The sequence below is a fragment of the Telopea speciosissima genome, chromosome 8 (assembly GCF_018873765.1).
Source record: "Telopea speciosissima isolate NSW1024214 ecotype Mountain lineage chromosome 8, Tspe_v1, whole genome shotgun sequence".
Classification (NCBI taxonomy): domain Eukaryota; kingdom Viridiplantae; phylum Streptophyta; class Magnoliopsida; order Proteales; family Proteaceae; genus Telopea; species Telopea speciosissima.
In genome coordinates, this window is record NC_057923.1 from 798,600 (window position 1) to 1,020,556 (window position 221,957).

At 41.1% G+C, this 221,957-nt stretch overlaps 3 protein-coding genes, 1 long non-coding RNA gene, 1 other non-coding gene and 1 pseudogene across 13 annotated transcripts; 2 read left to right on the top strand and 4 right to left on the bottom strand.

Moving 5' to 3' along the window:
- Positions 1-206: 206 nt before the first annotated feature.
- On the bottom strand, positions 207-144,714 carry LOC122671474 (importin-13). 7 transcript variants are annotated; one of them, XM_043868706.1, is made up of 24 exons: positions 144,297-144,712; positions 142,547-142,645; positions 142,143-142,367; positions 141,848-141,970; positions 141,455-141,538; positions 141,312-141,371; positions 131,680-131,808; positions 131,399-131,460; positions 95,903-95,959; positions 87,597-87,720; positions 82,554-82,688; positions 80,949-81,029; positions 75,857-75,970; positions 75,610-75,689; positions 75,319-75,454; positions 56,981-57,130; positions 56,333-56,418; positions 55,599-55,786; positions 55,434-55,526; positions 50,406-50,593; positions 50,134-50,245; positions 36,330-36,487; positions 35,034-35,150; positions 207-801 (listed from the first exon to the last, which is right to left on the bottom strand). In XM_043868706.1, the coding sequence occupies exons 1-24, from the start codon at positions 144,576-144,578 to the stop codon at positions 586-588; spliced, it is 3,099 nt and encodes a 1,032-aa protein (XP_043724641.1). In that variant the 5' UTR covers positions 144,579-144,712; the 3' UTR covers positions 207-585. The 7 variants fall into 7 exon arrangements, 4 of the variants coding, with proteins under 4 accessions (XP_043724641.1, XP_043724640.1, XP_043724639.1 ...); XM_043868705.1 differs by having other exon boundaries at positions 207-807; positions 141,848-141,967; positions 144,297-144,711; XM_043868704.1 differs by having other exon boundaries at positions 207-807; positions 144,297-144,711.
- On the bottom strand, positions 102,615-129,422 carry LOC122671475. Its single transcript, XR_006334353.1, has 5 exons — positions 129,309-129,422; positions 121,714-121,722; positions 109,276-109,281; positions 106,264-106,268; positions 102,615-102,628 (listed from the first exon to the last, which is right to left on the bottom strand). It is a non-coding gene; the product is annotated as an uncharacterized LOC122671475 (long non-coding RNA).
- Positions 144,715-158,531: 13,817 nt separating the features above from the next.
- Positions 158,532-187,216, top strand: LOC122638254 (casein kinase II subunit beta-3-like). 3 transcript variants are annotated; one of them, XM_043831123.1, is made up of 5 exons: positions 158,532-158,878; positions 178,013-178,231; positions 178,653-178,759; positions 178,846-179,039; positions 186,815-187,216. In XM_043831123.1, the coding sequence occupies exons 1-5, from the start codon at positions 158,653-158,655 to the stop codon at positions 186,912-186,914; spliced, it is 846 nt and encodes a 281-aa protein (XP_043687058.1). In that variant the 5' UTR covers positions 158,532-158,652; the 3' UTR covers positions 186,915-187,216. The 3 variants fall into 3 exon arrangements, with proteins under 3 accessions (XP_043687058.1, XP_043687059.1, XP_043687057.1); XM_043831124.1 differs by having other exon boundaries at positions 178,022-178,231; positions 178,846-179,011; XM_043831122.1 differs by having other exon boundaries at positions 158,533-158,878; positions 178,846-179,011.
- A 4,082-nt stretch (positions 187,217-191,298) lies between these two features.
- Positions 191,299-191,387, bottom strand: LOC122638420. The gene has a single exon (XR_006329423.1). It is a non-coding gene; the product is annotated as a small nucleolar RNA snR60/Z15/Z230/Z193/J17 (small nucleolar RNA).
- A 6,903-nt stretch (positions 191,388-198,290) lies between these two features.
- LOC122671085 lies at positions 198,291-201,204 on the bottom strand (annotated as a pseudogene).
- A 15,047-nt stretch (positions 201,205-216,251) lies between these two features.
- On the top strand, positions 216,252-217,451 carry LOC122672867 (WD repeat-containing protein LWD1). The gene is made up of 2 exons (XM_043870367.1): positions 216,252-217,363; positions 217,401-217,451. The coding sequence occupies exon 1, from the start codon at positions 216,286-216,288 to the stop codon at positions 217,324-217,326; it is 1,041 nt and encodes a 346-aa protein (XP_043726302.1). The 5' UTR covers positions 216,252-216,285; the 3' UTR covers positions 217,327-217,363; positions 217,401-217,451.
- Positions 217,452-221,957: the final 4,506 nt, after the last annotated feature.

The following is a 221,957-nucleotide window of genomic DNA, read 5'->3' on the forward strand; positions in this document are numbered from 1 at the left end:
CCCTTGGATGCCCCTTGGGCACTCCCTGGATGCTGAGCTCCCTGGAGAGGAGCCAGATCCGAACTAAAAACTGTTTCAAGTTTACATTCTCTTGAAAAATCTATATGCCCAAAGATAATGCAACACATCCACACCCAAATTTCAGAGACAGCAGTCGACAGAAGATCAGTGAAGAGAATAAATTGATTATAAAAAAAAAGATAAAAAAAAAAAAGCAACATCCCACAGTTTTTCATTTATTGCAAGTGAACAGACAAACTTTTCCATTGAATTTTCCTTTCGATACAAGTGAGGTGGTTTCTGTGTGTAATGTTTTGACATAAAAAATTTTCCTCAAATGTTGAGGTATAAAAAAAATCTGGAAAAAAACCCAATACTGTACAGGATTGAATTATCGGAAGAGTTATTTCATATTTGGTGGAGAAATAACTTTGTTGGTTGGTTGGACACCTAATTTGAACCAAGCTGCCATCAATTTACAGTTCAACGTTACTGGTGCGGCTGCCAACAGGATTGAGAGCCTTGAGATGAAATATATGGTGTAGACAATAATAGAAGCTGCCAAATGCTATGTGATAACCAAAATCACGTCAAATTTGGAACATTGCGGTGGGTGTCAGCAAATTCTCGAATTATACGCTTGAGTACTCTTCCACCTTTCCCTTGCATATAACCATGGTTACTTCCAACATCACATGTCTTGCTCTCAAGATAGTCGGAGGCTGCACTGTCCAGGGCCTTAAGCCACATTGGTACTATGGTTTCTGCTTCACCCTGCTTTAGGTACTCAGCTGGTAGAGCCTGTACCTGATAACATCTCAAGGGTCCAGTCAAAACACATAGAATAAGAGAAAACATGTAAGCAGAAATTCTCTTGTTCCTTCATCAATCCCATTTGGGGGGAAAAAGGGGCAAGAGAGAGAGAGAGAGAGAGACAGAGAAAAGCAAGCCAACAAAGTGCACACAACAGACTTGAAAGTCATAAGTACACCAAACAAGGGGAAAAAAGAACAGCAATAATGACAAGCGATCTAAGTTTCGACATAGAAAGCCACACTTCAAATGTTTTCTTTTAACCAAACCCAAATAATGACGATCCCAATAGCCTCCAAGTCATGAAAGTTCAATCTAATTCCTTCATATTCATCCAACCAAACTTTTCAAAGATCCCCTACCATGTTGCTCCAGCATCCATGAACTCAAAATTCTGGCTATGAAAGGTTAAACCTAAATGCTACAAGCACCTACCAAAATATGACCAAACAGAATCTCTTTATATCTACCCTGCTATGTGCACTATTAACTTTGTAAATGGGGATAAATGTTGGGCGAAGAATAACACTATGACAAGGGTACTTCAGGACGCTGTTGAGACCCTAGTTATTTAATTCGCCGAATTATTCGGCCGAACCGAACTATTCCAAATAATACGATTAATTCTTGCCGGATACGATTTAAAAATACAAATTGGAAAAAGTCGCGACTTATTAGAACTATTTAAAAAAACGTGATATATTTGGCCGAACCGAATTATATACGAATAATTCGGTTAATTAAAAAAACTCAAAAAAAATCCATGAATCCTATAATTCCCATTCCCGTAATTCCGTAATACGTATTCCATTAGGTTTCACTTTCACACGGTCACACCCCTTTAACCTTTTTACGGTTTTACCATGAGTCCATGAGACTGTGAGAGAGACAGAGTCAAAGACGGCTGCGCTCTTCTTCTTCTCCGATTCAGGCCACTGTTGCAAGCAGCAAGCTTGTTCCTTGCAAGGCTGCAACTGCTATCTTTTACTCTCGTCTCTCGTGACTCTCGTCCCACATGCCACATCCTATCTATAGATCTACCCGGTTCAGAGATTTCAGTGTCGGGAACACTCCATGTGAACTTCTGAAGCTATTGATCCTCTGCCCCCTTCTTCTTTTCCGTCTATATTCAGATTTCAGCCAGCGAGACTCTCTTCTCCGTCTGCCTCTGTAAGTATTTTCTCAGCCTTAGTCAGTGACTCAATGTTATTGATGGGTTTTAATTTTACTTGAAAAATATCTTCTTCCACAATCGAGATCGAGATCCATCGAAGAACTGGAAAAGAAATAAAGATAAACGAAAATACAAAATCTTTCTCAAATCCAGACGTGTTTGGAACTTTGGAGTATAGCTGTATGCCTGTATGGGAGCCGTGGGGATAGTAAGATTCGCAATAGAGAATTAGAGATAAAAATAGTTACTAAGAAAGAGACTTCTTTTGACAAAAAAAATAAAAATAAAATAACTACTACAATACTTTCTACTCTCTAATCTCTGTAGGAGAAATTTTAGAATGACAGAATGACATTCTCTTTTTCTAATTTGTGTGTGTGTGAACAAAATATCTTCTTCAATTTTAGAATGACAGAATTATGATTATTCTTTTTTTTTTTTTAATTTGTGTGTGTGTCATGTGAAGCCGTGAAGGTAACTTAGAGCCTTAGAGGTAGTTATTGTATTGAGAGAGTTCCACCTGTGAATTCTCCTATGAGACCATGAATCATGGAAAATAGAGGAGCTCCCTTTGAGTTAATAATTGTTTTATAAATGGATGAATGGTACCCCATCCCTAGTTAGCAAATTCGGATTCGGGAATTATTCGAATAAACAATTATTCGGAATGATTCGTTTTGTTAATTTAAGTTTTCGGTCAAAAAAGAGAATTCATTCTGTCATTCTAAAATTTCTCCTACAGAGATTAGAGACTAGAGAGTATTGTAATAGTTATTTTATTTTATTTTTTTTTGTCAAAAGAAGTCTCTTTCTTAGTAACTATTTTTATCTTTAATTCTCTATTGCGAATCTTACATGGCTCCCATACAGGCATACAGCTATACTCCAAAGTTCCAAACACGTTGGATTTGAGAAAGATTTCGTATTTTCGTTTATCTTTATTTCTTTTCCAGTTCTTCGATGGATCTCGATCTCGATCTCGATTGTGGAAGAAGATATTTTTCAAGTAAAATTAAAACCCATCAATAACATTGAGTCACTGACTAAGGCTGAGAAAATACTTACAGAGGCAGACGGAGAAGAGAGTCTCGCTGGCTGAAATCTGAATATAGACGGAAAAGAAGAAGGGGGCAGAGGATCAATAGCTTCAGAAGTTCACATGGAGTGTTCCCGATGCTGAAATCTCTGAACCGGGTAGATCTATAGATAGGATGTGGCATGTGGGACGAGAGTCACGAGAGACGAGAGTACAAGATAGCAGTTGCAGCCTTGCAAGTAACAAGCTTGCGGCTTGCAGCGGTGGCCTGAATTGGAGAAGAAGAAGAGCACAGCCGTCTTTGAGTCTTTGACTCTGTCTCTCTCACAGTCTCATGGAGTCATGGACTCATGGTAAAACCGTAAAAAGGTTAAAGGGGTGTGACTGTGTGAAAGTGAAACCTAACAGAATACGTATAACGGAATTACGGGAATGGGAATTATGGGATTCATGGATTTTTTTTGAGTTTTTTTAATTAACCGAATTATTCGTATATAATTTGGTTTGGCCGAATATATCGTGTTTTTTTAAATAGTTCTAATAAGTCGCGACTTTTTTCGATTTGTATTTTTAAATCGTATCCGGCAAGAATTAATCGTATTATTCGGAATAGTTCGGTTCGGCCGAATTATTCGCGAATAATTCGGCGAATTAAATAACTAGGACCCCATTTGGTGCCATGCAGGAATATTACACTTGCATGGATGATGGAATTAGGTAGATGAAATGTTATGATTTTGATTTTTGTTATGCTTTAGACCATTGTAATTCTTGTTATGCTTTTATGGATGATGGAATTAGTTGAGTATAAATGCTTGTATTCCCAATTTTATGTTACTTGTATTTAATGTAGGTATGTTAATTGATTGATAATGTTAAACAGATACTATAAATATTTAAAATAACGTCCGAATTTTTTGCCCGACTTTTATTTTGGTAAACGAATAATTCCCGAATCCGAATCCGAATCCGAATCCGAATCAGAATTTTATTATGTCCGCTTTTTTGACCGAAATCTTAAATTAACAAAACGAATCATTCCGAATAATTCTTTATTCGAATAATTTTCGAATCCGAATTTGCTAACTAGGGTTGAGACAGCTAAAAATAAATAGGTTATCCAGGAATCTTCCAGATAGCAGCTTTGTCAGCATATCAGAAGGGCTCAACATGTTGGCTCGCAAAAGAAGTCCTCCCTTCTGGGATTTTAGTGACAGGAAAGCTTGGAAGCTTCAATGGCTGCAGTAACAAAATTCTAATACATTGGGGCATGCAGCTGACTCAGTAAAAATGTTGCAGTGGACAGAAAAATGAACATGTAGCAGACGTGCAAAACTGAAGGTCCTCTATCTGATGGATGGACCATCTTGGCCATATCATCCTCAATGTGGCTGGAATAGGAACGTTCCTAGTAAAGAAATCAAAGTGGACCACCTTTGGGAGAATGTTGGGTAGTTCCCTGAGTTACTTTAAAGTTAGCTAGCCTATAAAAAAGGCCGTACCCAGTGCACAAGGCTCCCGCGTTTAGCAGGGTCTGGGGAGGGTCAAATGTTCGCAGCCTTACCCCTGTTTCCAGGACTTCAATCTGTGACCAAGTGTTCAGCAAGTGAGCACTTGACCAACACAGCATGACATCCATGAAACATGAAGCATGTATTCTTCAATCTGAAAACTGCAAATATTTGACACCCTTGTAACAATTCTCTTGGACAAATAGATAGTCAACCTAGATGATTCTGACCATTTGATAATAATATTTCATTTTCATAAAGATAAAAATGAACTCTTCTAAGATTCAACCCGAGTGCCGCCACCTTCCCTGTATGAGATGCCCCCCTTCCCTGAGTGCTGCCGCCATGGCTGGCCTCCCTGGTATGGTGCCTCCCTCCACCCAATCCCATTGCTACCTCTGGTCCCTTTGGTCCTACTGCCTCTTCTCCCCTACCTGGTCCTTCCGCCTTCCTCTCCCCTCCTCTGAGAGTGATGACTTGGGAGTTCTCTCTTTTCTCAAGCTCCCTCAAATACTAGCGAAGGTCTGCCCCTTCACTTCGTCTCGCCAACTTTGGTCGGATCCTCCAAGGTTGCTAGTGCCCAACTGGGTTATTGGACAAGGAAGCTTCAAAATAGTAGAACTCTCTGGTTGGGCACTTCATTGGCAACCATCCTCCATTCAACATTGTTAAGATCTCTTTGACTAAACAATGGAAGATTCATGGAACCATTGATACTTGATGGATACTGGTTTCTTCATCATCAAATTCACCAACAAGGAAGACAAAATTCGTGCATTGGAAGGTGGCCCTTGGCAAGTTGGTAGAAAACCGATCATCTTCCGGTAATGGGATTGGTACCTGCAAATTGCATTGGGTAGATCTCAGTACCATTCCCTTCTAGATCACCTTACCAGGGCTCTCGTTTCATTTTTGGTGTGAAGCTGGGCTCAATATTGTTGGGTTGGTCATTGGGAAACCCTTGTACTCTGTTGGCCGAACCAAGATCATGGACAGGCTAGCTTTCGCCAGGATTTGCGTCGAAGTTCCTGCTGAAGAATCCCCATCGAGCTCCATTACTATTGCAGATGATGAGGGTTACTCCTACGTTCAGTCTTGTAGGATTAAGCGCTTGCCAATCCCCCAAAAGACGCCTTGTGAGGGAAGGTGCAACTTTAATTCCTTATTGCACACTAGCCAGCGTGCATCGCTCCCTCGCCCGAGCTGGGATCTGGGCAGGGCATTTTGGGTCACTCCCAACAATCCCCCCCCAAATGCCGCCCAATAACAGAGCACCCATGGCACCGGGGAGACTCGAACTCGCGACCACCTGCTCTGATACGAATTGTAGGATTAAGCGCTTGCCAATCCCCCAAAAGACGCATTGCGAGGGAAGGTGCAACTTTAATTCCTTATTGCACACTAGCCAGCGCGCATCGCTCCCTCGCCCGAGCCGGGATCTGGGCAGGGCATTTTGGGTCACCCCCAACAAGTCTGTCCAATATGAATGGCTTCCTCCTCATTGCTAGGTATTCAAGGTATTCGGCCAGGATACCAAATCCTGCTCCCCTAAGCCCTGCCCCCCCCTCTTCTTCACCACAACACTCTCTACCCCCTCCCCCTTCTTCTATAACCCTCCCTGACCCTTCCGCCTCTTTTCCACTTCATTCCCTTATGTTGGAATATGTAATCCAGAATACCGTGGGGGTATGCTGGTCCTTTTGGGGTTAGTTTATTTATTATGTTATTAGTTTATGACGGCTATGTGGGTTTTAGTCCCACATCGCCTTGTTTAGTCTATTTGTAATTTCCCCTCTATTATAAATAGAGGGGCTTAGCTATCAATTAGTTCATTCAAGTATTTTACAACTTTCATCTTCTCTTCTCTTTTCTTCTCTCTAGAGTTACTGGTTACAGATCCTAGGTTTTCTACACCTTAGTTGCAGCTGGTGTAGAAGTCACCGTCGTAGGGTTAACCGCCAACACGAAATGTAGACATCTGGGTCTCCTCGCGGTCATGCAGCTGTCCTCCCTTCCCTACCGCCGGTCCATTGCCCTAGGACTGATGGCAGCAACAAGTTCTCTCCCTACAATCCCTTAACGTCAGTCTCCCTGTCGTTACCAGGGTTTCCCTTCTCCCGAGGTGCTGGCAGTCCCTGTAGCTGGCATCCCCTACCCAGGTTGTCCCTCAAATGGTCGCCATCTTCTACTAGGCGGCTAGGCCCCTCTCTTAGCTCGTCACCTCCTCCAACAGATCGCTTAAGAAGATCATTGCCCACTCCCCAGTAGCCCATATGAATTTGGTGACTATTGGTATGTCTAGTCAGGCAGCGGCCGTTAGGTCACCTATTTTGAGTTATGGACACACAAGGCCAAAACATGTGTGCCAGGCATGAAACCCGATCTCTCCACCCACCGTCCTTGCACAAGCTTTTAGCTTACTTATAAGTAGTTGAATTCAATCAAATGCAATTTATTGATGTATATATCTATGAAATTTCATCTTTTAAGAATGAGGCAGGCAGCCCTACCTAGTTCCCTCCCTTCTTCTGCGTCTTTGACACCCTCCTTCATTGCCTCACCCTTCGCGTACTTTGAAATACTCCATATCTCGCTCTGTTGTTCCCTCCTCCCCTCTACCTATCCCAAATATCGAGGTAGGGCTCCTCACGGTCTTGTCTAGTACACTTTACCGCCCTTTACTCTCTGTTTGGCCTACTTCTCTTTTTAGGCCTACAACCCTTCAAAGCCCTCCAGCTACTCAAGGTTGTGTCCCTAGCCCATCTCTATCGGGCCACCTTATCAACGTGGCCCATCTGGCCGTGCCCCATTTAGTGCCTCTGGTGTGGCCCAGTCCCGCCCCTTTGGCCCTACCACCAACCTTTTTTTTTTGGGTGAATAAGAAATTCAATACCAAGGAGGAAAAAAAGAATTATAGGGGCCTTGAAGGTGAGCAACAAAACAAAAAATAAGAAACCCAAGCCTCAGCTTTGAGGGCTAGAGGAAACAAGGGAGACAGAAGAGAGACCCCAGGAGCCTGTTCCTTGGGGTATCACTGCAAGAAGAGGGACGGGCTGATGATAACTTCACCTTAATATCAAAGGAAATGGAATCCCAAATTTGCTGGTAAGATCTAGAATTGGAGGTCCATTTCCTGATATTGCGCTCCATCCAAATATGGTTCAAAGTTGCACAAAAAGCTAGCTTTCCAATAGTATCACATAATGAGCGGCCAGCAAAAGTCATGTCGATCCAAATCCATTCACAGGAGAAAGGAAGAATTCTTCTAGAGGCTGGCCAACACTTTAGTAAGATGCCTTTCCAGATCACTGCCGTTGTAGGACACTCAAAGAATAGGTGATCAGTGTCTTCCACATTGTTCCAAAAGAGGCAGCAATAGGGGGAGACAGGGATGTGGCGATGCAGAAGGAAGTTAGATGTGTATAGAGTTGTAATAAGGGTAGTTCTGGTACTAGTCTTGTTACTAGTTACCTTATTATGTAATTCTGTATTTTCTTCTTTTTTACCTTTTACCTCCCTAGGGAGTGAGTTGTAATACTTTAATTTATGACTTTGAAGTAATATAGATGTGTGGAGATCTCACTCACACACACAACCATTACAACCGAAATATTACTCTTCCATTCTCTTGCTCTCTTCTTCTTCTCTTCCTCTCCACCATCTTCCTCCTCTTCTCTTACCTACATCCTTAAACTAAAATCCAACTTGGTATCAGAGCCAAAGGTTTGAGAGTCGTATCATCTCTATTTTCCTCATCTTTTTCCCTCTCTTTGAGATCCTAGAACTCAAGGGATTTCAAAGAAGAGGTTCCTATGTAAATCCTTTGCAAAAGAGGTATGAAGTAGGTTCTCTATAACCTATTTAGGTGATTGAGGATGATTCTTGAGCTACTTTGGAGCTCCATTGAAGCTGTTTTGAAGTGAACCAAACAGCAGTTAGGGTTTCCGCCAGCTCAAGAGTAAAGGCCATGTTTCTCTCATTCTCGGCATGTTTTTGGAGCTTGGAATAGCTCAACAGAATCGTATAAGGGTCCTCTATATGCTCCAAGTGTGCCTCCTTGATGAATGAAGGTACTGTCCAAGCATAGCTCAGTTTTGTGGATCTGCTCTTCTGCCCAGATTTCCGCCAGTTGCAGGTTGAATCCATGGATCAGGTCCATTTCAGCATGGGTTTGGCTGTTGGACCAGCCCACTAGGATCGTATAAGGACCCTAGTTATAGTCTTCGTGTTCTCCTTTGATGGATGAGACTCCTCTTTGAGTTCTACTCAGTTTCGTGGTGTTGTTCTCTGCCCAGGTAAACCCGATAATGCTGCATTTTCCTTGTTCTTGCATTTAGGGTATATTGGACCTCTTGTTTGATTGAAAAGTGATGATGAATATCTGCATTTGAAATATTGGGGCTTGTTTAAGCTGTTTTATCTCTTGAAGAGTGTGGGAGTGAAGCTTTGTTGTGCTGGAATCTTTGTCTTTAAGCTGGCAGCTCTGTTTTTGTGTGTTGGGATAATTTCCTTGGGTTGAGTGTGCACTCCCCTTGCTGGTTGTTACCTGTTTATGGTCAAGTACTCTTTCCCATACACTATGGGTGATACATCTGCATCTGAACTTGGTTCGGCTACCTCACAGCCTCTTCCCACTGCACCTCAAGTTGTTTATGAGAGTGTGCCTACACAGATCTCCTTTGTAAAACTTGATGGCACCAATTATTTGGATTGGTCACACTCCGTGAGGCTGTCACTAAGAAGCAAACGGAAACTTGGGTACATTATAGGTACCATTAAGGCTCCAGAGCCTAGCTCACCTGGCTTTGACCAATGGGAGGCCGACAATTCTACAGTCATGACATGGCTGATCTTCTTTATGACACCTGAGATTGGGCGAAGGTTTATAAGAAAGGAGACTGCCAAGGCCATCTGGGACAGTGTTGCACAAACTTTTGATCGAGTGGGTGACTCTGCCAAGGTCTACCAGCTTTACCAAAAGATTAACTCCATGAGGCAGGGTGATAGGACCATTTCTGAGTACTACAATGCCTTCCTTAGCCTTTTGGAAGAATATGACCACTACAGGGATCTCCACTTGAAGGACCCAGAGGATGAGCCCAAGGTATATCAGACTCTTGAAAAAGAGCGTGTCTTTACCTTACTTGGTGGTCTGAACCTTGACTATGAGCCCATCAGGCTTCTGATCTTAGGCCAGTCTCCCTTTCCATCTCTTAGTGAGGTCTGTAGTTACTTACAGAGTGAGGAGACTCGGCGTGTTGCTATGGAGCCCGCTTCTGTATCTTCTATTGAGAGGTCAGCCCTCAACTCCAGTTCTTCCCGAGACACCCGTAGAGGTGGTAGAGGCCAAGGGCCTAACCGAGAGGTAGCCAATACAGTGGAGACAGTAGGTGCTAGTGGAGTTGGTCGTGACCGGTTTAAATGTGATCATTGTGGGAGAACTGGCCACACCAAGGATAGGTGTTGGTCTCTTCATGGCCGTCCTCCTGGCACACGTGGTCGTGGTGGCTGTAGAGGGGGAGCTCGAGCTCACTCTGTGATGACTGAGGCAGATACTACACAGGATGACTCTGCCTTTATGGATACAGTGGTTCGCCGGGTCATATCATAGCTTAGCACATCTTCTACACCTTCTGTAGCCAGTTCCTCATCATTCTCCGCTTTACAGGTCTCTACTTCAGCCTCTACTACAGCCTAGTCTTGGGTCATTGATTCTGGTGCCACTGACCATATGACTGGTACGTCCCATAATTATGATTCCTATACCATTTTCTCTAGTAAGGATAAGGTTAGAATAGCTGATGGCTCCCTATCCTCCATATCTGGTAAGGGTAGTATTCCTGTCACTTCATCTATTTCTCTTACTTCAGTTCTTCATGTTCCTAACCTTACAGTTAATCTTTTATCTGTGAGTCACTTGACAAAATCTTTGAATTGCTGCATCACCTTTTTCCCTTCTTACTGTCTTTTTCAGGATTTGGTGACGAAGAGGATTATTGGTAGTGGACATGAAGAGCAAGGCCTTTATCTTTTTGATCCTTTTGTGTCTACAGCTCAGTCTTATGTGTGTGGCCGTAATGATAGTAGTTCTGTGGCGGTTGTTTTGTTATGGCATTGTCGTCTTGGCCACCCTTCTTTTGTTGTAATGAGGAAACAGTTGCCTCACTTATTTTCTTTTGTTGCTTCTTCTCATGTTTTTCAATGTGAATCATGTATGTTAGCCAAACATTGTCGTTCCTCTTATCCATATCATGGTAATAGAACTGCAACCCCTTTTCACATTGTGCATACTGATGTTTGGGGACCTTCCCCTACTAATTCTTTATTTGGCTTTCGTTATTTTGTGTCATTTGTTGATGATTTTTCTCGTGCTACATGGACTGTTCTTCTGAAACATAAAAGTGATGTTTGTGATGCATTTCAACATTTTTATCAGATGATCCTTACCCAGTTTGAAACTCGGATCAAAATTGTTCGGTCTGATAAAGGGGGGGAATACATGTTTGGTGGCCTTCAAACCTTCGTTACTGATCATGGCATTATCCATCAGCTTGCGTGTGTTGACACCCCCCAACAAAATGGGGTTGCTGAAAGGAAAAATCGCCATCTATTGGAGGTCACCCGTAGTCTCTTGTTTGGCATGCATGTCCCTAAGACCTTTTGGTCTGCGGCTCTTCTTACGGCCTCCTTCCTCATCAATCGCATGCCTACAAATCTTCTTGACTACAAATCTCCCTTGGACATTCTATCTCCTACAGTCTCTGCTTTCTCTCTTCCTCCTAAAGTCTTTGGATGTGTTTGTTATGTGCATGTTAATAAATCACATCGCACTAAACTTGATCCCAAAGCTCTCAAGTGTCTCTTTCTTGGGTACTCCTCTACTACCAAAGGTTACAAGTGCTATCATCCCTCTTCTCGCAAGTGTTTCATCTCCAAAGATGTGACCTTCCTTGAGTCTGTCCCTTTCTTTGCACCCTCTCAGCATCCTCTTCAGGGGGAGAATTGTGGTAGTGAACAGGCTACTGATCTCCTTCATTCCTCCCTACCTATCTCTCCCTTTATACTTGACATTGGTAAGCACAGGGCTGTGGGTGTAGATGTGAATACAGATCCGAATGTTGACAATGATACTGGTAAGGATAAGGATTACCATATTACCTACAAGAGAGGTGAAGGCTTGCATAATGAAAGAAAGAAGACCTACCAAGAGTCCTCTTTGGATCCAGATCCACATCCTGAGCCTCCTCAATCAGGTGATATTCCTTCCCTTCCGTCTGACTTAGACCTTGGTGAAGGCTTGCATAATGAAAGAAAGAAGACCTACCAAGAGTCCTCTTTGGATCCAGATCCACATCCTGAGCCTCCTCAATCAAGTGATATTCCTTCCCTTCCATCTGACTTAGACCTTCCCATTGCTGATAGAAAAGGGAAAAGAGCCTGTACTAATCCTATAGCCCAGTTTGCTTCCGATGATGCTCTTTCTCCTACAGGTCTTGCCTTTGTTACTGCTCTCTCTACTGCTTCTATTCCCAGGAATGTTGTTGATGCTATGTCTGACCAAAAGTGGAGACAAGCCATGTCCGAGGAGATGATGGCCCTTGAAAAGAATGGTACTTGGCAATTGGTGGACCTTCCAAGGGGACGTGTCCCAGTTAGATGCAGATGGGTCTATACAATCAAGTATAAGTCAGATGGGATAGTTGAGAGATACAAAGCAAGGTTAGTAGCCAAGGGGTACAGTCAAGTTTACGGGATTGACTATCAGGAGACATTTGCTCTTGTGGCTAAGCACAACTCTATAAGAGTCCTATTATCCTTGGCTGCCAATAAAGATTGGCCACTTTATCGGTTAGATGTGAAGAATGCCTTCCTTCATGGGGACTTGGAAGAGGAAGTGTACATGCAAACTCCACCAGGCTTCAAAATGCCTTCAACTGAAGGGAAAATGTGTCTCTTAAAAAAGGCTCTATATGGTCTCAAACAGTCACCAAAGGCATGGTTTGAGCGCTTCCGACTGGCTATTCTAAAGGATGGGTATTCCCAGAGTCAAGCTGATCACACTCTCTTTACCAAGCGAGGAGATGGTACCATTACAACCCTCATAGTGTATGTTGATGATATTGTAGTCATTGGAGATGATCTGGTTGAGATTAAAAGACTGAAAATCTACTTGGCTCAACAGTTTGAAATCAAAGATCTAGGTCCCTTGAAGTACTTCTTAGGCATTGAGGTATCAAGGACCAAGAGAGGAATCAACATATGTCAGCGGAAATTTGTTCTTGATTTGTTGACAAAGACAGGGATGTTAGGATGCAAACCGACAAATTCTCCTATTGAATAGAATCACAAACTAGGTGAAGATTGTGGTCCTTCCCTTGTTGATGCGGGAAAATACCAAAGGCTTGTGGGGAAACTTATCTATCTTTCTATGACACGCCCAAATATCTCTTACGCAGTGGGAGTTGTGAGCCAATTCATGCATGCCCCCAAGAGTGGCCACTTGGATGCAGTGTATCGCATTCTCAAATATTTGAAGTCTTCTCCAGGGAAAGGACTGTTGTATGTAAAACACAGTCACTTAAGAATGGAAGGTTTTACTGATGCCGATTGGGCTGGATCCATTACAGACAGGAGATCTACCTCGGGTTATTGTACCTTTGTAGGAGGTAACTTAGTTACATGGAGAAGCAAAAAGCAACATGTTGTGGCCAGATCTAGTGCAGAGGCAGAATTTAGAGCTATGGCTCATGGAGTGTGTGAGCTCATTTGGTTGAAGAGACTAGTTCAAGAATTGGGATTTGGCACTGAAGGGCCTATGAGGCTATACTGTGACAACAAGGCTGCCATCAGTATTGCTCACAATCCTGTCCAACATGACCGAACTAAGCACATTGAGGTTGATAGACACTTCATTAAGGAGAAGATAGACTCTGGCTGTATTTGTACTCCTTTTGTGAAGACTAGTGATCATGTTGCAGACATCTTCACCAAGGCTCTTGCCTCTCCTCAGTTTAGTACTCTCCTAAGCAAGCTGGGAATGCATGATATATATTCTCCAGCTTGAGGGGGAGTGTTAGATGTGTATAGAGTTGTAGTAAGGGTAGTTCTGGTACTAGTCTTGTTACTAGTTACCTTATTATGTAATTCTGTATTTTCTTCTTTTTTACCTTTTACCTCCCTAGGGAGTGAGTTGTAATACTTTAATTTATGACTTTGAAGTAATATAGATGTGTGGAGATCTCTCTCACACACACAACCATTACAACTGAAATATTACTCTTCCATTCTCTTGCTCTCTTCTTCTTCTCTTCCTCTCCACCATCTTCCTCCTCTTCTCTTACCTACATCCTTAAACTAAAATCCAACTGGCTTGAGTTGGAAGACAGTTGTTGAAGATCCTCCAAACTGTGAAACAGTGCCTAGGGATGTGATGCTTGAACCAAAGAAGCTTTCTCCAAGGGGCTAGAGGACCCTTAAGCCGAATGAGGTCTCAGGCAGATTTTGAGGAGAAGTGAGATGGATTGTTGACCAACCAGTTTACACAGTTCTGGCTGCCCAAAGGCCTTCTGAGGATGGAGGAGAGGTCATTCCAGATGAGGGCAAGGTCCGGAGAGGAAGTAGGAAGGGGAGCCCAGCTGGACTGATCTAGAATATCAGCCACCAAAGAGAGCCTGTGGAGACCCGAAGCATAAATGATCCGAGGGGTAATCAGGGGGAGGAGGATCCCCTTTGGGTGCCAATGATCCAGCCAAAGATAGGAAGAGAGCCCACCCCCAATCTGAGATTTGATGACATGGATGACCAAGTGATGGAAGCCTAAGATTTTACGCCAAACCCAAGAAGAATCAGCCGGCGGGGAAGCCGTCCAAATGGAATCATGCCGAAGGGGCTCCGAGTAGATCCAGTCTACCCAAATGCTCTTGCGCTTTGAAGCAATCTTCCAGATTAGCTTGAAGATACCAACCGAGTTCACATCTTTGATTCTTCTAATGCCTAAGCCACCTTCTTTCTTCGGCAGACACACAACAGCCCAGGGAAGAGGATGAAGGAATCTGGAAGTATCATTACCCTTCCAAAGAAAAGAAGCCAATAGAGATTCCAAGGACTTTATAATAGCTTGAGGCAGCCCATAGATGCCAAACCAGTAGATATAAGAAGATTCCAAGACTGATCTGATAAGAACCAACCTGCCAGCATAAGAGAGAAGCTTGCCTTTCCATAACTGAAGCCTTTTCCGAATGAGATCAAGCCTTAGGATGCAGTGGTGGGCTGAAAGCCTGGCAGGGATCAAAGGGAGACCCAAATACTTAAACAGGCAGATGACCTTCTTGGAATCCAGATTTCTCTAGAAAAGGAGCCTTGTCCAGCTCAAAAACCCCCGCAAAGAACAAGAGAGACTTTAAAGGGTTGATGCGAAGGCCCGATAGCTCGTGAAAGTGCTGCAAGCAAAGCATAATAGAATCCAGAGAGGCAATGGAAGCCTTTGAGAAGATCATCAGGTCATCCGCAAAGGCCAAGTGAGATAAGTTGAGAGCTTTACACTTAGGCATAGGCGCAATAAGCTGTTGGTCTATGCAAATTTGGATTTCCTTGGAGAGAGCTTCCAAAGCCAAAGTGAATAAGTAAGGGGAGAAAGGGCAGCCTTGCCTAATTCCCACAGAGGCTTCAAAGTAACCTGTTGGGCTGCCATTAACTAGCACAGAAAACTTTGGGGAAGAGATGCAAGCCTAAACCCAGTTGACAAAGATAAAGGGGAATCCCATCTTGATCATCACCTGACTAATGAAGTCCCACCTTAAAGAATCAAAGGCCTTGTGGATGTCAATCTTCAGGAGGACAGCAGGGGAATGATTTTTCCTCTCAAACCCTCTGACATGTCATGACAAAAAAGAATGTTGTCCGAGATGTGTCTTCCAGGGATGAAAGCCAATTGGTTGTCGTTGACAAGAAGATCCACAACACTTTTGAGCCGCCTAGTAAGGATCTTGGCAATGAATTTGTACAGGAGATTGCAGAGAGCAACGGACCTGAAATCATTCATTGCAGACGCGCCATCCTTTTTGGGGATGAGGCAAAGAAAAGTGTGATTGATACCTTTGACCTAATAAGGGTTGTAGAAGAAGCTGACAATGGCAGCAATAAGGTCCAGTTTGATGATGTCCGAGGCAGCTAAAAAGAAACCCATACTGAATCCATCCGGGCTAGGAGCTCCCGACACCTTTAGAGAGTGGATTGCAGCCACAATCTCATCTTCATTTGGAATGGAGCTCAAAGAGTCAAGGAGAGCCGAGGGAATAAATTTGTTGAGCAGGCCATTCGGGATGGAAGGAGAGATCAACTGAGAGCTGCTGAAGATTCCCTTGAAATGCTGAACAGCCCAGTCTTTGATATCTTTAACTGTGGAGACAATAGAGCCATCCTGGGTTGTAAGCTGAACAATGGAGTTTGCATTGACTTTGGCCTTCAGAGATCTGTGAAAATAGGCAGAATTTGAATCACCCAGCTCTAACCACTTGATTCTAGATTTCTGGTTCAGAAAGCTCTCTTCTTGAGCTAGTAAGGAAGAGAGCCCAAGAGAAGTAGCTTTTTCTTCATTTGCTAAAGCACTATTGCAATGATAGGATTGCAACCGAAGCTGAATAGAGCCAAGTCTGTCCTTGCAGTCCAAAACCTGCTGAGATATGTTGCCAAAAGTAGTGGAATTCCAATCCTTGAGGGCAGCCTTGACATTTTTGAGCTTTCTGGAGAAAGCAATGAGGGGGGAAGAGAAAGCAGTGACAGGTTTTTCCCAAGCTTAAAGAACTGTGGGTAAAAAAGAGGAATGAGAGGACCACATGTCGAAGTATTTGAAGGGTTTGGGGCCAAAGGAAGGGAAGGGCTGTATAGCTAGAGAGATGGGGGGAGTGGTCTGAAATGTCCGGGTTGTCAAAAGTAGCATGAGAAGAAGGGAAGGCTGAAAGCCATTCCTCATTAACCATAACCCTGTCAAGTTTACAAGAGATCCGATTTGAACCAGCTCTTTTGTTGCACCAAGTTAGAGGGAACCCAGTCCATCTAAGGTCATTCACACCTATATCCTCAATACACTCATTAAAAGAGCTAATTGCTTCCAAATCCAAATGGTCACCTACCAGCTTTTCATGACTGAATCTTATCACATTGAAATCTCCACCCAAGCCCCAAGGGTGAGACCCAAGCTGTCTAGTAATGGAAAGAAGATCAGTCCACAGGGGGATTCTCAAAGAATGACTATTGTGGGCATAGACCACAGTGAAGAAGAAAGAGAAGTGGCCCAGGCAGTCAGAGAAGGAAAGGTGGACAAATTGGGAGGAAGAAGACAGGAGAGATAAATAAAATTTTGAAGGGTCCCAAAGAATCCAGATTCTGCCATTTGGATGATGGGTGTAATTAGAGAGGAAATACCATCCAGGAGCAAGAGAAAGCAAAATTTTGGCAAGGTTGGGCTCTTTGATATGAGTTTCTAAGAGACAACAGAAGTTGGCCCGAGATTGGCGCAGCTTGGAGCGAACAGCAGCTTCTTGGAAGGGGAATTCAAGCCCCTGGTGTTCCAAATGAATCCTTGGATCATTTGGAAAGGGAGGGAAGGGGCAGCAATGGCTCACAGAGCCTGGACAACACAGACCTTGATCGGGTTTCACTGCGGTGACGCCTGCGATAGGAGTAGTTGAGGGGCGAGGCATGATTGTTTAAAGGCAAAAGAGAGTTTCGGGGAAGAGGAGAGAGGAGATTGGAGTTGTCGGGTGGAGAAGACGAAGGTCAAGTGGGTTGGGAGGTGTGGGTTGGTTTGAGACTCACGAACCTGAGAGAGCAATAGATGGGTCAATTAAAGAAAAATGGCTTAGCCTAAGAGCAGAAGGGTTCAAGCCCGAAGAGAGAAGTTGACCAGGGGGGACCACGTGGGGGTCACAAGAACCAAAAGAGGAGGGACCCATAGAGGGAAGGCATAAAGCAAACTTCATAAAGCATAAATCTAAAGGCAGAGCTGCCTCAGGGGTACCTTGAGAACAAAGCGAAGCCATGGGGCCAGTCACGGTAGCAGAGCTAAACGGCAAGGTTGACGACATCAGAGCAGCTGCAGAGGCAGATGCGCCAGGAGAGCCAGGAAAGGAAGGTTCCTGAGGAGGATCTTGCGACATCCTCGATCTGCTTCTGGAGATAATATCAAAGGAGAGCTTTTCGGGGCACGAGTCAGGGACAGAATCCTCTGCGTCATTGTCAGCGATAAGCACACTGAATCTGTTCAAGTCAGTGGAGAAAGCCTGCTGGCTTGATTGAAGCAACGGGACGTCTTCTTTTCGGCGACAAAGATTCCGATGATGGATCCTGTTTCTAGTTCTTCCCCAGAAAGACAAGTGAAAAGTCCTTGCACCCGATTGAGTTCTTGGCACCGCATTGACGACGGTAGGGAGAGTCTGGTTCAAAGGCCCTCCAACTACAGCAGAGGGAGGAGGGCCAGACGGCTCGCCTTCAACATCAGCAAGAGCTGAAACAGAGGTCTGGGCCAAGGGGGTGCAGAGATGAGAGCCATGGCCAAAAGTCTTGTAGACCTCGCAATGCGGAGGCTTCCATTCGTAATGTAGCTCTTGTTCAAAGGAGAAACCCTCACCCTCCTTAACCGTGATAAAAGAAGGAAGGGAGTCAGTAGCCGAAACCTCTACACAAATCCGTGCATAGGCTAGTCTGTCTTTGCGCTGAGTTCTCACATCGGAGAAGAGAGGAGTGCCTAAGATAGAGCCAACCAAACTAAGGCCATCATTGCACCAGTAACACAGGGGAAGTCCCGGCAGAGTAACCCAGAGGGGGATAATGGTAGGATCTACTTGACGGAGTTGGAGGTGACGATGCCACTGGCATAAGAAGATAGGTTTCTTGCCAACAAACCAAGGCCTACCCTCAAGGGCACGAGTCTTATCAGAGTCAGTAGAAAATTTGAAGATGAAGAAGCCGTTATCCAAGAAGGAGTCCAGGGAACCCTGCGGCCTCCATTGCTTGGAAAGGGACAACTTAATAGTGTGAAACGGAGGTCTGGAACCAAGGAAGTGACCAACTAGACAGTTCTCCCAGAGCTTTGCTTCGGAGGCGAGAAGTTTAAGAGAGCAGAGAGCAACCTTGGAAGAGCCAACAGAGGCAGGAGCGACGAAATGGAGAGGGAGACCATCAGGAGGAGAACCAACCACAGGAGCAACAAGAGAACTCCATGAAGCAGGCTGCGGAGGTGGGGGAATAGCAGGTGGAGGGGGGATGGCAAGGAAGAAGAAGACGACATGACAGAGGAAGGAAAGGGGATCAAAACAGCAGGTTTGGCCGGAGCCGGAGGAGAGAACTCATCAGTGCCGGAGGTTGAGAGTTTTCCTTCAACTGTAATTATTCTTATGCACTACTCAAAGATGCTTTTACCCTTGGTTCCTTACCACCAACCTTATTGCGCCTGTGGGTCTAGATCTAACTTCGCCTAAGCCTCTTAACCACCTCTCTAACTCTCTCCCTCACTCGACCGTGGTGCTTCTTTCCCCCTATCTGTGCCTGTGCAGGGGCCCTCTACCTCTTTTGTACCTGCGTAATGGGCCCCGTCCTTCCTCCATTCAAACCCCTTCACATATGATTGCTCTTCATCCTCAACCTCTCCCCCTATTTCCGACCACTTCCTACCTCTCCTCGAATACTGCCAGCTTCAAAAAGCAATCCAGCCTTGTTCTGTCAAGCCCCTCGTGACCCAACCCAATGAGGCTCTTGCAACACCCTCCCCCTGTTTGATGAACAAGGGGATCTTCTAGAATACCTGAGGTCTTAATACCTCGTCCAAGCATGCTGAAGTGCGTTCTTGTATCAAAGCTTAGCATGCAGTCTTTTGTTGCCTTATTGAAACCAAAATCAAAGAGGTTAATGCTTCCCACATTGCCTCTCTTTTAGCCCCCGCTGGGTGCCTTTGTTCCAATTATTCTCACTCCCGAATGCCAATGGTTGTCTTTGGTTTCTCTGGGACCCCTCTAAAATTTTGATGTCAGTGTTGTTCTCTTCTTCCCAACTCCATCTTAAAGTTGCCGATCTCCTTGGCAATAGAAGTTTTCTTTTCATCGCTATATATCCCTCTAATAGTTCCTTTGAGAGAGTAACTCTTTGGGGAAATCTCCGCCAAATTGCTCTGTAGGTTGGCCTCCTTCCTTAGCGGCAAGTTGGTGGCTTTAATGTCGTTTGGTACTAAATCTTGCTTTTGAGGCTGATTTCAACCTTTGAACCGAGATTTCACAAGTTTTGACCGAAATTAGGTGAAAACCTTGTATTTTTTTTTGCCATCTCGAAACCTAGGTTTCGAGACCCAAAAAATGTTTTTTTACCAGGTTTTGTTTTGTGTGGCCTATTTTTAACCTTTTACACCTATTCCATGAATTAGTTTCACAAAAAAGCCACCCAAAATGATACTTATGGTTTTGACCCAAGTTTGCCAGGTCACACTGAATGCTGTTGTACTAATCCCCTAATTTAAGCATCAAGTCTACATATACTTTAGCTACTGGAAATATAAATAAGCTATTAAAACAAGCAAAACATACATTAGAATGGAAAAACAAGCACACAACACTTAGCACTCAATTCCACGTGAGTTTCTTGGTGAGTCCATTCCATGAGCTGTATATGGCTGAATAAATCAGTGCCGTTCCTCGGAATGAAACACAAATGTATCCCATGACATGCTTTGGGCCCTATTGTTCTGAAAGTCCATTAGTACCCACCTATAAGCCCCATCATCAATAAATCGAAGGTATCCCAACCTACAGCATGGCTCACTGAGACTAAAACTGGGTGGAGCTGAAACAAATAGTTGGGCAAAAAATTATTGTTCTTGGCGAAATCCCCACTCTAGGAGTCGAAACTTGCGAAACCAGGTACTCTTAGTTGAAATAAGACATGTTTCGATGGGGATGGGGGATTTTCAGTGTCTGGTTCAACTAGTTTTGGTCGAAACTAGTCGAAACCACCGACATATACGAAATGTGGTCGAAACCTGGTACGATCCAGTATTGATCTTAGGTTTCATCTCGGAAAATATCGAAACTGCAAGTTTCAACCGAGATTTAGTTCTATGGTTTGGGCATGACAAGCAGGGGGTGACAGTTTTGATGCTTCCTCAATCCTCAATTGATGCATTCAATAACTGTCTTGATGATATTGGTATGGATGATTTGAAATGGTCTGGCCATAAATTCACTTGCATAATAGAAGTTGTGGCGACTCCAGGATTGCTTGCAAGCATGACAAAGGTCCCAGTAAATGAAGCTTGAGTATCATTCTTCTCCTCATCTCATGCTACCTTTGACTCTCCTGGCATCTTCGACAATAATCCCATCACCATTCTTATCCAGCCCTATATATCCTTCGGTCCTAAACCCTTCACATATTTCGACATGTGGTCTGCTCACCCAGATTTCCTCTCCATTGTTAAAGCTGCCTGAAATAAGCCAAATTTTTTCCATTTAACCCCCCTTATAGCCTTTGCTAGAAAGTTTCAAAATTTTAAAAGTGCCCTTAAAAGTTGGAACTCCTCTTTAGGGAACATCTCTTCCTTGGTTTCTGATTGCAGAATCAAGCTCTTAGACATTCAGATGAGGTTCCAATCTGACATCCACAATACCCCCATAACAGAGGAAGAGAGCATAGTCTCTTTGGATCTTCACTCCTCTTGAGCTTCCTAAGGCAAATTTCAAGAATCAAATGTGTTAGAAGGGTAGATAGGGTATTCTCCCTTCTCAGGATTAGCGTCAGATTCCCTGGCGCTAATACTGAGAAGGGATCCCCCTCTTCCCTCTTTTTATTTTCTGGTTTCCTTTTATGCCCTTGTATAGAATCCCTATATATGAGATATTTTCTGGACTCTCTAATTAACGAGAGTTCAGCCATTCTCTTGCTCTCTTCTTTCTCTTCTTCTTCTTCTGTTTCTCTGTTACTAACATGGTATCAGAGTAAATCTGATCAAGAAGGACACGCTTCCATTCCTTTCTCTCGGTTGCTTTATTGTTTCTACAATCGACAGAAGAAGGTGGGATAGATTCAATCAAGTTTTGAAGATTCTAGGATTCTTCTCTGCCGCAGGGAGTATCTTACCCCAGTTTTGAAGGGTTTTTGTGAAACCCGCTATAAATTTGAACTTTTGGAACCTGTGTGATTTCAGGTTCTGGTTCAATATTGCCCATGCTAGCCTCTAAGTTGTGGGCTGTCTCGATTAAGAAATTCAGACCAATCTCATGACTCGTCTATAAAGGCATTTCGAATAGCCAACTACCTTGGCCTTAAATGAGTCTGAGGTATCTAGCGGAAGACAACACATAAGCTTGGCATGCTGGATTGATGGCCTGCGGAGCCTCTCTCTGTCTTGGGCCGAATGCTAAGTAAGGATCCCATCTTGTTAGTATATATACTGTATATTTACTTAAAATGAATTATAGGGGCAGAATGGTCATTCCACTAGAGGGACCCATATCCCCAGTGTGGAGTTCAATTCCCCATGACCTACCCTAATTGGCCCTCCTTAATTATGTCATATGACATCTAGTAGATGACTTAGAGATATGTAATAATACATTTAGTTCTATAAAATCAGGTTAGAGAATTAATTTAAAAAAAAAAAAACTATTTTTACTTAACTAAGCAAACAAGCCTTAGTTAAGGCTTAGTATATAAACAAAACTTATCTCTAATTTTATTATCCTACCATCTAAAGAGACCAAAACCGTTTCAGTCTAGAGAAAAGAAAGAAAGAAGAAGAAAAAGAGGAAGAGAAGAAGGGAGAAGAAGACCTAAAGCTAGGGTTTTGGTGTCCAATTGATGGGAAGTACTATAAATACATCCACAAGCTTATAAGATTGAGAACTGCCAACATCTCTACACAATCATCAGGTTGGTACCTACTTTCAAATCTGAATTGTTCCAATCCCCCTTCCCTCTTCTCAATTCTTAATGGATATCAACCCTAATCAGCCCCAAGCTTAGGAATTTAATCAATTCTTGATTAATCCCCAAATTAATGTGTGTTTTTGAGTTTGATATACACAAAACCACTTACCCATATTGGAATTACCCAAAAACCTGAAATTGGGTCCTTGCATGTGAGAATCCATGCATTTAGAACAAAAGCCCCAATTCTGACTTGGCAGCCGGATGGAGTTGCAGGCCTAGGGGCGATCATCCGGCCCTCTGGCAGTCTGCATCCAGCTGCTCATTTTGATGTGTTGATTGGACTAACTCTGTAGGGTTTGACCTAGATCACTACCCTAACTGATATGTGATGTTTTAACGTCTAATTAAGGCTATTTTACTCCATTTTTTGTGAGGACTACTTGTACTTTGGGGTTTCTAATTGGCTAGTGATCTAGTCTACGTGGAACAAGTCTCACTTAGGACCAGGTTGTGTAACAGGGTTGGCCGAATGGGGCAGATTAGGGTGATTAGGGCAAAATTAGGGTTAGGAATTGGAGATTGAGTTAGGGTTTTATTAGGTATTGGTATGCAGGTTTTCAGGAGTCTATTAGGATAGGTGTTAATTAGGTTTGAATAGGAAATAAGGTTTCAGAATTATTAGGGTTAGGGTTTTGGGTTTTAAGGATGAAGGGAATGAAGGGATCTAGGGTTTCTAGGGGGAGACAGGTCAAGGGCTTCAGGCCGAGTGTCACAGAGGTAGGGAAAAGGGTTCGGTTGAAGTTTGTGATAATATGGTTGGCTGGTTAGGGCTGGGCAGAGTTTAGGAGTTTTAGGGTTTAAGGGAGAACTAGGGTTTTGCAGGAAAATAGTAAATCAGATGTCACTTACTGGTTGCAGGCCTGAGATTGCAGAAACAGCAGCAGCTTAATGATTCGAAGAGACGACCTTCACAGTACAAGGAGTCGCAGGTTTCCCCACCCTTCACCACCTTGAGTCCACAAGGATGTAAGTTCGCAGAAGGAGCAGAGGCAGCAGCTCGAAGCAGCAATTCCAGATCTGAAAATAGAGAATTTTTTTATGTTGAAAGTTGTCGGGGAGCCTTCCACGAAATATCTCTTTATAATAAAAGGAGGGGGCCAAAGGGCCTTACAAATAATCAATCTAAAAGCAAATCCTAGTCAGATTAGGAGTGGGAATTCCTAATCTGAATCCTAATCACAAGACATAAAACATAATAGGCTTATACTCTAAATAGGAGTATAAGCTTAACAAATAAAATAAATAACACCTATCCCTCTAAAATCGTGGAGGGAGAACTTAAGAAAATAAATATAAAAAGACTGTTTTAACCCTAATAAGAAGAACTAAAAAGTAAAAGGGCTCCAAGGCAAATCAGAGGCTGCTCTTCTTCTTCCTGCGTGAACTTGGATCTGCATCAGCTCTCCCCAGCTTAGAAACATTCATCTCCGATGAATGGGTGAATGCCATGTAGCGATCATATAACTCTGGATCGAGCCTCTTGAAATCATCAGCATGTATCCAAGTGCTGTCCTGGCGTGGGCGACCTTTCCACTTGACAAGGAAGGAGCGGTAACCGGCGCCTTGACGAGTCGTCTTGTGCATATTATCCAGAACTTCTTCAATCACATCTTCCGGAGGTGGCTTCAGTTGGGGTAGCCGCAACATGTGCTCTGAATCGCCATCATCTGAATGATGCCCCGTGTACAAGTATAGGTCAGCCACGTTGAAAACATTGCTTATGCCCATATCATCAGGCAACTCTAGAACATAAGTATTAGGTCCAATACATTTCAGCACCTTGTATGGACCCATCTTCTTGGGATGGAGCTTACTGTTGACACCTGGTTGGTGTCTCGCTGGATTTACCCGTACCATGACCATGTCTCCGGGCTTGAACTCAACGAACCAGCGATGCTTGTCGACAGTTGACTTGTAGTGATCATAACTGAGTGCAATTTTGCGGCGAACATCTGCATGTACTTCGGTGATATGGCGGATGAATTCATCGGCTTCAACCCTTACCCGAGCTTGAGGGGGTAAGGGAATGAGATCAATCGGCCGGCGGGGTTGTATCCCAAGGAGAATCTCGAAAGGGGTACGATCGGTGGTCCTGTTCAGGGAGCTATCAGATGCAAACTCAGAATGTCAAGGATCGAGGGCCACGTCTTCTCATAATCTAGGACCAAACACCGCAAAGCAAATTACCAAGGCTCCTGTTGACTACCTCTCGTCGTCCGTCATCTGGGGATGGAATGCGATGAGAACAAAAGCTTGGTGTTTGTCTTCAGCCATAGAGTCTTCCAGAAATAACTCATAAACTTCACATCACGATTGGATACGATGGTACTGGGTAACCCATGAATGCGAACAATCTCCTTGAAGAATAGTTTGGCAATGTGGGAAGCATCAAGTGTTCTTCGACAAGGAATGAAGTGAGCCATCTTGGTGAATCTGTCAACCACCACCATGATGGAGTCAAATCTTTCTTTAGTAGGGGGACGACCAAGTACGAAATCCATACTGAGATCAACCTATGGCTGGTGAGGGATCGACAATGGCGAATAGAGGCCCGTGTTTTTCTTGGTACCTTTAGCTAGCTGGCAGACTCGGCACTGCTTGATTACATGCTCTACATCCTTGGCTAAGTGAGGCCAATAGTACCGATCAGTCACCTGTAAGATGGTTTTATCTTTCCCAAAGTATCATCCTAAACCTCCTCCATGTAACTCCCGGATAATGTGGTGCCGTAAGGGTTAATCGGGAATGCACAGCCGGGTTCCTAAGAACAAGTAACCATCATGTAATGAGTACTTAGGGTACTGTCCACCCTGCTTCAAATAAGCATATAGGACTTGAAAGTCCTTGTCACTAGCATACTCGTCTCTGATCTGCTCGATGCTAATTGCATAGGCTGAGAAAGTTTTCAAGGTCAGGACTTTTCTACTCAGTGCATCAGCCACTGTATTTTCCTTTCCTGACTTGTATTTGAGGGCAAAGTTGAAATCCTGTAAATATGCAACCCATTTAGCATGCTTGGTGCTAATGGACTTCTGTGAGCGGAGGTGCTTGAGTGCCTCATGATCAGTGTACAGGACGAACTCTTTGCCAATAAGGTAGTGTCTCCAATTCCGCAAGACCTGAACAACAGCATAAAGCTCTATATCATAAGTAGAGTACCGAGTCTTGGCATCATTGAGTTTCTCACTGTAGAATGCAATAGGGTGCCCATTCTGTATAAGAACTCGGCCTAGACCAACATGGGAAGCATCAGTAGCAACTTCGAAAATATGGTTAAAGTTGGGCAGGCGTAGCACCGGAGCTTCAGTCATCTTCTTCTTAATCACTTGGAAGGCCTTTTGAGCGGCTGCTGTCTATGCGAACGGACCCTTGTTCTGTTTGGTGCATTCGGTTATGGGTGCCATGATGGCACTGAAATTGCGAATGAATCGCCTGTAAAAAGAAGCCAAACCGTGGAAGCTTCGCACTTCAGTAAATGACTTCGAAGTAGGCCATTCAACAATGCTTCGGACCTTTTCCGGATCAGCTTCAACACCCTTTGAAGAAATTATAAAACCAAGGAAAACAACCTTGGGCAGCATGAAGGAACATTTCTTTAAATTGATAAACAACTTTTCTTGCCGGAGTACCCTGAGAACTTGTTTCAGGTGGTCTATGTGCTCATCTGGGTCTTTACTGTACACCAAAATATCATCAAAATAAACAACAAGAAATTTACTGATGAAGGGACGAAGTACCTGGGTCATGACTCTCATGAAGGTGCTATGTGCATTCGTCAGGCCAAAGGGCATGACCTTCCACTCGAATAATCCATCTTTGGTCTTGAAGGTTGTCTTCCATTCATCTCCAGGCCATATGCAAATCTGATGGTATCCACTGCGGAGGTCAATCTTGGAGAAGATCTTAGAACCGGACAGCATGTCTAGCATGTCATCAAGCCTAGGAATTGGGAACCTATACTTGATGGTGATCTGGTTGATAGCTCGGCTGTCCACACACATGCGCCACGAACCATCCTTCTTTGGTGTCAACAAGGCTGGAACAGCACAAGGGCTTATGCTTTCTTCAATAAACCCCTTCTTGAGAAGCTCTCCAACTTGTTTATTAAGCTCTTCATGCTCAAAGGGACTCATCTTGTAGGCGGGCAGGTTTGGTAACATAGCACCAGGTACCAAATCGATGGCATGTTGAATGTCTCTGAGTGGTGGCAACTCGTTGGGCAGTTCTTCTGGTACTACATCTGAAAAATCCTGCAATAATTCCTTGATGGGTGTGTAAACTTCTGTTCGGATGGGGTAGCAACCTCTTGGGTCACCAAGGCAAGAACCAGACCTGTATCATGGCTGGTTTGTTCAAATTCCCTTTGCGGGACAGCTAGCACCTTGTTTCCAGATTCTGTCCCCTTTTGATTTGTGCGCATGACACGGCGTTTTCGCACTTCTGCAAGCAAATTAAGTGGGTACCACTTGATCTCTTCTCCTTTATGTTGAAACACACAGAGGTTTTTTTTTCCGAGGAGAGCAACATCATTGTCGTACAGCCATGGTCTTCCTAGTAGAACATCAGTCATTCTCCTCGGAATGATATCACACCAAATTTCCTCTGAATATTTTTGGGCTTGTAAGGGAATATAGCATCGCTTGTTCACATCAAGCTTATTCCCATTCAATAAGGAGACTCTGTAGGGCATCGGGTGTTTCTCAAATTTCAGTTTCGCCTTTTTCACAAGATCTTCAGACACAACATTAACGTAGCTACCACTATCAACAATTATCTGGGCAGTGCGCTCACCTGCTCGCAAGCGGGTATAGAAGATGCAACTACGTCGCCAATCTTCACCTTTAGATTCAGCACTCAATATATGTGCTACTACGTGTACACCTCGGGTATCGTCAAGTTCATCACCCAAGTCGTCAAAATAGGCAGCCCCATCATCATCATCTTCAGGGAGTAATGCATAAATACCCTGTTCATCGAATTCGTCAGGGCTGTCTTCTTCCTTGTCAGCTACATTGATTTGTCTCTGTCTTTGTGGGCAGTCCTTAGCATAATGTCCCTTTTCATTGCAGCGATAACAAGTATTTGACTCACTAGTGGTCATTGGGGCTTTGCCCTTGTCCACACGTGAAGAGCTGCTAGTGTAGGGGGCTGTTCGTGTAGAACCAGCAGTGGTGTTATTACCTCTATTGTAACCATTAGTTGGTTTGGATGTTGGAAAAGATTTTCTGGTGTCGACAGCAGTGGAGCCAAATCTTCTAGTGGTGCTCAATAGGTCTTCAACCTTCAATGCCTTCTCAAAGCAGTCCTTGATGTCCAGAACATCCACAACGCCAATAGCTCTAATGATATCAGATCTCAATCCCAACCGAAATCGAGATAACATCTGAGTAGCACTTTCTATGGTGTCAGTACGAGATGAGAGAGAATCGAACTTTTGCATGTACTCGGATACAGTCATGTTCCCTTGACGAAGGGAGTTGAATTGATCTTGCATCTGAGCTGTATAATGTCTTGGTAAGTACTTCTCTTTCAGATCATACTTCATATCCTCCGAGTTGGTAGGTGCTTTGCCTTCACGTTCCATGTCCCTCTCTATCTTATGCCACCATTCTCGAGCAGAGCCAATTAATTTAGTACATGCCAATCTCTTCATTCGGTCTTCAGGCAAGTCATACCAATCAAAATAGTCATCTAGGGCTGCAAGCCAGTCATAGAATTTCTATGGATCACCATGCCCATCATACTCTTTCAGTTCGAGTTTTAGTTCGAGCTTGACCTTCTGTGTATCAAATCTCCTGTTATGGCCTTCATCTCCAGTGAAGTAGGATCTCAAGTATTCCTCAAAGTTGGGTCTTCGAGGTGCTTCAGTAGTTCTGTCCCTGTCTTCTCTGTAGTCATCTCTGTTATACCTACGTCGATCCTTGTAACCTCGTTCATGTCTAGACTGATCTCTGTGGTCCCTGTGACGTCTAGGATGATCTCTGTGATGTTCATCCCTTCCCAGAGTTCCATGAACTTCAGAATGTACTTGTAATCGATCCTCCTCTACATATAGAGGGTTGTTTACAATAGGCACAGCTGGCCTTTGCTCAACAGTCTGTAACCGATCACTGATCTTATGGAGCATGTCGAGAATTGCAGCCATTGGATCAGGTGGGGGTGGCCGTGGTGGATCAACAACAGGGTTGCCTTGTCCTTCCATAGCCCTGATACCAATTTGATGTAGCCTAGGTGGAACAAGTCTCACTAAGGACCAGGTTGTGTAACAGGGTTGGCCGAATGGGGCAGATTAGGGTGATTAGGGCAAAATTAGGGTTAGGAATTGGAGATTGAGTTAGGCTTTTATTAGGTATTGGTATGCAGGTTTTCAGGAGTCTATTAGGATAGGTGTTAATTAGGTTTGAATAGGAAATAAGGTTTCAGAATTATTAGGGTTAGGGTTTTGGGTTTTAGGGATGAAGGGAATGAAGGGATCTAGGGTTTCTAGGGGGAGACAGGTCAAGGGCTTCTGGCCGAGTGTCACAGAGGTAGGGAAAAGGGTTCGGTTGAAGTTTGTGATGATATGGTTGGCTGGTTAGGGCTGGGCAGAGTTTAGGAGTTTTAGGGTTTAAGGGAGAACTAGGGTTTTGCAGGAAAATAGTTGTAGGTTAGGGTTCAGCAAAGGAAAATAGTAAATCAGATGTCACTTACTGGTTGCAGGCCTGAGATTGCAGAAACAGCAGCAGCTTGATGATTCGAAGAGACCTCCTGACCTTCACAGTGCAAGGAGTCGCAGGTTTCCCCACCCTTCACCACCTTGAGTCCACAAGGATGTAAGCTCGCAGAAGGAGCAGAGGCAGCAGCTCGAAGCAGCAATTCCAGATCTGAAAATAGAGAATTTTTTGATGTTGAAAGTTGTCGAGGAGCCTCCCACGAAATATCTATTTATAATAAAAGGGGGGGCCAAAAGGCCTTACAAATAATCAATCTAAAAGCAAATCCTAGTCAGATTAGGAGTGGGAATTCCTAATCTGAATCCTAATCACAAGACACAAAACATAATAGATTTATACTCTAAATAGGAGAATAAGCTTAACAAATAAAATAAATAACACCTATCCCTCTAAAATCGTGGAGGGAGAACTTAAGAAAATAAATATAAAACGACTGTTTTAACCCTAATAAGAAGAACTAAAAAGTAAAAGGGCTCCAACGCAAATCAAAGGCTGCTCAAAGGCTGCTCTTCTTCTTCCTGCGTGAACTTGGATCTGCATCAGCTAGATTACCAACTATCTCAGGTAAGGGAAATTTGAACTTAATTTGGAGTGTTTGTGGACTTAATTGTAATTTTATTAAGTATGCCATGCCATGCATCATCAATACAACTCAGATCATATAGTTTATTAGCTTTTACTTCTTTGCATTAGATGCATGTGAATTAGGATGCATTTGCATACTGCATTGCACTTGATACTATACTTGGAACTGTATGATTTATGATGATGTTAATGGTCAGCTTATTACTACTCTTACTGATACATATGCCATCATGTTAGACTGCATATAGGTAGGGTTGACATAGCCCAGTACTACGTCCGTTACCAACAGGGGAGAGGTGTTAGATAACCCGTAGTAGGTCTGAAGGGATAATTCCAGAATGCCATTCACTATCCCATTACCGAAGAACATTACAAGTGTGCGAACAAACAGTAGGGTTAGTCATTGGGGGTCTGCTGGGGTCCGATGTGTTCATTCTGGAACTGGCGGGTTTCCACCATAGTAGAATGGTTTCGCTCGGGTGACCGACGTTTGGTTATGTGTTTCCGGGACCGAGGCTAGCATTCTATTACAGTAGTACTTATACCTCATGAGACCTAGTATCTATGTTAGGAGCATGTTTATTTTAGGTCATTCATCATGGACTATCTGTATGTGTTTGCATGTTTTTCCTTACTGGGCTCAGTGAAGCTCACCCCTGTGGATATCCTTATTTTTCAGATGACTTGGTTACTTCTGGTGGTGGATTTGCGGCGCTGGTGTATGAAGTGTACGATGCTTCATGCACATGTGATGATTGCGCATTCTCTTAATCTTGGTCTGACAGTCCAGGCTATCGCCCCACTCTTTTGTGTTTATAACACTTTTGTATAGTTATAATATAGTTCTTGTTCAGTTATACCTTGTGATACTTTTGAAAACTATATAGCTGTAACACAAGTTAAATCCTTTATATAAATGAAATATCACTTAGACTTCTCTTATTACTGATGTTACCTCTATTATTTAAATTGTTTCCGCTGAGTCTGATTACTGCATTTGTGAGTTATGTTTGTAAATGGAGTACTGCACTTGCGATCTTTGGGATTGGTTGGATGTCAGAGACATCTAGTCACACTTGGCCCTTATTAATTGGGCCGGGGTGTGACAGTTTTGAAGGCTGCCATGATGATTTGAAGACATCGATCAATACTCAATCTCAAGTTCGATGTCTTTTGCATTGGTTTATGGTTTGATTGGATCGATTTTTGGACTGTTTTGGAGTCTTTACCTTGATATCGATTTTGTGAATCGATTTTTTTTTTGGATTGATATGCTGCTGGATTGATCTCGGCATTGATATCGATTCTTTAGATCAATTTTGATGGGACTGTTATGCTGCTGGTTTACTCATATATGTTTGAGTCAATGTCATTGATTTTTCTGGGCTGTGTAATGTTCGGTTGATCTGCTATACATTTTCTAGTGGTTCTTTTGTGAATTTATGTATGATCTGCTATACATTGCCTACTAGCTAAAAGAGCTAGGGGCAAACCTAAAATGACCATAGGAGAAGTGGTGTAGAAGGACATGTATAGGGTAGGGCTTGTTACAAGTATGACCTCGGACAGAGCCTACTGGAGGTCAAGGACCCATGTCGCAGACCCCATTTAGCTGAGATTTTCCTGACGGGTAGACTATGCCTCTTTCCTCCTCTTACTATCCTTTTCCTTTTTCATTTCTCTTTTCCCATCTTTTTTTTTTTTTTGGGTTAAATCTATGTTTTCCATATTTTTTTATTTTTTTTTAGTTTTGTTTGGATCCATGTAGCCGACCCCATTAAGTTGGGATAAGGCTGAGTTTGTTGTTGTTTTGTTTGTTGTTTATGCTTTGGTTGACTTGCTGCATATATTTCTGGTGATTGTTTGAGGGCTGTTGCTGTTTATTTGGTATTTTCTTGGTGTTCCTCTTTGATGGCATTCATGGGTGACACATCGAAGGATACAAAGATAGTGACTGAGATGGTATCCTCGTCACCAAATTTTCTGACTTCCTCTTTGATGGCATTCCTCTTTGTTGTTTATTTGGAAGGCAGTCAGAATTTTCAGCAATGGCACAAGATTGTGTCCCTGGTTCTCACAAGTAGGGGTGAGAAACTTCACTTGACTGGGTAGAAACCTGATAGCATGGATGCTACTACTTGGGAAGTTACTGATGCCCGTATCTTGGGACAGATGTTGAACTCTATGGATACTAATATTGTAGATCTTGTGACTCACATTGATACTGTTAAACAACTATCAGATCTATCACTACATTTCTTCTCCGTACTTCTCGGTTTTTGTCAATGGTTGCCCCACCGGATACTTCGCCTTTATAATGGGTATTTGCCAGGGCTATCCCCTCTCCCCATTCATCTTCTGCTTAGCCCTTGAAATCCAATCCAGAAGTATCCAATCTAGTACGGATCAACATCTTATTACCCATCCCTAAGTGCAAGGCCCTTAAGCTATCCGTCTAGCTTTCGTTGATGACCTTATGATCTTCGCTAAGGCAAATATTGTTTCGATTGAGGCCATTATGCCCTGTTTGCACCTATTTGAGGGGTTATCTGGGCTTCGGATCAATCACTTGAAATCTCACTTGTTCGTGGCAAAGGCCTTTGAGGTAGACTGTAGATAAGGCTTGTTTCATCGCAGCGACAGGGTTCTCAATTAGGCCAATTACAGGTCAAGTACCTGGGTTTGCCTTTAATTCCAGCAAGATTAAAAGATCATCATTGCACTCCTATTTTAGATTTGATGCATAAGAGACTTCAGCTTTGGAAGGGTAAGCTTATTTCTCATGCGGGTCGTTTGGAATTGATCCGATCAGTCCTTCAGTCCTATATTTACTGGTCTGGTATTTATGGATTACCTTAGTCAACCATCAAGGCGTCAGAGACCCTTATGTGTGCCTTCCTTTGGAAAGGAGCTGAATCCTCCATTTTCTCTACCCAATCAGTTGAGCTACAGTCTGCCTTCCCAAGGATGAGGAGGGGGGGGGTCTAGGCTTGAGAAGGATCAAAGAGGTTAATTCTGTTGGTATTCTCAAGCTAATTTGGAAGCTTGCAGTTAAGAAGAAAAGTATTTGGGTCAACTGGGTCTGCTTGAGTTCAATTTTCCTTGGGGCCCACCTATCCAAAAAAAAAACTGGGTCTGCTTGGGTCTGATTCGTAATGATTCTATTTGGACTGCTCCTTTTATTTCTGATGCTTCCTGGGTCTGGCGATTGCACTTGGGGCCACGTCCTACAAAATTGATGATGGTTCCTCCACCTCCCTATGGCTTGACAACTGGCACCCCATGGGTGTCCTCCTTCACTTACTTGGTGTAAGAGCCATCTACAATTCGGGCATTAGTAAGCAGTCATTAGTGGCAGATATCATTTGGCATGATGATTGGGGTCTTCCCACTTCTTCCTCTCCTCTTGTTATTCGCCGTCTGGAATGCCTTGCCTTCCATTCCCAAAAGGCCTCATGGTAGGGGTGATATTATTGTTTGGTTAGCCTCTTCTTTGGGCCTTTTCTGTTCCAAATCAGCTTAGGATCTCATAATGCTTGTGACCCTCTGTCACAAGTTAGTTTGGTTCAAGAGCCACATCTCCTGCCATAGCTTCACTGTTTGGCGGGCCCTCTCCTACTGCATTCCAATGCAGTCCTTTCACATTCATCGTCAGATTCCTGTCTCCCCTTCTTGTTGTCTCTGTTGGAACGCTGTGGAAGGTGTGGACCACTTGTTTTTTGCTTGTTCCTTCTCCTCTTCAGTTTGGGAAGGGATCTTAGGCAAATGCTGGCCAAAGAGAAGAAGGATTCTCCCTTTAGCTTGAGAATGGATATGGGTGGATATGACTTTGCAGGTAAGTTGATATGTGACACTGTCGGTAAGCTTGCCTACAGAGCCGCCATCAACCATAGTGGGATGGAACAGAATCTCAGAAGATAGTCCCCTTACTATAGATCTTTCATGCTAATTTGGAAGTCCATAGCTTTCGAGGTCAAACGCAAGGTTTCATTGGTCTCCTCTCATTGTGTTGACTCCCCAAGGAATAGGCATATTGTTGTGTGACTTGTGTCCTGGGATTTGCCCATTTCCTTATGCAGCCCTGTCTCCTCTCCTTGACGGTTGGGTCCTACTTTGGTTTGTATTGTACTCCTGTAATGTTTTTCCTTTTCCCCTATTTAAGGGCCACTTGTATCTCTTTCTCCTTTTGGTAATGGATTCTTTATTCACCCCCCCCCCCACAAGAAAGAAAAAGAACTCTTTCCCCTCCCATTTTTGATTATCCAAATATGAAGCTACCAATAAAGTGGTTAACATCATCTCATTGTGCTAACATTTGGCCTAGATCTTTAGAAGGCAAGACAATGAATGGGTTTTGTTGGCAACAAGTACAAAGGCAGGCTTTAGAGTTTAAAGGCTTTAGATAAGTTGAGTAACACAATATACACAATGAAATTCTAGTTAGACTGGTAACCAAGAGATGCTCTAAAGTGAAAATTTTGTTATTATAATTCATGAGGAACGAGAAATTGGAAAGGATGTTGCACAGACTTACGGCCGGTTGGATAAAGTTCAATGACTTTCTAGGTGAGTGACACACCCATAAAAGCAAAGGACAAAAATTTATAAGATGGTTCTAAGACACTGCAAAATTTTAGAGCAGCAGATCGGCAAATAGGTAAACAAAAAATATACATAGTGCAGCTGGGATGATGATGTTGAGATCGTAAGTAGTAAGACTATAATGGACAAAATTAGCTGAGATGATATGATCATGGGAAGTTACAAGTATGAACAACAGGTGACAATAATATAAAAAGTAAACTGAGATGGTTTGTTCATCAGTTCATGTTCACAAATACCAATAACCGCCGGTGAGAAGTGATATACTGATGTGACGCAAATTGGCATCAACACTAAGGGCAACGGATTGGTAAAAGAGAGTGTGGGTTGAGGCTGTGTAAAAATACATGAAGACCAACAGCTTAACATAAGATATGGCCTTAGATGGTGGAATGACACAACAGTATTTATTTAGTGATCTAAGAAGTTTTGATACTGATTTGTTGAGTCCTGTTCTATATTTTGATGAGGCCTCGAAAGGGAACACCTTAACTTGATAAGAATATTGAAACATTGAATTTTAAAGCCAGAACAACCATAAATACAGGGGCACATGGGCTACCACAAACACATCCACATCCATACACACACCCAGGGGGAGGGGAGGGGGAGAGAGGGAGAGTTACCGTTGAATGTAGCCATCCATGTAAGGACTCCCAACAAAGGACTGCCTTCCAGGCTGTTCTCTCACTAAAATTGCATAATGCTGCTAGTTGTTGTAAGATTGTAGCAGACTTGTGAACCTGTTAAGCAGCAGGGAGCAAGAATGGTTTCTTAGACATAAATTATAACCTATTTAGAATGAGCACATAGTCTTTCCTTTATAGTGGGTATGCAAGCAAATCTGTGATCTTGCTGTTAAACTTAGGGGGGGGGGGGGGGTACCTCCCAATCTATTTGGCACTCTAGATGTCTTCTCCCCCACCCCTCCCCACCCTCTTTCTATCCCACTTTGGTGCACCAGAGGGAAGACAACTTATGCCAGGGTTCTCAGAAGCTTTGACCATCAAGATAGAAGCAGAGAATGACAGTGACTCTGAATTGTGGGCATTGGCAGGCCAAATTTAGGATGTGGATAGGCAGAAAGAAGAGCAGGCTGATGAGGGGGAAGACTTGGATGCCATTAGGGAGGTGGAAGATAAGGAAAAAAAGAACATCACTGAATGTAATCAAACAATTGGCATAATTTTCTCCAGGGTGGAAGAATATGCATTCAAAATTTTCAGAAAATCTGAAAGAAAAATCACAAAAGTAGGGATGTTGTTTTTTCTCAAAAGCATTCCAAGCAGAGCTGAATCAAATTATTTCTCAGATTATGAAGAAAACAATTTTGAAACTTTGGTCCCATCACATGAAAAGGTCAGGTCCCTAGGTTTATGGCTCTTCCTGTTGCTCCTAATTGTCAACTTATCTTAATTTTCTTTCAGTTCTTGCCAAAAGGAAAGAGATCTCAGACAGTAGGACATGTGAAGAAAAAACCTAAACCAAATATTCATAATATAAAAAATGCAGCAGAAGGTGCACATGATCTTAACAACATCTTGTGGTTATGTTGAATAGCTCAGTGAAAACTTCAGCCTTTAAAGGAACAGTTTGAAAAGCACGAATTGTCCGAGTACAATTCAGATGCATGAATACTTCATTTTTTCTTGAGAGAGACAGACCTAATTATATGTGAAGACATTACGAGAAACCCTACTAATTGCTGCAACAAGGGTGATTGTAAACCTAATTATAGGTGAAGACATTAAGAGGACCATACATATTGCTGCAACAAGGGTGATTGCATAAAAAAAAGAAAGGGGGAGGGGGAAGGGAGACATGTCTGGATATTAAGGTTGCCATGTCAAACACCTCGTACCTGTGTCAGACCTGTATATGTACCCGAATGTATATAACTGATTTAAGGACAATATATTTACCCTTGACATTGCTGATACACCAAGTAAAGCGTACACCACGTTAGATACAAGTCCCTCACCACTATGAGATACAACCTGAACAACCACTGCACCGAATGACCCTTCAGCAATGCAAGACATGGATTCAAACATTGCGTTCAGGCTAACCTCCAAAAAACCTGAAAGCCTCAAGAACAACTAAGAAGGATCAATCCATTACAGTTTTGTGTGGTTGTTCCATATAACTATATAAGTGCTACAATGCGAAGCAAAAGTTTCAGATTATGATGCACATGGAGAAAGAAGCTGCACCCCTGGTTGTTCAATGTAAGTATTACAATGTGAAACAAAAATTTAAGATTATGATGCACATGGAGAAAGCGAGCAAGAAGCTGCACCCATGGTCAATATAAGAGGGAGGTGGGCACCAAAGTCGTATTTAGAACTTGTAACTTTCTTTTGATTGCTCCTTCTTTTATTCCCAAAAGTTCTTTAAGTCGGGTAAAAGAATGGTTTCAAAATAATTTGGAAGTGACTCATCATTATGTCATTATCTTGCACATTTTCCAATACATGATAAGCTACGAGAAACTTGTTTAAGGTGGCATGGCCATATGCAACGGAGGCCTTGGGATGCTCCAGTACAAGGGAGTAATTTGATTCAGATTGAAGGAACTAAAAGAGCTAGGGGGCAGGTCTAAATTAACCATAGGAGAAGTGGTGAGGAAAGACATGCAGAGCTTAGGATTTGTGTTATATATGACTTTGAATAGAGCTGATTGGAGAACAAGTATCCATGTAGCCGACCCCATTTAGTTGGGATAAGGCTATGTTGTTGTTGTTCTCTTTTACCCCCTGACTTAAAAGAATTATTGGGAATAAGACAAGAGCCAATCAAAAGGTGTCAAGTTCTAAATACACCTATAGAGGTGTCATTTAGACAGTCCATATATATTGGCAACCCAATGGTAAGCTTCTTACGCTGTATGGGAGGGTGGAAGGTTATTTGATTGATGTGCAGGCTGTCTAGATAGTGAGTTTCTCTCTCTCTCTCTCTCTCTCTCTCTCTTAATATGTTTTATTTGCTTGTCACCAATATAAAAAAGGTTTAGTCAGTAAAAAGCTGTCTTTGCGGCATAGTTGAAAAACCAGGTTTTTTGACTTGACTCGGATTCTCTAAACGCGGTGATTCAGACAAATCAGACCTAGTCAAGCCGACTCACGTACTTTACTAATACATTGGATAAACTTGTGAAAAAGAGAGTCCAAGGTTCCAAGCCTTGGTTGAAGCCCTACAAACCATATTTCCCTTCTCTTGCTCCGTCTCCTTGGTTGAATTGCCAAGAAAGAAGTCTGGACAAGCTCCACGGCTGAGTTTGGTGGTCTTCAGGTGTACGTTATTTGTTCCTCTGTCAATTAGGCGATCGTTGATTCGCGATCATTGATTCTCTCTCTCTCTCTCTTAATTCTTCTTCTCCTTTTTTGTTTGCAGTTTTGTGTTTTTGGTACTGAAAATATTAGTGGATTAGGGATTTATTGTGATCCGATATTGATGATTGTGGGAAGAAGAGATTTAGGGGCTTGTTTTGGAGGATTCAAGCAGAAATTCGAAGGCAAGTGAACGGGAGATCGAACCAGAAATTTATCTTCCACTATGACCCTTTCCAGCTATGCCCTAATTTTCAATCATGATGATTTCAGGTTTTTTCTGCTAAATCTGAAGCAATAACAACATGCACAAAGGTCCTCAGTCCTTCAGTTTTTTTGTTTCTTCTTCTTCTTCTCTCTCATATGCCTTTCTACTAAAAGTAGTTAAAAACATTTTAAAACCCACTTCGGTAACGGAGAACTGGAGTTGGGTTCAAGCTTGTCTCATCTTTTTCTCTATTTTCAAGTTGAGAGATGGTATTCTAAGGTTAGAAGTCATCGGACCCAACAGAGAAACCCACTTCAGTAATGGAGAACCAGACATAGATAGTATTTGACCGGCCAGCAGAGCACCCGTTTGAATACTTCATATTTGTTTGCCCTTGAAATTACATATGTAAGGCCTCGACGATTCATCTTTTGCTCTGTTTTCGGGTTAAGGAATAGTGTTCTGAGCTTAAAAGCCATTAGACCCAGCAGAGCTTCAACAATGGTGACTCTGGTCTCCCAGAGTATATGGGTTTTCATCTAATTGTTCTAAATTTCTACATTATGTGTTGTCTATGTAACAATGCTAACTCAGTGACTCATATCAATTGAATTAGGGCTTCAGAGGTAGGGTCTTGAACAGGACAGGGGTAGAGGAGAAGTGACCTGACTCGCTAAGTTTCAAGTGACTCGGATAAAATTTGACCCAGTCAGGCCATTTTTTATACCTGGCGCGTCTATATGACTCTTGACCAGGTTTTGCAATTTTTCAACCAGACTCAGGTGACTCCCTTGGGTCAAAACCTGGTTTTCCAACTGACAAAATAGAGAGAAGAATTAAAGAATAATGGCTTGTGACACTATGTCCACAGCCCACTTTATTTATAATAGACTATGGAACTTTCTAGAATAGGTACAAATACAAGAATACCCTTAAGGGAAAAAATAAGACAAAAATACCCTTGTACTCCAAATTATAACACTCCCCCTCAAGTTGGTGCATAGATGTCAATCATGCCCAACTTGGAAATAATCGGATGAAAAACTTTACTACACAACCCCTTAGTAAACACATCTGCCAGTTGCTCCGATGAAGTAACAAAAGGAACAGAAATGACCCCTTGTTCAAGCTTCTCCTTGATAAAATGACTATCAATATCAATATGGTTCATCCTATCATGCAGAACCGGGTTGTGTGCAATGTTGATGGCTAATTTGCTGTCACGAAAAAATTGCATGGGGAGCTAAGCAGGAACACAGAGATCCTGTAGAAGGCCTTGAAGCCAGAGAAGTTCACAAATACCATGGGCCATAGCCCTGAACTCAGCTTCTGCACTTGAACGGGCGACCACTGGCTGCTTCTTATTGTGCCAAGTGACGAGGTTTCCACCAACCAAAGTACAGTATCCAGTGGCGGAACATCTATTGTCGAGAGAGCCAACCCAATCAGCATCAGTATAAGCTTCAATGCGGAGACGATCATGAGCAGAAAAAAGAACCCTCAACCAGGGGCAGACTTTAGGTACCTCAAGATCCTATAAAAAACTTCCAAATGACCAGAGTAGGGATCATGCATGTACTGGTTGACCATACTAACAACAAATGCAATATCCGGCCTAGTGTGAGACAAGTAAATCAACCTCCCAACCAATCTCTGATATCCTCCTTCATCTACGGGTTCACCATCCTTTTATTTGAGATGAAAATTTGCCTCTACAGGGGTATCTGCCGGTATGCACCCCAAAATCCCAGTGTTAGTCAAAAGATCAAGTGCATACTTCTGTTGAGAGAGGAAGATACCCTGATCTGATCTAGCAATCTCAATTCCAAGGAAATATCGAAGCTTACCTAGATCTTTAATCTCAAACCCGATACCCAGAAAGGTTTTTAACTTGGCTATCTCACTACTATCGCTTCCTGTAACCAGGATGTCATTGACACACACAATAAGAACAGTTATCAACTCACCATTCTTCTTCTGGATGAACAAAGTATGATCAGCATAACATTGTTTGTAACCCACAGACATCATAGCTTTATGAAAGAGTCGAAACCACGCTTGTGGTAACTGCTTGGGTATCCGGACCTGAAAAACCAGGAGGAACAATTATGTAAACCTCCTCTTCTAGTTCCCCATGAAGGAACACATTCTTCACATCTAGTTGTTGCAGCCCCCATCCCACGTTCACAGCACATGAGAGAATTACCCGAATAGTGTTTAACTTGGCCACAGGAGCAAAAATCTCCTGACAGTCTATGCCGAATGTGTGGGTAAAGCCCTTGGCAACAAATCAAGCCTTGTATCTATCAATAGTGTCATCCATCTTCTGCTTCACAGTGAACACCCATTTGCACCCCATTGATTTTCTTTCCCGGAGATAAAGTGACTAAGTCCCAAGTCTCATTTTTAACAAGTGCTCTCATCTCTTCTACCATAGTAGCCTTCCAATTTGAATCTGCCAATGTTTCCTACTAGTGCTTAGGAATAGAAATGGATGACAGAGACGAAATGAAGGCATGAAAAGAGGTTGAAAGAGATTCATAGGAGACAACATTGGAAATAGGATGAAGAGCACAAGTCCTAACCAATTTACAAACATCAATAGGTAAGTCAAGTGTGTGATCATAAGAAGGAGAAGACTTACCAGATGGAGACTGTGCAGGAGAACTAGGGTATGGAGGAGACGATTGAAGTGGTACAGTGGTAGTGGTGTCGGCTTTGTCTTGTTGTCTTCTATTTTTGTTGCGAACAAAGACCTTCGAAGGAATTATGTGCTTTTCTTGGGTAGTCGTGGGCTCCCCCTGGACCAAAGTCATGTCTTCCTCCTCTAGAGATAAAAGTGTTTCTTCTGGAGCTAAAATTGGAGGCGTTACAATACGCACATCTTCCTATGACAAGGACTCCCCTTGAAGTGGTACGGCACTTGGAAAATATACATTTGCTTCATGAAAGACCACGACTATAGAGACTAACGCCCGGCAAAAGGGAGGATGATAGCATTTGTACCGTTTTTGAGTTGCTAAGTAGCCAAGGAAAATGCAGTAGCTGCCCCTAGGATCACGTTTACCATGTTGATAATGGTTCCGGGCAAAGCACATGCAACCGAATACTTTTGGGGGGACAACAAAATTAAAGGAACCCATAAGCAGCTCCAAGGGGTAGTGAGAGTTCAAGATGTGGGAGGGCATCCAATTAATTAGGTATGCAGCCATGAGGACAGGTTCGCTCCAATAAGGGGCAGGGACGTTCATTTGAAACATCAAGGAACGTGCAACCTCCAACAAATTCCGATTATTGCGTTCAGCAATGCCATTTTGAGCAGGGGTGTCCACACAACTGGTCTGATGAATTATGCCATGCTCACCCAAATAATTCTCAAAAGATCTATCCACATATTTTTGCCCATTATCTGAATGAAGAATTTTAATCTTGGCGTCAAACTGAGTTTGAACCATATAGTGAAAGAGTTGGAAACAGCGGAAGACCTCATTCTTCTGGCGCAACACGAAGATCCAAGTAACCCGAGTGTGGCAATCAATAAACATAACAAACCATCGGTATCCAGTAATAGAAACACGAGAAGCAGAGCCCCACACATGAGAATGGATTAAATGAAAAGGTTCCAAATTAATATTATCAAGAGGATAAGCCAAACGGGTTTGCTTTGCAAAAATGCAAGTATTACAAAAAAAAAAAAAAGGTTTGGGTAGTATTGTCCTCGTACCTATTCTAGATTGTTCTATTTCATATTGTAAATAAAGAATGACCGTAGTCACTCTGACTAAGCCAGTATTCCCGGAATTCAACATGCCATCAAAGCCAAAATCAATCCGAGATTCTGGGAAGTAATTTTTTCTTCTCCCTCTCTCTCTCTCTCTCTCTCGTGATTCCGTCCTAGAACCACCACCGCCTTCCACCCCCAACCACCACCTTCTGCCCACCTTCTCTCTCTCTCTCTCGTGATTCCGTCCTAGCACCACCACCGCCTTCCACCCCCGACCACCACCTTCCTCCAACCTCTCTCTCTCTCTCTCTCTCTCTCTCTCTCTCTCTCTCTCTCTCTCTCTCTCTCGTGATTCCGCCCTAGCACCACCACCGCCTTCCGCCCCCAACCATCACCTTCTGCCAACCTTCCGCTCATGGGGAGTCTCGATTCTGGCTTTTGTCGGTTTTTCTTTCAACCCCTTGGTAGCGAGTTGTCTCCCACCAAGGGCCTTTTTTTTTGCCCAAATATGCATTGAAGACTGTTGCAGTTTTTTTCTCCTTTGTGATTGAAGTTTTTTGAACCAACAATCATGCCTGACAATTCCGAGGTTACGTCTACTTCCTTTGGACCAAAGGGCACATCACAACTTGATTTTCTTCCGTTTCCAGCCAGCTCCATTAAATTGAATGGCAGCAATTATCTGTTGAGGTCCCATTCCTATTTGTTTGCTATTGGTTCCCGTGGTCTCTCGGGCTACATTACTGGAACAACTGTCAGCCCTTTCAATGCTAGTCCTACATAAGATAAGTGGATGAATTTTATTTTTTTGGTCATGTCTTATCTAGTTAATTCCATGGATCAAGAAATTGCCGGCCGCTACCTTCTTCTTGATACGGCAGCCAAGATCTGGAAGACAGCCCAGGACACCTACTCTCAGGTAGGAATTGCCGCCCAATGTTATGAACTCCATCAGAAACTTCACTCAACGAAGCAGTTGGAGTTGTCCCTCTCCCAATACTATAATAAGATGTGCACTCTATTGCCGTAGTTGGATTTATTGGGCACCTTCACTGCAACCTGTGATGTTGACACTATGGCTTTCTGGAAGTGGGAAGATGGTTTACGGGTCTTTGATTTTTTGGCTGGCCTAAATAATGAGTTTGATCCGATCTAGGAAAATATACTGAATTGCGATCCTCTACCCACTCTTGAGCAAGCCTATGCAATTCTTGCGGCTGAGGACAGTAGACGTACAGCTATGGTTCATCCCATTACTCAGAAGAGATCAGCTCTCCTCTCTGGCTCTCAACCTAATTCTCGTGGGACCTCTTCCCACGGTACTAGTGGTGATCGTGTGTCTGGTGATCTCCCTCCTATTAAGTGTGACCATTGTGGGAAGGACTGGCATACCAAGGACCGCTGTTGGAAGCTTCATGGTCACCCTGCAGATACCAGTGGGCGTGGGAAGGGTGGATCAAATTGTTCCAACAATGCCCGTGCAAATCAGTTGTCTACTAAAGAATAGTCATTCTCTTTCCCAAGTCGTGGCTGAACTCCAAAATCTCCGGGACATGGTGACTCGTTTGGATACATCTTCTTCAGCATCTGCGTCTTCTTCATTGGCTGCTTCAGCTATTTCCCTGCCTTCTGATTCTTCAGTGCACTTCTTCTCTTTGTCTTTCCTCTGTGTTACATGTACCTAAGTTTTCTACTAATTTATTATCCATTAGTAGTTTAACTAGGGACTTAAACTGCAAAGTAACATTTTTTCCAAACCATTGTGTGTTCTCCTGCAGCGTTGACATCTCAATGTCAAGTGGTTGGTGGTCTGTACATGCTTGATAATTCTTTGGCAGCATTGACATCTCAAGCCTTGACTTTTGATTCTACCTCTGCTCTACTGGAATTAAATAAATGGCATCGCCATTTGGGACATCCCCCTTTTGAGTGTTTTGTCAGTTCTATTTCCTAATTTATTTAAAAAATGTAATCCCAATATTTTTTCTTCTGATGCTTGCACTTTGGCAAAGCAAACTCATAATGTTTATCCTGTTTCAGATAGTGAAAGTGTGACTCCTTTTAGTTTAATACATTCTGATGTATGGGCCCCTCCCTGGTGTGTTTCGACTTCTGGATTCCGATGGTTTGTCACTTTTACTGACTGTTACAAACTCACTACTTGGGTTTATTTGATGCACAATAACAGTGATGTTTTTCATTGTTTCACCTTATTTCATCAGATGGTTCAAACCCAACTTGATACCAAGGTGAAGATTTTACGGTCTGACAACGACAAGGAATACATGGACGGTGCTTTTCGCTCCTATTTGGATTCTCATGGCATTATTCACCAGACCTCTTGTGTGGACACTCCTGCTCATAATGGGGTTGCTGAACGAAAGATCCAACATTTGTGGGAGGTGGCTCGCTCCCTGATGTTTACTATGGCCGTTCCTCCTCGTTTCTGGAGGGATGCAGTGCTTGCAGCCACCTATCTTATTAATCGGCTCCCTTCCAAAGTTTTGACCGGTCGCTGCCCTTTGGATGTTCTCCCCAGCTCCTCTACGTTTGTTGTCCCTCCGAAGGCTTTTGGTTGTGTGGTATTTGCCTGGAATCACCATGCCCATGGCAAGTTTGACCCCAAGGGTCTCGGTGTGTTTCTTTGGGATATTCTGCCACCTAGAAGGGGTATAAGTGCTACCATTCTCCTACAAAAAGAGACTCGTAAGTGATGATGTGGCACCTTTCATTGCACCTTTGTATGTACATGTCCCTACCATAGAAGATGTATCTGTTGAATTGGAGGATGGAATTACAAGCATAGTTGTCACGGCGTCACGGCGATCCAAGTCGGTGGAAGCGTGTCACGTCGATATATCGACATGTCGCCCGCCATGGCGTTGCCATGGCGAGCATGTCGACCATGTTTAATTTTTTATTTTCTGTATTTTTAATGTCATTTAGTATGCTATAATATATGTCCTATAACATCAAAAATCAACATGAAAGTGTACTACACTACTACTAATATACTATGCCACTATGGTTTAATTCATGAAAGTGTAACTAATATCCATTAGTGTATATGAAAGTATGAAAAATTGAAAATATAGATTAACCTATCAAATAATTGAAAGCAATAGTAAAAATCAAATGATAGGCTAACCTGTTTACTGAAGCTTGATAGCAATAGTCTTTCTTTAGTGTATGTGATTTGGAGCAAAGCATCTAAGCTATTAAATGGTTTAAAAAAAAAAAATTTTAATCTAACTTTTATATGTACAAATATCGACCGATATGCCAACATATCGTGGTATGGCGTCCATGGCGACGCCATGGCGTCGCCATGGAAGCCATATCGAACGATATATTGACATCCACCATGGCGTAGCTCGATATGCCCCCTCTCCCAACGCCAGGACGCCATGGCGACGCCATGACAACTATGATTACAAGTCAGGAACAAGAGCAAGGACAAAGTAGCAGGCTATAATCCAGGAGTCTGGAACATTGAAAGAGTTGAAGACTTTCTCCCGTGGAACAAATTTTCCTCTGTGTAGAACTTAGCACAAAGAGACTACCATCACTACTCCCACACAATCAGTACTTGTTACAAGTCCTACTCCTAGTCATCTATCTGGTAAGCTTACTCCTGGTGCTAGTCTTGATTTACCCATTGCTATTTGAAAATCTAAGCGGAGTTGTACACACCATCCAATTTCCAACTTTGTGTCATATAATTCTTTAACTCCTTCATTCCATGCCTTTGTTTCTTCTTTGTCCTTTGTTACTATCCCTAACAATTGGCAGGAAGCAATAGCCGAACAAAAGTGGAAAGAAGCGACGAAAGAAGAAATGAATGCCCTGGGGAAAAATAAAACCTCGGATTTGGTGGTTCCTCCACCAGGAAAAAAACCCGTAGGCTGCAAACGGATCTTTGTTGTGAAACACAAATCAGAAGGATCAGTAGAGAGATACAAGGCAAGATTGGTTCCAAAAGGGTTCACCCAAACTCATAGAATCAACTATCAAGAGACATTTGCTCCTGTGGCAAAGATGAATACCGTGAGAGTCATTATTTCTTGTGTTGTAAATCAAGGTTGGGATCTCCAACGGCTTGATGTCAAGAATGCCTTCTTGCACGGAGAATTGGAAGAAGATGTTTATATGGAGATACCTCCAGGCATTGCTACGCCAGAGACATAGGAAAAGGTATGCAACTTGAAGAAGGCCTTATACGGTATAAAACAATCACTAAGGGCCTGGTTTGGTCGCTTCCATAAAGCTATGAGTGCTAATGGCTATAAGTGAAGCAATGCTGATCACACATTGTTTATCAAAAGGGTAGGGCAACATATCACAATTTTGATCGTCTATGTGGATGACATAGTGATCACTGGTAGTGATGCACAAGAAATTTAGAAGTTGAATACTTATTTGGGTATTGAGTTTGAAGTCAAAGATTTAGGAAGATTACGGTATTTCTTGGGAATCGAGGTTGCCTATTCAGCCAAAGATATATCTCTTTCTCAAAGAAAATATATTATTGACTTATTGAGTGATACAGGGATGCTTGGCTGTAAACCAGTCGATACCCCTCTAGAGCCCAACACACACTTGAAGAGTAAGGAAGGTGACCATGTGGATAAGGGTAGTTATCAGATACTAGTTGGTCGATTGATATATCTCTCCCATACCCGACAAGATATAGCAATTGCAGTGAGCGTCGTGAGTCAGTTCATACACGACCCTCACTCCTCTCACTTGGAGGCAGCATACAGAATACTGAGGTACCTGAAGTCATCTTCTGGAAAAGGAATCTTGTACTCTCCACCTGGTCATCTTCAGATAGAGGCCTATACTGATGCTGATTGGGCAGGCACCCCTAATGATAGAAGGTCAACATCTGGATATTGTACCTTTATTGGAGGTTATTTGGAATGAGCTACCCTCTATTCCTAGAAGGCTTGCTTCCAGAGGTGATTGCGTTCTTTGGTTAACAAACAGCTCCGGCCTCTTCTCCTCCAAAGCAGCTTGGAAATTTGTTCGTATGAAAGGCCAGTTAGCTCCTTGGTGCAAGCTTCTTTGGTTCAAGCATCAAATCCCGCACCACTGCTTTACAGCCTGAAGAGTCTTCAACAACTGCCTCCCAACCCAGGCCTTTCTCCGTAGCCTGCAAATCCAAGTCTCCTCTACTTGCTGCCTCTGTTGGAACAATAATGAAGACCTGTGCCATCTCTTCTTTGAATGCCCTACTGCTACTGCTATCTGGAAAGGCATCCTCCTCAAGTGCTAGCCGGATCGTAGACATATTCTTCCCTTCTCTAGAGAGTGGATTTGGATTGATATGACCTACGCTGGCTCCTCTATTTGTGATGCGGTAGGGAAGTTGGCCTTTTGTGCCACTCTCAACCATATTTGGATGGAGCGAAATATCAGGAAATGGACCTCCAATTCTCGTTCCTATCAAAAGATTTGGGATTCCATTTCCTTCGAGATAAAAGCAAAGTTATCTCTTGTCCCCCCCCTCTAGCTGTTTGGACTCCCCTAGGAACAGGCTTATTGTTAGCTCCTGGGGCCTCTCTAATGTTTCTCTTGTTGCTTCGGCCTCCCCTACCTAATGCTAGGGGTGGTCGTTTTTTCCTTTTTCCCCTCGGGGCCCTTTGTATTTCTTCTTTCTTCTCTTGGTAATGAATTCTTTTATTCACCCAAAAAAAAAAAGAAACAAGTAGTGGTTGTCGATCTAGTGCGGAAGCAGAATTTAAAGCTATGGCTCAAGGTATTTGTGAACTTCTCTGGCTCAAGGGGCTCCTTAAAGATTTGAGAATAGGTGTTGATCTCCCTATGCGACTCTACTGTGACAGCAGGTCAGCAATCAGCATTTACTCATGTCATAACCCAATCCAACATGATCATACCAAATCTGTTGAGATTGACCGGCATTTTACCAAGGAAAAGTTGGAGCAAGCAGTAATTTGAATTTCATTTGTTCAGTCTAGTGAACAGCTGGCTGATGTTCTTACTAAAGGAATTAGTAGTAAGTTATTTTGTTCTATAATTAACAAGTTGGGCATGTTTGACATGTATGCACCAACTTGAGGGGGAGTGTAGTAATATGGGTTCAAGGGTAAAATTGTGATAGGGGTAGTATTGTCCTTGTACTTATTCTAGATTTTTCTATTTCATATTATAAATAAAGAATGGTTGTAGTCATTCTGACTAAGCCAGTATTCACGGAATTCAACAATCGGCTAGAGCAACTTCAGAAGAGTCAGGAGGAGCTTGTGTCAGCAAGGCTGAGGAGTCTCCAAAATCCAGCAAGTATAAGCCGTTGACCACTTTGTAGCTTTCCAACAAATACAAGATTGCTTAAATCTGATTTATATTGAAGGAGTTATGTACCGGTCAAACTTAATTTGGTGTGCGCGAATGCTGTCAAAACGCTCTAAATGAAAATTTTTTTTTTTGGGCATCAAAACAAATGAATATTTTACCTCACTTTTAAGATTTAGCAATGTTTTACCATATTAAGATTTATGGAATTTTTAGATTTGAGAAAAACCCCAGCATTAGAAAGTTGAAAACTGCACCTACCGCCGAAAATCTAGTTTTTGTTCTTCAATTGGGCGGTTGACGTTTTATTCCTTTTGGAATTTGATTTGTTTAACTATTTTTATTGGATTCAAATAGGGGGGTATTTGCTTATTTATGAATAATATCTTAAGTAATGAAATACAAATTGATTTACTTAAATGATATTAGGCATAAATAAGTGTCTGTCCCGGTTTCCCACTAAGTCAAACTCCTATTTGGACTTTGATTTTTCAAAATCCGATAGTGTCATTGTGTTTAAATGGCCCAAAATACGCTGTATACCAACTTTCATGACCAAACTAGGTCTAAAAACCACCGAAACCAGCCATCAAGTTCAAAAATAAAAAATTACCCCAACTCGCTTTTTGGCCAGGTCGAAACCTGTACTCGAGACGAGGTCTTGAACCTTGTTTATATCTTAATGGACTTATCTGTCAATAATGAATTGAAGTAGACTGTTTTATACTTAATTGGACAGTTTAATCTCCAATCGACTGAAATGGACTTCAATGGACCTAAATGGACTTCAATAGACCTAAATGGATTGAAATGGACTGTCTTATCTTAAAATGGACAAAAATGAAAGGAAATGTACTGGAAATGAAATGTAAGGTTTAATTGATGGTTAACCCGACCAAATGGCAACCCTAACCAATAAGGAGTTAGGTGTTGGAAGAGGCACGAGTGTTTTATGACTGCTCCTTCCCAAAGGTTGGAAGATGCCCCACTCGACCGGTGGGAAGACCCCATCCCAAAGATGGACGACGTAGATTGCCCCATGGAGCCAGCATGAGGGCTCATTTGATGACGAGACATGACTGCTCGCATTCACCAGAGGAGGGCTCGTTTGATGACAGGACACAACTGTTCCTTCCCAAAGGTTGGAAGATGCCTTGTGTCACCAGGATGGCTCGTTTGATGACGAATTGACGAGTAGCACCGCGAGCAAGAGCTAAGATTGGGCAGCTGGCTGGCGACAGACACTGATGCCTCACACTTTTTGTGCGCATGTTAACAGTTTAATTCTAAAGACAAAAATTGAAGGTCGATTAAAGAAATACTTTCAAATGTCTCTTCAATTTGTTTATGAATTCCGAATATCATACTTTATGACATGAAATGTTTATGCTTGAATTTAAAAGCTTGACTGTATTTTCCTACTTATTTCTGATTATGTCGTGTCCTACTTGCTGGGCTTTTAACTCACCCCTATGTTGATTTCCCCCCCCCCCTCCCCCACAGATGTTCAGTGAGACGTGTTTGGATTTGAAGGAGAGTCGGTTTTTGATGGCTATGTAGCCTTTCTTTTGACATCTATCTTTCGGAGATTTTTGTACATGAACTAAATGGATAATGAATATTTGTATCAGAATTTTTGGGATGACTATCTTTTTGTATGTATGTCAGTGTATATTTTGGGAATCTGATGTAAGAATCTTGATCATCAGATCTAATTAACTTTTGGGATTTTAGAGTAGTAATGGATATCAAGACCATGATATGTAGTTTTACCAAATGATGTTTTAAGTTAGTTTAGTGTTGAGATTCTAATCTCAAGAAGGTTTGTGTAAGTTGCCACCGGCCCTCATTTGAGGTTGATAGATATTTTTTTCTTTCTTTCGAATCCTAAAGTGTTATTTCAAGTCTTCCACTGTGAGATCAATGAGTTAGGTTTTGGATTAAGGTTAAGGGTGTTGGGAGCGTGCGTGCTGCCACAAAGTCTACCAGAGAGGCACTCTTCCCATATAGGATAGTTCACTGATTGTGATGTGGATGTGTATCCAACAAGGATCTGTCAGAACAGTATCTCCAAATTTCTGTGGCATCAGCAAACCCCCCACCCCCCAAAAAAAAAAAGAACAATAAGAGGAATCTGGTTAAGTGCTTACATGACATGTAGGACATAGCCGCTAGTGCTGCTCCCCGATGCATAGCTGTGCAGCATATAGCTGCCTTTTGGAATGAGATTTCAAGAAGAGAGCCAGAAATAGCCAACACTTCCTACAAAGACAGATCAAGCCATGTGACAATGATTTGCTTCTCCCACACAGTCAAATCAAATTAGATGATTCAAAACAAACAAGAACAATGTTTCTTTTGGTACAGTCTTGCTGATTATGAAAGAAAAACACACACAATTCACATGATAGAAGAATTAAACCTTTGGACAGCCACGAACAAATGCAGATGCAAAGTTAGTGTAGGTCTCCACTAAGTCGGGCTCCTGGTCACATATATATGAAGAACTAAGAGCCAGTATCGAAGTTGCAGAGGTGAACTTCTCAAAGACGTTGATGAACAGAGGTCCATATTCTTCGGTATGACCAAATTCTTCAATCACAACAGCAGCTGATAAAGAATGGAATTGCCCAAAAGAGAAGACCATGAATAAGTTAAGTGAAACATACTAGATCACTTCCATCAATTATAAAAGAAACCCATATTCTATCTCATATCACATGTTAAAAAACTGAACAAAGTCAAAGATGAAGTAGAAATAGGCTTATACAAAAGCAGGACAGCAGTCAGTTGTAATTCACAAAAAGTTTTGAATTGTAACAATCAGGACTCCAATGTCGTAAGGTGTATTTAGGAATGTAGAAACCTTGGATAGTCGTCATACTATCAGGGGTGGAGCCAGGGGGTACCTGGACTTAAGATTTTGAAAAAGCCCTTAATGAGGAAAGGGGTTACAGCACTTTGGGGCACCTTAAGTTTCCTGTTTCAGGTGTCCCATGTATATGCACAGTCCCCATACCACCTTTTCTACATATTACATGCTATTTTTACATACATAAATTTTATTTTAGGAAAAAAAATGAAAAGTAATATAGCTGTAATCTAATAAATTCTGAAAATATGATATAAAAAATAAAATTTGACATATAGAATACAATTACTACAGGAGAAAACAAATTAAGGTACGTCATTATGTTAATTGGATATCTGCTTTATTTGAGCCTTGTAAAGGATTTATATGGCCAATTCAAATTGTTGTGTAGATATGGAATCTTTGGGAGCGGAAACAAGTAAACTTTCATGGGTTGTCTCATCATATAACCAAAATGAAAAAGTCATTTGCTTGTAGAATTTTCACCCACTCAATTATTTGTGAAACATTAACTCTTTAAACCCATATGATCCATTGGACACTCAAAAATAAGCCTACTGGTCCATCCCTGGTCCAGTCTGACCTAACTAATCACCATGGTTTGCTGCTGCATCAGTTCTGCCCGGTTTAAACTCGTCCACAAGTTTTGTAGTGACGACAAATCAGATCCGCACGATCATCCTTCAATCTGAAGTAGAATTCAACAACTCTTAATTTTATCTCGTCAACATAGTAGCTCTGCTGTCCCTCCATAGCTTTGATACCAATAAATGCAGTGCTAATCTCAGACCAGCAAAGTCCAGTGGGAGATCAGCTTGCTACAGAAACGTAGGTAAAGGGACAGAACCCGAATTGAGAGAAAACCAGATAACTCTGTATAAACAACTCAAAATGCATAAAATTCTGACCTAATGGCCAGATTTGAAGATATGAGTAGTTTCAAACATAACAAGTTACCAAAAGAGAGACTAGATTTAGTAACTAACAGAAAATAGCAAGTAGGAACCAAGGAATAGCAAGTCAAAATCAAAATAGAAACAAGGTTCGGATTTGGAAACTAAAAAAAGGCACACCCATTGCATGGGGCTCCCACAAATGTGGGGTCTGGAGAGGGTCATAATCTACGCAGCCTTACCCCCGCTTCATGGAGAGGCTGTTTCTCGACTCGAACCCGCAACCACTAGGTCGCAATGGAGCAACCTTAATTTCAGATTTAGAAAATAAGGTGGAAAGAAATAGTAAGTGATTTCAGAAATTAGAAACTTGCAGAAATAGCAATAGAATGCAAATTGTAGTGCTGAAAAAGACTCAAGGATTGATGGACAGAATCCACTATTGTGAAACCCGCTATAAATTTGAACTTCGGAACCTGTGTGATTTCAGGTTCTGGTTCAATGCCCATGCTAGCCTCTATGTTGTGGACTGTCTCGGTTGAAAATTCAGATCAATCTCGTGACTCGCCTATAAAGGCATTCCGAACAGCCAACTAACTTAGTCTCTAATGAGTCTAAGGTGTCTAGCGGAAGACAACACATAAGCTTGGCATGCTGGATTGATAGCCTGCGAAACCTTACTCTATTCTAGGCTGAATTATAGGTGAGAATCTCTTCTTGTATGTATATTTATGGTATTTTTATTTAAATAGTATATAGGGGCAGAATAGTACTTTCCTCTTGTGGGACCCACATTCCCAGTGCGGAATCCAACTACCCATAGTCTACCCCAGCCGGGTTTCCCACTTATGTCATTCGACATCACCTATATGACTTAGTTATAACTAATTAGCTAAAATATTTCTATTTAAAATCAGATTTAGAAACACACTCCCAAAACTGATTTTTACCCAACTAAACCAAACATTCTCATCCTTACTTTTCATTTCTTACCAAACTAAGACACCAAAACCGATTTCAGCAAAGGAGCAGAGGAGAGAAAGAAGAAGGAAGAAGAGAGAAGGGGACCTAGGGCAATTGGGAGCTTGGAACTTGAAGATCACACTTAAAGCTTGGAATTGGGGCTGCCATTAGCTTCTCTATACTAATTCCTGGTAGGTTACTTAATTTCAGTTTTGTCTTAGGTGGAATTCTTTTCCTTCTTCTCCATTTCATTGAGTTTACAACTCAATTCAGCCCAACTTGGGTAACGTAGAATGAATTTGGACAAATCCCCAAATTGGTGGGTGATTTTGGACTTAATTAACCCAACCTTACTAAACTACCTTAATTGGACCCTAAATTATGTAATTGGATCCATGCATGTAAGGATCCAGGCCATTAGAGCAAAAGCCCCAATTCTGTTTTGGCAGCCGGATGGAGTTGCAGGCTCCATGGCGGACGTCCGGTCCCTCTGGCAGTCTACATCCGGCTGCCCCTTTTGCTGTGTTTGTTGGACTGGTTCCATAGGGTGACCTAGACTTCTACCTTAACTAATCTATGATGTTTTGATGTCTATCTAGGACTGTTAGACTCTATTTTGGTGTGGATTACTTGGGTGTTTGGGATTCTATCTGGCTAGGCTTGTCTACTATTTCAGGTAAGGGAATTTGACCTTAATTTGGTGTGTTTATGAAATTAATTTCTGTTTTGTTAAGTATGTCATACCATGCACCATTCTTACAACTCTAATCATATAGTTTATTAGCTTTTATTTCTTTGCATTAGATGTGCATGATTTAGGATGCATCTTCATATTGCATTGCATATATTATTGTTCTTGGAATTACATGGTTTATGATGATGTTACTGGACAGCTTACTGTATTACTCTTATTGAAACATATGTCATCATATTAGACTGCATATGGTTAGGACCGACATAAACCCAGTGCTACGACCCTTACCAACAGGGGTTGAGGTGTTGGATAACCTGTGGTAGGTCCGATGTGTTCATACCGGAATGGGAATAAACAGTAGGGTTATCATTGGGGGTTCGCTGGTGTCCGATGTGTTCATTCCTGAACTGGCGGGTCCCCACCGTGGTAAAGTGGTATCGCTCGGGTGACCGACGTCTGGTTATGTGTTTCCGAGACCGAGGATATCATACCTACCATAGTAGCACTTATACCACATGTGACTTAGTACTGTTGTTAGAAGCATACGTAGTTTAGATCATTCATCATGGACTATACGCATATGTTTGTGTGTTTCCCCTATTGGGCTCAGTGGAGCTTACCCCTGTGGTTAACCTTATTTTTTCAGATGATACTACTTTTGTTAATACTGGTGTTTCTTTGGGAGCTACTTCCGCCCTGGATCTTCCTATTGGTGCTGGAGTTGAGGCTCCGCTATTTGTGGTGCACGATGCCTCGTGCACATGTGATGATTGTGCCTTTTCCTGATCCCTGACCTGACAGGCTAGGCTATCTCTCCTTCTCTTTTTGTGTTTATAACACTTTTGTATAGTTATAGTATAGTTTTTGTTCAGTTATACCTTGTTATACTTTTGAGAACTGTAAAGCTGTAACACAAGTTTATCATTAATGCAAATGCTTTATCATCTAGACTTCTCTTATTATCGATGTTCTCTATTACTTAATTGTTTCCGCTGCTTTTGCTTACTGTATTTGTGGCATATGTTTGTAAATAGGGTACTGCACTTGCGATCCTGGGGGATTGGTTGGATATCAGAGACATCCAGTCACACTTGGCCCTTATGAACCGGGCCGAGGTGTGACAACTACTATACCAGCACAAGGAATCAGACGTGAAAACTTGATTGATTGGAGAAGAAGATAAAAAAAAATAAAAAATAAAAAGGAATGATATAAACTAGGCTCCCCACCTAGAACTGGACTAGCATTTTACCAGTCCAACTTGGCATCCCACCAAGGCTTCACTGCATCTCACAGAACTAACAAGCAAAAGCAATGCTTGAATCACAAAATCATGGGGAGTTGTGTAGCCACCTCTCTTTATCTATAGAACTAAGAAATAACAGAATTAGGAAACTCTCCATGCATATGCTAAGTAAAGTCCCTTTACAACTTAACTCTTGAAATTCTAAGAACACAGAAACAAACACTTAATTTCGTATAGGCTTCAAATGCCTCATACTTGGGCTTATAGAATTGGCTCATTACAATAAAAACCCAAAATACTAAACCTACGACCCATATAACCCTTTGGACACTCAAAAATAAGCCTATTGGTCCATTCTTGGTCAAGTCCGACCCAAGCGATGGCCATGGTTTGCTGGTGGTTTCTTGCTCCATCATGGTTTCTTGCTCCATCAGGATGTCAACCAAAACCCCCATCTGATCAGCTCATATTGTGGACACTAAAGGACACTGCTTATCTAGAGGATGAAGTTGATATGCAGCATCCCAAAAAGCAATGAACCACTAGAGTGATTTTTCACAGGAAACCTGTCCTCCCAGAAATCTCAAAGAATTTATTACCTATATGGGTAGAAACAGATTAACAACTATGGCTAAGTGCTCTTACAAACAGACAAACACTCAGCAGAAGTAAGCCCATAAATTTGCTCGCAAATGCTCACTGTTTGAAAATCTAATTGTCTATCTGATTCCATAATCGAACAAAATGTTGACATATCCTCAAAATTATAAAAACTATCTTACCTGCTCTGACAAAGCATTCTTGGTTTTGGAATGTCACAAAGTTTGAAGATAGGCAATCTAGTACTTTCGGCAAAAGCATTAGGAAGTGCTGGCCTGAAACAAACAGGTTTCACAATTATATGGACAGTCAAGTATATTAAGCAAAACCTGAAAGAGCACCAATACCTGAAGACTGAACTGCTTGTGAAAGGGCCCTGCAAGCTGCTGTTGACAGACTAGAACTCTCCATATGTACAGACCTCAATATTTTCTCCAAAATTGGCCAAAATACCGCCAGCAGAGCACAAACAGTATCATCTTCAACAGGACCAGATGAGGGAGACACTGCAATATTACTTAATGCAGTTCCCATTCTGAAACCATGACAGAATGGGAGCCAGACTAGAATTAGATGTATAACAATTAGTTTATCAACCAGTAACACAGCCATTAAGAAAGACGACAGAACAACATTCTGACTATAGAACAAGGAAAACAGAATATCAAAAACAAAAGGGCACTTCTAAAGCACACGTAAAATTTTCAATGCAGATGTTTCGCAAGAGGCAGACCTAGAAGTTCAAGCATGGAATTTATTACCGTACCTAGGGAAAAAGCAGGGTTCAGACAATGTAACACAGCTGCATTACATGCTACAACTATAATATAGCTCAATTAGAATTTATTACTAGTTCAAAGACACCAAAGTAGTATGTTCGAAAAGAAGATTCCACAGTTTCCTTTTTTGGGTAGATCAGCTGTATTCTGAGCACCTCCCACACATCAGAATTAAACATTTTTTATACTACTCCCTTGAAAATAATAGTAGAGCGCCGTTAAATCCTGATCTTCAAGATACAAAGCTGCTTGGACAGGTTTCAACATAGCCATAGAAGAGTTTAGCATACCAGGAAACAAACCTGTGAAGTCCTTTTGCAGCAGAGTTCAAAACTTGCGCATAAGTGGCAGGATTCTGCCTCAGAGAATGCTCCCGCTCTACATCGATCTGGATAAGAAATAGCATTCAAATATAAGCATGAGTTCACTATCACACATACAGTTAGTATAAATCACTCAATAACCGAATGTGCCCTTCCCCGAAAAAGTGTCAAATAACATTCTCATCCAAGGGTTTACAGCTTCAGAAAAAGCTTGTGCACCCTTCCACTCTACAATGGGAGCTCAAAGTTCTTTTAGCTCTGTATAGAACCTCCCCCCCGTTTTCAAGCACTAATTCATTTTGATAAATAAGTAAATTATATTTCTTATTTCAAGAAAAATGATTGACTAATGTCTATGCAGAGAGAGCAGAAAGTGGATGGACGATGCACACACATCGTATCAAAGAATATGATCGAGGTTATTAAGTAAAGAATATCCCAGAAACCTGTAATAATTCTGGTGCAGAAGATCAAGAATCTATACCATAATGTGTGGGTCCATACAAGCATGGTGCACAATATCTCATACACTGGTTATCTTCATTGTTAAAAACCAAGATTCATGGTTACCACACCATCATTATAAACAATAATATAAAGAAATCAGAGGAAGAACAGAATTCTTACTAGTTTTCCTATGGCTTCATAACTTGAAGAAAGCAGTCTAGCCAAAGAGTTGTTCCTTAACTCTTTGTTTGGAATAGATCCAAGAATCATAGTTATTGCACAGACAACTTCTTCGTCCTCTTCCAAAGGCAAGTGCCTCTTCTCCAAACCCTCAAGAACCACAGATTTGTCAGAATTATATGCTCATACAAGAAAAAACAGAGATTCCAAAGAAAACAAGAAGAGAATCATTATATCACAAAAGACTATAAAAGAATGACTCTAAATGCCCCAATAAGAACAATAAACTTTCACATTATAAAGAAAATAGTGATTTCCTCTCTATGGTATAGGTTAAATTCCTGTTTATCTGAAACAACATATATAAAGGGGTTTGGTTTGATTTATGACCCCTTTTTCTCATTAATATAAATCAATATACCAATAAATTCATATAGAGGTAAGGAGGTGTTTATGAATTATTGGCATAAAATGTTTACAGTTGTTTATGCTCTGGATGTTTAATGAACATGTGCTAATACATAATATATTATTCACTTAAGCATACCAAACCTATTTTTCATTATGGCACCAGAGGCGGCCATTTGGATGATGAGTGTAATTGGAAATGGACCAAGAAGGGGCAATAACAAAGGCTATGTGGTTGGCATTGTCTTCTTTAATAAGAGCCTCAATGAGGCAGCAAAAGGGGGCATGAAGGGATTTGAGAAGAGAGCGGACTTCCAATTGTTTAGAGGGAGCGGTTAGCCCTCTAGTGTTCCAAATAAGACCGCTATTCATTGAGGTAAAGTGGTGGAGGCTGCAACATTCACCTGGTTAGCCAGTGAAAGGGGGGGTTGTATTTTCCACGGAGATAGGTCCTAAGTAAGGGTTGGGGGGGAGGGAAGTTTGCGGGGCAAGGGTTTAGAGGGCGTCGTAGGAGGGTAGTGAGGGGAGAAAGCATGTCTAGATTCACGATCTCAGAAACTGGAGGAAGAAAGGATGCGGGCGGGGAAGAAGGGTTTGCCGGGTGAGGAGGATCGATCTAGGGTTAAGATAAATGGGTTCGGGTCGGATTAAGAAGGAAGGTTTGGTTTGGTTTGAAGAGGGAAGGACCAGGGGATCTGGAAACCAGACCAAAGCGGTTTAAAGGATTGCTGACCAGGGGGTGATCCTCTCGGGATATAGAAAAGGGGGTGGACCCTAGAGGGGGTGAATGGCAGGAAAGGAAGAATAGGGGGAAGATTCGAGACAGAAGGGGCAGAGCTTAATGGGGTAAAGTCAGATTGCCTATAGCAGAAAGTTGTGTCGACGAATTCAGTAACAGAGGGAGAGGAAGAGACTGGCAAACGGGGAGAATGGGGATCCTCTCCAGAAGGAAAAGCTGGTGCGACAGCAAATGCTCGAGCATGAGGGGGGAGCATCAGTATGGGTGTCAACCGGTATGGTTTCAGTAATACGGTATGGTTTCGGCACAGTATAGAAAATAGGTACCAAATACCGATACCGTACCGTACTGCTTCAGTACGGTATATAAAACGGTATGAATACGGTACAAAAACTGATACTGTACCGTTTCAGTCTCTTTTTGTTGTAATATAGGTACAAGGGTAGAACTGTCATAAGGGTATTTTGGTCTTGTACTCGATCCGGAATGTTCCTCTATTCTATTATAAATAAAGTTGACTTGTGTCACATTGACACAAGTCATTCTCCCATATTCTTTAGATTTCATCATGGTATCCAAAGATAGGGAATATCGACCTAAGTTTTTTGGTCATGCGAAAGACTAAGAAAACAGCAGCTTCTCACTCACCACCACTTCCGCCTCCCACCTACACCACTTCTTCCGCCTTCCCTTTCTCTTCCACTTTCTCTCTTCTCTTGAGACCACCACCACACCCCTCCCACTTTTTCCCTTCCGTTTTTTCCCCTCCAACTTTTTTTCCGCCTCTCCAGCCTAAGCTGCAGGGGTCCCCTTCCCTGCCTACCTCTTTCAGCTTCCCTTGGTGGTGAGTGTATCCCACCAAGGGCCATTTGCCTTCACCTATGCCTTAAATCTCCTTTTTATTTTGGAGATTTTTTATGTGCTGCTTTGTTAAGTGAAGATTTGTGATATTTTTTTCCCTTCTCTGCGGCCATGTCTGACGAAGATAATTCTGCCATCTCTTCTGGACAAGGGGGAACCTCCGTGCATCGTGAGAAGGATTTCCCTAGTTTCCAGACTAACTCTGTTAAATTAGATGGCAATAATTACCTCATGTGGTCGAGGTCTGTTTCGCTTGACGTTGGTTCCCGTGGTTTGAAAGGCTGATGGGTACTACTGTTCGACCCAGGATAAATGGGATCTTGATGAGTGCCTGGTGATGTCTTTTCTCCTTAATTCCATTGATCCTGCTATTTCTCAGAGTTATCTGTTGTTGGAGACTGCTGCCGATGTCTGGAGTGTTGCCAAAGAAACCTACTCTAAGGTTGATAATGATGCCCAGTGTTATGAACTCCGTCGGAAGATACATAAAATGGAACAAAAGGATCTTACTCTTAGGCTCTTAGCCAGTACTACAATGCCATGAGAGGTATCTGACAAACTTTGGATTTCTATGGGAAGTATACTGCTGCATGTCAGGCTGACACTATTGCATACTGCCAATGAGAAGAAAAGCTTCGAGTGTATGATTTTTTGGCCGGACTGAACATGGAGTCTGATCCCATTCATGCACATGTCCTGACTAAGGATCCCTTTCCAATCCTTGCCCAAGCGTATACTATTATTGCTTCTGAAGAAAGCCGTCATGAGGCTATAGTACACCCTCCTCCTGTGGAGTGTGCTGCCCATTATACGGCACCCTCTATAGGGGCTTTGACTTCCTCTACGACTCCTCCTTCTGTTCAAAATCATGGTTCTGCTGCCCCATCTGGGCGACCTCCTGTTAAGTGTGACTACTGTGGGAAAGAGCGTCACACCAAGGATCATTGTTGGAAACTCCATGGCCGTCCCCTTGATTCCCGTGGGCCTGGCCCACCTAAATCTGGAGGAAGTACTACTCATCAGTCCATCTCAGAGGATGATTCTTCCAATGCACCCAGTACACCTCTCTCTACCGATGAGATGACCCGCATGCGGAGTTTAATGTCACGGCTGGAATCTACTACTTCAGCACCTTCGGCCCATGCTAGTGTTGCCTCTGCCACTACTGCTCCTTCCTCTACCAGTTCTTCTACAGGTATTCTGTTTTGTGGTTAGAGATCCTCTGTCACATCCACTTCTTGGATTATTGACTCTGGTGCTACCAACCACATGACAAGTTCTCCCAAACACTTTTCCCAATATTATCCATTAGCTGGTAATAGTAAGATTCGAGTTGCTAATTGATCCTTTTCTCCTATATCTGGCAAGGGAATTATACATTGTTCACCTTCCCTTTCTTTATCTTCTATTCTTCATGTCCCACATTTTTCTACTAACTAGTTATCCATTAGTAGTATAACATGTGAGCTCAATTGTAAAGTGACTTTCTTTCCTTCTCACTGTGTATTTCAGGACTTGGAAACGGGCAGTATGATTACATGTGGTAAGATGGAAGGTGACATGTACCTGTTAGAGCAACCTCCTACTACATTATCTACCATGGCTTCTCTCCTAGGATCTGGATCTAAAGCACTGGCTGATTTACATACGTGGCATTGTCGATTAGGACAACCCCTGCTAAGAACTCTTACTAGCTTATTTCCTAGTCTTTCTAAAGATTGTAATTTGAACAACTTTCATTGTGATGCTTGCATTTTTGCAAAGTAAACCAGATCCACATACCCAATATCGGAAATCAAAGTCTAATTCCTTTTAGTTTAATTCATTCTGATGTGTGGGGTCCTGCCCGTGTGGTTTCTTCTTCTGGTTTTCGATGGTTTGTGACTTTTATTGATTGTTTTAGTAGAACAACTTGGGTTTATTTAATGCACCAGAAAAGTGATGTTTTTTCTATTTTTCAGCATTTTCATAACATGGTTTCAACACAGTTTGATGCTAAAATCAGAATTTTAAGGTCTGATAATGACATTGAATATTCGGTTAGGGCATTTCAGTCTTATTTTTCTGCCCACGGGATTGTTCACCAGACTTCCTGTGTTGATACTCCACCTCAAAATGGAGTGGTAGAGAGAAAGAACCGACATCTCCTTGAAGTTGCTCGGTCTTTAATGTTTGATATAAATGTCCCTGTTCGGTTTTGGGGAGATGCTGTCACCACGGCAGCCTTTCTTATTAACAGGATGCCATCTCGTGTCCTAAATAATAAGAGCCCCAATGAAACTCTTCTAGGTAGTGTCACTTTCCCTATTCCACCTAAGGTTTTTAGCTGTGTTGCTTTTGTTCGAAATCATCATGTCCATGGGAAATTAGACCGCAGGTCTTCGGTGTATTTTTTTGCGATACTCAACTACCCAAAAAGGCTATAAATGTTACCATCCTTTTTCTCAGAAAGTATGTGTTTCTATGGATGTTATTTTTCAGGAAAATATTCCCTTTTACCCTGTCCCTCTTCAGGGGGAGTCTGTTCACCAGGAAGAGGTCCTTCAAATTCCCATAGATCTGCCCTGGGAAGAAGAGGATGTTCTTGAGGATGGGGTAACTAGTCAGGAACAGCAAGGTGAGATTTCTGTTCAGGGGGAGACTCCTGTGTTCTTTACTGTGCCCACTAAACCCATTATTCAGCCAAGCAATGGAAAAAAGGTTCAGGGAGATAAGTCACTATTGACATATGGCAGGAAGGAAAATCTCTACCAGAACAGGCCTATTACCATCTTTCCTCTGAAATTGACTGTAGAGGTTCCAAGTTCTACCAACTCTGAACCCTCTGGTAAGCTTCCATCTGTTCCTCCTTCTGATTATGATCCTACTATTGACCTTTCTATTGCTACTAGGAAAGGTAAACGTAGTTGTACTCAGCACCCAATTTCAAATATTGTTTCTCATGACTCATTATCTCCTACATTTCAGACCTTTCTTGCTTCCCTGTCTTCTGTGTCTCTTCCTAACTCTTGGCAGGAGGCAGTGGCACACTCGGATTGGAAAGCAGCTATGAAGGAAGAGATGAGAGCCCTTGATAAAAATAACACGTAGGATTTGGTTCAACTTCCACCAGGAAAGAGAGCTATAGGGTGTAAAATGGGTGTTTGCAATTAAACACAAGGCTGATGGGAGCATTGAACGATACAAAGCCAGGCTGGTTGCTAGAGGCTTCACTCAGACGTATGGAATTGACTATCAGGAGACATTTGCTCCAGTGGCAAAGATGAACACTGTGAGAGTTCTCCTGTCTTATGCAGTAAATCAAGAATGGAACTTATTTCAACTTTATGTCAAAAATGCATTCTTCCATGGTGAGTTTACTGAGGAGCTCTACATGGATATTCCACCAAGATTTGATTCTCCAAAGACTAAGGGAAAGGTGTGTAAGCTCAATCGAGCTCTTTATGGGTTGAAGCAGTCTCCCCGGGCATGGTTTGGTAGGTTTCATAAAGTAATGGTCTCCATTGGATTCAAGCAGAGCAATGCAGATCACACACTATTTATTAGGAGGACTACCAAACATGTGACTATGTTGATTTTATATGTAGATGATATAGTCATCACCATGGAACCAAATCTCGCGATATATCGGCGAAATTTCGCCATATTTCGGAAATTTCGTGATGGCCGAGACGAGATGCACATACGAGATGAAAAAAGATAAAATTTCGGTCAAAATTTCAGAGTATTTCGCCATATTTCGTAATTTTTCAGTACACAGCCGATATATCGGCGAAATAAGGCACATGACCACTAAAAGTCACGTGACCTGGGCCAAATAAAACAATAATTAAGATCGACCAAGACCTCTACAGAAGAGATTTTCCTCCTCCTGTCCTCATTTCTTCTCTTCTCCTTGATTTTCTTCCACTCTCCAAGCATTGATCTTCATAGTTTTCAACGCATTATTGCCGGAAACACGTCGGAGGCTCATCTAAGCTCATCCTCCAAGCCTTTTTTCACTATTTAAGGGAAATCCTATTTCTCTAAAACTATATTTTTGAAAATACTATGTACAAATGTTTTTGGATGGTGATGATATTAATATATGTTAGACACCGGAGGCCGATCTATAGCCTCACGGTGTCGAAATTTTTTTCCATATGTATTTTTTTTTTTAATTTTCTGGTTTTAAAAATTGATTTTCCTACAACTAAAATAGGAAATAATTAGGGGTAATATGACTTAGATGGGAATGAATTAAATATATGTTAGACACCGATGGCCGATCTACGGCTTCACGGTGTCGAATTTATTTTTCTGCCCATAAATAATTATTTTAATTTTCGAAAATTAAGAAAAATATATAAAAAATTAATAAATAAATAAATAAATAAGGAAAAATATGAGTTTTAAGTTTGAAAAATAATGAAAAAATATGAAAGTAATTTCTACATGTTTTGAAATGCATTACATATATATTATGTTTACTAATTTTCAGTTTTGTTTTGTGAGGTCAATATTTATAATAACATTATATATAAAAAATTGTTTTTAATTATGTGAAAAATATAAGGGCTAGGGGAAAATATTAAATAGCTATACAAGTGTATTAGTAATCTAAAAGTGTCAATTGAAGTGCATCTGCATTAAGTTTTTAATTATTTGTTTTATTTACATTGCAGTAAACAAGTATTATTATGGCGGATCGTGATAGACAACGTGCGAAGGGCAAGCAAAAGGTGGGGAAAAGTAGTCAACAGAGAGGGCAGAGGGGGCAAAGAGAACAGAGGGAACAAGAGAGACCAGCCAGCCAGCATAGGGGTGACATTGCATGGTTACATGGCACTCCAATTGATGGGGATAAGAGAAAATCCCAATGTAACTATTGTCACATGCAGTTTTTGGGAGGTGGGTCCAGTAGACTTAAACAACATCTGACTGGAGGATCTAAAGATGTTGTAGGTTGTCATATGGTGCCTACTCAAGTAGCTAGAGAAATTGGTGACAGTTTGAGGGGAAAGAAGAAGAGGAAGGCTGACAAGCAGAGGATAAGAGAACAACTTGAGGATACAGTGAGGAGTTCAATGGGAGGAGGAAGACGATACCATGATGGTGATGATGATGATGACTCCTCTAATGATGATGATGATGAGAACATTGCAGTACCTGATGACATACAAACAGCAGAGGAGGCTAGGGATTTTAGACGGACTGTTTCAAGGAGTAGAGTTAGTTTTCAAGATGATCAGCAAAGACAGAGAGTAGGGGGTAGTGGAGGAGCTGGCACATCTGGTGGTTCAGGTTCTAGATCTTTCAATCCTTTTAGAAGATCACAAAGTGTGAGGGCAGCCTCAACACCTCTATCAGTACCAATACCACCATCAGCATCAGATCCTAAATTGCATAAGAAGAATGGAAGCAGTCAACCAAGAATCAAAGGAGCATGAAGGGGATGAAGGGATTGGTTAAAGAATCAATAGCTAAGTGGATGCTATACCATACATCCCAGCAAACACTGCACAAGGCCCCCATTATGATACCATGATAGATACCATTGCAGAGGCTGGCCCAGGATTCAAGGGCCCCACCCCATATGAGGTAATGAATGTTTATCTACCTCAACAAAAGTCTGAGATTGATGAGTACATTAGGGAGATGAGGAGTATGTGGGAGACATATGGGGTGACTATAATGGCAGATGGATGGACTGGGCCTACAAGAAAGTTCATCATCAATTTCATGGTTTGTATTGATGGGAGGACAGTTTTCCTCAAATCTGTTGATGCATCCAAAGAGATAAAGGATGCGAAATACATTTACAGATTGTTAAAGAAAGTAGTTGAAAAAGATGTGGGCATTGAGAATGTTGTCCAGATTGTAACGGACAATGGAAGCAACTTCAAGCTGGCCAGTGAGAAGATGATGAACAACAGTAAGTACCGGCTCTTCTGGACTCCTTATGCAACACATTGCATTGATTTAATGCTAAAGGCTATGGGAAAGTTAAAGTTGGTGAAGACTGTGGTTGAAAGTGCAAGACAAGTCACCAACTTTGTATACAACCACTCCTATGCACTTAATCTACTGATGGAAAAATGTAGGGGTGACTTGGTTAGGCCTGGCATCACAAGATTTGCCACCAACTACATTGCCCTAAAAAGCTTTGAGACAAAGAAGGTCGGGCTGAGAAGTATGTTTGCTTCTGAGGAGTGGTTTGGACGGAAGGGTTCCAAGACTGCAAGTGGGAGGGAAGCACAAGCAACCATGTCATCTGAGGACTTCTGGACAAAACTAAGCAAAGTGGTGAAAGTTTTGGAGCCAGTAGTTAAAGTTTTACATATTGCTGACTCCGCTCTCAAGGGCCCAACTATGCCAGTCCTATATGCTGCAATGGACTTGATGAAAGATAGTGTCTACAGTGTGGCTCCTCGCAGTAGCAAACACTTCTTGGATATCATCAATGCTCACTGGGAGAATCAACTTATGCATCCACTGCATAAGGCTGGTGAGTAAATTTGTTTTATGTAACTAATTCATAGTATTATTATTTACTAATTACCTATGCATTTGACAATATCTCTATTCTATATGTCAAATTTCAGCATACTACTTGAACCCTAAGTATCAATATAACAATAGGCTTGGGTTGGAAACTCAACTTATTGACGATGTGAAACAAGTAGTGATGAAGTTGGAGCCAGATGGTGTACTACAGGCAATTTGCAACAACGAGGTGAGTCTTACAATTCATTTGGAAACTCAACTTATTGATGCTTTCAAACAAGTAATGAAAAAGTACTTACTAATTTTCCACATGGGTGTAGATCAAGATATTTAGGGATGCATTGGGAAGTTTTGGAACTGATGCTACGATACAAGGCAGAGCACGCGGCGATGCTGGTAATTCTTTTAAATTTTAAATTACATATGTATTAAAATTTGAAAGTTGAAACAACATTTGACACATGTCTTTTTTTGTTGTAAACTTGTAATGCAGCTGAATGGTGGGTGTTGTATGGGGAATCGGCAGAGACCTTAAGAAGAATAGCAATCAAATTCCTTGTCCAAACATGTTCCGCATCTGGCTGTGAGAGGAACTGGAGTACCTTTGTACTCATCCACTCCAAGAGGCACAACAGATTGAGGTCTGAACGTCTATCTGACATGGTGTATGTGCACTACAACTTGAGGCTAAAACTGCAACACATACACATAGGACATGAGGGACAGAGGGGTACTATTGACCTCGCCGACATCTTTCAAGTTGACTCAGACGATGCAGACCCTATTGTGGATTGGGTGAGGGATAGAGGTGAGCCAGTGTTGGATCAGGAGGGAGGAAGGCCCGACCCCGTGATAGCTTTCGAGATTGGTGTTGATGTGGATGATTATATGGCTGATGAGGGTCAGATACATGCACGGGAAGCCTCACCCATACCATTCCAGCCCACTGGTGGCAATGTTGTTGATGATGAAGACTGGTCTAAGTCCTCAGATGATGATGATGGTGGTGATGGTGATGCTGGTGGTGGTGATGGTGATGGTAGTGGTGGTGGTGTTGGTGGTGGTGGCAGTGATGGTGGTGGTGGTGGTGAAGATTTTGACGGCATGCGAGAGCGTTATGTGGTAGGCGAGGATACGGCGCATGTAGAGCCAATCCGATTCACTGGAGAGACACAATTTGATCATGCCACACAAGATACGGACCACGGAGCACGTGCCCCCGCACCCCCACCCTGAGGACGCCCCCTACAACCATACAGCAGGAAGCGTAGGGGTCGACAAACACAGTTGCAATCTGATTACATGGAGATGATGACCTATCTAGCTTTGTTGGCAGTTTGAGTATGGGTGATAGGGAGGGAGGACCGACTGGGCATTGGCGTGCCCCATCTTTTGACGCACATACCACTCCATTGTCATCGGATTATAGTGCATCACAACCTTACGGTGGATATAGATATGGATCATATGGGCAGTTTAGTGGGGTAGGGGACTATGACTACCAGTCCCTGTCCTAGTCCCAGGGACATACTAGATCATCTTTTGTAGATGACATCTTTGCATACCCTAGCGGGCCTAGCTTCCAACCTCACCAGCCATACATGTAGCCAGTGCCAACGCCTCTTCCGTCGGCGCCGACATCATATCACACTGGATCATCTTCTTCACAAACTGGATCGATTGGTAACCCTAGCATATATCCTAGGATAGGTTACCTACAGTATGTTGATGACTCCATTTACATGACACTTGTGGATGACTACACTCGTTTCTTCTCCAATTCTATACCGTGGTCCACATATGTCCTTCAAACAGAGAACAATGGACATCGACTCCAGCGGGGCATGAGTGGGATTGATCCAAGGAGGCACAGCAACTATTATTAGCACTTGTAAGTTGTAAGTAGTAAGTTGTAAGTTGTGATTTCACTGAATTGTGAACTTGTGAGTTGTGAGTTTGAGACTTTGACACTTTATGTATTGCCTTTAAGGCTTTAAGCATTTGAGCTATTGAGTTTTGACTTTTGAGTTATTGACTATTATGGAGTTTATGAGAATATAACTTATGAATTATGTCTTATGAGTTTTAATTAGTATGTTTACATTTCTTTTATGTCTTTAACTGCCTAATCAATGTGTATTTAACTATTTATACATTAAGGTCAGCAACCGTATGTCAATCAAGGGTGCAAGCCCAAAACACCAATTTGAATTCATTTTTTTACAATTTTATGGTTTAAATGTGTTTATTTAGCTTAAATAAGGGTGTCCATGAAGTTTCAGGCCTAGATATGGCCAAATACCCCCCGAGATGGACCCCCGAAATATTATAGAAAAAATGCAATATTTCGCAAAATTTCGGATATTTCGGATATCTCGGTAGGCTCGAGATACTGATATATCACGAGATATTAAACCTTGGTCATCACTGGGAGCAGCCAGGAGGAGATTGATTCTTTGAAGAAAAAAAAATTGGGCACTGAGTTTGAGATCAAAGACCTGGGGATGCTTCTTGGGTATTGAGGTTGCCTACACTAACAAAGGAATCTCATTATCTGAAAGAAAGTACACATTGGATCTATTGTCTGAGACAAGTATGTTGGGATGCGAGCCAACAGACACCCCTGTTGAACCTAATTGTCATCTTCGGTTAAAGGAAGGAGAAACTGTGAATAAGGAGCAGTACCAGTGACTGGTAGGACGTTTGATTTACATGTCCCACACTCGTCCAGACATTGCCTTTGCAATAAGTTTGGTAAGCCAGTACATGCATGACCCCTATTCTACACACTTGGATGCTGTCTACAGAATTTTGAGGTATTTGAAAGCTGCTCCAATAAAAGGAATTTCTATTTCTCCCTGTGGTCGCATGAAAATTGAAACATATACAAATGCAGATTGGGCTGGATCACCTGATGACAGGCGTTCTACTTCTGGCTACTGCACTTATGTTGGGGGGAATCTTGTCACCTGGAGGAGCAAGAAGCAAACTGTTGTTGCTCGTTCTAGTGCAAAGCCCGAGTTTCGGGCTATGGCCCAAGGTATATGTGAGGCCCTTTGGCTCCAAGGTTTATTGCAAGATCTTGGAATTGAGGTTGAGATGCCTATTCGGTTAGACTCTGACAGCAAATCTGCAATCAACATCACTCATAATCATGTTCATCATGATCGAACAAAGCATGTGGAGATAGATCGTTACTTTGTCAAGGAGAAACTTGATAGTGGTCAGATGTACATTACTTTCGTTCCTTCACATGATCAGCTTGCTGATGTTCTTACCAAAGGAGTGAGTCCTAAGTTATTTGTTTCTATTGTTAGCAAGTTGGGCATGATAGATATATATGCACCAACTTGAGGGGGAGTGTTGTAATATGGGTACAAGGGTAGAACTGTCATAAGGGTATTTTGGTCTTGTACTCTATTCTGGAATGTTCCTCTATTCTATTATAAATAAAGCTGACTTGTGTCACATTGACACAAGTCATTCTCCCATATTCTTCAGATTTCATCACTTTCTCTCTCTCTCTCTCTCTCTCTCTCTCTCTCTCTGTGTGTACACCATTGAAGCATTGAAGTGTTTGGCTCTTTGTGCCTCTGTGGGGGTTTTCATAACAAAATACATAGATTAAAATGTGAGAACCGTGTAAGATCTGTATATTATAGTTGCTGATATGGAAGCTCTCGATGATCGTGATCCATGAGTTGGTGATATGGTCCATTTCTGCTTCCTTGTCTTCTATTCTATTTCTTTTCGTAATTTTTTACTCCATTTTAGTGATTTTTTATGACCTCTCTCCTGTCTCCTCTTCGTTTTCAAGTTCTCTCGCTCACTAGTCCTTATCAATGACAGCTAATGTTAAGTATAACTACTTGTTTATTTTTTTCTTGAGGAAAAAAGAGTAGAACAAAGAAACCAACAAAGATCCCTACTCGTAAATAGAAGATTTGAAACCCCTGGTGACGGACGGGAAAGTATATACTTAAACCTCAGCTGAGATTAGAATATGAAGAGTTCAATGCAATGCAAACATGATAGGTCATATTTTTTACCTAAAAACAGAGGTGAAGACTTGGTGAGGAGAAGCAGATTTGTACCCAACGGCCAGCGGCAGAGAGAGTCACAAGTTCACAACGAAGAAGAGAGTCACAAGTGCATCCTACCTAGCCATAGAGAGAGCACCAATATCGCACCAGTGCATTGTACCTAGCCGCGAGGAAGCCAGGAAGGGGAAAGGCCGAAAGGAAATAACGAATTGGGGTTTCTACTTTTCTGTTTTCTATTTTATAACCCTTTAGGCAGTTTATTCATTTTACAAGTTTACCCTCCAAAACGGTATGGTATTGGTACACTATGTCTAAAACGGTACGGTATCGGCACATACCGACGGTTTCAATGTAAAAACCGATACCATACCGTACGGAGATCAATACCATTTTCTCATACCGTACCGTCATGGTTTAAAGTATCGACCGATACAATACGATACGGTCAACGGTATGGTATTGGTACACTATGTCTAAAACAGTACGGTATCGGCACATACTGACGGTTTCAATGTAAAAACCGATACCATACCGTACCGAGATCAATACCATTTTCTCATACCGTACCGTCATGGTTTAAAGTATCAACTGATACGATACGGACCGATACGTATCGGTATCGGTCGATACCGATACGGACCGATACATCTCTTTTTTTTAATGAACTGTATCGAAATGTACCGACCGATACGGGCCGATACGATACGATACGACTGATACGTATCGATACCATTGAAACATCCAGTAAAGAGTTCAGTGGGTGGTTTAATACGTATCGACATGTATCGATACGGATACAAACCGATACACACCGATACATACCGATACGTACCGATACCATCGATACATTCTATAAAAAAGCTATTTTCACTCATAAACTCAATACAATTCCTAATCTAATGAAAAAATGAAAGAAAACTCTGAACCAAGAGTCTAAAATCTTGCATTTAATCTTGGTTTTTCACACTTTTAAACTAAAAACGAATCAAGGAGTGCTACAACATCATCCTTTGCATCATATAATACTCTTCATGGCTATAGACGATTACAACATGTGAGAAACTTCATCTTTTATAACAATTTCAATTTAATGCACTTGTGTAGTAATACATTATTCACCATTTTAGGTTTTATGCATGACACTTATTATATATTGCTTATTTATATATTTTTTTTGTTCCAAAAGTGTATTTCCATGTGTATCTTGACCATTTCTATGTGTATTTGTATTGTTCGATACGTATCTCCGAAACGATACGATACGATACGTCTCTTAAAATCACCCGACCGATACGATACCCGATACTGATACTTTAAACCTTGCGTACCGTACCGTTACAATAACGGTACGGTTTGGTACGGTTTTATGCGACCGGTTTCGGTTTCGGTATACGGTTTCGGTTCCAAATTGACACCCTTAAGCATCACCAGGAGGTAACGTTGGAGCACAGTTTGAGGTAGCAGAGAAGGTCAGGAGCTGGTCAGTCTCGGTTCCCAAGACAAGGAATCAATTGTGACCGTTGGTCCCAAAGTAGAGAACCAGAGGGTGGTCGGAGGTAGGGTTCTCGTGGCAGCATGGGGAGGTGGAAGCAAAGGCACGGCGGCGATGTTTTGGGTGGAGGCGACTCCGGCGACAACCACGAACAGGGGAAGAGAAACTAGAGACATGGGCAACAAATACAACAAATAGCTGGAGGGGGGTATAAAGATAGGATATGGTTTGAAGTGGTAGATTTGGTTTGCAAAGGGATACTGGAGGGTTCACTAACATGGGTGGTTACAGCGAGGGGGTTCTAGATGACAAGCATCGGGGGATGTTCTGATGATTTGGGTTTGAGATGGGAAGGACACTCAGCTGTCCGATGGCCAAAGACATTACAACCAAGACATTGAAGAGGGATCCAGTCGAATTGAATGGGTTGGTCGAAAGAGAAACCTTCATCATCAACCACCATTATAGAAGACGGTAAAGGAGTCTCCGCTGCTACTTTAACACAAATGTGAGCAAATGCAAGACGATCTTGCAGTTTGGTTCTTCCATCAGAGTAAAGAGGTTTTCGAAGCACTGATCCAACCATACTTAAGCCCGCTTCACACTAGAAATGTAAAGGGAGTCCAAGGAGTGAAACCCAGAGCAGAAAGGAGCTTAGGTCAAGACGGTTCAGCTGAAGATATATGCTCCATTGCCTGAGGAAGATAGGCTTTCTTCCAACGTTCCAAAGGCCTCCTTCGAGAATTTGGCTCTTGTCATCATCTTCGTAGAACTTGAAGTTAAAGAAGCCATCGTTGAGAAGGTAAGTATCGAACCTACCATTTGTTTTCCATTGTTTGGTAAGAGATGCTTTTACTAGTTGGAAAGGGGGGCGGAAGCCCATGAAATGGCCTACCAGGTAGTTTTCCCATTTCTTAGCTTCATGAACCAGAAGTTCGGCTTCATAGTGAGCAGCTTTGTAGCCTTCAGTGATAGTGGGGGGGACAAAGTGGAGCAGGAAGCCTTCACAAAGTGAAGGGAGTGGATGGGAGAAAAGGGAGGACCACAGTCGATTTTTCAATAAGGGGGACCCTCAAGGGGTGGCGGCACCACTCCAGGTTGGTCAAATACAGCAGGGAGGTCAAGAAAGGTCAGTAGGAAATCAAACACACTTTTATTCAAAGGGGGTGCAACACTAATTGCAATTTTGATTGTCTACATTGATGACATTGTTGTCACCAGTGATGATGTTGATGAGGTCTCTCACCTCAAGGGCTACTTGGGTATTGAATTTGAAATCAAAGACTTGGGGCAGCTTTATTATTTCCGTAGCATTGGGGTGGCTCTTAGAGGAAATATACTCTTGACCTTCTATCTGAGACAAAACTTTTGCGCTGCAAACCGGCGGACACTCATATTGATGCAAATGCTCATCTCTTGAGCAAAGAAGGTGAGCCTGTGGATAAGGGGCGATATCAGCACCTGGTTGGACAATTGATTTATCTTGCTCATGCCCGTCCTAACATTGCTTATGCCGTCAACTTAGTTAGTCAGTATATGCATGACCCATACTCCACACAAGGTACTAAAACTCGGAACTCGACCCCAACTCAACCCTAGGAAAAACCGAAATCTCGGTCGAGTTGGTGCATTTTTTTTCAAGTTGAAACCTCAAATCTGTGGGTTTTAGACCTAGTTTGGGTCTGAAACTTCGTATTCGGCCTATTTTAGGCCATTTAAACATAATGGCATTATCAGATTTTGCAAAAACAAAGTCCAAATAGGAGTTTCACATCGGACCTTAAGTTGGTAGGTGACGACGTACTAAAATACCCTACTCTACACATAATTTAGTAATAGAAAGCAAGCAAAACATTCAATTAATAGTTAAACAACTTAAATAAGCATTACAAATGTTAAAGTGATACATCAAACTGTTTAACTATGTTACAAGTTAACCCTATCATCCATAAACTGAGTTTGAATCAAGTATTCAGTCCCCAGTAGTGCCACATAGTCTTCCCATGACATAGTGTTGCTGCACTGTTGCATATACTCTCCCTCAGTCCCCAGTAGTGCCACATAGTCTTGAAGATGTATAGTTGAATCCTTCAAATGTGTAGTTGAATCTACTCTCCCGCAGGTTACAACTCCAAATCCAGAGCTAAAATGAGTCATAGCTTTCAAATGGGGAAGAAAACAGCTTTTGGACAAAACTCGATCGAGTTCTATCGAGTTCTGTCGAGTTAGGTGACGTTTAAAGAAGTAGATGGGTCGAGATCTGGGTCGACCCGAGATCTCAACCGAGAAAGTATAATTTTTTAACTCGTATACCAACTCGACTCGACTTCTCAAAAAAACGAGATCTCGACCGAGATCTCGCGAGTTCTCGAACTATGACTCCACACATATGGAAACAGTTCATTGTATTCTTTGATACTTTAAGTCCGCTCCAGGCTGTGGGATTCTTTTCTCTCTTCATCATCATCTTCAAATTGAGGCTTTTGCTGATGCTGATTGGGCTGGTTCACATGATGATCGTCGGTCTACCACAAGTTATGGCACCTTTGTGAGTGGTAACCAGGTTACTTGGAGAAGCAAGAAGCAGGCTGTTGTGGCTCGTTCTAGTCCTAATTCATAATTTCGTGCTATGGCACATGGCATTTGTGAGCTCTTACGGCTCAATGGTCTTCTTCTTGATCTGTGTGTTCCTGTTGCCCTTCCGATGATGCTCTACTGTCATAACAAATCCACCATCAACATTGCTCAAAATCTAGTTCAGCATGATACGGCAAAACATGTGCAGATTGATTGTCACTTCATCAAGGAGAAGCTGGAGTCTGGTCTCATGAGTGATATCCAAGTTGGGCATGAGTGATATCCAAGGTTCTAAAACTCAGGTTTCGACTAGGTTTCGACCAGCAAGAAACCGAGTTCGTCTCGGTTTCGACCATATCTCGATCGAAGCATGGGATTTTCTCCATGCTAACTCGAACTTGGTTTCGAGGCCCAGAAGTTGTTTTTTTGCCCTGATTCTTCTTGCACTGCCTATTTTTGACATTTTAAACCCAATCCATGCATTAGTTTCACATAGAGAACACTAACAATATTACTTGTGGTTTTGATCCAAGTTTGATACTGTATATTGTTCTTGGACATGGTATCAAATAAGGTAGACCGGAACATAACTCCTTCAATATAAATGAGATTTAAGCAATCTTGGATTTGTTAGAAAGCTTTGTTTTGATAGCTTTCCAACAAGCCCAAGATTTCTTAAATCTGATGCATATTGAAGGAGCTATGTACCAGTCAAACTTAATTTGGTGTGCGCGAATGCTGTCAAAATCGCTCTGAATGAAAATTATTTTTGGACATCAAAACAAATGAATATTTTATCGCACTTTTGGTTTTTAGCAATGTTTTACTATATTTAAGATTTATGGAATTTTTAAATTTGAGAAAAACCCCAACATTAGAAAGTTGAAAATTGCACCTACCGTCGAAAATCCAGTTTTTGTTCTTGAATTGGGGGGTTGACTTTTTTTCCTTTTGGAATTTTATTTTTTTTAACTATTTTTAGTGGATTCAAATAGGGGGTATTTGCTTATTTATAAATAATCTCTTAAGTAAATGAAATACAAATACAAAAACATTTACTTAACACAACTAAGTGTCTGTCCTGGTTTCTGGCAGTTTCTGGCATAAATACATGTCTGTCCTAGTTTCGAGTCAAGTTTCCCCTAGTTTCAATGGGCATTTGTTGAAAACACTGAAATATGGTCGAAACCAGTCGAAACCCAGTCGAATCCAGGGATTTTATAAAATCCCCCTTCAACTCATCTCAGAAACCTTCAACTCATCTCACAAACCTGCGAAACCAAGTTAACTCGGTGGTTTCGACAGGATTCGGTCGAGTTTTTCTTCCATGGTGATATCTATGCACTAACTTGAGGTGAGAATTGTAATGGGTACAAAGGTAGAATTGTCTATTAGCTAAAACTGTCCTGTACCTATTCTAGATTGGTTTCCTCCATATTATAAATAAAGAGCGCTTGTGTCTCATTAGACTCAAGTCATTACATACCAAACAACAGTTTGAGATTAGGGTTGGCAAATATTTTTATTTAATTCAAAGATCAGTAAGCTTGATTTTTTTTATTATTTCTCTTTTGTTGCTTCTCGACTGCACCATAATAACAATGCGTAGTATTATATAAATTCATAACTTAATGACGTAAATTCAACTGCTTTATGACATTCGGCTATTAGAAGCTCTGAAGAGATCATAAAAACGATCAAGTTAAATTACTACAGCAGTATAGAAAGTCACCTCTCCTATCCAAATTAAAATTTCTAAATTTGAAGGTTCATGAATAACTCCAGAAGCATCTTCACAGATTTTACGCAATGCTGTGGCACAAGCATTTGAGGCTGTAGGTTCTCTTATCCCTGCAGCCAAAAATAATCTGCAAGTAGCAAATCAGTACAGAAAGGAGGCAGGGAACACCAGTTACCATAAGAAACAACAATTCATAAAAGGAGCCTTTGAAAGTTATGAGCACCTAGGATGGGAAATGGATTGTAATATATCAGCTATGAAGAAGTATGATAAGATTCTTACAGTAAGGGTCTAATATTACTTTGAAAAGCAGATATCCACTTGGAATAGGAACCAACAACATCAGCAATTGATCTGTAAACCTAGACAAAATCATTGACATAAAATTAATTAAGAACACAAAGAATAAGCAGAGCCAGAACTGGTAGTTTTAGCCTTCAGAAGCTATCTCATTATTTGCAAAACCAAATGATATGGAAAATCCAGAACTGCTCTGGAAAAGTCGAACAATAAATGAATGTGTACATACAATGCATATGAACCCCTTAAGCTCATCTGATGCTCTACTTGACAGAATTGTCACCAACCGCATAACAACAGAGAAATCGAACAGCTGGCCATCCTTAAGAATTATTTCTGCAACCTGAAATATGTACAAAATTAAAGAATATGACTATTGATAAAAATATGATCATCAGTTAGGTGTACATAACATTTCAGTGATCACACAGCTTATATATTGCACCAAGGAACTTTAACAGCACTAGCTATGTTCTTTGACAGGATTTCAATAGGTTATGAAGGGGCGGAGAAGAAGAAAAAGACAAGAAAAGACTAAGCAAGAACTTCCAGGTTGACCACATTAGTAAGAAAAAATTCAGCAGTTTTTTTTTTTTTTTTTTTGGTGAATAAAAAATATATTACCAAAGCCCGACCGGGGCGAGAAGGAAAGAGGGGGGGAATATACAAAGGAGGGAGAAAGAGGACTAAGGGCCAAAGTAAGATATTTTGAGAATGGTCAAAGATCTGTAGGACACCCCCTAAAGAAAGAGCAAGGGGTCGAAAGGACACCAAGGACAAGGTCAAGCAAAAACTATAATACTAAACCTTCTATCATTGGCAAGTAAATTTTGCTGCCGCCTCTAGAAGAATCCTTCCTTTCTCAAAGAGTGGATTTGGATTGATATGACTTTTGCAGGCTCCTCTAATTGTGATACGGTCGGAGAGATGGCTTTTTGTGCAACTCTTAACCATATTTGGATGGAGCATAATATCAGGAAATGGACCTCCAACTCTCGGTCCTATCAGCAGATTTGGGATTCCATTTCCTTCGAAATTAAAGCGAAGTTGTCGTCTGCTCCTTCTTCTTGCCCTGACACCCCAGGAACAGGCTCATTGTTGTATCCTGGGGTCTCTCTTCTGTTTCTCTCGTAGCTCCTGCCCTTCTTCCCTGAGGATTTGGCTGGTTGTTTTCTTTTTTTTGTTGCTCCCCAAAGGGGATCCTTGTAATTTTTCTTCTTTTCTCTCTTTGGTAATGAATTTTTTTATTCACCCAAAAAAAAAATTTTAGCTGCCACAGACTGACATTAAGAATGGCCAGCAACAATGTACAACATACCACTGTACAAAATAATGTCCACACAGGTTGAGAGGATGAAGTGGTTGACGCAATTGGTGGCAGTGGTGCGACAGGAAATGGAGGCAGATGTTTACATAGTGGGAGGGCATTGGGGACGAATCAGACACTAGGAGGGTCTGAAAGCAAGTGGGGGCAATGACAATGAGGATTTTGGGATGGAAAGCACAGGAGGCAACGGCAATGAGGATACTGGGATGGAGAACACAGGAGAAGAAGCTAAGGATAGTGTGATGATGATTGATCTGTTGGAGGATGTGGGCATTTCAAATTCTAATGACCGAAGTGTACCTCATTTGAAGGTTGGTGACACCTGAACACAAGGTCCACTCATTGTTTACGGAAGCTGCATACTGGCGCAGTTGAATGCTGAGATGGTTGTGACAAAGCCAAAGGCTCTGGAGACCAGTGCAAGCATCAGTTTGTGTTCATTCTCACTCACAGCCAGAGGGTAAGAGGTTAGAGAACTGCCAGTCATATTCACTTGTGCGGAAGAAGAAGTAAAAGAATAGGAGGTCATCCATCTTGATTTTCTGTACCCTCTCAAATATCATTTTTACCCATCATCATTTAATTAGCTATAAATTCAACTAGGGCTCAAAAATAAAAAACTATAAAAGTTTCTGCTTCATTTTTTATTTTGACATGCAAAAGTGAGGGGACCCTAATTCACTTTAGCTGGAAGGATGAAACACAACCATATATCTTTTTACCTCCGACAAATAGTTAGAGGTAAATATTGCTAACATAAACTCCATGAGGCTTCAAAGTTGATAGGTTTTGGATAAGCTATCAGCTTCCTTGGGAAGAAGTCTGAAACTCCAAAAATACTGATAATTCAGACCATATCCACATTTGAGGATGAACAGCAGACAAGATCCATGTTTCCTTCTTAATCCCATAGCAAAAATATATGAGCTTCAGCACTTATATTGTTGGCTAGTCCCAGTCCCCTCCCTGCCGGAGTTTCCCCTTTCCCCTTCCTGCCCCCAAGGCAGAACCTCCTGGAGTGGTGCCGCCACCATCCAGGACCCCCTCTCCTCCTTCTCATTTCTCCTCCCGCCCCATCACCTATCCCCTCCCTTCAAGGTCGCCTCTGATCCCTAGCCAGCTTCATATGGCCTAGAGTTCCCTGCTTGACCATTCCAGGCCTCTCATGGAGGAGGGACACTCCCTTTACTTCATCCCACCCTCTCTTCAAGGTTCTTGCAAAGTGGCTCTCTGCTCAGTGGATATTGTATCCTCTGATGCTAGAAAATGACAAAACACTCTTATTGGTCACTTCCTTGGTAGTAGACCCCCCCCCCCCACTTCAACATTGTAAAACTCTCCCTATGCAAACAATGGAGGCTTACCGGAGTTATGGATATATACCTGATGGATAATGGGTTTTTTATTTTCAAATTCTCTAATGAAGTTGACAAAATGAGAGACCCGGAAGGAGGCCCCTTGGAATGTTGGCAAGAAAACTATCTTCCTCCACCAGTGGGACCAATACACGCAGCTAAACTGCATCACCTTGAGCTGCATCCCTATCTGGATCATCTTGCCTTGCGTGCCCCTACATTTCTGGAGTGCAAAAGGATTAAGGATCATTGGGTCCATTCTGGGAAGACCGTTATACTCTGATGGAAAAACTGAGAAAATGGACCAACTTGCATATGCCCGGATCTGTGTGGAGCTTTCCGCTGAAGAACCCCCTACCTCTATCACAGTAGTTGAGGGAGAAGACCATTCCTTCAGCCAAGAGGTTTCGTTTGAATGGCTCCCCCCCCCCTCCCCAACTGCCTTTGCAAATCCTTTGGTCACCCCTCTTCCAAATGCTCCCCCGGCCATCTATCTCAACAAAACCTCCGCCTGCTGGTCCTACTATCCGCCCTATTTTGAGTATTCAAATAAACCCCTCCCCCTACACTTACCCACCATGGCCTTCCCTCCTTAGCCTTCCACTCCCCCAGCCATGGCCGCTGCAGACTCCAACAACGTCGTTGTTGAAGAATCCATGAGAAGCCAGCCTCCGGCTCCATCCAAGGCCACATCGCAGCTCCTCCGCAATGACTGTTGGTCCATTCCTCTCTGAACTCTGCTTCTGATTACGACACATCTTCTGCGTCTATCCCCCTTACAGATGCTTCCTTGCCTGGTCGCCATCGGTCCCCAGTCCTTCCTGTGACATCACTGCAACACCCAATCCCGTTTGCTCCTACCTCTACATCACCTGTAGTAGCCTCGTCTCCGTCCCCTGCTCTCCTGATCCTCTCTAGGTTTGAGCACAGTCGATCCTTCCCTCCCCTTTCGCCCCTTCCTGCTCCTTCTCTTCACCTTGGCCCCACCTCCCCTTTCGTGAGTCTTCCAAACCCTTCCTTTTGGTGGGCCCTCCCATTTCCATCACTCGACCCTCTGGTCCCTCCACTGTTGAGCCTTCAACCTCCTTCGGCTCATGATCCTCTTCTTCTGTCAGGCTTACCCTCTTAACTCATCCCATCGATTCATCCGGGCCGCCTCATCAAGGTCCCTGGTTCTGACTCACGAACTTCGCATTCGGTATCTTCTCCTTCACCCGATGATACTCTACCAACTCCCTCCATCTGCTCTTGGAAATCTCCTTCTACCATCTCATAACCATGATGGACCCCCCTCTCCAATTCCCCCTCCTCCTTCTCTCAAACCCTTAAACCTCCCAACTCCCCTATTCCTCTCCATGCTTACTCCCATCACCATAAGAGTTACCCTTGCTCTTCCAGCCAACCCACTCCCATCTGAAGCCCTCTAAGGCCTTTGCTGCACCCTCCCCACCTTCACTAATGAATCACGGGCTCCTCTGGAATACTAAGGGTCTCAACTCCTTGTCCAAAAAATAGGCAGTGAAATCTTGTATCAAGCTTGGAAAATCTGTGTTTTGTTGCCTTATTGAAACTAGAGTCAAAGAGACAAATGGTTCTAGCATTATCTCTTCAGTTGGCTCCTGGTCCTTCTGCTCGAACTATACCCATCACCCAAATGGCCTTTGGCTCCTTTGGGACCCATCAAAACCCCAGGTTTCTTTGCTGTCTTCATCACCCCAATTCCTCCACCTCCGGATTTCTGATGGCATGGCAATAATAGTTTCTTTCTCATAGCTATCTATGCTTCCAATAGTCCCTCCAAGAGAGACTCTTTAAGGAGATCTCCATCTCATTGCTTTACTAGTTGGATCCCTCCCTTGCGGGCTTGCTGATGAGTATAATGTGATTTGGTTTGGGCATGAATAAAAGGATGGTGATCATCTAGATGCTTCTTCCATGGAGTCCTTTAATGATTGCCAAGATGATATCAGTATGAATTATAGTTATCAAAGGCTTCAAGGCGCCTTGTCGCCTTGTTGTTGACGCCTTGATTTCCGACCCTCTCTAACACCTTGGCCGCCTTGCCGCCTTGATAAATATGGTATGAATGCGTTAAGTTGGTCCGGTCCGACTTTTACTTGGCACAATAAAAGGAGTGGTGATTCTAGGATTGCCTGTAAACTGGATAGAGTTCTCATCAATGAAAAGCCTGGTTAGCATCCTTCTCATCTTCCCAAGCTACTTTTGATCCCCCTGGAATTTTAGACCATTGTCCCATCTCTCTTCTCATTCAACCTTATATCTCATTTGACCCCAAACCATTCAAATTCTTTGACATGTGGACTTACCACCAAGATTTCCCCTCCATTGTCCAATCGGTTTGGGCCATTCCGGTCCATGCTCCCTCATCCCCCTATGACTAAGCTTCTGCTCAGAAAATTCTTAAGATGAAAATACTACACTGATTCAACAGAGTGCTAGGAAAATTGTACAACTAATGTAATCATTTTGAAAGGTTAAAAAAAACATGGAAAAAGGAAAAGGTGCAGTGAACTAATCATTCCAATAAATCAACCTAAAAATTCAAAACTTACAAAAGCAAATTGATCGATCCGACTAGTATATGGTAACAAATAATTTCAGACAGTTAATGAGCTCACCAAATTAAGAACAAACATCTTGGTTTCCACCTCCTTCCAAGGAATAAGTACATCTGCAGATGCCCATGCACCACAGAAAAGCTAAAATGAAATCAGAAAGAAAGAAGATTGTTAGAGAATATAAATTAAATTCAGAACTGCAAGCACAAGAAATACCAGTAAATAGAAGACAATGATTTAAAGATGCAGAAACACTCAAAAATATGCTGTGGTTCTCCCCTCCAGATAGGTTTTGTTAATTCTTTTGATGTGGCTATAGACTAAGAAAAATCAGAAACACTCAAAAATGTCCTCTGCAGTTCAGACACATTTAAAGGGGGAGGTAACAGCCAGGAGGTCTCAAGTTAGGATTGAACTCGAGACCTCCGGGTGAGCATTGGCATGAAGCGCACTACAGCTCACCAACTGCGCTAGGCAGCTGTTGCTATGGAAGAAAACCCATACTTGTGCGGAAGTTTTGCAAAAAAAAATATACAACTCAACTCAGCCATATCCCAACTAAATGGGGGTGGCTACATGGATCATTTTTCTTCAATTAGCTCTATTCAAAGTCATACTTGTTACTAGTCCTAAGTTATGCATGTCATTCCCATAGTTCAAGAACTTGCCGAGATCTCGGTAATATCTCGGTTTTTTCAAAAACCGAGAAGAGATTGAAGGCGAAATGGAGAAATACAGTGTCTCGGCCGAGATGAGATCTCAGTCATCTCAGTGTGAAATCTTGGTATACAAACACTTATTTATGCAAACCTTGGTATAAAAAAACTTATTTATGCCAAAAAGCAAGACAGGCACTTACTTATGCCAGAAACCAGGACAGACACTTATTTATGCCTAACATCATTTAAGTAAATCATTTTATATTTGTTAAACCCCCTTATTTGAATCCAATACAAATAGTTAAAAAAGCAAATTCAAAAAGGATAAAAGTCAACCCCCTAGGTCAAGAACAAAAACTGGATTTTCCGCGGTAGGTGCAATTTTCAACTTTTAGATGCTGGGGTTTTTCTTAAATCTATAGATTTCATAAATCTTAATATGTAAAACATTATTAAAAACCAAAAGTGCAGTAAAATTTTCATTTGTTTTGATGTCTAAAAAAATCTTTTTATTCAGAATGTTTTTTAAAGCATTCACGCACACCAAATTAGGTTTGACCGAAACATAACTCCTTCAATATAAATCAGATTTAAGCAATCATGAATTTGTTTGAAAGCTTAGTTGTAAAGCTTTCCAATAAATCCAAGATTGCTTAAATCTAATTTAAATTCAAGGAATTATGTTTCAATCAAACCTTATTTGGTGTGTGCGAGTGCTGTCAAAATCGTTTTGAATGAAAATATTTTTTTAAACATCAAAACAAAAGAGTAGTGGCTTCAGCTTGAGGAATTAAATTAAGTTAATCTCAAATTTAATCTAATAATAAGGATCAATTTAAGAAGCAAATTGGTACCATTTGTTACAGATATAGTAGCAATAAAGAAATTTATCAAAATATTGTATACAAAAGAAGTCAACAAGATCAATTCTAATAAAGAAATTTATCAAAATATATTACACAAAAGAAGTCAACAAGATCGATTCTATTTTCGAAGTAACATGCACCTTTTGCACAAAAGCAGCAGAACCTAAAAGCTGACAAATATCGACAAAGACCTCAGCCAGATTCATTCTAAAATATGTAAGGCCATCTGGCAAGTCAGGAGTTTCATTCTCTTCACTGAACGTAGACTCATCCACCTGTCAAACATATGCCCTCGGTCATTTTTTATTTTTTCTTTGGGGGGGGGGGAGTATAGAGGTAAAAAAATCATTAGCAAAAACTATAGAATACGTCACAAAGATTGTGTAAAATATTTAAAGTGAGGTAGACATTTACTCTATCTTATGTTACATTTTCTCAGTATTGCACGTAATACAACCATAGTTGTCACGTCGTCACAACGATCCAAGTCGGTGGAGGGGCGACATGTCGCCCGCCATGGTGTTACCATGGCGATCATATCGACCATGTTTTATTTTTTATTTTCTCTATTTTTAATGTCATTTAGTATGCTATAATATATACCCTATAACATCAAACATTAACATGAAAGTGTACTACTAATCTACTATGGTTTAATTCATGAAAGTGAAATATCCATTAGTGTATATGAAATCATGGATTATCAAATAATTGATAGTAATAGTCTTGCTGATAATAAAGTTGAAAAATCATGAGAATTGAGATATGATTCATATGAAACTGACTACAAAAGTAACAAAACAAAAAAACAATTACAAGAACGTAATTTATATTGAGTGAATAAAGCTAATAAACAACCCATCTGGAAAAAAAAAAAAAAATTTGCTAATGTGAATATGTGATTGTGTATTAGTCAATAGTGTATTAGTGTTTTCTGTTTGAATTTTTTTTATTTTTTTTATGTTAAGGAAAAAAGCATTAAAATAAAAAATGATTAAAAAAAATTATTGTTAAAAAATTAAGTTTTATAATTTGAAACAACCATGTCGCCCGATATGGCCATATGCCGTGGTATGGCGTCCATGGCGGTGTCATGGCGACAACATGGAAGCCATATCGGTTGATATTCTTACATCATCCATATCGGTGGTAGATATGCCCACTTCTCCAGTGATATGTCGCCATGGTGATGCCATGACAACTATGAATACAACAGGTCTTCCATTACTCCCCCGCCCCTTCGGAAACAAAACTGATTCAGACTTCGAAGAAAAGAAGAGAAGGTGAGAATTAAGCTAATGGTTGTTGTGTCCTTACAAAAACTAAATGAAAATCTGTGAATTTGAGATGCTGAATCAGTCAAAATTGAAGAGAAATTGGGGCTGAAAGAAGGATTCAATTGGGTTCTAGAATTGGGGAGAAGAAGATAGGAAGCTGGAATTCAGAGTTAAACTAAGTTTCTAAGGTATGTGAAAATCAAAATCTGGGTTTCTGTGGTGTTCACATGTTTGGGGATTAGAGTTTGGGTTGAAGAAATCCTTAGACAACTAAGTTAGTTTGGTTGGGCTTCTGATGGAGTACTTGGAAACAAAGGAAAAGAAGAAGTAGATGCTGATGTGAGTGAGTGAATCAAATTTGACATTAATTTCTGGGCTGCTGAATCTCAAGATTTCAGAGGACCTATGTGATTAGAAGAAGGAACAGCTAGGTTCATTAAGAAATTAAGAAGGGAACTGAGCTGAGTTTGAAACCAATTATAAAGGTTAGTACAAATTAGATTACTCTTTGAAGTAGAAGTTAGATATTAAATGTTGAGAGATTGGCATGTAATTGAAATGGTATGGGTATTTGGTTGAAGGTTTTCTTTAATTAAAGCTGGGATTTTGGAATTGAGTTGCTGTGATTATGTGAAATTAAAGGAAAATCTGGGTTCTTGAGGTGCTGCACCACTGTCATCTGAAGAGAAAGTTGATTAAAAGAGGGTTGTATTTGTGTTTAAGAGATTAAAAAGAGGAAATAGGGAGCTGGAATCAAATCTGAGTTGAATTTTTAAAGTATAAAATCAGATTTTAATTGAGAATGCTTGGATTTTAGAGAGTTGGTCACTTAGTTGATTTGGTTTGTTATTACATTTGAAGGGATATGCTTTAAATTAAAAATGGGAATTGGGTATTAGAGCTGCTGAAACCATTGGAGAATACACATACTTCGGGTTTAAGTTGAGTCAAGCATAAGAGACATAAAGGTGAGGGAACATGTATATAGTGTGTGAGTTATGTTGTGCTATATTACATGATGCTTGAGTATATGGTCTACGAATTTAATGGTTAAAAACGAATGGTAGGAGACAATGTAAATGTTTATAATGTGTACTATACTAAGGTCGAAAGAAAAAATATGCATGCTAGAAATGAAATGATACTTTAACCAATGAAGGAATGTTCATGCATTTTATTGCGAGGGTTCACGGCTAAGTTATGTGATTGAATATATCTATAATATATGAAAGCAAATGTAGTTATGATATATAAGTAAAATGAATGTTCATGAATTTACTGTTTTGAATGATTATAAATATAGTACATGAATACTTGGTTATGTATGCTAAGTGATGTCATATGAAATGTTAAAATACCAAGTATATTGGAATGTGATATAATCTCTTAATGTATGATGTGGACTATGCTATGGAATGTCTTATGAGCTTTATGGGAATGTTATATGATGAATGAAAAAGGAAAGGGAAGATAGAATCATAGAATGGAAGAGAGAGAAAAAATGAAAAGAGATGCAAAAGAATGAATGAAAGAAAAGCAAATGTGATATGATTGATGGTGATGTGTAAATTGAACAACCTTGTGGCTACCAACCCTCTCCAGTAGGTAGATACGTACTGGATAAGGGCCTTAAAGAAAAAGGAAGTGGGTCTGTGTCCATCCCAGTGCTCATGGTGATTGGAATAAGGCAAAGACATGGCCTACATGACACTAGAGCTTGCCCTCCCCAGTGATCCTAATGACTAGATACATGGAGTAGGCAGGCCTAGTAAGATGTTTTTAATCTAAAGTTTTTCCTCCCCAGTGCTCCTGGTGACTAGATATACATGGAGTAGACAAATAATCTAGCGAGATGTTACGCCAGACGTTGATCCACCCCACTGATCCAACAAATCCTAGATTGCTTAAATCTAATTCTTGGAAAGCTTTCCAACAAATCCAAGATTGCTTAAATCTGATTTATATTGAGGGAGTTATGTTTCGGTCAAACTTAATTTGGTGTGCACGAATGCTGTCAAAATCACTCTAAATGAAAATATTTTTTTAGACATTAAAACAAATTAATATTTTCCCGCACTTTTGGTTTTTAGCAATGTTTTACAATATTAAGATTTATGGAATTTATAGATTTCAGAAAACCCCCAGCATTTAAAAGTTGAAAATTGCACCAACCAGCGAAAATCCAATTTTTGTTCTTAAACTGGGAGGTTGACTTTTTATCCTTTTGGAATTTGACTTTTTAACTATTTTTATTGGATTCAAATAGGGAGTATTTGCTAATTTATGAATAATATCTTAAGTAAATACTTAAATGATATTTTGCACAAATAAGTGCCTCCTTTGACAACAATGATTCTTAGTACACTGCGTATACTAGTAAACTTGGGTCAATAACCACAAGTACCATTTTGAGGTTTTTTTTTTTTTTTTTTGTGAAAATAGTTCATCCATTGTGTTTAGAATGTCAAAAATAGGTTGTATTGAAAAAAACCAGAGCAAAATAAAACATTTCTAAGCCTCGAAACCACCAACTCGAGTTGGCTGGGAAAAAATCCCTGGTTTCAACCAATCCCTGGTTTCAACCAAGTTCGACCATATCTCGGTTTCGGACAGGTCGAAACCAATGTCGAAACCGATTTCTTGAACCTTGTCTCTGCTTCTATTTCATTTACTGTGCTCATGAATTATTGCATGTATATGACTATGTACACCTCATTGGGCATTAGCTCAACCCCCTATATGTTGATGTTTTAAGATGAAGAGACACATGAGAAGGCTTACACAGCTCCGGAGATTTTGAACTGAGAGTGGTGTTAGGATTTCAGAGTCTGAGGGATATTTTAAGAACAATGTTATCCCAGAATGTGTAATGTTGTTGTTGAATGAATGAACAGTGTTTTGTGAGTTGTATGTAACTGCATGGATGACAAATACAGGATTTTTATTGTACACATTTGTAGATAGCTGCCACCAGTGTATATATTTGACTTGAACTGATACCTAATATCTAAGCTTCTGCTGTGTTGTATGCACGACTGGAATTTATTTATTGCTTTTACATATAAGATTGTGACCGACTACGTCGGCACTCGTGAGAGTGGTGCCTAAGACCCAATCTGGGTTTGGGACATTACAATTATGATAAATGCATGTCATTAAATTATGAGCAAAACCCCCATGTTTCTGCAAAAAGAAGGGAATGCCACAGGTAAATGGACATTCCACATGCATGTACTATGATACCCTTTTTTCAGTTACACTGCCAACTGACACAGGACTAATTGTCAGGCAGCCATGTCCAGCCAGTGCAGATTGGCCTGAATCCAAAGTCCAATACTAATGATTAATTGACTCTGAATCATGCTTGCACCTTGGGGCATCTTGTGAATGCTTTGCCAGAAGTGCACCACAAGACTCACACAGTTACACCTAGCATGCTTTTAAAAATGATGACAACAACAACCACATTAATTTCGTCCATTATTTTCCATATGCTTTTCATGCAAATACTAAATTATAGATTCCAAATCAACTGAACACATAACATCTATAAGCCCTAACATGTAAGGAGGTGATTTTCATTTTTTAAATACATAAATCACACTTAAAAAACTGAGTGGTGTGTGCCAGTCTTAGACACATACAGAACAGAAACATGAGTCAGTGAGCATCAATTCACTCAACTTCAGACATAATTGGCCCTTCAATATTACTAGTTATATACTGGCAGCATTTACAAGCGACAAACCAACAGAAAGCACTAAAGAATATTCAGACTAGGCACAACCAGTATTCGCACTCAGAGTGTTGCAAGAGACAAACCAACAGAAAGCACTAAATAATATTCAGGCTAGGCACAACCAGTATCCGCACGCGGAGAATATGGTGTAAAAGGCGGAGAAAAACCTGAGCACGCAACAAAAGTGCATCAAGTAGGGCTGAAAATACAGGGAAAAACACATCTTCCACAGTTTTTCTACTATTTCCCTTGTCTGTATCAAGGCCAAGAATATAGCTGGCTAGACTACACCTGTAAGATAAAAACAAAAAACAATCGCACAGTGATTATATTCTTATTTAGGATGTTAGTGAGACATATGAAGTCTCATGAAACTCATTTTTAGGTCTTATAAAACACCATGGATTAATCTTGCACATCACACAGAGAAAGTAAAAAAATACAAAAATGAAATTATGTCATAAGGTAATAACAGAACAGGACATAAATACCGCTACAAACAACTATGACACATATGTGATAACAGAAAGATACATGTTCGTCATTATATTATACAGAGCACTTCCCAAATTACCCTCTGTACCATTTCAAGCCACATCAATTTTGAGTTCACATTCCTCTTTTATATCAATTTTTTATAACAAAATTTCCATCTGGTTTCCCAAGATAATGTCACTCAATTTAAGTCAATATAAGCTTCTGATTTCCCTAGGATTTTTCCACACAAACCCTTCAACAATGTTTTACCCAAAGACCCTCAATCAAAATGGCTTGAGCTTGGTAACTCCAACTCGGCTTTCTTTCACCGCTCCCTCAAAGCCTGTTCCAATTCCAACTCAATCGCCATGCTCCTTGACCAAGATGGAGCCCGTCTCCTCTCGGTTGATGATATTAAATCTGAAACCGTCTCCTTCTTTTCCTCTCTTTTCCGCCCCCCCCCCCTCCCTCCAGATCTCCTTAATAAATTCTTTCCCCCTTCCCTTCTCACCCCTCTCCAATCCATCCCCTCTGATGAGGAAATTCTTAAAGCTGGACTCTCCCATAAATCCAACCATTCCCCCAGCCCCGATGGGTTCAGTATGGGATTCTTCTCAGCTTACTGTGATATCATTAAAGAGGACCTCATCAAAGCTATCCGCAGCTTCTTCTTCAATCCCAGCCAAATCATTACAGTCAGCCAGACTTTTCTTTGCCTCATCCCTAAAAAGGATGGTTCATCTTCTATGTCTGATTTTAGGCTCATATCTCTTTGCAATCTTCTCTATAAGTTCATTGCCAAAATTTTGGCCAACTGCCTTATATTGGTGGTCCCCTCCCTTTAGTCCCAACCAATCAGCCTTCATTTCTGGTAGAAGCATATCCGATAATATCCTCCTCTGCTCAGAAATTGTCGGTTGTTTCGACCATAAATCCCATTCCCCCACCGCCCTCATGAAGATTGACATTAATAAAGCCTTCGATTCCCCTTGTTGGGACTTCCTTCTTGAGGTTCTATCCCAAATGTCCTTCCCCCCTGTCTTCATCCGCTGGATCCACTCCTGCATCTCCACCACCTCCTTCTCAGTCCTAGTTAATGGATCCCCCACCGGTTTCTTCTCTTCTTTCAGGATGCCCTCTTCTCCCTTGCCCTCGAGGTTATCTCCTGGAGTATTCAGTCCAAAACTGACCAACTCCTAATTTCCCACATCCCCAAATGTAAAGCCCTCAATCTCACCCATCTGGCTTTTGTTAATGATCTCATGATCTTCTCTAAAGCCTCCCCGCTCCTCTATATCTTCCATTATGTCCTCTCTCCATCTCTTCAAGCCCTTATCGGGTCTCCACATCAACCTTCTAAAATCCCATATCTTCCTCTCGGGAGTCTCTGATGCGGAGAAGGATACTCTCCTCCAACCTACAAGTTTCTCCTCCCTTGGATCTCTCCATGTCAAGTACCTAAGCCTGCCATTGATCCCCGCTAGACTGACTGGCCATCATTGTACCCACATGCTAGATCTCATCCATAAAAGGCTGCAACTCAGAAGGGTAAGCTTCTTTCCTATGCTGGGAGGGTTGAGTTGATAAGATCAGTTCTCCAATCCACCTATATATACTGGTGCCGTATCTATGGCTCCCCAAATCCACCATCAAAGCCATGGAATCTCACTTCTGCGCTTTCCTTTGGAAAGGTATGGAATCTCCAATATCTCTTCACCCCCAAGCTGGGCAAGGCCACCTGCCTTCCCAGAGTTGAAGGTGGTCTGGGTTTGCGCAGAATCTGTGACTGAAATTTGGCTGATATTCTCAAATTGCTTTGGAAAATATCCTCTAAGCAGGACTCCATCTGGGTCAACTACGTATATTCCTACCATCTCAAAAAAGACTCCATTTGGACAGTCCTCCGACCTTCTGACTCTTCATGGGTTTGGTGAAAAATCCTCCACCGCCCCTTAGCCCTAAGAGCTAGAATTTCCAAATTTGCTGATGGGACTTCAACATCCCTCTGGCTTGAGCACTAGCATCCTTTAGAAGTCCTCTTTAACATGGTAGGCACCCGTTCGGTGTACTCCTCTGGTGTCCCTAAAGATGCCTCGGTTTCTGCCACCATCTCCTATAGGTCCTAGTCCCCCCCCCCATCCCCCTCCCCCTAGTCTCTCCAAGGTCTGGGCCTCTCTCCCCTTCCCCCCCCCCACCCCCCAAACCCTACATTTTCATATCGGGTATACTGGGTCGCCCCCTCCTCAGGCCTTTTTAGCTCCCGCTCAGCTTGGGACTATGTCAGACTTCAACCTCCCATAGTCCCTTAGCGCAACCTTGTTTGGTTTAAAGGTCATATCCCCCATTATAGCTTTACTATCAGGAGAGCCTTCACCCAACGCCTCCCCACCCAATCCTTTCTTCTTCACTGTCACCTACTTGTTTCCCCCTCTTGCATCCTATATTGGAATGGTCTTGAGGACATCGACCATCTTTTCTTCTCTTGCCCTTTTGCCTCTTCTATTTGGAAAAAAAGCCCTTCAAACCTGTTGGCCCCGTAGAAGAAGAACTCTTACCCTTCTCAAGGGAGTGGCTTTGGTTGGATATGTCCTTCTCTGGCAATAGTATTTGTGATACTACAGGCAAACTTGTGTTTAGTGTTGTTATCTACCACATTTGGATGGAGAGGAATCTTCACAGATGGACCTCCAACTCCCGCTCTCTCTAGATGATTTGGAAAACCATCTATTTTGATGCCAGCTTCAAGCTTCACATGTTACCCCATAGTTCTATTATCGATTCCCCAAGGAACAGGTGTATTGTTGTCTCCTGGGGCTTACCTGTCTCTCTTCTAGTCTCCTGCCCCTTCTCTCCTAGGGCTTGAGTTTTTTTCTCTCCCCCCACCCTTTTTTTTCTCTCCCCGGTTTCGGGTTTTGGTAATGGATTGTTTATTCACCAATTAAAAAAAAAATACAAAAGTGGCTCTTTGAATCATGCTTGAGGCGGCGGGAGACCTGCCTGCTCGTTGTCTATGGATGAGTTTGGTGACTTTGTCAGTAATGCCAGCCTCATTGATGCGGGCTATGTGGGTCACATGTCCACCTAGTCCTACAACCAGGGTGGCGTGGGTAGGGTTCTGGCCAAGCTAGACCGCTTTCTGGTTAACTCGGCCTGGTTGGCAGCTTTTCCCAGGTGTGAGGTGGCTCATCTAAACAGGGTTTGCTCCGATCATGCGCCGCTATAGCTTTCTTGCTCTACTTCCCAGAACCGCTCCTCTTTTAGCTTTAAATTCCAGCAGATGTGGTTGCATCATCCGAGCTTTCAGGAGTTTGTGAAGTGTCAATGGGAGGTTCCTGCTGTTGGCTCTCCTCTCGTGGTTTTGTTCTTAAAGCTTAAACGCCTTCGGGGCTCTCTCCGTACTTGGAACAAGGAGGTGTTTGGTAATGTCCACCAAAAGGTCAGGGACGCAGAGGAAGCAATTAGCAGGGTAGAAGAGGCTTCGAACCAGAATGTTGATCCTCAGTCTTTTGAGGCCCTTGAGGAGGCGAGGAAGATCTTGGAGAGAGGAGGAGATATTCTGGAGGCAAAAGTCCAGAGTGTCATGGTTGAAGGAAGGAAACAGGAAAACCAAATTCTTCCACTCTATGGTCAATGTTCGGAGAAAGCATGGGGAGATCCACAAAATCAAAGCAGTGATGGTTCCTAGGTCACGGGTCAGGAAGGGGTGTAGGCAATTGCGGTGAGTCACTTCTTAGAGATCTTTGCTTCCCAGGGTTGCACCGTGGATGAGGAGTTGCTATCGTTTATCTCCCGGGTCCTAACAGAGGAGGACAACATCTCTTTGTTTGTGCCGCCATCTCTGGAGGAGGTGAAAATGGCGGTTTTTTCACTGTCGTGCGACAGTGCCCCGGGCCCGGATGGATTCTCAGGGTATTTTTTTACGGCCTGCTGGGATGTGCTTGGTCATGATGTCTGGATAGCGAATAAAGACATTTTTGAATGGGGGGAGCTCCCGAGAAGCTACACATCTGCTAACCTAGTGCTCATCCCCAAGAAGGACAGTCTTGAGGTGTTGTCAGGACACTGAAGCAGATCCTCGTATTCATTAGCAGATATGAGGGTTTTTCGGGACAGCTGGTAAATAAGCAGAAAAGCTGCTTTATGTTGGGTGACAAGGTCTCGGGAGCCAGAGCTGGTATGGTGGGAGCGGTTACAGGGTTCTCAAGGCGGTCTCTCCCACTAACTTATCTGGGGGGCCCTCTTCACACAGGGCGTCTGAAAATTTGCTTCTTTGATAAGTTGGTTGGCAAATTAAGAGGCAGGGTGGCAGGGCGGAAAGGTAAGTTGTTATCCTCAGGAGGGCGCATTACCCTCTTAAGACATGTGTTGTCTTCCATTCCCCTCCATATGCTTGCTACTTTAGAGCCCCCTAAAGCCGTCTTTCGTCAGATCTATGGCATTCTGGCAGATTTCCTCTAGGGCAAGTCAAAGTGGGGAAAACGCAGGCACTGGGTGGGGTGGAATAAGGTGTGCAGGCCTCACGAGGAAGGAGGGTTGGGGGTCAGAATGTTGGAGGAGGTTGGCCTCTCCCTGAGGCTTAAGGGCCTATGAAGAGTCATGTCGGACCATTTGCTTTGGAGTGATTTTTTTGAAAAACTGCCATCTTGCATTGGTTTTGCCGAATGGTGGGGGTTCCAGATCTTGGAGAAATGCTTTAGCATGCAAGGATATTCTGCTGTTAAGGTCTAGGTGGCTAATTGGAATAGGTGATGTTCTCCTCTGGCTGGATGATTGGATAGGTATAGGGCCTTTGATTGATCACGTGGATAACACCCTCCAGGCCTACACCTCTCTTTGGGTTAAGGAAGTGTTGGGGGTGGAAGGAGCATGGGACCAGAATGTTTTAGGCCTAATTGACTCTGATTGGATGAGGCAGGGTATTATCCATGGTAACTATTCTCTCTTGGCTAATGAGGACCGGCTTGTTTGGACTCCCTCAAGTGATGGTTTTTTCTCAATGAAGTCTATCTGGAGTGAGATGAGATGTCGTTCTGCGGAAGCTCCCTACTCCAGATGGATTTGGAATCGGACTTTGCCCACCAAGATAGCCTTCTTCACCTGGCAGCTCCTTAATGGATCGATACCTACGGATGAGTCTATCATGGCTATTGGTATTCCTCTGACGTCGAAATGCAATTGTTGCGGCAGTCCTAGGAGTAAATCTACAGTCCACTGTCTGGTGGGACAGCTTCCAAGGTGTGGAGGTTCTTTTCAGGGGTTTTTTATATTCCGTTTGTACATGCTCAAGATGTTAGAAACAGGTTTTTGCTTTGGCATGAGTCAACTAGCTGCAGGAGTCTCTCTGACTACATCACTGGGTGCTTGGCCTCTTTAATTGTTTGGGAGCTGTGGAAGGAGAGGTGCAACAGAAGGCAAGGGGAAAGGACGAGGCCGGCTATGGGGATCGTTGACTGCATTAAGGCTTGGGTGAGGAGCCTTCCGCTGCCCTCCAAGCTTGGAAGAACGTCCACAGTTAGAGGGAGGCAGATTCTTTGTGCCCTTGGGATCTTGGACCTCTCCTAGACTGGCTTGTCCCCTTCAGGTGTTTTGGTGCCCGCCTTTTGTGGCGGTAAAGCTGAATGTGGATGGTGCGTGTAGGGGGAACCCTGGTGAAGGTGGAGGGGGAGGTGTTATAAGGGACAGGGAAGGTGTTGTCCTGGCTGCCTTATCTAATATCTATGGTCACTGCACGAACTCTGTTGCTGAGCTCAGGGCTTTGAGAGATGGGTTGAAGTTATGTCTTGACTTGGGCCTCTCTAGGGTTGTGGTTAATTATGATTCCAGCTCCACGGTGCGCATGTTTAGCCTCAAAAGGTGCAATTTATGGAGGGGCTGGTACTGGCTTCAGGAATCCCTGGAGCTGATTGGGCTGGTCAAGCCCTGTATTGCATTTGCGTATAGGGAGAGCACTAGGGCTGCCGACTGGCTGGCTAATCTCGCCTGTGATGTAGGGTTCTCCACCACATTCGGTCAGGACAATTGTCCTCAAGGAGAGTTCCAGCGTATCCTTCGGGAAGATAGGTCAGGTTTACCTGTCCTCAGAATGTAGTGTCCAGATTCTTATGTTTATATCATTTCTTGGGTTAGGGGTAAGGTGGCATGTCCCCCCCTTGTATTCATTCATTCTTTTTGGATATTAATAAAAGTCTAGGGGCTGCCCCGGGTCCCAGGTAATATTCGGGTTAAAAAAAAAAAAAAAATATCATGCTTGAATCCCATCCATTATCATCCATCCCATATTTGGATTTTATCACCAAATACCAAAAGCTATCCTTCTCCATAGGAAATTTCCACAACCACTTAGAGAAAAGACAATCATTTATTCCAGGAACATTGCCTACCCAAGCCCTCCATCTTGAAGTGCTTTAGAGACCAGCTCCCAACTAACTAAATGCTCTCAATGCTCATTGGAGGGATCCCATAAGAAGCTTCTTTGAAGATTTTCTAGGGTTTTACACACACTAGCAGGGGCCATAAAGAGAAAGACATAGAAGACTAGGAGATTGGCCATGGTGACCTTGATAATAGTGATCCTACCACCAAGAGCAATATAGTTTCTGTCTTGACTCTCTGATCTCCAAGAAACCTTCTCAATGCTCGGGTTACCACCCACAGGAAGACCTAGGTGTGGAGGTCCAAAGCTCACTCCAAAGTAGGTGTTTCCTAGGCATTATCCCTCAATAAGGAGCTTGCTATGAAAGTATTGCAGAATATGGGATTCAAAATAGCCACAAAAGTGTTATATATGTAGTTTTAAATGAAAATAACAAATAATTAGTTTCTTTCATAATCTGGAAGCTTTTTAGGGGGGAATGTGAATACAAAAAATTAGTTTCTTTTTACTGTAATTTTTCTTTCATAATCTGTAAGTATTTTAGGGGAACGAGATGTTGTATGGGTTTCCCATCCTCAGTTGAAGACAGTTCTCACTTTTGCCCATATCAGACTTGAACCCAACTGAATTTATTGTATGAAAGCTGATTCCCCAAGAAATTCCGTTGGAATTATGGAAGGAAAAGATAGATGCATCTTTGACAATAAATCAAGGTGTTGTTCCGAGAATAATTGCTATTATTCGCTCACATATCCTAAGATGGGTTGGTAGCCATATGAATTCAGAGTTTGGGGGCATTTCAGAGGGTGAATTCATGACTTTGAGCTGAGAGATAAGTTCACTTCGCATAATTGCTGGATTGTATACCTCATAGTTATCAAGGCGCCGCCATGGCGACAATGCTCCTTGGTCGCCTTGGACGCCTAGGCGGGCGCCTTACCGCCTTGATTTTTGGCCCTCTACAACACCATGATCGCCTTCCCGCCTTGATAACTATGGTATACCTTAGTAGATTTTGATGTCTTACAGATACATTTATACATACAACTGCAAATCCCTTCCCTTCTCTTTATTATCAATAATTTTTTTTCTATTTTGCCTATCAAGAAAAAATTTTACTCCCCCCCCCCCCCGGTGTGGTGAGAAGCAAAACAAAGTCGGTCAGTCTCTTAATTCCTTTCCCAAACACACCCAATTAATGCTAGATCCAACAAAACTGCATATCCTCAAAAAAGGCACACATATTCACAGACACACAAACCCCAAGAAATGGCAAAGGGAAATATCCTCCACAAGTTATTCACCAGAAGAAAGTTTACAATGCATGTAGCTTGATATATGTTCGAAAAGTTTCAAAGCTCCAATGTTAGTCAAGGATAAATTATCAAATCTCCAAAAGAGGGGAGGCACTTTTCAAACTCTAATTTACTACTATGCAAGAGCACTAGAACTTCTACAAACCACTTTTGAACTTAAGAATGACATGACAACAACAACAATAATAACACAATAACAAAGACATAACAATTAACTCAACCAAGAGAAAAGGAAATATAAAAAACATACAACTTTGTATTAAATGAAGAAAAAGATGAAAACAAAAACTGGGAGCCAGAAGCATACCAAAATTGCAATGTTGAGTCAGCAATCTCCCAGTCTTCACTAGGAAAAGCTACACAACTGCCATATACAAATGCACCTATATTACTAATGCAGTCCTGAGCATGTTGCACATAAAATGGTACAGGATCAAGCAAAAAAAATTTATTGATGCAGAAAAAATAAAAGGAGAACTCCCACTCCTCAGGATATAACTACAGTTACAATTGGGAATTCACAAAAAGACTTACAAGGTTCTCAGTTAGGATTAGGATTGAGCCAAAAAACAGGAATTTAAGGGAGATTGGATTCAAGCAGACCTATTCATGTTGAATAAGCTTTAGGTGGCTGTGATGGTGCACAAGGATATTGATAATTTGGCAACCACGCTACAGGGATGATGACTAAGAATTTTGAAAGGGTAGGTCAAGGGGGAGTACGAGAAACTAGGGTTTAGACGGAAAAAGAGTTGTTGCTGATCAATTAATAGGGATTTGCCAAATGAACATAATATTTAACGAAATTTGATAAGAAGAGGCCTCCAAAGGAGCACAAAATAGGTCTCCAAGAATCACCTCCAAAGATCCTGTTAAGGTTTGTTTATGTGCCACAGGGACTTATTTGTAATTATCTTTGTGGTCTGCCTTCTGTGTTTATATGGGTAATAAAATTATTAGTTGTTAATTACGTAGATTGGTATTTTTGTAACTTTGTCAAAGGTTTAGATATAAATATATTGCCACCAGTGGTGTTGAAGACATTCCCTGCTCGACAGCTTCTTTTCTCTTCTTCTCAGTTCTCTTCTTCTTCGGATAGAGCCTATTGGAGAGCAAGAATCCATGTATCAGACCCCATTTAGCTAAGATTCTCCTGACTTGTTCGGCTGTGCATAGTTCCTCTTAATTCTCTCTTTCTTCTTTGCATTTGCCACCTTTCATCTGTTAGTCTCTCTTTTTTTTTCTCTTTTTTTTTTGGATCCATGAAGCCGACCCCATTAAGTTGGGATAAGGCTGAGTTGGTTGTTGTTGTTGTCAGTTCTCTTCTTCTTCCTCCTTCCTTCTTCTTCTTGTAATTTTTTCTTTTCTTGGTTATTTGTTATTGTTTGTCTGGTACTGCAACAGATCCTTGAAAGCATAATGTCTCCAAGTGATTTCGGAAGAGAGGCAAACCATCAGCATAATGCCAAATCTTCATTAACTAGTGCAAAAATAAAAGGACTAAATAACTATTAATCTGTTATAACAAAACTCTCATGTTGGATCCTTGAAATATTCCTACTATCATATTAAAGATGAACCATGGCAAAATAAAACCACCCCAAAACTGACCAGGAAAGCCTAAAATTGATTCAGAATCATAAACAAACCAGAAAACTTTATTTTTTTACTCAAAACAGAAAGTTGTGCTAAAATTCCAAGAGATGACCCTGATATCTCTACTGTGGAAGTTTCAAATAACTCCAGAATAAACACCAAAACGACCAACAATTAATATCCACCCCCTCTCCCTTCTTTCTTCATGTGAGTATGTGACAACGTAACTGTGGGTTCCATTGGACCAACCTATGATGCCCTATGGGTTCCATTTAAGAAGTCAACTCACAACAGCTGGGTCAAGTTTGGCACCATCCTGCTCTATTAACTATTTTTACCCTTTTATGACCTACCATTTAACATGGCTAGAAATAACTCAACTCTAATACTTATGGATGGGGGGAAAAAACTCTTAACCCTAATGCTTTAAGTGATGAGCTTTCTTCATAGAGGTCTGGATTGATATGCTGATGAACCTAAACTCAACCAAACTACACCTTCTTACTGCGTTTATTGTCAACCTGAAGCCATTCATATTTTGTATTATCACTTTTTCCCAAGACATTTGCCATCTATCCCTTGGTCTTCTAACTCCTCCCAACTGCACCATATGACTCCTTAGACTGCACTCAATGGTCACCACTGCAAATGTCCATACCACTTCATACAACTCTCCTACAACTTACGACCTACCGGAGCCACCCCTAAATCACTTATAATTTTTTCATTAATTACTTTACCAGAACCGCTCCTAAATTTCAGGTCTGATAGCTATCCTATGGAAATCTCATTGGAATTTAGTGGGATGTGTCTATCACATAACATTGATGAAGCTACAATATTGATTAAACCTGAAAACATAACCAGCTGCTCATGAAGGACAACTTGATTGGCTATCTTCCACTATGCAAGTCAGTCCTAGAAAAGAAAATAAATCAACTGTCCTTTTAATATAAATCTCAGCGTGAAATTTGACAGTGGTCATAGTGCGAGACCCGGGCCACAAAATGCTATTTGAGTTCTCTATGGGCCCACCCAAATGTATATTAGCCAAAAGTAGAGAGAAAATGGTAGTTCTGGTAAATATAACAAAGATTGCAAAGGGGAAGTGGAAATCTTGTAATAAGCAGAATTTTCCAAGGGTTTACTTGGTAGGTAAAGGAGAGAGGACACAATGGATATTAAGATTTATAGCTTAGGGGTAGACTTGGAAGTAAAATAAAATATTAGAGGTAAAGAAAGTGGTAAATTTGGAAACAAAAGCAAAAGAGAATAAAAGAGAGAAATATTGAGAAGAGGAGGGATCGAGAGGTCGTCTGCTACCTCAAAATTGAATCAGAGGCGGAAAACTGGTTGGCATTTTGAGTGTAGGAGCTCACTCAATTCAACACATATGGAGTCGAAATTCCCGGACCAGGTTCCTGAGCTACAATCCTATGAATCCCAGCAAGCAATCAACAGATTCAACAGCTTGAATACTTAAAGAGCTATGCTGAAACAAGAAGGGCAGTATATCCAGAACAAGATCTGAGCTTGGGCTGTAACCATAGTACTAGGTTTCGCGAGATTCTGTCGAAACCTTGGCTTTTTTTTTTTTTTCCACTGGTAACGAAACAAACCACATGCGATATACAAAGTATACAAAATTTCGGTAGTACATTTGGTTTCACAAAAGTTTTGGCCGAAACATTACAATGCCTATGTTATATACATAGTTTCGAACGAAATGGGTTGAAATTTCGACCCATTTCGTCAGCCTCGCCTGGCTTGAACAAAATAACTCCAAAATTCCTATTTTCTTGCACTTTTGGCCAAATCTCTCCCATACAAGCTTGGAACTAGTGCTTAGGCAGTAGAGGAACGCAGTGGTGGAAGCGACGATTTGCTGCACAACAACAAGATTTGGGCAAGATCCAAAGTTGGATGTAACTCACTTTTCCACAAAAATAATTTTTAAAAAAAAAAAACAATAGGATCAATATTTGGTTGTTGGCATTAAATTTATTATATGTTAAACATTGTAGCCCGATCTATAACTTCACAGAGTCGGATTTCATTTTCTGTTTTTAAAATTTTCTGAAAAAAAATAATTCTCTTAACACCTTTTCTTTTTTTTTTTCTTTTTTTTTCTTTTTTTTTTAAGTAGGGTTAATTCCTAGTGTTTGGAGGTCATTTTTATATATGTTGGACAATGTTTAGCCGATCTACGGCCTCACAAAGTCCCTTTTTTCTGTCCGAAAAATAATTATTTTAATTTCTAGAAATATGGTATCATTATTCGAAAAATAGGGGAAAATTTTCTGTTTTGGTTTGAAAATTCTTTAAAATTGATGAAACTATTGTTGTTGTATTTCAAACTGAAAATGACTATTCATGTCTGATTCCTTTATTATTTTTGATAAAATATGGTATCATTATTTCTAAAAAATTCTAAAATTTATTTTTAATTAATAAAAAATATAAGAATAAGGGGAAAATAGGAAATAGCTATATGATTATTTTAGGAGCATGAAATGATGTAGAATAGCTAATAACGCATGCATTTTTTGATGTGACAGCGTAAAAACTAAAAAATAATAAATTGTTGCACAATGGCTGAGGAGTGAGGACTATAAGATCCAGTTCGCCACTGGTTTCAATACTAGTCTAGGACAATAGGATGAGCATACGGGTGACTCATTGCTTGTATTGTACTATTGTTGACTCTGATATATGTTACTCTTGTAACAAATAATGTTTGATGTACGATTTATGAAATTGTTTATAATTTGGTGTCTTTTCATTCCTAATGCTTGTTTAAGTTGTTTTACTTGAATTATGTGTTCTAGTACTAAAGATACTAAAGATTGTGTGGAATGAGCCAAACTATGAGCCTCTTTTTCTTCCCAATCGATCTATCTCTCTTTCTCTCTTGGTTTTCTTCTTCGTCCTCCATTTCTCTTCCCTTCTTCTTCTTCTTTACTGATTCTGTTTGTGATATTTTGATTTCAAAACATGTTATCGGAGCGATGAAGAAGAAAAGATATATATATATATATATATATATATATATATATATATATATATGAAACCCTAGTTAATCAAGGGTGAAGAGGACTTTGAGAACCAAAAAAAAAGGAGAATGTCTGGCTGCCTCTCTGTGGAGCCACAACCTCCCGTGGTGCCACTACCCCCTAACCCTCCTCCTCCCCCCTCCCCCCTCCCCCCTTCCCCCTTCCCCCTTCCCGGCCCCTCCGCCAACCTCATCCTCCTCCCACCAGTGTGGCTTGGAGCTCTCTCTTCTCTCTGTCCCTTCATCTCTGGGGAATGGACCAGATGGTCTCTCCCTCCACTTTGTCCCCCCTTCCCCATAGTCAAACTCTCTCTAACCAAGCAATGGAAGTTAACTGGGTATGTAGAAAGGTACCTATTAGACAATGGCTTCTTCGTAATCAAATTCTCATCCAAAGAAGATAAGCTTCACGCCTACAAAGGAGGTCCTTGGCTTGTCGGTCAGAAGCCCATTCCATTATGCCAATAGGATCGTTATCTGCAGCTCCACCGCATCAACCTTAGCTCCATCCCGGTCTGGATCTCCTTGCTAGGTGTCCCTCTACACTACACTCAAAGAAGGCCTTAGTATAGTGGGCTCCGTTGTGGGAAAGTCGTCGTACTCCAATGCTTGCTCAAAAAAAAGGGACTGCTTGGCATTCACGAGTATTTGTGTGAAGATATCGGCAACTAAAGCCCCTCCATCTTCAATCGGAGCTTCAAACGATGAAGGCTTCTCCTTCATTCAACCTATCAACTATGAGTGGCTCCCTCCACTATGCTGCTAATGTAAGGTATTTGGTCATTCGACTAACCAAAGTTGTTCCCACCCTTCAGGTCTGGCCCCATCTACAACTCCCTTCCTCGTTACTGCCTCTGGGACCCCTCCCAGCTCGGCCTCTAAACCCCCTATACTCATCGAGCTTCCTTCCTCTTCAGGTTTCCCCAACTGGTCCTAAAACCACATCACCTCCCTTTACCCCCTCCTTCTCCCCACCCCAACCCTTCCATTGATAACCTCCACCCCTCACCCAGTCGGGGCTGATGATGCAGCCAACATCGCAAACCTCCCAGACCCATAGAGAAACTTGTTCCCGAGTCTCCCATCGGACACTCCTCTCTACCGTCGGTTCCTTCCACCCCCATACCCGTTGGTTCATGCGCCTTCACTTAACCTAGCGATTGTTCCCCCTTCTGACACCGATCAATCTGCCACTTTTGTAGACCTAACGTTGCCCCTCTCCCCTACCTATCACCCGACCAGGCCCCCTTACCTCCGCCTCCTCCACTGACATCACTTTTCTCCAACCTCCCACGTCACCTTCCATCCATGTTCCTCTTCCTTCACTGCTTGTCTCGTCTTCTTACGATTCCATCTCTACCCTCCCCCTATTTTACCCCTTCCACTTCATTACCTACGTGTGGGGCCCACCTCTATCTCTCTATCTTCCTCGCATACCGTTTTACCGACTAATTCTTTCCTTCCTGGCCAGTCCCTTAATAACCCCTCGTTTGGGCCTCCTATTCTCGGCCCATTGAACCCAGCCCCTCGTTCCGGCTTCACTTCCCTTACCACCACCGTTCTCTCCATCCTTGGCCCACCCTTGAGCCCTTAAACCCACCACCCATCTATCTCTTTTGGGCCTTCCACAGACCCAACTCTCCTCCATAGCCTTCCTCATCTCCATCCCTCCATCCTTCTGGGCCTTCTCATATTGGGCTCAAAATCACTATCACCACTCCTCCCTCTTGCCCTCCTTCTTCCTCAATGGTCCACCTTTATCCCTCCTCCAATGCTGATGATCATCCACCCCCTCTTCTATTGCTAGCCCACCCTGCCCCCCACCATCGGTTCAAAACACCCAGGGCTTTTTTGATCCTCACTCCCCCCCATTCAAGTCTACCGCCATCGCAACCAAGGTTTCCCCCTTTCCCCATGAAACTATCCTATCTGGACTTTTCCCCACCCAGTACTGAGAAGCTTTTACCCCTAGGTATGGAGTATGGACATTAGCAATCATATCCTTTGTCGAGACCAAGGTTCTAAAATTCGGGTTTCGACTAGGTTTCGACCAGAAAGAAACCGAGTTCGTCTTGGTTTCGACCATATCTCGATCGAAACCTAGGACTTTCTCCAGGCTAACTCGAACCTTAGTTTCGAGGCCCATAAGTTGTTTTTTTTGCCCTGATTCTTGTTGTAATGCCTATTTTTAACATTTTAAACCTAATCCATGCATTAGTTTCACATAGAGAACACCATAAATATTACTTGTGGTTTTAATCCAAGTTTGATACTGTATATTGTTCTTCGACATGGTATCGAATAAGATTTGACCGGAACATAACTCCTTCAATATAAATGAGATTTAAGCAATCTTGGATTTGTTAGAAAGCTTTGATTTGATAGCTTTCCAACAAGTCCAAGATTGCTTAAATCTGATTTATATCAAGGAGTTATGATCGTCAAACTTAATTTGGTGTGTAAATCTTGTCAAAATTGCTCGAATGAAAATATTTTTTGGACATCAAAACAAATGAATATTTTACCGCACTTTAGGTATATAGCAATGTTTTACCATAGTAGGATTTATGGAATTTTTAGATTTGAGAAAAACACCAGCATTAGAAAGTTGAAAATTGCACCTACCGCTGAAAATCTAGTTTTTGTTCTTGAACTAGGGGGTTGCCTTTTTTTCCTTTTGGAATTTGATTTTTTAACTATTTTTATTGGATTCAAATAGGGAGATATTTGCTTATTTAGGGATAATATCTTAAGCATATAAATACAAATACAAAAACATTTACTGAAATCATGTTAGACATAACTGTCTGTCTGTCCTAGTTTTCGGCCTGGTTTCTGGCAGTTTCTAGCATAAATACCTGTCTGTCCTAGTTTCGAGCCAAGTTTCCCCTAGTTTCGATGGGCATATGTGTCGAAACCACAGAAATATGGTCGAAACCATTGAAACCCGATCGAATCCATCAATTTTATAAAATCTCCCTTCAACTCGTCTCGTAAAACCTGCGAAACCGAGTTAACTCCGCGGTTTCGACAGGTTTCGGTCGAGTTTTTCTTCCATGGTCGAAACAAGTTGCCGCGATAAGTCAGGTCTATTCGCCAAGATTTGGTTTTGTCATTGCTTGCTTCAGCCTGCTGTAGGTGCGCCAACACCCTAAACTAAGTCTGTTGTGGTTGTTCGGGGTTCCTCCCTTGCCTCCTCCTCTATAAAGGCAGGGTCTTATAATTGGTTTCGCGTTGTTTGTTCTCCCCCTACCCCGTTTTCCTCTACTTTGTTAATGAAATTTTTATTCATCCAAAAAAAAAAAGATTGTGCGAAATAAGCCATATTAGAGAGTGTATACATCGTAGACTAACAACCTAGGGTCTGAAGTCAAACTACCATTTTGGGTGTGATTTTCCAAACTTGAGGGTTCCACTATGTTTAAAAGGCCTAAAATAGGGTGTCTTACGAGTTTCATGACCTAATTTGGCCATTTGGCCCCCAAACCCAATCATCGAAATTCCCAGAAAAAAAAAATACCAAGTTTCGGCCAAAATTTTGGTTTCAACCGAAACATTTCGGCTTCGAGCCTGACTGAAACCAGGCTCGAAAATGAAACCTCGAACCTTGGCTGTAACTTGCAAAAAAGAGGACATTCATGTATGAGGCATGGTACAAAATTTCACGATATATCGCCGAAATTTCCCGAAATTTCGGTAATTTTGACATTACCGAGACCAGATGGGCTTCCGAAATGAAAAAAGTTCAAATTTCGTAGAAATTTCAGTATATTTCGTAGAAATACTGTGTATTGAGCAATATATTTTGGTACATTTCGGTATATTTTGGTAAATTTCATAGAAATACTTTGTGTATTGAGTATTGAACTATTGACTATTATGATGTTTATGAGTTATGACTTATGCACTTATGACTTTATGAGTTTAAACTTTAAAGTTTAAACTAAAGGCTACATTTGACTTTATTTTTGTTTCATTACTCTGTTTAAATTTCTTATTATGTCTTTTAGTACTTAAACAATATGTATTTTTAACTATTTTATACATCAGGGTCCGACCGTATACAGTCAATCAAGGGTGCAAACCCAAAACACCACTTTGAGTTCATTTTTTTTGCAATATGAAGGTTTAAATATGTTTATTTAGCTTAAATAAGGGTGTACATGAAGTATCAGGCCTTAATATGGCCCAAAACCCATCGAGATGGAGTGCCGAAATATGGTAGAAAAAATACCATATTTCGGCGATATTTCGGTATATTTCGGATATCTCGGTAGGCCCGAGATGCCAATATATCGCGAGATATTGAACTATGGTATGAGGTTCTTTGGTTTGGATTGTATATGGAATTCAACCAAAATCTCAGGCCAACCAGAGCTATATCGAGAGAGTTCCAACAAGAGCTTCTATGATCACGTTACCACTAATACAAGAAAGGGGAAGAAATCTGAGAACAACAATATGACAAGGAGAAGGACAAAGGATTAAGGAGGAGAATAGAGAAAGATTAAGAAGAATGTTTGGGAGGAGTGACCTTGAGGGAAGGAAAGGGCCAGAATCATAGGGAGGGGGAAGGAGAATAAAACGACAGCCAAACTGCCATAAGCCATGCAGGCTACTACCAAACAACTCAATTTTCCATTTGTCAAATCTGTAAAATTCCATCGTAGTTACAGCATACATAAGAAATTAAACTCTTAGAATTTAGAAACTGTAAATCAAGTAGCAGAAAATAGAGAAGGAAGAAGAGGAGAAAAGGAGGAGAAGAGATGAGAGTTTGAGAGCCAAGAGCAGCTCACTCAAAAAAATGAGAGAGGGCTGCAATATCTTTACTACTAGGGTTAGAGATTTACAAGGGTAAAAAGGGAAAAACAAAAAGCATAAAGTAAATAGGAGAGAGAATATCTCTCGGTATTAGCGCCAAAATGCTTACGCTAATCCCAAGAGGGATATTCCTCTCTCTTAACACTCCCCCTTAAGCTGGAGCATATATATCAATCATGCCCAGCTTGTTACATGTATAATCAACCCTCCCACTTCCTAAAGACTTAGTAAAAAGATCTGCAAGTTGCTCTCCTGTCTTGATATGCTTCGTAGAGATTACTCCGTGCTGAAGTTTTTCTCGAACAAAGTGGCAATCTACCTCAATATGTTTGGTTCTTTCATGGAACACTGGGTTGGAAGCAATGTGTATTGCTGCTTGGTTATCACACCATAGTTGCATTGGTGAAGAATCCTCAAACCCAAGCTCCATCAATAACATTTTCAACCAAACAAGTTCAGAGGTTGCATGTGCCATGGCTCGATATTCGGACTCCGCACTTGATCGAGCCACTACACTTTGTTTCTTACTCTTCCAGGAGATAAGATTACCTCCCACAAACACACAGTAACCTGTAGTTGATCTCCTATCAATAGGTGACCCAGCCCAATCTGCATCTGAAAAACCTTCTACTCTCCCATGTCCATGATCAGCATAGACTAATCCTCGTCCTGGAGCCTTCTTAAGATATCTCAAAATTCTGATAACAGTATCCCAATGAGAAGTGCGAGGAGAAGACAAGAACTGACTTACAACACTCACCGGAAAGGCAATGTCGGGTCTGGTGAAAGTCAAATAGTTGAGCTTTCCAACAAGTCTTCTATACTTCTCTGGGTCTACAAGGACATCTCCCTCATCAGCAACAAGTTTGACATTAGGATCCATCGGGTTATCAAGAGGTCTACACCCTAACATCCCAGTCTCTGTAAGTGGATCAAGAGTGTACTTCCGCTGCGAGAGAGATATACCTTTCCTTGACTGAGCCATTTCAACACCCAAAAAATAATTTAATTTTCCCAAATCCTTAGTTTGAAACCTCTGTTGTAAGTGAGACTTCAAACTCTTAATGCCTTCAAAGTCATCTCCAGTAATGACAATATCATCCACATACACAACAAGGAAAATTCTGCCTGTGGTGGTCCGACGATAAAAAAAGGGAATGGTCACCGTTACATCGAGATAGACCAAACTCAAGAACAACTTCTGTGAACCGACAAAACCAGGCCCTGGGAGACTGTTTCAGGCCGTACAAGGACTTCTTCAACTTACAAACCATGCCACACTCCCCCTGAGCAACAAACCCGGGAGGTTGCTCCATATAAACCTCCTCTTGGAGATCTCCATGAAGGAACGCATTCTTGACATCAAGCTGGTGTAAAGGCCACCTATGAGTGGCCGCAAGAGAGATCAAAACCCGAACAGAAGTGTGCTTAGCAACAGGAGAAAAGGTGTCGGAATAATCCACCCCATAAATCTGAGCATAGCCTTTAGCCACCAGGCGGGCTTTAAGGTGAGCAAGAGAGCCATCTGCATTAACCTTAACAACATACACCCATCGACAACCTATAGCAGACTTCCCAAGAGGCAACGGAACAAGATCCCAAGTGTGGTTATGTTCCAAAGCCTACAATTACTCCTCTATAGCTTTCCTCCAGCCAGAACTAGACAATGCCTCTGCAGTGGTCTTAGGAACAGGATGAGATGCAACAGTAGATAAACAAGTGCTAAAAGAAGTAGACAAACCAGAATAGGAAACATGAGCAGAAAGAGGATGGCGAACACAGCGACGCTTACCTTTGCGTTGAGCAATGGGAAGGTCCAAATCGGAAAGTGGAGTAACCAGTGTAGGACCTCCAGACGGTAAAGACGTGGCACCAGGGAGAGGAACAAGAGGGGCAGCGGCTTCTTCTCTTGAACGACGGCCATAAACTTTGTGAATTTCAGGTCGAGCTTGTGTAGGGATAGTAGCAGGTGGAGGAGGTACCGGCACATGAGTATGAATAATATAAATGGGAATATCCGCATCCAAATCAAATGAAGTAACTGGTGTGGTGGAATATGGCTGAGACTCAAAGAAAGAGACATCAGCAGTAATAAAATATTTCCGAAGAGTTGGAGAATAACACCAATACCCCTTCTGAAGACGGGAGTAGCCAACAAAAATGCACTTAAGAGATTAAGGGTCCAGCTTGGACAACCCAGGGGTGTGATCCCGAATAAAACAAACACACCCAAAGGCCCATGGAGGCAAAGGAAACAAAGAGTCAGAAGTAAAGAGCAAGGAATGAGGAATGCCCCCTTTCAACAAAGAAGAGGGCATTTGATTGATGAGAAAACATGCAGTCAAAACAACACCCGCCCAAAAGGGTTTGGTCACCTTCATTTCAAAGAGAAGGGACCGAGTAACCTCCATTAAATGGCGATTCTTCCGTTCCGCCACACCATTTTGTTGAGGTGTGTCAGGACAAGAAGACTGATGAATAATGCCATGAGTGGTCATGAAAACATTAAAGGGAGCAGAAAAATATTCGCGGGCATTGTCACGACGCAAAATCTTAATATAATAACCAAACTGATTTCTTATTTCAGCAACAAAAGTGGAAAAGATAGAAAACAATTCAGATCGACTTCTCATTAAATATAACCATGTAACACGAGAATAGTCATCAACAAAAGTAACAAAATACTTAAATCCAAGAGTGGATGTTACAGGACAAGGACCCCATACATCATAATGAACCAAAGAAAAAGGGGCAGTGCCCCGTTGATTGACTCTAGGAGGATAGCTCACACGGTGGAGCTTTCCAAACTGACAAGATTCACAATCTAAAACTGAAAGAGAACGAAAACTAGGATAAAGTTTCTGCAAACTCTGTAAAGAAGGATGTCCCAACCGACAATGTATCTGGTGAGGGGATGAAGTACTTGAACAAGCAACAGAAGCAGTGTCCTCAAGAAGATATAGCCCCTCTGATACCCTGCCTCTACCAATCGTCTTCTTCGTCTGGAGATCCTGAAAGACACAACCATCAGGGAAAAAGGTTACAGAACAATTATAAGCCTTAGTTAGTTGGCTAACAGACAAAAGGTTAAATGGGAACTGAGGCAAATATAGAACTGAAAATAAAGAAATGGTAGGAGTGGGTTGAACAGTACCGGTACCCTTAACTGTAGCAAAGGAACCATCAGCAAGGGTAACAGTAGAAAAAGAGTTATGTAAAGAGGAAAAGATACCTGACATCCCAGACATATGATCAGACGCCCCAGAATCAATAATCCAGGGCCTAGAGGTGGAGAAGCACGCAGTGGCATTACCTGTCTGGACAAAAGTAGCAGTGGAGGAAGCCTCCTGAGAGGCCTTTCCCTGGCTGTACCGAGCATACTCCTCCTCTGTCATGGTCAAAGAGACACGGCGCTCCTCCGTAGGTACAAACGAGGCAGCGGGGTCAACACTAGCAGTGTTGGCTGTCCTGGGCTGAGATGGTTTGCCATGTAACTTCCAACAAAACCGCTGGATATGCCCAGGTCTACCACAGTGGTGACACACCATTCTTGTAGAGCCACTCTTCTCAGATTTATCGGGCAAGCCTGGAGAATGAGCAGAAGAAGAAACAACAGAGGTGGGCTTAGGAGGACCACGTCCCCCTGCACGGCTACTGCTCACAAGGGCAGTACTATCAATAGTACTCGAGTCTCGGGTAGTGTCTCGTGACACACGAAGAACCCTAGAAAATGTGTCTGCAAGAGATGGAACCTTGTCACTACCACGGATTTGAGAGCGAACTGAATCAAATTCGGGTCCCAAGCTACCCAAAAAGCTCATAACAGCTAACTGTTCCCGCTGGTTCTGCATATGTGTCACATCAGAAGTAATGGGCAGCAGTGCATTCAACTCCTCATACATATGCTTGAAATCAGCAAAGTGTTGGGTAAGTGGATTACCCTTCCTATCAACCCGATAAAATTCCTGAGATAACTCATAAATCCTCGAAAGGTTGTTGTGTCCAGAATACAACACAGCCAAGTAGTCCCACAGTTCCTTGACGGTGTTGATATGGGTGACTAGATCAACAACATGGCTGTCCATGGAATTCAGCATTTGTCCCAAAATTCGAGCATCAGTAATTTCCCATGAAGAGTCATCAATACCCACAGGCTTCACCCCGGTCAAGTGATTTTTTTCCCCCCTTCCAGTCAAAACTAAGGACACAATCTTCTGCCACTGTTGGAAGTTGTGACTCCCTTCCAACCTCTTAGATGTAAGATATGTGGATGAGGAGGATATAACCTCAGTCATCAATTTAGGAGTGGCATCTTTTGGGGTTTCTCCCATTCCGATCAATATAAAGAGAAACCAGAAATATCACTTAACAAAGGCCAAAAACAGTAGCAAAGTAGGTCAAAGCACTCTAATAAAGGCCAATATGCTGCAGCCAATAAACCACCAAAACAGATCCAAACAGCAGAAAAATAATCTCCAAAAAATAGTCCAAGATGCTTCAACCAATAACACCACAAGACAGATCCAAATAGCAGAATAATAATCTCAATCAAATAGACAGATATCCATAAACATAAAGCTCAATCAGCCCAACCGAGAACCAGGGGAATGAATCTAAGAATATTCTTCCGTTAATATCGAATGCAAACCACTCTCAGAGTGTAAAAGAGCAGCAAAAAATCGAGTCCCACAAGCACCAACAGAAACAGAGCATAGAATCGAGTAATATGCTTCAGAAATCAGCCAAAAAGGGAAAGAGAACATCAAACCTGAACAAGATGTCATCAATCCATCATAAAAACAGTCCTTAACCACACTAAAAATGGGGTGAAAGCACCCCCTGCTTCAGAAACTAAGTCGAGAGCCCAAAAGAAGTCGATTACAGCTGCACCTTCTTATTTCGTGGGGATGAAGGAAGCTATGGAGAACCAGGTGAAGAAGCTTAAGCTTGTATCCAGTAATCGAACAGCTCTGATACCATGTAAATCAAGTAGCAGAAAATAGAGAACGAAGAAGAGGAGAAAAGGAGGAGAAGAGATGAGAGTTTGAGAGCCAAGAGCAGCTCACTCAAAAAAATGAGAGAGTGCTGCAATATCTTTACTAATAGGGTTAGAGATTTACAAGGGTAAAAAGGGGAAAACAAAAAGCATAAAGTAAATAGGAGAGAGAATATCTCTCGGAATTAGCGCCAAAATGCTGACGCTAATCCCGAGAGGGATATTCCTCTCTCTTAACAGAAACCAACTCCAAATAGGAAACTATAATCAACTAGGAAACTACTACTTCTCTATGTAGCTATCTCCTACGAAATAACAAACAAACAAAGCCTTATCCCAACTTAATGGGGTCGGCCACTTGGATCCAAACAAAACAAAGTAGGGAAAACTGACGTCTAAACAAAGAAGAGGGGATGAAGAGATGGGAAATACAAAATGGAAAATGACAAATGAAAGATGGAAAATAAAAGGAAAAAATGGAAGGTGTAAGTAAGAGGAACGAGTCACAGCCCAGTAAGAGGAACGAGTCACAGCCCAATAAGTCAGGGGAATCTCAGCTAAATGGGTTCTGCTACATGGATCCTTGCCCTCCAATAGGCTCTATCCGAGGTCAAACTTGGTACAAAACCTAGACTATGCAAGTCCTTCCCCACAACTTCTCCTATGGTCATTTTCTTGCTAGTTTTTCCATCATCCAATCCACAACAAATCGAATGAAACCTGGCGAAAAAGTAGGCCTGCCCCTGGCTCTTTTAGCCACTTCAATCGGGACCATATCACTCCTCCTTACTAGGGCGTCCCTAGGCCTCCGTTGATCTTGACCATACCACCTCAAACGACTCTCTCGGAGTTTGTCATTGGTCAGGGAAACTCCTACTAAATAAAATCAAGAGCGAATTACATGCAAACCCCCCCCCCCATGTTTGAACCAACTACAAAACACCCCCGTTGTTTGGACATTTACATGGACCTCCCCTGGACTATTGTGAGGCCTACAAATAAGATATGTCCATTAAGTTGAAACCGTTAGTTGAAGCTAAACATTCATAAATGGCCATATTACCCTTCAATAATGTACACTGACCCTTTTACCCTTATGTTACAAAACCCAAACACATCTCCTCAACCATCATTCCAACCTCATCTTCCTCCATCTATCACCTCTTTCTTCTCAGGAGATCTGCGAACCTCCACTGTCCTTTCCGGTGATCTGTGAGGGAGGACCTCCACTCTCCATTCCGACGATCTTCGAGATGCGAAGCGGGGGAGATGAGTTGTGCCGGCAGCAGGGGTGGCAGTGCCCACCCATCCTCTGCAACACTATAAACCCACCCACAGCCCAATAGAATTGATCTCTATCAAATCTAAGGCCCTGAGACTGTAAAAACTTAAAAAATAATTCAGTTTTGGACCTTTCTCCTTCAAATCTCAGGCGCTCAGAGTTTTGAACCTTTGGTTGTTCGACCCACAGCCCAATAGATTGTAGCACAGAGGCTGTGAGAGAGAGAGAGAGAGAGAGAGAGAGTTGGACTGAGAAGGAGAGGGCCTGGGACAGAGTGAGGGAAAGAGATCGAGACTAAGAGGGAGAGAGATAGAGACAGAGAGAGGGAAAGAAAAAGACAACCAATCTGCGATCAAAAGCATCAATTCAAGGTTTAATTTCTGTTTCATCAAACCAGTGGTTGCTCTGTTTTATATCCTAGTTCAGTATATACTGATGTAATTTAAACCAGAGCCAATAATTTGATTTCTCCAAGACTTTGGGAAATCAAAGCCCTGTCTAGGATATACACTCAACCAAAAATTTGGGGCTGTCTGAGTTTTTATTTGCTAGATACTTAATTATCACCTTAAACCTGCAATTCTTGATTCCAGAATTTTTACATTTCTAATTACTCTTAATCTATGAATTAGATTAGGATAATATTTTGGGAATCATCAAAGCTATCCTAGGAGAGATCTCGATCGATCTTTGGACCGGATCATCTTTCAAATATTGGAACTACACCTCAAATGGGTAGTCATGGTTTTCTTGTCTTTGAGATCTACCCCATCTAGGTTTTGAAGATTTCTTGGGCATTTTAAGGTTATAGGTTTCCCTTCTTGGGTAGGGGAATAATTAGTTGGAGTTTGATAATGGTGGAACCATCAACAGGGGGTGGGGGCAAGGATGGGAGGCGGGACCGGCAGCTGGGGTGGGGGCAGAGTTGCAAGAGAAGGAAGAAGAAGAAAGAAGAGAGGTACACCTTGCGCCGGAGAGTTGCTGGGCAAGGGGAGGTCCGCCGGAAAGTTCTATCTTCTTCACCTTTGCCAGAGATGGTATGTAGCAAACCCTATTTGAAAATCGATTTGGAGATTTTAGGTTTGGAGGATGTAATAAGGGTAAAAACGGTATTTTAATTTTATCATTTTAGTTTAAGATATAATAAGGGTAAAAATATCTTTACATTTCAAAATTAACACCTCACTAACACCGTCAGCCTTCATGGGTACGGACATAATTGTTCAAACAATGGGGGTGTTCTGTAATTGGTTCAAACATGAGGGGGGTACATGTAATACATTCTAAAATCAAATAAAATAAATAAGAGAATTCAAATCATCCTAATAAAGAAAAAAAATATGTAATTGCTAGTATTGTTTTGTTTCTTCCCCTCCCCCCCCCCCCCCCCAATCTGGGGATTCTCTGTTTTTCTCTTCCATTTGGTAAAGAATTTTTATTCCCCCAAAAAAAAAATCTAATTTATTCTATTAGACCCACCAAATCTAGATCCGGTTCTCAGTCTGGGTTCTTCATCAGATTCTGCCTGGTCCAAGGAAGTGTTCCTGCATCAGATCTTACCAATTGTTCTATTATACACTCACACCTTAAAACCAACGTGGCAACATCCTTCTTAGACATGAAAAAGCTGGCACTCCACCAATTCATCAGCTCGCCTCTTCATTCAACAAGTTCAGCAGGTTTTGCTCAATAGGTAGGTTAATTGAGCAAAGAACATTAACAGCATACTGGGCATATAGGAGGTAACTCATTTGGCAACTCGGTGAAAACCAATTTTGAAAACTTAAAAATCAATTACTGCACTTGATGCGGCTCTTCCAACTAACCTCACCTAAAGTCACATTGAAGCAATAATATACCTTACTTTCTACCCAGCAAGGGGAAGCAGTTTGCAAATAGAAAGAGAGCCTCTTTCATGCTCTTCAACACAGAAAAGTGTCACACAGCTGGGGATAGGTGGTGCAGCACTGCGCACATGAGCACAGCACAGCAAGTGATGCAAGCCAAGTAGTTGCCCTCTCCCAATTGACCTTTGTAAGCAAATTAAGAGACTTATTATGTTCAACTGGCTTCAATTAAATGTCTCATTCTTTCCAATAATTTCCACTTTTATGAGCTTCCAATTCGCCAAACCATCCAACAAGTAGTAAATTCCAAAACTTGAAGGAATAAGAAATGCTGACAGATGAGATAACACATTGGAACATGCTGCTCCAACGATATTTCTTATATCAAAAAAATCATAGGCATCCCATAACTACTCAATCACAATAGCAAAATCTCCCTCAACCACTAATTGCTGAACATCGATGATCTCCCCAAACTTGGCCCATTACCTCAATGGTGATAGAGTCTGTCATGCACAAAACACCTAATAAAACTGATGTCTCCCCAAATTATTTTTAATTTGGAAAAAGGGGACATAGATGTAGTTGAGCGCTTACTACTTCTTGAAAGGTTTCAGAATTGTCAACTCCCAATTTTCTGCATCAAATGCACAGTTTGCTTATGATACGCTTGTTTTTTGTAATGCTTATCACTGGTGAATGAGAAATATGAGGATTACCCTTGGGTGCTTTGAGGTAACTTCCGGTTCAAGATAAACCATTAATCCACAGAAAAAGTGAAGTGACTACTGATTAGTGTGGGGCATGAAATGAATCTGGATCAGATCGGCTGCCTCAACTGTAAGGAGGTAACTTTCCTAGTACCTTCTAGGGATTATGATGCAGATCAAGAAAGGTTCCATCACAAGTATTCACACTGGAACAAGCCCAAATCTTAGTCTAATGGGTTAAATAAGTAGCCTAATGGGTTTTTTTTTTTTTTTTTTTTTGGGGGATGAAAGTGTAATCACACAAACCACACACCAATCCCAAAAGGTTAACTAGTAGCCTAATAGGTTAGTGTTAACAAAACAATTTTAATGAATGGCATGAATGATCAATACGACCAGGCAAGCCCTTTATTTATAAGGAGAAAAATTACAAAAAGAGGACAGATTTGTCTCCACTCTAGCCTCTACTAGTAGAGTCGGCAATACATAAAGAAACATAAATATAAAACCCAAAAAGATCAGAATACCTCCCCCCCATAGTATTCTGGAGTACATTATTCAACACTCTCCCTCAAGTTTGTGCATAAATGTCAAACATGCCCAACTAGACTAAAGCAGGATGAAACAACTTTCCAGACAGTCCCTTGGTGAAAATTTCAGCAAGCTGATCAGCAGACTTCACAAAGGAAATACAAATCAGTCCTTCTTCCAAATTTTCCTTCATAAAATGCCTATCCACCTCAACATATTTGGTATGATCATGCTGTACTGGATTATATGCAATGCTGATTGCAGCTTTGTTGTCACAGTACAACATCATAGGGAGAGGAACAGAAACACTAAGGTCTTGTAGCAAACCTTTCAGCTATCATAACTCACAAATGCCTTGTGCCATAGCACAAAATTCTGCTTCAGCGCTAGAACGAGCCACCACATTCTGCTTCATGCTACGCCAAGTGACAAGATTGCCACCTACAAAAGAACAATACCCAGAGATAGACTTCCGGTCAGGAGAACCAGCCCAAACAGCATTAGTGTATGTCTCTATCCGTAGGTGATCATGAGGAAACAGGAGAATGCCTTTCCCTGGAGCTGACTTCAAGTAGTGAAGGATATGAAGAACAACCTTCATATGGGAAGAGTAGGGATCATGCACGAACTGACTCACAGTGCTCACTGCTATAGCAATATCTGGACGTGTGTGTGAAAGATAAATCAACTTCCCTACCAACCTTTGGTACCAGCTTTTATCAACAGCTTCACCCTTCTTTTCCTTAAAACAAACATTAGCTTCCATAGGAGTATCTGAAGGGTAACATCCTAACAAACCAGTTTTTGTCAACAAATCTAGAATATACTTCCTTCGAGAGAGAAATATGCCCTTAGAAGATGTGGCAACTTCAATTCCGGTACTTTCTTAGATCCTTAATCTCAAACTCCTGTCCAATAAAGGTCTTCAAACGACTAATTTCATCACCAACATTGCCGGTTACCACAATATCATCAATGTAGACTATAAGAACAGTGATTTTTTCACCATCTCTTTTAATACAAAGAGTGTGATCAGCATTACTCTGTTTGTAGCCTACAAAAATCATAGCCTTGTGGAACCTACCAAACCACGTTCGAGGTGACTGCTTCAACCCATAAAGTGCACGCTACAATCTATACACTTAGCCTTGGGTTTTGTCACAAGAGAACCCTGGTGAAATATCCACATACACCTCCATCAAGTTCTCCATTAAGAAAAGCATTCTTCACATCCAGCTGTTGTAAATCCCATCCAAGATTAACTGCACAAGATAACAAATCTCGGACACTATTCAGCTTTTCAACAAGGGCAAAGGTCTCCTGGTAATCAATCCCATATGTCTAAGTGAACCCTTTCGCCACGAGTCGTGCCTTATATCTATCCACAATGCCATCCACCTTCTGTTTCACCACAAACACCCACTTACATCCAATAGGTCTTTTCCCTGGTGGAAGAACCACAAGCTCCCGTGTGTCATTTTTCTTTAAGGCTTCCATTTCTTCCATCATTGCTGCCTTCCACTTTCCATCTGATAGAGCTTCCTGCCAATTTTAAGGAATACGAACAGAAGAAAGAGAAGAAACAAATGCACGAAAAGATGGAGAAAGGGAATCATAGGAAACAACATGGGATATAAGGTGTTGAGCGCAAGCCCTAACACCTTTGTGAACAACAATAGGTAACTCAAGAGAATAAGTCTTACCAGGTGGAGAAGTAGGTTCTGGATCCAGGTTCGGCAACTGGATGAGTACTGGTGTTGTAGTGGATTGAACCTGCTTATGTCTAGTTCTGCCCCTTGTATAGACCTTCACATTAGAATAATCAATCCTCCTCTGAAATTCACTAATGGTTTTCTGGACTGGAGTGAGCTCCCACTGAATAGGAATGTCACCATTATCTGTAGTCTACCCCTGTACAAGAACCTCTCCCCTTGAAGTAGAGGGAGGAATAAGAGCATAAGGAATAGGAACAGACTCATCATGAACATACTGAAGGGGGGGGTTCTATGGTCAGCACATCTTCACTAACACTCTCCCCCTAAAGATGTGGGGACGAATAATAGGAAAGATTCTCATGAAAAACCACATCCATACTTACCATAGTATGTCTGGTAGGAGGATAATAACACCTGTACCCCTTTTGGGTGGCAGAGTAACCCAAGAAGATGCAGCAGAGGCCACGGGGTTCAAGTTTACCAGGGGATCGAGAGTCCCTAGCATAACAAACACAGCCAAACACTTTAGGGGGAACAACAAAGGAAGAGGAGCCATGTAACAATTCAGCAGAGGACTTGGACCCAAGAACCCGAGAAGGCATCCTATTGATTAAAAATGTTGCGGTAAAGATAGCATCCCCCCAAATAAGAAGATGGAACATTTCAAGCAACTAAAAGAGCTCTAGCCACCTCCAGGAGGTGACAATTTTTTCTTCAGCCACATCATTTTGGGCTGGAGTATCAACACAGCTAGTCTGATGTATAATCCAATGGGCGGCAAGGTATTTTGGGAACTAACCTTCCATATACTCTGTCCCATTGTCCCTCCTCAAAATTTTGAGAGTAGCATTAAACTAGGTCTAAAACATCTTATGAAAGTGCTGCAAACATGAAAAAAACTTCATTTTTTTTGTGCATTAGGTAGACCCAAATGAGTCAAAAGTAACAGTCTATAAAAGAGACAAACCAACGATGACCAAAAACAGTAACTTTACGACTAGGACCCCACACATCAGTATGAACTAAATGAAAAAGGGAAGAACTTCTTGTTACAAGAATGAAAGAAGAATGGGAGAATGGCTTGAGTGAATTATTTCCTTCACTCACAGCCCCTTCATTTATATCTTTCACTTATAAGCAGAATTACAATACTGCCCTTGTATAGCCGACTATGCTTATAACAGGGAATAAACAAGAGAAAAGGTAGAAACCCCACAATACCCTTATCAGGTTACATAACTCAACACTCCCCCTCAAGTTGGTGCATAGATATCACACATGCCCAACTTGACTAGACTAGGATGAAATAACTTTCCACTTAACCCTTTAGTGAATACATCTGCAAGTTGGTCATTAGATTTCACAAAGGGTATACAAATCTGCCCACTTTCTAACTTTTCCTTGATAAAGTGTCTATCGTTCTCCACATGCTTGGTACGATCATGTTGCACGGATTGCGAGCAATACTGATTGCTGCTTTGTTGTCCCAATACAACATCAATGGACGATGAACAGAACCACCAATATCCTGGAGTAAACTCTGAAGCCACAATAGCTCACATATGCCCTAGGCCATGGCACGGAATTCTGCTTCAACGCTAGACCAAGCCACCACATTTTGCTTTTTACTTCGCCATTTGACAAGGTTACCTCCTATAAAGGTACAATCGCCTAAAGTGAACTTTTTGTCAGGGTTACCACCTCAGTCAGCATCTGTGTAAGCTTCAATGCGAAGATGCTCATGTGGGGACAGGAGAAGCCCTTTCCCTGGAGCTGACTTCAAGTAGTGGAGAATACGAAGAACAGCAGCCATATGGGTGGAGCAGGGATCATGCATGAACTGACTGACCAAACTAACAGCAAATGCAATGGTTGGTCTAATGTGGGAGAGATAAATTAGTTTACCCACCAACCTCTGATAGGGCCCCTTATCAACAGGATCACCATCCTTCTCTTGTAGACGATAAGTAGCCTCCAAAGGGGTGTCACATGGGTGACATCTTACCAAACCAGTCTCTGAAAGTAAGCCAAGAACATATTTCCTTTGGGAGAGAAAGATGCCTTTGGGAGAACGGGCAACTTCAATCCCAAGAAAATACCTGAGTTGTCCTAGGTCTTTTATTTCAAATTCTCGTCCTAAGAAAATCTTTAGATGATAGGCTTCATCTGCATCATTGTCAGTCACAACCATGTCATCGATATACACTATGAGAAGAGTAACCTTATCTCCATTACGCTTGATGAACAAGGTGTGATTAGCATTGCTTAGTTTGTATCCTACACAGATCATTACCTTATGGAACCTGCCAAACCATGCCCGAGGTGATTGTTCAGCCCATATAATGCTCTCTTCAGTCTGCAAACCTTCTCATGAGTCTTGTCACAAGAAAAACTTGGAGGGACCTCCATATAGACTTCCTCCTCCAGCTCTCCATGAAGGAATGCATTTTTCACATCTAGTTGCTGCAAATCCCAGCCAAGATTGACAGCATATGATAGCAGAACCCGAACGGTGTTCAACTTTGCCACTGGGGCAAATGTCTTCTGATAATCAATCCCATAGGTCTGGGTATAGCCTTTGGCCACCAGCCTGGCCTTATATCTGTCCACTATTCCATCAGGCTTCTGCTTGACAACAAACACCCATTTGTATCCCACTGTTTTCTTGGCCTAAGGAAGAGCCACCAACTCCCATGTCTTATTTTTGGATAAGGCCATCATCTCTTCCAACATGGCTGCTTTCTACTTAGGATCTGCCATTGCCTCCTGCCATTTTTTAGGAATAAAAACAGAGGAAAGAGAGGACACAAAAGCACGATAGGAAGGAGACAAAGCATCATAGGAAACAAAATTCGTAATAGGATGTTTGGTACAAGATCTAATGCCGTTACGGACAGCAATGAGTAAATCAAGAGAGGGATCCTTACCAGGTAATGCATCAGAATCTGGATCTGGATCAAACTCCGACAGTTGGAGAAGTGGTACAGTAGTGGTAGTCTCAACTTGCTCTTTGTGCTTCCAGATGTAGACTTGATCAACAGGAATTTGACTCACAGGTCTGCGCTCCCCCTGAATAGGAAGCAAACTAGAGACAGAAGTTGGCTCACCCTGAATAGAAGATGGTAGAGGATCAGGCACATCTTCAAATACTGAATCATGCTCCCCCTGAAGAGGTGGCTGAGAATAATATGCCAGGGATTCGTGGAAGACAATGTCCAAGGTAACAAATGTATGCCGAGAAGGTGGATGATAACATTTGTATCCTTTCTGAGTAGCAGAGTAGCCCAAAAATATACATCGGATGCTCCGAGGATCGAGCTTACCATGAAGATGATGATTGCGAGCATAGCAGACACAACCAAAGATTTTTGGAGGAACCACAAAGGAGGAAGAACCTTAAAGGAGGTCAACAGGAGTACGACCATCAAGTACAAGGATAGGCATACGGTTGATGAGGTAGGCACCAGTGAGGATAGCATCACTCCAATATTGAGGAGGAACCTGCCGTAAAAACATAATGGCTAGAGCTACTTCCAAAAGGTGCTGATTTTTTCTTTCGGCGACTCCATGCTGGGCAGGGGTATCTACACAGTTAGTCTGATGGAGGATGCCATTCTCAGCCAAATAGGTTTGGAACTGACCTTCCATGTATTCTCTGCCATTATCACTCTGCAGAATTTTCAATGTGGCATTGAATTGGGTCTGAATCATATGATGGAAGTGCTGGAAACATCGAAAAACCTCACTCTTGTGCCACATCATATACACCCAAGTGATCCTACTAAAGCAATCAATGAAGGAAACAAACCATCGATGGCCAAAAATAAAAACACAACGGGTAGGGCCCCACACATCAGTATGAACTAAAGCAAATGGAAAGGTACTTCTTTTATTGAGTGAAGAGTAAGTAGAACGAGTCTGCTTAGCGACACAAGCTTCACATAAAAACTCATCCTTGTTACAACTTTTAACTACCTGAGGAAACAAAACAGCTAAAGTTCGAAGAGGAGGGTGACCAAGCCAACAATGCGATAGATGGAGATCCGAAGAAGTTGTTGTATGTAGCTGATGAGCCGAAAAAGAAACTGATGGTGGACTAGTCTGACCCGTGTCGAGGATGTAGAGACCACCATGTAACTTACCACCCCCAATCGTGTCGCCTTCCACCAGATCTTATATGACACAATGAGAGGGAAAGAAGGTTATTTTGCAGTTTAAATCTCTAGTTAAACTACTAATGGAAAGAAGATTAGTAGGAAATGAAGGAACATGCCAAACAGAATTTAAGGTAATAGTAGGAGAGTAGTGAATGGATCCCTTTCCATGAAAGGGAGAAAGGGAACCATTAGCTACTCGAACGGTATCCTTTCCAGAACAAGGAGAATAACGATGAAAAACATTGGAGGAACCAGTCATGTGTTCAGTGGCACCGAAGTCTACGATCCAAGGACTGGAGACCGCCAATGCACAATGACTATCGACCGGAATTCCTGAGGCAAAGTAAGAACCAAGAGAGGCAGCAGGTGCAGGTGTAGTAGAATGTGCAACGGAAGACGGCTGGAGCATGCGATGGAGGGCTAGTAGCTCATCCATAGTGAAACCAGTGTCAGTGGAGGGGATTGTAGCAATAGGAGCAGTAGCTTCAGTCAAATTTGTCTTCGGTTTGAGCTTCCCCTTACCTCGTTTCGCCTCAAAATCAGCAGGCTTCCCATGTAACTTCCAACACTGAGCCTTAGTGTGATAGGGCTTATGACAATACTCACACTTGACAGGCTCTTTGGAGGCAACATTACCACTGTCAGTAGTGGCAATAGGAGCAAGACTGGAGGTAGTCTGTAGGGCAGACTTGTCAACAGTAGGAGCATGTACCATCACAGCCTAACGAGTCTCCTTTGTATGAACCATGGCAAAGGACTGCTCTGATACCATGGTTCAACACTTGCATTCTAATGGGGTCATACTACACATTCAGGCCGGCCAAGAAGTCGTACACATGGATACTGTCGATGTATTTACGGTAGGCAACAACATCAGTAGGTGTACAGGGATGATAAGTGGAATAATGATCCAATTGCTGCCACAAGCTTTAGAGGGCAGCATAGTAGGTAGAGACAGAAAACTCCTTCTGAGTGAGGTCATAAGCCATTTTGCGAATCTCATACACCTGGGCAGCATTCCCAATACGCCCATAAGATTCATTGGCGGCACTCCAGATCTGATTGGCTGTCTCCAAAAGCATGAAATTGTCGGACAGATCTGGTTGTATAGATTGCAAGAAGTAGGACATCACCATGGCATCATTGGACAGCCACTTCTCTTGCGAAGCCCCAATGGTAGCTGGCATGGGGCTAGTCCCAAGTATATGGCCAGCCAGCCCTCGACCAACAATGGTCAAGTAAGTGGTCCGAGACCACTTGAGGTAATTTGTCCCATCGAGCTTGATAGGAGCAGAAAGTGGAAGAAAGTCTGTCCGGGGCTGTCCATCTTGCCCAGAGGTTGCAGAAGAGGCATTTGAGCCAGTCATGATGATTCAAAGAAATGCTCCAATAAATGAGGCAACAACACAAGAACTTACTTGCTGAAAAAAGGCAACAGCAAAATCCCCAAGAAATCTCCAATAAGATAGGCTGAAATATTGACTAGTTTACTCTTCAATGATGATGGAAGAAACCCTCAAAAATTCACACCAAACTGTGAAGGAGAACTATAAGGGACAATTTATCAAACACCTGGTGAGCACACTTGTCTGCTGAAATCGATGAGTGTTGATATCTTGACCAATACTTGGAGGAAGAGCCTCAAATTTGGATCAAACACTCCTCTAGAATGAGGGAAGCTTCCCTCAAAAAATCAGCGGTAACAGATAAGAGAAACCCCACATCGATTTGAGTGTCAGGGTTTTGAAAAACTTGACAATGAAGATATCGATTTGCGGGCAGAAGGGCTGAGGCTGTTGTTGAAGGATGCCAATTGGTGTAGAAAGACTATTGATAGCAGCTGGCCAAGGGTGCTGATGTAGATCTTCAAGGATGGAAAACTCGATCTCCAATGTTTGGGCAGATTCGATCTTCAAGAGATGAAGACTCCAAAAATCGCAGAAAGTGGCAGCAGCTTATCAATCCAACAGCATCTTCTAAACCATAATCTGATTGAGGTAGGTAAAGGACAGCACAAGATCAATCGATCAGCTCATTTGGGTTGTCTGTAGTGCAGATTTCAGACCAAGAAGAAAGGGAGAAGAAGAAGAAGGGGGAGAAGGTAAAGAAGGTCGAAGGTGAAGAGAGGACTGTTAGAGAGAGGAAGAAACGATGGGCTTAAAGCTGGTTCTAACCCTCGATCAGATTAGCTCTGATACCATGTTAGAAGAATGAGAGAAGAATGGAAGAATGGCTAGAGTGAATTATTTCCTTCACTCACAGCCCCTTCATTTATATCTTTCACTTATAAGCAGAATTACAATACTGCCCTTGTATAGCCGACTATGCTTATAACAGGGAATAAACAAGAGAAAAAGTTAAAAAACCCAAAATACCCTTATCGGGTTACATAACTCAACACTTCTTTTATTAGAAATACGATAAGTTGAACGTGTCTATTTAGCCAAGACACAAGCCTCACAAAAAAAAATCTTCCTTATTACAAGTTTTAACCCATGCTGGAAATAAATGGGATAAAGTTACTAAAGGGGGGTGTCCTAATCTAAAATGCCATTGGTGTAATTCAGAGGAGAAAGAGGAAGGCTAACATAATTGAGAAGGTAATGCTCTTGGAGGAAGATGACCATCATCGAGTAGGTACAATCCACTATGCAATTTACCACATCCAATCGTTTTCTCTATTTCCAGTTCCTTAAAAACACAATGAGTTTGAAAAAAAAAATAACTTTTGCAATTCAGATCTTTAGTAAGACTACTAATAGAAAGAAGATTAGTAGTAAACTTAGGAATATGTAAAATAGAAGACAAAGTAAGAGAAGGTGAGCAGCTAATGGATCCTTTTCCTGAAACGGATGAGAGGGAGCCATCAGCCACTTTTACTTTATCCTTGCCAGAAGTACGAGAATATTTATGAAAGAGACTGGAGGAACCTGTCATGTGAACAGTGGCACTGGAGTCTATGATCCATGGAGATGCACAATGACCAACAAATAATATACCTGAACGGGGAAAGTGGGAACCTGATGGAGTGGAAAAACTGGCAGGAAGAAATGTAGTGGAGACAACAAAAGTCTGTAACATACGCCTGAAAGCCTGTAATTCTTCCTGGGAGAGACCATGTTCAGCAATGGGGATTGTAGCTACACTTTCAGCATGATTAGCCTTGTTTTTAGTTTTACCACGACCACGTTTGGCTTCAAAATCAGCAGATTCCCATGTAGTTTCCAGCAAGTAGCCTTGGTGTGATATGGTTTGTTGTAATGTTCACACTTAACAGATTCCTTAGTGGAAGAAGTAGCCGTAGGAGCTGTAGGAGAACCATCAGTAATAGTAGCTGGGCTGGAACCAGCTTGTAGAGCAGACCGATCTACAGTAGAAGTATGGAGCATAGCAGCCCTACGAGTTTTCTCAGTATGTACCAAAGCATAGGACTGCTATAGTGTCGGGAAAGGAGACCGGCTAAGAACTTGCACTCGAATAGGGTCATACTCAACATTCAGACCTGCCAAGAAGTCATAAACACGGATTTTGTCAACGTGTTTGCGATAGGCAGCAATATCAACTGCAGTAGAAGGCTGAAAATCCGAGTAATAATCCAATTGCTGCCATAAACTCTTGAGGGCAGCATAGTATTTAGAAACTGATAACTCCTTCTGTGTGGTGTCATGAACCTTCTTGCAAATCTCATACGCCTGAGCATCATTCCCTACCTGCCCATAAGTCTCCTTGGCAGCATTCCATAAGTGATGGGCTCTATCCAATAATAGGTAGTTGTTAGAGAGGTCAGGTTGCATAGAGTGTAGCAAATAGGACATCACCATAGCATCATTAGACACCCATCGATCCTAGAGAGAACCAGGTTCAGCCGGCATTGTGGTACACTGGTACTCCCAATAATATGTCCAGTAAGTCCTCAACCAGCAATGGTCAAATAAGTAGACCTAGACCACATTAAGCAATTGGTTCCATCAAGTTTGATAGGAGCAGCGAGAGGTAAAAAAACTGTTCATGTCTGTCCATCACTTCCAGAAGTGGCAGTAGTAATATCGGAGCATGGCATGCTTGCAAACAATCAATCAATAGAACAAGCAAGAAGGTTGAAGCAATCGGCCAAAGAAGAACCAGAAAAAGGAATCGATGTGTAGAAATCGATCCAAATAGAGAGGACCTAAATTTTTTCAAAAAAAGTCAGAAAAAATTGCTGATATCTAGGTCAAGTGGTCCTCTTGTATGAATAAAACACCCCTGAAAAAATTAGCAATAGGAGACAGCCCTAACCCAAAAATCGATAAGTGTCAGGGTTTTATAAAACCCTGACAGTGGAGATCGATATTGGTTAGGGGGCTTCAAAAATTGCTGTAGAGCTGTGACAAGTGCTGTCCAGGACTACCAGGATGGATCTCCAACAAGGAATACAAACCTTCAAAGTAGAGAGAGGCTTGGTCTTCAAAAAAAGGACAAACTCCAAAAATCACAGAGGAGAGAGTCAGCAGCTATCGATATGAGTTTCTGTTTAGAACATTAAGTGATGAGGTTGTATTGAGGGCAGCATCTAGATCATATGATCACCTCGTTAGTGCTGCCCTAAGGTGGAGAATGAGAACCAAGAAGAAAATTAGGAGAAGAGATCAGGCGGAAGAGGGAGGAAGAAAAAACGATGGGAGGGGGGAAGGGTTTTGAAAACTTAGATCAGAGAAATTGGCTCTGATGCCATGTTAACAAAACAATTTTTAATGAATGGCTTGAATGATCAATACGACCAGGCAAGCCCTTTATTTATAAGGAGAAGAATTACAAAAATAGGACAGATTTGTCCCTACTCTAGCCAACTCTACTCAATACATAAAGAAACATAAATATAAAACCCAAAAAGACCAGAATACCCCCACGGTATTCTGGAGTACATTATTCACAGTTAGATCTGCTGCAAGAACTGAACCAGGATCTCATTAGAATATCTCTTCAGGAAGAACTAGAAGAAAATATGGGAGTATGGGACCAGTCGAAGAAAGGTTGGACATCCAGAAGGACATTTGCTTTTCAGAACAAGAGGTATATTTCAAAAGGAGGCATCTTGATCCTAATAAATGCAATTTTAATTAGTGTTCCAGTTTGTGTTATGTCCTTAATCATTAGTCTAGTTTTCTCTGCTGGTTCTTGTAAGGCTAGAGAGGTACTTTCTTTGGGATGATTAGGGGTACCATCTGGTCAGATGGGGCCAGATCACTCTCCCTAAAAACATGGGTTGGCTTAGGAGACCCTTCAGGGTTATGAATCAAGCCCCATGGTCAAAAAGTCATGGAGATTTAGTAGAGACCAAGACAGCCACAGGAGAGAAATGCTTACATCTAGATAAGGTGAAATGAGCAGATAGGAGACAATTGAGGTGATCTTCCGAGTATCTGCAGAAGGCCTTCTGGTAGTGGTGAATCAGTCTCGTGGTCCGCTTCTTCTTTGGGGTTGTTTAGTGCCAAGTTTGCCTGGGATCTTATCAGGCTCAGGGTCCCCTCTCAGTTTGGAGCAGAGTTGTTTGGTTCTCTAGGTGTATTCCCCATCACAGTTTCACAGTCTGGAGAGCTTTGTCCCGCTGCCTTCCAATTTCTCATTGAGCGGCAAATTTCCGTCCCTCGTAGCTGCTGCCCCTGTTGGACTGCTGATGCAGCACCAAGTGCCCATAGCCGAAGGAAGAAGAAGAAAAAGAAACAGCCCTGAACTTAGGCCTTAGTTTGGAGCCATAGCTTAGGTTTGCATTTAGTAGGTTCTATACTTAGTTTTATTTCATTTGTAAACTTAAATTGAACCGGTTCAAACAATGGTTCAATTTAAGTGATTTAATTAAGTGTTGTTGCTGCCCTTATCAGGTTACTAAGCTTAGTTTTAAATTTTAAGTTGTTTTAATTAGGTCCCCCCCCCCCCTCCACGATTTAAGTGAGGGAAGAGTTTAAATTGTATTAGGAGCCCATGGCCTTTTATTTATAAAAGTTAAATTGTGGGAGGTTCCCCCACAAGTTTATGAGTTTAAAAAAAATTGCATTGCTGCCTTGTGCTGCTGCTGCTCTTTGAGAGTGTATATCCTTGTGGTTCTATCAAGGTGGAAAGGGTAGGTGGATCTCCTACGACTCCTTACGCCGTGACGGCTGGGAGGATCTCCATTGAAGGTGGTTCTATCCTTCTCCATTGCTCAATCCAGCAAGTATTTTAATTTTCTGCAATTCCCTTCTTCTCCTAATCCTCTACAGCCTACCTTACAGCCCCCCTTTTATTTTTATTTGAATTCCCTAAACCCTAGTTCAGTTACAGCCTCAACCAACCATCAAAACTCATTCATAATTCAGTCACAGCCCCTTTACATCATCCCCTCCACTCGATATTCATCTCAGCCCTATCCAACCATCTAAACCCTAATTCCCCATTAACCTCCATTAAACCTAAACAGCCTAAAACCTTTTCAGACCTAATCTGCCATCAGAATCCCACCATATTTGGATCGAACATCCCCCTCCATATTTGGGAAACTCGATTAAAACCCTAATTTCAACCTAAATTCTAAAACCCAAAACCCAAAACCCTAACCCTAATTTTCTGAAATTCAATTTTGTTAATTAAACATCATTCAACCTACATTAATAGCTTCCCCTAGGCCTGTCTATTAATACCAGATAAGACTCATCCCCATATTCATAAATCTAACCCTAGTTCTGCCCTAATTCCCCAGTTCTGTCCATTCGAACCAGCAGTCCCTCTTAGATCCTGTTGCTTGGCCTCTAGTAGGATCCTTCTCCTATCTAGAGCTACATTAACTGCTTGTGCGTATGAGGATTACCTTTTATTTGATTGCACTTTCTCTCCCTCCATCTGGAAAGATCTCCTCCCAAGTGCTGGCCCATAAGCCGTAGAATCCTGCCTTTTGACAGAGAATGGATTTGGGTGGATGTCCTTTGCAGGGAAACAATGTTGTGATGTGGTCGGTAAGCTGGCTTTTGCAGCCACTATCCGCCACATCTGGTTTGAGTGCAACCTCTGTAGATGGAGTGATGGACCTCCAAGTCCAGGTCTTTTCAGAAGATCTGGGATTCCATCATGTTTGAAGTTAAAGCCAAGATTGACGCTGCCCCTTCCTCTTGTGTTGACACCCCCAGAAATAGGTTTATTGTTGACTCTTGGGGTTTCTCCCCCTCTAGTCTCCAGGTCCAAACCTCCCCTTTGTAAAAGCCCGGCCTTGTATATAGTATTCTCTTTTTTTCCTTCTATTGGTAATGAATTATTTATTCACCCAAAAACAAAATCTTACAGATTTTAAATAGAGGATAAATGATGCAGGTTTATCACCAAATTGGGCTTCTTTCCCTAGAAATAAGTTTAGGGTTGGGTTATAGACATGTCGGGCCTTTGGTCCCATGGGTTTTCTATGTAATAGGCCACTTTTTAGACCTAATTTTGGGGTACACAAGTCGCATACGGGATTAGCCCTATACTTAGTTTATTTTCATGTTTTAGTGTTTTAAATTGAACCGGTTGAACCACTAGTCCAATTTAAGTGATTTTAGAATATTCTTTTAGGATATAATCTTCTTAACTTAAGTTTTATTTTAGGATCCACACCTCTACACGAATTTTAGAGAGGGAGTGTTTTGTATTTAGACTCAGCCAAGGATTAGGGATTTCCTATTCTTAGGCTGCATAGGAATTTAGGCCTTTGGCCATTATAAATAAAGGCAAACCGTGGGGCTCCTTTTTACCTCACTGTGTATGAAATTTCTCTCTTGCAAGCTGCTGCAACTGTTCTTCTACTGAAGATTTGCTTTGTGTGTGATCAAAGCTGGTCGAATTGGTGCGCAATCCAATTGACACCTTGCGGTGTGAAGGCCAGGTGGTTCGTAGGTGGGATTGGAGTCTCATCCAATCGACACGCAGCAGTGTGAAACCCGAGTGGTTCTCTTAAAGTTCTAGCTTCAAGTTCAAGTTCCAAGATCCAATCTTTATTCAAGCTACTGCCATTACAAGCTGCTCCCGATTACTCCCTGCTACTGCAAGTAAGTGTGACAGCATCCCCATCCCCATACTTCCTTCTTCTAAACCCTCGACAACCCAACCCTAATCTCCCCCTATTAGTTTTTCCTATTTTTCACATTCTAAATTCTGCCCAGACCTAACTCTCCATTAGAATCACTTCAAATTTAAACCACAGCATCTCCAGCATACCCCCTCCACTTGATCCAGATCTTCTCCCCCATCCCATCATCAAAATCCTAATTCCCGTAACTCCCATTAAAATTGAAAACCCTAAATTACAATCCAGCAACATCCAGCCATCAACAGACCTTCATACCTTGGCCGAGTGACCCTCTCTACCCCTAGAGAACTCGACCTGAAGCCCTTGCCCTAATTCCACCTCTAAACCCTAGATTCCATCATTTCTATCTTTTCAAAAACCTGAAACCCTAACCTGCTACCTTTTAAGTTCTCCCACTTCTGCACATCAAACCATCACTAGACCAATACTGATAGACTCTCCTACACCTGTTTAACATAACCAACCCCTCAAACCCTAACCTAACCCTAACCCTAACCCTAATTTTGACTTAAATTCATATTTTACCCCAACCGGACTGCCTGTTCATAGCAGATCCTGCAGTACTGGTTCCTAGTGGGTCTTCTACCTACCTAGGACTACATTAATGAAATTGAAGGTTGGAAGAGCAATTGTCATAAAATCTTACATGGACCATTGGAGTGGAGAAGGTTGTCTCCAATACTTTTTCCCAGATCTTCTTAGAATTGATGAAGGATGCTTCACTCCTGGAGCATAATAAAATTAAGGATGATTACATTACTTGGGCTCCTAGACTCGACGGATATTTTGATGACTGGGAGATGTGACCTTGTTGAATCTACTAGGCCTCCATTTAAGTCAAGAAATAAACCCATCAATTGCAACAAAAAATAAATGGTGGGTTTAGAGGAATTGATAGAACTTAATTTGATAGAAAAAACAGATGGTACATGAATAAATTCAGATGGTTTTGTATACTAGATTAAAGGGTCTGGCATTATTATTACCGATGGGTAAAATCCATATCTGTAGAAAAGAAAGAAATATAGGAGAAGAATTCTTTATATGGTAAAAAATTCATTTATCTTGATTATTTCACAAGGAAAAAAAACCGGAAAACAAAGGATCTGTTGAATTTCAAATATTCAATTTCACCAATAAGATACGGAGGCCTCTACGGGATAGACTTCAACAGAAAACTGAAGAGTAATGGCAGCAAGTGATTGGGTTCAGTAGTTCCTCATATCAAATTATTGACTGTAGAGATATAGTAATATAGAGAAGACAAAACAAAATTGTTTGAAGCACCGACAAAACCGGAAGCACCCCTTGTTTCAAAGAGAAGAGGACGGGTTATTCACATTTCATTTGACGCTCAGAGGTGAATTGAAAACTAAGCAGTGGTAATTATAGAGATCCGGAACTTTTTCTTGCAATCCAGGATAGCGATGCTCTAACCTCTTAAATCTGCTAGTTAAGAAACTTGGATCCTGAAGCCCTGGTAAGGTCAAGTTAATCTAATGCACAAGAAGTAAAAATGAGATATAACAGTGGAACACCTCATCAAAAGAGGAAGGAAGATCAATAGGAAATGTGATGTGTCACCCACTCTATGCTTGCCTGTCCTTTTACCTGGTGGGGTGTAAAATGCTGGAGAAATTCGCTAACAGTGGGTTTGCCCTGAGGAAATTCCTAGCCTGATTATCTGTTCAAGATTCTATGGATTTAATACGAAGGAAATCCAAACTGTTTCTCTCACCTGCTGCAGTCATTTCTTGGTTTGTCTGGGAAGCTAGACAGAAAAGAATATTTCAGAAATCTAAAGCTTCTTCCAGGCAAGTGGTTCAGGATTTTTTTTAACACCTTGATTTTCAAGGCCCCAAATTGCAGGTGAAGATCTCTCCTAGGCTTCTTTCAAGTTTCAAGAACCAATTGAATCAAAGGATGAGTAATGTTTTTGTGTCTATTTACTTGCTTCATGGAGTTGTGAGCATGCCTTCTGTTGTCGCTTTTCTTCTGAGATCCATTATGCATGCTATTTGTTGCTTTAAATGATCCCAGGTTGATCTTTCAGCAGCTTTAAATTCGACTTGGTCCCTCCAACCAGCCTCTTATTTCTTTATTATTAGTTGACCTCACATAAAAAAGGAAAGAAAAGAAGTTAATGATCATATTTCTCCTGAAAGAAGTTAATGATCATATTTCTCCTGGCTGCAAGCCTGCAAGTTTTAGAAGACTCTATTGGCTGACTATTGCTATAAATTTTCTTTGAGTTTAGACCACTCAAACCATACTTTCTTGATTGATCAACTAGAAACCATATTCGGTGTTTAAACTTTTATATTTAAATTTATTGTAACCTTTTGTGGCCAAACCTAATTATCGGAGGGCTTGACCTATGCATAAGTAGAATTAATTCGATTTATTTCTCACGGAGATTGGATTTCAAACTGACTTTACATCTCTTGGACAACCTAAAATTAACCCAGCATAATGAAACTCAAAAAAGAAATCAAATAAGATCCTAAACCATAAAGCTACAGCCAAAGTTCTTAAAATAGGCAGGCAATTTAAATAAAGATTTCAAAAATCCAAAAATGAAAAACCAACAAGTACCGAACAATGTAGCCACATACTCCTAAAGCTTATTTTTTTAAACCCTATAAGAAATGTCCATTGCACACACCAATACCCAATGGGAAACATCCGCATAGTTGATCCTACCTGACAGGGTCAAGAACTAGACTACCTTGTTTTTTTTACCCTACATGATTCCATCTGCCAATAGTTATCAATAATACTTGTATGTAAAGTTAATGCATATGTTAATGAACTGAGTAAAAAAATACTACATGAGTATTTTAGTTGGCAGAACACAAGGCTGCTGCCCATGGCTATCAATAATACTTGTATGTAAAGATATTGTCCATGTTATGAAGAGAGTAAAAAATTACAACAGGACTTTTGCAGTTTGCAGAACAAGAGGCAAATTAATGTTTCTCAATTACAAAGTAGAATGGAAATATGGAATAGGAACAACCTCAAAAGTGCATCTGCAAGCACAATTGACTCGGCACTTGCCTCTACAATCAAAGCTGGTGCCTAATATACAACCCAATAGGACAATTAGTTAAAACATAGAAAATAGATTTCAAACAACGTATGTGAAACAAATTCTGCACATCCTTGCAGTATTGTAGTTAATGTCGATAACGGTGACTGCCTGACAAAAGAACCACTAATGTTGCTGACATGTGACAATCCTCAGAAAACAAGTGAAACCACAATTCTTGAATTCCAGATTATGGATGGAATACTTACAGCCTGCCCTATTTCTGACATCAAGCAAGCAAGACCACCAATTACTTTCTCATCTCCACTGGTAAGAGCTGGTAGGAGAAGTAATTCTTTAAGGAAAGGTACTCTGTATAGCAATACCTGGGGCAGTCCCTATAAAAGCAAGCATAGTTCAAAGAAAATAACACCTTAGAAGAAATGCAACACTCACTTTCACAAACAAGTAACATAACAAAAAAAAAAGAAAAATTAAGCCCCCGCTCTACAAAATATATATATATAAAGTAAAAGTGCAAAGATGATAAAACAGTAAGTAGTAACAGAAGTATCTGTTTATCAAAATCTTAAGCAGAAAACTTAACTTGACCCTATAAAAGCAAGCATAGTTCAAAGAAAACAACACCTTGGAAGAAATGCAACACTGACTTTCACAAACAAATTATTACATAACAAAAACAAAAGAAAAATTAAGCCCCCGCCCCCACAATATATATATACATATATATATATATATATATATATATGCAAAGATGATAAAACAGTAAGTAGTAACAGAAGTATCTGTTTATCAAAATCTTAAGCAGAAATCTTAACTTGACTAAGAATCCTTGCTCTTTCAAGTAAAGAGTGAAATGATGAATGATATACAAGTTCCGGAATAAAAAAATTATTATTTAACAGGCTCCGTACTTTTTTCTTCGGAACAATAATCTTATATTTCTGTCTTAAATATTAAACAACTAAAGGGCCGTAACCCAGTGCAAGTCTCACTTTCACAAGGCCCAAGGAGGTGGATTAGATATGGTTTAACATTTGGCATTTGCACAAAGTGGCCGTTCGCAAGAGTTAATGCCGGAGCATAGGACGTAGTGACGGTTGCTGTTATATTTAACTAATCTATTATCTGTTGTGTTTAATTAAGTATCAGCAGTAAAGTTCCGAAGCCTGCATTACATAGTAAGAAAATAATCATTAGACCTCAAAGAGATACACTTATGATTCCAAGAGCCTTGCAGCTGACTGCGTTGGAAGGGGAGGGAAAAGGATGAGATCGATCTGCTTGGGAGGAAGAAGAGAACAAACGAGAAAAGAAAAAATAAGGTATGAGATATATGCATTGCTCAACAGCATCAAAACTCTTAAGAAAAAAAACTCATATTCTTAACTTAAATCAATTCTAATTGATGGAGGTCTATTTTTGGGGTTGATCCCGTCTCTCATCATTTGGGAGCTTTGGAAAGAAAGAAATAGCAGAAGATATGAGGGGAGAGCTAGTGTGATTGTGGAAGCGGTAAAGAATTGGGTGAGAGAAATCCCATACATTGACTCTTACAAGAAAGCTCTGTCATTTAGGGATAAGCTTACCCTTCAAATCTTTAATATGGCCCCACCTCAGGCTCGTTTCAAACCTCCTCTTGAGTCTATTGGTGCCCCTCTTTAATGTAATTAAACTCAACATTGATGGCGCTTGTAGAGGTAACCCTGGGGTGAGTGGAGGGGGAGGAATTATACGGGATGGAAATGGTCAGGCTCTGGCTGCCTTTGCAAATTATTATGGTGAGTGTACTAATTCCATAGCGGAATTTCGAGCCTAACGATATGGTCTTCAGCTTTGTGCTGAGATGGGCTTTCAGGACTTCCACGTAAATTCTGACTCTGCTGTTGTGGTTCAATGCATCTCTAAAAGATCCTGCAATATTTGGAGGGGGTGGTACTGGTTCCAGGAAATTCTTATGTTGATGCAATCCCTCCAGCCAATGGTTAATTTCACTTTTCGGGAGGGAAATAGAGCTGCAGATTGGTTAGCCAACTATGCTTGCGATTCAGCGTCAAACACGGTCTTTAATTCTTCGCTCAATCTTCCCTCAGATCTTAAGAAAATTCTTAGGGAAGATGCGGCTGGTTTTCCTGTTATTCGCAAATAGTTGTATTCTTTGTTTTGGGTTTAAGGGTAAGGTAAGCTGGCCTCTTTGTTGAGTGAGTGAGCTTTTGTACTTGCGGGTTGGGGTAAAGCGGGAATGTCCCCCCTTGTAATTCCTTTTTTTCTTGATTGGTTCTTAATAAAATTTCTATGGGCCAGCCCAGGTCCCAGATAATATTCGGGTTAAAAAAAATGATGGAGGTCTATTACATATATAAAGACCTTCTAAAATTATTAAATTGACTCATAAAAGGATTCATAATTACTCACACACTCAATAAAGTAAATAAACTCAAAACAGAATTCTATTTAGCTATTGAGTTTTTTTCTTTATCTTTTTTTCTTTTTTTTGTCTTTTTTTTTTTTTTTTTTTTGATAGTTGGGCCCCAAGGAGAGTTGAACTCATGACCTCTTCTTTGCGAGGTGTTGGTCTTTGCCAACTGAGTATTTTAATCTAACTCAAACACTTAACTACCATTCCGTGTACTAACTTTATCCCCACTAAACTAGGCCCATTAAAATAAAACCCAAAAAAATAAAAGGGCCAATAATGTAGTCCTAGATAGACAAAGGATCTACTAGGAGCCAAATAACCAGGACCTTCCAAACAGCTGGCCGATTGGGGCAGATTTGAGAATTTAGGTTGGGATTAGAATTAGGTTTAAGGTAATGGGGTTGGATCTTATTTGGTAAAGCTAGGCAGGTTTAGGGGAAGCTAACAGTGAAGGTTTAATGATATTTGATTGAAGATTTAAAAATTAGAAAATTAGGATTTCGGGTTATGAGGAAAGAAAGAGAGATGAGATTTAGGGTTTAGGATGGGAATTCAGGGATGGGCTTTGGGTTGAGTGCTAGAGGCAGTAAGGGGGTAGTTCGGTTGTAATATGTGAGGTTTTTTATGGCTAGATATGTCTAGACAGGTTTTAGGGTTTTGGGATTTTACTAGAGTTGAGGGGGATTAGGGTTTTGATGGGAAGATGGACCTAGGGTTAAGGTCGAGTGGAAGGGTTGCTGATAGGTAGTTGTGGTGGTAATTTGGATTAAATAGGATGGAGGGATAGGAGTGGACAGGATATAGAGGACCTAGGGTTTTAGTGGGTCGATTGGGGATGGGTGTAATGTAGTTCTAGATAGGGTAAAGCCCTACTAGAAGCCAATTAAAATCAAGTTCTGATCGAGTCTGCTGTTTGGGGAAGATTTGGGACTGTTTAGGGCAAATTTAGGGTTAGGGGTGAATGTCACATATGGTAATGATCAGCAAGTCTAGGGGATTATTTTGTTATAAAAATATTGGGATTTGGATGAGTTTAAAATTCCTGCAGAATTAGGGTTAGGGTTTGGGTGTTAGGTTTCAGGTTCTAGGGTGAAACTTAGGGTTTTGGATGATCAGATTGGGTTCAAACAAGGATCAAGTATAGGGGCTGGGATAGGGATAATATGCCTGAAATCTGAGAGGAATTGGGTGAGGGGATAGGGCTGGACAGAACTTAGATTGAACTACGGTTTATGAAATTAAAACAGAAATTAAAGGGGGATCGAATGGGGAAGGAGAAGGAATGGAAAACAGACTTTAAATTCAAACTTACCACAGGATTCCACTGGCAGCAGCTTGATCAATGAAGGATGAAACCACCTTCACAAAGAGAGAACCTCCCAGCCGTCACGGAGTAAGGAGTCACAGGAAGTCCACCTGTCCTTCTTCCTTCATATATCTACAAGGCAACACTCCAAGGAGCAGCAGCAGCGACAATCGGCAGCCAGCAAACAGTCTTTTTTTTCTAAAATTCAATTGTGGGGGAGCCTCCACGATTTTATTTATTTATAATAAGGCCTTAGGCCAACTCCTAATACAATCTAACTACCTCCTCACTTAAAATCGTGATAGGAACCTAATTTAAAACCCTGAAAAGACTTAGTTACCCCTATTAACTTAAATTAAAAGATTCCAACCATAGTTGTCAAGGCGTCGCCATGGCGCCGCCATGGCGTCCTAGCGCTGGAGAAGGTTGCATGGCGACCTACGCCAGGGCGTCCCTCTTTGATTTCTTCTTCCTGTCTCTCTTTCCCTCTTTGATTTCTTCTTCTTGTCTTCAATTTCTTCTTCCCTCTTCGATTTCTTCTTTCCCTCTTCGATTTCTTCTTCCTGTCTTCTTTCCCTCTTCGATTTCTTTCGATTTCTTCTTTCCCTCTTTGATTTCTGAATTTTCTTCTTAAAACTTGAGAAACAAAAGAGAAAAAATAAAACATGGCTTGAGTATACATCTATTAAAACATTAAAAATAGAGAAAATAAAAAATAAAACATGGTCAACATGCTCGCCATGGCGGGCGACATGTTGATATATCGACGTGACACCCCTCCACCGACTTGGATCGCCGTGACGCCGTGACAACTATGATTCCAACTTAAAACTACAGATTTAAAAGAAGATTCCATACTAGCCAATAGGATTTAAGAACCTATTAGCCAATAGGAACACTTTACTTAAATTAAACCAATTGAACCAATTGGACGCAACTAATTTAAACCACAAAAAATAAACTAAGTATGGGAAATGTAAGCAAAATAAACCTAACCTATGGCTCCCTACTTAAGCCCTAAGTTCAGGACTTCTTCTTCTTCTTCTTCTTCTTCTTCTTCCTACTTGGGGCTGCATCAGGGTGGGGTTTAGGTTAGAGGATTAGAAGAAGAATGTGAATGCTGAAACAGTAAATTACTTACTTGTAATTGAATATCTTCAATGGCAGCAGCTTGAAGAAGATAGGGTCTCCCGATCTACAAGATGCAAGGAGATGAGAAGAAGATCCTCCCGGTCTACAAGAAGCACAGAGTGGATTGAAGGTCCACCAATCCCTTCACCTTGATATTACTCACAAGGCAACACTCTCAAAGGAGCAAGGCAGCAAGCAAAACAAAGTTTAATTTCTGAAATCTGAACAGTGGGGGAGCCTCCCACGATTTTATTAATTTATAATATGGCCTAAGGCCCAAATCCTATTACAAATATGAATCACTCCCCTTCTTAAATCGTGGAGGGGGTGGGACACTTAATTTAAAAGCTAACAACTTAAAATATTCCCTAACAACCAATAGGATTAAATCCCCTAACATCCAATAGGATTAATCCCCTAACAACCAATAGGAATAGATCACTTAAATTGGACCAGGTCTGAACCGGTTCAATTTAAGTTTACAAATAGACTGGAAAATAAACTAAGTATGGAATGCAAAAATAAACTAAGACTGAAATAGCTAAGTATGGAAATAAACTAAGGCTCCAAAACTCGGCCCTAATCTTAGGGCGGCTGCTTCTTCTTGCGGATGCTTGGATCTGCATCAACCAACCTATATAACTATCCATAGGTCAATTTCAGCCCATTGGACTGCCGCCAGTACCTTATGGGCCTCCCAAGCTTGAGCATAGGCCTCCATATGGGATTAATGTCTATTGCAACTCTGCATCAATTCCCACAGTGCTGAGAAAAACCTGCCCTTGAGTTTTGTAGAAGGGCAGAAATAGAAGAGCTAGGGAGGGTATGCTGCACAGCAGTATCACGAATCAAGTTCGGAAGACAAAACGTTGATGATGTATCCTCATCTTAAAATATATGGGGAATAACAAAATCAATATGTAGAACATCCATCACTATAGTAGTAGTCAATTGTTTTCAACTATATTAATCATCCTGCCCCCCTTTATCGTTACTTGTTGTCTCACATTAGAGCGGTCTTCCTCGTGTTGACCCTTTTGGCTCTTCCTGTGGATGCATTATTGGTGTCGCCTTGACTCTTAGCATATTTTGTCAATCAATACTCTCAAAACAAACGTCTATCGTAGATGAGAAGACCCTTTTGGCTCTTCTTTTTTTTTTTTTTTTGGTAGAACCCTTTTGGCTCTTCTTGTGGCTGCAGTATTGGTGTCGCCTCCTTTGACTCTGAGCATACTTTGTCAACCAATACTTTCAAAACAAATGTCTATCATAGATGAGAAGGTTTTAGCATACACAATTTGCTATCGCAATCAACTACACTTTTTCGCTCTTCCAACCATTGTCGACCAACTTTAATGTTGTGTTCGGAAGATTCAAGTATCACAATAAGTGTAACACCCCGCATGCATGACTTGATTATTTTATTATTATTTTAAATGTCCTTGAAAATTTTATAATATTTGCATTGTAATGGGTGTGTATAATTGTTATTTATCATTATTTTAATGATGCAGTTGTATTATTATATTAGTATAAGTGAGCATTGGCATAGTTGTAATTTTCGAGTATGAGCAATGGCATGAGATTGTAAATTATTTAATACTCTATATTCTGTTTTAATATCTTTTTATATTATATTAATGAGATGCAATATTTCATAGTATTGTTATGGCAAGTAAATTATTTTATTAATACTCATGTATGCCTATGTTATTAAGGATATATGATGTATGTTATAAGGTCTTATTTTTGTAATTTATACACTGTGAATAGTGAAGCATGAGGTGGCATGCTTAAAGTTAACCATGATCAATTAAGGTTAATCCATGCACCCAAAAATAAAATTAAGGTTAATCCATATTAGTTAGGATTAATTAACGTTAATGGGGTTTATGGGTGGCAGCACCCTATTGGACCATATGTTGCAAGAGAGGCTGCCATCATATGCATGATTAAGAAGGAGGTGGCTCTTGAGTGCTAGCAAGGTTCTAAAACTCGGTTTCGACCAGGTCAAGTTTTCGAGATCCCGAGATCTCAGCGAGACCTCAGTGAGACATTTTTTTTTTTTTTTAATGTTTCGGTGGGCATATGGCCATAGTTGGCTCCGAAACTTTAAGGTGAGCTTGTTTTAGGCTTAATAAACATATTTAAAGGTTCAACTTGAAAAATAAATAAATAAATAAAATTTGGTGTTTTGGATTTGCACCCTTAGTTGGCAGTAAAGGCCGAACTCTTAATGTAATATTGCCTATTCTACACATTGTTTGAATGATATGAGACATAATTGACAAGTAAAACAGGTAAATTATGCACATAATATTGAATAATTATTTAAGAAATATTAAAGACTTAAAGTTTCTACAATAAACCACAAGATACAATGAAGTGTTCACAATGCATATTACATAGACACCCAACCTAAGCACAATGAATAATACATAAGTCATAGACACCATACTGCCCTAGTCTTCCATGTCTTAACTCCCAAGTCCCAACAATAAAATACCATGACTCTGAGTATTGAGGAGGTCGAGATTCTCGAAATATTCAAGATTTCACTGAGATTTCTCCGAGATTCTCAAAATATTCGAAATCTCGGTTGAGTTTTTCGAAATTGTGCATATTTTGTGTCTCGTATGTCATCTCATCTCGAGAAGCTCGAGTTTTCCAAGTTTTCCGAGATCTCGCCAAGTTTTTGAACTATGAGTGCCAGCCACATGGCTGAGGAAGGAGGTGGTGGCCTATGAGGCAGCCACCATGCGCACGGGGAAGGAGGTGGTGGCAGTTCAAATCCCGCCACATGTTTAGGTAAGTAAGAGGTGCATCATGTAAGGAGGATGTGGCAATGGGAGGCCAGCCATATGGCATGGCAAGGTGGTGGTGGTGGTGGCAATGGAGAGTTAGTCACATGGCTCTAAGGTGGAGGTGGTTATGACTTGGTCTAGTAAACAAAGAGGAGGTGGCTGGAAATCAGATTTGACAAAGTAATTGAGGTTAATTAATCTAATTAAATTATATTAGCTCTAAGATCAATTAGAATTTTAATTAGTAAATTAGTTCACTAGTTAGTTAAACTAAAGTCCATCCTAAATTAGATTAGTTAAAAGTTCCTAAGCTAGGCTAAAGCCACCCCCTCCCCCTTCAGAGAACCAATGGCCCAGAGTGCCCTCTTTAGCCAGACTCCCGTGCCTTCTAGTGCGGGTCCTCCTCTCCACTTTGTTGCTCCTTCCATTGTTGGGAGCTCCAAGATCACCCATTGTCCATCTGGTTTACTGGATAATGAGGCTAGCCTTTGGCTAAACTCTCTGGTTGGCCATTTTATTGGCAACCGTTTGCCTTTCCACATCGTCAAACTCTATCTCACCAAACAAAGAGATTGCAAGGGAATTTATACACTTACTTGCTAGATAATGGATCATTACCATTCTTCAAAATCGTATTCTTTTCCGTTCTTCTTCCTTCCTGTAAAAAAGTTTTTTGGATCTTACCATCTCTTCAACAGCAACATTGAACTCCGAGATTGACAGTTGGTGAGCAAGTGCACAAGTCATCAATGATCACCCACCAAAAGAAAAATATCTACTTTCCTGACCCATAAGATTTCCTTTCATTCTTCTGAAACTCAGTCTCAATCATGGTTCAAAATTTTGCGATATATCGCCGAAATTTTGGTATATTTCGGTAATTTCAACACTACCGAGACGAGATGGACTTCCGAAATGAAATATGTTCAAATTTCGGTAAATTTAGTCAAAATTTCATGAAATTTCAGTATATTTCGTTAAACAATGTGTATTTAACTATTTATAGATCAGGGTCCGACCGTATACTGTCAATCAAGGGTGCAAACCCAAAACACCACTTTGAGTTCATTTTTTTGCAATATGAAGGTTTAAATGTGTTTATTTAGCTTAAATAAGGGTGTACATAAAGTATCAGGCCTTAATATGGCCAAAATCCCACCGAGATGGAGTGCCGAAAAATGGCAGAAAAAATACCATAGCCCGAAATGGCTGGACAAGACGAGATTTTAAACCTTGGTCTCAATTCCCAAATGCTAATGCGATTTGGCTTAGCACCCGAATCCCGATGACCAAGGTAATAGGTATGCAAGGTCATTTTCTCCAATTACAAGCCTAAGCATACTCACAAATCCTTCAAGCAACCAATCTTCCCCTGTTCCCATAGATGCTGCTCTTGTTTAGATACATCCTGAAGCCAAAATCTCCCCAAAATAACTCTCTCCAATAATTACTGGGAGTGAGTTCTCTGGTTGGGACCGTAGGGATGAATATTTGGGTGGACACCTATTTCACCCATGTGGCTAGTCGGATGAGGATGAAATTTGGTGGATAGCAGAACAGGTCTTCTGCTCATATGTCAAGTTACAGGCTTACAGCCCAATGAGAATTTGCCACATGGCAAAATGAAGCGTTGAAAAATTCTAGACTAGTGAGAAATGTTTGGATATACATTAGAAAGTAAATGATTGAATTTGGGTCTGAAATTTGACACGTGGCCGATCCAGACCTTCCCTAACATCCAACAGTCAAAATTGCAAATCATTCTCTCACATGGCATAATTAGGTGTGCCACCCAGGTTACCTTGGATGGGTGTGGCCCAACAAGAAATCTTCTTGCCATAACTTTTTACTAAAATTGTAATCATAAAATTTTTGCTTATCCCAAAAACAATAGTTACATACTCTCATCCAATTGTTAATACTTCAAAGTGTCCCATTATACAGCATTAAAATATTTTCTTCACAAGTGAAGAGAAAATACTTTGAGACCTCCAAATTTGGACCCTATTCTGAAGTCTGAAATCACAAGGTCAAGTGGCCAACCAATAGATTAAAAATGAAAAAAGAAAAAACTGACAGACAGGCAAGATACAATGAATAAAGAATTCATAATCTTTCAAGACTGAAGCAATTTGCACAGACTGTGATCCAAATAATAGTCTTTCACTCAAGGAGTATCATCCAGAAATGAAACTCAATGGCCAGATAAAACACCCATACCTCATGTCTGCTCACAAGTTCAATGAGAACTTCAACAGCCAGATCAAAAGAGAATGAAACCTATGCCCAACCAAATTAAAATAGTTATGAGTGCACAAGAAAATTAAACATGGGAACTGTTACAATAAGTATTAGAAAAGAACCTGCAAAGAGTTGAAGATAAAATTAAGCAGTGGATGTCCAGGTAAGGAAGAGGGCGGGATCTCCGAGAAGCAGCCAGCGCGAACCTGAGATTCAAATAAACTTTCATATTAGAAACTTAGAAGAGGCAGTTAAAGCTGGATATAGATGTCAAGCTACTGCTCCTTATATTAATAAAATTAAATTCAGATCAGGAGGGGGGAAAGCATGGAAACCCAACCAGTAACTATGTCTCAAACTATTTAAGCACAACTTGGTTCCAAGATAAAACTAAAAAATTTTAATAGAGAGGAAAAAAACTGCAAGCCACTGTTTAAGGGGGTGCAAATGTGCAATAGCTTCATGATTAATCAGAAAGAACAAGCATTGACACATATCTCTTAAAATGGTATTACCCAACTCAACAAACATCGTAAAATTTTCCGGTTCCGCTCATTTAGTTGAATACAATCATCAATCCCTTGCTCAGATTGGTGCAGTAGGAACTCCAGAACCATGGGCGTATGTGAAAGCAGCTGCTTAAAATATGAAGAAATCACATCAACATAGAATAAAGGTAGGTTGAAAATATCATAATACAAATGTTTTAATTAAACTCGAGCACACGCCTAGGGAGTATTGGAGGAAGGGGGAGGCATTGTACTGAAATGAGACCAGAAAGAAGATTATGCTTCTGCAGAAGCTCCCAACCTCACGGCCATACTGGCATCTGCAAGCTGAACTAATGTTACAATCGCCATTTTGGTCCTCAACAACTTCTTCTGGCAGAACAGTAAGCAGCTCCAAAACAGCAAAATTGCCATTATCCTGACTCTGGAGACTCTGGAGACTGGAAAAGAGCTGCTCGATTGGTTTTCTATATTCTACTGCACGAAGTATGAGTGCCGAAAGTGCAAGACAAATTTGGGTTAAGAGCTGTTCAAGAGATAAATGATGCTAATCAATAACACACACTTGATCCCAGACCGCAAAACAAGCATAAAAAGTAGAATGTATAAATGCAAAAAAAAAAAAAAAAAATTTACAATTTTAATTCACCACAGCTATTTAATACACCATTGAATATGAAGCAACTGTTTCAAAATATACAGCACCTGTGGAGGCCCCAAACTAAATTTTTCTGCAGCCAGGAGAAGAGCATTCAGCAAAGCCTCTTTAGCTCCCAACTGCAAATAATATCCTTCATTTTGGATCTGTGGTATCATAACATTGATAGAGAATACAGTAACACATTAGAGACTTCACTAATTTAAAAAATAAGAAGAGAAGAGGCATAAATGAGACAGAAACTTAGTGAGAATTACGAGAATGAAGATCTTTCCTTGTAATAAGCAAATAAGAGTATAAGAACATCCTCAAAAAGAGATAAAGAGGCATGCTGATTCATGAAAATATAAATGTCATAATGTTTGAAACTTCAAACAGGCATTAAAAAAACTCAAACTTTGGCTAAAAGCTCCACTTACAATTCTATTGACAGCCTCCTACAACAAAAGAGGCAAACCAGCATCATCCAACTCTATTTACATCAAACTAATAAAGGATTTTAACATGAATTGGGAGATTTAATTTGCTGTTTTTTTTAACATGAAACACTTCTTGCACCATGTATCTCTCCTTCTTGTGTGTGAAAGAGACACAGTGTTTGTGTGTGTGTGTGTGTGTGTGTGAGAGAGAGAGAGAGAGAGACTTTATAAATGTATGAATTGCCTGGATTATATGAAGTCCATGTCCAAACTCTAGACTACTTGTCCAGTCAAGAAAATGGACAAACCGGCAGTTTCAATGACAATTTCTAAGTTCTTTTTTGTTTACCTTATTGATGGAAGTGCCAAGCACTTGGGAAGACCAGTTTTTATCGGGCGGACCAGGTGCCTAAGACCTTCCCATATCCGTAATTACACTTGCCTTGCCCAAACTTGTTTATCTGTCTAAAGGCAATGGTCTTAACACATTTAAATAAGTTGAAAGAAGTATTTGATACAGAACCTAACACAGTACCATTTACAGCTCAGGTATGTGATGAGCTGTGAAAAAGAAGAGCACAGAGATGCACAAGTTTTTGCAACATACTGCTACAACATATTGTCTTGTTTTCAGTTGAGTAAAATGGAGTGAGTGGGACTGTAAAGATATCTGAATTTAATTTTTACATAAGCTCAACCATCGTACTAACGTGTTTAAATGAGCTTGGGACTTTGCAAGAAGATAAGATCATGACACTTGACATGATCCATTAAGTCAATAACGGTTATTCAACCTCCGACCTCTGCATGTTTTTATGCCATTTACAATGTTGTTCTCCATTCAGCATATAAACAACTAACATGCAACTCAAAATGTACAAATGGCACTTCCAGTTTCTGGGACAAATTTCATAGGCACAAACTAACATTCCATTTTCTCAACTCCCACCACATCTCCAAGTCGTTTTCTTCTTCTTCATCTTCATTTACACGATGCTTCCAAAAATCTCCTAGTTATTGTTCACGGCGTTATCTTATACTTGCTGTCGCTCCCTAACTCCATTACAGACACTACTATTAAGCTATACAAGTCGGGTAAGTAAATAAGAAAACATCGACGAATGACCCAAAATAAAAAAAAAATTGAAATTGAAATTGAAAACCAAACGAAAGAACGAAAGCGTTGATACCAATAGATAGCCAGAACAAACGAAAGCACGTGAAAACGCTAGTAAAATGTCATACAAAGAAGACGAGCAGATATCATAGTGAGAGGGGCAAAGGGGAGGGATAATATTTTACAGAGGAGAACAACCAAAAAAGAGGGGGGGGGGGGGAAGGGGGGGAGTGGGCGTGGTGGAACAACAAAGCTGGGCACCTTTCGTTTGAGAATTTGAGCGGCAAAGAACTCGACTTCGAAATCAACGAAGAATGATCGATCGGATGTAAGGATGGACGTGGCGGCGTCCCAAGCGGCGTCGGTCTGCTGAAACTGGACGAGCCATTGATTCGCGGCGACCCGGTTGCAAGATTGCGAATCGTGGTTCAGTATGCGAACCGCCTCTGCGACTTTGATTTGCAGTTCCATCACTCCCTCCCACCCTCCCTCTCTCTCTACCAGTCTACCTCCCTCCCTCTCGGCAGCAAAAGAAACAATCATAAAAAGTGAATGATGAGCGAATGACGCCTGGATTTCATCTGATTACCTGTGGTTCCGCAAATCAAACGGCTCTGAACTTCGTATTTGGAAGGTCGATGAAAAATATTTCGGCTTGTTTAATGGCCGTAACAGTGGTGTTTGGGTTTTTCCCTCTTCTTCTTCTTCTTCTTCTTCTTTTTTTTTTTTTTTTTTTTTTTTTCCTTTTTCTGTAAAGCAAAGATATATTATGCCCGACCCTCACCGGTGACCCAGCCAATCAGATCCGTAGCTGACAGTTACCTCTGGACTTCTGGACTTCGGAAGTGGAATGTCACTGTGTAGCAGTAAAAACAGAGTAAATTGTGATTAACGTCCTGATTCTTGGTATCTACCTAACTTCTAGGGCTTGTTGTTTAGAAGAGAGTGTGGGGGTGAAGGTCACTAAAACTAAAGATGAAGGAAACTCAAACTTTCTTACCCCAATGCCGTATGGATCTTTCAAATAGGGAAGTGAGAAGAGAGAGATGGCGAGGAGCATGGTTTATAAGGTATTGGATTGAGATTGGTCTCGGCCGATATTGATTTGATATTGTAGACACTGAATTTTATCACTCTCGGCGATGATGACAACAGGACACGGACAGACATCGATCTCTCTCTCAAAAAGAACTCTTGCCCCTACATCTAAATCAAATCATCTCGACATCATTAAAAATGACTTATAAGACTCTTTTATCAAATGATGAATGAGGTACTACTCACCTTTCTAGACCACGACGATCCTAGAAAAAAACCTAATAGGCCCAAACTGACCCAAAAAAGTCAAAAAATGCTTGGTGATGTCATGCCCAGAGCACAACCCCGTGAGAAGGCATTCCACGGTGTCGTCGAAAATGACAGACGTCACCAAAGTAACATCATCCACGACGCCATGAAGGACCATCACGGCACCGTGATCAGTAGGTCACCCTTATAAATAGGGAGGCCCCCTTCCTTCATTTTCAAGGAAGAGGAGAGTGGGGAGAGGGTCCCAGCCTGTTTTTTCGCCTTTTTGCCTCTATTCAAGCCCCTTTGAGTTATTTTTTTTAGGTTTCTCTCAAGTCACCAGTAGATCCGTCGATTACCTTATTTGAAGAGAGAGTGCTCCCATCTCATGTTAAGCCGTTATTCTGTCTGCATACGGATAAGGAAAACCCCTTATACAGTCGTTGCTCTGCCCAAAGTCTGAGTAACGAAACACATCTCATATAGCCCTTACTCTGTCCGACAAGAGAGAGGCAAGCCGATCATCCGTCTCCACCTGAGCGGTGGGACATCGCATATTTCTTTTTATTCTTTTTATTTCTTGACAGGTATTTATCTCTTACCTTTTTATTTTGACATAATGTAGACCATTAAAGTAACTCGTTTTAATGTACATAGTATATGATTTTTCTTTGCTTTGTCATGTTTAGTGTATCATAATCTAGTCTTGTATGTTGATATAGGACATATTATAAAGCGAGAATTTTTTAAACCTTGCATCTAGTTGAAAGACTGGTTTAACCGGGCGAGATTGAGTACTAATACCCGCCTATGCTCGTAACCAAACCACTTACCCATAATCTCTTACCAGATCATATGGAATCACGTAGCCCTTTCCGCTAACCCCTGACAGGGCTACTCCAATTGGGTCCTAGGCCCTAATCCTAGGCGACGACTCCATTCCTATGAAGCATGATCCCAATCCCCCATAATGATATATCAAAATGATATGCGATAATCCATGAAAGGCAAATTCTGTCGCCATAAGGATGAGGAAACCCCCTCACGAGGACCGCGTTACTTACAGATACCAATCCGAACAACCCTAAATTGATCTTGATCAGACGAAATTGCCAACTTTTTAATAAATAAATAAATAACCATTTTTATGACTATTTTACCCATAGGTCATACCAATGGATTGGTATCAGATCAAACAATAATCAAGATTGGTCTCGGCCGATACTAATCTGATCCCGAAATTACAAACCATGGCGAGGAGAGTGATGGGTGGCCAGGGTGGGTAGATGGGGAGGGGTTAGAACAAATAGATAGGGGATGGAAAAGAGATGTGTGAATTCTGCCAATTCTTGATCTATATTTCGTTGTAAATAGGAGGTTTTTTAAAGATCTGCAATCCCGATTACCCCAATGGTTATGCCAAAACAAATCTTCATCTTTAGGAAGGCAAGGAGCAAGTTTGGTTCTTAAAAGATCTGCAACCCAGGTTATCCCAACCAAACGAATGTCTTGTGTCTATAAAACCAAAGGAATCCACATCTATTTCTGTTACATCCGCACCCGGAATATATTCTAATACCCCTGGGTTAAATTAGACTTTACCAATGGGTAATGCCATGGTAGCAATGATCAACCCCTGTGACCTTGAACTTAAATTACCATTATAAGTGTCCCCTCGAAGTCCTGGAAGTACGGGTCAAAGCCCCGTAACTTTCCTCAAGGTTTGAGCCCTGACAGTAGCAACGGAGTCACGAATGGACTCACTCGACTGGTTCCGCTCGTGGATCCGCCTGTGCTGTTACTTGCCCTTTTGATTTATTTTCCTGTGGGACCCACATCCCCGTGTCCCGGACATCATAATTAGGCCTTCGAACAATATGGACTCCCACCCTTACCATTAATTGGTTGATTGGACCATGAAAGTGGGCCCACAAGACTTAACTTAAGTAAATAACGAGTTCTTCTATTATAGCTTGAACCAAACAAACCTTAAAGACTAATATGCCTTAGAGGAGTTAGGGTAGACCCAAACATGTCCTAACTAATAGACTAATTAGGAGGTGACCTTGGCCAAACAGGCCTTAAAGCCCATTTAAACCCAAAGGGCTATCTTGTGTCTTAGGGACACTTAGGCAAACATGCCCTAAGGCCTCTTCTTGTCCTTAAAAGATAAGGGCTAAGCCTTATATTCTCCTATCTATCCCCCTCCAAGCAAATCGTGGAGGAGAAGAGACAAGGAAGAAGAAGAAGGAGAAGTAAGAAGAGGAATGAGAGGGGAAAGGAAGAAGATGGAAGGCATGCCAAGGAGGTTGGCTGCCCTACCCTCCCTCCTGTTGCTCGGCCAAGGTTTGAAGAAAAGAAGAAAAAGGGAAGAAGGAGAAGAAGAGAAGAGAAGGAAAGGAAGAGAAAGAGGAAGAGGAGGTGGATCTTCAAGGTTGGCTAGGGCTGGAATTGGACCTCCACTCACCAAGGTAAGCTCTAACCCTTGGTACATCCCTCTTTTCCATTTATAATTCTCGATTGAAGTAGATTCCTTGAGCTTTAGTTAACCTAGGGTTCCATTTGAGACTCAAGGTGAGGCTTGACCCTTAAAGGGAGCTCAAATGGTAATGACCAGACTCTAATCAAGGCTTCTATTAGCTGTCTTGCAGCCATTGTTGCTGAATCCTTGGTTTTAAACCATAAAACCCTACCCTTTGACCAATGGAGCTAAAACCCTTATGTGATCTCGGATCCATGAGGTAAGCCTAGGTTCTAGTGACTCTAGGAAGACCTAGAATACCCCTCAATGACCCTGAGTGCCATGTGAATTCCAGGTTCCAAGCTGGAGGGAAAACCCTAAGAAATTTTGAAAAAGATTTTTGGCGAACGCACGAACGAAGTCATCATGGTGGTTCCGTCCGATAATCCGTCCAGTGTAATCCCAGTGACTGGATTCAACCAGATAAAGGAACGGATTTACTCTGTTGCCTCTGCCCGCAAGTCCATTCCCTCTCGGGAATGTCTCAGGGATCGAACGGATGCAAGGACGAATTCAGAAGGCGCTGCCGTCCGTGGTTCCGCTTGCTCTCGGGTATGTCTCAGAATTCGAACGGATGTAGGAACGGATCCAAGTAGAAGTTTCATCCGTGGATCAATCCCTCGTGTTTTGACCTTTTGGCCTGAACGGAGTCAGGGATGGACTCACCCTGTTCCTTCGGTACGTGAGTCTGTCCATGCTGTCTTGGTTGAAACTTAATTTTAACTTCGGGGGCATAACATAGGACCCCTCTATACATCTCTTGACGTTTGTTTTTGTATTCTTAGGCTACTCAACTCGATGGATAGCTGGTGCACCGGTGAGATTCATGTCAACCACGCCGGGTGACACCTGTGTTCGGTGAGTGGGTTTTGGGTGATTTGCTTGGGCTTGGATATATATATATATATATATATTAAGCAATCATTATCATGCTATTTTATAAAATATAAGCATTGTGCGCATTACATTATTTATCTCAATTGTGAACTGCTAAGAATGTGATGTGATATTGTTCTCACTTCTGTATCGGGTTATGGTGCCAGGTGTACCAGTATCGGAACCCCAACTTTAATTATGAAACTTGTTAATTGTCATCCTGATCTGTATGTGTCATGCCATGCTGGTACCCGGGTACTAGATGGAATGGGACTTTGATGCACCCGAAATACCTCTCGGGACGATAGGACCTACATGTAGTATATCTGTGGCTAGGATCCTTGCTCCCTTATGCTACGACCCTTGCCAACAGGGGTTTATGTGTTGGATAGTCTGAGCACCTGTTACCTGTGGGGGAGAGAGGCCAGGTCAGGGATAGTGATGGCTATTGGGGTCTGCCACTGGGTGATCTGATGGCTTCTACTAGCGTAGGCTCCCTCCTGATAATTGAGGTTTTACTGGGGCGATAAATTAAGTGACCCTTAATGTCTCCAAAGTTATCACAGTAGCATACACTTGACTTAGAATTGTGTGCTAGGTGAAAAATGAATCTAATATTTACATGCATCATGAATTGCTTGAAATTGCGTGTTTGTGTGTATATGCATTCCCCTTTGCTCTCTCCCTAGCTTGTGGAGCTAACCCCGTTGCGCAACCCCCTTTTTAGTTGATATGTAGGTAATCTCTTGATGAGCACCTATGGATGAGAATCAAGTGGAGCCGGTGGCTATGATTTGGATGTCGATGTACACCCAAGAATGGTGCCCTAGTGGCGTGATTTATTTATTTATTTCTGTATTCATCTACATTCATGTATAAACTTTCTGTTTAATTATAAATGAGAGAAATGAATGGTTACGAATATTGCAATTGTACTATGGTTAATATTAGAGAATCGATGCTCTATATTTACACGATTTAAATGAATTTTGCTTCCTCTAACTCTGTAATTGGAAAGATTATTCCATTGGGTACGTTTTCTGTTGTTATCATGACTTGATAACAGGGTGGACTGTGGCTCGGGACACTGTATCTGTGATCCTTGTAGGTAGTGGGATGACACTTGTCGTCCTTGTCACCCCCTTTATTGTAAAATATCTTTCATCGGGATGGGGGAGTGACAATTTCACATTTGCATCAACTCAATTACTTAGAAATCCTCCAATGTCTTCAGTGGCAGATGGAATCGAACGGGTTCTTCCTCCATATGGAATTATGGATGGTACGTCGTATATGATGAGTCCATGTACATTTACTCAAAGATTATGAGCACATGGTAATTGGAGTCCAGGAATTCCTACTTAATTGTTGTCATGGTCGATGGAATTGATGCAAGCTCATGGAAGACTTCTCCATCGATTATGATGTTCTAAAATGTAAATATGTAATCATCTTTCTTTCTATCCTCTCTTTTTTGTCTATGAGTCTTTTCTTTCTTGGTTCACGGTCAAAGATGAAAAAAAAAAGATGAGTTTCTTTAATTATTTATTATTCTTCAACATATGATTCTTCATACCATCAACGTGTTGGTCACAGAGCAATGGAGAGAGATGAAATGCCACGTACCTGGCCCCACAGATGGCACGATGTTGTCCGTTTTGGGGTGAACCTCTCACGACTTCTAAATGCGGCATACCAAGTAAGGAGGCCACAACATATATGCGCATTCCATGGCACATCCCCAGGTGATGTGGGACTATTCTATGATTCTACATCCACGTTTCCACTACAGATATGTTCCCGACAGTGAAACCCATCCCTAGGTCTAACACCAATAGAGTGTCACGTACTCGGCCCTACATATGGCACGATATTGTCCATATTAGGGTAAACCTCTCATGACTTTAAAACGCATCATACCAAGTAAGGAGACCACAACATATATACACATTCCATGGGACATCCCCATGCGATGTGGGATTATTCAGTGGTTCTACAAGAGAAAGAGGTCAAATAGGAAGAGTCGTTGCATTTCCTTTTCCCATGAATAGTTCAAGAATCCCACATATTTGGTGGGACTTTGGAAAGGTTTAGGGTGGAGGATACAACAGTAGACAAAAAAACCTGCCTTGTAGATGTTGTATGCTAACTTTCTCACCCCATCTAACCAAACACCTCACTTTTCCATTAGAATGAAAAAAGTAAGTCCAACTTTCCCATTCCGTAAATTTCATCCCATTAGAATCCCTCTAAATAAACAGACCCTTGGGGTATATGGTTAAAGCTAAAGTTTTTCTTCACTGGTACGGGAGGAAAATATCTGGCCTATGGTGATGTGACATATGTCCCATCAACAAATTCCCACTCTGTATTGACAAACTTGAAAATACTTGTGCCCTTGGTCATTTGATGATACCAACATCCATGGGCAAAGGATTCTTCCTTCACCATTAATGAAAGAAAGCCCAGTCGTATATTTATATTATATAATGTTTAAAAATTCATGTTCACCAAGACACGGATGGTATCTATATATGGTAACAGATGATAAAGAAATTATCAAGTTTGTATGTCTATTAAATGATTCCAATTGGGAAGGATATGGTTCAAGTTTATTTTTAATATTTTATTTGGATCAAGACCATTCACATAACATTTTAAATCACAATAAACATCAAGATATAACTTGGTTTAAGATCACACTACCGATCTATACTATAGGAGATGTACACTCTACTCTTCACCATAAACTCAAGTTCATACTTGACGACAAATCAGAGACTATAATGACGGATCTAGAATTCAACAACACTCTACCCTCAATTGACAATAGTGTGCATTTGTTACCCCCTTATAAATTTATGAAATTCTAACCTTAGATCAGGTTGTCACATCATATTTATCGTGACTTTGAATGTTAATTCAATGACCACAATCCAAGTCTTGTTGGGCAATGGATACAGACGGATCATCCTACCAATAGTGACAGTCATACAAAATTTTTACAGACATAAGAAAAGGGAAAGTGGTTACCTTACGGCTTACAGGTGCAAACCCTCCAAGTGACCTTAGCCCTTCCGTGATTGGTTCTTACCACCAATTGCTTTTTCGTTCCCGTATGTATGTCTAAGTCCAAGAATACTAGGGGCTTCTAAAAACCCTAGTATGAGCAGCACTTATCATAAGTACAAGAGAGAGGACAACAAGTGAAGAATTGTTGATGGAGCTAAATCTCTAGGGAGAGATAAATTGACTTATTCATTGTCAATGACAATTATTACTTGTATGCAATCTTTATATGCTTTACTTTCTAAAGTATTTTTAGAATGTGATTTGGTTTTTCAAAATGGAGCCAATCACAATATCTCCATAAATCAATCTATAATATTATCTCATACAATTAAGATATTATTTAATTGCTATTAGAATAAAAATTCATAAAAGTGCATAGAATAGATTCCTTGACACATCTTCCCATATCTTGATGCCTTTCACTAAAATCCTCATCTAATGGATATTATCCAAAAGAATAAAACATATAATAAATACGCTATGTAATGGTTTTAACCAATACGGAAGGGGTAGGATCCCACTAGGGTTCCACACAGCTTGCCATGTGTCAGGTTAATGCCACATTCCCTAACATGGTAATTACTAATAAGTACATAGCCAATCAGGTGTAACCAAAAATTCCCAAATTAAGTAGTTAATTATGCATTAGTCCCCCACAATGCAATATCACATTATAGGCTGCAAGGCATGCAAGAAATTACAGTCATAATCCCAATTTATAGAAAATTCCATTTAAGAGATTTTGTAATTTTGATTGGATCATAAGTTTTTTTTCCAAAATTGCTTGTGAAAATAAATAATAATAGTTTTGAACACTTTGTAAACAATTTACCAAAATGCCACCAAATATGGGTTACTGGCTAATCAATTATAGACATTCTCCCTCCTCGATATTCCCTCAACAAGGGCAGTGGATTCCATGTTAGGCATCACTTTTAAATAAGGCTGAAAACTGTGAATCTAGTACATCGATACGTGATCAAGGAGACATCAATGTACATATAGTATGTGTACTCTTACACTATAGATGAAAATTCAATCGATAAGGACCCCTCAGGTCAAGGGACTAACTATACACAACAGATGATTTTTTTTTTAACGGTCGAAGCCGAAAATTTAATTTCATAATCAACAAACCGTAGCACACATGTGAAATTTTCATATAATCTGATTCAATGTACATACTATATGTACACTCGTACTTGTACCCTGGAATCTCCATTCATATGAGTACACAAGTGCAACGACTATATGAATGGGGTGTCTAGTCCCGCCCCTTGTAATGAACAATTTTAAAATAAAACCTAAGGACTATGTGCTGGATTTATGTGTCCATCAAATCCGGTTTGTTCTGGTTCGTTTAAGTTTACATTGTATTAAACCGTTTTATACAATTTGGTTTAATATTATCACATGCGATATAAATTTTTTGAGTATTGTGTGTCCATAAGTTTAACTTAAAATGGTAGTCACGACTAGGGTTTGGGCTGAGCATCCTTATCATATGGTTGTCGCATTGGGTATGCCTAGGCATGTTGATGGTGGGGTACGTATGTGAGTGCACATAATGACGTGCATTGGCAAATAATCTACTTTGCCAATTCCCTCATGTATTACTGTCAATTGTAGGTTTGGGATAGACATGTGTCACCGAGACACAATATCTGAGAGGACCTTGTCACTGCGAAATGTGCATGCATTCTTTGGATCATCAATGACTGAGGTTCAAGAAAATCAAAACTGGTATGTTGGGAATAAGTGAACTTTTTGTGAGTGAAAGAATTACTCAACATGGTCTCCACTGCCCGGTTGGGGAACATAAAGATAGCGATTGTCAGTGGATGGTCGGATTAGAATATGGATCCAGTACCGTATCAGAAATGTTTTTTGCAAAACTTATTTTCACACAAAATGATCGATTATATGTAGTTTTTTATTAAAAATGTTTGATTGTGTTTTTGCGGATTTCGGTCGCGTACACAGACACTCTAATATGGACATGTATGATGGAATGGGGTTTGGTAGTACATATGTACATGTTCTAGATTCCATAATGATGATGTTGATTAGTGGAGGGTTGGTACATAATGAGTTATTATTATATAACGGTAATTTTGGGATTTGCTAATTAATTAAGTAGTTTATTTAATTTAATGGATGTGGTGCTAATTTTATTTATCCATTAAATAGAAAAATAATTAATTTATTATTCGGATAAATTACACGTCCCCCCTGGTTTTTAAACGAAACTCAAATCACCCCCTGCTTTTTGAAAAAATTCATCTGTCCGCCTCTACAGTAACAGTGTTAGTCAGTTGTTAGTTAGTGGTGTGAAAGAACTATTTAACCCTTGTACTAAAACAATAGAATTAAATTTACAATACTACATTTCAAAATCTATGTTTGGGTGTCAAGGGTAGTTTAGGAATTTAAATTTATTTAACTAGCTGACATCATCACCTAACAGCATAAAACTAATGGTAGGGACTAATTTGTCATATTGAGGTCTAATACAATGGTGATTTGAGCATTTTCAAAAACTAGGGGTTGATTTGAGTTTCGTTTGAAAACCAGGGGGTGACGTGTAATTTACCCTTATTTTCCCTTTAAGACTCTGCTTATTCACCAATTTGAAGCCCATTAGGTTTAAGTAGGTTCAAGTCAAGGAGGAGAGAGAGTGTTAGATTCTCATTGGGATTTCCAAGTGGGATTCTTTGGAGCCTCACATATCAAATCACTCAAAGGGGGGGGGACGACCAACACTACTGGCCGAAAATTTTCTCCCTCCCCCTTGGATGAATTTCACTCTCTTTCTCTCTAGTTTTGAGAATTAGGCCCCGTTTGTTTAGAGGGGACTTAGGTGGGGTAGGAGAATTGGGCTGGAAAAATGTTGGTGTGGCACTTCAAAATCTCACCCCAACCTAGTTTGATTAATTTGGGGTGGTGAACTTACAAAAGTTTAAGGGGCATCATTAATTGCTTTGTCTGCTTATGTGGCACTTCAAAATTCCACCCGTTTACCATCTAAAGTCTCACCAAATTGGTGTGACTTTAATTACTATTCATGAGAAAAAGTAACTCTACCTCAACTTTACCTCAACATTTCCACCCTGACAAAACCCCACCAACATGTGGGTCCCATCTTCCCAACAATCCCACCCCACCTTCCCCTCTAAACAAATGGGGCCCTAGGGTATTGGAAACCCAGGATTTTGCTTGAAGATTTGAAGAGATCCACATAGCCTCCTGTACGAAAGGCGGCGCCATTGTGGACTCACCATAATGTGCATCTCTTACATATTTTTCTAACTTATCTTCTAACTTCAACATGCAACTATCTGGTTTAATGGTCACAACAATATATGAACTCGCTCTTAAATTAGCAAAGTGGACCTTTAACATTTTGATAGATGGGCAAAGTTTGTTGACAGATGCAAGTAGCTTCCCAACACAAGACACAAAGGAAGTGGAGCTTTTTGGACTTTTGCAAGAGTGGAAAAGGGCCAACAAAGAAAAGATACATATCAAACACATATGGCTATGCAACAAAGATCTATATCAACTCTTTAGTCACACAGACAACCATCCTTTTACCTTGGAATCTTATAGATAGTTTTTTTCGTTTTAGCTGAAGCACCTGATAACTTTAACAATATAGACTTTTACTTATGTACAGACTTGGAAAGGTATTACATTATCCATATGTACTCTTTTGCGTAGTTAATATACTCCTTTTCTCATTAAAAAAAAATAAAAAAATGCAGCACCATTGTTAGGGTTTAACTTGGCGGAGATAACAAAATGCTATACAACTTTTTCCTTAAATTCCTTTGAGTCTTCCACTTTCTTCCATAAGAAAAGCCCATGTGACAAAAAACAAAGAACACAAAAACAAAGGGTAAGTTGGGTGGGTGGGTGGGTTGCAGGAGGAAGAAGAAAAAGTTAAAGGGTAAGTTGGTAATTTTAACTTTAGTATTTTCAATTGAATAAGTGATAAAGGGTAAAATGGACTTTTTCATTCAACCACTAACAACAGACTAACACCGTCAAGTTTTAAGGGGTGTCAAGTAATTGTTTGAAAATGTTTGTGTATTAAACAATTGGGCAATAGTACATGGGGTGTACAAGTAATATTCTCTTCTAAAAAAATTAAGGAAAAGAGTTCCCTGAAAGGTCGTGCGCCAGTGGGAGGGCAAATGGGGGCGTGCACAAAAGCATCAACAGAGGAGAGATTTTCGTCTTTCATTGGGGTGGGATGGTCATTTTGTGCCCTTTTGTGTCTTGATGTTGGGAACCACGTGACATAATAATGGGAAAGAGATTGATCGCTTCGTGGGCCTCTAGAGCCTGCATGTGCGCTAGGCAATTGGAGTGCGTGAGCAAGCATACTTGAGCATGGTACTTTCGTGCGCTTTTGTGTATAGATGCAGGAAACATTGGAGGAGGCGACTTAAGCTCAAAGTTTTTTTTTTGGGGTCAATTACGAAACACCCCATGAGAACGGAATGAATCTCAAGTCACCCCCTGTTATGTGAAAATACTCAGAACACCCCTGCTTTAGAGCCCTATATTATAGATTAGTCCATATCGTTAGTTTTTATGCTGTTAACTTATGAAGTTGGCTGGTTAATTTTTTTTACAACCCTAAACTACCCTTGACCATTGTGTAGTTACTATTTTACCCTTGAAATCTAAAAACCCCCAAATTGATCTTCTTCTTCACACCACTTTCTTCCTCATATGACCTGCAACTCTCTCAGAGCAATCTCCCTACTTAGACAGGATGCCAGGGTGGAGTCCGTGTAGGTGATCGTACAAGGTGTCGTTCGAGATGTATTCATCCACCATGAGAGGTTGCTCTAGCTCAACGCAACAACCAAGGAGGCGTACGAGGCTGCGGTGATTCACCTGGCAGAGGATTCTCACCTTATTGAGGAGTTGATCGACGCCCTTGGTATTCCCGAGCTTGGCGCACTTGACGACAATGATGGTGTCGTCTTTGAGGATACCCTTGTAGACTTCGCCGTAGCCACCAGAGCCTAGCAATCGTTCATCGGAGAAGTTATTAGTTGCCCCTTTCATCTCCCTGCCTATGAAGACCTTGGCTGATTTGCCACCGCTGTTAGCGTTTAGGATCTCTTCACGCTCTCTGGCCAGCCGCTCCTGAGCCTCTTTGATGCGCCTGCGTCGTTGGTAGACCAGAGTACCCACCACCACTGTTGCCAGAAACATTGCTCCTAATCTCGTTGTTAGACCTATAATCCCCAAAAATCAACCAAACCAAACTTCGTTATTTCAAGTACACTAATTAAAGGGAACACATCACACTAAAAAACATCTTCACCTCACATATCTGCAATTAGTGGGGTATGGTTTGTGGAGCCATTGCAATCTCCTGAAGTCTGATATGTCGCATATGGGAAAGAGGGAAATTGGGGTTTTTCATTTGCAGTCACAGATAGTGAGAGTAGTCAGTGGAGGAAGAGTTGAAACTTGAAAACCACTGACACTAAAAAACACTTACTATCAACATACAATCCATTGATAGGGTCCTACAACAGCCCGGCGACGTAGAAGCATCTCTTCAGTCCGGAACTCGATGGGTTGACTTTGCATGTGGAACTGGAACCCTCGTTGCAATCTGCTTGAGAATGACAGACAGGCTCGGGCGGCGACACCCACTGTATCTCCAACCCCTGCGCTGGGAAACTTTGTAGCAGAGGATTCCATTTCAGAGATGGAAGCTTCAACTCTCCGACAAATGAAATTGCTTCAAGGAGCGAAGCCATCACCATTGATTAGATTAAAAGAGGTCGGGATTACCGGATGGATGTGGAGCAATTGTAGCCTCATTTTTTAGACGTAATGATCAATACTCTATTTCGGGGATCCGTAGTTGGTGGAACTAGTTTGTTCAGGTAGCACTGTCACATTCCTCAACTCTGCTTCTTGATTTCATTCTGTGCTTTTATTAACTAACATAATTCCTTCCACGCTTGTGTTTTTCAAGATGGTGCCTGGACGAGCTCGTCAAGATCAAGGAATGTAGATAGATGAGCGGACAACTCGTTTTGCCTGAAACAAGCACCGCTGCTGCCGTCTCACAGAGAGAGAGAGAGAGAGAGAGAGAGAGGGGTCTGAAACCATAGTTAGGGTTGGGATGGGTTGGGTTACAAAGGGATGTGTTAAGGTTAAATATGACATTTCACTTTTTGATTTGACTAAAGATAACATCATTATGTAGAGGGGGCCAGTTGAGTATTTTCAGATCAGAGGGGGTGATTTGAGATTCGTTTTGTTTTTTCGGGGGTGTTTCAAAATTTACCCTTTTTTTTTAAAGTGAATTCTTGCCCATGCTTCTTGGTAATTGGGGAAAGGGGGTCACCGTCGATTGATACGACAGCTGTCTTCTCTATCGCACCCACTAAATCCACTATTCTACGAATGCCATCGCCCCCAACGCCACCGTTGCTCCCTCCTCCTCCCCTTCACCTCATGGTGGCTTGTTAGGGTTCTGTACAATCCTTCCTTGCAAAGTAAATAGTCGGGTTGGGGTACGGGGTCTATACTTGCATTCCAGGGGATCTCTATCTCTCACTATTTTTTTTGCCTTCCTTAGTTTTCTCTCTTACTCCTTTATTACGGAGAGCAGGGCGGAGTCGCATAATGAACATGATGAGGACTGAAGGTGTAGAGATTGTGTTATAGTATCCCATTATTAATCATTTTATTGCTATTATTATTTTCCAGTTACGGGGGAGGAGGAGGAGAAGTTGGAAATTTAGATTAGTAGCAGTTATAGTAGTAGTTCTACTATAGTATATATACATATATATATTTATTAAAAAGAAAGAAGAAAAGATGCTGAGAAATGGTGGAGGAGGAGCCTCGCATCGAGGAGTAGTTACTAGCACCAGATCTAACCCTAACACTACCCCCGCGGACACCGACTTCTCTAAACCTTTGAAAATATCATCAACTCTGGCAGATGGGCGCTCCGGCGTCGCCTCTAAGAAGCGGTCGGAGAGTGCTTCCACTTTGGCACCCAGGAGCAAGGAGACTAAGCTCTCTGTACAATCTCCTCCAGGTATCGTCTTCAGTCTTCTCCTCCCTCCTTTTCTTTTCATGTCTGCAAGCGCCTCCATCAAATTTTTTTTTTTTTTGGGTTCATTCTTCTTCTCTCTTTAACCCCTCCACACACACACACTGGAACTTTGGAAATTAGTGGAAATAGGACCTCATAGTGGGAAAGGGGATATCGTGGGTAAGTGACCACAGAAAATTGTCGACCGGAACTTTGGAAATTAGGACAGTAAAGAAAAGGGACCTCTGTTTGTAATGGTTTATCCCTGTTCAGTGTGCTAACTTCGCAGGATGGATTTGCTATATCACACCATGCCCGATTTACCTCTGATGGATGCTTGTATGAACTATGTTTTGTTCATTATTTATTTATTGCTCAGCAGCCATCTTGTACCGGCTTCGTTCATGTGGTGCCCATCCTTTTCCTCCATATCCCATTGTTATGTGCTTATGTTGCGTTTGTGTTATTCTTGATATTCTCATTTTAAGCTTTTAATTTTGTAACTGTCAAAAGCTCTCTTCCTTAGGCTCATTCATTACCAAAGAGAGGAGAACAAAGAACCCTCAAATTAGGGTGGAAATGAGGAGGGGGTAATTAGAGGAAAGAAACAAAATACAACCAAACAAGAAAAACAAAGCACACCGCATACCCCTTACGAAGAGGGGATCGGGGGGTTGTGGAGCAAGGAGGGAGACAGGCCCTAGGAGACAACAATATGACTGTTCCTAGGGGAGAAAATACATCTAGAGGAGAACCTAGACTCATTACATTTGACATCAAAGACTATGGAGTCCCAAATTTGCTGGAATGATCTTGATCTGGAAGACCATTTCCTGAGGTTTCCTTCATCCAAATATGAGAGACCGCTGCTCCAAAAGCAAGTTAACCCACCATCTTACAGATAGACTTGCCATCGATGGTCATATCTATCCACATCCATTCCCTGAAGGGTAAAACCCTTCTTCTCTAAGACCAGACCAAATCGAAGAGAAGGTACAAGTGAAGAAGAGGTGATCAACATCTTCAGAGGCATTCCAACAAAGACAACAAGCTAGGGAGATTGGGATCTGTTGATGGATAAGAAAGGACTACGTTGGAAGGCATTTAGAGAGGGCCCACTAGACTGAGTGTGACGGAGGATGCAACCCTTGAACCAAACTAGCTTGTGCCAAGGAGCGATAGGGGCACGAGATCAGATTAGATCACAAGCTTACTTAGAAGTGAACAAACCCATTGAGGAAGGAGACCAAGAAACAATATGACCAGAACCTGTGGGTCTTCTTGGGATGGAAGACAAGATATTCCAAATAGAGGCCAACTGGGGGGAACGGAGGGGAGCCCAACCATCAAGGCGAAGGATGTCAGCCACCATGGATTTCTTGTGAAGCCCCGAGCTGTAGACTCTGTGATGCAGGTCCAAGCACTAGGAAGAAGAAGCCTTGACCTAGGCTGCTGTTTTGTTTTTTCGTTGGAGCCTTCTATACTTAGATATTTTCAAGTACTTTAATTAAGGGCAAATTAGTCTTTTGGCCTTTAATTATTTCAGCTGTTTTATTTTTTCTTTTATGTCCCCTCCACGATTTCTTTTAGGAGGATTGCTTTGTTTTTGAAATCAGATCTGGATTACAAGTCTGATTGTTATGTTTGTAATTAGGATTCAGATTAGGATTCCAACTGCTAATCTGAGTAGGATTTTGGTTCAGTTGTTATGTTTGTAATTAGGATTCAGATTAGGATTACAACTCCTAATCTGAGTAGGATTTTTGGTTCAGTTTGATTATAAATAAAGCTTAAACGTGGGAGGCTCCCCTACAGTTCAATTATTCAAATTTTTTGCTTTCTAGTTTGCTGCCATTGCTCTCAGAGTATTACATCCTTGTGGATCTCAAGGTGGATAGGGTGGGTGGACTCCTGCGACTCCTTGCATCGTGAAGATCGGGAGGTTTTCTCATAATTGCTCAAGCTGCTGTTGTTGGGGATCTCTTCAAACCAGTAAGCTATTTTAATTTCAGTTATTCCCTTCTAAACCTACCTTCCCCATCGGTCCAATTCAGATCATCAAACCAGCATCCTTATTCCCTCCATCAATCATCATTAAGCTTCATCCGCAACCTTCATACTGTACTCGACAACAACCCTAATTTCAATTCTCCATTGTAGCCTTATAATCCCTTGAACCCTAATTAAGCCCTACAGCTCTAACTTCAACCTAGAGCTAACCACCCATCAAAATCTGATCTTTTTATTTTCATCTCACTCCCCATATTGCCATTAATAGGCGACCAGCTCACTTTCCCCAGATTCCATCTTTAAACCCTAGATTCTAAAAACACCCAATTTTTACAAGGCCTCTAACCCGAAACCCTAGATTTCCAACTTCATCCAAATCAAACCAAAATTACATTAATAGACTCCTAAAAACCTGCACATCATTACCAAATAAAATCCTAGTTCAAAACCCTAACCCTAACCCTAATTCTGCCCTAGTTTATATATTCTGTCCCATTCGGCCAGTATAGTTAAAAACTCTGATTTACCTAGCTCCTAGTAGGTTTCCTACCTATCTAGGACTACATTTCTCTGGCATTGACAAGGGGAAGGAGCACAACATAGGGTGCCAATGGTCAAGCCAAAGCCTCGTGGAGGCACAATTCTCAATCATGGATATAGCAAACCCAAGAGCAAAAGGCCTAAGATTATGAATCTTCCTCCAGACACAAGAAGCATCAGGGCAACAGTCCAGATGGAATCGTTATGGAGAAGCCCAACATAGATCCAGTTGACCCATTTTCTAATTAGCCACAATTTTCCAGATCAATTTAAGGATGTCAACCGAATTGACCTCTTTAATTCTTCTCATACCAAGACCCACTCATCTTATGGAAGGTAGTCAGAGGCCGAACTGACAGTATGGAGAAATCTGGAAGCTTTAGACCCTTTTCAGAGATGAGAACACAAGGGATTCCAAATCCTTGATGGTGGATTGAGGTAGACCAAAAATACCAGGCCTATAGATGGGAGGAGTGAAGCACATATCTGATAAATTCAAGGCGATTTGCATATAAGAGGAGCTTGCCCTTCTAGGGTTGGGGCCTTTTGCGGATGAGTTCTAAGATAGGAGTACAAAGATGAGCTGTCAACCTAGCAGGGATAAGGGGCAATCCCAAGTACTGGACAGGGAGGCTGCCAATAGAGAAACTAGTCTTATCAAGAAGAATAAACTTAAACATCATCAAAAACCCCTGGCACAAACATAAGGGATTTTGAGAGATTTGTCCAAAGGCCTGACATTCTTTCAAATTGGCTCAAGCATGACATGATAGAATCAATAAAGAGGGTGTTTACCTTAGAGAACATCATGAGATCATTGACCAAGGCCAAGTGGGTGATCTTAAGGTTCTTGCACTTGGGAAATGGGGAGATCAAATGTTGGTCTGTGCTTTACTGGACGCTTTTTGAGAGAACGTCAAGGGCTAGTGTAAAAATTTAGGGAGATAGTGGGGCCAGCCTTGTCGAATGCCGACTGAGGAGAAATAACCTGCTCGGCTACCATTGACGAGCACTGAGAACTCAGGAGTAGAGCTGCAATAATGAATCCAATCGACACTGGGGCCAGCCCATCTTGTTCATAACACTAACAATGTAGTCCCTTCTCTGGCAGTCAAATGCTTTGTGGATATCAATCTTCATAAGGGCAGCCGAGGGATGGCCTGATGTATCAATACCTCGAATCAACTCATTGCAAGAGGATATTATTTGAGATATTTCTTCCAGCAATAAAAGGCCGATTGATTATCACTTACAAGGGAATCCACTACCAACTTGAGACAGAAACCAGTCTTTTCAAGAAGAATAAATTTAAAAATCATCAGCAACCCCCGCCACAAACATGAGGGATTTTAAGATATTTGTCCAAAGTTTTGACATTCTTTTAAATTGGCTCAAGCATGACATGATAGAATAAATAAAGAGGGTGTTTACCTTAGAGAAGATCTGAGATCATCGACCAAGGCTAAGTCAGTGATCTTAAGGTTCTTGCACTTGGGAAATGGGGAGATCAAATGTTGGTTTGTGCTTTACTGGACGCTTCTTAAGAGAACGTCAAGGGCTAGTGTAAAAAATTAAGGAGATAGGGGGGCAGCCTTGTCGAATGCCGACTGAGGAGAAATAACCTGCTCGGCTACCATTGACGAGCACCGAGAACTCAGGAGTAGAGCTGCAATAATGAATCCAATCGACACCGGGGGCCAGTCCATCTTGTTCATAACACTAACAGTGTAGTCCCTAGTTCCTTTCATGGGAGTCAAATGCTTTGTGGATATCAATCTTCATAAGGGCAGCCGAGGGGGGGGCCTGATGTAGCAAAACCTCGAACCAGCTCATTGCAAGAGGATATTATTTGAGATATTTCTTCCAGCAATAAAGGCCGATTGATTGTCATTTACAAGAGAATCCACTACCAACTTGAGATGATTCGTGAGCACCTTGGCAATGAACTTATAAAGGAGGCTGATGTAGATATGTCACTTAAAGGGTTTATTTTATTGAAAAAAAGCTTTTGGTTTGGTCATGGACTTTGATCCCATGGGTTTACTTTGTAATTGGCCAATTTAATGGGCCTAAAATATGGGTAGAAAGTAGGAAAATCGGATTTACTTCATTAGTTTAGTTAGAGTCTTGTTTTGAGTATGTTTTCTTTATTAGTTCACTTTCTTAGTCAATTTGGGACACCTTATTAGTTAAGGATTGGGTTAGGCCTATCCTTTTAGTGTCTAAGTCTATTTTTGAGTCTTCTATTTACGTTTTTAAGGGAGGTCAGCATTGCACACGAATTTGATTAATGAATATTGGGCTTGAGCCTTTGTGAAAATCCTGAGATAGGATGGGTTAGATTCCTAGGGTGAGATGACCAGGCTGAGATAGCCAAACCCAACCTTTCCCCATCCCTTTCCATTGGTTCTTGGTTCCAACCCTAGTTTCAGTCAAATCGAGTTCAAGAGTGCTTCAAGCTTTTGGGATTTCTTTTCAACAGATTTTACATCGATTTCTTGAAGATTATTACATCAAGATCATTGCTGCTTGAACAGGTTATTACTCTTTGGGATTATTTCTTTTGGTTATCTTTTGAGATCTCTCATTCTTCTCCAACCAATTTTGAGATCCCATTGCTCTCTTTCTTGTTCTTTGAAGATTTTTTATTTGATCCCGCCTGGGATTAGACCTATTCTGGTTCTAGTCTTACATTAGAGGTTGCATAAGGAGATGGGCCTGAAGTTTGACATGGAAGAGGCGCCTTCTTTCTTAAGGATGAGACAAAGAAAAGTATGGTTGATCCCTTTGATCTGGCTTGGATTGTGGAAGAAACTCTGGAGGGCCTTGATGAGATCAACTTTGATGATATCCCAATAGGAGAAGAGGAATCCCATACTAAAACCATCCGAACTTGGGGCTTTGTTAGCCTTGTGACAAAGAATTGCAGCAAGGATCTCTTCCTTAGAAGGGATATTCCTAAGAGAATTGGAGATGGAGCTAGGGATAAAGTTGTTGAGCAGGCCTTCAGGGATGGGATCCATGGGGCAATGTATGATGGTTGGAACAACTGCTTAAAGTAGTCAACTGCCTCCCCTTTGATGCCAGCAACAAAGGAGAGAGGGGTGCCTTCTCTAGAAAAAAGCATGAGAATAGAGTTGATGTTAATTCTAGCTTTCATGGATCTGTGAAAGTAAGCATTGTTGGAGTCGCTGAGATTCAACCACTTGACCCTAGATTTTTGCCTTAAGAAACTCTCTTCTTGAGTCACTAGGGAGATGAGCTCCAAAGAGACCAATTTCTGTTGCTTAGCCAGAGGTGCATTACGAGAGTCGAATTGCAGTCTCGGCTGGATTTTTATAAACTTGGAACTATAGTTGGTAACCATGGAGGAGATCTTCCTAAAGGTAGAGGAGCTCCAGGCTAATGTAGACTACTCACAAGTGATAACCAGTCCAACAACAGTAAAATAAAAAAAAAAGAAATCAAAGAAGGGAAGAAGAAGATAGGGTAGTCTCTTTCAGACTCGAGTATCTCACCATACTCGCTCACAGAGCAAACCACGAAGCTATGTTTTTTTTTCCCCCCTTAAATTTCATTAATCAAATTCGTGTACAATGCTATAGCCCTTTACAAATTTATATAGACGACTCAAAAACAGACTCAAACACTAAAAAGGAAAGGCCTAACCCAATCCTTAACTAATAAGGTAATGTAAATTGGCTAGGAAACTAAAATGATGAAAGTAACTGAGTCAAAACAGGACTCTAACTAAACTAAGGATGTAAATCCCGTTTTCCTACTTTCTACCCTTATTTTAGGCCCTATTAAATTGGCCCATTACAAAGAAAACCCATGGGATTAAAGGCCCAACATATACATAACCCAACCCAAAGCTTATTTCCTATAAAATAAGTCCTTTAGGTGACTTATCTGCATCACATGCTTTATGGGAAATTTTGACATTTTCTAGCTTCGTGGCAAATGAAATAAGAGGGGTGAGGGAGCTTAGACCGGTTTGGACAATGGAGGGGAAGTCTGTGTGAAAGTCCGCATATCGAAGAATTGAAAAAGGTTTACAGCTAAAGGAGATATAAGATTGAATGAAAATAGAGATGACGCAATGGTCGGAGATTCCAGGGGGATCAAAGGTAGCATGGGAACATGGGAATAAGGGTGTCAGTTGGGCACAAGAATCGGAAATCAGACCGGAGCCGCATCGCAAAAAATTGAAACCGACCCACCCAATAGTTATTGGGCGGGTTCTGGATCCACTGATTAAGTCATTGGTCGAACAACTAGGAACAGTTAGAATCGGATAAATCCACATCCTAACTCTATATATTATATTATTCTTAAGACTTAAAAGTCATGAGAGCTAAGGTGAAGTCCTTTATTGTTTGGTTTTTCAATTTTGACTGGTACCTCTTGTCTCATATACTATTTTACCAAAGATTTGACTATTAATTTAAAGGTCCATTTTAGAATTTTAATTTAAGAACATGCCTTAAAATAATCCTAATTTATAAGGATGGTGGTGTTCCTACTTATTAATTGAATATAAAACAAGAGTTACTATAGACTAGTTCCTGGATTTGAAAAAAAAAATGATGGTAGGTTGTGTCGTATTGTTTACAGAAAAAAATTGGGAAAGAGAACACTACCTGGTCGTGTACAGTGCGCGACCCCTGAGCCTAGGCATAGGGCCGCATGAAATGACCGTCGTAGGGGCTGCGTCGCACGCGACCAGGTAGTAATCTTTCTCCCCCCCAAAAAGTGTTTTACAATAATATTATTGAATGTATGTAGCATGTTTAGGGAATTTAAAAAAAAAAAAAATAAATTTGGACTACTTGGAATTGAAACCGGCCCACCCATTATTTAATGGTTCTGGATCTCAAGTTTGGAGCAGATTACCTCATTGGTCCGGTTTTCGTCTTGGCCCCTTATGTTCGGAATTGTTAAGGAACCAGACCAATTGATACCCGTAGATGGGAAGGAGGATAACTAGGCTTCATTGACCAGAACTCTATCCAGCTTACAGTAAATACTAAAGTCAGGCCTTCTTTTGTCGTGCCAAGCGAATTTGAAACTGGACCATCTTCAGTCATTCATACTGATATCATCAAGGCAGTCATTAAAAGCATTTATAGAAGAAACATCCAAATGATCACCACCTTTCTTTTTCATGCCCAAACCAGATCATATTAAAGTTACCACCTAGCCCCCAAGGGAGGGACCCAGCCTGCAAAGCAATGAGCCCGAGGTCTCCCCAAAGAGTCTCTCTCAGAGGGACAATTGGAAGCTTAAATAGCTGTGAAGAAGAAGCTGTTATTCTCTTGGGCATCAAAAACCATAAGATGAAGGAATTGGGAAGTGGAGGACCACAGAGAAATCAGGAATTTTATGGGGTTCCAAAGAAGCCAATGGTGGTTATTTGGGTGATGGTTATAGTTGGAGAGGCAATGTGGGCAACGTTTGACTCCTTAACTCTTGCTTCTATAAGACAACAAAACATTGATATATGAAGCTTGATACGAAATTTCACTTCAGCTTGTTTGTACATGGAGTTAAGACACCCAGTATTCCATTAGAGCCCTTGGTTCATTTAGTGAGTTGGGAGGGGTGCAATGAAGGCCTCAATGGGCTTAGGCTGGGGGACGAATGATGATATGAGGATGGGTTGGTTTTATGGCATCCAAAATATGCACAAATTGGAATAGTGGGGGGGGGGGGTTAAGGATGAAGGGGCTGAGAGTGGGTGGAAGGGATACAAAGGATAGGGAGACCTGGCGATGAAGGAGGGGGTTGAAGTTTGAAGGCGGAGCCTTCGGGTGGGTGGTAGAAGGAGGAAAGGGCAAGGCATTGTTCGAGCGAGGAAGAAGGCTAAGGGAGCAATTCCATTGGGACAAGGAAGGGGACTTGACGAGTTGGCCCAAGAGAAGATGGGTGGGCTGAAATGAGTGTGGAACATTGGGTTGGCCTGACACGAGGGGATATCGTGGGATTGATAGAGTTTGAGGTCCAACTTAGGGGGTCTAAGAAGGGTAGAGATGTGAGTGATGGGGCTCACCAATAAAGATGGCCTTGGAAGACGCAAGTTGGAAGTGGTGAGGCACATGCGAAGGGAAGGTACTGAAGGGGGCTAAAGGGGGGAAGGAGTTGCTTCACACAAACCTGGGGAAGATGGAGGACGCATAAGGTGGAGGCTGAAGTAGTCGGGGTAGAGGAAGGAAGGTAGTTGAGTGGTTTCGGAAGTGAGGTCGCAGCGTCACAAGAGGGTAAGGTTCTCGATGGCGACTAGTCGAGGGAGTAGTCGAACAGCGGAAAGGCTCTGGAACTGGCAGTCTATCGAATCAGAAAGCGGAGCGGAGAAGTGGTTCCTACTGCTTGTCATTGCAGAGTTATGGAATATCGGTAGGGGTAGAAGTGCAGTGCTATTTCCTTGGGGAGAGCCAGAGGCAGGCTTCTCATGAACTCTGTTGGTGCTCTTGGCAGTGTTGCCATTGTTGGCAACAAGGATTTGGCAGTGGTGTGGTTGTGAAGACAGTATTCAGTTGGTCGGCAGGGCGTATCCCCGTCGTAGGCGCGGTGGTTCGGGGGCAGCCCCCCCATGGTCTCGCGGGGGTTCGAGGGCGGTAGCCCCGAAGCGAATTTTTTGGCTTGCGTTTTCTTACTTCTTTCTGATTGGTTCGAAGGGTATCTATTGGAATAATATATATATTCACTTGGGAGGGCCGAAAACGGATATTTGGAGCCCTTGAGAAGAAGGAAATCGAGGAGAAGTCGTCTTCTACCATTCCGGCGTGGTTTGAGAGTAGAGGCGCAAAGGAAATCGACTGAAAACTTCGGTTTAGTTGTTGGTGACGGATTCGAGTGCTTGATTCGTTCTATTGAAGATCTCATAGCATTCGTTTGGAGTTGGGAGTTTGCCTTTGAGAAGGTAAATGTGATCACAAACCATTGCTTCTTTGTTCTAGGTTTAGGGTTGATTGATTGTAAGGTTGAGGCCATTCTTGTATTGGGATTGAGGTCCTTGCCCTCACTGAGGTGAGAGGTTGAAGCAGGGTAAGGGGTATCCTGGCCGTAGGGGTAGCTAATTGTACTGGAGTTGAGTATTTAGCATATATGAAACCCAGAGGGGTATTGCTCTGTGGACGTAGCCTTCACCAAGGTATTAAATTTCGCGATATATCGGTATCTTAGGCCTACCAAGATATCCGAAATATGGCGAAATTTCGCCGAAATATTGCATTTTTTCTGCAATATATCTGCAATATTTCGGGAGTCCATCTCGGTGGGTTTTTGGCCATATCTAGGTCTGATAGTTCATGGACACCTTTATTTAAGCTAAATAAACACATTTAAACCTTCATATTGCAAAAAAATGAACTCAAAGTGGTGTTTTGGGCTTGCACCCTTGATTGACAGTAAACGGTTGCCGACCCTAATGTGTATAAATAGTTAAATACACATTGATTAGGCAGTTAAAGACATAAAAGAAATTTAAACAAACTAATTAAAACTCATAAGACATAATTCATAAATCATATTCTCATAAACTCCATAATAGTCAATGACTCAATAGTCAATACTCAATAGCTTAATAGTCAATACTTTAATAGGCAATACACAAAGTCACAACTCACAACTCACAAGTTTGACAAATCAGTGAAATCACAACTTACAACTTACAAGAGACATGACTCACAAGACTCACAAGTGCTAATAATAGTTGTTGTGCCTTCCTGGCTCAACCCCACTCATGGCCCACTGGAGTCGACGTCCATTGCTCTCTGTTTGAAGGACATATGTGGACCACGGTATAGTTTCGGAGAAGAAACGAGTGTAGCTGGACAAAAACAGCTTCTTCCCAGCTCTCGGTCGATATTTCGATTGTTAGCTGGCGAAATATGGTATTTATAACCATGGTTTAATGAGTCACGTGAGGTCTTTTGTAACATTTCGGCGATATTTCGGTATATCGCTGAAATGTCGCGAAATGTTACGAAATATCGTCGAAATTGTCTTTTTTGGTTTCGCCTTCACATCTCGTCTCGGCCCTATCAAAATTACCGAAATTTCGCGATATATCGCGATATTTTGTACCGTGGCCTTCACACACTGTGAGGTGAACCACGTATATCTTGTGTCGTTGTCTACTGTTATTTGTTGGAGACTAATCCCTGTTTTGCAGAGTGGGTTTACAGTCTTGGTAGACCTGGCCACATTCTGGCGGTGCGAGGTGAGACTGTAAGCGATTGTGTTGGTTGTAGAAAACGTCAAAAATTAAGGGAACTGATTCACCCCCCTCTCAGTTCAATCCGGTATTCACAAACTCAATTGTGACGACGATGACGATTCCTGCTCCTGTCACGACTGGGGGAGTTGTGGCTAGTAGAGGAGGGAGTGCTTTGGTGGATAAGCGAAGGAGGGAGGGTGAGGGTGATCGGTGGAAGCATGGATAGTTTGGTGGTGGCTGGAGTTGGCAAACATCAGATCAAGCAAAGGAGGTGGGTTGACGGTAGCAGAAGGGGAGGGATGGATGGGGGTAAAAAAGAAAGCGGTGGGAGCATTTGGATGAGAGATGGTTGAAGGTTTTGCAGAAGAGGCAGTAAGGAGGGAGGCACTTAAAGGAAATCTCTTGCTTGAAGGAATAACCTTCATCATCAACCATTGTGATTGAGGTTGGGGTGACTCTTCAGCAGAAATTTTCCCGGAGATCCTGCCGAAGGCTAGATGGTTCATTTTCTTGGTTCTCCCATCTGAGTGCAATGGTTTTCCCAGAACAGGACCAATGATACTTGGGCCTTCAGCACACCAGAAATGGAGAGGCAGCCTGGGCAAGGTGATCCAGAGAGGAATGGAACTCAAGTTAATATGGCTGAGCTGCAGATATTGATCCCATAGGCAAAGAAATATGGGTTTCCTACCAACGCTCCAGGGACCTCCCTCCGGGGCTCCCATTTTGTCAACTTCATTAGAGAATTTGAAAATAAAAAAGCCATTATCCTTCAGGTATGTATCCATCACTCCACTTAGCCTCCATTGTTTGCTTAGAGGATGTTTGACAATGCTGAAGGGAGGTCTACTACCAAGGAAATGTGCAACCAGAGAGTTCTGCCATTTCAGAGCTTCAAAGCCTTGTAATCTTACTGGATAGAAAATCACCTTACAAGAACCTTGCAAAGAGGGTGGGGGGATGGAGGGAGTAATCCTCCATAAGTGAGTGGGAATGATCAGAAAAGGAGCTCCATGCCATGCCTCACTGGAGGGGATCTTGAGGCAACTTTGGTGGGGAAGGGATAGGGGCGGAAGAATTAGGGAGTGGAGAGTTGGGGGCTGGTGGAGGATGAGGGGACCTTGGTGGTGACAGCACCAGCCCAAGGGAGCCCTCCCATTGAGGCAGGGAGGGAAAGGGGGGGGGGATCTTTCTCCAGGTGTCAGTCTTAGTCTGTCTCTCAGTGGAAGTCATTATGTAAGCTAATTATGTAACTTGCTTCTTATCGAGATGGTGTCATTGGAGAAAACTGCAAAACCCGACTAGGTTGTGTGATTGATCTGATATAACTGATTAAACAAGCTTGTGAAAATTTTTGAGGGTTAAAAGTTCTCAGGATCCAATTGAAAAAAAAAGGTTTATTGTTTAATCTTTAATCTAGGCTTTTACAGAAATGTGGTTAGGTTAGGATTTTAAGTTGGGAATCAAAAGTACAGACATGGCGTTACGGTTAGGGTTGTGTGAAATAGCAGGAAAAGAGGTAATATGATTTTGGGAAACTAGTGAAAGGAAATTCTTGAGAGGTATAATTGAAAAGGGTAAGAGTTGAAGAAGTGGTGGTGGTTGGGGGGGGGGGGACACTTGGCCAGAAAAAAAAGCACTATAATTTGGCGAACAGATTTGATATGAATAAACATATCTAATTCGGAATAGAAATTGTGTTTCGCATTAGGTTAAAAAATGGTTTCAAGTTAGTGCTTGAATTACAAATCTAATTTGGAAGTGGTGAGAAGACATATGTATGACTTTGGGTTGGCAACTGGCATGGCTTTAAACAGAGGTGAATGACGAAACATCTGTGTAGCCGACCCCATTTAGTTGGGGAAAATGCTTGTTGAGTTGAGTGAAGTTGCAGACGATGTAAGCAATAAATAAGAACACCGTCAATGAAGAGCACTAGGGTTTTCCCTTTCAAACCTTATTTGATTTAGAAGAGATCGTTCTTTGTCCAAGCTTAATTTTCATTTACTAAAGATTCCAGACCCATGGATTGAATCTAACTTGAAACACCTAATTGACTGATGACTTAGAACAGATCTTTAGAAGGGGTGTTGGACCGCCACCTAGAATTAATTAATCCCTTACTTCACCCCAGGCTGCTATACCCTGTTAACTATTACAGCCCATTCCAACAAACTGAAAGTTTGAACTGATCCAAAACAAATAAGTATTCACAAAAAGGTCCAGCATGATGCTGGTTAAGGCATGTGGGATGGTCTTGCATATTATATATCATTGTTTTGCTTTTCATCATGAGGTTAGAGGAAATTTTAATCTGTATTCCAAGGATTGAGTGAAAATTTTTTTGATTGACACTGCATATATTTGCCATTTTGAGTGGTTTTTATTGGGGGGTGGGGTGGGGAGGGAGATTATTATTATTTTTGTGGGGTGAATAAAAAAATCATTACCAAAAGGAGGGGGAGATACTAGGAGCCCCTTTAAAAGGGGAAAAAGAGGAAAAAATTACAGGAGAACAATACAAAGAAAAGCCAAGCTCAACCTTTAAGGGAAGCTGGGCCGGGCCTCGATTCAGAAAGATGAAGGGGCATCAGTTGCAAAGATGACCACTACCACTGTTCGTACCAGCGTTGCTGTTGCTGCAGTCAAACAATGGCCTGGGGACAAAGGGCTGCAGTAAGGAGATGGGCAAGTCCCAAGACACAACAACAAACTTGTTTGTTGGCGAATCAACTACACTATGAGGGGAGACCAAAGATGGCTTGCTACTGGCATCAAAGGAGAATGGACTTCAAATCTGCTTAAAGGATCTGGAGCTAGAGGACAATCATCAGAGGTTATGCTGCATCCAATATGATTGATGGCGGCACCAAAGACTAGCTTCCCGATAACATCACATATCGACTTCCTGGCATAAGTCATTTCCACCCAGATCCATTCTCTCGCTAAAGGAAGAATTCTTCTTCTTCTTGGCCAGCATTTGCCCAGGAGACCTTTCTAAATTGCCGAGGAGAAAGGGCAAGCAAAAAAAACGTGATATACGTCTTCCACACGTGCCAACATAGAAACAAGAGGGAGAGACAGGAATCTGGCGATGACTGAGGAAAGGCTGCATTGGGAGGCAATTGGAGAGGGGCCTGCTAAACGCTGAAGCTGTGACAAGGGATATTACCCTTGAATCAAACTATTTTAAGCCATAGAGACAAGGAGCCGCCAGTTCTGATGAAGTCCCAATCGGAATTAGTAGTGAAAAGGCCGGTAGAAGAGGCTAACCATACAATCATATCTCCCCTATCACGAAGCCCTCTGGAATGCAAGGCAAGGCATTCTAGACGACGGATAAAAGGTGGCAGGAAAAGGGGAGGGGCCTAATCATCGTGCTGGATGATGACTGCAACTAAGGGCTGCTTACTAATACCCGAATTGAAGATGGCTCTTGCACTGATTAAGGGGAGGAGAATGCCCATAGGGTGCCAGTTGTCCAGCCAAAGGGACGTAGACACACCATCATCAATCTTGGAGGTAATGGCCCATAGAGCAATTGATCTGAGATTCAAAAACTTCTGCCAAGCCAAGGAAGCATCAAAGGTAAGAGGAACCGTCCAAATAAAATCGCTGCGAAGAAGACCAGAGTAAACACAGTCAATCCAAATGCTTTTCTTAATCAGAATCTTCCGTATCAATTTAAGATTATTAGCAGTGTTAACCTCTTTGATTCTTCTGAAGCCCATACCTTCCTCATCCTTGGGGAGACAGACTGCAACCTAACTGATTGGGTGGAGGAATCAGGTCCTACCCGGAGAAAGGCACACATAAGGGACGCCATCGCCTTATTGGTAGACTGAGGTAATCTGAAAACACCAGACCAGTAAATGCAAGAGAACTGAAAGACTGATCTGATTAATTCTAGATGACCGACATAGGAGACGAGCTTGCCCTTCCAAAGTTGAAGCTTCTTGTGATTCAGATCTTACAAAGGAGTATAGTGATGAGCAGTAAACTTGGCTAGGATCAAAGGCAACCGTAAGTACTTGATCAGAAGGTGGCTTAGGGAGAAACCTGTATTCTCAAGGAAGGAAGCCTTGTCCGCATCAAAGACCCCCTGGTAAGAGTAACTGAGAATTCAAAAGGTTTCGGAGACCCAACAACTCCTCGAAATGGTGTAAACAGGTCATAATGGTCTCAATTGAAACAATATTTGCTTTAGAGAAGATCATGAGATCGTCAACAAAAGCAAGGTGGGATAGCTTAATGGCCTTGCACTTAGGAATGGGGAAGAAGTAGCTGGTCCGTGTTAGATTGGATACTTCTGGATAGGACTTCAAGGACTAGGGAGAAGATGAATGGTGAGAAGGGACAGCCCTGTCGAATACCCACAGTGGAGGCAAACTAGCTGGTCAGTCTGTCATTAACAAAAGCCCAGAAGCCCAGAGAGGAAATACAAAATACAGTGGTAGATCCAATTAACAAAAACTGCAGGGAAGTCCATCTTGAGCATGACTTTAGAAACAAAGTCCCACTTCAAAGAGTTAAAGGCTCTATGTATGTCAATCTTCATGAGGGCGGCGCATGAGAGATTTTCTATCAAAGCTTTTTACAAGTTCATTGCAGAGGATTTTGTCTGAGATACTTTTACCAACGATTAAAGCCGATTGATTGTCACTAACAAGAGAGTCAACGAACAACTGTGGCCTATTTGCAAGGACTTTGGCAATTAACTTGTGCACGAGATTGTACTGGGAGATGTGTTTGAACTTTGAAGTCGGTCATAGTAGAGGCACCTTTCTTCTTGGGGATGAGGCAAAGGAAGGAGTGATTGACCCCATTGATCTACCTGGATTGAAGAAGAAATTGTTGAGGACCTTAATGAGATCTTTAATGATGTCCCAACAAGATGAGAAGAATCCCATACTAAAACCTTCAGAGCCGGGGGGGGGGGTTTATTAGCCTTTTGAGAGAGGACAACAACCAAAATCTCCTCCTTAGAGGGAATAGTTTGGTGAAAACCAATGATGTAACTAGGAATGAACTTGTTGAGAAGACCCTCAGGGATAGGATCAATGGAGGCTGTAGGGAAGAGGCCGAAAAATCTCTTTAAATTAATGAACTGCTTTTTGCCTTGATATCTTCAACACTGTGGAGACTGGAGAGAGGAATCATCTCAGGGAAGAAGCATGGGGGTGGAGTTGACATTGGTTCTTCATAGACCTGTGAAAGTAGGCGGAGTTGGAGTCACCAAGTTCCAACCATTTGATTCTAGACTTTTGCCTTAAGAAGCTCTCCTTTTGGGCAACCAAGTAGAGGAGATCCAAAAGACCACTTCTTCATCAGCAGCTACGGGGCATTGAGGATGTCTGATTGGAGCCTTAATTGAAGATCTGAAATCTTCTCTCTACAGATGGAGACCAATGATGAGATGTTCACAAAAGAGTTCCAACTTTTGAGGGCACATTTAACGTTCTGAAGTTTTCTGGCAGAGGCAATAAGGGGAGTTGAATGGGCTTGGATTGGCTTATCCCAGCCTTCTTTAACAATGGAGAGGAAGTCCGGGTGAGAGTGCCACATTTCAAAAGTATTTAAAGGTGTTAGGGCCGAAGCAGATGTAAGGTTGAATAAGAATGGTGATGGGGGCTATGGTCAGTGATGCTAGGAGAGTCAAAGGTAGCATGGGAAGAGGGGAAGGATGAAAGCCATGCTTAATTAAATAGGACCCTATCGAGCTTGCTAGAGATCCTTGAGGCACCACACCTTCTATTGTCCCAAGAAAATTTAAGGCCCGACCATCTCAAATCACTCATACCGATATATTTTCCATACAATCATTTAAGGCATCAACTGAGGAAGCATCCATATTTCCATACTGAATCCTCACTTTTCGTGCCCAAATAGGACAACATTGAAATCACTGCCTAATCCCAATGGAAGGGGACCAACCTGCAAAGCAATATGCCAGAGATTACCCAATGAATAACTCTCTAAAAGGACAATTCGAGGCGTAAATAGCAGTGAATACAAAGTTGTTGTCTCCCACGACATTAGTGACCTTAAGTTGTAATAATTGGGTAGTGGAGAACAACACTGAAATCAGAATTTGGAGTTATCCGAGAGAAGCCAAAGACAACCATCGAGGTGGCGAGAATAATTGGTGTAGAGGGACCAAGTAGGGCAATAAGGGAAGCAATGCGAGGAGCATTAATCTCCATAACTTTAGTTTCAATGAGGCAGCAGAAGACAACGTGCTTTAACTTGATGTGAGAATGGATTTCAGTTTGGGTGAGAAATTAATACTTTGGGTATTCCAAATTACCCCTTGGTTCATTAAGCAGGGAGAGGGGGGGGGTGTGGCAAGGGCCTCACAGGGTTGGGACTGGTAGTGGTCAAGCAGGAGTACAGGATTACTTTTTTGTCACTGACGGTATTCACGGATAGGGGGAAGAGACGACAGTGGGGAGGGGATAGGGGTGGAGGGAGGGGAATCTTGCATAGGCTGGAAAGAGGAAGGAGGCACAATAGTGTCGGGCGGGCTTGGACCCAAGCTGTCAGACGATAGGGGAGTGGTGGGGAGGCAACAAGGATATGCCAGCCTAGAGAGAGAGAGAGAGAGAGAGAGAGAGAGAGAGAGAGAGAGAGGTGGTGAGGCCTGTGTGGTGGGTTAGCCCAAGAGAGAGGTGGGAGGGTAGTGAACATAATGGCGGGGGTCGAAATTGGCATGCCCAGTGTGAGAGTAAGGGGCTAACCAAGAGGGAGAGAGATGGGCAGTGGTTGGAGGGGCGGGGTGGGATAGCCCAGAGGTGCTAAGGGGGCTTGGAGTGATTAGGCCAGGAGTGATGGGCTGAATGTGCAATTGGCTCACAGGAGTTGGGCCGAATTAGGTGATTTGCTCATTGGAATTTTACTGAGGGGGGGGGGGTGGGACATTAGGAATTGATATGTTGAGGAGGGCTACAAGCCCAATGATTGGAATGGGCCCAAGGGAGTGAAAATGTCATAGTTGCCTGAGGGTGATGTCGATAAGGGGCCCACTCTTGTTTGGGATAAGGATGGTAGAAGGGGGGGCAAAGGGAATCTGGGCATAGAGAGATCTGTTAAAGATGGTTTTATTGTATGAGAAGGGGAGCAATGCATAGGACGAAAGCAAAGGTGATGGCGGAGGAGCAAAGAAAGGGAGGATGGGGCCTGGGGTCTGATGCATCAGCAAACGCTCAATATGGGCAACTAGCGGATGGTGACTAGTCGAGGGGCAGACAGAAAGGGGGTTGCAGGGAACAAGACCTGTCGCAGCCTCGGGGAAAGCGACAGCTGTTTTCAATAGGAATAGAGGTGTCCTTATCTTGCAGGGTTGAAAAGCGGTTGCTACCAGCGGTCCTTGCAGGGTTATGGACAGATGGTAGGGAGTGGTGAACTGCTTCGTGGCCACGAGGGGAGCCGCAAGCAGGTTTTTCATGGAGACAATGTACTTGGTGTCGACGACTCTTGCACTAGCAGCAAGGGGGGGGGGAACAATTATCAGTTGAGAGGGAAGGGCCATGAAGGGCAGGGGAAGAAGAGGGGGGGGGGTTAAATGGTGCAATATTGGTTGCTGGTGGTAGAGATAGCAGAACCTGAGGAGAAGTGATGGTCCACAGGTGCAGCAGGCTCTGGGGAGCAAGATTAGGAGTCCTGGCTGAGCACCTTGTAGACAAGGCAGCGAGGAGGAAGCCACTGGAAGTGGACGTTTTGTTGGAACATATAGCCTTCATCATCTGCAACAGTGATGGAAGATGGTGGGGTTCTTTGGCGAATGTCTCAACGCAGATCCTAGTGAAGGCTAATGTGTCCATTTTCTTGGTTCTGCCATCAGAGTACAAGGGTTTTCTAATCACAGACCCAACGACACTGAGCCCAGCTTCGCACCAAAAGTGCAGAGGAAGCCCAATAAGGGTGATCCAGAGAGGGATAGTGGTATGGTTGATACAATGAAGCTGAACTGCTGTAGGTAGTGACCCCATTACAGGACAAAGATTGGTTTCTGGTCAACTTGTCTATTATGATTTGTGAACATCTGCTCTTCCTTCTGTGCTGTGAATAGGAGTTGCTTTCAACATCTTTTTCATGAACCATATCATTCGGCTATGGATGATTTCTTGATGGGACCGATTGGCCTTGTACCCTAAAACATGTTTTTTAAATTACTGTCAGTTTTGGTTTCCACTACATCAATTGACAATTTGACATTAGACACACCAAAATAAAAAAAACTCATCAATAAGTTTCTTGGCGGTAATGTATGAATTGTTATCTTTTACGTTGTTGTTGAATAATATTGTGCTAGTTCATTTGTATTCCACATACTAATTTTCTTTTCTATTACTTTTGCCCATTTGAAGAGCTCTCAGGTTCAGAAAGTGAGGAGACGGATCTTAGCAGTTCAGAGGGAGATGATTCATCATGGATCTCTTGGTTTTGTGGGTTGAGAGGAAATGAGCTCCTTTGCGAAGTTGACGAGGAGTATATTCAGGATGATTTTAATTTGTGTGGACTTCAGGGACAGGTTCCCTATTATGATTATGCCCTGGATATGATTTTGGACAATGACTCGTTGAGTGGTACACTCTCTCCCCCCTCCCCCTGTGTGTGTGTGATATGAAGCTGCTGCTCTGCTTTTCCTTTTATTTGTTCTTCAATTCTCACCTTTTCTTTTTCCAGTTTTCTTTCTTAAAGGGGAAGCAGTTACTGTTTATCATGTAACTGGTGGACTGCCTGAGGTGGTTCCGTGTTTAAGAAATGTTTGATAAGTGCTTTGATTTCTTTCTTATATATTGATGATTAATATGCATGCTTAGTGATCCTTTTTGAATATGCTTATATGTATTTTAATTGTGTGAGATTGGCTTCTTCACTTTTCCCTGATTCGAATCAGATCTCCTTTTGGTCATTTTAATATGCCTTTCTTATTGTGCACTTGTTTATCTATTATCATTAATGTTGCATGAAGTATCTTTACATATTAATGAAAACTTCTTGCAGGTGAGGTTGATGGTGAGGAACATGGTGAAATTGAATCTGCAGCTGAGTTGTTATATGGTCTTATACATGCACGATATATTCTAACCAGTAAAGGATTGAATGCTATGGTAAGATCTCTTCTATTAGGAGTTCTGTTGGGGATAAAATTGAGTCTACATGACATGTAGTCATTTGTTATCAACTTACACTGCAGCATGAAAAATACAAGAGGGCGGACTTTGGAAGATGCCCTCGAGTTTATTGTGGGGGGCAACCGTGCTTGCCTGTTGGCACATCAGACATCCCTCACGATGGCTCTGTGAAGATTTACTGCCCCAAATGTGAAGATTTGTACTTCCCGAGGTGCAAATATCAGAGCAGTATCCTTTTGATGTATTGTCCCTTCAGGCATGCTTTCCTCTTGAAATGAAAAAATAATGGGTGGTAGAAATGTAGAATACTAGTCATTACATATTATTACACTCATTACTTATTATTATATGCAATGTAATGACGTGTGGTTTGTTAGAATAAATCATCATTTGACTTCTACCTTTACGTATCACTTTTCTTTGAGTTTCATTGTATTACTGATTCATAGAATTAGAATAAGTCGTTGACGGTTACATTAACCTAATAAAATATTTTTGAGAATTAAAATGTGTGGTAATAACTCTATTTATATCCTTTATATAATTTAGTGTAAAGAACTTACATTAGGGAGTTTATCCTTTCACAAAAGATTTAGGAATATATATTTTCCTTAGGCGTAGAATTGTCTCTCATTCCATGGCATAACTCGTATCCTTGTGCTTCATATTTGCCTGGAGTTCGCTCCACAAATGTAGCCATCCCTGCCCCTTCACATCAATCCGATGAGCCTTTTATCCATTCTCATTGGATCCCAACGGGGGAGCAAATCAAAATAGAAAAGCTTACATGGGCTTAGGGATAATCAGGCTCAAACTGATGACTTCTACCACGTTATGGGGACACTTTACCGTTGAGTAATGGCTTACCAAACACATTAAGGCTGGGGTTAGAAATCAAAAGAGGAATTTAGAACCGCAGTCCGGGGTTGAAAGCACGGGTAGGAAGCATGAGCAATGAGCTTCTTGACTTCGATCTTTGTCTTTGATAAGTTATGGGTTGATTGTGACCTAGTATATGACTAATCCAAGGCAATTCAACTTGGGTGTCAACGAGTCGACGCAAGCATAGAAGGCAAGGAAGAATAGTAAACACTAGAGAAAAACCAAATATTATAAGCAAAACTAATCTGATCTGAACCAAATATTGAAGCAAAACTACTATGGCATCACTTCTTCCCTCGAGGATGTTGTTGAGCAGGCTACCTCCTTCCGTCCTCCTTGCCCTCTGTCTAGTCCCTTTCACCTTGTCACCTCCTCTTCCAACGCACCACCACAGCCAACACGCCCATCCCTCTCTTTGCTTCATAGACCATCCCTTCTCCGCTTAACTTTGCCTTTGTCTCGACAACTCCAGTCGTGAGAAACCCCTCCCTTCCCATTACGTTTTGGCGGGCACTCCATTGGCGGTTGTATCTCTCCCTCTATCCCACCCCCTCACTCCCCTTTTGGGCCCTCCTCTAATCCAAGCCCAAACAATCTCCCCTCTGTTGGGCTCCTCCATTTCATCCCCTCTTCTCAAATCACTCTATGCCCTGATTGGCCCCATCCATTTCGCCATCTCTCCTCAAACCAATCTTGGCTCTACTGGGCCTCCTCTAGACAAAGCTGTTACCCACCATTCCAACCCAACTCCTCTCGGCCCCTTGCCCTGTTGATCTGGATCCTGGCATAGCCCACCTGACCACCAATCATCTCAATCCTCACAGGTGTGAGGAGTTGTGTGCTGTTCGTCGGAGAGGCGGTAGATTGCTTTTCCTGTTCCTCTGATCCCTCTTGATCAGGTGAGAACCCCTCCCTTTTTTCTCCTATTCCTCTTCTGTTCTTCCTTTTCTTCCCCTTCTTCCCTTCTATTTTTTGTTCCTGCTACCTTGCCCTGTTCTGGGTGGTAGTTGCAGCCCATATACGATTGATGGATCTCCTTTGTAATCAATCCATTTGGCGACCTTACACCCACAATTTTTCTCTTATTACTCTTCCACCATCTCTGAATTCCATTCTATCACTAGAATCAGTTTCACAGAATTTATTCTATTCTTTTTCAGTTGAGTATTGGTCTAATATTGCTTGCATCCAATAGGGTTTTGATTTATGAACCTAACCCCAAAGTTTCAATCGTGGATTGGATTCCAATTGAGTGAGTTCCATCAATCAAAGCCGAGAGAGGCTGCTGCTGGGGACTGTTCGTATCATGAAGTTGCAGAAGAAACAACTTTTGAAATTATAAATAAGACCCTATAATTGCATCCTGATTCCAGAAAATTCCTTCATAAATTTTATTTACAGTTTGATCCTTCCATTTTTTTTTTTTTTTATGAATAAAAAAAATTCATTACCAAAAGGAGAGAAAAAAGGGGTGGGGCAAACATACAATCACGAGCCAATTACAAGGCCTTGCCAAGAAAAGGGATAATGCAAGGGCTTGCAAATGAGAAGGGGAAGAGCCCCACCCAACCACAACAACAACGGGCTAAGGGGGGAGGGGAACCGCTATTGGGATATCCACGCATTAGGCAAAAAGAATAGTCCCAAATTGGATATGAAAGGGGATGTGGGTAAGGGTGTCAAACGGTTCGGTTCCATGACTTGAGGGTGTGACCCGAAACCGAACCGAAAACCAAGTCGGTTCTGGGACCACCAACTGAATCCGAACCTGCTCGGTTCGGTTCGGTTACGGTTCTAATTCGGTTTTCAAATACGGTTCCAATTCGGGTGTAATTCGGTTTCGGGTAACGGTTCTAATTCGGTTGCACACTTGAAGAGTTGAAGTTGAAGAATTGAAAAAGGAAATTGAGAGAGGGAAATAGAGAAAACCTGGAAAGTGGAATATGAAAAGTCATTAGGTTAGATGGTTACCAAAAATACAAAGAAAAGTCATTAGGTTAGATGGTTACCAAAAATACAAAGAAAATTCATAGAGGTTTTTATTTTCCCCTATGAAGAGTGGCATATAAATTTCATTTCGTTGGATAGTTACCAAAAAAAACAATGAAAACATAGGAAAGTCGAATATTTAAAGTAATTTGGTTAGATATGGTTACCAAAAAATTTAAAAGATATTTGGCTTTGAATTAAGTGGTTTATTCGGTTCGGTTTCAGTTCAAACCGACGGGTCTTGGCATGAAACCGAAACCGAAACCAAACCGAATTGGAATACCATATACTAGAACCGAAATCAAACCGAATTAATTCGGTTCGGTTTCGGGTTCCGTTTTTGGTTTCAGTTTGGTTGACACCCTTAGATGTGGGTAGGTTAATAGGTACTTGGACACCCTCTCCTTAATGGCTAGCTTTTGAGGATGAGACCCAGTCCCTAACAAGTGGTATTAGAGTCGGGGCGTGGAAATTCCCGTTTGGCCGAGGGTTCTCAGGGTTTGATCTCAGGCTCCACGTCAACTTCTGCGCGGAGGGGGAGATCGGGATCTCAGGCTCCACGTGTTTGCCATTCGCGTGGAGGGGGAGATTTTGTTGGATGTCTACGCATAAGGCAAAAAGAATAGTCCCACATCGAATATGCAAGGGGATGTGGGTGGGTTAATAGGTACTTGGGCACTTTCTCTTTAACGGCTAGCTTTTGAGGATGAGTCCCAAGTCCCTAACAAACCGCCAACCAGAGCCAACCGCAACAAAGCTCTCTATCCAGGGTCCAAAATCCCGCGATAGAGGGCACGATCTTTGTTTTCCATACTCGAAGGCAAAATTTTCTCACTGCTGGGCATGGAGTAGGTAATGTAGGGAATTTTTTGGGATGAGAAGGGGTGCTGGTGTCGCGCAGGTGGAAAACGCAAAGGGAGGGGTAAGGCCCAAATTTTGATGGGCCGAGGAGGAAGGACGAGAAGTGGCTGGTTGAATAAGGCCGCCGGGGTCGGGGGTCAGGTTCGACCCTAGGGGAGGGATAAGGCCCAAAAAGGTTGAGGGCCAAGGAGGAAGGGCGAGATGGATCAGGCCCATTGAGGCTATTAGGGGAGGGGACGACAAGAGAAGGGGTAGGGGCAAAAGGGTGGGGAGAGGATTGAGGGATTAAAGGGGGGTTGAATCCCGAGCTTGAGGAGTTGAGATCAGATGCAGAGAGAGGGAAAGAGGAGGAAATAAACAAGGTTTGCAGGGGATGGTGACTAGGCAATAGACAGGGGGGAGGAGGTTTGACTGCAAAGGACAACTCCTCGAGAGAAGGGTTAGCAGCGCAATCGAGGGTGAGAGGCATCAGAGTCTTGCAAGGAAGATGACTAGTAGCAACCAAAGGCTTGAGCATTACCAGTAACTGGAGGTTCGATGGAAGTGATGATGGCAGCGTCGACAGACATCACAAGACCAGTACTGTCCTCTACATAACCCAATGGAAAAAAACGGTTGTGACTGATGGTCCCAGGAGGACGAACTAACGGACCAAAGAGATTAGCTGGCTCATGCCCTCGAGGCGAAGTAGAAGCAGGGGCCTGTTGATGGTCTTTCTTGCGCAACTGGCTGTGGCGGCGACAACGAAGAGGGGATGGATTAGTGGAAGGGAGAGAGGTGGTGGTGGGGGATAGAGGGAAGTGATGGAGGTTTGAAAGCCAGGCAAAAGATTACCAGCACAAGGGTTGCAGAGGAGGGGAGGGGAGGGGAGGGGGGGGGGAAGGGAATCAGAAGTTAGGTCCAGAGGATGGGTGGGGGAAGAAGAAGAGTTTACGGGACATATTCCAGAGGGTTGGCCAAATACCTTATAGGTGGTGCAGTGGGGCAGAAGCCAGTCGAACCGGACTGCCTGACTAAAAGAGAATCCTTTGTTGTCTTCAACCAGAATAGAGGAAGGAAGTGGAGAATCTGTAGAAACTTCAACACAAATCCCGGCAAAGGCCAATCAATCTTGTAACTTTGTCCTCCCATTAGAGAAGAGAGGTTTGCCTAGAACTGATCCCATGATGCTCAGCCCATCCTTGCACCAAAAATGCAATGGAAGACCAGGCAGAGAGACCCAAAGTGGGATGGAGCGAAGATCAAGGCAATTGAGTTGGAGAAAATGGTTCCATTGTCGTGGATCGGTTTCCGCCCAACAATCCATGGGCCATATTCAAATACACGAAGTTTATGTCCTACATCTGAAAATTTGAAGATAAAGATGCCATTGCCCTAAAGGTAAACTTCTAAAGCTCCCTGCAGTTTCCATTGTTTAGTAAGAGAGGATTTGACAAAGGGGAAAGGACGGCAGCTTCCTAAGAAGTGCCCAACAAGGCAGTTTTCCCACTTTTCATTCACAAGGAGATCAGAATCATATCGGCCTACTTTAGAGGAGCCTGAGGTGAAAGGAGGCACGAAGTGTAGGGGGAGGCCCTCTTCCAGGGGAGATTTAGGTTGACTAAAGAGGGAAGACTAGGCAAAGCTTCCCTGGGAAGGAGAAGAGCCAAAAGAAAGGGTAGTCTTTCATTTGTTTGCTTTACTCTTCAGGTGCTAACTTCTTCCTGAATTTACAAATTGCCATTAACCTTAATTGTTGAGTTTCTATCATCTGGGTGGGTCTATAGTGACCCAAAAGCAGGGTTTGAAACCTGGGTCGCATTAGTATTTGAATCTAGAATTGCAAGAGGTGGTAGAAACTCCGACCAAATTTTCAGATTGACAGTACCTGATTTGAAAAGGTTCATATAATCTTGCCAGATTTGAGCATGCTAATTTCAGTTGAGTGTGGTTTCATTCTGACCAGAAGTGAATTTTTTCTCCCCAATCAGTTCAGGTGTGTGTGCTATACCTCGTTTAGCTTGTTGAGTCACGAAGCAGTCATTGGATGTCTCTGAAGGAAACATACAAGCTATTATTTGAAGCCAGGTGAAAGGAACCCACTCAGGTCTAATCCAGCGCTGCAATTTAGAACTCTGGCAACTAAAAGTTAAAAATGAGATTGGAAGCCGTAAATACTGTTGCCCATCAACCAGGAAGAAGAGAACCCTTTTCTCTTTACCATATAACCCATAGTTGTCTAGATGACAGGTTCTGTGAAGAATGTTTCTGTCAAGTTGCTTGAATTTCCTGAAACATTCTATTGGTTGTTTGGTGCTACTGACAACAACATTCTATTGGTTGTTTGGTTGCTTGAATTCAAGTTGCTTGAATTTCCTGAAAGATTCTACTGCCTTAATTTTCAATGAGTGGACAAGAACCAATGATATAAAAAATTTTATTCAATTTCTGGTTTTCCCAGAAAGCGTTGATTTCTGCACAACAGCATATTGGTGGCTGTTTCTTCCCTAGCTATTAAGCTTTATTTGCTTTGACATTTACATGGTTGAATTTGTCTGCATGTTCACTATAAGTTGGCAAATGTCATGTGATTCGGACTCATTGAATACTCCGACATACCATTTTAAATCGTTTACCAGTTCAGATTTCTGAAAACTGTTGGTTTTCTTGAGGAGACATTTGCAAAAGGGTTTTTCTCATTTTTTAGAGGTTTCTGCACATGTTACTCTCTAGTATCAGGTTCTGTTTACCTAATCCTGCATCACAGGCAGGTCTGTATTCCCATGCTAGTTTGTTGGATGACCTCTAAAATGAGAATTCAACTACCTGCCATAGTTTCTGACGTCGTTATCTCTAGAGGAGAGGTTTTGTTTCCAGCTTTTAGACAATCTTGCAAGAATTGGTGGCTGAAACCTTTATTTGCGTAAGAACAAATCGGTGTTTGCTTTTCTGGTTCTGTTTCTTCTATTTTATAGTTTATTTGTAATTTACGCCCATGAAGTGCAAAGATATTCTCACAGTTTTCAGATGACAAAATTGGTTCTCTTTTGACCATGTGTGGGTGAAGGTTTATGGTTTTGTTTACCCAGTCTTTTGTCATATATAATGTTCTTTGTTTTATTCTTTACCCTTAAATTCTCCCATCATTGTTTAACTACTTTTTAGTTGTTTCAATTATTATTCAATTGTGTTTTATACATTATGAATCCATTACATGTCTCCTGCCTAACCCATTAAAGACTCATCAGTTGTACTTAGCATTCCCACCTGCTCTGAAAGTTGATTTTCTTTTGTTTTGTGTCTTCAAATTTCTATAGGGTGTGTGGTTGGAAGTGAAGTAAAAGCAAAAAACTTTCTTTCACTTGACAATACCCTGTTGTAAATTTCTTTTTCAGTTTTTCATTTGATTGTACTTCATTTTACCAATTAAAATTTTGCTTATTTCTACTCAGAAATGGCCATAGGTTGTGTTTAGTGGCCGTGGAAATGAAAGTATTTGGTTGGATATATTTCAATGGAAAAAGACTTAAGATTGTTTTGAATTTTTACCCTTGGGAAAAAGGGTCAGAATCTTTTTTCTGGGACGTGTATCTTCAAAATTTTCTCTTCTTTTTCTTGTCTAGTGTGAAAATCATGTTAGTTTGGCAAGAGTCATGGTGTTCATATGCAGAGCAACCTGTCTTCATCTACAGCTTTTTGGAATAAAACCTGAAATGTTTAAGGTCAGCATTACTCAAGTTTTTCAGATAGAATATGTGGAATGGATTTGTCTAGTAAGTTGAAAATCATTTCTGTAATGGGATTTTTATTGTTCAGGTTCACGGGAGCCCTCATGGACCAGAGGGGGGGGGGGAGAGTGTCCCCAGCCTTTGAAATTGAGTCCCTTGCCTATGCTTGACAACCAATATGTACCTTAAATAGGGTTGAATGGCAAGCAGGATCTGTAGCCACTCCATTTGGGAGAAAGGCTTAGTTGCTGGTTTCAGGGTTCCTGGACCTGCTTTAACTTGTTTTCCTATGCAAAATGAAACTTGTTCAAGAGCTTCCTGCAGCTGGAAATTATGAAAACATTTCCATTCCATCGTTTTCAGCAGAAAGTTCATTGTGGGTGTAGACGTTCCCTATTCGGTGTTGTATCTCTTTTCAATAATAAATCATTGCTTATTAAAAAAATAAGAAGCCCCTTATCTTCTGCAATTCCACGGGGAAATGTGCTATTTTGCTATGCATGGGTGTTGCACGATCAATCAGGAAAATATTTGTTGATTATTCATGGGTTAGTCCTTTGAATCTTTTGGTGTGTTTCTTGACATTTCTCAGATATGGATGGTGCATATATTGGTACCACATTCCCGCACTTGTACCTGTTGACTTACCCTTCGGCAAAGCCCGCGAAACCAGTTCAAAGTTATGTACCTAGGGTATTTGGTTTCAAGATCCACAAGAGTTCCAGATAATGAGGTGGTCTGTGGAAATGGTCATACAAAATGTTAATGCTGCTGCGTTGAGTGGGACTTCGGGAATGTATAATAAGGAGCTGGTTTATAGCTGCCAATAAGGAATGGCTGGCTTGTAAAGGAGACTCGTTGACTCCAGTTTTACCTTCGTTCCGTCGCCCTGATTCTTTGCTTTGCTGTGCTTGTAACTTGACCCACAGGTAAGAGCTTTAGTTATGAATTTGTTCAGTTCAACATTATTAATCCAGTGGCCGTTTGGATTAAATTGTCTATAATATCCTCTTGAACCCAATGTTTCTTACGTCAAGTTATTTATTTGTCTGAACACCATAGTTAATTCTCTAAAGTCGCTGAAACATTCCCGAGCACTGTGTAAAACTTTGAAATTTACATTTTTATAGGTTACAGAGTACAGTATCCCCCCCCACCCTGCTTTGTGCTGCGAGTTTTCCCCTCACCTGATGAAATCTCTCTCCACCCAACCTCTAGTTGAAGGCAGATTCAATACAAGGATTGGTAACATGCCACCGAACTTGCCAGCAATGCTACGTCCTACAATGTTTCTGTTCATCCAGATTGTTAGTTTCAGCATCAATTTTCGATGGTTATTTCTGCTGCTGATGGTTATGGATCCATGGCAGTTATCAAAGCCTTGCCTAGGTATATCTTATGAATAGACAAGACCTGGCTTGCATTTCGGCCGGATTTTCTTAATCTTGACCCATTTCTTCTTGATCTTCTTGGTTGCATTGGTAGGGTTCTTTTTTTTTTAAACAAAAAAGTGACTTAAGCTGACACATTGTTTGCATTTTTTGTTTTTTAGGAGAGAGTTTTCCTTCACCCGCTGACCAACCTAGGGTTCACAAACCCCAATATATTAGGTTTGAGTATTGTTCTCAAAATAGCATTCTGATTTCCTCCGTAGTGAATGGGATCTACAGTTCTGAAATCACACTTGCAGCGTAGCTATTCTGTAGAGACTATTAGCCAAACATGACACAGAAATAGGAGGTAAAAGGAGGGAGAGAAGAGTGCAGGATTCTTGCACATGGGGAGGCAAGGGAGGGAGGGAGATTGGATTGGTGTAGATTTTCTATTTGAGTGCAATTAGATTGGGATTTCGATCCTCTCCTGCAAGATGATCCATTGGATTGGGATATTATGGTAACTACCATTGGATCTAATGCAAGCATTAATTAAATAACAAAATACTAAAAGGAAGTAAATTTTGAATCAAATATGTATAATATTCATATAAAAAAAAGGGTAAATTTCACGGACACCCCCTCTAAGTATTCAATGTGTCACGGACTTACCAAACTTTGGAAAAATATCACAGATTACTCCTTATTTATGATCTTATATCAATTTAGTCCAGTCCGTTAGGTCTCTGCAGTTAATTCTTTTATAATGGTGAAATTACCCTTATCATAGGGTGAACTTCCCATAATACCCTTAAGGGTAAAATGCATACACAACATCGTTTTCGCAGGGCACACCAATCTCATTCATCGTTTTCCCTGCGCTGAAGGAGGAAGGAGCAAGAACAGGATGTTCTCCAGGCAATCGACGCCATATTCTATGGGCTAAGAATAATCTATAATCTGTGTGTCTTAAAAGTGGTATTTAGGTGGGAAGGGGGCATGGGTTCTTCTCCACTTGTCTGACCTCCTTCCTTGGAACCTGACAGACGGCGGTGATTTCTGTTCTCCACGACGAACACCTGAACCCGACACACGATCATACCTTTTCCCTTCTATCTCTCTCTCTCTCTCTCTCTGTTAAATGCGTATCTGTGGACTAGGGTTCTCTCCATCACTTCGTTTTCTTCCCTGTGTGAGGTCTACGACTGTTGCAGACTGGGTATCTTGTTTCACTCGATCTTCTTCTCCCTATGATTGGTTTTTTCTGTTTTTCTCTTTTGATAAGCTTTCCTCTTTGTCTTGGTTCTACTTTTCTCTGTTGAAATCTAATTACACAAATATCACTAGCTACTGTAAGTATGATGGTCAATGATACACATATTTACAGCTATGTTTTTGCCCATGGGGGATTAGTAAATCAGATTAACTTGACCAATATACCATCAGAATAGTATTATTTATAAGAGCACTTAGCTAATTAACTCCTTATCTGATGTCCTTATTTCACCTAATGAGCCGACCATAGGATCTGGACTCTTAGGAGTGATGGAACTTATTCTTCCTTTTAAGTTGATCTGGAAACTTCAGGCCCCTAGGGCCCTTTGAAGTTCAAGATTCTGGCTTGGAAGGCGAATCATGAGAGTGTGAAACCTGTAATTCCATATGTGCATGGTGAAAATTTTCAAATTTCGGATTCCAAGAAATCCCTAATTCCTAGATGCAATCTCGTTCATGAAATATACTGCCTAAATCCTAAACGATTGAAAGCATAAACATTTCATTTAATAGAAAGCACGCGAAAGAATGCAGGAAGCTGTGACAAGGAATTGGAGAAGAATTACACAAGGATAAGAGAGAGAATTAGTTTTATTGGAATAACACCGTCAAAATTTCCTAATTTAGGGGTGTAATTTGAAGCAGTGAAATTAAGAATGGATGGAGAAGGTTTCCGCTCGATTGTTTGCTTTTTAGTTTTTGATCTTTTCCCACTGCTTGAATTTTCGGATCTGATCGATCTATTTCCTCACTGTCATCTGTAATTTTCTCTGAGCAGAGAGATCGCATAAGTAAATGCCTGGTAGAAACCTCTCTGTTTTTTTCTTGCCGAAACCTTTACCGGCTCTGGCTCTGACTCTTCTTTTAGAGATAGAACCCACTTTTTGGAATCTTCAAAGCCAAAATAGAAAATCAGAAATAGAAAGAAGGTAATTTCACGAATTTACAGGAGTTATGCTGGATCTTAATGTTGTTTCGGCTGATTCAACCTGCGTTGAAGATGAGATGATGGTGGACAAGCTTCCCGATGGTTTCGGAAGACAATTGGATGACTCCGTGACTTCGAATTCTTCTATCGTTAATGCTGAAGCTTCAAGCAATGGAGGCGACGAGGACTCTTGCTCCACTCAAGTCAGGCGTCGTGGTGGTGGTAGTGACCTCTTCGCTTTCAGCTTTGATATTCTTAAGAAGCAAATGACGCCACCGACGTCGTTGAATTTGAAAACGATGACGATGATGATGTTGATGAGGTTGAGAACGTCAGGGAAGGTAAAATGGACATTTTAACTTTAGAGTTTTTTATTGAAATTACTAAGGGGTAAAATGAACATTTTGACTTTGGATGCTAACCGAAAGGCTGATATTTTGCCCAAGTTTGGTATGTCTGTGACATTAGTGAAAATTTCCCTAAAAAAAATTATTTTAACAAATAACTAGTAAGGTGGGGTCCATATCAGCTGTCCTTTCTTCTTCGTCGTGAACACCACCGCTCCAATCCCTTCTCCCTCCCAACGTTTCCCCATCCCCATCCCCATCCGGAAAATTATCACCTCCAGTTTGCTGATCGGCCGAGTTTCCCAGTTCCTCTAATAGGGGGATGGTGGATCCCACCTGGGCAGGGTGTTTGGGCATGGGTAGAGAGGTCATTTCAGCCCCCCTTTGTTAGAGGAACTGGGGAACTGGGCCGGTCAGCAAACCGGAGGTGATAAAGATCCCATCCCCATCCTCGGCAGCCCACCCCACCCCCTTCTTCACCCCCAACCCATCTTTTACAATTGTGCCCCACCCTTTGCACCACCGCCCCACCCCTGTTTGAACTCGAAAGAAAAACTCGAAAGAAAAATTCAAATGTTGATCCAAACGATTCCGGCAAATGCTGATTAAGTTCCGTCTGATTCCAGTTACTTAAAATGAGTAATTAACCGACTCGAACCACAATTCGAATTTTCATAACCCACCCTTGTCCAAACATAGCCATTCAGTAAAACTAGTTTCAGTCACAAATATAAGTTTTACGAGATCCAATTCTTACAGAGACACAGCAACTCTTAGCATCATTCTGGGCAGCCAGCAAGCAAGAAGCAAAAGATTACTTATAGCTTCGTTTTTGTCCACTGCCACAAGCTTCAAGTATACATGATCATGGGATAGTATATACAAAAGCTAGGTAAAAAATTGAGGTGAGTCGAGAAAACACTAGACATCAAACCCAACAAAACTCTGTAAAAACCATTAGCTGTGGAAACCAAATCGACCGACGAAAAAATCCCAACCTATCTTAATCGCTCAAAATTGAATCATAGGTGGTGGTTTCTTTGAAGCTCCGACGTAGCAGAATATTTCATTCTATTTTAGAATACAAAAGAAATCGAGATAAGCCAAGGAGTAGCAACAGCATCGACTGGAAAGAAGAAATCAAAATCTTAAACTGAGTCATCAGATACGAGCGAAAGACTTGCATCGTAATCAGGGATAATCATCTGAACTACGCAATAAATAAATCATCACGAGACTGCTATTCCAATACTACTTGGTGTGGGGCAGTGTGGCAGAAGGTGGGGCGGTGGTGCAGAGGGTGGGGCACAATTGTAAAAGATGAGTTGAGGGAAAGAAGGGGGGTGGGGGCCGTGGGGCGGGGTTGCAGATGATGGGAGGGAGAAGGGATTGGAGGCTTGGAGCGGTGGTGTTCACGACGACAAAGAAGAAGAAAGGGCAGTTAATGTGGGCCCCACCATACTGGTTACCTGTTAAACCACTCTTTTATACGAATATTATACATATTTGATTCAAAATTTACCTCTTTTTAGTATTTTGTTATTTAATTAATGCTTCCATTAGATGGTAGTTACCAAAATATCCTAATCCAATGGCTTTAAAAGAGGCTGTGTGGAATATACATTACTCATGCAACCAAGTAGAGTTCTTTCTCGTATATAACTTTTATTTTTTTTCTTCTTCTTTGTGCAATCCAAACTATTTTCAATATCAACTCATTATCGATTATATATATATATATATACTAGTAAATATGCATGTGCAAATGCACGTGTAAGCATTTGTTAAGTGGAGGATAGCAAATGATTTTGGTAAGCATTTGTCTTTTTTTTTTGGGAAATCTACGAAACACCCCCTGAAAATGGGTCGAAACTCGGATCACCCCCTGGAATAGAGCCCAATACTCAGATTCAACCCTATCGTTAGTCAACTAATGAAGTCAGCTAGTTAAAATTTTTGAAAACCCTAAACTACCCTTAGAAGAGTATAATTTCTATTTTACCCTTAGATCTAAAAACCCAATATATACTTTTAATTTTTTTCTTAATTAAAATAAGGAATCGGAGAGGGAATATCCCCTCTCCTTCCCCAAATGGCTAAACCGAATGGAGTTAGGGTTTGTACCCCATTCCTACACCTTCCACTCAGACCACTCCACCTCTCTTTCCTCTGGCACCGGCACTGGCACTGGCACCGCCCTATCAATCTTCCTCACTCTCCCCTTGATCTCCTATTTTGCTTGATAATTTAGCCTTTATTTTATCCCCTTGACCTCCACCTCTCTCCTCCATTTCAATCTGATCTTCATCCAAGTAGCACACTAACTAGAAATCAAAATGCCCCCAAAAGCAAGTCGAGTGGAGGCCCTAGGTAGGGCTTTATGCTCCAAAAGTTTCACAGCAAACAGATCAGAGGGCTGGGTTTAATTGAAGGTTTATTATGCTGGAAAAAAAAAACAAAAAACTGAGTATACAATGAAGCCTTAAATCTGGAATTAAACTGATCAGATGCTTCCTGTTATTAGAGATTGATTGAGAGATAAAAGGACCGCCCAACACTTCTCTATTGATTATGCTGCGAATCATGGAACCGGAGGTGAATTGGGATGAAAGGGATGAAGAACAGGGGTTGGCAGTGGAGGTGGGACGATGGATTGCACTATCATCATACCAATACGGCAGTTCCCCCTCATCAATTTCTTCCCTTTCAACTCTCATGGCCAACGACGAAGATCTCCACTCTCATTTCACTCATTTTCACTCAAGTGAGAGAAGAGAAAACGTGGAGAGGCGGAACTGGCACATGAGCACATCAGAGATTTGGAACAAATTTAAAAACAAAAAGGAAAAAATTAATGGAAAAGTAATTTTAAAACTACAAGTGAGGCTTTTATTTTAGAACAGGGAAGAAGAGGTAAGGGAGAGAGAGAGAGAGAGAGAGGTGGAGAAGAGCCGTAAGAATTGGAGAGAAGAGAGAGGTATGGATCAACAAAAACCAACAAAGAAAAAGATGAACAATCTCTTATTAGACTTTCTTTCAATTGTATCTTCCCAGATGTCATTTTCCAGAGGAATAAACGAAAGGGATATCTGTACTCTGTAGATCTGTAGAGTATCGTTGACGTTGACGTTGAGGAAGTTGCAGGCCGATCGAAAATGACATGCCGAGAATTCCATTCACTTTTCCCCTTAATCTATACCCTTCCCTACTCCCATTCTCCATTTCCACTAACTGAAAACCCAAACAAAGCTCACCGAACCACCTTCATTTTTGTTATTCCCATAACCCAAAACCCATTAGATTTGGTTTTAGTGTTGTAGGTTATGTGAGAAAGAGGGTTGGGGTATTTTAGGTTGAAGATGAAGGAAAGGGTAGTATTGTAAATTTGATTCTAATGATTTAGTACAAGGGTAAAATAGTCTTTTTACACCAATAACTAACAACAGACTAACACCATTAGTGTAGAGGGGGTGATATGAGTATTTTCAAATTTCAGGGGGTGATCCGAGTTTCAACCCATTTTCAGGGGGTGTTTCGTAAATTTCCCTTTTTTTTTTGTGGTAGAATAATATAAGTACTTGACTCTTTTCAATACATATTGATGCATATCATAAAACATTATGGTATAGAAAAATGAGAAACAATATAATAGAAATAAAAACTAATAAATACACACTGAATGAGTAGTGGTAGCAAGTGGTTTTGCGGACTTGCAAGACAAAAATGACGATTGAGTAGTTTGTAGCAAGTGATTTTGCAGACTTGCGAGACAAAAATGACAATTGAGTTGATACAAGACTAAAGTATTTAAAAGATCATCAGGATTTTGTATCAATTGAAAACTACTTCCTCAAAATGGGCCAAGATATTTCAGCCAATAAAACAAATTAACTAAATTAAAATTTTTAAAAAAAAATGGAAACTATGAGTTGAAAGAGAGATTTAATATGATAAATTGACTGCACATTAAATTCGATGTGACTACAACTTTTCAAAATACATGGTGCAAACATGGTGCAAACAAGCCCAGCTCAAAGCCACAAGCTTGCACCTCCTAACAATAGGAACCTCTTTAAACTTCATACAATCAAAGAAAAACATGAATGAAAGCTTGATTAAGCATTCTAGTCACTTCACATGAAATCAATAAAAGTTAAAATCCTTGCAACATACAAAACTGAAGGTCACCTCCACAATTGGGTTCTCATTCACTATCACTTCGTAAGATGTAATACATTATGGAGTTTTTCTCTGAATGGAAGGCCTTCCCAACAACTGGAAATAGTAGCTGATGAACTGAAGAGTTGAGGAAAACCCACGATTTTAAGATGAATCTTCTAAATGAGAGCTCAATTGGAAGGTATTGAAAATACCAAGTAACTACAAGAACTTAACTTTATGACCATCATAATTCATAAAAGAGTGTTATTTTCTTCGTTCAAGCTACGGAAAAGAGAGAACAATACAAGCATGCAAATACAAAATCCTTATTTAGGAACCAGAAATCTGCCAGGCAATTACCTCAAGCATATTGGGGTCCTCAGCTACGATATCAGTGTTACGACCTTGGTTCATCATCCCGCTAGCACCCTAATTCAGTAAAAATCAGTCAATCGTCGTCAAACGACCTCTTAAGACAATTAAAACGCACAACAATTTTACCCAATATTCTGAACCAAATCATTCTAAAATATAAGAAATAAATGGCTAAAGACATACTAAGCATTTTGCATATCATCCCAACATAAACAGCAACTTACCCACACTCCAAAAAGGATACCCAAGCATTAATGAATTGGACACAACTTCAATTTTGTACAAATTTTTCAAGCATCAAGTGTTTGGTCTGGAATCTCAGACAAGCATGCTTTCCAGATTCCATTTTGGTGAAAATAAGAACAAAAAGGGTAATCAAAATTGCAAGGTAAAGTATTGCATAATATATTATAATAATGATTGAATTACATCGACCAAATACTTGACGACCACACAATGCTACACAAAACACAAGGAAGATACCATGTGAGGCAATAGTAGCACAACGTAAGTTTCAGCGGTTACAAGGGTTTTTTTTTTTTTTTTGTGGGGGGTGGTGGTTGGGGTGAGTAAGGAAGAAGCTTGGCAATCTAGGATTCACCTCAATGAGGTTCTGAATTTGACCAACCCGCTTATTTACTACTTGAGTGCTGCCATCACCTACAATTGTGGTAGAGTCCTTGGTAAGTACAAGCGCAAGACCTCCCTCTCAGCTTTGTCAAAGGATAGCGCAACTTCATCCCTAATTATAGTTGTTGCACCAAGTACAAGCACATCTCCAAGGTCAGGTTTAAAATTTATTTTTTTTTTTTTAAAAAAAGGGAAAAAAGTTGAATGTTACACTGCAGAGGTATGAAGTCAATTCCAATGAAACTACCATTGAGGTTAAATTGAAAATATAGATAACAGATTTGGTGGATTCGAACCACCATCCTCTTGAGGTATAAAGTCATTTCCCACACCACGATTACTCTACCAATTGAGCTAAAGATCCATATTTAAATCTATGAAGAAGCGAAAATCTATAAGTAGAATGAATACATTGGACAAACCTGAATGACAGAAGGAGGAAGGGGCCTGGGACTGGGTCCCATGTAGTGCAAATCGATCAACTTCTCCAAATCGGTGTCAAGATACTTGAAGATCAAGTGGAGAAGTGGCTTCTTGTTCTTGTTGACGTGCTACGCAGAGCAAACTGCCACAGAAAGAACAAAACCATGAATAACTGGGGGTTGAATTGGCAGGGAACACTATTTCTTAACAAACCTAGAGAAATTGTAAACCCAAACAAATAAAAAAATGAACAAGAACCTCTTAGGATAACCGCAATGAACCAATCCCTAACCCTAAGAAGAGAGTAAAAAAGAAGGGTTCTATTACTTTTTATTCCCCTTTACCAGGTTTTTAAGATGCTCAAAAAGAGAGTGAAAAATAAGAAAACCTGGTTTTGATTCTCTATAAACGCAACATTATCAATTGATGAATGTCGTTCAACTATTTAAGTATTTAGTACACCCATCAACCAACCAAGATGCAACTAAAAGGAGCTCTCTCTCTCTCTGGATAGTTGAATTATAGGGGGAACATTCGAAGTAAAAAAGATGACTTTGCCTCATGGATAACATATATGTTTTCTCCCACCTGATGATTCATCGAGTGTGAAGAAATCGACGACTAGGGCTGACAAAATGCTACTGCTTTCTCCTTGTATGAAAATAGAGTAAATATAAACATGAGTAACAGATCCGAAATCATGTTTCATTCCCATAAATTTCATTAAGAAAGAGAAAATTGTTTGGATAAAAATACAAGCCCTGATTTGGATGCAGAGAAGAGAGAACATAATAATTTTTATGGTGTGAACTTTTACCTGGTTGGCATTTGTTCTCTGCAACGATGGAAGCAACGATGGACCATTATGTGTGTGTGTGTGTAAGAGAGATAGAGAGAGAGAGAAGAAGAAGAAGAAGAAGAAGGGAGTCATGGACGTTAGAGAGAGATCAATGAAGGGAGAACAATGAAGGCGTTTCATCCTTTGTGGTTCTCTAAGATTTAGAAAAAAGCAGTGAATAACCTCTTCCAATTATAGACATCTATAAGATTTCAATTCAAGTTCAGTTCATTGGTAGAAAAAAATGATCTATCAAACCGTCAACTGAAAACCTACTATCAATAAGGCTGCCATAAACGAACCAAATTTGATAGCAGAGCAGGAATTTAGGTTGTTGGCTAATTGAAAGACTAATTAAAATAGAGTGAACACAACCACCCACCCACCCCCACACAAAGAGAGAGAGAGAGAGGAAGAGATCTTTAACTATTGTTTCAAAAGATGAAGTAACCTCCACTACGTAAGACAATATCTGCTGAAGGATAAGATCTAGAAAAAAAGCAATTTTGAGAGTTTTTAACTTTCTAACAAAAAACATAAGCAGCTGGAAGGCAATTTGATTGTCATCATTCAGAATTTTTCTCAATGTAAGAATGTAAAGGTTATGGACAAATAATGCCTCTTTACACCAATATATATTAAAGTTAATTCAATTTAAAAAATGCAATACGTTGAATTTTAGTTGATTAACAGAACTAATTATAAAGAATAGGAAAACAAAACCAGTAAATCTATGCAATCAAAGTCAAGCAGTAACCAATGCTACTCTATCAACAAGAAGGTCTTTATTTTTAGCAATTAGTAATATCAACTCAGAAATATTTTTCCAGATTATAAGAACAAAATGCACAAAAAGACAATTCAATGATTATATATCGACATCTAAAGAAATTAATAGAATATTAAATTCCATTCTACAGATATGAAGAAAGCATTAAATCATTAGTTATAAATTAGTTCATATTTTAAGTTTAATTCCATTCTTAAAAAAAATCTAAAGCAGATATCAAGGGGAAGGGGGAAAAATAAATAGGGGTTGAAACCCCTTAAAGCAGACACAAAATGAAGAATGTGAGGGTATACATGTTTTATAATGTGCATAGTTACATTTTTTTTTTAATATTGACTACTTGACTACTGGTATTGAACGAACTCCCTTACTGTTGATCCTCTCCATCATGATATAATTATCTTCCACACTTTCAATAGATAGATCGTTCATAAAAAAAAAGAAATAGTTTCAAGAGACTGATCAAAATGGTTCCCTAACTTGTAGACTATTCATCGAGGTTATTACATGAGAATGAATTATTAAAGATTGGAACTGGAATTGAGATCTAATATATGGCAATGATATCTAGATTTGAAAATTTCAGATCTCTAAAGTTCTATGGTAGTATACGGAATCTAAAGAACTGAACCACCTTAACCATTTAAACCAGAATTTGTTTTTAGTCGGTGAACAAATAACTTCTGTATCTCCAGGTTGTGAACTTTTCATGTTTAATAAGCTTGGAAAACACCCTTTGATATAATATTTGTTCCCCATTTAATATAATTTTCAAATGGAACAGCAAAAGAATCTAAGGATTCCTCAGCACCTGCATCTGATTCCAATTAGTCATCACTACTTTAGTCCATTATTAGACAATTTCATGGGAAGAAAACATACTTTAGCAGTAAACCAGGGGCATCAATTTATGATGGAATTATGAAATTCAGTTCAGCTTCCGTAGGTGGTCCTCTTCTAGCTTTAGTCTCTTGGTAGCTTGACTTTCAACACCAGAGGGACTATCCATGCTTTTACCATTGTTTTGAACGAATGGCTTTCCAAACCTACAAATAACACGTAACAAAATGAGCAAATAAATAAAAAATCATAAATGATGAAATTGCAAAGAGACAAACAGAAAATAAGCATAATAATTGATGAATTTAATTCCCAACACCAAATGTAGAGGATTTCAAAATAGTAAATTAAAAAAACCTCAAAAGAAGAATGGATCTATACAATCCCTCAATCAACTACCTAAACACAGAAATCCCCAAAAATTGTAATATATAAAAACTGTCCTTCGTAATTTAAACATATCATGGGTTTCAGTTATTGAGATTGGATTGGGCATATAAGCTGAGTCAAAGTACAATTTCTCCAAGGAATGACCTGACCAACTCACTTGACACCCGTTTCCACCCAAACTTGTCCAGCATCGGTTGAGATTAGATGAGTCAACTTGGGATTGGCAGAGTCCCATTGGATCTTGGAAATTCTACAGATGTTAAATGTCAAGGATATCACGGGTGAGAATTTGTGTTGGCAAAAGGGAGAGAGTTAGTTATAAGCAGCTCCCTATAGACTCCAAATACTGAAACGTCACCCACCAAATCTATGAGGTTTTCAACATAGATGTATTATGTCAAATACACAAAAGAAGGGGATAGAGTTTTATCACCAACCTGCTTAACATGAATGGCTCTGCAGATGAACTAACTGGTTCTATTAGAATAATCAATAAGCCATTTCAATTTCCATAAAAAATATCTGTGAAGTGGAGATCACCCACCTGGCATGCAATACAGAAATAATTAGGACACCTGAGTTGGGTGAAATTCTTCATTATTTTCCCCCATCTAAGACATCACCAGTGACTCATAGACAGGTTAAAGTTGAGAGCGTGAAGCCTAGTAGCCCAATAGTTTAGGATGATCCTTTTCTAATTCTAATTAATAGACATGGAAATAGATCCTTACTTGAAAAAACTTTTAGAACTATTTGAGTTGTTTCTACAAAGAATTTTTTGATATTCCAGATCGAAAGAACTTAATCCCAACAATCAAACATCAAGAACTCCATAAGTGGTCACTTTCTTGAATAAAAAGAATTATAGGAGAGTACATATATATGCATAATTTAATGAATAAAAAAGAATTATAAGGGAGTACATATATATGTATAATTTAATGAATATGCCAGCATACAACACAAAAGGCACCCTAAGTATAAAAACAGGAGAATTATAAAAAGAACACATCTACCCAAAGAAGAAAGATGGAAACATAGTCGTGAGATACCCTCATCATTGCATTCGCTTTGCACATACTGATCTCCATTTCCTTGAACAATTCCGATGCTTTATCAATAAGCCGATGTTTGCAATATACAGATATAATGGAGTTGTATTGCTCAGTGTACCTCAATTGTTTACTTGACTTCATTTCCAATCAAAGTTCTTCAGATCGGTTTAGCCGTCCGATTCTTCCAAATGCTCAATGGAGAGCACAAAACTCTTGTTTCTAACATGGGGGAGTTGTTGTACAACTCCCCCATGTGCACTCAAGCTCCTTCTCCTTCCCCAAATAGCCATATAACATAAGTAGAACATCCAAGGTTGACCAATTATCCCCTGTTTTAACCTTCTCCACTGCTTCAACATAGGCCTCAGACACGGCATATAACCTTGCCACGGCATGGGCTGTAGCCAAAATGCAGTAAGTTATTTCATTAGGCTCGACTTGTGCTCATTTCATATTATCAAACACCTTTGTCAAACCTTGAATGTTGTGCTGGTTAGCTTCAATTTTCAAGAGAATGTTATATGTGGAGACGTGAGGGACAACGCCATCAGCCTTCATTTGAGTGAGGATTCTTGGGATGGCTTTCCTGCGGCCAGGGGAGGAGTGGAGGATTATGAGGCGATTGAAGACATAGGGAGAGATAGGGTGTCCCAGTTCCCTCATCTTCTTCATGTATGCCAATGACAGCCTGATGGCGGCCTTTTCCAAGCAGGCCATGACAAGATTGTTGTAGAGCAACTCATTCTGAAACTCGGGAGGGACACGGGAGAAAAGACGCTCACCTTGCGATATCCCATGAAGCTTAATTGTGAACTCCAACAGATAAGAGTAATCGAGCTCCTTCAACTTGTAGGGTCTTTCCCTAATCACCCATTCCATTACCTGTCACAAAGTAGCAGAAATTCAACCTCAACTCTTTTTTATATGTGCCTCTTTCTTATTCACACACATTGACTTTAGTAAATCCAATGGGAAATAATGAGCATCCACCCAAAAGACAATGTTTTTTGCAGAAAGCACTTAACTTTTTGATATAGTACTCTACTAACATTAACATTGAAGAGATTCAGTTGGTGGCGTCGTTGTTCTTGTGAGCATTTAAGCAAATGCATAGTGTGCTTTTAAGGAATTCGACATAAACATGCTCCGTGAGAGGTACTAAGCAGAGGAAATTTTATAAAAAGAAGAGGGGAATCACCTCAAGGGTGCGTTTATTCATATTGAGTTTCCTCAGTCGATTAACGGCGTGGTGCCTCTGTGAACGGGAAATCCATCGCCATCCAGCTCTGAAAGGCAGAGAGGACGGGTTGTCTTCTGGCGAGCTTCTCAACCTTCCAGGATAAGCAGTTTCCAAGCTCCTCCTCTCGAAGGTCTTGGATTTGGTTTCCCACCTCAGATGAAACATCTGAATTTTGGGTGCTGGAGATGAAAGAAGAAGAGATAATTTGGTGGAGCCACGGAGTGATTCTACTACATATAATGGTTCTATAGATGCCGTGAAAGGCCCTCCTTTCGCACCACAGAGCCACTGCATTCATTCTACCAATGTATCTACTAAAGAATCTCTCTTCCATATTGCGACCAGGCTTAAGAGTTGAGCGAGCTCTCATACCGTCCGTTTGAATCTCTTAGCGGGGCTGTGTCTCTGTACCACCTGCTGATGAACTTTATGTTTGAGGTCGGGGCGTGTGGGCGCCGATTTTTCTCCTCTCAGGTTCCCTCATCTGTTAGTGTACCCCCCTAGAATTGTGAAGGATTCTTCCTTAAAAAGAAAAAAATCTGAAGGATTCTTATAGAATATATGAGATAAAGAATGAAACGTGAAAGATTTTTTTTTTTTTTGTAAAAAACGTGAAAGATTGAACGTAATAAGGAGATTAATTTCTTAATAGCTAAGCTTTCCAAAAAAATAGAAAAAAAGGAAAGGAAAAGGAAAGTGGGAGAGAGAAGAGAAAAAAGAGAGAGAAATAAGGAAACGTGAGAGATTGAGAGGAGAGACGATCCATGTTGGTCGGGATCGGTAAAAAAATTAGATTTTTTTTTTTTACATTTTTTCATTGTCCGTATCGATCCACTGATACGGGATCGGCCGGGAATCGGTATCGATCTCCATCTTCATCGATACCGATCGGGGACCGTATTTATCGGACTGCATTGGTTAGGTTACCCTATTTTCTTTCAAAAAATTAGTTTTATGAGAGAGAATTGGAGAGATTTTCTGTTCATAATTGTTAACCGATTTACTTTTGCTAAATCTAATTTTGTGAAGAGATTTGCTTTAAATAATAATGAATATTATTAATATTAATTAATACTAAGGGTACCTAAGATTATGAAATTATAAGAAAAAATGACAAAGATTAAGAATTGAAGAATAGAATTTTAGATAAGAATGAATGGTAGAATAGATAACTGAAAGATTTGTCACAACGTGCTTTTATAATGAAGGGTAGAATAGTAAACACGCACGTGTGGAGAATGTATGTGACTGTGTGTGGGATAAAGAGAGAAAGAACAAAAGAGATGTAAAAAACAGGAATCGGGTAGGTGAGAGATGTAAGGAAGGAAGAGAAGGATGGTCAATGGTCGCCAATGAGGATTATCCAAGGTTAAATGATTTGATTCAAGTTGTTACCGATTCTCAATGCCAATCATTAACTATAGATTAATATCTCAACATCTATTCCAATATCTCAACTTGTATCTACTCTCGTAATGAGGAAATAGCAATTGAAGCACCTATTAATGCATCATGACAGCTTATTTAGTAAGGCCTACTAAAGTCTATATGCTGAATCAATAATCAACCAAAATATGCACATTTTTATGCATTTTTCTTTCTAAGCTTCAATTAAAACAAATTTATCATTCCCATGTTCAGATCATGAAAATAAGAACCAGTCAAAAGCCATTTTTCCTTACTAAAAAAAAAGAAAGGCCATTTATCTTGTTGAAGATCAACTGGCAAGATCATTCTTTAAATACACCCATGTAACCTTTTGAGCATGAATTTTATGACTACTTTAAATGTTTAAATAAAAGTTCCCTGCAAGTTAATACAAGAAGCCAGAAGCTAGTACATGAAAATTTCAATTTGATTAAGAAGTACAGTACTGGGTATATTCCTTCTGAATTAAAGACTGACAAGTGTCTGTACGTATTCAATAGCGATGAGTTTTTTTGTGGATGTCTGGAACACATCGACGAACATATATAAAAATCAATTCAAACTTGATAAAATAAACAGTAATTCAATCTATATCTCATGTAAAAGAAAACCTTTAGAGAAGGTTGAAGTAAAAGAAACAAAAAATAATCACATATCGAATAGAGAACTGGACATTACCGATTCTGAAAATTGGTCCCACAACCTCAAATTTATTGAGGGGAAAAATTATTGATGCGAAGAATCTTAATCCAACTGCTAGAAAATTGGATATTAAATAATTCTAAGGGAATAATAAACATCTAATAGAAAACATGTAAAAAGGGAAAAAACCAAAGAAGAGAAATTCAAACCTTGTCTGAGAGGAATTTCGACCTGTCCTGTAAAGAAATGAGTTCCCTTTGAGAATAGAGAACTAAATGGAACCATAAAATTGGAAAGCCAAAAACTATTAGAGGATGAAGAAGCTTTTGTATCAGTGACAGAAGAAAGGAAGATTAACAAACTGCATGAGGATGTGAACAAGGAGGTCGATGGAGGACTTGTGGCCTTGAACCATAAAATGAAAAAACAACAAACTAACCAATTACGGAAGAAATTTCAACACCACAAAGGAACCCCATAATCAGGCTATGAACATATAACATACAAAAATATGCCAATTTAGAACAAAAAAATTTGCCAGTTTATAACACAATAAAATATGTCAGTCTTGGAGTTTAGAAGGCGCAGAACTAAAAAAAGAGGAAAAGTGTCCAAGTAATTTTTTCCTACAAAGAAACCAAAATATTGAATGCATTCATTGTTAGCTGTGAAAAATAACAAAATGTCCAATTTCAAAGCAGAAAAATTTTTCAACCTAGAAAATACAATGCTGTAGAGCTGCCCATTTTAGATATCAATATCAATGTAAAGGGAGTATGTTTGGATAGGGCTACAGTTCTTTCATACCTTGATAAGACCACCTGCAAATCCTTCAAAAAGTTTGTCTTGCCAGAATCACATACATGTTATCACAGAAACACAAGTAAAAGACCCAGTTGAATTGGGGCATGGCGAAGAAAGGAGAAGGGTTTTCTCTGGCTAGCTAGATATCGAAGAGGCCTGAGTTGTAGAAGAAGAAAGGATAAGCGAGTAGAGAGGCCTGAGTTGTAGAAGGGAAAAAAAAAACAGAAGAAGAAGGAGCTTCGAGAGGAAGAGAGTGGATCAATCTTCTCCTCGGTAGAAGGGCCAAGGTGTTGTTGGTGAAGCCTGATTTCGGTCCAGAAAGTGTGGTTGAGATCTTTGGAGGGCCATTTCAGCCTCGAAATGACCTCGGATTGCCGAAAAATGGCATATATCACTGCCAAAGGCTGTATTTTGTGTTGGGCTCGTCGAGACCTTCGAAATGAGTACTTTTTCAATTAAAGTTTGATGTTCGTACAACCAGCCACTTGTGAGTTCTAGTTATTTTTTCCTTGAGTTTCCAATTCTGGATTTTTAGTTTCTATTAAGTCCTAGCTTATTTCCCCCAATCTAACCATCATCTTGCTTTAATATTTTATCCACACCGTCACCTCATTAGTGACTCCATTCTATATTACTTTCAGCCTCATCAGTTCTATTGATTGAGAGTTATATCCATGTTCAGTTTCTGCCATTTACCTTCAATTTTTTGTTCATTGCGATTCTGAATTCTGTAGGTTTGCCAGTCATTGTTTTCTTCCAGCCTAGCACACCTCATCACACACATATGCGCACACGCACACACACAAATGCTTGAACATTCAGACATGAGCACACATAACCACACGTGCACACACATACACAACACAAGCACACGCTGCCCAACTGCCTGCCTGCCCAGTCGCAAACACACAAAAAACAGATTTCTCATTTGTCAGGAAGCCACTAATAGTATCCACTACTAATGAAGAGGGAAGCAGGTCTCACTGATTATTGATGACAAAGAAGACAGCTTCAGTAATTAAATAATCAAGGTGAATGATAGAATCAGCAGAAAATAAGTGTGTTAGGAGATTTATTATTTCCAGCAGACCAGGGCATAATTTTCCTTGGAACCATATGGTTGCAAATTAAAAGGGCTAAAATGATCAATAATAACAAAACAATAGGACCTAGGGTATATGATCAAAAATTTTTGTTGAAGCACCTCTACTACATTATTGGTCACATTTAAATTCTGCAGATGTCGTTGACCACCCATTGGCGGACAATGTAAGACAATTAAAAATGTTACAATCCTAACCAAAGGTTCAGAAAATTTCTATAGACTGGATGATTAGGATATTCAACCAGCCATGCTTTAAGCAGGGTTCTACATGATTATTAGTGTAACATTTAGAAAGTCAGAGTTGATAAGCATGCGTTAGACATCTACATAACCACATAAGTACTCTACAATACCCAATTTTACCCGCGAGCAGTGGCCAATTTCACTCAAGGAGTCCAATGGAAAGAAACAGGATTTTGACATACCCCTCCAGTTTCGCTTTGGGATGTTTCTTCCTCAGAGTTGCTGCCTTCTGAATCATTTGGATCAATACCATCATCCATTGTACTTGAAAATACAGGCCTAGAATGGAAAGCCCTTCCATGGTAACCACTCACAAGAAATTGACCCTGTGCAGAAGTTGATACTCCAGGAGGCAAATACAGGCTGAATATCCAAAAGTTTGAACCTTATCAACTCTGTTCCTGAATGAATTCTCTTGAATGCCTAACCAATTACGAGGGTGGCTCTGTAGAACGCTTGTCATATTCTACAAATCATGGTATCATTGTTAACTTATTACCTCATATTAATTGTTTCAGCAAATGAAATTTTATGGCTTATTATATGATGAAAATTATTAATGAAGACATAAAGTCAAAGCTTGGCTGCTTATGATTTACCTAATTTCAACTGTCTTTTACAACTGAGAATTCGACTGAAAGTCTTTCAAGGGAAAAGAGACAGAAAGGAAATTATCTTTTTAAAAAAAAATTGGGGGTAACAACAGTAGGTCTGCTAACCAGAGGAAGATGATATGTTTCAATTTTCTGGCAGAACATGTTTCAGGTTACATGGGTCTAGTCAGAGTGATTGAAGTAAGTGAAAAGCATCCCTGTAAACACACCCCAAGCCCTTGGTTCTAGACTTGGATGATGATACAACTCAAGTCAGCCTTATAACAACTGAATGGGGTTGGCTACATGGATCCTATTTTGCCAATCAATCCTATTCAAAGCCATACTTTTTACCAGTCCTAAACTATGCATTTTTTTTTTCAGCACTTCTCATAGAGTGATGACTTGGATAATTATAACAGGGATAATTTGAAAACATGAAATACAGAATTCCATTATAGAAATAGCTTTAGACAAGGGCAACCTACGCTTCAATTATCAAATATCCTAGCCATATAGAGTTTCTAGTGTGTTGTTGTCATTGGAGTTTCTAGTGTGTCTGAACTATACCTACCATTCCAAATTACTGGTGTTTTTTCTTATCCTTTTTTTTTTTTAAGAATTTGTATGGATGTCATATGTTTTCTCTATGTATCTATTTATCAAACAGCTGTTTCATGAGGCATATACTCCACAATTTGAGGCTTAAAACCTTGTGTCTTGTAAAAATGGAAGGCCACATGTCATGCTTAATTGGTCATTACCATTATAAAAGCTGCCATACTGACCCTTTCCAATTTATAGTTCAATTAAAGAATGCCTAGGATAATCCTGCCTAAAGATCCTTGAGCAGCATGTATAGATTATCTTACCGGCGGAAGCAGAGGATACACAGGTGGAAGATGAAAATCAAAGATAAACAAACACTGAAAATCAAAATCAACAACTGAAACATGCAAAAAGAGTATATGAAAAATGATGGTAAAATCAGAATCCAGATGAAGTAGTACGTTGATGTTACCTATTCAAGAAAAGAGGAAAATTGGCAAATATCAGGGCACAAAGCGCTAATTTCTCACAGCAAGATCTGCAAGTGGCATTCACAAAACAATGGTCAGATTAGCTATAAAAGGAAAACCATAAATGCATAGAAAATGAAGTGGAAAAAATTGCTTTAAGGTTAATGATCTGGAGGGAGATCTTGTTACTGTAGGAAAAAACTTGAACTACCATAGATGAAAACATGATCAAATTACCGTAAATTTGGAGGGGGGGAGAAAAAAAGAAGAGTCAAGCATCGATAGATACTCATTATAGATAGAATATTCCTCAAGCATCGAGAGATACTCATCGTCGTCAAGGCAACATTTGGGGTGACAAAATGAGGTGTCTACACCCCCTCCCCCCAAAAAATACTCATACATAGAAAACACCCTAGACAAGTTGAATAATATCACTTCATGATCTAGACCAATTTAATAGGTCTCATGATGGGCCCACTTTGGCCTGAGATTCACAGTATTTTACTGGGTGTACCATGAGTAGAAGGTGCTAAAGCCAAGAAAAGTTTTCAGACTCTCTTTTTCCGGGTAGGTGGGATACAAGACTAACAATAGAGATCAAAGATAATCAATGACTCTAATAAAGAGCATATTATGGAGCAACCTAGAGTACTCCCTCTAAGTTAATAATGGTGAAAGAAAATTTATTAGATATTAGAGGCATTAGGCTTTGGCTTCCATCCAACCAATACAATAATTTTGGGATTCATTCTTAAATATTTATCTTATCCAAAAACGAACAAAAAAAGGGAAAGTTGTAGTACAAAGTCCGTAGTGCCAGGTCTGGCACAAGGTGAAGGCTATAACTACAACATAACAGCTAACCTAACAATCAAATCTGGTTCACAGGTAGCCCCCCAGTACAATATCCATTTTGCAGCCTAATCCGACTCTTACAAGCAGCTAAAAACATACTAAAACAATGGTTACAAGTCGGACCAAACAATATGAACAGTTAAAGGGTATAGGGAAAAGTCTATTAAAGCAGGGCCATATGTTTCTTTTCTTTTCTTGGCTTCCAAACAAAGCCTAATAGAAAAAAGGTATTGCACATTTAAACCTGGAAAAGCTAAATTCATGAGAGGACTACAGGCCCCAATGGATACCAGTGAAGGAATGTGTTCATAAACTAAACCATGTCAACAAGAGCCAAACCATGTTAGAGACATCCTTAGTCAAGGTAAAACAACAATAGAAGTAAAAGATATGGTACCTAAACATTAATAAATACTGTGGAATCCATAACATGAAGCTGAGATGAATAATAGCATACAAGCATACTCTTACAATGCTACTAAGTATTCTTAATGATCAGCCTAAGATGTGAATAGGCATTTTTTAAAATAAAAAATGATGATACCAATCACAATTAATCACCATCTTGCTCACTTCCAATTGATGACTGGCTATATCAATGCTGTCTAGAAATGTGTTAGATAAGGAGTTTTCAAAATAATTAAGTAAACAACATACTTCTTTGTTTGATTTTTTCTCAAGTAATAACTAATAAGGACGTCAAGCCCTGTTCTACATTTAATTATATCTACCTAAATAACAATAATTAGTTGAAATAGATACAACAATATAAGTTCTAATTCATTGAAGTATGGGTTGAGATTAACTTTTTGGGTGAAAATGATGAAATGTTCAGGTCACAAATAAATTGGGGATAGAATACAACTGAAAAAAATGGGGGTCTATTAAGATTCAAGGATTGGCTGATTCTGATCCAGATAGAGGAAGATTGGACCAACCCAATGTATAATATACTGTTGATAGGCCATCCACTGGAAAGATGGGATTGCAGTAAGGATTGACTGACCTAACCTTGCTTGAATCAGTTGGGACCTATCCGTTATCAAATCCTGAATCAGTAATCCGTCAGCTCTATATCTCTGTCCTTTTTATGCATCTCTTGTGGAATGAGTAATAAATTAAGATTCTGACTTATGATATCTAATGATAGGATTTTGAAATTTTGTGGTTTAATATTACTGAGAAATTAATGAAATATAGTCAACATGGTATTTAGATTAAACTAATAAGCCTGTTCTGCACAATAACTGGTGGCAGAAAAACAAAACCTAAGTATTTGTTAATGCAGAGCTGACCTCGAAGCAGTGTATGCCAATGGGAGATCAGCTTGAAACAGGATCACAGGTATATTGGTAGAACCAGATTGAAAGATAACAAGATAATGAGCTGAAACTAATATACAACTGTTGGAAAGAAAAGAAATAAAAGAAGCTGTAGAGAAGGGGGCAACACTTGATCTGTAGGGCTGGAATCTCCATCAGTACCCCAACCTTCGAATTACCCCATGGGTTTCCCGAAATCACCATCATGAACCTACTGAATCGCCATGGCAGGGAGACCAAAAGCCGAAGCCAAAATTTTTGTTAATAAAGTCGTTGTACTGCAGCGTGGTTGCTGGCAATGAGGGAATGACCTATCTAAAAAGAAAGAAAAAAAAATGGAGAGGTTAGGGTGGAGACTTACCAGAGTCGAGAGCGATAGACAGCCCAGGATAAGAGGACACAACAGCGATCGACGTCGGCGACGAACTACAACAGTTAGGTCAGCAAAACAGCGGTAATCGGTGAGGGAGAGTGAGGTTCGTTTTTGCAGTGAATAAACAAGCTTTGAGATCTGAGAGGGACTGAAATTGGGAGATTGGGATTGGGAGAGAGGAGATTGTGGAGAGGGAGAGACTAGATAGATTGCTTTTTGTTTTTTTTCGGTAAGAAAAGGATTTGATAGATTTTCTTTCATAAAAAACGGAAAAGAACTTTGAGACGTGAGAGGGACTGAAATTGGGAGATTAAGAGATGGAGAGAGAGGAGATCGCGGAGAGGGAGAGGGAAGGAGAAGGTCACGATTAAATAGATTTTTTACTTATTTATTTATGATTTATGATAAGAAAAGGATTCGATAGATTTAGGCACCGTTTGACAACGTTAGTACTAGCGTTTCTGTTTTGTTTTTTACTAAAAACGTATTTTGGTGTTATTATTATCAGAATAACGTTACTGGCTCCCTGAAAGGTGTTTGATAAACTTGTTCTAAAAACGTATCCAGAATACTATTAATACTGAAAGGTGTTTGATAAAACCTATTTCTGTAACAGTTTTGTATTGATTAATATAAATTACAAAATTGCCATTTTTACTAAAATACATATAAAGTCATGGATGATAGGACATTCAAAATTATTTTTAATAAAAATATTTAAAAAAAGGTCTTGATGGATTCGAACCACCATCCCCTTGGAACATGGTTGAGACATCCTCATGTTCCAAGTGCTCTACCAATTTGAGCTGAAGACTCAACAAGTAAAGTTTGAAATTTACAAGTAACCATGAGACCATGCCACAAACCATGCTTCAATGATAATACTAAACACAATCAACCATTTCATTCTACATGTCAAACAAAGTCAAAATAAACAAATAAAAGAAAAGAAAAGAAAAAAATATCACAAAGCAAACATTAATAGATCACAAGTGGTAATCCAATGGAAGCAACAGAATTTCATCAACACTTATCCAAATTAATTAGCTGTGTTGTAGCAAATTCATATCATGACTCAACATTATGTATGTAATCCAGTGATCCACCATGATAACTCAACATATGGATAACAGACAGAAATATTGACAGTGGAAAAAGAACAGAGGGAGAAGAAAAAAGAGAAGAGATGGTGATCAGATGTGAAGAAGTTTGTGGTGAGTCTTTTTTGAAACTTTGAATGGGGAGAGCTTAGGTGTTCAACAGTCCAAAGAAAGAGCAAAGATTGTAGAGTCTTTTGCAAAGGATACAATGAAACAAGTTCCATATCAAAATCCTCAACTTTTTGTAATAGGCTTTGCAAAAGATGAACATGTAGTTAGTGAAACTCAAGATGCAACACCAAAATCATAACAAGAATTGACAGCAAACCTTCCAGCAGAAACCTTCTTCAGCCTCAGCAACACCAAAATATGGTTCTCATTTCTCAAAGTGGGTGGAGGAGGTCCCAATGCTTTGTGAATCACAGTGACACAATCCAGTCCCAAGTGCAAATGGCAGGTTTCATCAAGCCACAAATATTGACCAAATTCTTTTTATAAACCTATACAAGCAGTGGTGGAAAATGGACAAAGCCTGTCCTAGACAGCCTTAAAGTAAAAACTAACAACATTACCTTCTAGTGGATAAAAGCAAGCAAGTGATTGCCATTTTGGAAACAACAGATAATTTGAACAACAACAACTACAGATCCATACAAACAATTTGGAGGAAGAAACTTTAACCAAGGAGAGAACAAGGTTGATGCACACAATTAAGTGACAGTTAACACAAGCTGAGCAAAGAGTCATACAGTGCAAAAGCTCTGGCATTTAATAGGTACAAACTCTACAAAAAGGTACAACCAAATTCTCATGCACAACAATCTGTCACATAGTGAATTATTGATAATTAGTATTAGAAAGAACCACAACTTCCTCACCTTTATAGTAATGTACTCTTCAAAGGACTCTGTATACTTTCCATAGAGCTGTTGGGCATAATCATGAGGGGGCTTCTGAGTGGCCACTTGCTAGCCTGGCAGAAGGAAGGAAGGAGTGGGCTTAGAGTTTACTGACCTTGTTATTAGAGAATGATCAAATTTATGATTGATAGGTTGGACAATTAGAGCACCATCTACTCCTGCTTCTCCCATGCACTGCAGTAGCAAGCAAAGGAAAATCAATGACCACATAAATATCACTTTTGTGCTCTTCAACTAAATATACAGTAATACCCTGCCCCCAATTGGTTATAATGATATCTTATTGATGAGGGAATATAATAGGAGAGAGAACAAAACACCAGCCATAAAGTGAGGCCAGGATATGTCAAACTTGCACCTCAGGCCAGTTAGGCATTTCTTTTCCATTCGTTCCACTCTTTGCAAACACATCTGCCAAAACAGTGATTTAGCTAGTATAGATCCCCTCCCTTTCTTTTTGTAGGCCCCATAGGAACAAAAGCACTGCATCAAATATTGGATGGTAGTTGAGGTCGGGACTCAACCCTTGGTCCTAAGTACATTCCTCCAGATTTACCAAGATTACATGTAACATTAATGAAATCAAATGGATAATGAAATTAATGGTATCTCAATATAGAAGATATAGAATTATCCAACTTGCAATATCCTACTGCATAATTCTTTTATAACTATCCAAAATAATAATGAACCAAAAGAGTCGAGTCAAGGATGTGCAGCAAATCTAATTTCCTCTAGTTTAAAGTAACCGCCACACATTTTGTACAATGAAAGTGAATTAGCTATCCCTAGTGTGCAAGCAAGGACAAAATCAATTCACATCTCTTAATGAATTTCTATGATATAGCAGATGTTGAAAATCGTTTCTTTAAAGACCCCAAAAGTCGAGGACTAAAATTAAATTCAATTAAACCTTATCAGTGACAGAGAATGGACAAAATCCAAAATTTATGTTATACACTGAGTAAATGCAATTGTCACTCTATAATACAGATATGACCAAAAACGAAGAGCTGTTGCAAGGACAAATCACAATGATCTCAAAAATGAGTTGGTAGAAGTAGAAGCAATCAGAAGCAGACTCAATGACCTCATTTAAGAGTTCATGTACTGGAAGACAATCACAGGTGAATCCACTAAATTGATCTCCAACTCAGTTCACCAGAACTGAAAATGGAAAACAACTCATTGTGTATTTCCAAAACCAAACAAATTTGAAATTATTTTGTAAATTATAATTTGGAACACAAACTTCATTACTTCCTTGAAGCAATGGAATTTATTCTGCATCTTCAGATACCAGACAGTTTAAAGTGGGGGGAAGAAAATTAGACAAGGAAACAAACGCCAATAAAAATAACACGAGGAAATGCTTATAAGAGAGAGCCGCACGCACCTTAAGCAAGAAATCAACGCTTCCTGGTAATGACGGTTCTTGGCCTGGGAAATAAGGGTATTTGTCAGCAGCCTACCCAGAAAGAGAAACAAAAATGGTGAAAACAAGAACGAGACAAATAAAATTAAGCAAAGCTGGGGTTTCTTCAAATTTGGGTATTTTCACCTCTTCAGGGGAAGCCCAAACGTGCAAATGAGAATCGATGATTTTGGGATGAAAAACCCTCTGAGACCCAACCATCGCCATCTTCGTAGCAGAGCTTCGAAATCTGAGTTTCACCGTGGAAGGTTTCGGACGTGAATAAAAATGGAAATGGGAGGTCCAAACCGACGAAAGCAGAGGTTGTTTTAGGCTTATTAGTGCCGCCATGAGTCCATGACTGCCAGGTCTCCTACCATTTAAGGGATTTCGAAGATGCAGAGATAGGGATTGTGCAGTGAAAAAAAGAAGAAGAAGAAGAAGCAGAAGAAAGCAATAGAACTAACCCTAGATGGCGACGACGAGTTGCAGGCGGTAGGAGATCTCGAGTGGGCGAGCTTGAGGTTGGAGAAATCAGCACTGGCGACGACGAGTTGCAGGTTCTTTGTCTCCTTCCCCGTATTTCCCTATGGAGGTTGAGAGAGGAGAGGTTTAGGGAAGGGTCGAGCGAGAGTTGAGGGAGAGGAGACTTTGGATTTTGGATCACAAAGTGGTAATAACAACAAATAGTTGTTATGTCAAAAACGTTATTTTAAGCATAAATTGTTATAAATTTTGATTTTTGTTATAAAAAACAAGTGAAACAAAACAGATTTATCAAACGATTTTTTTGTTTCATTTGTGTTCTGATAACGTTACTGGCAAAGAAACACTAAAAATATAACATTGTCAAACGGTGCCTTACTTTCATCAAAAACAATTTTAAGAAATAAGAAAAAAAAAACAAAAACTAAGGATACCAATTTTCAGAAATAATAAGAAAGAATTACATAAAGATTACGAATTGAAAAACAAAATTTTAAATAAAAATAAAAGGTAGAATAAATGACTGAAAGATTTACCACAACGTGCTTTTATATAATAGTAATAATAATATGATATAATACGATAGGATGATAGTATGATATGATATATATATATATTTAAACTTTCATATTTTTCTTCCTCTTTGTGCAATCCAAACTATTTTCAATATCGATTCGATATCGACTCATTATCGATTTGGTATGAGACCGACCCATATTGTATCCACATGATATGGTACTGATACATCCAATATTCACCAGGCCAATCAACGAACGCCACGTGTCACAGATGACCCGCTCCATAGCCAAGGGGAATGAACCGGGGTCCCAGCACCCGGGTGCGGCCTGCACCCAGGCGCGGCCTCACCTAGGCGCGGCCACACATCCAGGCGCGGCCTCACCCAGGCGCGGCCTGCACCCAGGCACAGCATCGTGGGCACGTGAGGAGGGGGCTACCCACTTATGACTCGATCGTATCACTAAGACTCATGTCACCACCAGGACTCTAGACCGCCGCTTAGAGGTCACGTCACCCAGACGGATTCAAGCACCAAGGACGTTATCACCACACGCGGGTATCTATCCACTAATGATCTTGATACCACTAGGACACTCCCTCCCGCGGGGAGATAATCAATCAGGATAGAGCCCCGTTACCCAGGGCCTCTATCCACTCAACGGGACAATCGCCATCAAACTGGGACTCTCCACACCGCCATACGCTACTATAAAAGGCAAGGTACACAATCCCATCAAGGGACATCTAAACTCATACTGAATAATCACTATTCATCTGTTTGCGCCAGGAGATCTAACTTTGGCATCGGAGAGCCCTAGGCCGGAACCACACCGGTTCTCTCTGTTGACCCCTTGGTCCACTTGCAGGACCGCTCGACGATTTCTTGACGCAACAGGTACAACAACAACAATTCAATCTTATCCCAACTAAATGGGATTGACTACATGGATCCAAGCAAAGACAAGGACATAAATCAGCAGACAATGTTGATATCGATATGATACCATATGCAATATATCGCTTTGATGGTAATGCCATATCGTGGGATCCCACCATATCGCAAATTCGCAATCTTGGCGTGGGCGATACTCTGTTTTGCCTTGGGTTTGAGTGCCTCAAGAGTGAACTTGATCTTTCTTGTTCAGACGTTTAATATCATTTCAACCTGAAAATTTGTGCGTTAGTTTTTCTGTTAGCGACATGTCTTGTGCAATCTGATTCCAGGAGGTTGATTGTAGTGTTTGAATCAAACTAGAGTCAATACTTGTAACTGAAATCTCCGCCAGACCAGTTTCCAGAAACTTTTAATTTCAGATTTATATATTTTTCTGGATTATTGTTAAGTAGATTCAAGATCAATGTGGGTTAGGACGCTTCTCCTAAAATCCTAGCCTGTTTAGAACCTATTTGAGAGACTTAACTAAACTGTTAAAGGGATCTATCTCTCCACTGGTACTTTCTGTTTAGAATCTATTTGGAGATTTATAATAGCAACGGCGATGAGTTATAGCAGCAGTAACTGGAGAGAAGTAAGGGATAGGGGAGATGGGTTTGAAACGTTGATTTTGGGGGGAGATGATGTGTTATAAAATTGTCCATCACAAAAATAAAAGTATAATATAATCATTTTCAAATATTTAATTATACCTAATGATTTAAACTTAACGAACGGTAAAAGATCATCCAAAGGTGCAGGTAAAAGGTGAAACTAAAGAGATGTTTTGTTATTGTTTCAAACATCAAAAGCTGCATATAATTTGCATTTAATATTAATATGAGACAATGGCCGTCTGAAAACTTGTCCTCCTAAATCACAAATTCCTAATTCCATCGAAGAATGATAGAATTAAACCTAGGGTTGTAAACGCATCGGATTCGGCTCGGATGGTGTTAAATTTGCATTCGCATCCGATTAGCTATCGGACAGAGTCGGATAGTGCTAAACAAATATGAACACGGTTACGGGTTGGATATTTTATCCGTTTACATATAAATATAATTTTTCAGATAGTTATAGTCTATCCATATCCGTATTCGTTTAGTTTTTGAATGGATTCGGATAATGTTAAACAGATACGGACACGGATACGAAAACATATTTTAACTATTCATTTACACCCCTAATTTAACCCCCACGCCGTGAACCGATTTCCCTACCTCCCTCTCAAATCAAATCTGTCTCGAATTTCGCACCCTCAGGCCGCAGCCGCCCTTCCTCCCTCCCTTCCCTGTCCCCTCCGTCCTCTTCTCTTTTGTCACTCAAAACTCACTCTACTCTAATCTAATCCTTCTAATCTCTTTCAGTTCACACTCTTGGCCTGCTATTCTCATGGTTTTCGTCTCAGGGATGTAGTTATTAAGAATAGGAAACAAACCCTCACATCCCAATAGTAAAAATAGTTGGAAGATAGGGCAAAGGGGTTCTCTACATACTCTCTGCTGTGTGTGGGTGCCGGACTGACTGACGGGTGGGTGGTGTGGAAGATTAGTTTGATTGATTTTGATTGCTTGTCCCAGTCGACGGAACGCCGTCGATCGAATTCGAAAGTGGGAAGAAAAGTAGAAAAAAAAGATGGGGACGAGTATCGATCCGAACCAGGACGGATCGGAGGAACAACAGAAACGGTCGGAGATATACACGTACGAGGCGCCGTGGCACATCTACGCCATGAATTGGAGCGTGCGAAGGGACAAGAAGTACCGTTTGGCCATCGCGAGCCTGCTGGAACAGTTCCCAAACCGAGTGGAGATCGTGCAACTTGACGACTCCAACGGCGAGATCAGGTCCGACCCCAACCTGTCTTTCGAGCACCCCTACCCTCCCACCAAAACTATCTTCATCCCGGACAAGGAGTGCCAGAAGCCCGACCTGCTGGCCACCTCCGGGGACTTCCTCCGCATCTGGTGCATCTCTGACGGTAACGACCGCGTGGAGCTCAAGAGCCTTCTCAACGGCAATAAGAACAGCGAGTTCTGCGGGCCCCTCACCTCCTTCGACTGGAACGAGGCGGAGCCCAAGCGCATCGGCACCTGCAGTATCGACACCACCTGCACTATCTGGGACATCGAGCGCGAGGCCGTCGACACCCAGCTCATCGCCCACGACAAGGAGGTCTACGACATCGCCTGGGGCGGCGTCGGCGTCTTCGCCTCCGTCTCCGCCGATGGCTCAGTTAGGGTTTTCGACCTTCGCGACAAGGAGCACTCCACCATTATCTACGAGAGCTCCGAGCCCGACACCCCCCTTGTCCGCCTGGGCTGGAACAAGCAGGACCCCAGGTACATGGCCACCATCATCATGGACAGCGCCAAAGTCGTCGTCCTCGACATACGCTTCCCTACCCTCCCCGTCGTCGAGCTGCAGAGGCACCAGGCCAGCGTCAACGCCATCGCCTGGGCCCCGCACAGCTCTTGCCACATCTGCACCGCCGGTGACGACTCCCAGGCCTTGATTTGGGATCTCTCCTCCATGGGCCAGCCTGTCGAGGGTGGCCTCGATCCTATCCTCGCCTACACTGCTGGGGCCGAGATCGAGCAGCTGCAGTGGTCCTCGTCCCAGCCCGATTGGGTTGCCATTGCCTTCTCCACCAAGCTTCAGATTCTTAGGGTTTGAAGAAATATTTGAATTCTTCGCAGATTTGCTTCGATTCAATCGCAGGGCTCTCTCTTACGGACTGGCTGCTTGAAGTTGGAAGTGGATTTTTGTTCTTTTTCTTACCGACGAATACTGACATTTCTTTTCAAAGATAGATGGGTAGATGGATTGGAGACATGAATGATTGATTGATTGATGGGTGATCATGATCTGAACAGTTTTCAGAATTTCGGACCGACGAGGATTACTGACGAGGTGTCGTTTTTCCTTGTTTTTGTATTGCATCATCCTTCATCAAAAACTGTTCTCAGCACTTATGCTTGACTGCTTATAGTAGTGTAGGACTGGGTTATTGATCTGTCTGGACTAACTATCAATATCAATATGTTGAAATGTTGATAATGATCCATGCCGTCTGTGAATTCGCTTCTTCTTCTTTCGATTATCTTGCTTCTGTCTCCCACCTTTTATTCCCAGTATACTGAACTCAACCTAAGCCTTGTCAGTACCTAATTGACTAATTGATATTGGCCCTCACTAGTTTTAATCTTGTTTCACCAATCTTCTCTTTTTAGAGGCATTGCAATCTATTACAGTTTACAACTTTAAGCTGCCTTGGTTGGTCGTCATTTTATTGGATTCTTCTCTTTCTCCAATCCAAAAAGCAATGCAAGTTTTCTCTCTATCGTATTTCTGTTTTTGATTGAAATTAGAGTAGTGCGAGGTTCCTATTCAGAATTCGTTCCATGCATTAGGAGAAGAATGAGTATGGGTGTCTGAAATTATTTCTTGTCTTGTTCGTGCTGTGTACTTTTCCCTGTGAAACTGGCTGTCTGTTTTTTGGTCTACTGATATATTGTTTCTTTCCATTTCTTCTTTTTTCGACTGTTGATGTTGCTAGTTTGATCCCATGGGTTGGTGTCGAAGGTTAAAAACTCGGAATTGGGCACAGGATCTGCCTCCATTGGTTGGAAATCGGCGGGGAATAGATCAAAACCCTAGAAAATTGAATCAAGGAGAAGCAAATATTTCCATGGATCTTTGATTTCTTTGGAGTTTAAAACTGTGTATCTAGCTACAAGAGGTAAGTTTTATTGTTTTTTTGCTATTTTATTGATTAAAAGAGTAGAGGGCGGGCCTTGGTGCAATGGTAAGGTTGCTCCATTGTGACCAAGTGGTCATTGTCTGGAAACAGCCTTTGCGAAAGCAGGGGTAAGGCTGTGTACATTATGACCCTCCCCAGACCCCGCCAGTGGCGGGAGCCTCGTGCACTGGGTACGCCATTTTTACTGATTAAAAGAGTGAAAATGTTACGTGTGTTCATGGCCAATTTCAAAATAATTAGACATAATCAGAATTTGGCTCAGTCGATTTGGCCGATTCTGCCCTGAATTTTTTAAACCTTGTTGGTGTCGGTTCTTTAATTTATTTTACATTGAATTCTCTTGACCTATGCCATGTTATTGCATTGTGGTTCCCAATCCTGAAAAGAAGAGGAGTGTGTCAAGGAAGCAGCAGATGTAGAACTCTAAACAAGCCCCGGTAGACGTAAATCCTGAATGAGGGAACAAGGAGAGTTGGTGGTGTGGCCTTGTTGAGTGGGGTTAGAGAATTTTCTTTAAGCATTAGGTGGGAATGCTGATACTAAAGGGCATATTTAGGACGGCTTATCGAGCTTTTGCTTTTGGAACCCAGAAGGTGGGCTTTGGGATATCAAAGGGCAAAGCCTGTATAAGATGTCACGCCCTTAGTGCTAGCTGTTGGGGTGGGTTTATCAGCATATGCGGGGTTGGAAGGTGGAAAAGATTAGTGCAGAATCTTATTGGTCCCACCTTTTTGCAATCCAAAGCCCAGCTTTTGGGTTCCAGAAACAGAAGCTTGATAAACTATGCTAAACGTGCACAAGACCTTTCTTTCTTAATGGAAGTGTGTCCAGTTTGGTGTTTTTTGCTTCTTTTACCTTTGTTCTTTGAAACGTTTCTTGGTTTCTTAATTTACCATTCTGCTTCAAGGTTTGCGATTTGTGTTTTATATGTGCTTGGGCTATACCATTACCTGTGGTTGTTAACCGAGTAAAAGGCTTATTTGAGTGCATTGTTTGTTCCGTTTTTCCTATTCCATTGCTTATTCTTATCATGGTCTTTTCGTCCTTTGAAGTTTTTGGTTTAGTAGCTTTGCTTTGACCAGTAAAATTCTGTTCTTTACTTTGGCTTTGGGGATGGATTCTTTCCTAGGGGTGGATTTTATAATTTTAGAAGATGATTTTGTTTTCCAGGCGTATTAGGAATGGTTTGGAGTTGTGATGGCCTTCTTTGGTTCCTTTCGTTTTTTCCCCCTTTTTTTGAATTATTTGTTTCATTCCTTTGTTTTTCTGCCCATATCATGAAATGGTGTTTGCACCATAACATTCCAGTGCATATGAATTGCTCCCTGTTATATGCTTTATCATGGGTTGCACCTTTGCTTTGCTGCTTGGTTTGCACCATAACATTCCAGTTTATATGAATTGCTCCCTGTTATATGCTTTATCATGGGTTGCACCTTTGCTTCGCTGCTTGTTTTATTGTTTTTGGACTCCATGCATTCTGATTTGTCTATTTTTCTGCATTTTCTTTTGGATCAATTAGGATCAGGAATTTTCGATCTATCCTGGTGCATTTGGAGCATCAATTGCCTATTTAGTTATGGGAACTTTGTTTCTGATTTCCAGCTTGTGTTGGTTGGATTTGGCAATTTGGATGGTTCTGTAGTTCCTTGCATTTTTTGGTAAATCAAATCTTATTTGTCTTGAAAAAAAAAAAATTCATAATCAGTCTTTGTTTAGTGTGGAACGATTATATATTTGGTTGACACTTTACAGGATTTTTTGTTGCTTGTATGCAAACTGGTGCTTACAGGCGGTGTTCTTGGTTTCTGTTTCTGCATCAAGCTTCGCAATATAAGGATTGAGAATCTTGTTTAGGTCCTTACCCTCCGAAAAAAAGGGAAAAAGACATCTTGTTTAGGTGATGGTGTACCGTAGCTTTCCAGAGGCAACATTATTACTTGCTTTATCTGTCACTACGCACAGCCACACCATCACCAGGAAGTATTGAGTACCCATGGCTTGGTGTGCCCTCTTAATTAATTGTTGGGAGTTTAAGCTTCAGGTAAAAATGGAAATGAAGGCAATGACAGGTGAATTCGAAGTACAGATAGATGTCGTGGAAACTAGAGGCAGTGATTCTCGCTGAACTAGTAGTCGTACCAAGGAAAATTTGAAAATTTTTTCATTAGGTCAAATGTGTCGTAATTATTTCTCAATTGTTATGCAGAAGCAGGGTAAGAAACTGGATGTCTTAATTTCAGGTCCAGGAGATTGTGAGATGTGAAACCCAAGGAAAGATCAAAGCTTTGCTCGATGTGGGTAGTAGTGCTACGGGTATTTTTGTTAAATGCAACATTAGACGCATTGGTTTAATCTGAGCTGTTTATTTTTTGACGTTTTAGTCGTTCAATAAAAAAAAGCCATCAACCTGTTCACCGTGTCAACAGGTTTCTTCTTTTTCCTATTCTTCTTCGTTGCAGGGGGAGTGTTTCAGGTTTCTCAGGATTCTTCTCCGTTCACAGGTTTTTCTTGAATCTCTGGAATGTGGAACGACTACCTTCTGGGTTCTCCTCTCTACAACCATTTGTCTCGACCTGAAGACCTTTGAATCTCTGGGATCTGGAACAACAGCTTTCTGGGTTCTTTAGATTTGAAACCGAAACAGAAATGTAAAAAACTTCTTCCCTTTCATATAAAAAAAAAAAAAACTCCCATCTTCCCACTGACAATACTCAGGGAGGGCGGAGGTGGGAGGAGACAATACACGGGCTTCTTCTTTAGTTTTCTTGAAAAAAAAAATATAAATAAATAAAGGGTTTTGAGAAAAAAAAAATCAAAACAGAGAATCAATTTACAGGGGAAAGGAGATAGGTTTTGGGTTCTAGGGGGTGGTTCTTTATTAATTTATTTATTTTTTGTAAATTGATTCTCTCTGGGTTTGCAGAGAATAGGTTTATAGGGGAAGGGAGAGATTTATAGGAGATTGCTCCAAGGAGATGGGTTTTGGGTTGTAGGTGGTGGTTCCTTTTTTGTCTCTGGGGATGGCAAAAATTGGGACTTGAAATATCCCTAAGATCGACCATCTGGTAGAGACTTCACCACCGCCGCCCTAAGGGTGTCTGGTCGTGGGCATTAGACCCATTTGAAAGCTCTGGGTCTTTGCAATGCATGCAGCTGATGTTGTTTTTGGTTCTTTTTTTTTTTTTTTTTTTTTTTCAGAATATCAGTCGTTTGCTATTCTTCTTCTGTTCTAATCTCCTCCTTCCTTCTTCTTGCTTCTTCTACTCCCGTTGTTTTTTAATGTTTTAAGGAGAAGGAAAAGAAAAGCGTTGGAAAGTAGTCAGAAATACGAAAAGAGGGAATAAGTGCAGCAGCACGAATTTGCCATTTGCCAAAAAGAAAACAAGCAAAATCCGAAGTAGAGACGATAGTTGAGAAAGTGCCTGGACTACATATTTCTTTCAAATAATATTATCGATTTTAGGGGTTAAGCTTGTAGTAATGACAGTCATTACTCGTGAATTTGGGTTCAGTGTTCCTTTATTTTTTTAAAATTGATTCT

Coding starts and splice junctions, on each gene's coding strand:
- LOC122671474 (XM_043868704.1), bottom strand. CDS start 144,578: ATGATTGTTTCTTTTGCTGCCGAGAGGGAGGGAGGTAGACTGGTAGAG. Junction 75,690..75,856: donor TTAAGGGGTTCATATGCATT/GTATGTACACAT, acceptor GATTTTGTCTAG/GTTTACAGATCAATTGCTGA. Junction 36,488..50,133: donor GGCTATGTCCTACATGTCAT/GTAAGCACTTAA, acceptor TGAGGCTTTCAG/GTTTTTTGGAGGTTAGCCTG.
- LOC122638254 (XM_043831122.1), top strand. CDS start 158,653: ATGCTGAGAAATGGTGGAGGAGGAGCCTCGCATCGAGGAGTAGTTACT. Junction 158,879..178,012: donor CTCTGTACAATCTCCTCCAG/GTATCGTCTTCA, acceptor GCCCATTTGAAG/AGCTCTCAGGTTCAGAAAGT. Junction 179,012..186,814: donor GAGGTGCAAATATCAGAGCA/GTATCCTTTTGA, acceptor GACATTTCTCAG/ATATGGATGGTGCATATATT.
- LOC122672867 (XM_043870367.1), top strand. CDS start 216,286: ATGGGGACGAGTATCGATCCGAACCAGGACGGATCGGAGGAACAACAG.